The sequence below is a fragment of the Chelonus insularis genome, unplaced genomic scaffold, assembly GCF_013357705.1.
Source record: "Chelonus insularis isolate UGA/USDA-ARS -01 unplaced genomic scaffold, ASM1335770v1 contig_323_pilon, whole genome shotgun sequence".
NCBI classification, from domain to species: domain Eukaryota; kingdom Metazoa; phylum Arthropoda; class Insecta; order Hymenoptera; family Braconidae; genus Chelonus; species Chelonus insularis.
In genome coordinates this window covers 22-239,925 of record NW_023276493.1, presented here as the reverse complement: position 1 = coordinate 239,925, position 239,904 = coordinate 22, and the positions used below count along the sequence as shown (strand labels likewise).

The following is a 239,904-nucleotide window of genomic DNA, read 5'->3' as shown; positions in this document are numbered from 1 at the left end:
AGATTTAATATTATTAAATATGTTAAATTATATTCTATTACTTCATCAATAAATATAGCAACTGTACGTACTTTAAGACTAGCTTTTTGTATTCATGCTAAAAAATTATATGTATGTTGAGTTTTTAAATTGCGTATAAACTTAGCCACAACAGATACTACAGTAAACTCGAAACTTCACTAATCAATGTATTAATTGTCAACACTGACAAATTTACCCTTGAGCTATTTAATATTTTTACTGATAGAAAATATTTTATGGAGATAAACTATATTTGAAAACGATCTTACTACTTTCTTAAAATTTTCAATCCTCATTAGTGGATTATCGTTATTGCTTATCAATGTAATCATTTTATGAGCACTTGAAAATCAACTAAGAAAAAAAATTTTTCTAATTTGGATTTGAAATAAAGAAAACAATTCAATGTCATAATATTATTTATTGATATTTTGTTTATTAAATAATTAATAGTAAAATTAAATATATAAATTACTCTATAAACAATGTAATTTTATAAATTTTTTTTCTTAGTGTATGATTTGCTATAAAAGTTAAGACTGATGTGTATCGATTCATTTTTGTATCGTTGCGTATTCTACCTAGTATTATTGTAATAATCAATAAAAAATAAAGGAACTTTATTGCATATAATGTTGTATCGTTATTAAAAGGTTACAAATGTCGCAACGAGATGGCATTAGACATAAGAGCTATAAAATGAAAAGAATAAAAAACAACTAGAACCCATAAGAGTCCATAAGATGACGGCTATGTTGTGGATGAGGGGAAGATGATCACCTTGACTCTTGAGCGCAAGTTTGCGCTTCTCGTGGTTGTTCATGTGTCTCGTCGTTTAGTTGCTGCATCAATTGAATGCGTTTAGTTTCTTCTTCAGTTGCGACGCTGTTTCTTCGTTAACTTTAAAACCAGTCTTAGATTGAATTTTCTCTCTGACATTAGGCACATGATTTTATTATCAAGATTTTCAACGTTTCATGTAACGATAAAAACTCGTCTCAGTACTTTATTTGTTTTATCATAAAAATCACATATATATGACAACAAAAAAAAAAGAGAGGATAAAAGAAAGAGAGAAAAAGAGTGTGTGTGTGTGTATATATGTGAGAGAGGGGGAGGGAAAGTTTAATGCAAGAAGATAAATTTTTATTAAACACTTATAACATGAATACGGTAACATGGTTCATTTTTATTACGTAATTTTGTTTATCAATGATATTAGAACTAAATAACATATACGCAGATTTATTTGTTTATTTTTATTTTATATTCTAGAAGTAGTGGTAATATCTATCGATAGTTTGCGACCCTGAATTTTACATGGATCTTCAAATCAAAAAGTCTACTAATTGGTCAGCCTTAAAGGAGTATGTTAATTTATTGGTTTCAGGGAACAGTCTGAAAGTGGGTTATTTATTTAATTTTTCTTTGGAAATCAATTTCATTTTTAAATCTTATAATTTATATCTGCAAACTCAATCATTAGAACTCATTCATTCACTTAAGAAGATTAATTTAACTTTAATGGTCATTAGAAAAAATAAAAGCGTCGTGGTCAGAAAAACATTACATTTTTGGCTATGATGAAAAGTGTTTCGAATTTCAACTAGACAGTTCCCAAAGATGTTGATATTCAGGTGATTTCGGACATGTTTTTCTTATTTCTATAATCACTACTTTTAAGTTTATACATATATATTTTGTTTTCTTGTAGGATTCAGGGCCGTTTGATAAGAATCATCCCTAATTTTTTGATTCGATAGGAGCAGATAAATCACTACGCAAGTGTTACCACAATTCACTCAGGGATGCTCAATAATTATTCGTACATAATATATATTTATTTGTTTTTTTTTTTTTAGGTTTAGTTCCGTCTGAATCTCCTTGTTATTTATATCAATATGTATATGTATATATTTATTCATGTATATACATATATATATTTTCAATATTTATATTAATATATAATATCTAACAACAATCATTGTATTATTATCGATATTCTTAAAATTTTTTTTTTGTTTAATAATAGTTTGTTACTTAAAATTAATGTTTAACAACAAATTTCGCTTGTATTACAGCGTTTAACTTCTAAGCTTCCTACTTTATACAAGAGGTTGTTTCTTATTTTCTATTTTTTTTTTGTTTTTCTTATTAATTTGTTTTTATATCAATTTAATTTTTAGACTCATTTTTAATTTTTTTTTTCCGTTAAAACACTTTAATCCGTACACTCAACAATACATCCAAAAATTCTATGGGTTATTATTATTTTCTTTTTGTTTGAATCGTCTATTTTTAGCGCCGGTTATTTTCAAAAAATAATGATGATCCTCAGCAAATTTCGTGCGATTTTTGGGCACACTGTTTTCTTTAAATTTAATTATTTTCTAATAAAAATTAATTATAACTAATTAATTGATAATTAATTAATTAATCATTATAACATTTATCATTACAAGTATTTCGTTTCTATTCATTTATTTTGCTCGGTAAAATTATTATTGCATGATTTTTTTTTTTTATTATCCACGACAATGTGGTTATGAAATTCGCTTTAAGAACACTGAGGATAGACCTTAAGATATGAATAATAGAAATTTATACAGAGAATTTAGTAAGAAAAATTTATACATTTAGATAAAAAAACAATGGCTATAGTGTTCGTCAGCCAGGGAGTATTTATACATATATATATTTATATTTTTTTTTTCTTTTGGTTTACTGCTTCCCTCATATCAGACTAACATACTCGTATAAAGAATAATTAATATAGGCATCCACAGTATTGCTTCTTGGTTCGTATAATCATTATTAAGTTATTTTATTCAACCATCTGTACAATTGTTCAAAGATCTTTACTCATTAAAATCAATCAATATTATGATTTTATTTAACGTTTAAATATTTAGATAAATCAATTTATGGAGAGCAGACTTTCAACTTTGTGAGATCTTTTCATGAATTTAGAGTTGATTTTTATTAAGGCAGTGAATAACTTGGTGATAAAAAATGCGACGACGGTTAAATGAGCAAAGTGATTAGAGGAAAGTTTGCTCTAGGGAGAAAAAAAATTTTTCAATTGAATTTTATTTTTATTTTTCGACCAAATTCGAACAAAGTTTTGTGTAAATTCGATATATAAGCTAAATGTTTATCGCTTTTTTGTCTCTTTGGTAACTTTGTGAAAAATAAAGGTAATTAAAGTTGAATTTAAAAGAGAGTTTCAAATGTCTTTTCAAGAACCTCAATTAGATTATTTTTTACAAAGTTATTTTATTCTTTAGCTCCAAAAAAAAAATGTAGATTAATAATATTGAAAATTGAAGGAATTTTAAAATGTATGAAAGAAAGGATTTGAATGTAAAAATTTTCGAACAATTGTATACTATGTTACCAATTTTTCTAGGGAAATATCTTGGAAAATTCCCATCATGTCAATAGGCATCCTAAAAATCGCACAAGTCCGCTCGAGGGAGAAATATAGTATTCTAAATTTATATACCAAACATATACAGTCAAAAAACAATTTTCTTTTAATTTTCCTCGTTTTCACATCTTTTCTCTCTTTCATTCTTTCTATCTCTTTCATCCCTCTTTATCTTTTCTCTCGTTCTTTCATACATCTGGTCGGGCACTTTTTCATATTTTTATTTGAAAATTATTCGGCTTCCATTTTTCACTTTTTTTTTTCTTTTATTTTTCATGTACAAAGCTGAAGCCTAATTTTTATTTTATTTTTTCCTTTTTTTTTATTTATTCGTAACGTTGAACTTAATTTCTAAATCACTCCACTACTTTACATAATCATTTATTTTCTTCATAACACACGTAATATAATCATAAAAACAATATATAAATTATCATAATTATAATCACCATTCTTATTATTATCATCATCAGAGTAAGAATTTTTTTTTTTACGTTTTTTCTTTTAAATTATACAGATTATATAATTTTTAAGGTATATCACTTATTTTTTACTTAATAATGCGTTTGTCGTTGTCTCTGAATAGTCACATTTACGGGCCTTTTCTCCTGAAAATTTTCTAGATTATATTTATAGTTATTTAACATAGTTAGAAGCATTTGTCGACACATCCTCGACTTTAATTGATGATTCGATTTTGTGAGTATACATTTATCGTTTTAGTCCATATTTTTTTTTGTCTATGCATCGTTCGATCATTTGATCGATTTTTTGGCCAATTATTTCCCGAGATTTGGGAGCCCAGACTGGTCCAAATGTTTTTTTTTTATAGACTATGGTTAAGAAACTTAACGAAAATAATAATTAAAACTCCCTGAAATAATGAGGATTTAATTTTTATATCAAATATAAATATTTACACTAAAATAAAACAAATGATGTTTATTTATTTATTTATTTTTTTTTTCAAAGATTTCGGCGGATTTATTGGTTAATTATTCGATTAATTAGTCACTAATTTCTATGTATTTGTTTAAACTCAATAGATACAGTGTTTTAACTCCACAGAAGTATGTATGAAATTTTTGTTTGATCCTTCAGTAATTATTATCTAAAACTGTTCAAGAGTTGTAAATAAAGTTGAGTAACAATTTATTATTAATAATTATTTACTTGACTAATTGTAAGTATAATATTTATAATATCATCATTTCGATAAGTATCGACGTGTTGCGGAATTTTATGAAGTACGAATCAAGTAACAAGTAAGTTTATTTATTATTTTATTTTATTTATCAACTTTTTTTTTCGATATCACGTGCCACATTGCTTTATAAGAGCTTAGGGTGGCCATTAATGAAAAAATTTACGTAAAAGTTTATTGTAAAGGTCAAGAGTGAAATGATAAACAATAATTTTAACGATTGAAGGCTTATAATTATAAAATCCTGGTCGTAGTTTGAGTTTGAGTTTGTTCGAGAAAAAGATTTTTATTGATTTTTATTTATTTATTTTTTTCAAACAATAACAATTGATTATTTCGATTGGTTCTTAGGCCACAATAAATGTTTAAACGGACTGCTATAAATCTCGAATCATGGCGTCTTAAATGTATTTTATTTAACGAGATCACTTTTATGCTAATTTTTTTATAAGATTTTAAGTTTAAATTCCATCATTATGTTGTCTTTTTGTTGTGCTAGTTATTTTTTATATAGATTTATGAGTTTTTTTGTATGCTGTTTGTTTTTGATAATATTTTTTTTTTCTTGTATTGACAAAAAAGTTTCACATTCATGTTTGCAATCAACATTGACAATATTTTGAATATCGAGAAACAACAACGACATACGGCATTACCCAGCATTTACAACATCAGTGTTGCCACGTTAGAAGACAATAAATAATGCCAATTGATGGATTACAATTGGACTAATCATTCAAAAGTACACTTTGAAAACTATATACATTGTAATTTATCAATTGCATAAAAACTATGAAAATAATAACAACACTTTTCTGAAATAAATATTATGATTGTTTGAATATAAAAAATTATTTCAGTATAAAAAATTGTTTTGGATGCAGTATGTAATGACATAAATAGTATTTGTGAATAAATAAATAAACAAATGTGATATTACATAATATTATCCATTATTACAAATATAGCAGGGTAAATTGAACAATCAAATATTTAGCAGTACTAAATGATTTATCATTCATGCATATCCAAGTTATCTAATCGATATCCATATTTTAAAATCATCATCATTAATCAGGCTTTATCATAAGAATCTATAATCGTGTTGTTTTATCGTAATAAAATGGAAAATTCATTTTTAATGAACTGAAAATAAAATTTATCAAAACGAGAGAAAAACTTTTGTTCATTAAAAAGAATTTATTCAGAAGAATGGATTAGTTTGAGATTCAATAAATTTAATGGTAAAAAAAAAATAGCAAAAGTGAATTTATGTCTGCAAAATGTGGCAATACTGATAATAACAGCGTTTAGCAACACAGCGCTGACGATATATATGTGTATATATATATATATTTATTTTTTTGGCGCTTAAGATAGAAGTTAAGATAGACATTGATTTTATACACTTTTTTTTTCTAGTATATATTGTGAACAGCTGTACAAAGAAAGCCCTTAAACATAGACATACTGTATACGATCACAAGAATATAGACAAAATTTATTTCACCTTTTAGATTTATTTTTATTTTTTCATCTCCAAAGTCAATAAAAGAGATTTGATGAGTTTAATTCTACTATTAGGCAGGATTTAACTCGGAAATAGAATTTGTCTTGATCATTTATGAAGAATATTCTTTAGAGAAATTGATAGACATTTATAGACATGCACGAAGAAATATCAGAATGCGAATATATTTATGAGCAGAATTTTTCCAATCTACAGAAATGGAATAAGTTTATTATTTTTTCTTTTTATTTTATGTACTTGTTAATAGCTGGAAAAAAATCTTAGAAAGGCATTAGATTGTTTTGTTTTTTTTTTTTTATGAATACATATAATATTATTATCTTTTTTTTGGAGTAACTCCAAATGAAGTGTGTATTTGAAAATAATATTAATAAAAAAAGTTTTAGTTAATTTAACGATTAAATTATTTATTATAACAACGAATATTGAAAACAAAAAAATTTACAATTCCTTTTGTTTTTTTTTATATGTCTAAATATATAAATATGTATTGTTTAATAAATATTATCTGTTTTATTATTCTGAATAATTGACGTGAGTAATATTGAATTAATTTAATTTCAAATTGTTAATAATTATTTGTTTTTTATTTCTGTTGTCTTTGTAGACTCGAGGAATTTTATTGGAGAATAAATTTAATTAAATCTGCACAATCAACTGAGTTGTGTCAGTAACAAAATAAATTCAAATAAAATGGAAAAATTTAACAGTTGTGTTGGATAGAGTTAGAGAAATAGAAAAAACGTGTGTTAATAGCGACACAGACCAGCAGAGCGACATTGACAGACAAGCGATTACACTTTACATGCATTTTTTCACAAAGAGAGCGAGAAAGAGAGAGAGAGAGGAATGCGAAGAGAAAGTTAAAAAATAGGCAAAGAGGAGAAGAGAAAAAAATAAAATGATGAATACAAAGAACAAAGTGGTAAAGGAGAGGAAGGAATATTAGAAGAAGAGAGGAAAATTGAGTTGGGATATATTAGAGAATAATTTGAAAAAAATTGTTCAACAGAGAAGAGAAAGAGGGATTTTGAAAGAAAAAAAAAGTCAAAAGAGTTAAAAGGAAAATAGAAAATTTGATAGAAAAGATAATTGATTAAAATGATGAAATTTTTATAAAAAAATAGATAGATTGAAAGTGAAAGATATTTAAAATGTTCAAATGGGTAGGATTAATTGTTATTTAAGATTACAAGATGTTATGTTTTTGATTAGAATCTACTAAAAACTAGAGACGCGCCGATTCGAGGATGCAGTTCCGTCTAAACTAGACATTAATCAAGATGTTATTCATGTACACTGCCGTTTAAAAGTTATCATCATCCACAATGAATATTAAATACTTTTTAAGAGAAGTCAAAAATAGATTCAAGTATTTCTTTTAGTGTTGAATAAGGAAAAGAAAAAATTCATTAGTATCACTACCAAGTAGCTATGATCATAAAAGTATTACTTAAGAAAGTGGAGAGTAGAATAGAATAAGAAATTTAGTCTTTGAAAAGCCTTTAATATAATTTATCAACCGATTTTTTCATTACTTTTCACAATTACTGAAACATTTGATTTCAATTTGACAAATTCATCTTTCCTCCCTTTTATCGTACGATAAAAAATTAAGAAGATTAAATTATTCAAAGAGATTTCTTTTATAGAGAAAAAAGAAAAGAAACTTGGAGCTTAAAATGCTTTCCCAATAGTCTTAATTGAATAGTAAGGTATATGTTTCAAAGTAGAATCAATAAAAAAATTGACTATTATTTAAAAGTGAAAAAATGTTTATTTTAGATATTTATTTATTTCTAAACAGTGATCTCGTGAATACAAAATGACTTTTAAACAGCTGCGTAATGACATGATAACTAGATGAACAATGAAAATGACAAGAATAAATAAAACTATGATTGCGTGCGATTGATGGAGGTTTAGAAAATATTAGCAAACATTAGTAACAATTTGGAATTCATTTGGTCAATCATTTATACAAGAAAATGTTTTCCTACATTCATTCGTAAAACACAAATAGCACCACACACTGTAATTAACAGTCACCCATCTTTTCTTTCTCTCTCTCGCTCCTTCTCTCGTCATCTGTTTCCTTATTTTCCTCTTATTTTTTATTTTGGCAGGCAAAAAAACATTCGACGCGTTTTATATTTCTTTAGGGCATAATTTCTAATAATCATCGTCATCATCATTTAATCATTTCAAAATTTAATTAATAATTAATAGTGTATTTTTTTTTATTATATTTTAAGATATATAAGGCATGCATCATCCGCTTGGTGGTCAGTGTTTCTTCCCTATATATTTTTTTACACGGAAGTAAACGCGTATTCACCAGTTCAACATGAAACTATTTTTTAATAACTTTAACAAGTGCCTCGACGTGCGTGTCAGCTAAAAATACAGGCTGAAAATTCCAGAGTTTTGCTCATAATGAGGCTCTTATTATTATTTTTATTATTCTTATTTCTTTTCTTTTTTAACCGTGAAAATGCTAACACAGACTTGGTCAAAATGAAGGAATTATTTTAATATAGCTTCAAGTACAAGTGGAATTTTCATTGTCTTTTACTTTTTATTATTATTATTATTTTTTTAGAGAAAATTTTTTATTTATCTGAATAAATTCCACTGATGTTTAAATAAACTTTGCTTCTTCTATGTCATGTATTGCTTATATAAATAATTAAGGTAATCTAAACTGTCCTTAAGACGCTTTTTCATCATCACTCATACAGTATTCATTGGCGACGTTGTTTAGCTTTTATTTTTTATAAAAAAAATACTCATCATTCATTTCCAATGTTTACAACTCGTTTTATAATTTTATGAAAATTTCATCTTATTAATTTTCGAGTAGGAAATTATTTTTGTATATCATTACTTAAGACTAATAATTAATATTCATGAAAAAAATAATAATAAATAAATGATAATATTTTTAATTATAAAAATAATATAAATAATTTTGACCACGACTGTAAAAACAAATAAATTCACTATGCGCAAAGCTCTTGGATCTTAAAATACCTGTGTCTCTAGCTACTTTTTTTGAATTTTTACCATTTTTTTATATTTTTTATTACATTTTTCCTCATTAAAATTATTTATCACTGATTATTATTTATCAAACAATCGTTCAATATTCAAACAGCCGTTGAACGGTTCAACAACTACATAACTTTTACTATTATAATAATTAATAGGTTACTAGTAATAATAATTTACTATAAACTTAATGTTTTTTTAATACTTTTTCCTCGTTGTTTTATATATTAATAACGAGGAAATGAGTCCCTTCGATGCTGGTTACTAAAAACCATCAAGAACATGTTGTTATTTTTTTTTTTCTCTCAAATTAATTTTGCGTGATCAAGATACAAGATTGTGTCAATGCGTGTAGAGCAAAGGAAATTAAATGTAGTTCCTCTGTTGGTCAATACATGGCACAGCTTTCATTGTGATTCTCCTATTTCCTTATCCTTTTCAACGATTTTAAATCATAAAAGGCTTCACAAATCTTTAAGCTACTTTTCTATTAATTTTTACGATTAATAAATTATACTTTTTATTTTTTTTTTGTTTGCTTTAACTTATTAAAATCTTCTCCGTTTCTTCCTCGTAAATTGGACGATGGTGCATTTTTTTTCTAGTTCGAATTTACATTAACTGTAATTAATCGAGCGTATTAATGATGATCTTAGCAGTTGAAAAAATTATCTCAAGCTGCTTAGATATGATCTTATGATAAGCCAGCAATCGGCATGTTTTATCTATGACCTATCGATTACTAGCATTCGACTAATTACTCATTGCAAATTGCACTTGCTTTCAATCTGCGTTTTGAGCTCCGTGACATGAGTCTCCAGCGTTTGTTTTAATTCTAAAATACATGTAAATGACAATAAGACATTGACAAATAAATTATAATAAACATTTAACAAGTCAAAACATTTAATTCTTTATCAAATACTCACTCGTAAAGTCGTCTTGTTCTTCTGCTTCAGCTTCGGCCGCCAATTCTTCCGGTGTCTTTTTTTTACGCATCAATGGATTTGGTTCTTCTTGTGTTAATTCTTGTACTTCTTCACGTTTTTTTATGTTATACTGAAAAATAAATAATACAAAAAGGTAAATATATAGATATATATTTTTATAATAAAATTAACAGAAAAAAAATAATAAAAATTATCTAGTCATTAAAAGTTTGTTTTTTTCATGTAGTTTTCAATTATTATGTTACAAAAATACACCTTAATGTTCTCGGTAATTATACTTGAGTTCTAAACAACGTAGACGAGAGTACCATCTTGAAACTTCCTCGAAAGTGCCATTGTAGGGTTAAGGGAATTTAGAAAATTTCTTACCGAAAATTCAATGAGGATAAAGAGGTTCTATTGTGCACAAAATCAGTATCAGCTTTGCATTGTGTTTGGATGAGCATCACAATATTCAGAAATTGACCGTTAACATACAAATGTTTCTAGTAAATATTCACTCTATACATTTCTATTATGAATAAAATTATGCTTGGCTATTTTTAAAACAAATTTGTTTCCAAGTTGTTTTTTTTTTAAGTTCAATTTAAAAGCCATCAGGTCTGCATCTCATTAAAATAATTAAGACACTAATTTTTAGTGTAAGATAAATAAAGTCTTTTTAGCAAGTTGAAAAGTTAATGATGATAAAAATATAAAAATCACATTCAGTTAACATGCATTTAAATTTTAAAAAATGTATAAATAATTTTAATTTTATATTATAATAATTTTTCTATCAGTTTTTTTATCTGTTGAACCTAATAATTTATCTAAATAAATGCGCATTTTATAGTGCATAAATGTTCTAACATGTATGTATTCCCTAATGTAAAAATAATATTTTCAACTTTTCTTAAAAACTTTCTTTATTTTTATCTTATCCAGTATGTGAGGAAGTTATCTAAACAAATATTGAAAATCTATAAATCATTTTCCATCATTTTCACATAGTCATTTGTGCAGAGAACAGTATTCATCATAGCTTGTCACTAGGATAAATTGGTGATAAAACATGTGATTACTATTGACAATTCAATGTAACTACGTTGATTAAAATACATGAAATAAATTAGCTGTTATTTTTCAATAAAATCATTTCAATTTAGATCGTAGGGACCTAGTGAAAATGATCATTACATGTCCAATTCTAAGTTATTTATGTTGTTGACATGACAAATTAAATGTATTCACTGATTAAACTAATGCAATTAATCGAATTCCAGTGGTTTACAGTACCATACTTAGGATTATTTAAATAAGTGGAAAATGACTGTTATTTATTACATTTTCACTAATTCACATCCGATGATTATCGTTTTCCTATACCAATCTATTATCTAAATTTATCAAAAATTTGTTTAAAAAAATTTATATTAATATAAAAAAATCAAAGACTAGTTTTAAATTGATATTTTTTCATATTTAGATTTATTATTACTATCAAATGAGCATGGATTTTGACATTCAAATATTCAATTAGCCAAAATGATCAACATTTATATTAATATAATATTGAATGTCAATAAAAGCTTCTTTGAAATGCGTTAAAACTGAGTAATTGTCAATATTTAAATTTCAAATGAGTGTACATGTTTTGGAGTATTACTTTTTTTGCTGATTGATGGAATTTATCGTGAATCGTAGTTAATTTTTAAGTTAACAAATTTTCCAATAGATTTACGATAAACAATAAATCCTCTTAATGAAATATGAACCAACAAATTTAATTTATGATTTAAAATTTTCATTACAGTTTTATTGAAGTTAATTATATGAAATTAAACATTGTTATCATTATTATTACTCATAATTATATATATAAAAATTATTAAAATAAATTTACAAAAATTTTAAACACAACAAAGCTTAAACAAATTCATATTCAATTAGTCTATTGAAATAATCCAAAATTATTACCACCCTACAAGCATTAAAATTACTGTCAACCTGTGTAATCGACAATTATCATTGAAGTCAATTTAATAAATTGTGAACAAACAGATGGTACTTAAATGAACCAGTTAATCTGACTAATTGGATTGCTAGAATATATATCAGGAAAAAAAAAAAATTAGTGAAAATTCCGAATAATTTACTTTCCGAGAGTAATGCAATCGATTTTTAATTTATTGAGAAAGGTCATTGAGAGAGGTCAACATGAGATAAAAATATAAGTGTGGGTACTGGAGTGAAGAGTATTTTCGTATTCACTATGACAAGTAGTAATTAACGTCAGTGCCAGGCCACAATCTCTGACATGTTGCATGAGGTTTGACTTCATTTGTACTAGTGCTATCTATCTCCTTGAAAATGATTAGGAGTTATTCACATATAGATGTCAAACAATTGACAATTTTTCAAAGATGCTTTCAAATAAATGGAATTTTATCTTAAAAGCGAAATTCTCACTTACAACATAGGTCTACGATAAATATAGATTAGTTTAATTATTCCAAAAGGGTCAGGGTTTGATGGTAAAGAGAGGTCATAATGGACTGGACTTCTTTGCTTCAATTAGTCTAAGAGAATCACAGTGAGTTCATTAATAAAGGATTAATTAATTGCAATAAACATCTTGCTGTTGTTTCCATTGAGGGTCTGGAGAAAAGGAAAATTCAAGAGTATGATAAAGTAAATAGAAGTCACGGTGAGCGTCTTAAAAGGAGTCAGCCTGACTCTATTAGGAAGTCGCCATATTGAATGCAGGGACTCCCTACTAGAGTCAATTTGACCCCAGTTAAGTTTAGTCTTCTTTCCATCTTTTTCTTCTCTTTTGTTTCATGATTATTCTTCTTTTTGTCGCTTCCATCTTCTTCCCATTTAGTTAATACATTTTTACAATCTAATTTCACAATCTTTTATATATATATATATATATTTATATAGATAGATAGGCTTATAATGTAATTAGGACAAGCGTGAAAGACTAGGCGGCCTCTTTCATCTAAACCAAATTATTAATTATATGCAATCTATGCTAAAATGAATTTATCTTATTATTTTTTGATGACACCATTAAGTAGATTGTATCACTTTAAATCATTTTCTTTTGGTTAAAGATATTTTTGGAAAAGCTTTAATATAATACAGAGAACGCCAATGTCTTTTTTCTTAGGGTTTATGGTTTTAAGCTTCCTAAAGGAAATATTTCCAGCAGATGAAGATCTTATTTATCATTATTACCGTGATAAATGAATACTTCATGGCTTTTTTATTGCTATGGTATTAAAAGGAAGTTACAGAATTATCATTTATTATCGGTGGAAATTGAATTGAAGTAAAAGGAAATTTTTCCTTCAGATTTTTTTCTTTTTACATTGATGAAAAATATTCTTTTTTTTTCTCTCTCTTTCTACCTTTGTGGCACATTAAATATTTAATAATTAGCTTTTATATTTCTTTTTATGATATTTTTACAGAAAATAATATCTCAAAATGGTTACAATTAACTTAAATGAATTCGTAATGAAACTAAAAAAAAATAAGTGAAGCTTTGTTTGGACATCGCACATTTTTTAATATTAATTCTTTCCAAGGTATTTTATCATATTTTTAATAAATTCTTTGACGGCATACCATTAAAAATAAGCTCCAAAAGTATTTTATTAAAAAAAAAATTCAAAAAAATTAACAATTGAGGTGCTTTTGGTATACATTTAGAAGCTTTTATTCTACAGAGCCTACAGTCCTGCGAGACTTGATACATCACAGAATTAATTCTGTTAGTCCAACTATTGAAAATTCTTTTGAAGTCACATTCATTAGAAAAAAATGTTTCGAATATGTTGTCGATTGTTTGAAAAAAATAAAATATCAACTAAAAGGAGACATGTCAGTAGGAAGTACAAACACGATGCTGTCACTGGATAATTTCGTTGAAAGTTTCTTTTCAATGAACGCCGCACTGCGGACATCTGCATCCCCTCTTTCACTTTCCACATTCAGTAATCTCATATACAAATGTATGGAAACTTTTGTTGGCATTTATTTGTAACTATTAACGGTTTTAACTTTAAAAAATAGGGTCCCATTATTTCATTGTGTTTTACAAACAAATAAACAAATCCAACAAATAACTTGCACTGATGCAATTGAACACAATAAAAAAAAAGAAAAAAAAATACTATTGATTTTCAATGAGTATACTTGTCACCGCAGCCTTTACATTACAGGGTTGTTCGACAGGTGACCCCGAAAGAGAGTTTAATTAAATCGATCGACGTGGTGAGAATATAAATATTTTATTTCTGCCGAATCAGTTCAAATGGTGCAATTTTTGCTCAATCTAATTGGGATTTTTAATCGAAAATAATTATATTGTGTGTCAGAATGATTTTAATTAATTATAGTTAACAAAATAATAATTAAAGAATGCAAAGAATAAATTATTTCCTGAATTAAAATATTCAATAATTGGTATATTTAATTAATTTATAACAATTTTACATTTCTATCAATTCTTGGAGATAGAATGATTTTTATTTTACCGGAAATTAATGTTTTTTGGTCAAGTTATCATGGATTTTGTAACATAATGGATGAAAAAGAAAGGAAAAAAGTCACTTTTAAATTTAAAAGTCAAGTGAAAAAAACGTTACTGGACTGCTGAATAGAAGTGAAAAAAATGTTAAGAATACAAAACAGTATTGGTTTCTTTTTTCATATAAATATATTAGCACTTATAGACTTTTTAATACGGCTTTACAAAAGATGTCAAAGAAACTCTGATGCGGATTTACTTAAACGCTAACATAAAACCGTCAAAGGGATTCCTGGGGATATTAATGGTCAAAGCTATAGCAATATTGTTTTCTCACTCTTTTGATGTTTTTCTTCTCTTTTAATTTTCATTGCCACACTAATTAGAAGGAGTTTTACGTGAAAAGTAAGTGACATAAGACAAGAAAAAGCATGCCATTAAACATAACTTAAAAAACAGATAAAAAAAAAACTCAAATTTTTTTTTTATCAGAAACAGAAAAATTTTTATGTTCTGACCTTATCTCTGATTTCTTGACGCATTTTTTCCCTTTCCTCTTCCATTTTGCGGTGTTTTTCCTTACGTCTTTCTTCAGCCTCTCGGATGGCTTCTTGTCTTTCCCTCTCGGCCTCTTCTTCCTTTTCCTTATCGTCATCGTCACCCCCTTCACCCCCGACCGCCCCTGAAAAAGAACATTACCATAGAAATTTAGCAATGTCAATAAAAAATATTGTCACAAAAAGTTTGTAAGAGAATATTTTTAAAAAAAACTTCTCTAACACGAATATTTAAAATTAATGGGGTGATTAATTCTCTTCAAAGGGAAGTTAATACAAAAAAAGGGGGATTTTTAGGAATAAAAAAGGATTTACTTGAGGAATTAGTCGCCATTTTGTTAATTACTATTTCATAAGCTTTAAAATCGTCTATACTGTTCGTCTTAGAATGAATAATTATGACTATTTACTAATGAATACGTGATTTTATTTAAACAGATTATTAATAAATTACCTTACAACTTAATTATGAAAATTTTTAATTAATCACTGATTCTTATGATTTCTTGCGAAGTTCTTATAGAATTAGAATCAGAAAGACTTCTGCTGTATTTTTAATTAATGTAACTATTCTCTTTTATGCAACTTAATAAACTAAATTCATTCTTACTTTTCTTGATTTTAATAGAGATTAATATCAAAAATACAAATCCTCCAGCAAGACATTTATTCAAAAGATAAATTCTCAAGAACAATAACTTGAACAGTTTATTTAATTTATGTACTTAAGGAACTTAGTTTCTTTTAATGTAAAAAATATTACTTGTAATTAATTAATGTTAAGTTAATATTAGTAAGTGAATAATATTTTATGTTGTTTATCACTGAAGAAATAACAAAACTTGATGTGTTTTATTAAAAAATTTATTTTCAAATAATGTCAAGTAACTTTTCTTGACACAAAGAATTTGTTGATTGACTTATACTACTTGAAGTACTGTTGAGATATAAATTAACATCAAACATCTTATTTTATTAAAACCAATTCATACTCTTAGATTTGATTTGCTTGATAATAGAGAGGGAAATCAAATAAGCCAAACTTATTGTTAACTACAACTGTCATAATATCTCAGATAGTGAGAAAGTTTGTTTAACTCTATTAACACTTTATGATACGCACTTAGTAAAGTACACGTGATAAAATTGTATGTAGTTTTGAAGAATGAAAAAGTTGGTTGAATTGAATGAATTTTATTCAAGATATTATATCGATTTAAGTTCACAACAGCTGTAAATTCAGATAAAACTAAGTATTTTTAAGAATGTTTTGACAGTATTAAATAAACTTTAGAAGAAAAAAAAAAACAAATCTTCAGTCTATTATTTGTTTAAACAAAATAAAATTTTTTCTTTCGCAATGACAACCTTGCTTCTCGACCTCGTTTGTTCAATGACTTTTAAGTAAGTTTGCAAATCCCAACGGCTTTGCCCTTGGAAGGTTTATCATTAGCAACTAGATCAATTCTTGGAGAAGGGGGAGACACATCAGTACAAGTGTCGCGAAAATAAAAAATAACCTTCTACTAGAATATATAGTGATACTTGTTTTCAATTTTATTGTTGTTATTAGTGAAAATAATAGAATTTGAAAAAATTATTTATTCAAAAGAATAATAAAAAATTAATCCTTTTTATTTAATTAACTTGAAAAATATAAATTAAATCAGTGAAAAAAAAATAAAGTATATTTTTTGAGTAAAGCTCATTTACAGTTGATTTGTAATAAAAAAAAACTACTCTACGTTGGGAATATATGTATTTTTTTTTATTAAATTTCATCAAACTCCGGATCAACTATTGAATGAAATCGGCTTCCGTTGAAATCTATATTTCTTTCTAGCTCATTGCTGATACCGTATTATTAAAAAATTCCTGTTGGTATTATTATTTGTTCTATGTATCAATTTATTATTTTCAGTTGCCATAAGATCGAAAAACAAATGTTTGTCAAGGGGCAAGGTAGTCTATTGATGAAGTATAGTAGATATGTTGGTTGTTGTTATTGATCAAAGTAAAACCTCTGATATTCCTCGAGGAGACATTGAAAAAAAAAAAATAAAGAAAAACAGAGAGAAAAAAATGGGACAATAGTTTTATCGACAATGCGGTCTGTACACATTGAAATATATCCGTTGACAAATGATTTCCACGAGCCATGATATTTTTCTTTCATTGTAAAAAGGCAGGCAGAAGGAACAATAGATGGAAGATAAGTAAGAGAGTAAGGTGCAACTACCATCACAGTGAAAGTTATTTGGACAATTTTTTGGATCTTCAATTTATCAATTAAAAGAATGAATGGTGCAATTTAAAATCCATTTTTCTCATGACAGTAATCTTTCACAGCTTTCTATAGTTCATTTTTAAAATAAAAGAAAGTTATTTTTATCTTAAAATACTAAAAATTCTCGACAATGAGATGTAATTAGATCACCTTGAAAATGATCTATTTCTTAAAAAATATTTTAACCTTCTTTCAGATCAATATTACTTTTAGACAATGCCACCACCTCTGGTGATAATCTTGACTATCAAGGTTTCAAAGAGTTACGAAAAAATGTGCTAAAATCATTTTAGTAGGAAATAATCAAGTTTTAAAGCTTTGAATCTCTTTGGACAGAAGAGAAATTTATGTTCTCCAAAAGACCTCTCGTTGAATTTTTTTAGTCAACACTAGCATGATTAAAAAAACACTCTCAAAGGATTAGAATGAGAATTATAAAGGCAAGTATATACTTGAAAGAATTAGTGATAATAGTTTCTCAAATAAATCTGTTTTTGGGTTAAAAAGATTCTGGAGTTGATTTAAGCTAAATAATAGGGAAAAAATGCCAGAGAAAATGGACATTTCTGGATATAAAAATAATTATAGAAACTCAAGGACAGTAGAGTAATATAAAATACACTGAGATCTTGATAATCTTCATTACCATACAAAAAAATCATCCCCGAAAATTGTTCATTATTTTTTCAGCTTAATTAATTAGTAGAGAAAAGGCTTTGAAGTTAAATAAAAAAAAAAAATAATAAACTACAGATTAAAATAGCGAAAACAATTTAGCACTAATTCGCCTATTATTAATAAAAATTCAAGCTATTAACTTTAGAGTTCGTAACCCAGTTATTTTTTCAAATCTCGAGCACATGTTGTCGAAATATTAAAAACTATGCTGCACGGAGGTCTTGAGGAATATTAATACTAAAAATTTCGAAGTATCATGTTGGTCATAAATTGTAGAATATTATTAAAAAAAAAATGGATCATTTAGGTCTTAGTAATTCAATAAACTTTTTAACATCCCCTAGGATTTATTAATAATGCTAAGACCATTGAAAGAAGTCAAGGAATTTTTTGGAATAAAAAGCAAAAAAACAATAGCTCAAAGATATTTTAGATTGATAATATCAGATATTAATGAAGAAAAGAAGCGCAGTAGAGAAAATAGAATAATAGCTAGACAAGAAAAAGTTAATAGGCTTTTGGTATGTAGGTCAAGTAACTCGTGACAAGACGAATATAGAAGCAAAAAGGTATGTATGTATTATATCTGTGTATGTATGAAGAAGAGGATACGATCGTTATCCAAGCAAAACGTCGATTTCAAAGAAGTAAATCTATTTCAAAGCCAATTCACTGTCTGAATGAAATATTTAAATAAATAAATACGAGACATCATTTCGAAATGGATAAAAATCGAGTGAAAATTTATCGCATGATGTTAAAAATAAATGTAATAACTTTTCCTTGTCTACTTTCGTTACATAAAATGTAAATATAGGTAATAATAAATTGTATGGCTTCTTTTATTAGACTCGTAAGAAATAAAAATATTGTTCTATTGATTCAGTGTTCGATAAAAGATATTGTTTACTTTAAAAGATTATAACTAATTTTATTATTAGCAAAAAATATTTCATTCGTTGAAATAATATTATAATTAAGAAATAAAAAATAAATTTTTTTTAATAATAAATTAATAAATAATTATTTAATACTTGAGATTGAATATCTTTAGGATTTAAATACTTTTTGGAAATATTTTGAAGCCAAGCGATTAATGAAAGAGGAAATTTGGTACCACCCTTAAAACACTACAACAATTCGGAAACAAATGGCAACAAAACTTCTCATGAGAAGAGTTTTGAGTTCATGAAAAGTATAGTCTTTGAAATGTATTCATTGTTTTAACCTTGCAATTACATGTTAATTCGATTCTATAGAGCTTGAATAGGAAATTCCCCCCAGTTGTATTCACGATAAAATAAAGTACAAATGAATTCGGGAGAAAGAATGAAATCCCATGAATGAAGGATATGCACTTTTGGAATTAAATGAATGAAAATAAAAATGATACGAATGGCTTAAAAGGATCGTTTGAAGTCAAATGCATTAGAAATAAGGTCACTTGCAAATTTTTTCTATCAAACCGACATCTTCTCATTTTCTCAATCATTCCTATTCGTTTAGTAATCTCCAGAGAATTTAATAAACATTCCGACACTGCTGTGGAATGAGGTTTCTCAATAGAATAATACCAACTAAATGCTTGAAAATTATTTTTTATTCTCCACTATTTTCCAAAGTGACACCTTTATTTAAATGAAATAAAAAGAGTTCTATCTAACCGCTGACAATCATTAATGATTGCAATACAATTGAATCACAAGAATTGAAATAAATTGTTTAGCAGAAAGTGATAAGAAATTATTTAAATTTAAATGATTAATAGAAATGGAAAAAAAATAGAATCTCAAGAAAAATGTGATTAAAGTCTGGTGAATGAAAAGAAAATTGAGTTATAAAAAATAGTTCATTGAAATGACTTGGATTCTTTTACCAGTAAACAAAGAACAGAGACAATGCCAGAGACATAGACAATATTCTCAGGCGTGAAATTATTCGAATTAGTGATTGAAGACCATTCAATTGTTCATTCGATGGAAATTTTTCTTCTCTCCGATATCTCGGCCTCATTCTTATACAGTTTAAATGCAGATTGAATTTACTTCGCTACCGATTCGACATCAGGTGCTCTATTCACATCTCTGTATGTCCGTGTCTATTTGTTTCGCGATAAGGATAAACTAGTTTGTTCAAACTTTTATATTTCATTTCACTAAAAGCTTGATCAAGTGATCGATTTTTTGTTTCGGTAAATAAAAAAATTCCGGGGAATTATAGGATATTTTTCCTAAAAGTTGAGGGAATAATTGAAGAATCAAAAACGATTGATCTTATCGTTCATCGTTAAATGGCGTCGCTGCCAATCATAGGATCGATCGCTGCAGAGGAGCTACATGGTAATACCAAATGACGCGGTGTGGTGGACTTGCGCGGATGCCGTCGTCAAAAGGCTTCTTGGGTTTGTGAAGTTAAATATAATGAAATAATCGTGCCCCTTCAAGCACATTTATCGGATCTCATTCACAGATTATTGTTGGTATTTTTTTTCTATTTCCAAGGTTTTGTCGTGCGAGTTGATTAATAAATTTCTCATGCAAGAGCTAGAGTAGCTTAGGGTGGTAACATCAACAGCAAAAATTGTTTCTCGTATGGTGCTGAAGAGATTTATGCTTCGGGAACATGAATCACTTCTTAAGAAGTTTTAAAATTTTACAAAATGGCGGCACGCCTTAGGCCTATATTTGAATTATTTATTTAAATTATTAAGAAATGTTTAAAAAAAAAAATTCTATTATTTTATTTTTTATTAAAAACATTTTTTATTTTCATTTAAAGTAAGTTTTGGTGTGAAAGAATATTATTATTTGATAATAAATATTTTTTAAAAAAGAAAAACACCAAAATTCACTAAAAGTTTTTAGGAAGTAGTATTATCCGATTTTAGACCGACACTTCAGTAATAAGGTGAAAATGATAAAATAAGTACTTTCAAAACAAAGAGTTATATTTAAATAGTTTGAATGATGAGATAAAAGATAGTTTGAAAAAGTTTTAAAATATTTTATTAATGAAAATTTGGAATTGAAACCAAACTTTTGTACCACGTTTTTAGAGTCATGATCATAAGCTTTTTAGTAAACCATATTAATTTAATCACAAACTTGTAAAATATATTTTCGCACAATAAGTACAAAATAGTACACTTGAAACACCACTCAATTTATGTATTGTAATATTTTCCCGAAACAAGCTGAATATCCGATCCATTAATTATCATAGCTGTTATTATTGTTGAGACGGAAATATATCCGGCTTAACATTAATTGCGAGCCGTATTATTACTGAAAATAAACCAAAATACTTAACTGATTGTCTCACCAATAATTGACAAGTTTAGACATTATTCTTATTTTTAAATAACCATTTCCAATTCATTCTATAAAATTTTTAATTCAAATCTAAAATGAAGAAAATTTTTTTTCCTAAGCAATCTTTTTTCTTTGCACAGATATTGCAAAAAAAATTTTAAGTAGCAAATATAAGTTATATTATAAAATTGAAAGGGGAAAAAAATGCAAATGGGTCACGTGAAAGATGCGAAAAAATGTTTAATGATGACAAATATGTAAGAAAAAAAAGAAGAATGATATAGCGCTTAGTTAAAGTTTAAATTGAAATATAACGAATGTAAAGCTGTATGCGGTTAAGGGACATACCCAGTATGTCCATGGCGTTCTCGTGCTTGCGGTCGTATTGGTGCCGACAGTAGTACTGGCGTAATATCAGTCAGACTCAACAACGGCAAGTAACGGAACTATCGCGCCGACCGTTTTGCGACTCTCCCTCTTCTGGTCTTGCCGTATACTGCTGTTTCGCATTGGGCGTGTTCTCTTCGTATACACGCATCCATAGGGTTGGAAAAGAAAGAAAGAGAAAGAGAGAGAGAGAGAGAGGGAAAAGAAAGGGAAGAGATTGGGAGTGACGATTAAAGTACAAATAATCAACTTATTAATTGCAATATTGGGCAAAAAAAAATTGCTTTTTGTTCATTTTAAAATTAGTTCATTCTAAATCATTGCTAGTTGAAAATATTCATTAGACTTATTTTAAAATATTAATCATGAGATTTAGCTTTTTTAAGCTTCGCATAAATTTTAAATAATTTGTGCAATTTTTAATTCTCCTTTGTTTATTTATTTAATGATGTAGGAATAATAGTTTGGCTGATTATTTGCGGATTATGAATGAAAAGTGAACATTCAAAGTTTTTAAGAATGGAGAAGAATTAATTTTAATTAACAAGATGTCAAAATAGGACCTTGGAAAATTAGAGCATGACCTCTAATTGTCTTTCGTCTTTGTAGAGAGCTTTATGATTTGTGCTTTTAACTAGTTAAGTTGTACTTTTTGTGGATAAAAGTTTAAGGTTTTTTTTTTTATTTGTTTTAAATTAATTATTATAAAATGTCGAGAATTTGGTAAAACTCTTTGTTGCTTGCAGAAAATTATTTGCCCAAAGCTACATGTCGGATCATATATAGATATTTCTACTTTTGAAAGTTTTGATAAATTTTAAAAAATCGGTCGAGTATGTTCAGTTGATTTTGACAGATTGGAATGATTTTAATTGTTTTCAACATATGGACTTGAGTCCATAATTCAGCAAAAATAATTGTTGTTAATTTATTTTAAAAAAATAAATAAATAAATCATAGATGGTTTATCTAATTTTATACAGATACTATTTAATTTTAAAAAGGAAGTCATTTTATTAATAAAAATATTCAGAGAGAGAGAGAGAGAGAGAGAGAAAAAAGGGGATACATGTATCAAAATATAATTTTTGTATGAATATGTGCTGTCAAAAAAAGTCCTTTTTTTTCTTATCTGACATACATTTGCACATTTGATAAAATATAGGTAATTATATTTTTTTAAACTTTAAAACCAAAAGGAAGTAAATCTAAATTATTTTCTCTTTAGAATAAACATTTTTTATAACAAAAACAAATTTTTTGTAATAAAGGAAAGAAAAAAATTAGTTTTTAAATTATTATTTACGATATACAAATGGTAGTCCATTTTAAATGCTATGAGTTATTTCTTGCTTTCTTTTGATAATCGTGTAATTTTCTTTTATTGAGCCATATTCATTATCAACATGTGGAAATGCTAGAGTACTTATTACTCTAGAGCAAATTATTGTAGAAGCTTTCTTATGTACTCTCAAAGATTGTCGAAATACGATCTCACAATTTTAGACTCTTTGCTTTTGTGAAAAAAAAAAAAAATCAATATTGCAACAATTTATCACCCCCCCCCTTTTTTAATACGATACATTTCCAATCTAGATAAATCAACGTACACCAAAAAGATCAATGAGTTTAATTCTTTGGTGAATTTATAAAAATAAATTTTTTACTTGCAAACAAATCATTCAAATTCCACCAAACATATCAAACAAATTTATCAATGACTATCAATTGTTTGACAATAAAAAAAAAAACAACAATAACATGAATCAAATTGTTATTAAACAATTGTCGCAATTTACATAGAATATTATTTGTTGTTTCAACAAAAAATATCTCCATCAATGTATTTAAAATTTTAATAACAATGATATTTAAAGTTTTTTTAAAAAAATATTCTAAAATAAAACTCGTTGCTATACAATTCGATATCGACTGGTTTATTCAAGGGCGTGAGACTCCACCTTAAACCAACCGAAACATTTTATAGTCAAAGAACGTTTTTATTATTTCGCAAAGTTTAAAATACCATCACTGCAGTGGTGTTTGAAAGAAATATTCAAATTTTATATAAAAATACTTTTGGTAAGTATAAGGTGATTTTATTTCGCCATGAAATTAATCCATTTAAGTTTTATACATCTAATAAAAGTAGAGATCTGAGAAAAAATCAGTGATACAAGAGTTTCATCGTGTTCTGAGATTACTCGGGTCGTTCGTTCACGTCTTCTTCATGGCTGTATATAGAACAGTCGCTGCATTATTCAACATTCGCTTATATTTATCAAACTCAGGTAGTCTCGCTATTTCTTATCCTTATTCTTGAACTTGCTGTTATGTTTCCTTATCACAACGTGTATAATCTAGCAATATACTTGGCTTAGTCTGGCTATTTTTTCAACGATTCTTGTCTTTAAATACACCATCGATACAGTCATGCCACAAATTATTCGATTAACTTTGAACAACTGCAACTTATTGAATCAATCGTCGTTCAAACTTTTTATGTTTGCTATCGCCCAAGGGATGATTTTTAAAGCGACGTGACTGTCTTTCTGATCTGCAGCATAATCTCAAACAAAGGATTCGCCAAGGAAAAATTGTGTACTTACTTAAATTGCTTTTAAGAACATATTTTATAATAAAAGACATTTTTTTCTCAATATCGCTCAACATTCTCTCAAATTTAACTTATTGCAATTTATTTCACATTCGCTTCTCACATATAAAACATTTCAGTGGGTTGACACTCTACCATATGACAATGAAAATTTGATAAAACTTTAAGAGACTATTTATAATAATTAATATTAATTAATAATTATAAATAGTCTCTTTTATTAAATTATAAATTATAAATAATAAAAATAATTAATAATAAAAATTATAATAATGATTTTAATGAAATTAATTTTTTCCAATCTCTTAGAAAACTATGTTTTCCAAAAAATACGTATATTTAATTTTCGTGATACCCAGCTTGATCTGATACTTGTAAGGGAGTTAATTCAGGCCCAGAAGAGACCATAAAACCAGGACCATGCAATAATTATTTATGCAATGGATAGAGCTGAGGTAGTAATGAAGAAGTAATAGGGTAGAGTGTAGCTCAAGACCAAGACTATTGAGTAATTATTCATGTAATATAATGGGTAGTTTGATGGTAGTAATAAGGTAGTTGGAAGGTAGTTCTGAATTGTTATTAAATCTTTCACTAACATTAAGGCATACGGTAGGACAATATGATAAGGCCCATATGTGGCCCTAATTCATTGCTACTCGAGCTAGAATGTTTTATTCTTGATCCAACATTAGAACTTTAATTGCCAATATCTTAAAAAGTATTTTTCTAATGAATTGTTTAACATTACACTGATTTATGTAAGTAGAATAAATATGCACCAAGCTAATGTGCTTTTGTTAATTTATTAACAACAACTAAAATCAATTTGATTTACAAAAAATTAAAAATGAATTTGGCTTCCAATTGAATTATTTAGTTAACTACCTTTATACTTTAATTAAAATATTAACATGAACATACTTGTTACATTCTGTCAATAACAATATTAATGACACTATAGAGGTTATTATTCCAAAATTATCGTTACTATGGATTAATTTTCAATCTACATAAACGATAATCTACATAATACAGAATCTGCTTCAGCTTGAGCGTAATTTTTGAATATTTTGATTAAATTTAATCTCAATTAGATTGATTTTGCTTCATGAAACTAGTTAATTACAAAGCTAAACTTACATTTATTCATGGTCTGACAAGTGAAAAGAGCCACATGAAAAAAATTCAGAACAAGGGTGTATGATGATTTAAAACTTAAGCTTCTTTTTTGAAGTGAAATAATTCCATCATCGGATTTATTTTAAGCTTGTTTAATTTTTTCATGTTTTGAATATTTTATATTATAAATGTATAGAAAAAAAAGCTGTGATTTTAGCACGAGTTGTATTGAAATACTATAAATTACTAGAATTTTCTAACAAAAGTTTCATTTTAAAATCCTAATAATTTAATTAATAAAAAAGCTTACTTGAAATGAATGTAATGATTAAAAGCTCTACTATTTTGTGAACAAACTTTTATTTATATTTTGAAAATAATGTCAACGATTGTTTTCCAATATAGATACTAAGGATTAAAGTGAATAGCGAGAGTTAAATACGTTATTAATTGTATCGATTATTTGCTTTATTAGATACTTTCCAATGGCACTGTAAAGTTGATTTTAGCGATTAAAGTGCACTCGGAAAGAATTACCGTCAACACTTCTCTTTCGTATAAAAGTCGTGTCTCGTGAGTTCTCTGAGGTGAAAAATTGGAAATCGCAGAATGCTTTTAAAGGTCAAGTACTACAGGGTTCCAATTGACTGAGTGGCTTCGTTGATCGTCCTCTTTAGGAAGTGAACGTTAACTTTTACTTTATCTACTTTTCTCCGGCAACTTCTCCTTCTTATATTATTTACTTTGAAGTTGTATATTCAATTTTGATATAATCAATTCATTAATAGCTTACTCATTAACAATGTCTGAAAATCCCGACAAAGTTATTTTTTAAAGATAGATTCAGTGAGAAGAGAAATTGAGTTCACTTGAGACATGCATAGGTACTTGAATTATTGCCATTTTAAGCACGAAAGCATTGAAAAATACTGCTCACGAAATTATCGATTCTCATTGTTCAAGTGGTTTCCAGAAAGAAATTCATTATATTTTATGAATATTTCGTAAGCTATGTTTTTTCAGAAATTTATTTTGTATGTTTTATTAGTAATATTGAGTAATTTATTTTTTTGGAGTGTAATTAAATGTTTATCTGTCATTTATGAATAATATATTCAGGAACATTTATTAGATTAAATAAATATTTGATCATCAATTTGTATTATTTAATTAAATACATGGAAACAAGCATTAATCTTTGAATAATCCTTTACACAAAAATGCTATTGGTTTACACATATTTTCCTTGATGCTAAATAAGTCAAAAATTGATGAAATATGTAATTATTAAAAGGTCAAATTTAATCTCAATATTAAAATATTATGTTTATATCTTAATTTGAATTAAATATTCTTTTGTTTAATTTTTCTAAATTACTAATTACATCCAAAACAATGACTTCCCATTGTTTATTATAGTCATTGATATAATTTCTTAATATGGTATTTTGAAACAATACATGCACTAGACTACAACAATGCATCTAGTGCATGAGAAATGAAATGAAGATTAAAGCCTGCTATGATTTGATAACAAAAAAAAAACCGATTGAGATTATTTTAATCACTAAAAAATAAATTTCACAAAAAAAAGGAAGCTTATTGTCGTTATTTTTATTCTTTTGATTTGTTCATAAGTCGTAAGAAATCAAGTAGAAATTGAATCCAAGGAATAAAAAAGTCTTATAAATAGAAAGCTAAAATAATGATCACAAAGTAAAAATTTTAATTTAAAATATTTTTGATTGCATACAAAAAATAATTTGTAATTTTTCCTTTGTGTTCTTGATCATTTCTACTTTCTATTTATGAAATTTATTACATTTTTATTCTCGTTTAAAATTGAATAAAAACTTTGTGAAAAACTGTATTAATTTATTTTCTTTAAATATAATATAAAAAGGTCTTTAAAATTTTGCTACAAATAAAGAAATAAGTTTTGAAAAAAAGAATAAAACATATACTAATGAAAAATGAGTGAAACATAATAGATAAAAATACTTTTTTATATAATGTAGCTAATTAAAAATCGATATGACTTTATTTAATATTTATATTATGTTTAATGAATTCAGTCACTATTCTAATATCACAATATGGACGTTGAATACACAACGGAGTATTTCACTGAATAATTTATTGGAGTATTAAAAAAAAATACTGGTCACGAGTTGGTTGTAAAAATGTTACCAGAGCAAATTATGTACTAGTTTTTTCTTTAATTAAACTTACTCAAATGATACTTATTTATTATTGACATTTTTAACTTACTTATCTTTTAAATTAATCGCTATAAAAATAAAGAAATCATTAAAGAAATGATAAGATGTAATTTTATTTTTTTTTATTCTACATAACTGTTTATATTGCTAATAAAAATTGACTTATATCTCCGTAAATTGTTCAATTATCAATCAAATTGATCTATCCAGATAATGTTGAAAGATACTTAGATTTTGGAGATAGAACCTTTAAAGGTAAGGTGTCTTATTAAGTTACTTTTTAATTATAATTAATTACTTATATGCCTTACTGAGCTTTATAAAATAATTCCAGTAATTTTAATAATCCTTTAGTTAATATTTAAATAATTTTTTTGTTTACTATATGCATAATAATACACCATTTACTTCGAAAAAGTGTTTAGTATCGAAAAACTTAAACACGGAGCTATTGATCCCATTATTTTTTATTCATTACAAATATATTTAATCCAGTTATATTCAGGGATCAACAATACATAGACATATATAGATTTTATAATGATAATTATTATTATTATATGGGCCCTATTACTACTTCACTAATTCATAAGTTCCATGTCAAATGGTTCATACACTGTAAATCCAGACTGCATTCTTGTTACACTTTTAAACATGTTAAATATCACGTCATTCATTTGATTAACATTTTAGTCACTTTTTACACACTTAGAAACGCATTAAAAGTGACTACAATGTTAATCAAATGGATGACGTCATATTTAACACGTTTAAATGTGTAACAAGAATGCAGTTTGGATTTACAGTGTATTTAAGACTCCAAATCAGAGAGTTTGATAATTTGATGATGATAATTTCATAATTCCAATGTTATAAATCAAATAATCGTCATCATTGATAACCAGAAGCCCTCCTTTGAGATGGGTAGTCAGGATTTTCTTTCAGATAAAATCCTATAGAAGTTGGATGGTCAGGGTTTTATGATAAATGTAGCCCCTAGGAGACGGACGTTTGCTAATGTGTGGGTTATATATCCTCCAAGAGTATAGACATTTAGGCTCAATATTAATAACGTTGGACACATAAATTGTTTTAATAATGTAATACAGAAAAAGACGACATTGATTTTAAAAAATGTTCTCTAAAAAAAAAAGTAATTTATCAGATAAGAATCAGAAAATAAAAAAATGTCTGATGTCTTTAATGGTTAGTTAGTGATGTGCAAAATGGAATGGATGTTTTTAATAAATTCTCAAATGCGATATATATAACTTTCAGTTCAGTCAACTTTCTATACTGCGTATCGTGTTTCCACAGGGTTGAACGAAAGCTCTGCCTTAATGCGACTGTAACAAAAGTCAACTCTGCAATACAGGGTGTATATACACATAAGTAGGTCGAGTCAGAATAAATGTAGCGATACGTAATTGTGTGGCTGTTAAACTCCGATAAAATTATACGCTCCACCGATATATAAAACAAATAAAAAAAACTTGTACAAAAACTAACAAAAAAATATTGGAAAAAATATTTTGCTGTTACTCACAGATACTTTATAGAAGTTCAATTATAAGATTCCTCGAGGTTATAGATTACCAGTAATAATAAATACACAGACAACTTTCAAGAGTACAACGATGAATAACAGATAAACCAGGCCAGAATAAATACCATTATTTACCATAATAAATACATCAAAATATTCAAGTGTAAATACATAAAATAAAATGGAATCTTAACTTTTATTTTGTCTGCCAATTGAATAAAAATTCCACCATCACTGACTCTTATGATTCTTTTGTATCAAATGATATTCATCAATCCAACCTACCACAATTATTGACCAACGTCTCCCATCAGGAGAAAAATAATAACTCTGGAAACTAAAGTATTATAAATACTCTATAAAAATGGAATATTAAACATACAGTCATTTAAGAACAAAAGCATCCCTACAGTATTTAAGAGGTCCATTAAACCTAATGCCCACTCAAAGTAGGAATAAAAATAGAAAAATCGTAGTATAAAAGTGACAATAAATAAAGAATAGAATGATGATAAGGGGAGTATAGTTTCCCTCTAAATAAAAAACAGTTAAAATAATCAGCACGTGAGGGACAGAAATAAAGATAGATTGTAGTTGTTATCGCCGGCTTGCTCTATAAATCCCTTTTGGGCGTAAATCCCTTGGAGATAAGAAGATACGCGGTAGTATCCAGTGAAAAAGCACAAGTAGAAGAAGTGTGAAATCACATACAGAGACATGAACGTGAGTATATAGATGTATTTATATATATATGTATATATACGTGTATTAAAATGAATCTCATAGGATCACTAGCCGTACAATGTCGTCGTCGATAAAATCCGTACATTGTACATGATTGCACTAGACATGGATAGAAAAGTATTTCCATATCACTAAACTCTATCACCTAATATCACACATGCTTACAAAAATTACCCCTATCGTAAAGAGGATTGTATTTACACCTCACTGATATTAAATGAATTATTTTCGTGGATAACAAGGTCTCAAGTGATGCCGGTAAAAATATTTTTACTTTAATTCAATTGAAATAAAATATTTCATATCTTTTAGATTAAAGTAATTCTACTTTTAGAATATGGTTTTAATAAAAATATTTATTGTTTTAGGATATAAAATTTATTTTTATATTTATTTAGTCAGGATTTTTAAAAACTGATAAAATCTCCGTTGGAAAATGAATTTAATTTTGACAGAAAAATATTTTTATTTGTTTTGAATATTTGCAATGGGATACTTTTATTCTAGATATCAGTTACATATATTTTAAACATTTTGATACTCTCTGATAGTTAAAATGATTTTTTTTATCATTGTTGGTAGGAAAAAAGTTTAATAAAAATTAAAAAGTAATTAGTGAACGGATATTTTTAAAAAGTTACAGAGTATTTGAATTTTAAGATAAAAATATAATTTTTGATATTCATGCTTCTCACGCCATTTCGCTTGTTAGTATTTAAATATCAAAATCATAAGATTCTGTTTTATTTTGAAATATATTTTCTAGCCATTTCCCCAGTTTTACTATCACCAATAGTGGATTTCTTTTGCAGAAAAAGGTTCTCTAATGGTTCGTTCAATGAATATCAGTCCAGATAAAATTGTTCATCATCACGATCTCTGGAGAAGGGAAACGCCTTGTGGTTTGAGTAAAGAAAAATACAGTGCTCGTTATGGAGTTATGAAAATTCTTGATAGTCTTCTTAAATTGTGAAGGAAAACTGAGACGCAAAGGATACTTCTGTTCTTAATAATTTATATCTTGAGGTGACACATCATCTGTCGAAGATTACGTGACTTGACAGTAGTCCAACCACTTTTCTTCGTTATCACTCGAAAATTTATTCTCTCTAGTTAATCTTTTAAAAGGGAAAGAACAAAATTATAAAAGCATTTAATGAATAATTGTAGAAAAAAAGTGTAATGTAATGTTAATAACGGTGACCTAGTTTTTAAAAAATATACATCAAAAATGACATCTCTGTCGTTTTTTAATAATAATTATTATTATTATCAAAAAAAAATACTTTTAGTATTTCTTGTTTTGATAAAAACCAATAATGAGAGAAATAATAAAGTTGATTCTAAACTAAAAAATATCATTTAATTTCTAAAAAAATATGACACAATGATAATATTTTTTTTAATTAAACAATTGTCTATATCTAATTTGTAGATAAAATTGAACTGGAATAAAACTTCGAAATTCATATATGTTTCTAAAAAAGTATCACCAACTGGGGAAATAACTATTCGAAATTTATGTTAAAATTATTCCGGAATGTTAAAAAATTTCAGAAAGTAGTTTTAGCAGTGATGGAATTTATTAACAATCTAGAGTGAGAAGAAATAAAAAAGAAATAACTTTACTTGTTTTTTTTTAATTTTTATTTTCTTACAGCTGTTAAACTAGAACTGAGGAGGAAATACGACAGTCAGAGAGAAGAGAATTAAAATTTACTTAAATCAAGTAAATATATTATTGATTCTATATTAAGTAAATATTTATTGCAATCAAACAATTCATTTATTTAATGACGAAGTTTCAGGTAATAATGGCCCACAGATTTGCTTCAATTAAATATTACAATAGTTAATTAAAGTGATGTTTACTTTGTTGCTGCAATTGCAGTTGAGTAGATGGGTTTACTCAAAAGTACATCTTTTACATGTAATATTGACTCTCTGAATGATTTCTGAGCCAGCGACTAGCAACATTCATCATTAAATGAGACCATTTATGACTCATTTTATGAAATAAATAATGAAAGAATTTTCACAATAACTTCTTAAGTCTACTTGGATGCATCTGAGATATTATTAAGGTAACATTTTTCATAAAAAAGTTTCAATAAAAAATTTTTTAATAAAAAAAAATTCAGCTGAAAAAAATCTCTACAATTTCGACTAGAAATCCTTAAGCCATCTTGGTTTTATCCACACATATTTCAAGATCCGTTGGATTTTTTTTACTATGGCTGATCCTAAAATAAATTATGACAACTATGTTTCCCCTATTCTTGACAATTCTAACAAAGAATAGTTTTTTTATTTATTTAAACAATTATCCTACTCCACACTACTACTCTTTGTTTACTTAACTGATACACATGTAAAGCTTAAAAAAATTCTCATCTCAATTTCACGTTTACTTTCCCCAAGAAAAATCTTCAAAAATTGATTATTCGTCAAATATTTTGATAAAAAACTATTCTCAAACATCCTTGATAGCTATTCATTGATAAAAAAATTATGAAAAACTTCAAGAGCTCATCTAGAAGAAAAATATTCCATTGAAATGTATTGACAATACTTAGCTGAGAGAAATTTATAAATATTATCATCAAGAGAAATTTTATTTATCATATATAAAAATGGCTAGTTATTAGTAGGTCAAATAACTTGTCTTCTGATTTGATAAGGAATTTCTCTCTAAGTGCATGAAATTATTCTCCATGTTGGAATTTATTATCTCAAGAAGAGATGTGAAAAAACTTCCTTTGAAGCGAAACAATTATGCTTCAATTCTACCTATGAGTTTGAAAACTGAGGAATTACTCATATCAACCAACTGTTTATGATCTTCCTTTGTAGATAAATAACTCTAATATAGCTAAGTAATCCATCAAAGTTTAAAAACAAGATTAAATTAAATAAAATAATTCCACAACTATTTTTATTAAAGTCATTCCTAACAATTTACATATGGAATAAAAATCATAAACTACCAAGAAGACTATGAAAATAAAGAAAAACGTTTCTTTTTACAAAGCAGGGAGTTAGTGAAATTGAACGAGAACAAAGTAATATGCAATTTATTGACGATACAAAACTAATAAACTTTAGTTTCATGTCTGTCCCTAAAACTCATTCTACATCTGTCAACATTTTATTCTCTGGCGGAAAATCAATACGTTTAGAATTCGTTTGACTGAAAAACCTTCCTTTATTGTTTGCTGATAAGTTGTGTTAATTTTATCATAGATAAATGACTAATTTATTCATAATATCGTGTTTCTTTTATTTTTATCATTTCATTTGGACTATTTTCGTTTTATATTTTACATTTAATCGTGACAACTCCTTGAGATTCAGCGATGTAAAAACGATTAATCCAAGTATTTGATGGAATAGTAGATCTAGAACGACGATTACGATGCCTTTAACGTTGAATTTCGAGCTCCTTTTCGTGGCTAAAAGCAATAGTTAATATCTACGACAAGCTCGCACTAAAAACATCAAGTGTAATTACATAGAGTAAGAAAAAAAAACATATAATTAGTTTAGAAACGAGGATAGAATTTAAAGTGAAGGTTTTTTTTTGTAGTTTTATTCTTTAAAATACACTAAAACCGTTTTTGGATGCATTAGGTGACAGGTTTGTGATTATTTTAAAAGCATTCATTTTTTATAATTGATGTAGAATCATTTTTACTATCGTTATTGAATATAAAAGTAGAATAAAAAAAATAATGTAAAAATAATTAATAATTATTTTTTTATCTTGGAATAATAATTAGGTAAAGTTATGAATTTTAGGGATGATAATAAAAAAATATTTCTTTGCTTTAGAAATTTATTGTTGAAGTAAATTTAAAGGCGGTTTGCATATTTGGGTGAGAAACAGTAATTTTTATGAAAATCTGGAAATAAATTTTACGAAAGCTCCAGGTTTTAATAACTTGTTCTATCATTTTTCAAAGTTTTAATTTTTTTTTTTGTTATAAATAGAACGTGATCATGAAGTAAGTATCTGTCATACTACGTACATTCAGCATTTTTTATTGCCACTTAATTTTTACTTACTTGTGAATTATCACAAGACATTATGACTTTTTATTTCAATTTTCTAAAAATAGTTTTTTCAATAAAAGTGATATAAAATTTGTTTTAATTTCTCAAGTAAAGCAAAATGATAAAGTTGATAAAGTTTCCTGAATAGAAAAATAATGTTAAAGTATTCAATTTTAAAATGACAAACTTGTTTGATGATTAATGAATTTTATTGTCTATGAATATCTATGAAGTCATTATTATTCAGGCAATGTTCAGGGAGGGTTCTGCAATTGCTGGCTGGTTTGAGGGTAAATTGTAAAGTTTATTGATCAATAAAACAGCCATAAATCTAAATTTAATTATTTATTCAAAACAATTTTGTCGTTGACTAGTGTAAACACGAAGAGGCTTTTAATAAATATCGTTGCAACTAATGAAGACATTTCATAATCTAAAATTGCAAATCATCGACAACTCATAATTTCCTGGTGTTTATTGAGTTGTTTAAAGCAAGTAACAAATGGAAAATGGAGAGTAAGTGTCATGTTATAAAAAGGCAAGATTCTATCGTGTCTAAAAATAACAAGAGAAAAAACCATAGAAGAAAATTCCTTGATCTTTTTTGAAAAATTTTTTAATCTTGTCAGTTCTCTTTCTAAGTCATTTAATCTCGATAATGTCATTGGTATATGGGATGGAAGAAAGCAAAAAAGAAGAATAGAAGAAAAAGAGTAGAAGCAAGTAGAAGGAATAGAAAAGTCGTCGGAAAATACGATTGCCGCAGTGATTTTACGGTGTCAACTATCATGATTTTCAGTTCTGAGAAGAAATTACATTTGAAATGGTAATTTTTTCACTATCTCTTATGCTGAATCTCCATTTCACTTACATTGATTAAGAGTCCAAATTAACCAGTATTCAACCAATGTACCGGCGTGTAAACTCACTGTATAAATGAATAAGAAATAAGATTGAATACATTTTACATTAACAACTCAAGTTGAAAGGAAAAAATATAGTCACAAGTAGATTTATCCCAACGACTTTGAACTCTCATAACTCGTCAACTAATCATCACAGACACTTTCCTTTATACTACTGTTTCGAAATTCTACCAGTGTGATCTTTCAAATGCACACAGCTTTTACTTAACATATATATCCATCTTTTATGCACAAACTTCATTTAAATTAACTTTATTCAACCCCATAAATTCCTTTAGTAACATGACTGTAATGAAACAATGTAGAATAAGCAATAGTATCCATAAAATTGTACTTGTTAAGCTTTCAGACGTTCATTCTATGTGAATTCACTACAACCATTTACTGTTGAGTGTTATTAATATGTAAAAATATCAAATTATTTCATTCTATAAAAGGCCATTATCAATAAATAGATCATTTATTTACCTTTTAATTGGTGAATCTTTAAATGGACTAAAATTAAATACAACACTTCAACTGGATAAATGGAAACATGAATAATAAAATTTTAAATTATATATAATAAAAGTTTTCATAAATAATTAATATTTCATCCCCCTTTTTTTTTATAATATAATTATTCAAAATTAATTTCAATTTAATATTCCGAAATTCTAGGTCAACCTCAATTCCATCTTTGGAGAAATAAAATTTTTCGAAACTTACGAATAAATCCATTTATCAATATCGAAACACTTTTATTGATATAAAAAAAATAATTTATGTAGGATAGAATCACTAGTAAAAGACAAAAAGTGATGACCTTATTTTTTCCCTCTTTTCTTTAATATTAAAATTGAAGATTTAATGAATTATGTATTGTACAGAGGAAAAGGAAAAAAAAGTAATGGAAAATGTGCATATACAGACAATTGGTGAATTGAAATTAGGGAGTTTGGATTTAAGGGGGGAGGGTGAAGGGAAGTGATGGTAAAAGCTTGTTGTTTTTGTCTCTCAATGCTAGTTTTAGCATTTGTATTGATAAATATTATAATGGAAAGTGAGAGTAAAAAGAAGATTAATAGACGACAATCTTTTTTGTCATCAGGATTATATTGATGTGTACATTAATCTAAATTTTTTCAATGGAAATAATTTTTTGGGATTCCCATAGTTGAGCTGATAATTATAATAAAGTTTTTTTAGAGATAAAAAAAAGCTAAATTTCTAGATGAAGATATTAATTTTTCATATGACGTTGGTGGATTTTCAATTTTTTTGTTCATAATGATTCATTGTATGTTGAGAAAAAGTAAAGGTGGTATTTGAAGTACTTTGTGTTTAACAAAGAAGAAAAAATTGAAAGTCAACGTAGTGAGTGGTTGAAAAGCTATGTGATTCTATCTCCAAGGTCATGTATGACTTGCAGCAATATCAAATACAGTTGAAGAAGAAAAAAAAAATTCTGTCATGATTTGTTCTCGGGGTATGAGTACTCAAGGATATGATGATGAATAGATAACTCTGTGGAAAAAATATATATCGTACACCCGTGAATACGAGGTGAAGTTGAAACTGAGAATGTGTTTATGTACTTTTAGAAAGCATTAAAAAATGCATTTATAAAAATGTTTTTGTTTTCATTTATTAAAAAGAACTTATGAGGATTTTTAGATTAACGTTGACTTCAAAAGTATGTTAGAATATAGAAGAATAAAATGTTATAATTTTTTAAAAAATAAAAGAAAAGCTTTTTGAATAGTTTTATATAAATTTCATATTAAAATGTTTACAATAAAATTCTTTTCAATTAATTCTTTTTTTTTCGTTCTAAAGAATTGAGAAACGAATTTCATTTTTATTTTTAAAAATAAATTTATTAATTATTGAATAACAACTTGAACATTACGATTTAATACTCCTAAAATGTCCCAGTAAATGTGGATCTATTCATAAAATATTTAATGAAATATTCTAAAATAAATAATACTTTAATATTAACCCGGAAATTGATTCATTACTTATAAAAAAAAATCCATAAAATTAAACTTTAGATGATGAATAATTGAAATAACCAAACTATTTTCCAATAAACATGAAATTCTCTAGTGCATCAACTTCTTTATCTTCATCAATACTCCGGAAGCATGTTTATGCATTTGAAAAAATTCTAAACTTGAAAGTTATTCTGCTTCAATTTTAAATGGAATAGATAAATATGTTCAATTGTATTGGCACCTCGAGATAAAATAGAATTGTAATGAGTATGAATAATGCGGCTGGCATTAGTGGATGGTTATATAATCTGTCTCTTAAAGAATTTTCGTTATTTTATTCAAAGCTTTTCTCCATCATGAATCGCGTTCTATCATCTTCACTATTGGACCGCATGCCAGAACGCGTAATTTAACGTCGCGGGTTGCTAGGAATGTCATTCTCACCCTCTTCTGCCGACTATATTAAGGATTCCACCTCGGTCGGACGTTCCACAAGGTGAGCGGCTTGCAAAGAGCAGGAAGAGAAGAATGACGAGGGAGAAGAGGAGAAAAATGAAAGAAGATCGCTCAGGGACAACTGCACGATATGCTATATCGTAGTACTGGTAAATGAGCATTCAACGCATTCAATTCCTTCTTTTATATTTATGTCGTCTACAACGCCATCATCACCACTGATATAGCCACTTTCCTCCGGGCTAAAGGCACCTAGGGGGAATGAGGGTCCTTCAAGATGCTCTGTATATGACGCGCGTGATTAACTTGACGTTGACAAGATGCTTTTTAAATTTCCTCCTGACATTATCAGCCATTTTCTTTATTTTATCCATACCAATGCTGACTTCTATTTAATAAATGTATTAATCTCGTTTCAATTAATTTCTTTGTTAATTCTTATACCAATGATTCGAAGCATCAAAACGTTATACCATGACCTTTTTATCGTTGATGTTTGATACGAATTTTTTTTTTAATTTTGAAGGGATAAGATAAGATGACTTGAGTTGAATTTTAATTTCTTTTTTTTTAACCAAAAGCAGTAAAATGATGGAGCTTTTTTCCAAGGTAGTTTGAGAGTTAAAAAATATTAGATATATATGTAGTTTTTTTAATGATAAAATCCTCAGAAAATCTAACAGACTTTTTTTAAGTGTACTAAGGATTATATAACCCCTTGAATATATTCAAGATAATTGAGTGAAGTTCATTTTGGAAAAAACTCTCCATTTCTCGTCGTTCATTTGAAACTGATTAAATTAAGTCCAGCCAAAATTTAATTTATTTTAGATTGCTTCAAGACGTACTAAAAGTAGAAAAAAAACCTATTTTGATTGAAAATCGATCCAATAGTAAAAATTGTAGCTGTGTAATTTTGTGATTGAAACTATTTTTTAATTAAAAAAAAATATATTACCAATCGTGTGTATATTGATTTTTTATAAAAATTAATAAAAAAATAGAATTTCAAATTGTTTTTAATTGTTATTAAAAAAAGTAATCAAAACTGTAATTTGTATTGGTACATAATTACAATGCAAGTTTAATTGTTAAACTCTTAAAAAAAGTTTCCAGTGGAAGATCTTAAGTCACGTTGAATATTTCAGTAGCAGACTGCATAAGTGTAAAAGTCCTTGAGTGTTTCGATGGTAATATGTGGGGTTTTAAAGTTTCATTTTGGAATTGTCTTTGTTAAGTAGTGAAAAGACGCTTAGGTAATATAATTGTACAAAGGGGGGTTAATAAGAGGTAAATAGTTTAAATAATTAATGTAGTTAAAAAGTAAGTAAAGTCATGATTAATTGTACTATTGAAGTTAAATATACTTTTTCAATTGTAATTCTTAACAAAGAAGTCTTTCATTTTTATAACTTCATTTATTTCTAAATCAGAAACAAAATTTCTATAATTACAAAGATTTAATTTTAGTTGAGATGTAGAAGATATACAAATTAGTTTTCAAGATGAAAAGGCGTTTGCAAACAATTATAAAGCATTTTAGAAATGCAAGGAATTAAATTCACATTCCTTGGTAAAATGCTTCATAATTTTTTCCTATTAATCTATCAACGCCCACGAGTATCATAGAATTAGGAAAATTTTTGAAATTTCATGAATATTATACTTTGATAAGCCGGATATGCTCTAGCAAAAAAATTCTTTTATTCGAAAATTCTGTTTCTTTAGATAAATGTTTGAAAAATTTGCAAAAATTTTCATGGCTGGCTGCATTCAATTCATGTAAAAAATAAATACGATAACATGTGTGAAATAATTGAAGAAAAGCTTGTCTATAAAATACAAATGATAAATTAAAAAAATAAGAAAGAAGTAAGCAATAAAATTGTTGCTAAATTAGAAAAACTTTGTTAAAAATAAGAAACACGTTTCGTATATATTTTTCTTCATAAAATTGAACAATGCTACCAGAAAACTTTTCCAATCGCAAATTCTTCAGTTTTTTAGTTGAAAAAATACAAGTTTTCCAATAAAAAAAATTTTGTATCTCTGAAAATGTTTGTTCTTTTATACTCAAAAATATTCCAAGATCACTCCAAGTATTAAATAAAATATGATTTTTTATTTATCAGAAACTGATTAAAGATTAAAGCTTAAGTATCTCTTGATAATTATTTTCCCTTATAATCTCTGAGCATTGAATTAACTGACAATTAAACCAGATATGGCGTCATTATCGGCACTATCTCTATGGTATTAATCACATTAATTCGCTAATAACATATGTAACAAAAAGTAAGGATTATTTCAATGGTTATTATCGGATTATGTCCGAAAGCATTTCGATATAGTAAGAGGATCTAATTGGGGAAAGAGCATTTTTAGGGGAGAGGAAGGATAAGTCGATCGATCCAAGACAAGTGGTGGGTATAGGCCGCCATTTTCATGTGACCATATTTACATATAACCTCTAGTGGGTTTAGGGATTATCGACAAATAGTATTTTTTGCAGTTATTAGTATATTTTTAACTTCAACTTCCTTCATACCAGTGAAAATAACGAGAAAGAGGGCAAAAAAGATGGAGAAACATGGAAAAAAGCTAAAATGACAATTTGCTGATTATTAAGCGGATTCATGATTTTGTTCTTGGAGGATAAATCCTGTGCAAGCTCTCTTGGTGCATTGGACGGTATTAACGAAAGCGGTTTATTAAAATCTCTCTCAATTACTTTATCGAGAGACTTGGTTGTAGAAAGAGGAGAAGAATGAGGAGGAAAAGCAGGTCCACGAGTGCATAAGCTTACTACTACTCACCTTTAACAGCGTTTAATTTATTTCCAACCATCTGTTTCGCCACAAAAGCCGCCATTCTTCCTGTCTTTGCGAGTTTTTCTCCTTTGCTGCTTTTTTAAATATACACTACCGCTACCTCGAGCCTGTAAGCAAAGAGATAAATCAAGAATATTGGTAATTATAATGTACCTAAGTAATAATGCTAAAACATCAAACAACATGAAATTAAAGCTCAAGAAAAATTGTCTCTCACTTTCAAAGTTTTCCTTTATCATGTCAATAAAGTATTTTCAAATCATTTTAGTGATTTATTGGAGAATCTAATTAAATTGACACATCTTGATTAATATTAATTCAATCTAAAATACTGACTAAAAAGTCAGGTCATGGTACAAACTATGCTCATAAAAAAAGAAAAGCTTGATAAGATTATTTATAAAAAATTACTTTAAGGAAACATTTCTTTTTTTATTGAAGGTTTGATTGAATAATATAGAATATTTGATATAATAACAATTCATTGATTTTACAATTCAGAAACCTATCTAGTGATTTTATTAATTATGTATTGCATAATTTCTTGATAAATAATAATAAGCATTAATGAAGACATGAACTATAGGTGGAAAGAATTTATTTTAATTGCAATAAATAAATGATTCTATCATCAAATGATGAAGTAACTTTACTGTTAGATAGTCAAGCTATTATACAAGTGTAGCAGCATGATCAAACGATTGACCTACTAATTTTTATGTTACTTTATTTATTGAAACGTTCTGGTAAACTGCAAGTGCTCATTTACTTTCTTTAGATTGATGAATTATTCAGAAAAGAAGGTTAAAGTTGGATTTTTTTTTCTTATTGTACTTAAATGACATTTCTGTATAAAAGTTTGATAAATAAAATTTATCATGATACTTTTTATTTCAAGAAAGTAAGATTTATTCAAGTATTAATGAAGAAACTATCACCAGGTGATATTTATCAATAATCTATGGTTCTATGGTAACATCTCTATCCTTGTCATCAACATCCAGATCCGAACTGGGTTAATCCGGATCCAAGCTGGACCTTTGTCTCAAAAAAAATTCATGCTGGAGAATTTTCCATTGTTTTATTGAATTCCCTAGATTAAGAAGTCTCACGAAAAATGTTTAAAACTTTAGGAAAAAAAAAAACTTTTGAATTATTGAATTCATTCAGAATATATCCAAGCACATTAAAGTTCCATTATTTTTCATATTTTTTTATCACTTGAATCGTGAGTAAAAAGTATTGTTTGTTGATCACAAATCGACTACAGTGAATTTTTCTGTTGAACTTTCCCATTTTCAGATTCATGGGAGATTAATGAGACCCTTTTTCTACCAGAGTTAGACTTTTTTTTAGATGTCTGTTTCTCTAACAAAGTTACTCACGCCCCTACAAAAACAGCTGAATCGAAAAATCTTGGTATGGTATCTCGGTTGCAGGTAAAAACAATCATAGCCATCAGATCACACTTCCGGCTTCAACGGAAAAAAGCTCAACGAACGGATATCGGAAAGTGACATCAAGTCTAAAACAAAATACCGCTGACAGCAGATATACCTTGGTGTTTAACATTTTTTTTTCAGGAAATTAAATTAAATATGAAAACGATATCAAAGAGTTATTTTTATTCAAAAAAATATATTGATACTTAAATAATATTCCAAGTAGATCAAATGAATAAATGTGATATAATAAAGTGGAATTATTTAAAATATTAAATTTCAATCAATTGATAATAATTATTATGATTGTATTAAAAAAAAAAATAGACGTTTATTAAAAATGACATAGAAAATACCAAGCAAACAATGGAAATCAATTTCTTCATCATTCATTACTAGGTTTTACAGATATTCAATTTGAAAATAAATTAAAATGAACTGATCAGTATTGTGAATCAGACCGTAATCCACTTTAAAAATTTCCACTTTTAAAAAACTAATGTGGACTTTGCTACAAAGGAGAGAATATTATTCTGAACATTATAAATATTCATGATATAAAACAGTTCTGTATTAAAGTGAAAAAAAAAAATGAGGAATCGTTGAATTAAAAAAAAAAAAAAAGCTAAAAAACATCAGTGATTTTCAAATGACTGTATTTTCGTGAAATAAAAAATTTGTTTTCACGAATCCAGTTCCATTTGAAAGTTCATCGAGTCTACCATAATTGTATTTTACCATTTGTTATGTTCACTTGCATCGTTGGGTAATAAATTAAAATAAATCTAGCAATGTTAAGTGTTGATTTAGCAATGTAATCTGGGTTTCCTCTAAACAGAATACATTTAAACTTGAAATTAAAGGATTAAACTATGACTATCACTGGAATTAAAGGAAAAACTATTGAAACCATCTACCACATAATACAAATCCACAGAATAGTTTGACCAATGAAAAATCAGTAATCGAGGTTAAACAGAGAATTAAACTGGAGAAAGAAAGGACGAAGGTAAATATTTCGTTTTTCTAGTTCTATTTAGTATATAAAAAAAGGAAATTGACAAACAAACTCATTGCGGAACCTTGTAGGATTGGATGTCAGAGCTATTGAAATAAGAGTACAAGAAAATCGATAAAGACGTACCGAGAGAACGCGCGACGGACGCCAGAGTTTCCACTTTGTAGCGTTAAGACGTCGCGACGTCGGTACAGTGGCGTCGGTGAGCGCTTGATTTTCTAACAGAACGTATGTCAACATCAATCCCCCATTCTACCAACTTCCTCACCATTTAGACCTCTAAGTAATCAAGCACAAACCAAAGGGAAAATTGGTGAAATTGTCTATTTCAATTTTTTTCTCTGTTCTCAATCTCCCTCACATTCTTTTATTTTTTTTTCCTTCATTTTTACCTCCATAATTTTTTTTCTCTATTTCCTTGAGTATTTAATCCATCAAGATGTTGAAATAACCATCTCCTATTGATGCATGCACAATAAAAATTCTTTGTAAAGTGAATAGAGCCAGAGTTATTTAACTTTGAAAATGGAGTTTAAGCTTAAAAACAGAATTGTTTAGTATTGCAAATAATTTTTTTCTTTGTGTTCAATACTTCAGCACTTGGGCTTCAATCAACTCCATTTATGTGCAAGTTTATTTTTATCAACTCATTACGATTTATGGATAATCAATAGGTTTACAAAAAACAGTATAAGAATAAATTGTTTTAATTGTAATGTTTCATTACAAAACAAAAAAAATGATAAGATTAAACCAAGTTGTTCTTCAAAATTCCGACAAAATTTTCTATATAATATATTTGGAACTTTTGAAGAACCCCTATTTTTTAAGAGGTATTGAAGTTCAAAGTTGAAAATGACGTTTTTTTCCAGCAGCCAATAACTCCGTTAAAAAAGGTCACACAACCTCCATTAAACGAGTATTTTGTAGGAAAAAGAGCCTTTAAAATGCCCAACATGGATTGTGTTCAGATGAAACTTTTTTACACCATTTTTTGTTAAAAAAAAAAAAAAAAATTCACAGCTTTTAAAAACTGATTTTTTAAAACCCAAGTGTCTTTTGATATCTACATACATTATGAAGTGATATCTAGATCACTAATAATATTGAAAAAATGGCCATTCATCTAGAACCAATGATTGAAGTAAATGTACTGATTGTTATCAAGTAATATGTACGAATATAAGCCATTAAAGTCATCTCTTTGTTATTCTATCTCCCCTTTGTTTTATCCTATTAATAAACTTTCATATTCTCAAACTACTATCATAAGTTTCAATCAATTTATTCAAAATATCCTTTTTACTTTCAAAACTCTTCAATGATCAATTAGTCTTCAAATCATATTCAGCCTTTTGGGAGCTTAACTTACAAGGGCTTTTGACGTGATAATTAGTTTATGAGTAACTTACATCTCAGAAAGCAAGAAACTTTAACTAAGAAAATTGATATCTTATTAAAATAAAAAACCAAATGACAAAAAACTAGAAAACAAGATTAAAACTAAGAATATTGTTGGAAATAAGATTATAAATATCTGTAAAAAAGATTTTTCAATGTTAATTCTAGTACGAAATAAAATTATAAAAAGTCTGCAGTAGTTTATAAGTTCAGGAAACGTGAAATATTATTAATCTCTTTTTCTATACCATGTTCTACTGTGATACTTGCACTTACTAACTGCTAATTTCATCACCAACTTTAACTCCAAGTAACCTCTGTGTCGTAGGCTAAGAAACTTTGTCTGATGCAAAACTTGGTTTTAATCGAGACTTATCCGGTCTAATAAGTCATCAAGGATGTGTCAGTTACATCATCTCCATGCTACAATTCAATATAACAAATTATAATGTCGTATGGACAACTGTGATGCAACCGTAAACTTGATGAATAATCTGGTTAGAAAGTGAAAAAAATGAAATTCACTTGAAGGAAAATATTGACTTGTTAGATATAAAAATAGTCATATTGTCAGCTGTACTTAACATGATATAAATTTAACTTATTGATTTTCTAAGCTATTATTAACACAAGACACTCCATGATTATAGACACAATAATATCTAATATTTTAGTACATAATGTTTTATAACTAGACTATTAATAGATTGATTAATTAATCATAAACACATTTTTTTTTCCTATTTATGAAAATTGATAAAAGAACTAAAATAGAATAAATCAGATAACAAACAATTTTAGTAAATATTTTTATATGTGATATCTCAGAAAAATATTAATATTAGTTTATTCATATTTATTCATAGTCAATGATGTTAAATAATTAATAAGTTTGAAAGGTACTTGGATTTATAAATGAAGATAGTCAATTTGAAGATGTTGTAGTAGCTAGATAAGTTGTTAATAGATTGAAGATAGAATAATGGACATTGTTATAGCAAATATTGTTGAAGAGTGTAGTCAATTAAGACTGCAATCAGAAACGGACTGATTTACAGCAGACAGAAGAGGTCTTTAACCATGAAATAGACCTTGGTGAGTTTAACGATAACACAAGTTCTGACTAGTCATATAAATTCTCTGAGTTCGATTATAAATTTTACTGTTCAGAAAAGTAAATTGATATATATGGTGATAGTAAAGAGGTGAGTATAATGGGAAAGCAAGGTAAATTGGTTCATAATAAATTTTATTATGTTCACCTTGTAGAATCAAATATAAATTAGAGCTTTCTTCTGAATTTAGAATTTATAATACCCATTTTGCAATTATATTACAAAATAATTTACAATAGTTCATAAGACAAAATGAAATTTTAATAAAATGTAATTTGGTAGAAATAATTTAAACAAAATTTTATAAAGTGGAAAAGAGTGTAAAAATCGAATAATTACATCAATAAAAAATTATTGAAGTTTATTAGTCTCATAAAAATGCAATAAACTCAATTACAGAACATGAAACCAAACTTGGGATGTAGACAGTTTGACATATGGATATTTCTAACTACTTTCAATCGATTCTTTTATTTTAAAATTATTTTTTTTTCACATCATGCATCTTTTATCTCCATAACTTTTTTCTAATACGACCATCAGATAGTTTAAATGTTTCCAATAAAGATTTCGAACAAAGTAAATGATCACAATGGATCCAATCTTCACCAAAAAAATTCTACAAATCAGCGCTTCTTTCTCTCAGAGTTTATGTCTTTAATATTGAAGTGGCTATTCTTTCTCTGTTCCCATTGTCCAAGTGGTCATGTTAGAGTACGATTCATGATACCAAAGCTCTGATGGAATAAATTCCAAGTGTGCAAATGATATCAATTTTGTATCTAAGTGGTAGTTTTGATGAGGAAATGAAATTAAATTAGGTAACTAGTGCTGTTGGTGATGGCTAAAAGTATGGCTATCTCAAATGGTTGTTGGAAAAGGTGATAAGATAATTAGCCTACATGTAGTGAAGATTCAAAGACAGTAGAATAATTTGTAAAATGACAGCAAGTGCACTTTGCTCTTTGAGAATTGGTGAATCAACGTGGACTTGACGTGAAACCTTTAATGTATCTAAAATATATCTCGACAAGAGCACATGTATGCTGGTGTATCAAAGCTGTCAGGCTATTCCGAGATAGAATATGAATTGGTAGAGTAACTGGAGACGTTGGTTATATAAAATGCCTCTTTGCCATTGTCTCGTTAATTAAATGGATAAACCAGACATTTTGCCTTTCCTGTATGCTGAATATGAAGGCTTATTTCCATTACTATCCTTTTCTCCTTATCCTCTTTCTCATATTGCTTTCAGTTAGTCTCTTTCTATTTCAACATATTCTACTCTTCAGTTTTGTTGCTACACTATTGTCTTATCTGCATCACCATTATATTCCCATGATGGTTTTACACTCACTATGTTATCATTAAGCTTAAATATACAAAATTAAGATTTTGGTGATACCAAAATGGAAAAGTCAACCAGTCAGTCACCTATAAGAATAATCGCATCATAGAACAAAGTCTTTTGAAAATTTATACTGCTTTGTGTTGATGTTTGTTTCTAATTTCGCACGTGTATTCTGTGACAATTTATTGTTTATGTGTTACAAGCAAATATTTATTCTCATAGAAAGTAAAATACTATAGAGTTTGAATAAATAAGACAAGTATATTCTTAGATAAACAATTAAATAGAACATTGAAAAAACAATGTATTTACTGTAAATAAATATCATTAGATATTAATAAACCTTGTTTGTAGTAAATTTGTAGTAAATTTATTTATTGTAGTCAAGATTTAGAAAAATTGTTTTGGATGAATGAAGCAACGATTGATAGCAAGAATGATATTGAAATTTGGCTGAGATAAATTACTTATTAGCTCAAGAAAAAAAACTTTTTTAATTAAAACAAGTTTTTTCCAAGTCATCATCTGATGGAGAAGAAATATTCTTTAGTCTTTTGTTATTCTTATGTATGAAACAACAATGTAATTAATTGATTAGAAAACTTGAGATTGTGTTTTATATGATATTAAAAGATCAGATAACATATCTAAGGTATAGTTTTAATATTGTTTAGTAATTATATTAACTTTGTTTCTGCTTGTATCTCAGACGGAACAATTAAATCTACTCTTTTTCTACATTGAGTGCAAGCAAAGTAATTGATATAAAATTCTCTGAATTGGAAATAGAGATCTTGAAAGTTAATTGGTCGTTGGAATTAGAAATTATTATCTTGATGATGATAAGAATGCTGCTATTTTATTCATTTTATTCTCCGGCTATTTTTAGATGGATTTTTATATTTTGAGATCTCAAGAGTCATCCAAGATAATTTCAGTGCATTGGGGTAAATATTTAATCGATACTATCTTGAGGATGAGCTTACTATTTTTGATACGAATCTCATTTTTTGAATTTATCGAATCGTTACTTAACAAAGGATGAACTTTGTATTGAATTAATTGAAAAAATACTGTTAATAATTCTTCAACATAGTAAAAGTTGAGATAAATTATTTAAATTTCACAGCTTTTTGTTAGGATATCAGCATAAATGCAACCCTTTAATTGAAATATTATGAGAAAAGTTTGTTGAATACATGGTAAGTTGATAGAATAAGAACATTGAAAATAGAAAAAAAATTTAATCTCGTTTTTGCTAGCTTTATCGGTCTTGTTATTGTTAAACCTCACCTTAACAATGTAAAGTTGACTTAGTTCGAAGTGAAGGTATATACATTTATGGAGAAAAAAGTAAGAGATAGTATACAATAAAATATTGCCAGAATACTGGAACACATATACGTATATAGAACGATGGATCTGTGGCTGCTTTAAGGGTGCAGTAGTAAGGTTTATGTGTACGCGCATGAATGCTCTTCTCTCGTCCTCAAAAACCATATAAGCGTAGAATTCTCGACACGAGATTTACTCGCCACTGTGTGGCATTATTATCCTTGGGCAATGTCTGACTAAGCGAGCGCGAATAAAAATTGCCTGCAATTTAAAAATTTTTTTTGCAGGATGAGAAAAAGATAAAGAAAAATTTATTCATGATCATCTGCAGATTCTAACAGCTTTCCAAAGTACATTAATATTTTTTATTTAAAAAAGTAAGGCTCAAGTTTTCTGTTAAATCTTTGAAGCACTTTAATGATAAAGCATACTGCTCAACTTGTTGTAAATATAAATAAAAACTTTTCGTTTGTGGATTTTTTTATAAATTCGAGCTTGTAGAGGAAATTAGAGGGGTGACTTTGAACGCTTGTAGCAATTTAACGAATCTTGTCAAGACATGTTTCTCTTCTAGGACATTTTAAGTCATTCAAAGTATCTCAAAGTCATGTTAGTATTTTTTCATTTACCTTTTTAGATAATAATTTTCAGCAAATTCGTAATAAAATTGTTTTTAATTATTTTTCTACTATACTTCATAAATACTTACAAAGAGTTTTTTAATTTAAAAATATTTGGATAAAATTTATTTAATTAACAAAAATATTTCATCAATATTCAATTTATTAGTTTTTAAAATAATTTTTAATAAATAATTGTCAACAACTAATTTCCATTTTCTTGTCGAAAATTTGCAAACTAAATTTAAACGTTATTCCAATTAATTTCTAATTATTCCAAACAAGTGAAAAAATCAATGTAAAGTACGGCTTCAAGACAAGTGGGAGTTTTCAAATGTTGCAATAAAGATAGTTTCTAACTTGAATTTCGAAGTTAACTTTGCTTTCAAATTTAAATAATTCTTACCAAATAGTACTTTAGCTTTTTATTGATTCCTTACTTTTTGAAATTCAGGTATTCGTAATAGATAATATCTGGTTTTTATGGTGTTAACGATTATCCCTTAATAGCATCTTAGTTTCCCAATTCCTGCACGTACTTTTAGGTTAACAAGATACGATAGTAGTAGTCTATTAGCCAACTAGTTGTCTCTGCTAATTCAATTAAAAAGCTATCAAGCTTTTCTTAATTAATACTCAACAAGCTTTTGCATCTCTTTTAATTTTTATATATTCATAAATAATCCTTTTTTCTTACAAATTTTTTTCCGTTATGTCTCCATCCATCGTGTTTTTTATTATGAATAAATTCATACGAATGGAATAAATTGTAAAAATATTTTCTTGAAAAGAAAATCAATGTAAGCATCTTTTAAGCTTTTACACATGTGCATGTCTATAATCATATTAATAAGTACATCCATGTGGATTATTTTATTTCAGTTTTCTCTCACTATAAATTTTTTCATTGTTACATAATATTGCAAAGATGTGGCATTTCATTTTCAATAATAAATAAACGGTTTACCAAAGCTTACAATCAATGAATTGTTATTAAAATATACTATGATAAAAATTGTTAAACCAATTAATTCTTCATTATAGTTGAATTAAAAAAAAAATATATTTCCATATGATTTGCATTTTTGGAGAATCGTTGTTTCAATAAATATTTAAATAAAGATAAATTGAATGTAAAAATGGTTATTAAATTGATGGATAATTATGAATAAATATTTATGAATATTTTTTATACTATAATTCATAAATATAATCACTATCAGTAATTGAAATGAACTGTATTGATTATTACAAAACGACTATTACTTAATATGACACTATTATTAACCTAAAAAGTATTATTAGCTGATTAGGTTAAAGATAGTTATTTTGTAAAAAAAAAAGATATTTATTTAAATTGAAAATAAAAGTAAAATTATAGCATAAAAGTGTCATAACTATACATTAGAGTATGGAGTGAGATGTAACCTCAGTGAACTTACTTGTTGTAGTTATTAGTAGAGAAGTTGGTCGTATCAATAAGCACGAGTAGATGAAAAAAAATGAATTAGTGACGTTCTAAAGTGAAATTGAGGTAAAAGTTGAAGGAAAAAAATGCAAAGTCTCGAGGCAAGCGGTCGTAAACTGAGTGAACCCGAGTTTAGACTGACGGACAAAATGTTTCGGTGGACGCTGGTGGCGCCAGGGAGGCCATAGCCAGCGCTGAGTCCATCGATCGGTACACGGGAGTTTGAGGAACTGCTAGGGGTTGGTGGGACGCCGTCAGTGGCGCCGGGCGAAGCAAAAAGAGAAAATAAATGTTTTCTCAAATGAGCATGAGAGAGAAGAAACCATACGAGAGATGACTCCAAGAGGGCGGGGCAATTCGCCCTTTCTCCTCTTACCCTTCAACTTCCCTCTTCAATCTGTCTCTCTTTCACCCCGAACTTCACTCGGCCCAAAACTTAAAGCTTCGACTCTAACCTGCACCCTCATTTATGATTGTTCCCTCTAAGGTCGCACACTGCTATATTACCCAACGAGAAAATCGAACCCAATCGAACGAGAGCGTGACTTGTTCAACTATTCATCACTAATTTTATTAAGGGTGAAAGTATAACAATATTATTTATCATCCTTACAATGAGAATCCTTGCATTTTAGTTGGCTTCATTATTTTAGTACATTTTAAAGAGCTTTTATCAAAGTTATCAAACTACGTGATTTTGGTACCATCAAGGGTCAAAACAGACCTTTTTATAGAGGAATTTTTTAAAAATCATATCTCATTCATTTCAGAGTTTTTTAGTTAATTTAATTAAGTACGAGAAAATATTTTTAATTTTAATTGAATTTTCCCAACCGTTATTTGTTTGTTGACAAAGTTTTTTTTTTTGGTTTTTTATTTAAAGTATATTTTAACCACAAAATTTGACACACATATTCGGGGATATATTTTTAAAATACAGCTGAGGTTTTCATTCATCAAAAACTTTTATTTGTGCATTAAAAGACAGCTCATGATAAGCCTAAAAAGTGCTGTGTATGATATTTTCATTTCTTCCACTTTTAGGTCTAGATGAAAATGGTATCAAGATAAAATATAGGGTTACGATGAAGTAACATTGATAGGGATAGGATTGATGATGACAACTGATAAAAAAAATGTTTATAAAAAAAATTATTAAAAGGGCATCTTGTATATTTTTCGATAAAAGAATATTTTTTTAATAAATATCACTAGACACGTGGAATTGAAGACAGATAGATATTATAAGAAAAATAAAAATTTATATAAATAATGTAACATACATTTCAATTCAATTCAAATATATTTGCTGAAGAGTTAAAAATAAAAATTATTAAATTTTATTCAAGAAAAAAAAATATTCTTTTATTATTGATATTGATTTTTATTACAACATTTGCACATGGTAATTTTTATTTATAAATTGTCTTCATAGTATATCTTACTTTTTCAACATTACTAAGTTGTTATCTTACACAAAATTAACTAGAGTAAAATTTACTATATGAAATATGAAGCTTACAAAATTTGTGATGCGAGGGTGATGTGAGATACGAACTTGAATCTATTCGAGTGAAAAGTCCTGTACGTAATTGGTGAGTTGTCAACTACAAGCAAACACACGAAAAATGATAGAAATATTTCGTTAATTCGAAATATAAATATTGATGATTCAATTTCAAATAAAATGAAATAATTTATTAAATAAATAAAACTCAGATATTTCGATTGTCTGGCCAAAATCAGACAATACTACTTATTAAGAAAATTCAAGAAATCTAAAATCAATTACTGATAAAAAATAAACGGGAATAAATGGAAAAATTTCCCCAAGGGGTCCTCTAAAAGATACAAAATGTGATTTTATTTAAACAAATCTGATAATAAAAAAATTTATTATAAGTAAGAAGTGAGATAAATTGATAATAAAAATATATGACAAAAGACGATTTATTGATATATTTGCGACGTCATACTGAAGACATTAAACAGAAAAACAGTTGACGTAGGTTTTAAAAATTATTTATATTTTATTAGAGAGATAAAAAATGGTCTAAAAGCTTTTAAGGATTGGATTACTCGTAAAGTTCATTAAAACTAAAACACGCAAAGTAATCATTTAATAGAAAAAACTGCTTTTTATTTCAAGGGCGATGACTATTATTGTCCAGTAAATTAGTAAGTTAATTAGAGCATCATATGATCTCTCATTAAGTTATCACATGTTATGTGATTTCTAAATTACACCTGAGTTGTAGATACAATTCCATACAGCCCCTTAAAATTCCCTCCTTGCTTTGATAAAGCCGAAGGGATTTCAAGGGATTTTCAACGAGAAAAACTTTATTTTGTATGAAACACATCAATGAGATCAGTTGCAAAATAAACATGTACAAAACATAATTGAAGTATTAAAGGATATTTATCATCAGTAAAATAAAAATGAAAATTCATTTTTATTATATGCTTATGTTATTGACAGGAAATTGGTGCACAGTACATTCCAAATTTTCTTAGTAATGTCAATTAGAGTTGATAAAAAATTCAATTACTCTGTACAATAAACGTTCAATATTTATTGGTAGATATTGTGAAAATAACTTGTAGATTATTTTTAAAAAAATCACGGCTTTTGTTAATCAATAATCAGTCAGTTGTGATTAAACTCAATCTCTTTTCTTCCTCTGCTGCACACCAAGTTTTATCGGTCATTTTTATTTTACATTTTTAACATGTCACTCACAAAAATTTATAATAAACTATTACAGCTATATTATAAAGAGCTTTTTTTTTATAAAGATATTTTAAAAAAAAATAGGTTGATGGGATGGATAGAGAAAAATTACTGAAAGCTTTCATTATTAATTATTCACTTGAATAAATAAATTTTATTTTATAATAATAAATTTTACAGCATTCAATTATCATAAAGTGTATTATAATGATATTTAATTTAATAATGTACTTCAAATAAGACATTTTATTTTGTTTATATATTATAGAAGCAACATTCTTATAAGACAGAATATTTTACTCCGAATATTTTGCTCGGTGAAGGTTGAACTTATTTGGTGTTACTCGTTCAGACGTGACATCATGTAATGTCATATTTCACGCTAAAAAGAATATAAAATGAAATTTTCTCATCAGAAAGCGAAATTTTCTCTTAAAGTTAATTCCAAATATTTGACCTTTTTTAAATCGAAATAAAAGAACTAATAATAAAACACTCGTTATTACATCCAAACGTCTTTTCATATCATTTACTTGAAAAAAGTATTGTCTCAAACTTTTGTGTTGTATTCATTCTCTAGATAATTCTTTCTTCGATATGCACAGTGTCTTTGAATCAAACTTCTCATCAAACTTAAAGTTCAAAACAGCGAAGGACATCAGCAACAAAGTTTGCTGTATTAAACACTGTTGACTACTTTGATTCTAGAAAATAGTGACCAGATGGCATGAGGTTTTTGCTTTGAGTAATTTTTTAATAACCAAGATTATTCAGTAAATTCTATTTAAAATCTAATCACCTTTAAATTACTTTCACGTGAATCGATAACCGTTTAGCTTATAAAATCAATCAGGACAGTTTTTAGATACAATCAGACATTTTTTTAATGGTGATCTAAACTGATTATTAAGTTTTGTAAATTTGAATTTTAATTAAAGTCAAGCAGCATCAGTGGAGAGCAAAATTTAAATAACCACAAGAAATATTTTATTTATAATAAATATTTTTATATATTTTTATAAATAAAATACAAAATAGTAAAGATTTGGAAAAAGTACACATTGATAAAAGTTTTGATGTCGCAACAGATTTAATATCTGCTCTGCAATAGTCTTGATTTCCGGTGAGTCTGCAAAAAAATCTGTAGATGCAACAGAATGAAAATCTGTTACAACTACGAACAAGCACTCGAAGCAAAAGAAAACTGTTCAGTAAAATCTTTAGAAGAAAGAAAATTTCCAGCATGTTATCTACGTTTTTTCATTACAATTATTTCATTAAAATGTTCTTCTTTTTTTCGAGAGGATCATTTAATTGTTTAGAGGGAAAAAAAAACATCTAAACATGTATGTGAAAAATAAAGGAACAATAAACTTAATAACTTGATAGAGGAAACTCGAAAAAATTACATATCGTTATGGCTTATGCTATAAAAGATGAAAAAAAAAAACTTATATTCACTATTGCAGCATGATGAATAGGTACGTAAACAACTGTATATAATTAATGGAATCTTGTGAAAGATGTACAACACCGCAATTGTCAGTCAGTCAATCTCGACTACAAACAGCTAGAATTATCAAATGCAACACGATTCAATTCACTATTGTGAAATAGCTGCTTTCTCAGACTCAACAGAACAGAATGGAGCATAGAGGAGCATAGGAGGTTGGTACAGAGCGTTTTAGCCTCAGCCTTTATAGAATCACTCACATCTCACTTGAGTGATATACGCGTCATACTTTGAGCATAGACGACAGAGATCAAGGGAGAAAAAGTAAAGTAAAGATTCGTGTAAGCGAGCTCTGAACCACTATCCCCTGAGCCATTTGCCATCAGCGTGATAAGCATACGGAGAAGATGGCGATCAAGAAGAAAATAAGCTGACTGTGAGATGGAAAAATTAGTTGGAATATTTCATGCATTTTATATTATCTACTTTATGACAATATCACTGTCACTCACTTTGGTTTTCTGCTTTACAATGTTTTTCATGGTTGGCTCTTCTTTATAAGTTTCAACAAGTACTAGAGCTGTATCTTATTATAACGGAATTTACTTCATTAAAATTTATAACTAATTTTTTTGTTATTAGTTCAAGTAAAAAGATTATTTCAAATAGGTTTTTATTTAAATAAATGTATATCTTTCTTGATAAATATATTGAAATACATGATGAGATTTTTATAGTATAATTGATATAAATTTGATAATGAAATTAACATTTGATACATATATTTGCACAGAAAAGGTCTTGATGTCATTTGAATTTATAATTCTATTATACTTTCAGTGTTAATATTTTTTTAATGATTTTATGGATGAGTTCCATGGAAATTAACTTTCAACCAACAAAATATTTTTAGTATTTATCCTTTACATATAATATTTCATTTATGATATTGAATATTTTTGATCAGAATATTTGTGTTTATTAATTACTGACAAAAATATATCAGAAATCATACAATTCATATTAAATCATACAATAATATTAAAAATGTATACTTCCTCATTTATTAAATATTCTTTGATTATTAAATATAATAATGATAATAATTGATTAGCTGTCCACATGATTTCTTGTTTTTCTCAACATTCATTTTTGATTGAATATGCGAAAATCATTTCCAGTGAAATACACTGGCAAGTTAATATATTTATCATCAAAAGGTTTATATACTTCAAATACAGTTAATTTATTGTTAACAAACTGTAGGAGAGTTAATGAATTTTATTTATTATGAATAAATATTCGAAACAATTTTAATGTGGTGTTTTAAATGCAATGGTGGTGTTTGGAGTAAAATTAGTCTGTGAAAATGTTTCTTTTTATTAACTTGACTCTGTGATTTTCAACTTTTATTTATTAAGAAAATTTATCATGTCCCTAGGCAATTAAACTGAATTTCAACCACCTACAGAGCTAACTCGCAGTTTAAGTAAATAAGATCTTTATTGTACATGAGGTAACAGTCAGATTGTACATTAATGTTAGCTTTCTTGACATTGACTTCTATATAATTCTAGGTGTAGCCTACAAATAAACTCCAACTACTTTCACCTTTCTAACTCACTTCGTGATGAGACTCAATTAAAAATGAAACACTTTTTCAACTTCACAGATAACTACAAATAAAATTAGCCAATCATTTTATTGTTTATCTTTTTAAAAATTTAAGATAAATAATAAAATGGCCAAGTGAAAAATAAAAACATTAAATACTGAAATTAGATATATTGATATAATAAATAGAAAGTAATCACTTGGTTATTTTTCTCTCTCATCATCATGATGAGAAATACTTTATTCTTGTTTCTCTATTCATTTCACAAAGAGACTAGATAAAAGTAAAAGGCAAATTGGATAAATTTTTAAAAATTCTCTAAGGAAAAATAATGAATGAAAAATGGCCCACTTCTTGAGTGGTGATTCTAAAACAAGCATTACAAATGACGTAGCTTATATTGCTATAAACAAATGGTAAAGATATATTATAAAACCGCAACTCTGCAATCTCATGGTTTATGATGGTATGAAAAGTGTTGTTAGTCTCTTAATACTTCACATTAAGATGAAAACTTCATAAGCATATTAAACGTTGTATCATTTTTTTCTTGTACTATTTTTAATAAAACTCATCTAACCATGAGAAATAAAAATAATTTATTAGCTATTTGTTGATTTAAAATATCGGTAAATTGATTGAAGTGTACTGTAGTGAAAATTTCAAATCAATTAGTTAATTGATCTCCAAAATATCACCCATCACTGTAGTCAATATTGACATATCATTTGATGTAATTCCTAAACACAGAAAAACATTGAAGATATTGGTCTGATTATTGGAGTAAATCATCCTGAAATACTGAAAGTTAAAAGAAAAAACAATTTAGAACTGACAATACCACACGATTAATTTTATTGATGTATAGTCTTATCGATTTCTGTCAGAATTTCTCATCTTTACAGAATATCATATCCAAGCTAAAGCATGATATTTAAATTTTTATCTTTATTTTGAGAAAAATCTATCTTGAAGAAGGGAATCTAGGATTCTGATGGATTCCTAGTACATCTAGGGAAGGCATACAACAATATTTATCTTCAAAAAGTCATACCTAAACAAAATATCTATCGAAATGCTCGTACACACAATTTTAAAATTTTTTTTAATCAAAAATCGTGAGGTATAGATTTTTGTCTAAACCTAACTTAATAATAGATAATTTTATTGACAAACTTGGGAGTAATTTAAATAAAGGATGAATACATGAATTTGTATTTACAGATCAAAATGAATGTTGTTGCTATGATTTCTCACGAGTAAATAATGCAATTGATATCTCTGGAGACGCAAGGATGCATATTGATGTAACTTGGAACTGATATGATTGGCAGTCTATTTTATGTTATGGTTTTTTTTTTGAATTCAGAAAACTTTTAAATTTCGCTGTACAATATTTTTTATTAACTCTAAAGTAACTGGAATTTTCTCATGTGCTATCAATAAACATCCATCACTTCCAACAATGCACTGATCATCATTAGTGTCAATACCATACCTCAATCTTGGTAGAATATAATTCTATCATTCCTTTCATAAAAGAAATCTTTTTAAAAATTGAAAAAGCAATCCTTGAATTATTGCCGAACATCTGCATGAAATTTCAAAACAATATTGTGCCTGGAAAAATGGAAAAAAGATTGCTAATTAATTGTTAAGTAGTTACTTGACAAAGTATGATAATAATAATTGTTATGACTATTACAATATGAATATATAACTAGAAATTTTTCCGTAAGACCCTGATTGTATGTGAGTATTGCGTGATAATAAAAAAAAGGCCGTTGGCCGTGTAAAAGAGTACAAGAGAGCGAAGAGAAAATGCAGGATGAAGAGAGTGGTATTGGCGTCCGGGCTAGAAGGAGAATGGGCTCGGTGATGTTGTCTGCAGTTGTGATATTGTACGTCGTCTGAAAGGTAAAGGATAACGTTGTTGGGAGAGCAACGACTTTGGTATTGTCAGAAATCAGAGTGGGATTAGTGGAAAAAGCCTAGCTCATAGCTAAATCACTCTTGGTTACTTTCAACCACACAGTAAGCCCGAAGACACCATGAACAGCGGAAGTAGTTTGTTCTCGTTGTCCTCGTGGTCATCATCATCAACCTCTTGCGGAAACGCGGCTTTCAAATTTCACTCTCTTGGTCTTCTTACATTTTTCATATTATTTTTTACACGTGAGTTTTTTTATTTTATTTATTTTCCTGATTCATTTATTCATTTATAGAAATAATTCATTCATCTGATTGATTTTGCTTATTTAATCTTTTGTTACTCGTGCTATGAGCCACCTTAAATACAAAATCTCCAAGTGATTCCAATTTGTCGCTTGGGGTTAGTGGTAATATACGATTGACAATAAGGCAATGTCGCATCAACTTTAATACGAGCGATATAGAACTTACCACACGATAAAAGATATTGGGTAGACTAGTGCGAGTAACTAAAGGTTAATTTATATAAATTGAAACTGATTGTGATGTATAAATTTGAATATATATATATTTATACATTGGAAAGGCTCATCATGATATTTAGTTATTTATGCTTTGTTAGGACATAATTGTATTCTTGGCAGATTCTGTGCTCTGTTTATTAGAGAAATTGATGGTTTCCAACGTGAAATTGTAATTCTTTACACGCAACTTTTGTATCTCTCTTTTTTTTTTTAATTATTTCCAATGGTTTGGAATATTTTAATAGCATTAAACACTTGCCTCAGTGGCCGAAAATTATTTCACATAATAAATGATCCTAACAAGTAATATATGATTCACTTAACCTCGTTATTTATTTCATGAATTTTTCATTACTGGATTTTAATCATTTACTGCTATATTTCTTTTGGATAAATATGAATGGATAATTATTATAAATATTTTCAAACAGTTTATTCGAGGTAAATCATATAATTAAATTACGATGGTAGTTCGTTTTTATTGGTTTATTGAAAAAAATTAATTAGCATTTCATTAGAATTCATGATTTTTTTTTTTTGCAATATTTTTTTTTATAGGTTTATTATGAGTTTTTTCATATCCTCTCTCCTATAAATACGATACATAAATATTTTCAATAAATTCAATCAGTCATGATATTTGAGAGATGTTAGTGAAAGAGAAGTAAATGAACGTACTTCATAATTTAAAATCCAGAGGAAAGTATACATATCGTTGCGACATACCAATCTCGACGTTTGTCTTGCTTTCTCCTCTCTTGTAAATGTCAGACGATCAGCGTATGTACATATATACAACTAAATTGGACTATACATATGATGTAGCTTTCCTTCCCATCGTTTTTTTTTTTCTCATTTTTATTACTTTATTTTATGTTTCAACTTTTTTTTATGAAGAAGTGTAATGTTTCTTTTTATGTCTTAGTGTAGTTACAATTATTATTTACAACGTTGCTAATCATTGAAACTATCAATTCAAAATAACACACCGTTGAAAACTAATTTTAACAGGACACTATTTTAATGTTAAAAAATGTGAAAAATAATTGTTCACTATAATAAAATGTCAGTTTTTTTTTGATTTTCCATTTTTTTCCAATCTTGGAAAAGCAATAATACATTTTATTGGAGTAATAAATTGAATAAAATACATAGAACTATTTCTATCAAACGGCATGAATGATATGTCAGAAAATTTATTAAAAATATTATCGCTAAAAAAAAAACGTTTCACAAAGTTTACTGAATAATTTAATAAGTGAGATTTAAAAAAAATCACATAATAATTATTGTTTTTTGTATTTCAATTATTTATTTTTTCACGGAAAGTGGAAATTCTTTTCAAGAAACAATTTTATGTTATCGCTACAATGTTGTAAAATGGAATTATTTTTTTATTTAATTTTTTTAAATACACAACATGTGATGATAATAATTATTTCTCATTATTTAGAATTATCATAACTATTTCATTATTATGAAGTAATTTTTTTTGTAACTTCTTAGCCAACTGTATTTTTATAAAAATTCACATAAAAGATAAAGAAAAGATGTGTGAATATATTCGTGTATACGAGAAAGGCTGGGTAATTTTTACGAAAAAGAAAATACACACACGATTTCGAGACACTTAACAGCGATGAAAGTTGTCAGGAGTCAGCAAAATGTTTTTCTGTTACCTTCTACGGCACATTTGAGTGTCGCTGATGAAAAAAAGACCATCTCAAATGGATACGACCATTATTACTACATAATACCAATATATACATATATAATACATACATTTATTTAAATTCGATTAAAAATCTCCCTTTCATAAATAATTTATTACTCAAAACAATTTTCATATTCTCCAAAATTTATCACCAATTGGAAAGACGACGTTTTATTCAATATCCGAGCCTGTAAAAAAAAATAAATTGAATTAAAAAATAGTTAAACAAAAAAAAAAGAATATCATGATACAAGTAAAATTAGTCGTCAACATGACGTATTTGCATTATTGAAACTATCTATACTTTTATCAATGTCAAAAAATATAACATCTAGAATAAAACGAGAGAAATTGCTAAAAGTGGCTGAGATTAAAGGTCAAGCACTGTTATAAAGATATCCTGAAGATTTTATTTTTATAGCAATGCATAAAAATATTTTTTTATCGGTGAAAAAATGGATTTTTGTGATCTAAAATTTTTCCTAAAATATTTTAACGCCGGAAATATCAGAGATTCACTTCACTAAATAAATAAATCTCTAGAATAATATCTATACTCTACAACAATTGCTAGTAATATCAAGTAGCTGTATCTTTACTCAAACTTAAAACATTCTTGCTATAAAAAAGTTTCAATTACATCCTGACAGTGAACCCATTTGGGAAAAAATATAAGCAAGTTTTGCAGAACGTCATGCCTATAAGCAATATTCTAAATCAGTCTAAGGTCTTGGAAAGATTGGAAAAAAGGAATCTTTTAATGAATTCAAATTTAAATGAAATTGATGATGGCCGTTTGAATCAAGTTATCAGTAACGATGCATAGTAAATGAGTACATAATAAGGGATTCTTGGTACACTAGTGCCTCGTGTACACCATCATAAATTTCAATTCTAAGCTAAACGACTTGGTCTCGTTAAAGAGAATGCGCACATCCACGAATGTCGTTAAAATCGATTCGCCGCTTAACGGGATATAGACTATGTGCTGATGTAGCTGAAGGAAGCCTTCTTTCAGCAGCACAATTCTAACGAGCTATGTATGTATATCTAATGGCATTTTAAAAAGATAAACATCTCACGTTTTCCATATAAAACTAACATCGTTCAAATAACGAAATATTCTACGTATTCTGTAACTCTCATTGCAGTATTACAAATCAGTCATTGATGTTGTCTATAAATATACTTTTTTTATTGGCATCTTCTTTTTTGTTTTGATGTTTCGCATAGATCGAGACGTTAGAATAGCTAGAATACTTGGATTCGTCGATTTTATTTATGAAAAGAAAAATTTGCTACACTTAATGAGATTTGTTAGTATAAATATGACCATATAAATTTTGTTCCTGTGTCAAATAAATTATTTATCTCGACGGATTTATTTGCATCAGTTTATTTTGGTTGCAGTTTATAAATCATGTTCAAAGAGAGTATTAGTATGATGGCCTACATAAACTTTACGTTATAAGGGCTTTGTGAATTAATATTGAGGGATTATTTAATATATACAAAAAAAAAGGATTATCATAGTTATAAACATATGATGTATGTTATGTATTATCATAAAAATGATGGTGGCAAGACTTTCATATTTTCCCAACTTAAACTCTAATTAAAAAATTAACATAAGCAAAGAAAATATTTATGTATTATTATTCCCATCAATCTAAAGAAAAAACATACCAAGTAAAATGATTGAAATAATCTCTCTTCAAACTATTTACCCTAGAATTTCTTTATATTCATTTATAAATCTATAATTAAAATTGAATTTTAAAACAGAAAATGTTGCTGGAGAATATTATGGAAAGTTCATTGGAAATTTATCGGAATTACATCACGGAGTGAGTGGACAAGTTTATGCTGTAGACAGCAGGACTTTATTTATAAAGGACTTTACTTATGATGGTGAAGGTCCTGGTAAGTTGCTTAGTTCTAAGAGATATTAAAAATGAAAGGTAAATACAAGATTAATTGTTTCTAGCTGGATATTTTTATGCCGGAAATTCTCGAGCTCCAATTATCAATGGATTCAAACTAAGGGATGAAAAAGGATCAGCAGGACCTCTCAAGGCATACAATAAGAAAAGTATCTCTATAGCCTTGCCAGAAGGAAAATCTTTAAATAACATCAGGTGGTTCTCCGTGTACTGTGATGATTACTCTGTGAGTCATTTTTCATTATGTCTTATAATTATCTTTATCATGACATCATTGTTGCCATTATTACTGTTATTATTTTCATTATTATTATTGTTGTTATTACTACTATTACCGTAAACATTTTTTTATGTGTGATGATGCTACTTTCACACATATTTCTAGCGCTCCATTATTTAATTCAATGACAAAGTAGAGCGAAGACCGGTTAGTCTCGGTCTCAATGCCACGTAAATAATATATTACAAACTTTCATTTGCTTAAGCGCGTAAATATTTTTCAAGAGAAAAAAATAAAAGTGGGTAGATTCCTGAAAAAAAAGATGACGAATTATTATTATGTAATTTTGAGAGTAAAGAGTATAACATAATTTATCCATCACATTATTACAAGTATTGAAAAAAAATTACATGTTATACATACAGACATGTGTCAAGGTTACAAGTAAAATTTTCTCAAATATTTTAAAGAGTAAAAAGTACCTGGCTTTATTTTTTAGCAAAAAAATATGATGTAAGAGGAGCAGTTATGAACGGTTGCAGATCCACATTACAAAAAAAATTAAAATTAGAAAATAAACAATTTTTGACAAAAACAGGATCATTAATTATTGTATCCTTGAAAATAAGAACAAAAGCACCTTTATCTAGTCAAAACTGTTTTAATTCTAAACAATTATAATTTAATGTATTACCAGATATCATAATTGCTGTCATTGCTTTACTTCAATCAATCTGTTCTACTTATTTCACACTAATGTGTATAATTAACATTAAATCTCATCAATTTAAATTCTAATTAAAAAATTTCGAATAACGTAATTTTCATAAAAACTGGACATAACTTTCCTCATACATAATAATTAATGATAAATAAATTACCTAGGAGTGTAGAATAATTAAACTGTTAAAAAAATTTTTCAAAAATCCATTCCTCTTCGTTAAATAATATTGATTAATTTAATTTCTTTTTCCAAGATACCGAATTCATTCAAACAATTTCCACAAATTCATTAATTTATTATATTTATCAATTTATAAATATCACATTAAATGATAACAAGATTACTGACCTGTACTAATTAAAATGTATATTCACATCTAAATTGACAATATTATAGTTAACATTTTTTACTTATTTATTCAATTAATTTATTACTTAATGTATTGAATAATTTATTCTTTATATGTAATTATAAATGATTAAACTATTAAAGTAATGGCAATAATGATGAATATAATAAGAAATCCAATAATAGGGAAAATGTACCGTTGATGGTCGTTATACATTTTGAGGTTATAATCATATAAACTCTAATATTCGTAATGGTATCGAGTAATTTCTATTCCTTTCATTACACCAAGTCTCTAATAAAAACTTTTTCTTTAGTAACATGAATACGAGCATTTATTTCTTGTCCACTTTGTGCTTCGAAATTAAAAGTTATTACATGGGAGTTTTGTAATACCTATAGGGTCATATGGAGGAAATGTGATAGGTGGGGCAAAATTAACTTCTCTACTTTATCCTCATTTATTTTTTTTTATTAAATATGTTTAATAATTTTACTCATTAAAATGACGATATAAAACCATTTTTTAATAAAATTAATAGGAATTTGAAGCAATATCATTCCTGGACAATGGTTTATTTGGAATAATAATGGTACAATAGTTTGAACGATGCTTAATTCAAATGAAAATTTTAATTCCAACTTTTGAGAACTACATATGCATTGTCTATCAGCTATTGCAAGGACAACTAAACACTCATATCGAAATTCCTTATTAATTATTATTTATCTACATTTTCCAGGTAAATTTTGGTGACGTAAGAATACCACGAGGATTCGATTTTCCCAAACCACAGAAGCTAGCTGCCTTGAATGGAATTCACCGTGTTAAGTCAGACCCAATTGTTGTTATTGATGCTCAAACTCTCTTAGTTCCATCATTTAGTTATGATGGAGAAGCTCCAGGTATGTCAACAAATTTTTTACTAGAATATTGAAATGCAGAGAATAAATGTAAAAATAACTGAGATAAATTTCGTTCACTAAAAGTAGATTTAAGAAGCTTTATTCAATAAATATAAAATAAAACAAAATATTACTTTAAGTTATTGGATAATATTTTTATAATTTTTATTGAATTTTGTTGACAGATGTCAAATTTTGGGTTGGTACTGGATCTGCTCCATCACCTCAGGGTATACGAGTACCTGACGAAAATGGCAAAACAGCACCACTTCCTTCTTATAATAACAAAACAATTGTCCTCACCCTGCCAGGCGACTTGACAATCTTCCAGATCGACTATTTCAGTGTTTATTGCGAAGCATTCGCCGTGAGCTTCGCTTTTATTCATATTCCTAAAGGTCTGAATGTTCCACCGTCGCTCAATATGCTTGGCATTTCACCCCAGGTATATTACATATGATGGTATGAAAACCATTCAACTATCCGTATTTTTATTGTTGAGAATCGATTAAATAAGGGATAGCTGCTTTAATTAAATTTTGTTCTGAAAATATTTACATTAATAATATTCTATTAAAATAGTTGGAGTTTTCGTAACTCATAGAAAATAGTCACTAGGAAATAACGATTCAAGGGCAGCTTTAAATACTTTCCTTATATAACTTCTCGTATAAGTTTATCATTAGAATCAAAGGGAGTATGATGAGTTTATAAGAATGTAAAATTAGCTTCAATTAACTCGACGTAGAACTAAGTTTAGATGTTTTGTTAATTTTAATGATTTCTATTTCAGCATGCATCATTATTAATAAGAGTGTGATATTAAATTAGAACTCAAGCTCTTCAAATAGAAATAATATTTATGGTGTAATGTATATTGATTTAAAATTTTTTTACAGTCTCTATTAAATCTTCATTGATTATCAAGTGCTATAAATATTTTGCTAGTAGTGTACATGACAACTCGAGAATTATAATGATTGAGGATATTACACAGCTATTTTTTATATGTACATGGTGTATAGTGAAAGGTCAGAATATCGTGGAAAGTGATACTTCATTTACATTTTGAATTCTAATGAAGATAAAGAAATTTTTCATATCATGTTTTAAAAATTTTCAGTATGCCATTTTTATTAATCAATTACTATTTAAATAAATTGTTAAAATTAAGTTACATAACAGTGATGAAATTTTATACAAGTCATATTTATTATCAACAAAAAGAAAGTATTTATATTTAAAGTGAAAGGTCTTGGATTAAATTCTAGGTCACGAGCGCATATTGTTTAAATTTTCAATCGATTTCTCCCCAATAGATTCATATGACAAAAAAGAGGATTGTCTTTAACAATCGACCTTTTTTATGCAATAATTTTGTCTAAAAATTTAGGATGCGGAATGAATGTAACGGAATTGTCACTCGAATTCGATGTTTAATTGTAAGATATTTTGACCTGGAACTCAACTACATTCATAAAAAAAAGTTAATTAATTTTTACTCAATATTTAGTAGATTGGAAAAGGAAACCTGAATCTGATAATTTTTATTTCTGCACAAAGTAAAAATCACAAAGCATTTTGTAAAAATTCCAATTAAGTTTTTAACTTTTTATCAAATACTCTATAATACTTTCTTTGTGTCAGTAGCAAGTAATTTTAATGAATTCTTTTGGTATAAAAATTATCAGATCTTGAAAAAAAATATCTTTGTTGAAATAATAATGAGAAAATTGCATTGCATTTTTATTATTAAATGAAATCCAAGCTATTTTATCTTTTTAACGAATAGAAGGAAGTTCACGTTGATATCGTAGGAAAATTTTAAAAATAATTGTAAATGAAGAACAAGTGATCGGTTAACTTCTGTCTCTGTCCTGTTGTTGCAGAATGTAGAACATGGGCAGGGACAGATTGGACCGAATAACTCAGAGCAGTCTTACTCCACTTACTCCGAAACATCTTCTTCTTTGCTGACACAAAGCCATCAGACTCAACGTCCAACAACCTATCGTCCTCACTTAGATCGTCACGTTCCTGTCCAAACGATCCGTTCGATTGATCACAGACTTCCTCATAAAAATTTTGACTCATTAAATAGCCAACGTGTCACACCCACGTCGTTCCGTCACTCTCAAAATGATGACAGTCTACCGCCTTCATCTTATGCTAGAGTTCTTAGTTACCAAGGGAATCAACGACACGACTCCTATATTCGTTATTAGATAATGTTCACGATTCCATGTAAAAGTGAAAATTAATGAAAACATTTTTTTTTTTAATAATTTATGGAGAATTTGTGAAAGTTTAGTATTTTGTTGGAATAATTTATTGAAAATTTATTTTTATATTCAGTATTAAAAAAAAAATTTTTTCAATACGAAAAAATTGATTTGGTTGTGAATTAAATTGTTAAAAAAGTGGTGAATTTTATTGCCAATTAAATAATAAAGTTTTGCGGTTTTTAGTTGTGGATATATTGGCTTAAAAAAATTCGTATCATCAGATTTTTTAATTGAAGTAATCAATGTTTTGCCAATAAATATGGATCGAAACAGGGTAAATGTGTAATAAATATATTTTATTAATTACACAGGTCTATGGTGATTTAAATATTTTTTCAATGTTATTAATCATTAATTAATTTTGATATTTATTTGTAAAGTAAGATAGAACTCATCATATCGAGCTTATTTTTCTTGCTATAAAATGAAAGTTCTAACAATTAAATATAAAAAACGATAAATTTTATGGAATTATTTTATATCAAAAAACCATTCATAATTTATATACTTATAAATTGTATAGTACTCGTTATTGCTTATATTTAATAGCCAATAGGCTTAAAAATTATTTATACTCCATAAAAAAAATGTTTTTTAAATTTTCATCACAAAGGAATCGTGCTAATAAATTTTTATCAACTTTATTTTTTTATTTTATAAACAATAAATACTATAAATACAACTATCAATGTAACTAACAAAGAATTGTATCATTATTGCATGCAATAAATGCAAATGACTTGAAAACAATTAAACAAAACAAAAGTTCAACTGCATTTAAATAATAAATTAATCTCGTGCATTATTTATTAATTATTTACAGTCCAAACTTAATTGTGAAGTTCTTGAAGATAGTTTGGCTTTTGAGGTAAGATGGGCGATTGCTGGAGACAGTATTGTGGTACAACTTGTGGCTAAATTAGGTAATTAATTGCTTCTAAAATTCAAATAAATTCATTACAATAAATAAATGTCCCTAAAATATATTTCAATAATGAGTGATGTTTTTTTAAAAAAATATTTTTCAATTGCAGATGCTAATCAATACATGTCATTTGGACTATCGGCTAATCCAGACCGCAGTATAATGGTAGGCGGCGACGTTGTAGTAGCATGGGTCGACAAACAAACACTCCAAGGATTCGCGGTGGATTACATTCTCGACGCCAAGTCTCAGTGCTCTGGAACTCGAGGAAGTTGTCCAGACACCCGTATTCAGGTATAAATTTTCATTTCTACCTTCACAACTTTGCTAATTACAGTTTCCAATTCCGATTAGTTAAAAAGTAATAAAATGCTGATGAAATATCGTACTCACAAAGATTAAGGGACAGTTTAAAAATAGGGTGAATTTTAATGACAGCAATTCTATGGAAAATTATCAATATAAAGTTGAAGATAACATTCTTTAAAACGAAGTTAATCTGGAAAAAGTTTTTTCGAAAGAAAAGTTTTTTTTTTCAAATGAAATTAATTTTTTTATATATTGTCAAAGTTACTTTCAAAAACAAGCTCAAAATATTATTAAATTTCATTATCGCCAAATAAAGAAACTATTTGTTATTAATAATTTCATCAAAGTTTTTAACTAAGTTTTTTTCATGGAAAATTAATTTTCTCAAATTTCATAAAATGTAATTTAATAACAGATTTTTAGAAAAAAATTGAGGTATTGAAATAAAATAAAATAATTTACAAATGGTTTTGCCATTATTCAATTATTTGAAATTAGAGTATTTTTGTAGATTTTCTGTAATCAGTTTTATTTTTTCATTATTTATATTCGATTTTTTTCACTAAATAATACTAAACTGAAATTGAACTGACTATTTAGTTCTAATAGTTTATTACTTTCAAACTAATTAGTTCAAAATCAATAGATAAAGACAACTAAAAATTTTCAACAACACTGAAGGCTAGATTCTCCAAGTTTCCCAAGACTTTTTTAATGATCTCTTTACGTTAACTTTCCCCAAAGTTACAATGCCTTAAACACGATCGATGATACAAAAAAATAGTTTGCAACAGTAACATTATTAAATATTCATCTTCTTCAGGACAATACAAACTCGATTCGACTTCTCAATGCAGCCTTGGTCAATGGCTACAGTATTATAACTTACCAAAGGCCATTGTTACCTTCAGACGAATTAGATCTGCCAATAAATACAACCATTTCACAAGCAATTATCTGGGCGATTGGTCCATTGAATGAAAGAAATGAGGTCAGTTTTCACAGCCATTATCCGAAAACGACTAAATTAATTGAGTTCGGACGAGTGCCGACATGGAATTGTCCAATGCCAGAGAATAGTGATTTTAGTGCTGAAGAAAGTCAAAGTAAGGAAAATTTAAGCACTGAAAGAGCAACCACTTCAACTACTACCAAACGTCCAACAACTAGAGCTCCGGCCACACCAGCCCCCGCATCCACCGCCAATGCCTGGGTGATACCACCGATTGAATGCAATGAACCAGAAGATGGGGTTTTATATGCCCAAATGGGTCCTACTGGTGGAAAACATGGTTATCCAGCTATAACTGGTATGCTCATTTCAGATAATTGAATATTATATTGTGAATATTATTATTTTTCATTCATACAAAAATCATTGAAAATTGAAAACCAATCAGTTACATTCAATCTCTAATTAAGTTTTATTTGATTTTCTTAATCTATTTATCTGATAAAAAAAATACGAATTTAGAATAATGAACATGAATCACATAATTATAAAATTGATTAATTCATTGTGTAGTCTAGAAATAATAAGAACTATTCAACACTGACATTAACTAAATGATTGGTTGAATATAGGCCACGTAGGCTGGGGAATCGCATGGTACATCAACGGTCTTCTCATACCTGAGATCAATGTCGTGAGAGGCAGAAATTACACATTTGTGGTAGAAGCTGGTGATGAAGTGGATACTCCTTCTCGTTACCATCCATTTTATATCACTGATGATCCAGTCGGTGGCTATGAACATAAAACTGCTGAAGAAAAAGCGAAAGTGAAGATATTTGCTGGCGTTAAACGTCAGAAAGGTTCAAATTCATTAGTTCCAACTGGCTCCGGACGTTTTTGTTATTGGTACCATGACCCAGATCAGCCAGAGGCAGATGAATTTGAATCATTCGGTGGGTATCAACGAACACTGACCTTAAAGTGTGATCCTGGTGAGCCTGCAATTGTTCAATGGACTCCTGATGAACATACTCCCGACACAGTGTACTACCAAGTAAGTAACGTTTTAAAAAAGTAAATTTTATTACTTGAAACTAATACTCGTAAATAACATTAATTGTTATAAATGAAACATAAAAACATTTATAAGTAAAAACTTTTATTTTAATTAAATAAATGACTCTTGAAATATTTCAGTGCTATGCTCATCGCTACCTTGGTTGGAAGATAAATGTTTTAGACAGCTGCAATTTACCAGATAAACAGCAAGCAGCTAGTGAGCAACATCAGGTTTATGTTAAACTAGAAAAACCAATAGAAGATCTAAGCACTGAAGCAAGTATTGGTGCTCCAAGCAAGGTAACACCAACAAATTATTATCACGTTCAGGTGAATCATCAACAACCAGAGTATCAATATCATCAACAAACGCAGTTAAATCCTCGTTATCATAATCATCATGATTATACGCCTTCTAATCAACTCGCATCGCAATCATCGCTTCAATTAACAAATGCTTATTCGCGTAATACATTAAAAACTCCGTATCCAGGGGCTTTTATGGTTCAGCAGCATCAACAACATTATCAACAGCTGCAACAATATCCGTCGCAGATGCAACCAAATCCACAACAACAAGCTTTTACTTATCTTCATCATTATCAATATCCACAGCGTCATCCAATGCTAATGCATCGTCATCCAGAACGCATTACTTACCGTCGCGAAACCATTCCAACTATTCCTACGGGACGTTGGCGACATCAAGCAGTTCATGATTCTCATGATCAAGAAGAACAAATGTCTCAAATGTATCCTATGTATTCTTCTAATTCTTATAAATTCATTCCAGATGCACGACCAATTTATGGGCCTATGAAATACACATTCCCTCAGTCGCGAGTAAACCACCAGTATATATATGCAATGAAAAAATCTGGAGCTCTGCCAATAAGTAAACCATTGCCGCAACTATTATCACAACATCCGAAGATCATTTCTTCTAAAAGTGACTATTTAACTGATACTGCTGTGACACCGAAATATTCTGGTTTCGATCCGGATTCGATTGTTATCGAAGGTGGTTTCAAGCCAATCATTCGGGATGTCAATAATTATCCTAATTATTACCATCAATTCAACAATTCAACTAACGATAATAGTTTAAGTTATCCAGTAAAAGAAAAATATCCAGAAAAAACTTCATCAATTTATAAAATAAATGATGACATGGAGATGATGGAAAATAGTTTGGATTTTCGATTTTTGTCTGATCAATATTCACAAGCTTTAAATACCGCTCAATTAAAATCATCATCATTATATGATTCTAATAATCAAATTAATAATAACAATAATAATAATAAAAATTCATATTTCAATTATCGAAAATCATCACATGGTTCCAAGAAATTTAAACAACAGACACCAGTTATGGTGCAAAGAACACGTAGGTCAATGAAAGATGAAGAAAAGCCTGTGAGTATGGGACAAATGCTCATAACAAATGTAAACTATATAATTTTGACAGTTATTCTCTATTTTGCCATTTAAATATTTTATTTTACTTCTTAATCTTAAAAATAAATCATTAAACTCTGTTGCTTGCTCAATATGTAGGCCTACGAATGATAGACTAATATTAATCGTTTACAATTATTTATATCCCGAAGAAAATAATTTTATACATCAATTTCAATTATTCATTTTTCAAGACCCCAAGTATTATGGTTGGGTTAAATTTTCATAATCACTAAGTAAAACTGTTAGTTTAGAATCAAACTTTGTTATATTCTTGTAGGAATAAATTTCAATAATGATACCAAGGTACAATCTCATTTGCTATTTAGTAATATTTTTATTTCTTAAAGTAAAACCAGAAAAAGTAACGATTGCTAAGTTAAATATTAGCATTATCATTAAAATATTAATAAAAGAATCTGAGTAATTACAGTTGTTTTCACTGGTTTTACTTTAATATTGACAATCAAATGCTTTGTAAATAAAAATCAACTGTTATAATGGTAAAAAATATAAATGACTTTCAATGACATTTTTAATGTTATTTAATTTTTTGTGTTTATTTCAATGCAAGAATTTATTTTAACAAATAAGTTTTACAAAAAATCATTTAGCTAGATTTTTCTGTACACAATTTTTTATTTCCATTAATTTATTTAATTTAATAATGAATAAATTAAAAAATGGCATGTCAAATGGTAAGTTATACCGTCAAACCATCTTAAAAAATTTGTTTAATTTGTTAATTTAAGTACTCTTTGAACAGCTTTCAAAGTTACTACATATGACATGTCATTTTGGTATACGAGAAAAGAGGAAAAACAATAATATTTTAAAAAAATTTCCCTAAAAAAACAAGATACAAATTGTGATGCCTATTCTAATTTTACATTTTATATAAGTTTTATATACACATTATATCGTGGCTAATTAATGAATTAATTAATTTACTGTCGGGTAAAAATACACCGATAGAATCGATCTAGTTACTTGCCGACTTATGAAATAAAAATAAACCATTGATAATAGTTCTCAACCAATGTTCGAAATAGCTTGATGCTTAGCACCTTTAGCTGGCTCTTCGATAAAGCTATTAATTAATTCTCCATTAGATTTTGATTTTTAAATTTCAGTCAATTAAAAATAAAATTTACAAAAACACTAAGTGTAGTTTAAATAAAATTTTTGAATAAAAAAATTGAAATTTACATTTGAAGAAGCTTTAAGCAATTTCAAATTTTAATCGGGAAATATTTAAAATTAGCTTATTAAAGAAGTATAAATGCGCAAAATAATAATGTCAATTTGACCATAATTACAGAAAAATAAAATTTCCAAAAGCAAATTAGATTTTGAAAGATTAGAATTCGATAAAATCAAATACAAAAAGAATAAAAGGAGATCTAAAAGCGTTCAACGGATTTTAATAAATTTTGTGTAATAAACTTTATTCTTTCAGAGTTAAGTATAAAAAGGATACCAATAATTCCACCAAAAGACCAACATCTGATGCAGCCATTCTCAACAACTAATGATGAAATTTATTACATGCTTCATGTTTATTAACTAATAAAATTATGATATATATATGTATATATATATATATCTATATATATTTATGAGTATAAATATAAAGAAATCTATAGCATCTACCATCACTGTTGATGCCATAAGACGGATGTTAGACCTTCCGTAGAATTATCTATATACAATAGAGCTTATGAGTAACAAAGAGAAATTAGACTACAGGCTGATGCCACACAATTTTTCCACTAAGACAGCCAGAAACTAGGAGACAGTGTTTTGGTGAAAATTTTGTGCTTAAAACAATATCTGAATGACTAATGTTAGTAGCCAGCTCATGTAGCTGAACAGACTCATTTTGAGCTGGTACACAGTGAGAGAGATCCTGACATTCATTAGAAAATGATAACAGTCTAATTCCATATCCGAAAGGAGAACAAATAAGTCTGCCATCTGCGGAAAAACAAAGTTCCTTGATGTATCCTAGACCCACATTCGGTTCTTCAATATAATGTGTAAGTCGTGAAACATTTTGGTGAATTTTGTGGTTTCGTGGTATTGCATACATGGGCTGATGAGTTGGCCGATAAAAATTGTTAGTGCTGTTACGATCACCAAGAATTACAACTGTGTGTGAATTACGTTCTCTCGTAGAGTCTCCAATAGATCTTCGAAGCATCCAATTTCTGGTATTAACTGGATTGTTAGAATAATAAAGCTCCCTTTCACGTTCTCTTCGCGATCTGGCTTCACGTAAGGCTACTAGCGCCTCCCAAACATCTGTAGAGCTCACATGAAGCTCAACATTTGATGTAGAAAAATTATTGTTGTTGAAAATACTTCGATTTCGTCTTGTATCATTCAATTGGTTTTGCAGAGATGGCGGCGGTGGTGGAGAAGGCAGTTGTATTCGATCATTATTAACTCGCGGCACTCGTTCATCTTCAGATTCTGAACGTGGTGTAGAACTTCCTACATTTGATCTAATTGTTACTAACTCAAAATTGTTAAGAATTCTATTGCTTCCGGTAAATTCAGGCCCAAAAGCTGCATTCATTAATCGTGTAGAACTATCTATTAAAAATCTAATATTGGAACGAGATGCTGGAGGTTGCGGAGGTGCTTCAGGTGGAGTCGGAGGAATCGTAACTGGAGCTTCATATTCTTCTTCACCCACGTCTGAAGACGTTAGTCTTTCTTGAATATCATGCACACAAGTCCATTCTGACTTCTCTTCATTGCCAACATTCCTAGATAATACGCACCAACCTTGTGGATGTACTTGAAGACTTGAAATAAATTCAGCATCATTTCCTATTGGAAAATCTGTTATAAATTCTACCCTATTGTGAGTTCTAGCGTGAGAAAAGAGATGGGTGAAACTTGCAGCAGCTGGAAGTGTTGTTTGTGATAGCTGCATGAGCCTGTAGACATTAGGCTTGAATCCTGCAAGATCTTCGGATAAAGTGCTCAATCGCAAATTGTGAATTATTATGAGATAACCAGAAGTCGTGCTAATGAGCATTTTTGAGGCATCTGGAGTAAGACGCGTTCGCATCAGTCCATTTGTATGAAATACCCGTGTATAAAGTAAACTATTTTCTGTTGCACTATTGATATCCCATGTATGAATACTGCCATCAAAGCCACTTGATAATAAAAGTTCATCGCGAGGACTGTATTCAATACTTTTGACCCACTTTGAATGACCGTGTAACGATCGGATTTTTTGTTTTAAGTTACGAGAGTCCCACAAGGCTACTGTATTGTCATCTGAACATGTCGCGAACATCCGATGGTCCAAAAACTTTACACAATTTACACAATCATTGTGAGCATTGTCTATTGCATGAATTAAACGTCGACATAGGGGGTCAAACATTAGGATACTCTTCTTTTCACATGCTGCCACCAGAAGGGAGCTAAGTGATGAAAATAAGAATTTTGATCAATAAAAAATTCATTATCATATAACCAAGATAATGTTTACTACATACCCATCTGGTGAATATTCCAAGTTAAAAACACCACCATGCATTGCATTTCGCAAATTTTTTCCATGATCCCACGAAGTCACTGGTTGAATTGATGAGTACAAAGTCTTATAGAAACGATCAACATGGCCTAGAGAATAATTTAAACCTGTTTCTCGTTGACGTAACCACCAAATACTACTTCCTGGTGACTGTGGTTTTCTTATTTTTGGCATTTTTTATTATTTTCACTTATTTTTATCAACTAAATTTAATAACTAAATTCTACAAGATGATCACTGGTTGTTTTACTTCACTTTAGGTTAGGCATTATTATACTCTCAGCTTTTCCTAATCATCAAGATACTATTCTTCAGTAACGTCAGTCGGCTTTTACCTCACAATAATAACATTTATACACATGTGTGCAAATTATAGGAAATATGTACGAATTTTGCGTGATGTATCAGTTTATACAAACGGTCAAAGGTAGCGTCACTCCATAAAACCTACAGATTGGCATAGAAACGTAACGCAGTGCCCTCTTCATATTTTTTAAATCTCTACGAGATGCAAGTTGTAATAAATTTAAAAAAACTGAGATAGAGATTAATTAGGTCATGAAATTGAATAACAATCTATTAATTTGTTTAATAGTTATCTTTAATAATTCAAAACGGAATATTATAAATAAATCTACATAAACACCAAATATATTGCAACAGCATTTTTATATTTTTAATGTGCTCCGAATGAAAATGAAATTATTATTTAAAATTCAAACCAAATTATTGATTTTTAAAATTATTATAAAAAAATGTGTATGAAAAAGAACAAGAAATTTATAGTGTAGATTGATGCTGATGACTAATATAAATAATGAATCAATAAATATAATTAAAATTGTCTTTTGTCTCGAAAGCTTATAAATTATCGATTAATAATATCATCTAATATATGTGCGACTAACATAAATTTACTTTTTTTGCTGTAATCTACAAAGACTAATATAAATTAAACGAGAAGTTTATCTATAATTTATGATGCTTTGTTGGAAATCTTGAAACCGAAAAAAAGTTATCAATTGCGTCGCTTCAATCGCTCCAATGTACTAACAATGTTCAATCTAAAATATACGTATATGCCTATTTACAAATCAAATCAATTTAACTCTTGGAAAATTCATTCTATAAATTCGATTATTTATAATTTAATTTAATTGAGATCCTAACTGCAATTACATTGCTTGAATCTCATGTAATCTTTTGCAAGCTGGCACTTCTGTATTCTTTGCTCTATGATACATCTCTGAATCTCCGAAATTTCTTGCCTTCATCATCATTAATTCCTCTGTTAAATTAATTCAATGTTATTAAGTATTTTATCAAAATTAATTTTTTATTAATCACAATCAAATACTTACTATGATTCTTTTCCCTATAACATGCGTGTCGTAAATTGTTAATAAACTCTTCTTCAACGGAAATCTCTAATCGTCTCAGGCTACCTTGATACTCGGTGTGAAAATTTTCCTTGACATAATAGGGAATTTTTAACTCCTGAGTAGTTCTTTGAATCGAATATTTACTGCAAAAATTTTATTATGTAAATGTTGTTTATCTTAGAATTAAAACAATGCATTTAATTTTTTGTAATAAAAATATATTTGTTTAAAATTAAATTAAGAAAAATTTCACATCTTGCATACAATGTTCAACTTAACTATAAACATCTTAAATGCATTATTTATAATAAATAAAGTGATTAATTACACTCACGCGTTTGGATGTAAACTATACAGTGGATCCCAAATGAAAAAGCTGCTCATCATAGTCAGAACAATCAACAAAAGTACCGGCAACATTTGTAGGAATGCAGTATAACCATTAGCTTGCTGAGCATGAGCATGTTGAGCCTGGGCATTGCTTTGTCGCATCCATCGACCTCCACTGCGTCTCATATAGAATTCTTGTTGTGGAAAACCACCTCCAAAGAACATACTGAACAATTCTTCAGCAGTAATATCAGCTTCAAAACCTCTAGTATAATTATAATGAGTATGAGATGACCTAGATTGGGCTGATTGTAATCTGTCTTCGTCTGAACCATAAAGATCATATTGTTTACGTTTTTCAACATCTGTTAAAACAGCTACAGCATTTCCGATAGCTAAAAGAAATTATCAGAAATTAACTCATGATTGTATTTATCCGCTCTTACTTTTTTAAAATAAACGTTACATATATTCACCTTTAAAAGCTTCTGATGCCCCAGGAGCTTTATTTTTATCTGGGTGAAGTTGAAGAGCTAATTTCTTATAAGCCTTTTTGATTTCACTATCCGTTGCTTCCTTCGTTACATTTAAAATTTCATAATAATCTTTACATTTTTTTATTCTAAAAAAAAATAGATTTTAATAATATAATAACCAGCTTGAGAATAAAAAAAATTACTTATTAAAGCTTTAATTACTGCATTGTAAAAATAAAATAAATACCTTTTCACATGTTCATACTGTTCTTTGCTATAATCACCAGACGAAGGTTGCTGACTAGATTCTTTAGTGACCGTAGGTCTTTTTCTGACTTCTTGTTCAGGCTCAAATTTTTTACTTGTCTTGGAAATCAATGCAATTTTTGCTAAAATTTCTAAAAAATTAAATGGAAAAGATGAATTCTGGTTTAAGGATAATCGCAATTATTGTAAAATGAGTAACATTGAGCCATTTTACTCCGAAGAATAAATAGTAAATATATTAATAGAGTACTAATGTAGAACTCCAATATTAAAATTTACCTTCATATTTTTTTGTAGGATATAATTTTAAAGCTTTTTTTACGAACTTCTCAGCATCGTCAAACCTTTTTTCCTTCATGAACTTTTCTGCCAACTCCATACATCTCTCCGCTTCGTCCTTATTGCTATCCATTTCACTTTTGCAATAAAGAAGCACTTTTAGATACTCACAATTTCTCAGATGGACGTCAATTCATTAATGCATTTTCACTAGAATGACGGAGCAAAATAAAATAAACATACTTTTATTTGATTACGATTAATCCAATCTAACCTATTTATTCTAGAAAAAATCAAATTTGAGAAAATGCCCTCGATAAAATTTATAAAATAGTTTTACATCTATATGATGTTAGAATATTTAAAATCATTACTAGAATATAAATAGAATAAATACGAGCATTTGTAATTGTTTTACTTACATACGTATAATTTACATCCACGTAATATCACGAGTTTAATACAAAGCCCCACCCTTTGACAAATAGAAACCTAGCTATAGATGACAAATTAATAGATGTGTCCGTGAATACGTAAATATAGTTTGCTATAGTTTATGCATTTTTTGTCGCCTGTACGGGTCAATAATAGCTTTCAATGCTTTAAGTTCAAAAACCTAATTAAATACTATTCTCAAGGACGAGACTGACGAATAAACAATAAATAAAAATTATTTGTAAATATAATTAATCTGAATTATAAATAATATTGAAGTATATGTATTTAAAATGGTGAGTTTAAATGTCAGTGTTTTCGACTGGAGGCAACATATCGACAAAATGGCCACAGCGTTAGTGCTCTACGACTCAACGTGCCTTTATGTAAACAAAGCTTCCTTGAATAAGTCATCTTTATCGCTCAAAATGTAAGTTTCATACATTCTTTTTATTATAAAATAATTATTTCTGTTGATTTTTTGTTTTTATCTACGTTCTTCGAACATACACACGCTTCTTACAATTGAGACATTTTGATATAATTAAAATCAATGTCAAATAAGTAGGTTTAATTGAAAAAAATCTCTCCAATTATTTTTCATTCGTTAGATTTATTAAAAATATAACAATAAAAAGCTTTAATTATTATGTAGACAAACAGTGAATTAATGAAGTATACAAAAATATATTCATTTGTTTGAAAAATTGTGATTGTGATGAACAAGAACTCCTTGTGAGTAAGAAATATATTGTTCATAAATTGTACTTTTTTTGTTGTACAGTGAATTGGCATTCGTTACAATTATAATATTAAGTATAAATTTTTGAGAGAACTTAATATAAATTAATTTTTATTTATCTATGAACTGATCGAATTAGTGATCATTTTTCTATTTTAATGCAACATTTTGAAATTCAGGAATGTGCGTTAGTTATTTTTTGGTCAGCTTATGGACTTCAATTGAATGATTATAAATAAATGTACAGATATAAATGAATTCAATAAATAAAATTAATATTAATATGTTAATGTTCTTAAACTTAGAAAATTTAAATTTCTCATCACTGTGTAGTGTTACACAGAATATTAACTCTAATACAAAATGATTCTCTGGTAAATTATTATATCATATTTTACTCAATTAGTTTTAATAAATTCCTGAAGTCATCATCAAAAATGATGAGAAATTTTAAAGTTGTCTCAAAATTTAGTTTGTTTAATTATTATAAAATCTTCATAATTTAGTCTTATTGTACTTAGCAGTATAGTTGTAATTAAATTAATTTTCTCCTCTAAATGTTAAAAATGAGTCAACAAGCAACATTGCTCCTGTAATAATACAAAGAGATCCACGTGCTACTCCTCGATCATGATGAGAAGTATTGTAACTATATTTTGCCCATTTCATCAATTACTAGTGCTCCAGATACAATGAAAAAGACACATCCAATCAAAGTGAAGAATAATTCCTACAAAAATACATTAATTTTAATAACTTAGGATCATTTAATGAAGTAGTGATCACAATTGTTTGACGACTAAAAGAATTTTTAAAAAATGTATCATACCACACGTCGATTGACAGGTGTGCCCATCACATGTCCAGCAAATAAACCAATAAGAATCACCAAGTATCCACCTGCAGTTGCACTAGAGATAAAACGTGCTGCTTGTCCAGAGGTCTCAGAATAGAAATAAAGTCCAATGATGCAACCGATCAAAGCCTAAAATAATTCAAACAATTATTATATCAGTCATAAAATAAACAAGAATAGTGATAATATGACATAAGCATAAGTCATATCTAGATCTTAAATCATCTAAATAAAACCTTCAAATTCATTAACCCCTAAAGGCAGCACTAATTTGTTACTTGTGTAAACTTTTTAACGCCTTTAAAAGTAAAGTTATTACATACGTTCAAGGCTACTATTGCAAACCTTCTCTTATGATGTCATGATGTCATGATCGCATATATTTGATAAAAAAGATAATATTTTACTACGACATTTATCATTTCCATTCGACCTGATTCATTGCTCCTTTGAAATTTGAGTAATTATTTATTTTCGCAGCTTTGCCTTAAGTTATTAACATTAGAGAATGAATTCATTGGTTTGGAATGCTAAAGTTAACATCTAGACTACCAATGAGAAAACTTAGTATGTCTATCTATCAATACTTCAAACTAAATTGATGATTACAAAAATAAAAATAATTTTTAGCTTCAATTGAAATCTTTAAGATGTAGGAACATTTATTTCATCTTTTTTTCTTTCTAACTGATAACTTGGTTTTAAAAGCACTATTCAACAAGATTAGAGAGTTTACCAAGTTGATACGCCTACAGCTAAATGTCCGCTAGTGAAGATAGTGTTTATTAAATGTCTATTGCAAGATTGTATAGCTAAATAATAACTGATATTAATGGGTTTTACACCTTGCTAAAATCATGCAAGGCTAAGGACTTGTTTTGAATCATGATTTAACAGTCGTTTATTTATAATGTAATTGTAATCGATGAACCTCAACGAGGAAGAATGCGCGATTGTGTCATCGCAGTCATAATTTTATGATGACTGTATCAGACCAGTTTTATTATAATAACGACAATATGTTTATTTTTAGAAAAAGTTCATTTAAGAAAAATGCTTCAGAGTGTAATTTTTCAATAATGAAGATAATCAAAGAATTCATTAAGATCTTTACAACTATAATTGATAGCTTTTGATGTTAAATGATTCTTAACAATTATTAATCAGCTTTATGATATAAAAATTGAATTATCATTAAATTTTACTTACCAACTCTAGGCATCTAAGAATAGTATGTCTTGATATCTGAGCCATTGTTTTCTGAAACAAGTGTTTGATTAATTATCAATAAAATCATACTTTTTTATGTTTTTTATCATCATATATTTGATTTACTAGCTATTAGTTATCACATAACTTGATGACTTCATCAATTTTTATGCCGAAACTTATAAATGAAAATAGAAAACATAATAAGATAGTATAAAAATCGTTAACCCACTTTCTTCGTTCCCGCGAACAAAATTAGATTTTATCCGTTATACACAACACAAAACCCCCGTTGATATCACCGGATGTCTGTATATACACTTCATGCTTTTACAAACGTCAATAACATAAAGTGTAGAAGTTGCGTTACGATTCTATTATTCTAAAACTAACGATATTATCCACCTTCATAATAAAGTATTCTTGAAACAATAAACATGATGATTAAATTTGGAAAAATGATCATATAAGTATTAATTTTAATTCTAAACATTGACAATGTTTACAATAATTTTTTAAATGTCTCACAATCAATATTTTCGTAATAAATTCGTTTCTTAGGTTAATGTACTGACTTTCATTAGAAGTTTTTAGTAATCTACTAATTCCAAATCTGTGTTTATAAACTGTTCTTTTTCCATAAAAGTAATGCTCGTAGAAGGACATGTACTGAAGGTGTAAAAACAATATTGTTTATTTGTAAATAAAATTATAATTAAAATAAACAATATAAATAAATTCTCTCTTTCTTAGCAATACTCATAAAATCGATTTTTAAATTAAAATATTACTTATTCAAATTAAATAAATAAATAAAATATTAAGATTTGAAAAATCATTGATTTTCTTTTACGTCTTTTGCAATGCTTTGTTTTGATTGGTGAATCAAAAAAAATAGTGGCGCAATAAAATTGATGTCATTCCAAACATGAAAAATAATTTTAATTTATATTAATTATTTAATTTATAAAAAGCATAGACAAATACACTATTTTATTAGTAATTTCATTTTGAATATATACATCAGAGATGAACATGCAAATATTATGATATATAATATCAAAACTCACCAGTAGTTTACAATCTCTGGAGAATGAGGTAATCAAACAGACCGGCTACCACACTAGTGACACGAGTAAGATGCACAGTCTTCAATGGTCTTGAAGAGAGTGGAATTGAAAGCATCCAATTCTGAGGGTCATCTCATGTTCACGCTTTTAATGTCTCCCACTTCAGTTTACGAGGCCTACTCGTAGTTTGTAGTCATGCGTCGGGTCTATTGGGCGTGATTCTTTTTTTAAATAACTCAACACGTCTGCTAATACTTCTGACATCACGCAAACTATTCCGTTGTATTACGTCGACGGTATTTTCAATATAAAATATATTTTATATCGAATTAAAAATCAATTATAATAGTGAAAATAATGTTTGCTGAAATTGCAATTACAAGTAATTAATTATATTAAAATTATAAATTAAAATACATTTTGTAGAGAAGAAGAGGTTATTTTAATTTGAAATTTATAAAAATATCATACCAGAAATTGAATATTAAAGTAATTAATATTAAAATACTAGATTATTTAATTTTGACAATACATCTCATCGTATTATGTCAAATAGTAGTGCGATTGTGCAATGATTAAGTACAATTAATGCTCTTGTAGGTTATTGCTCGTAACCGAGTAGAATTCCATGAATGAAAGGAAGCAGACTAGATTTGGTATTCACAAGATCGTCATTGTTAGGTCATACCAAGAGAATATTCATGTGTGAATAAATCAGTTATTTGCGAATTAATAAATGGATAGATCAGTCATCTGAATTGACACATCAACTAATAACTAATTTGACTGAATATGTATTATACATAAATATCAGCACATAGATATTAAAAAGCTTTTGTTATTGAACATAAAAATATTAGAAAATTAAAAAAACGTTAATATTAGATAAAAATTATATTCATTTTTTATTAATCATGAGTATTATTTTTGTGACAAGAAAATTTTAACGAGATGTTCATTATAAAATTGATTCGATAGAAGCTAATGGTATTTTTTATAAATATGATCTCATCTATTGGCTTATCACATGATGTAGACAACTTGAAATTCATGATTAATTTCACTGCGCCTACCTCGTAATCTGAAATAATTCCAGTAATCCACGCAGCAACAGTATAAATTCACAGGATCATCTTCAATCTTCGACTGTAAATGTGCGATAATTATGAATCATCAATTTGACTTATCAATACTACAATAGTAGAGTTATCAGTAACATAAGTTTGAACTAATTTATTTTTAAAAAAAATCCTCAATAGTTATTTCAAACCCATAAGTCTTCTAGCTACCGTGTCTAACAACGATTTATCACGTTTCAATTTATGTGGAATATTTAAAATAGCTTTTTGTAATTGATATCTAGCTAGACACTCCTATAAACATGTGAAGATTATGCGTTTGTAAAAGATGATGCTAAAAAAAATGGTTTAAAAGCTGATTTAAAATATTGACTTTTTTTTATCAATAAATCAGAAGAATGAAATATTTGTATTACATAATTTAGCTATCATTAATCATATGGCTACAGAGTAATTGAAAAAAAATTCGGTATTATATAAGTCTTTTGACATTTTGCAATGCTAACATTTTTATTGTACTGTTGATCCAACTTCATAGATAAAAATTGATAAATAATCGTTTCTGAGAATGACAGTTATGTATCAATATTTTACCAATGCAATCATTTCTATTTCTAAAATCTATGTATCTTCAATAATAAAAAAAACAAATTAACGATTATTATTCGCTTAATCATTTTTATTAATCTAAAACATGTATTTATTACTAAATTAATTAGCAAAATGTTTTTGCAAAAAAAATTTTTGGGAATGACTTTTGTTTAATCACATGTTAAAATTATTTGTATTATTTATTTTATAGATATTCTATATTTTAACGAATTAAAATTGAGAAATTATATTTAATTCATAATAAAACCAATCTCTTGAATTAAAAATAATTAATTAAATAAGTAGATATCGTTTTTAACGACATTTAGTAATTATGTAGTTCAATTATGAAACGCTAGATGACTGCTCAAGTGTCTTTTCAAAAAAAATAATTATAAAAAAGCTGACCTACTATCAGATAAATAATTTTTACAAAAAATAAACTTATCAATCCATGTAAATGAATTAGAAAAATATGTAGCAATAAAAATATAAATAATAATAACTTACTGATCTATCGAGTCTCAACATATGGTCTAGTTTCAATTGATCATCAGATATTCTACTGTCAGTCATTTGATATTGAGTGTCTTGAGACGAATGACTTTTATTTACACTTGTATCTTGATTTTTTTCTTGTTTTTTACGCTAGAAAAATCAGTTCTTGTGCAATGACAAATGATCCATAAAAGCATAATTAATCTAGTGTAGAAAAAAAAATATTTCATCTAGAATTTACCCATTCAAGACAATCATATAGAAGCCAAAATTGTGTTTGATTAAGTGAAAAGCCAAAAATCGAAAGCATACAGATGACAAAACAATGAATAAAAATGGGATGTTCGATAACATCTTCTCGGTGAACTCCAGCTTCATTTATGTGAATCCGCGCTTGTCGCATTATTACGATTGCATTTGCAAATGATAGGATACTTTGAATTGAGCAACCGACCAAAGACTGAAAATGCAATCCAATAATAAAACCGTTAGCATTTTTTATTAACAAAGGGTACTCTGTAGAGTAGAATTGTACTAGAAAAAAGCTGTTCTATAAATAATATAATTAGTCATTAATAGTTGATCCTTTAAGGAAGTAATAACTTACAAAGTCCAGTTTCCTGTGGAAGTTCTTTGCTAGACACCAAATGAAACAAAGGGTGAGACTAATAGCCACATTAAATGGCAAATTTATTATTAGTAGTGTATTACGTTCTGGATCTAAACTTGGTAATGTTGGATCTCGTTTCATTGATTGTTTGTGAATGGCGTGATGTACATGGTGGAAAACTTCAATAGTCGTGATCGTTGCCTGTGACAGGAAATGCATAAAAAACAATATAAACCATGATGATTAACTCTTTTTTAAACCATATTTATATCTCTAGTTTTTTTTTTGTTTTAGTTTTTGTTGATGAAAAGAGATGAAATATCTGATGGAATTTTTAAAAGAGAAATATGGAATAGCAAAATCTTTGTACACTCGATGAAAGCATTTTGAATGAAATACTTGCAGCCTTTCAATGACCTACGATGCATTTTTATATTTTCTTTTTTATTTAGAAATAGAGTTATTGAAGTTCAAAGTCAAATACGATTATTTTTCACTCGTTGTTGATAACTGAGATAAAAGAATTCACAACAATCATTAAAAAAAAATATATACAGATATATTTAAAAATAAAAAAATAAACTTTACTGTAGTCTCTAGAATTTTTTTCACTACACAAAAATATTATTCATATCATTTATTAGTTGCTTTAATTTTCATTATCAACATGATATCAAATATTTTTATTTAATCACAAGTTATGTAAAATTTTTCAATCTTCGAATGCTATACTGATAAAAGTATCTCATTCAATTCTCATCAATAACGAATAAACTGGATGGCAATTCAATAATTGGATCAATTTATTCTAAAAGTGCTGAATGAATACTCCAACACTTTTTTTTTTATTCTTTATACTGTCTAATCAATTGAATATTCATATCCATACACAATCAAAATTAATAACCAATATTAATTAATCATTAAAAATCATTTCACTGTAATTAGTTTATCGAGAGTGTATGGATCCGATTGTCTTTATTTTCATTACGAGCACGCAATTCACATTTCGCATCCTCGAACGTGACATTATTCACGTGAGTTTATTATATCGCGTAAAAATGTGAAGTGACACTTCAATTATGTAACATAATCCGATTGTCCTCAATAGATTTACTTGTTTCTTCATAGTCTTGTTTTTATTAATGGATTATTTCATTTACTTTCACTTTATCTTATATGACTAATAATTTACACTCAGGACATCGCATTTTTTTTTAGGTCAATTTTACGAGATTGTGTATTATCATTTTTGTGTGTAAGAGTTTGGATAAATCAATGTTTGGTGTGCTATTTACTCAATAAAAATAAAGCAACTCTGTATATAAACAGTTACAAACAGAACGATTTTTGATTATTAATTCTCTCTCTTTTTTTTTTTATTTAATAAAAAATTCAAATGATAAATATTGATAAAAATTTTTTAACTATCGTATTGGATTATAAAATAATTTTCAAATTATTTTCTCATGATTTTTATTTATTTTGAATAACTATTTAAAGGTTAATGATGCATTTGTTCATTAAAACAAAAGGTTAAATTACGGTTATCTTACAAATTGAAAGAAGTGTAGTGTTGCGTGCACAATGTGGGTGAGTTGAGGATTACGATCTATTTGCAGATGATCGCCAGAATATAATTTACTGAATCTAACGGCCCTTGGAACATCCTCGAATTCGACAGACAGTTTTGACTCAGCCATAACTATTGGATATAGTCAATAAAACAGTTAAACGTCAATTTACATAGAATTATTTGTTCTAGTAATGTAATTATCTTACCTCAGAAATAGAACTAACTGATCAATTTAATGGGTATATCATCATTGATGATTTTAACTTCATGAAACCCACATGATAATTGAGTAATTATTATGTAAACTATTATTAACATAATAATAATAACTTTGTTAGAATTATTATGATAATTAATAGGTTTTTTCTGCTATTTATAATTTATTACACTTAAGATTCTTCAAGTGGCCAGGAATGGTAAATCTTCTGTATCTCTCTCATCCACTTGACTGCTCTCAAAAATAAACAAATCGATTAATAAATTAAATAAAAGTATTTTAGAAGTGCAAAAACTGTTGATAATTTAAAAATCACAGTATTCTATATTTTACTATTTATGTCAAGTAATAATAAAATTATTTTATGTTATTCAATGTAAAAAAAAAACATTCAATCAATAATGGATTGATTGATTGATTAAAGTTATTTGACATTATTCAAAATTGATAAATTATATACTAAAATTTTTTCTAATTTACGTTTATACCAAATTTTTTTTTATTCTCTTTTTAATAAATAAACAATAGTTAATTGTAACGAGAGTTATAAATTTTGTTCCATTCATATGTATCTATTGTTAGTAACTTTAATTATATTTTAAAAATAAATCAAAATGTCGATGTTATTTTTTAATAAGCTATATTTTATAATTTTAATAAATAATTTCGACTTAGAAAAATATCGAAAGGTAAACCAAACAAAAAATGTTTTGGAGCAAATAGAAATCTAAGGTTTACATACTTCTAGACTTTTTATTTGGTCTAAACATGGGAAAGGTTTGCTAGAAATTATCAAAAGGTCTTGGATCAAGAATAATAATTTTTTTCTTAATCATAATATTCTTAAGTACAACAATAATTCTTGCATAGCACAACACGAATGAAGACAAGATAAGAACGAAATGAATCCAGAATGATGACAGAAATGATATGATCCTGTCATCATTCTGGATCCATTCTCATTATGTTGTACCAGTGTTATTGTTTTATTTGAGGATAGTATAATCGAGAATATGATTGTGTCAGTGTAGGTATAGGGTAGAATATACTATTAACTTTTATTTGTCAATTGATAAATAATCTAAAGATACAATTCGACATCTCAACCAACAGCACTAATAAAAATTTCTTTCAAAGTATAATTATAATTAAAAAAAACTTTTTGAAATATCTAAACACCCTTTACCCAGAAAATTCATTTTTTAATCAATTAAAAAGTTACAATGGACAGGTAGAAAATATAATCCAGTAAAAAAGTTAAAAGTATTTAGAATAATAGAGAAAAATTGTAAATGGCCAAATAAATGAAAAAATCGTCAAACTTTTTCTCTTTTATTTATTTTAAATTTCAAATAAACTTTATTATAATATTAAAAATGCGATATTTTATAATGGAATATCCATGATAAAATACGATTCATTAGCTGACTAAAAATAAGAAAAGAGATTGAATAAAGTGATATTAATTATCATGATTTTTGTGTTTGCTTTGTTATTTGGTCATTAAATAATTCACTGTTTCCTCGGAGAGAATGTAAACAAGTAAACATGAATGTACCGTGGCGCCATACACTTTTCGTTTAGGTACATGGCGCCTATATGGAATGGACTAGCGATGTAGCGCCGCGAGCAATCTTTCCCCAGCTGCCTGTCGACCTTCATCAAACGGATGGGTCTGAAAATTCCTACCAGCAAATCACTTTTTTTACTCTTTTTATCTTGATTTTCATGTCTTTTATAATTATTTCTGTATCTGTTCTCGGGTTATTATTACGATCATTTAATTAAAATATTAAATTTGAAGCAAAGATTAAAATAGAATCTCACCAACACTACTAGCGATGATTAAAAGTATCTTCTTGATGACTCAGAAGCCTTACATTTTTTAATTTTACCTTAATTAAATGAAAACACACCTAAGTATGAATAATTTCATGCAAAAAAGTTTTCTTTCATTTTTTTTTTTTTATTTATTTTTTATAAAAATAATTAAATAATTAATTAATATCTAGATAAATTGATGTAGATAATTTGACATTATTTAAAATTCGTGGTTATAAGAAATTATATATCACTAGGATATTCATACTTACGCACTAATAAATTTTTCTATCTATTTTTTGCTGCCTATACTTGAAATGGCGCCAGTCGTTAACCTACTTATAGGTTAGTTACTTAATTAACGCTTACACGACTATAAATGAGAGTATTATAACAAGATGTTAATGTCGGATGAGATCAAAACTGCCCGACTCGAATGAAACGAGATTATTTGTACTTTTTCACATGTAGGTATGTACATATACATTGTTGATGTAGGAGTTTGACGTATGTAATGTATGCAAAAAAAAAATAATGAGATAGTTTTTAACTCAGTAGTTATTTTGAAATGCATTGTTACTGGTGAAATAATCATGAACATGAATTTAAATTAATTTGTTGAACACTCTTTGGAGTTGTATCAGATAATCATCATGATTATGAAATATTTATTATTAAAAAAAAATATTTGTACTTTTGCAGTTTAAAAATGCATTGACTTGAAACTAATATTTGTTTCAATATATACTGAAAAAAATGGAAGGTATTTCTGAAAGTCTACCCATTTTTAATAAGCTCTCAGATTATATCAAAAAAGAATGATCTCCAAAGCACAGGTGGATGATAATATTAGCGAAAACATGATGGATGTTGGAGGGTTAATATCAATGTTTTATAGCCAACATAAACATGGTTGAGTTGGAACTTTGTTTTTCCAGTGGAACTTGATAACCTACCCTTCCTTAAGAACCATATGATGCTTTTAACAAATACTTTGTCTTCTTCCCTTTTTATAATAAATGTCTGAATAAATAGGACATAAGTAAATCGTGTACAAATATAATAAATTACAGACTTGTCAGAGAAATATTTGCTCAAGATTTTATAACTAACATTACTTGGAAGCAATTCGCAGTAATGATCTCAATTTTAGGAGTAAACAAGTTCTATTTGTTTAATTAAATGTTTGATTTATTATTAAGTCAACTATTTCATCTTTTTATTGAAACAATCAGTTGAATATCAGTTAGTTTTATTACGTAAATTTGCAAAAAATCTGTGCTATAATTTTTTGGAGCTTTCATGCTATTGGAAACTCGGTCAAATTGTCATTAAGGGCATTCGTTGTTAAAAAGCTCTTTAGATAATTTATAGACTTTTCTTTGAATCCGTACTGCGATAAAAATGTTGGCATATCTTACCAGATGACTTTGAAACATTATCCTTAAATATAACCTTGAAGAAGATGCTTAAAAATTTCACTAGGTACATCTAGTCATGACTCAAGAACATCTGTTTCTCACGAAAATGCTTTTAAATCACTTGAGCAAGTTTTATAAAATTTTAGCAAGATTATTTATGAGTAAATCTATGTACAAAGTATACGAAATTTTGATGAAATATGTTTTCGTAGAAAAGGGGGAGTTATCAAACAGAATTTATGAATCATATAATAGTTGGTAGATTGAAAGGAGGATAGAGAAATGTGAATGATCAGAATGGTTAGTGGATCATTTTTCTTAATGTTAATTGTCCTTATCATTTCTTTTGTTCTTAAACTTTACAATCAAAGTGAATTCTGATCTTAAAATCTTTCGAAATAGATTTAAAAAAATCCCATCATTAATAAGTTTTACATAAAGAACTTAAGAACTTGTATCAAACTTTAAATGAACTTAACTTCTCTTGCAAAGTAGAATTAAAATAAAATAATCTATCGAAGTATCTCTTATTTTGCGGACTTTTAATGCACAATCTAGGTCTGATTAAATAAAATCTGCATTCAGCTGATATAACTAAATCGATACAAATATCATCAAACATGACCAGATCAAGTTTGATCAAATTGGATTCTCACAACTACAAACTATCTGATCATGATAACTGTAATTTAGTTTCAAGACTTGAAATTTCATGATTGTCATAAAAAACAAACCTCTGATAAACTATGCTATCAATAAATGATGCAATTAATTGAACAATCAATATCAATTAATGGCTCAAAAAATTCCACATGATAATTATTAATTAATTGAGTAATTAATAAATTCCGTGTGATAATTAAACATCAATAATTTTTCAAGTACTATAAAAATCAATAGTTTATAAACTCATAAGTATCTGAATAGGAAAAATAATTTTAGATCTAAAGTTTCTAGCTTTATTAATAATGAAAAAAAAAACAAGCTTAATTAATCAACGCTCGAGTGATTGCACGTTTATGACTCTTCAAAATATTTCACGCTTTGTTAACTTATTCTCGAGTGAACCTTTGCTAGTTTGACCTACACAATTTAAGCAGAGACAAATTCTACTGTATTAAATCAGCTAATTAAAATTCCTTTTTTCATAATGAACGTATTCTTCATTTAAATATCGAAGATGTAAATCAACCTCACTTGTTTATTATAGAAATATTTTTTTGGTTACCATAATAAATAAAAATATTGTGGATAATTGTTTTTTTAACTCTTCGATTTATTGATGAACTGATTGAGATGAGTTAATTAGTTTACAATCAGTAAGCGAAATAAATTTATTGTTATCACAGGTGTAGTAAATGTAATAGCTGCGGACAAGTTTGGATGATAATGGCTTATAACTGTTTTGTAGCTCTACATTTATCACAACAAGTCTAGCTTATGGTATTGTTATTATTATAATGTAAATTTAAGTCAAATGAATGCCTTACAGCTAGGTCATTGTTGAAGGCTAATATAAGGTCCGAGACTACTCGTTATCGTTTTTAACGGTTCAAAAGTATAAAGACTACGATGATTTATTAATTTTCTTGCTGAAGATTTTTCAAAAAAAAAAGTTGCGCCTTTTTTTACTTGTAATGACATGTAGGAAATTCTTTCATGTTCATGCTTCGTTCTAACTATAATTCGATTACAGCTTATTACTTAGATACTTGGATTTTATTTCTATAAATAAATTAAAGAAAAAATTCCTTTTCAATTACGTTTAAACCGCTAACGTAATTTCAATTGAATTTTTTTTCGGTTGAAAAGGTGGTTTTTTTATAATAATCCCGGATATTAATGAGGAAAAAATATATAAAAAATAGTCTATTGTATAAAAATATGTATCCAAGGTTTTTGTTAATTGGTTTTTTTTTCCTTTTTTATTTATATTTAAAAAAGTGTATACAAACATAGGGAAAAATTGGATTGTTTTTATTTTATTTGTAAATAATACTATTTTTTAGAATCTGCATGAAGGAAAGTTTTTTAAAAAAATTCCAACATAAAAGGATAAAGTTCTTAATTAATTTGTGAAAAACATATTTGTTTGGATTTTTATATAAAAATAATAGAAATATAATTTAAAGAAAGAATGTTTTAAAACACGTTTTCTTATACTTTTACGTTATCACTAGAGATATACTTTATTAAATTTTCATTCTGAATGTACAATGATCAAATAATAAATGTATAGATAAAATAATTTTGTAATATAAATTAAAATTTTCAAGTCTTCTAAAGTAAATTAGAAATCAGTAAAATCAATGTTTAATTTAGATCAATTTTTTTCCAATTAATAAAACAACGAAAAAATAAGCCACCGACTTATTTCAGTTTAGAAGATTTGTTTTTTATTTGTATAAATCAGATAAAACAGCAATTTTTGTATCATAAATATTTCTCATAAATAAAAATATCGACAAAAAACTTAATCCCACAACATACATATCATCGTGTAAATAGAACAGCCTCTTTAAAATGCCGATAGCGTATAAAGTCTTACCATATTCACGTCAACTTTATGAAAAACTACTTTGGCACATTGGAAATTGGGTATACGTTGACAGGATATTGTTTCAAAACAAAATTTATGTCCTTTTTTTCATAAAATATTGATTAGAAATTGATGAAACGATTTTTTTTCTAAACATATTCATCTTTTTTTCATCAACAACTTTTTCAATCAAATTCATCACTTGCATATTTTATTTGTCATCCAAATATAAATTGTATTATAATTTCAATTTCATCAATATATACTGAAACATAAATTGCATCATCATCCTCGTTACAATTAGATAATAAAAATGAAAATTCGAGATACATCAGTTTCACTTATGTTACAAAAATGTAGGACAAAGCGTTCATCTTTCTAGTACGTATTTTATTTCACTTCTATCATCTCTCTGCTATCAAGTAATATATGTTACAGTTTAATCAGATCACGAGTCAAGCTAAATAAATTCAAAAGAAGGTCATGAAAAAGTGACTTTGGAGGCAAAAAAAAATTGAATCTAACATTCAAGTATTTAAAGTTTGACATAAAAACATTGAAAAAGTGTAAAATTGGAAAAATGTAGCTTGAACTGTTCTGCTCAACAGTGATAGAGGTCCACATGCTCGCATTTTATTCATGAAGGCGTTCATTCATCGTGAAAATACACATCAAGTCTTCCACTATACCTCATATCTGGTCTTTAACCCATGTTTTCAGACGTAATATAGTACTTTTGATGTAATCGAGGAAAAACTTTGTCAAATATAAAATTAATTAAAGAACACAATTAAAAAAAAATATAAATGCACTGCAAATCTTAGTGTTTTATTTCAATGCACTTGATGTGTTTTACTATGACACCACCAGTTTAATTAGTACTGTAGTTACTTTTTAATCACTTTCAAGTGCGTTAAAAGTGAAAATTTGCAATGTGGATAATCTTGAATACAACGAGATTAAACACATTCGCGCAATCACTGTGTAGAATGCATCAAAAAAACTATCAGTGTTCCGTAAATATTGAAGTTGCAAAATTCCTCAATCTTAAAAGAAAATTCGTGCAAATAAATTAATCGGATATTTTTTTGCGTGATTTATCGTCAGATTTGTAGATTCAATTGATAGAGGTTGAGTGAGTTCTAGTAATCGATAATGAAAGTAGTGAGAAATGAAATTCGTGATTAGATAATTAATTGACTAAACGTTTGAGCTATTTAGTATGTACAACAATATCAAGTAACGTACAAGAAAATGAAGCGTCTATGGGGTCATCCGTAGTGTGCGCAGGAAACAGGAAATCCTGAGGAATGAGACGAGCCAACCAGAAAGTACACACCACTAGTGTAGTAATTTAATCATACTATACACTTTTATATCTTTTCACTGTCTTTAAATGTGCAATTTTCGTTTGAAAAAAATAAACGAATCATTATCCTTCCTCACGCTAATTTCTTAAGTACTTGTAATTACATGTCATTATTTATAACATTCAGTCATATTTAGAACTCTTAGAGTCTTTTTTAAAGTTGTGCTTAAGAAATATTCGTTAATTTTTCATTTTTTTTTTCAAATTTTTATCTTGTTTCTGATAAGATAAATCGATCATTTCTTTTTAGAATAATTTTTTTTGGAGTAAAATTTAGTTCAAGACACCTTATAAATGAGTTACAGATTCCTTCAAGGAAATAAGCCAGGTTCAAAACATCTTGCACTTTTTTTTAAGCTTATTTTATAGATAAGTGAATTTTTGTCATTCAGAGAAAATTAAATCTCTAATGGAATTTGTGGAATTGTTTTTTAAAATAGTAAAAAAAAAGAATAGGATTTTAAACTTTTGGAATCGAAAACGGTTTTTTTTCCATTATCTTAAGAAAGACTCATTAATCTAACTCGGTATCTAATCAGTTCTGAGTAACAACGTGAAAATTGAAATCTTATTTATCAAGTAGGTCACACCATTTTCAGAAAATCATCAACAAAAATTTCGCTGAGTTTTATGTGTAGACATAAATCCACTGATAATTATTTCTTTATCAAACTCAATGAATTGATAAGAATAAATTTACTAAAATGGAAAAAAAAATCTCGACTAGTTTTGCATATTCCTTTTTATCCTACCATCTTGTTTAGAGTTAGTAATAATTAAGAAACACCATAAATTATGTTAATCTTAATTACATATTAGCATTAATTTCCTTAGATTCTTACACCTATTTATTAGTTGTTTTCTATTTACATTTAGTGAATTTGTTCCGATTGTAATCGATGCAAAGACTAGCTTAAATATTTTAGTATTCACACAGATCTTCATGAGTGTGTTTTATTCTAATACAAAAAAATTTTTCAAAAAGCTCTATAAAAATAAGTAATCTTATTTTTATAGATTTTCCCAAGAATTCCTTTACATTGTGAGTAAATAGTTTTTTATGAATGTTAAAATTTATCATGCAATAAAAAAACATTAAAGAGGTAGACACGTAAAGGTAAAGTGATACTATGAGTTAGTAATTGACTTTAGGATAATGATTCTTTGGAATGGAAATTGTCTGTAAAACTTTCTCCATAAATTTTTCAGTGAGTCAGTCAATAAGATGATGTTAGTTTGTATTCATTAATAGTTGGTAGAAATAATTAAAACTAATATTATAAATAATTCAGTAATATTAAATTGAATTCTTTGATTAACTTTAACAAAAGTTAAGTTTATTGACAGCTCAGGTGTAGGCTGAAAGTGAAAGAAAAACGTGTGAGAAACATTTGAGACTAATACGAGAAATTTGAAACTTCAGAATTATAAACTTCACCATCAAAAGTATAGGTCTGTGTTCAAAGTAGTTTTAACTCTGTTGCAATTTTATACTGATTCTGTGACCCAGAAGGGTCTTATTGTAATAATTTTTCAAGTTATAAATCTTAAAACAGTTAATTCAAGCAAAAATTAACTTTTAATTGCAAATGCTTCGGTAGTTATTAGAATAAAAATAGTTATTTGTGCGAAAAGACAGTTAAAATAGAAGAAATTAGATTATTTTCTAAAAGAAAATGATATAATCATAGGATTGGGTTTAATTTATTAATGAGAAAAAAAAATATTTAATTTCCATTAAAATTTTTAATTCTATATTTTCGAGGTAAATAATCTTGGTTAAAAAGTAATCAGATTATGAAAAGATGAATAAAACCACTGAAATGGATTATCGTTGTGGGTTTTGTAATTGAAATAATTAAAAATATCTCATTAGATGTACTTCAACACATATAAAAGCCACCATAGAAACATTATTATTGAAAAAAAAAAATCTACTTTAACCATTTTTGTTATAACCTTTGACTCCATTTTCATCATGAAGCTTTTTCCAATGCACTTCTCCACTCATGCTATTTCTTTCCTTCATAACAATACAATATTAAAATAAATATCAATAAATGAGAGAAAGTTAGTGCTAAAACGTACCGACAAATACCAGTGACAACTATTTCACTTGTTACAAAATGATAACACAATTAGTCCGTGCTCCATCATGCGCGACCTGCGATATCATATTCCCCTATATGTTATACACGTGAATAGCAGATAGTAATTCAAAGCAGAAAGCGAATGTGAATGGAGTTGAAGAGATTTGTCAGCGTAAATCCAACAGTATAAGATCGCTTAGTGAAGTACATAACATCATATCTGTCAGACTAACCTGCCTAAGAGAAGATTAGTGATGTTTTAGCCAAATGGAGGCAAAATGAGGGGTCCTGGCAAAGTGCATCATATATTAGGATATATTTTGCACCAACTTATGCTTTACTCTTATGTATATTACACAGTAAAAGAGGGTTCAACCCTTTTTGAGTGTCAAGTGGCATAGAATAGACCTCAGTGTGTGGCCCACAACAGCTTGCTGCTCTATCCATTGTGGTTGGATTCATTTTAAGAGTGATATTTTCTCATTCTCTCTATCCACGTTATAAGCTGTTATCAAATTATCTGAGAAGTATTTATTATGTTGCAAAAGGCTTCATTATATTGGACGAAGTTAATTATTAAAACTGAAAATGTTCAAATATATATTGCCAAGACTTGAAGTGGTATTTAATTATCAATAATTCTTCTTTTTTATTTAATAAATAGCTTTTATAATAAATCATTATTATGATGATGGAGATTATTTTCAATATTTTTAATATAGTTAAAAACTTGACATAAAAAACAGCATGAAAAAATCTGGAATGTTATCACCTTTAGCATTAATTAAATGAACGGTCAACAAACTCAGAATAGCATCAAAGAAAAAATATAAAAATGTAATTGAAACTGTTACTTACTAAAACACCATAAAACTCATAAAAAATAATCTTTACTCAATCTTCCTTGCAATAAAAAATACATAGTTTATTGATGTGCAAAATTGCAATGAAACAGAGTATTTTATATCAAGATTTATCCAATGAAAAAATCCATACATCATAAATTTTATTTATTATTTACAATATTTGAAACATCGTTTTATGTATTTCATATTAAAATATATTTTATTTACTCTTTCTCTCCTTTGTAAAAAATTTTATTTCATATAATACAACTTGATAAAAAACGTTATTTTCAACATTACTATAATAATGTATTAAACATTACTAGTATTCAGTTACAGGTGTATTTTTTTTTACATTCTTTCCTTTTTATTTATTTATAAAAAATTCTAATTGAATTCGCAAAATCATATGAAATAAAAATTAGAAATAACTAACAATAAAATCTCCAATGTATCATTGTGTTATTTTATTATGAATTTTTTTTGATTAAATTTTTTTTTTATTCACATAAATTATTACTGGTAACTTTCAATGCTTGTTCATGATCTCTCTGCCGCAGTACAATATAGTTCGTGCTATAAATAATGGATTAACACAAAAAGGCACTTATCTAACAAAAGTTTAGCAAACTTTTATTCCCTCAGGGGAATGAGGGAATAGTTCATTCTTATTCTCTTCACTGGGACATAATTTTAGATTAACTAAATAGTGTGTTTGTTTGAAAAGACAAGAATAATATACGAAAGAAAAATATAAACAAATTCGCAAGTAGTTTAAAACACAATACATATTAGAATCAGACATAATGATTAATGAGTTTTTTATTGCACAGTTTATAAGGAGATTTTTCATGATTAATTGATACAATCATGGCCAAAATTATATACAGGACTTTAGACACTTATTATATGACATTTATTGAACGGTCGATCATGCTTGTTATTAGAAATTTTTTTTTTCTTCAATGTGGTTTGAAGAATTTTTTTTCCCCTCTAATTTTGAAAAATGATTTAAAATTAATAACGTCGTAACTCGGTTCACATAATATTGAAGCAGATTTTTTATAAATTTTCCATATATATTCACTGAAATAATTTCCATTGTGTTTGATAAGATATTTTATTATTATTATCATCATCATTTCAATTAATATAAATTTAATTCTCATATAAATCAATTGAATTCATTACTGAGAAATTTTCATTCCAACAAAATTTACGTTCTTTGCTATTGAAAATATAATTGTTTTACATTTAATATAGATATAAAGATGAATAATTTTTTAATCTTTAGCTAATGAAACTCGTGTACAACGACATAATAGTAAACATAGCATAGTTTTTTCTGTTGTTCGTTTAATTGAAAATGCTAATGAACAATATAATGTCCTAAACTAATTATTATGACAGAAATATCGTTATTCGGAACATGTTGCAATTAAGTTGAAGAAGAAAGTTAAATATTTTTATTTAGACAACAATGTTCACTGAATATCAAAATAATGAATTTTAATTTAATAAATGTCTTCTTTGTGACTAATTAGTGGTTCAAAAATTCCTATCTGTATTTTTGTAATTATTCATTTGTACTTCTTTAAATAATAACTAATTAATTAACTTTACTACTTCACTTCACTTACCTGCCATCTATCATACATCCTAATTAATTCAAGAATTAAAAAATGTTAAATATTATAAATATGATAAAAACCTATTCAAAAGTGCAAAAGTACTTGTGCAATTATTCAAAAAAAAGAAAAAAAAATTTCCCACAGAATTAAATATTCTTTTGAATGAAGCAGAACGTATAGATGAGCATGAAATGGATGACATGTATTTATATTTACGGACTGAAATATATTTTAAAATTAATAAAGAAGGAATAGATTATTTTAATAGAATGTTCTAATATTTAAACTGTGGCAAAACTAACACGTGACACATATGAACTACAGGGGTTAAGTTAAATGTAGTAATATATATGTTGTGTAGATTCGTAGTAACTCGTAAAGGGGCGAGTGACAAGCGTCCCAGAGAGGGGAGATATGAAAGAGATAGAGTAAGAGTTTAAGAGAGCGGGTAAGGGGTAGAAGGACGAAGGTGAGAAAGAGAAAGCAACAAGGAAAGAGTGAGAGAAAAAGAGCACAAGTCAGCTTGACTCGAACCGAGGAAGAAACGCCAGTCGCCACTCGACGCCCGCAACGTACGGAAGAAAATCGTGCGCAGACGCTATTAAGTAACGCTTCACTTTAGAACGAAACTTTGAAAATTTTTCGCAACTTCTTCCTCATTATTTACCATTTATTTTCAATATTTTTCCATTATTATCAATCAAATTTATCAACAAAAAACAGTTTTAGATAAAATTCAAATTTTGTGTGGGAATTTTTCCAGTGAAAAGTAAAAGAAGAAGAAGAAGAAAGATTGAAAGTAAAATCGGCGAGTTTTCGTGACAGTGCGAAGTAAAAGGGATTAAAGTGAACTTTTGAAAAGTGTAATAATTTTAAAATCAGGAAAAGAGATTTTTTTTTGAAAAAAGAAGCTTAAGTGAGGATTAAAGATAAATTTTTAATAAAATCTCTTTTTCTTTTGGCCTCGTTGAGTTCTTCGCGATTGGATTTGAAAAACGAAAGGAAAGTGAAGATTATAAACAGTGAAAGAGGAAATAATTTATCTCATAAGCCACACAAATATCAAGAATTTTCCATTTCGAAAGAAAAGAACGTGTCTTCTGATTGATTTCCAGGTAACATAAAAATAAAATAATATTGCATGTAATTAAAAACAATTTGTATTAAATTTATGACGAAATGATATTCAGATGGGCCGAAAAAGAGAGAAGTGAACGACGAAAAATAATAGAACGTTATTTTAGAGGAAGTGATACTTTGGATTACTAAGTGAATAGTTTTCGAGTGTTACTCTTTTAATTGAGAGTCAAGTGAGAATAAGTTAGAGTTGGAGAGGATTTTAAGAGTGATGTTTTCTTCTATCAGTGATTATACAGTTCATTAATTAATTGATTTTATTGAAATTTATGATCTAATGTGAGAAAGCTACATTTATCGTTGAAAACAATTATTAGATTCGTGGAATAAAAAAATTGTTACAAGTTTTCAGCAATAAAAATAATAAAACTTTAACAACATTGTTTTATGGTTTATAACAGTAAAAGTAATTTGAGAAAAATTATAATCATTTTTTGTCAGTGATAATTGTGTTAAACTTGACAAAATTAAAACGGGTTTTTGGTCATCGCAACAATGACGGAAGGAGAATTTTAAGTTATGAGCAATGTATTCAGTGGTAAGTTGCTACTAATTTTCAGCATGTTTGGACTTAATGACTTCCTAAACAAAACAAAGCTTCCAAACCTCCTGAAGTAAACAATAAACATACTTACAATAACTTAAGTTGGCTCTTAAAAAAATTTCATTCAAACAACAAAAAATAAGATGACAACTTTTTTTTGCAATAATTAACAACAAATTAATTCATTTATTCAAATTTTAAGGATTTTTTCTTCTCGAATGATCGTAAAAACAAGTTTTTTATTTCTGTATAATGATTGCAAATGTTGAAAAAAATATTAATTGTTTTAGATTTATGCTTATTTCAGTAATAATAATGAATTGAAGATTTTCTGGATTTTTTGTTAATTATTAATTGTCTGTAATATTGAATCAATTAGTATAAATAGTTAAATGGTTATTAGTCCATGGGGTAATGGTTACATGAGTGATTCTCCGATTTACACTTTTTTTATTGGCCCGATGAGAGTCACGGCGTAGACACATGAACGAGTTTCCATCAACGAGAAGTTATAAAGTCCCGTTAGATCGACGAACTAAACCAACTGACCGAGTATTCATTTGTTCTCGATACAATTTGACACATTGTGATATGCGTATATGTATATTGCTTTTACATTTTTTTTCATAGTTATGATTAGAATTCTGAAAAATTGTGGGCTTTGTTTCTAATCATAGTTTTGGAGTTTCTGATCGTTTTATGATTTTTCCACTCACTTAAACACTTTAGTCATACTCGTTATTATTTCATTTTTTTTTTAACTTTTTTTTTTTCAAATAATAAAATAAGTTATGAGTAGTATAAAGTTGGACAATTTTTTTTTTAATATAAAATATTTATTCTAAAAATTTATTAACAACAATAAAAATAATTATTTTTTATTAAACTCAAAATATGTTAAAATGCATACTATTGCTCTTATAGACAGAGATTAAATTTTAATTAAATTTTCGAAATACTGCGCACTAAAATTGTCTCTAAAGTTATGATTAATTTGTGAATATGTAGGTATTTTAGCTAATATTCCTCGCAAAAATTCATTAACTATTTAAATGTTAATACAAAAATGAAATACTATTAATCAAGATTTCTAACAATATTATATCAGTACATACTTGTAATGTTGATTAAAGAAAACACAGACAATCTAAACAAATATTAGTATATTTGTATTTAATTATTGAGGAAACGCTATATTGTTGCTCCGAAATTACTATGCAATTTTATTTTCATTGATTGTACCATTAATTGATAAAACTTACTTCTATTAAATTAAATTAATGTTGACATATAAAATATTAAACAAAAATTAATAAAAAATTTTCATGTCCATAAAATATTCCTTCGAACAGCCAATAATACTTTTCAAACACTTCTAAAATGGCTATATATTGATGATGATTAATTATGTTTATTGACGACTGTGTAAAATTTTGAATATAATGACAGCAAATTACGTTGGATGCATTATTATGCAACAGTAATTAAAGGTGTAGTGATTATTGAATGGAAAAAATAACTACACAGTGACTCAATAGGTCTTGAATATATCTTTAGTTTATACATAATTTCATCGAAAAAGCTCATTAACAAATGAGTTTCGTCGTTATGCTAAACTATGTCATGGACATTTCAAAATATTTATCATCTCATTGAAAACAGGGTGTTTAAAGTCACCAAATATTCATCTTTATTTTTCCTAAATAATTTTTTGGTAATTTTCAATCATCAATAACTGAGTTAATATTAATATTTACCTCAAAATTGAGGTTGAAAAAATGTTTTTGACCTCAAAAAGCTAATTTCCTGTGTTATTTAATATCTCTTCAGTAACATCGAAATTTAAAAAAAATCATACGATGATTATGGCTCATACTTATCATCTAAAATGCTGTCTAAAAAGCTTTCCAGATGGTTTATTCTCGTACCGTGTGTACAACGAAAGAATAGGAATGCTCTTGTTATGTTCATTACGAACCAATCCCATATCAGCGTGATCAGTTCAACTGGATTATCGAGATGGAGAGCGTTATAACCCACTGCACGCACGAGTTGTAATTGATTCGATCAGAGACAATTCTCTCTCACCGGCCCGTTAACTTATGTATATATTTAGCTATGTGACTACAAACACACACACGTTCAAACTTATAATATTTTTACTCATTCTTATTCGAAGGGTTATTGTCCTGCGGGGGAAGAAGCATACGTGATTTCAAAGTTAAGTTAACACACACTTTTGTGTGAGACCTTCTATATATGTAGTGATGGGATTTTTTGTCAAAAAATATATATCTTCTAAATTTGTGTATAAAAATATTTATGAAGACTGACAAGTCGTGACAGCTTGGCATTTTTAGGCAATTTATCTGAATGCACAAAGGGTTATGTACCTCTGCGTGCGTTGGAAATATTTTTTTTTTTGTAATGTACATTGTGAAAAATAAATTTAAACGTATATTTTATATTATTTATTATTCTCTCGAGTGTAAGAAAGTATGGTTTGTAATTTATTTTTAATAAATAATTCATATTTGTTACGGTTAGCTGACTTATTGTTGCTGGTTTACTGTTGCTTTCATAGTTTTTTATTTCACAGTATTTTTGGATAAATTTAAACAAATAAATATCCAATTCATAATTAATTATTACGATTAAAAATAAATTATTATTAGAATATTCTAAAATTATATTTATTATGAATTTGTTTCTTCTTCTCCTTTTTGTTAATGAAGTAATTATTCTAATATTGCTATTTATAATAAGATAATAACACACCCATAAAATCCATATGTGCATTTGATCTCTTTGAGTCTTCGTCTACTCATTTCTATCTCAGTTGAATTTAGACTCTGTTTAGACTCGGTTAGAATAAGGCGACAAATTGTAAAAGCGGATTGAGATCAAAGTAGTTTTATACAAACATTTATCGTGTCTGAGTATCTTAAAGGTCTCGGAGTAGAGTAGAGAATGAGCTCGTATAGACATACAGGTATATAGACATATATGTAACTTTACTGGTACACTCAGCTACCTGTGCACTAACTGAGAGACGACGGACTTTGCTCGGTCACGTTCTGCGCGCGGTTGCGCTAAATGTCAGGTGCACCATACAATATATTGCATGGCTATTGCCTGCTGCACTTTATAATAAAGGTAGTCTAGTCGTGAGAATTCTACAATCAGGCCATTTTCAAATTTTTCATTTTTCTTTTCTATCTTATGAGTTTTCACAACAAATACCTTTTTGTCCTTTCATTCAGAAAAGTATATTGAAAATATAATCATGTTTTGCAATTTTGTGGACTTGGAATGGATTTTTTAGACATGAAATTGAAATAGAAATGATGTTGGTAAAAAAAAATGTATTTGTAAAATCGGATAATGATGAAATTTATGAATGGACTTGAATTGTTTATTTAATTGTTTGTAAATTAAAAATAACTTTTAATTGTAATTAGTGAATTATTTATTTAACTAACTGATTGATTGAGAATATAAATATCTTATGGCACTTCTCATTTAATCCACAGGTTGAAATTTATTTCAGTAATCCATGAGTCATAATGAATGTTTTGAAAACATGGATAGCATTATAATGAATCGGGTTTGAAATAATAATATTATGTACATTAAATCTCTAACAATCCAGTTTATAACAAATTATTAATTGCTCAAGCTAATTCTGGTGATATCATTTTAGCTGCTAATTAAAGAAGAGAATAAACTCATCACTGATTTTTTTTCCACCACAATACATGAGTGTTAATTAATACATTAAAAACTTTATAGTTATCAGATTAAAATATTCTGACTCAATTTATGAATTTTAACATGAAGTAATTTATTGATTTTTGCTAATATTCAATATAAAATTCGTAAAAGAATCCTTCGTATTTTTTGTATCTCTTTTTATTTGAGAAATTTCGCAAATCCTAAATTATTCACACTTTCTAACCCGAACACTTTCGTCTGTCTTCGGGCTCTATTATGCTTCAATAGTTGAATTGTAACAATTCCATGCCACTCTCTTTCTCCTGATTGAAATTCAAAATACCACTATAAATATATAATGGTCGAATCTATTTACATTAATTATTATCAAGATTACCGTACCTTTAAAAAAAAGAACTTGTCAATAAAATCTTTTGTGATTTAGTGAAGAACTTGAAATAATTATTGAATAGAAAATTAAATTATTGTTCAAAGTATCACTGCATTGGTTCTAGTTAGTCTAGTCTATGGTATATAAAATACTTCAATGACAAGTATTACAGGTATATCAAATTTCATTATGGCTCTAATAAATTCTTGAAAGTGTCTATATGTATTTTATTCCATCAGTGAATAAAAAGTTTTGAATTTAAATTATTATGAATAATAATTCAAAATTATAAGCATTCTGAAATTTTCAACTTGATAAAGGTCATGATAAATTGTATGCATTGATACTAATAAGTCATATAATATGGATAGAATAGTTTCAGAAATTCAATCATGATGCAGTATAGTCCTATAATGATAGACATGATATGTGGGTCACCTGTCAAACCTTTTTCAAAGTCCTAGGCCATTCATTTTGAATCATTAATATGTTTTCAATTTTGTTTTTTATCGAAAATCGTAAACGAAAGGTACTTATTATCTGAAAGTGAAATTTTCTCATTCTTCAGTTTCTTTCATTTTTATGGAGAGCTACAAATAAAAGTGCACAAGTTATTTTGAAAGTTACATCCTTAATAAGAGCTGAAGAAGAAATCAATAGGTTGTTTTTTAAAAAATATTCCTATACTTTCTAATATTTATTCTTTTTGGGATAAATAATTGGTTGGGTTTTTTGGTTGTATATTGTAATTCATAACATAGAAGATGGTACATGGAATATTTTTCGACCGTGTGTATATTTAATATTTTTCAATATTTTATGTTATGTTCTTTTATATTTCTTCTTCTTGGCAAAAATGTACATAACAGAAATTTACATGACTAGAATAAGATAATAAAAACAAAATTATATTACAAATATATAATACATTACTTAAACCAATGTTTTTTTGATAAAATGAATCTAAAATAATGAATTAAAATAAAAACATTAATTTTGATCATATTTTTTTTTTTCAAACCTTATAAATCATTTATTTTTTCGCCAAACATTTATGCCACGAAAATAAGGCACAACATGATTTTAAAAAGCTTAACAGTCGAGTCAGTTGTCAAAATAAAAGCCAAACAAAACACTAGAGTGAGAATTAAAATTAAATAAATATTTTTTACCAAATCATTCTGTGGATATACTTGCTGCATTGAATCAATTCGAGCATATATTTTTTTTTAGTTCGAATATCTCCACCTCTTAACACAAAAACCATTTTAAAAAAGTTAAAATTTTTACCTTCTGTTTTTCACAAACAATTTTAAAATCCCAGTTTTTAGCTAAAATGCATTATAATGTAAAGTTCTACTTTCCAATATTTTGTGAATAAATAAAAAAAAAAAAATTCCTTACAAAATAAGTAATAAATGAATAGATAATTACAAAAAATAAATTCATATAAATGAATAACGGTATAATAAAAATTCAGAACGCAACGGTTGTATAAAAGATACATGTGCACACGGAAGCATTGAAAGCATTTGATGCAGTTAATTAAATTGCAATCAATAATATTCCTCACATATTACTTTATTCATCCTCATAGTTATGTATGTACAAATATGTCAATATTATTGGTAGGATTTGCTAAATGATAGACAGAAGAACATACGATAAAAAATAAATAGCTGATACTAAAATTCAATCATATTTGATATAAAAAATCTGAAAATGTCAATAATTGCTACTAAAAACTATTCACAATTTGTTTCTCAAAATATTTAAATTTCAATACGTTATTCTTTCAGAAAAGACCATTATATGAACCAATACAAAAAATTCAATAATTAATCAATGAAATAAAATCCAATAACACTGACGTTTTTTCAATACCAACCAATATAAACTTCAAATTTGTTTTATTTTTTGACTCATTTTTCTGTCTCGGGGAAAAAATAATTTATCGTCTGATGGAATATTGAGTCATTCGAATGATTTATAAACTAACTAGTTTGTTTATAAATACAAAATAATTTTTATTTTATTTTTAACCATTCAGTGATTAATTAAAAAAATTTATATTAAATTCTATTAAATTCATAAATCAATTTAATGTTATAATTGGAATCAAAATATAACGATTTTGATGATTTAATAAACTCTATTTAATTATTATATCCTTTATACATTTTACAACTTTGTAATTAGCTTTAATTTTGTTGAAAGAAAAAAAATCCGTTAGCTTTTTTTAACACTCAGGTGATAAATCGAGCGTGTTAATTTAATCAAGATTTTTTTTGTTAAAGAGTCTCATAAATAATAATCAATATTATTGTTGTTAGAGAATTTATAAAAATTGATTGATTTTAATATTCAAGTATATTTATAAGATATGTGTTGTCTATCTCTTTGTGTTTGTTTTTATTTGATATTCTTTTGCACATTACAAGTTCATTGCATGTCTCGCGTGACGAAGAAAAACACAATTATGTGATTACTAACATTCGTGACATATATTAAATGCATAGATATATTTATTATATCAAATGACTTTGTACATCACCAACTGTCAAATAAATTTCACTATTATCGAATATTGATATTAATGTAATTTGTTTAATTAGAATTTTGAAGAATTATTCGATTTACTAACACTCTAAAGCGATATAGAGAGACAAATGTAGTTTAATTAAAGTTGGACATGAAAAAATTTCTGGTCGTTCGTGATAAGAGTTAGAATTTGAGAATAAAGCTTTGTACAAAAATTTTTAATTAAACAATTAAATAGAAAAATTAATCTAAATTAAAGTGATAAATATATTACCTCTATTATCCACTTAATATATTATGATTGTCTTAACCTTACTTATTAGCATTAGAAAATATTTTCTTAATATTTGAATACCTTTTATGAATACTTGGAAAGCAATAATTATCTTATAATGTCCTCCAAAAGTTTTTAAATGTTAAAGACTTTTAAATATTTGAATATTACATCTTACTTTAACAGAAGAACTAAACATAATTTACTTCGTTCTTTGTATTTAATGCATTCTAAAATATTCTCTAAAATTTCTTAAATTAGGATGAGAAAGAATTATTAATATTTATCTAAGAGTTTATATTTATCATAATTTAGTAAACAGATTAATTAATACACGATAAATACTAATGCATCAATATTAGGTTCATTGAAATGAAATCAAGTCAAACGTGAATAAACTTCATCCAGCTAGAATGCCAATATGATAATTAGCACAATAAACCCTGTTGACATAGACTCACACAATCCCCAAGTTGATTATATTTTGTACGGATTAACTTGAAGATAATTCTATACAATACCTTTACACCTCAACTATAACTCCACCAGGTAGAAATCATCATCCTTGATGGCTTTATGACAGCTTCCTGTTGCTTTGGGAAGCTTAGATGTTAGGTTGTCCAATAATACTCTGATAATTTTGTTAAAAGTTTCCTTGAACACCTGAAATTTTATGAAGACAATAAAAGATCTGACAGTTAAATGATCCGACTTAGTAATTTAGTTTCTATTTATTAGTATATTTATGCTTGTAATGAATACATTTCCATAGGAATTATTCACAACGTAAAGCACTTACCTGAATGTGGATAATCCGTTAGGACAGATACCCTGTTGTGAGCAGAATTGCCATAATGGAATTGACAATTCTGTACTTGTACATAGGCATATTGTACATTGTACATATATACAGGTCAAAGTAATGTAGATTTCATGATGGGTACCAATTCATCATCAAATAAGGATCTTGAGGAACAGAGTTTCCGGTTTATGGTACTTTTTCCAACGTTTTTGATCAAGAAAATATTCACATCATTTTCTTGACACAAAATATTTATTAAATAATATCAAACAATTAAATTGTAAATAATTAAATTCACTCTTTTAACTAATTACTGAAGCTACAATGTATTCTTTATGAATGTTGGAATATTTTTGTTCCAACTGTGAGGTTGATTTACAGCATAATTAAAATATATCGACTTTTAATGATGTTAGACAACAAATTGGAAAAACTTTTACTTTCGACCCATGGCTGTGATAAAACATCACAGAATACGAATGATTTTAAATGAGGGCTTGATTCAGTCACATGAGTTTTCAGTGCATAGACAGAGAAGTAAAGGGGCACACAAGTGGGCCAGCGACTGGGTCAGTGCCAAACCTTGATATAAAATACTCTGCTAAGTTTATTTAATTTCCTTGGAGATAGACAAGATGATAAATTATAAATTTATTCATTGACACGCTATATTAGTTATTAATTATTTATATTTTTTTATCAATTGCTCTTGAGGATAAGTAATATTGCAAAAACATGATGAAAAAAAACGTTATTAAAAAAATAACTGGTCACGAAAACTAGTATTTTATCATAAAGTTTCATTTTTTACTTTATGAATGTCGCTTAAACTCTAAGACTGCCTGTTGTTGATGAAAGGTAGTTTGGTAGCCGTAGGCTGTCGGTCACTGACACTCTTTCAAGAGTAATAATGAGACCAAAGCCTTACTTTGCACAAATTATCACGTGATTTTTTCAAGTACTCATATCATGACAATCAACTTCTTCTGAAGATGTTATAAACAATCACATAGATTGCCTGAAAAATGTCTTTTATTAATAATATATATTTTTTTATTCTTTTTCCCACATATTTTTTTTTTTATAGTAAAAGTTCTTTATTAAAAGCATTACTTAATAAAGAAAATTTTTTAATTAAAATTGACATTCTTTCTAAAAGTAATAATCCACATAATTTTATGAAAAATTCATCAAATTCAAGCCACCTATTTTTTTGAATTATTAAAAAAGAATATCTTGTCTTCATCAAGTAAAAATATTCATCAATGTAGATAGAAGCTTATTACTTTGGTTGATAAAAAAAAAAATAAATAAAAGTAACAAAAAATATCAATTCAATTTATAAAAGTCTCATAGAAAAACCTGTCAATAAATTATCCATTTTTACTCTGTCGATGAAGACACAAATTGTTGTAATTTAATTAAGTTGGAAAAATTATTCAATTATAAAACTAATTAATAAGTTTTTTCTGCAAAAAATCTCCAGCACAATTAACTAATTGAATGAATTATCGAGTGATGACAACTTTTACTCTGCTTCAACTCTTACTGTGCTTCAATATAAGACATGAAGTGGCAGTAAATCAGCTGTACGATGCATTTAACTATCTCCAAAAGTATCAAACAGACAATTGTATGTGACTGCGTAGAATCTTAATAATCATATAAATACACCGCTTCTAATATTTTTTCATTTTTAATTAGTGATGAAAAAAATAGAATAAATATTTAGTGATGAAGTGAATCTGAATCTAGAACAACTGACAGTAGTTTTCTTGAATTTATTTTTTTATTAAAATTCTTTGAAATATATGAAAAACTATTTTTCAAAAATGTTAAATAACTGCTAATTATTTTTTCCCAATACCGTATTTTATTAAAAGGTTGATAGGCGAAAGTTTTAAGTGAGAACTGACATGTGACACGTTTAAACGTTAATGCGATGAGTAAAGAAGAAGATTCGGGTTAACAATCGGGTCAATTCTTCATTTTAAAAAATACATCTAACTAAATACAATTCGTCAATGACTAATTTCAATTCAGACCAATGTCCATCGATCTCATGAACTCTATTATTGTTTATCAAAATCAATTATTCACACTAAAAAATAAAAATATACCATTATCATAACAACATTGCAAATCTAAGTGTGTTGTTCTTGTAGACACTTTTAACACACTAAGCTTTTTCAATGCTAAATGCCGTAAACAAACTATAGATTTTAACACACTATAAAATGTGTAAAGAGTGTCTACAAATTATCTATAGTTTGCTTATGGAAATTTTACATTGAACACGCTTTATGTGTGTTATTTTAACACGTTTATGAAATACGGGAATTTGCAGTGAATGTACCAAAAAACAAATATTCAGCTGTTGCAACTGAAAATTAGTGAAGAAGAAAAATGAGCAAAATCAAATAAAGAAAATAAATAGAAACATGTGTACACACATTTGATGATAATTTACAAAACTATGTACGCAAGTTTGTCGGTAAAAACGTTTTGGCCGAGCACCAAAAATTTCTTATAATATTCCAGACTGCTGGGCTCTAAGTCATATATAACTTGAAGACAATCATTAAGTAAGAGAAGTAAGTCTCTAATATATATCGTATTTATAGCCTTAACTACCATTTTATTTTCATTCGTTTTTATCTCAATAAAATCAAGCAACACTCACCCAAAACCACTTCACCAATTTAAGTGAATATTTTTATTTATTTCCCCCAGCTTTAATTTACCAGATAAAAAATTCGAGTTTTCCGGTAGTTATGTTTTATTAATAAGCCAGGTAATTAGCTAATAAAATTTATGATACATACTGACAAATTTACTCCAGTGTACTTAATGATATTCTGGAGTTAGTAGAATAATAGAATGGGTTTGTATGCCTTAATAGAAATACTTTATAGAGCAACTGAAACATTACATAAAGTCACAGATAGCCTGTCCCTGGGCACGTTTACCCAGACTAAATAGTGCTTTGCAGGTCAGAATATATTTTCGCCCCTTGCTATCCATATCTCTTCACTACGATGGTTGTGTCGCCATTCCATCTCATTCTAGTCATTTATTCAGCCTTATTTCGAGTTTAATTTCTGTCGAAGTCATTGTGTTTGTGGGAAAACGAGTTACATTTAAATATTTATTTAATTACACCTGCAATGCTAATTCAAGTGTGTTATTCTTGTAAACACTCTTGACTATCGATTATTTTAACACGTTTGTGAAATCTTAAATCTGCAGTGATACGACATATTGTTTAATAATATTATTTACGACAGATTTTTAATTTTTATTTGATTTTATTTATTATTATAAATATCTCGTCTCTTAGTTGAATTAATTTTATTCATTTATTGATATGATTATTTATGATATTCAACTATTTTTTTTCCTTTTATTTAAATCTTATTGATAAATAAAAAAAATATAAAACTTTCTAAATGTTCTTGTAAAAACATCAATAGCGAATAAATAATTCCATAAATCCCAGATTTATAAAATATTTTAAAAGCTTCAAAGTAAATTTATCTAAGGTATTCATGATTCCTGAGGTTTCGCATCAATCCTCTCGACCCTTTGTAAATATTCAAAGAGATATGCGGTTCCTTTGTTGGTTTACGAGGAATATTGCATTATTGTATCTAAAAATTCCCTCCAAAGTGTTTTTTATATCCTCATTTGTATTAAAAAAAAAATAAAATTTTACTTATTTTATTTTATATTTATGCTGAAATAAAAGTACATAAATGAAACACTCATTTATATTAAAAAAATATTATGACAGTGTTTAAGTAAACTTTTTATATTATTTTTCTTTTCTCTTTGAAGAGTGTTTAAAATGATCTTTTTTTCGCACGCCGTCATTTATTCATAATTAAAATATAATTAAAACATCAAGATGTTTTTCGTTTATGTCGAACTTGAAGTGCATATCCTTCGGCCCGTATAGTTAATGCAAAACCGGAAAGAACGGAGCATGCAATCTCTATATGATATAAAGCTTCCGGTGAAAAAATATGAATGAATAGATATCGGATAATCTTTTTGTATTCAGTCAATTGTTATTGTTTTAATAATTAATTATTTCATAAAAATAAATACCGATGATATTGAGATAAAGTCAGAAAAAAAAAATCTATTTAAAGAGCTGAATAGACAAAAAAAAATTTGATAACGATACAATCAGGTTTTTTTTGTTCTTTCAATTATCTTTCGATCTGACAAAGTAAGGGGTTTTCTTTAAAGTCTTATATTTTCAAGCACTTTCGGGTACCAAAGTGTCACAAAAAGTAGGAAAATAGATAAAATCTTAAACTCGAAAACTTTTTTAGATAATAAAATTTATTTGAAGTTTAACTTGGGATTTATTTTATTTTAAATGATAAAAAAAAAAGTGTGAAACGTGTAATGGTAAATTTTATTGAATATCCTGATAAAAGGTAAAAGTGTTGTAATTATTTGTTTTATTACATTATCACCTAAATGTGATAACTTTTATTACTTATTTAAAATTAAAATAAAAAAAAGAAAAATATATTCTAATATATAACTAGCTTTTATCGATCAAATAAAAATCTCTTGGTAAAAAATACTCATCAAAAATAATGATCAATACTTGATGTAACCACTGATCCAAACCATCAATTTTAAAGTCATGTTCCTCCCATTTTCGGTGTTCAAAGTACCAGTCTAGTTTCTGCGATAAAAATCTTCTCCCTCTGTTTAAAAATATCTTCCATTTGATTTTTTATTTTTAAATGAGTCAAACTAAAAAACCTTCCTGCCAGACCACCTTATTCAGCAGGTTAGAATTTAGCATTTTAGAACAACTACGATTGTTTTATTTAAAAAATTATCCTATAAATAAGACACTAAGCACAACCTAATTTTTCATTTACGAGTCAAACGACTTGTTGACCCGACCCTAAGTCAGGTCTCTCACAAAAAAAATAAAATAAAGGTGTGTTTACAAATAAATCTATGCTATAATTATTAATAAATCATAAATATAAGAATGAATAGAAAAGGAGAAGATTTTTTATTAAAAAATTACTAAACTATGAAAAACTTGTAATAGAATGTTAGGTTTAGGTCATTAATAAATGTATGGTGGTGTAAACATACAGTATTAATACTTTTACTTTATAAAATGAAATATACATAAAAAGAATGCATACGAGAATTAAATAGTATCATTTTATACCAACTCATCGAGCAGGAATGTTTTTGTCAGTAGAAGCCAATGCTCTCAACATTATATTAATCTCTTTTCAGAGCCGGTTTCAGTTCTCGAAAAACGAAAATAATCCACGGGTTAACATTATTTCACCATTTTTTTCCATCTCTGCATTTCAATGTGCACTGACACAATTTTTTTGTTTCCATTCTTTATCATTATTATCGTAATTATTAAATTATTAACACTGCATACTTACTGTTGATAATAAAGCTTTCTGAATAATATTTATTTGATCATTATCTCTTATATTTAGTTGCAAAAGAATTTGTTTATTTATCCTCGTATTCACATTGCTTCATACACTTGATGTTCATATTTTACTTTTATGTATATAATTTGGCTCTGTTACAAATTTAATTATTTAACAGAAGCAGGATATCTTTTTTTAAATAATCTCGTATTATTTGAGACTTATAAATAAAACTGGCATGATGTTATCACATATATGCGGTAAAAAATATTACGTACCATGAAATAAGACTGATTGAGGATATTGGAAAAATTTTTCTCGAGGTTGAATAATTTTTTTTTCATGCAACAGAAAAGAATGATGATGATGATGATGATGATGATAATAATAATGTAATCTCATTCGTAGGGTAATAATTTTAATCTACTTAATAATAATCTTAACAACAATTTCTATTATTCATATCAGTGTAATTAATATTTTATTGTTATGATCAGTTGCTGTTCTTGAACGGTCCTTATTTCATTTCCTCATTATTAAATCATTATGTATTCATAAGGTCTAAAAAGTCTATTTTCAACCAGTAGGCTAGATGAATTTATTAATATATTTTAAAATAATATAAAATTAAAATGATAAAATTTCAACAAGTAAATGAGCTCGTTCACAGGGGCTGTCGATGTTTCAATAATGGATGTAATAAAACAAAAAAAAACAAGGAAATGTTGATGTTTATTAAATAATAGTCTAGACTTAAATCAGAGACAAAGGAACTTCAATTTAGATCGGAGTGAAATTTCTTAGTGTTAAAAATATTTGTATAATTTTTTTTATGTACAAAAAAAATGATTTCTCTACAATAAGTTAAGATGCATTTGACACCTTGAACTTTGCTAGAAGTCTAGGATTTAAAATGCATATTTTTTATCACTCTCTACTGATCTGTAAAAAATTCAAATAAAGTAGAAAAATGAAACTCTATTCTTTGTTAAGTTTAAAAGCTCCGACATGAGAAAAAATCCAAAAAAGTTCATGTAAAGCGATTTCAAGCTTCAACTATTCCATTCCAAAATGCATTCTACAAAAATAAATATCGAGAAAATTAACTGAATTATTTTATCTTTATATTTCCTCAGTTATCTACAAAAAATATTGTAGATAATAAATAATCAAAAATATTTAATAGTCAAATTAAACAAATGACCTCTTAATGAAATTTAAGGAAAAAAAACAACCACGATAGTCACTTTATCATCATAAACTGTATAATTATATGACCGTACACCTGTTTATATATTTTTCTCTTCTACTGAAACACACTTGTTAGAATGCAAGTGACTTTCAATAAGAAGAAATAAAGAAAGAGAGAGTGGTCGGGAAAACCCGCGGATGAAAGCCTTGACGCAGGACTGGACAAGAATCGAAGGTTATTTGAGAGTTTCTTATTTTATTTTAGCTGTTATATTCTTTATGTTGTATAAAACCAAGTGTAGCATAGACCAATTCGCTTTTACAATATTTGGAACCTGGTGTAGCCGATAAAAGTCAAGAGAAATCCAAGGGGAGTTAATGCAAGAAGCAAAGGATATTCCGAAAGAGGGAAGAGACAATAACAAAGGAACATTCACCGGGGTGGGTCCTAATAGCCATTTACCAGTTTACCTATTGTAAAGCGACGACTTTTGACTCACTTTTGGATATTTGGGTTCCCTACTTAAATAAATACCCACCAACTCATTTTCATAAATCAAACGTTTATGTATTGATTTTTAAAGTTAACGACTATGAATCTGAATTTTAAAATCAATTCAATGAATTTATCTATTGTTTAGAATTATTTTTAAATAATTAAAATCACTAAGGATTTTTTGGAATAAGTTAAAAGTTTTGCTCCAAAATTAATTTTATTTGATGTTTTAATATAAATGATTAATTGTGATGATGAAAATCAAGAAAAATTCCTTTATTAAATTTTCAATATTATAATTCATTAAAACATTAAAGAATGCTTTAGAGTATTCTCTAAAATTGAAATTAATCCTGAACATTTAGTTGATTAAGCAAATATTATATCAGCGCTATGTAATTTATGCATTATTAAAATATTTCTAAAGAAAATATATATTTTAAATTGTTGGACTTTCCAAGAGGGCTGTTTCGTTGATCTTTTACTTATTTCATACTTTTGATTTTCAAAAATAATACAAAGTAGACTACTATATTAAAATAAACTATTTATAATTCACTAAAGTGCATGGATGTAATTTGTTAATATTTTTAATCAAAATGATGTATTATTCGCTGAATCTTCTTATTTTTAATCTAAAAATAAGCTTCAATCTTTCTTCTTCATTTGGTATTCATAATATACACTAGTACCTATAAATAAAATTTTTCATTTTATTTGGAAAAAAAAATTTTCTGTGCTCTTTTTCTAATATACGTTTGAAAGTGTTTAACCCCTTGACAATAGTTGAGATTTCAGAATGAATGATTCAAAATGAGATAGAGCATCAACAATAACGAAAAAAAGTATTTCCGAGGAAGAAAGTAAAGGAATATGTTTTGCTATAAATCATAAGGATAAAACATAAGGCGTTAGAGATTCACGATAAAAAAAAATCATTTTTATCTCATAAGTACACGAATAACAGGAGAAAATAAATGACAAGATTTCATGTTTTTTTCTCCAAAAAACATGGTTTTCTAAATATAAACTATCGAAATCCCAGGGTCGAAAACTTTTTGGATTTTTTTCCAGCTGTTTTAGAAGTTCACGATCACAAAAATATTATTTTTCGTATAAATAAATCTTTTTTATCTTATTAAATATATTTTTATTCATACTAAAAATATTTCTTTAAAAAATTGCATAATCTTATAATGACTCGAATTTTTGAATAAATTTTTCATTTATAAACAACAGTCACGTGCAAGTTAGTGCATTCACACATCATATATTACATACAATACCTGCTGCTATAATAAAAAAGCAAAAAAATTTATACACAGTTATAAACGTGTTTTACTATGTTTTTTAATCCATGAAAATCATTAAAAATACGGTCTATATTTTATTTTTAGAATCCTTCAGTCACAAAACTTTATTTGAGACTACCCAATATACACTGAAACACTAACTTATATTAACTGAACTTAAACGAACGAAAATACACCCGGAACTGAGATTGTTATTTATATAAAACCATTATTTTTTATAACCGGAGTTTATTTGAGAAATGTTTTTTGTCCAGTAGTCATTCCGGAGATAAAGAAAAAGAATACGAGCATGTTTATATTTTTTTTCTCTAATGAAATAATCAAAAATATATTACAATGTTAGTGCATTTTTCCAAGAAAATTATAATTGAAAAAAAAAACAATAACAATGTTTTTAATCCACATGCAAATTAAAATATTTATTAAAAATAATTACAATGAATAAAATTTCAAAATGTTGATAATTTAATTAATACTGAAATACAAATAAGATTTTATTATTAATTTCTTGTTTATTGATAACAGAATAATAAAAGGATCGATCTAAAAGCATATTTATGTAGTGATCAAATAGAATTGTATATAGACAGATTGTAAAAAAATTTATATTAAAAAGAAAAAAAAAATTTCAATTTCATTGAAACCACTAACAACAACTATGTGTGTCATATTTTCAACAGACCAATTCTAAAAGCTTTTGATTCAGAATCTTTCTATTATCGTTGAACTTTGGTTACATCCAAACTGTCAATCAAACCAACAAAATTCAATATGTGTTTTTGACTCGTTGGTTGCTCAACTGTTTACACACTTTGTAAACAATTACCAAGTGATGAGAAAAGTGCATAATCATAAATGACTAACCGCTGAAAAAATCATCAAATACAGACATAAAGCTCAAAAGCACATTGGTATAAAAAGTTAAAAGCAACTTGCAGTTAAATATAATGCACTCTTCGAAATACTGTCATAATAAAAACGAAATGATTGCAGTAAAAGGTGTGACTGATAAATATCTTTTTATTCAAATTCAATAATTCATGTTAATATTAATTAATGCCACATTAAATAAAATAATTCATCTGCATCTGAAAATTGATAATAATTCTATAAAATTGAATTTACAGTTGAAAAAAATTGATGTGTTCATTATTATGATGTAACATTCAATCTACCTTTTTTAAATTGACAATGGCGCCATTGTTCTAATTAAAATAAATTCCTGGCGAAATGACTAAAGTTATAATGGCAAGAAAATAATGAAGATAAGAGTGTTTGTATATTCTGTATTATTGGAGAGGGAGGCGATTGAGCGTGAAGGACGAAAGTGAATGAAGTGAGAGACAAGGTAAGAATGCCTTGAGGCCTCTCAATCTTCTGTTAAATTTATCCACTTGCTTTTCATCTTCCTGGTCACTTTTACACGTCCAGTATATATTCTTGAGTGGAGTATGCCCTGAAGGATTCTTTCAGGATATTCCCATGTGGTTCTCAACTACGTAACGGCTAAACTAACGTAATATAACAGGACTAAAACTTTTACCACTAGAGTGTTTTTAAAGTGAATTTCCATCATGTTTTTTTTCTCACTTTAATAGCTTTGAAAGTGCTTTAGAGTTTTATTGTTATATGTTTTACATAAGTATTCTGGAATTCTTCTGAAAAAACGAGACAGTGAATTGTTTCAATATTTTGCGGATACTGTTTGGTGATTCGTTGGAGAATATCGCTGAAGTGATTTCAGGATGAAACTAACTGAGCTTTTGAAAAATATTTTTTAATTATTTTTATAAATATTCCAACGTAATTAAAATTGATTGTACTACGTAATAAACCATTTTCTCTATTGAATCAAAGCTTTAAAACGATTTATATCCCTTTGTACATTTTAGAGTTCAATGAAGAGATTGGAAATTGATAATAAAAAAAAAACATCCAATAAAATTTTTAACCTTTGCTTAATATTTGAAAAAATTTTTATTATTCCATAGAAAAAAATCCTATGTGAATAATTCTATTGACAAATTTCTTCTTCTGTCGAGTGAATTTAAATCCGATCAGGGGAATAGTGTTATTGGGTTGAATTCAATAATTAAATTTAAATCATGTTCTCAAAATAAGATTGAGTAGTGGTGGTGATAAGAGAATAGTCTTCGATTCTTTTAAAACTTTCATTTCTATCAACATGAATTAATTGTTAGAATAAGTTAAATAAAATGACAAATTGAAGGTTCAATAATCATCGTGATCTTGAATAAACAAAAATGATATAAAAAAGATCTTTGAACTATTAACCAAAAATGTGAAGCATACTGAGCAGAAATATGTAAATAAAAAAGCACTAAAAATGTCTAGTCAAAGAGTTGTTATGCGAACCTCGTAGTATCTACTACTGCACAAGAAGAGGAATTGTATAGAAATGTGTAATAGCACGTGCGGTGATATCGGTCGGTCACGTCGAAAGAAGGAAGGAAAATGAGAAAAATAGAGACAGAAGTGGTTTGTACAATCCGTGAGGAGTCGATGATCAGATCTTTGAAGTGAGGAAGAGCAACGAAGAGACCAATACAACCAAACAGTTCAGTACAAAAGCAATAGACAGCAGTTTCAGTAAAGAGAATTCCAGAACACGTTCACAGTTTGTTTGGCTGCTTGCCAGTCATAGGCTTCCTTCTCTTTTTTGCTCTATCTGTAACACTTGAAAGTTCGTGTTAGTTTAGTGCGATTTTTAGGTTCAAGGCGGCCTGTATAAAGCTGAATATTAAATTAAAATTCGTCTTGTTGACGAAGTGGGACAGATTTTTTTTATGCTGAATTGTTAAAATCACCAAATGGTGCATGAACTCGGCTTGTTATGTAATCGATAATAAATAATTAAATCTTTAAAGAAAATATTTTCCAATAATTTAAATCCAATTTCATTGAATAACAATGCATAAATGTTATAATTGATGTGTAAAAAGTTATTCGAATGTATAATTGGTAACTTATTTTTATTCAATTCACATTGACTTTTAATAATTGCTATAGAATACAGATAGATATATTTTTGTTTTAATAATCAATTAAAGTTTTTTAAAAAGATGACACTTTGTCGATGATCATCAGAGTATCAATTTTATTTCTTGTTGAACATGAAGTTTTTAATATTAAATAATGAGTCAATGAGAATTCAAAATATTTAGAAATTACTTTCAAAGAAAAATATATTGATAATTGGTATTTTAATTAATGAGAAAAGTGGTTAACTAAGTAATCATTGTGATGAATATTCTAGAAAAAGAATTTCAATTGATCACGTAATATTAAGGGTAATCAATAAGTTAACAATTATAGACAACTTTAATGCAAGAGTAAATAATTCCAACCAGTGCTCGTTATCAGTTGTTAATAAAACTAGTATCACTCATCAATACTTGAGTAATAATATTCACCGGAAATTTTGAAATCACCATTCGTCTCTGTAGATTGGTACAACCAAAGCAAATATTTTTCGTAGTTAATTATAAACTCATATTTCCCAGTCCTTTGATTGATATAATGTATTAGTCATCTCCATCGTGATATATTATGGAGCAATTGAATGTTGATTTTCAGCTTCTCTGTCATATTTTCTCAAAGTCTGAATATCGTTTCACTGCAATTTACATAAAATATTGAAAAAAATATATGATAAGTTTCCATTCAAATAACATCATTTTTTTTACTTGAGAATTTTTATTGCATAAAAAAAAAGTTCTGAATTGAAGTACATCAACTTTTAGTGTAGAGAAAAAAATTAACAAATGCAATAAAACTGTATAATGTAAAGAATAATTTTAAACTCTTTCTGTACAGTTTCAAAAGTCTTTACTTATATGATAATTGTATGCTTTAAAACATTGAATGAATGCTTACGTATTCTAAGATTAGTAAAGTTCATTCACTTTGAAAGTTCGTATCTCGGAAGCTATTATGAACATATGCTAACTTACTCATTGTCAAAGTTTCAAGTTATATATTTTAACTTTAATTAAAACACCCTCATTCTTGCTACTGTCAATAATTTTGTTAACTGTTCTTAACAGAATATTCGTTTCACAACGAGAATTAAATAAAAATGTATCACGTTAAAAAATAACCAACATGACAATCAATAATCATCAATAGAAATTAGTTAACTATTTGTTGCATAACAATGTAGTACTCCAATAAGTACGTGAGAATTTAATTGTGACGATAAACTAGTAATTTATAAACAATGAATTAATTTGAAAAAATTTTTAGGATGACTGAATGAATTTCATGAGTAAAATTATTTTTATTAAAATCCAATAATTGATAATAAATATTCATAACCATCATTAGAGCTGAATATTGAAGATAAATAAAATATACAATTTTTTAATGTTTAATATTCATGAATTGATAAGGAAGAAGTATAAAAAGACAAGAAATGTTGAGTGAATTATCAGTCGACTGTTAGTCTCTACCAGAGTCGTTTCATTTCTACAATTGATCGAGTTTTATTCAATTGTCATAAGTATTTCCCAAAAAGGAACACATTTATTTTAAAAATCGATCTAATTCTATATCAATAGAATAGAGCAGTTTCAACGGAGGAAAAATTTTATCATAACATTCTTCTTTCAAAAATATAATAATGAAGTGGATTCATTTGTTATGTTTGGGAGTATTAGCATTCTTTGCATGTTTGGGTGCCTTGAATGCTTCACCAATCGATAGAAAATGGATAAAACAGCAATTAGAGGAGCATAAAGATAAATTCAAAGCAGGAAGTCGGATTGATGACAAAAAAAGTCCTAATTGTAGTGACAGTGAAAAAACTGACAATTTACCTGGTACTGTTGGTGATGATAATGGATCAGTTTTTCAATAAATTCATAATAAAATTTCAATTCATGATGATTTAACGTAATTTAAATTGTTATGTAATTTATTTGTATTCATGAAAATGAAATAATTGTAGAATTTATCCAAATGACTTTGAAAATTATACAAACAAATCTCTGTATTAATAATTAATAAAACAATTTCAATTAATTTATTAATTGTAAAAATATTATTGAATTATTATAGAAATATAAATTAATAACTTTATTAAAGTTTGTTATTTAATTTACACATTCATTTATAAATGTAGATCTTATTTCAATTCTCAAACGAACTTTATTTTTGAAGTAAACTTTTTCTGTGTAATTTTGATTTGACAAACTAAAGTAAAAACTTATAGTTTATATAACTTTTAATTTGTAGAAAGAAAAATAAAAATAAATGAGGAAACACATTTCTGATTTTCTAAATGTGTTTTATCGATAGAAAAAAATTCTTGCAATTTTTATTCGTTAGATAAATATTTGAAACAAAGATTATTGGAAACTTTGCTGTTTATCAGTGTGATTAGTTGATTGGTAGAGAAACAATTGGTTTGATCTGAGTTAAAATAAATAATTCAAGTTCAGAGTGTTGGATATAGAACAAGAAGCATGTAGGAGTCAAATAGACTGATAAAAAAGCTATAATACAATGTTATTTCTTCTAGACACTAATGTGTAACGGTTGTTTTATATTTTTATTTTATTCAGAAAAAAAAATCGAAATAAGAAAAGAGATTTTGTAGAACATTATATTTTATTTTAGAATAAATAAGAATTTAAATATGAAGAGTTTATCAAAAAATTGTGAGTAAAGATTTAGTGAAACATTTTTAATAAATTTACTATGGCCAAAAGTAGAACTGAAAATTCCTATTTCAAATATACAGAATTATACCAAGTTAAAATATCATTAAGAAAAAATTCCACTAGATGAAGTAAGGTATTTTGATAAATCCCAGATTTATTCTGCAGTTTAGAGATATTTTTACAATAGAATTTTTGCAATATTCGGAAATTTCAAATTGAAGATAGCTTTGATTAATCCTGTTTGTTCAACAGATTCCACTATTTATTGATTTTTTAACCAAACATACGGAGTAATAAATAAATTAACTTTAACATCATTTAAAATTCAATGATCTCTTGTTAAAAAATAATAAAAAACATTATTTATCTTGAAAGTAAAAGCGTATACAAAAACATAAGAAGGAATTTGATGTAATCAACTTGAATTTGTCCTTCTAATTTGACTTTATAGTAATCTTCATCCAAAAATATTGCGCACATAATTTATTCATTTGTATCAACATTAAACTAATTGAGCTAAAACCAGATAAGATATTGATAAGAACATTTTGAAAGAATAGTAACATATTTTAACAAGTGCATTAAATGTTAATTATGATTTAATGTGCAAACTAAAATAACATTATGAAACACAGAAGAAATGAAAGACCAATAAAATTTGATATCACTAAAATTAAATTTTATATATTTTTCATGTCACACATATATATATGAATATCAATGAATTACGGTAGTTAAATGATTGAATTCCTTCGAGTGTCATTGATTTTTTTACTTCAAATTTTTTAAAATATCAATTCACCTGTTTACTTCTAATCAAGAACTCATTATTTATATTGAAACAAATCAAAGGTAATAAATTTATTATTTTATTTTAGACAAAATGATGAATTAACTTACAAAAGAGGAAGTGATAATTTAAAGACTCATAGATTTCTAAGAATTTTATTAAATTACTAATATACATATGAAGAGTATTTTGATAAATTTATTAAATTTATTTCACAGTAGGCGCATATTTCATTTGATAATATTCACATTAAACAGTAATATACAACATCCTTTGATAACCTTTTACATTGAAATACATCATTATCTAAAGAGCTTGTCAAAATTGTAATAAAAAAAAATATCTATAAGTATTTAATCATCATTTTCTTTGTATTTATATTTTGTTAAATCGAAAGAATAACAAATGTTTTAACCATTTAAGGACTATCGATTTGTTATTTTTGAAAATACCATGGACCTACGAGGAAAGATTTTATTGATTATTGTGCTCATCTTTGTCATCTTAAATGATTCAAATGCGGCTTCTGTGAATTACGATGAGTCATCGGGAAATGGTAGAAATCACAGGAAAATAGTAGATAATGAAGAGAAGACATTCGGTACTGATTGTCCTGAAGGATGGAAACTGAATTCTGAGTACAAATGTGAAATTGACGAGGATATTGGAAAATATGACAGTGGATTTATATCAATTTAAAATGAAAATCAATTTTATTGTTATGATAAGAATTGATGAGCTTAAAAAATAAATAAAATTAAAAAAATAGCTTTTACTTCCATTCTTTTCCTGTGTTCCAAGTTAATACACCATATTCCGTGAGTAACTTTAATCTCGTGAGTCTATTTTTTACACTATAGAATTAAATAATTACAAACAATTTTAGAGATTTCAATTGATAAACATATTCATGTACACGTAATATTAAATTTTTCATCCCCAGCAAACACTTTAGTAAAATTAAAGCGAAGGGAAACAAGGGTAGAACCTTCAATCTTTACAGAGTGTGAGAATATTAAGGTGGAAGGAAATTTTTTGAAACTATCTAATCTAAAAGTTCAATCTGTGTCCTGTAAAGTGCATTTTCGAAGAAAGTGGTGCGATTTTTACCGGGTCGGTTAGTAACTATTAAAGTAAAAAGGCCACTTTTGATTTTGGACTCTAATAACTCACAAAAAGCACCGCACCGCAATGAATCCGGAGATCATTAGAAAGCTAAAAGCGTTCTCTTTTGAAAAAGACTTTTACATTACTGAGTTGATGATTAGGAGAATATTTTACCTAGATTCTCACGCTCGTTTAGTTCAGTTGGGTAATCCTACTGCTTTCAAGAACTTTAGCATATACCAACCATATGTAAAATATGCGACTAAACCAGCTTAACCTTGTTAAAAAAATTTCAAACATCAGCTTTTAGTATTAGAAGAGGTTGCATTAGATTGTTCTTTTTCTTTTAGATTATTTTCCCTGAAAATGGAAAATAATAGAGGATAAAGAATAATCTAAAGTAGCATCCCATCACTCTAATTTGTCCACTGTGTACATCGTGCTTTTTATAAATATCAAAACCACATATTTGAATGGTACATAAATCACTTGAATAATATTTTCTGATGAAAACAACATTTTTATTTCCAACTGAGCAACAATAAAAATATTTCAGTAGCCCAAATTTAAATCTATTAGTTAGTATTCATAAATTTTATCTGATTTGACTCAATTCTTAAAGAATTCTATTCAATCTATCAATATGTTTTTTTTTAATGATATTGAGTCATCATTTGATTTAATCGCTGATATAAACCATAAAAATGAATAAATGTGTTTCCAAATAGCAGTATTGCCACCTGTACAAGTTGATAGCAATGTCGATATATACACCCTTTAAAAACCTATGAATCATCTGTCATCATTACTAATGATTTTAATTTATCGATAAAAATAATCAATGATTTATGCTACATCCATTCCATTTCCTACGCTCTATCCAAACAATAGCTCATTATTATCAAAACATTCCAATACTTTTAATTTCCATACTTATATTTTTTTTAATTTTTCTTTGTTACAGGAACTTGCTCAATGGTGCTTCTAAATTGTCTAGGAAGGTTGCCTATCATCAAATTAGCAAGCACTATTACTGCTTCGTTTGTGAAAACAAAATTATTCAAAATGGGCTCTGTTCAAAGACACACAAATTTGCAACTCAACATGATGTTCGTTATAATCGGATTTCTAAGCTTCTTCAGTTCCATTGGAATCACCAGTTGCGCACCAGTAGAAAACGAAAATCGTCGAAAACCTTTATCAGAACAACTTAAAACTGAAGGAGTTGGAAATCCCAGTGAATTAGCATGGCAAGCGTGGTTGCTTATTGATAACGATAAGAGAAATAGTAATGGTGAAAATCTTGATTCCGCTAGTCTTTTACGGAGAATAACACCAAAAAGTATTTTTATTGCACCACCTTTGCAAGCATGTGCTGAAGGTTACCAACCAGATGCAATGAACAGATGTGTGAAAGATATAAACATAAACCAAGAAGCACACATTGATTTTCTTCTTCAACGTTTAAATGCAATGTATGCTAATTTCGGAAACCTACCACCACCACCGCCACCACCACCAAAATCCGATACATCTTCAGCATCATCAGGACCTTTCCAAGTTCACATTCCTCTTTTTGTTGATACTGATCACAAAGAAACAACAAAAAAGGAAAATACTAAAAACTCAGAAAAAAAACCTTCACTTTCTAAAGAAGAAAATACGGAAAAAGAAAGTGAGAGACCAGATGATAAGAAAGAGGCTGTTTTGACAATTTATGAGGATGTGAAAAATGAAAGTACTGGAATTGAACAATTGATTCCTGTCATGGAATTCGTTGAAGAAATAGATTCGAATTTTTCTGACATTCTCGATTTTAAATCACAAACGGTATATGACAAAGTTTCCAATAAATCTGAAAATGATAATAATAATAATAATAATAATAATAAAACAGAAAATATTGGAGAAACAATCGAAAATAAAGTCAATAATACTGATCAAATATCAAACTCATCTGGAGATTCTATTCATCCGACTTTATTTCTTTTATTACCTCCAACGAATTCTTCCATAGCGAATTTAACAGACGATATTAAAATAAATAATAATGTCAGTTTAAAAAGGGTTGAAATAAATTTTGAAAGGAAAAATAATGAATCAGTAAATGAAGATATTATTAGAATTAAATTTCCACTAACAACTACAGAACCTTCAACAACTTTACCACCGATAAAATTAATTCTAAATGTCTCAGAATCATTAGAAAATTCTACTGAAGTTGAAACTGAAGTTTATGATGACGGTAATGAGTATACAACAGAATCTAGTACAGGATATACTACAGAGAAAGAAGACGTCTTTCAAGATCAGACAGAAGAATACGAAGAATCGACAGAAAATGAAGATGAAATTCTGAAACACAGCGAAGCAGGATCAATGGTAACTTATTCTCCCACTAAGTTTCCTCATATTAAGACAACTTTTGTAGAAAATAAAGAAAATGAAAGTAAAATTTCTGGAGAAGTTACTGTTAGTAAAGATTTTATCCGCGAAACAACTTTAGTGGGTTTAAATATTGATAAAATCAATAAAGATATTAATAATAATAACAAAAATATTGATAAAAATATCAATAACAATGAAAAAAAGATTTCAAATAACAAAAATGACTTGGAGAAAAATCCTGATGACAATAAATATCAAGATAAACTAAGTACTGTTGAGGCAACAACACCATGGAGTACTACACTGCACGAAACTACTACTGAAGAAAGTACTGGAAGATTAACAACTTTTCCAATACCAACTGTAAATCAAGTATCTTTAATGGATAATAGTCCAGGTGTTCTGAGTATTGAAGAAGCAATGGAAAAAGAAAGTATGTCGCCGAAAACACCCACCATAAGATCATCAATGACACCAGATATAATTCCTCCTCAAAATACTAGTGAAGTTGAAATTTTCTCTAAGATATTAAACTCTAAACCATCAGAAACAATGACAGCATCTTCTTCAAATACTGCAGAAATGTTTATGCCTCAAAAATCAATAGATACTGATGTTCAACAAAAGCCTTCGAAGCCTGTATTTAATCTTCAGCAAATGGCATTCAAATTTCCTTCAACATCTGTAGAACAAATGAATGCTTATAATTATTACGCAGGTCCTCAAGCTTATTCAAATTATCGATATCCAGTTCAAAATAATAATCGATTTGTACTGAAGCCAGCAAATAGTCAGAAATCAGATTCAGTTAAAAATTTTGACTTGAAAAGAAAAGATTATGCAAATTATCAGAGTCCAGCATTCTATCCAATAAGAAATAGAGATCATGTGAAATTCCCTACCTTTACCCAGCCCCAAACCCAGCCAAATTATGTAAGATTTCCTTCTCAGCAAGCTAATAGTATCCATACATCAAATGATTTCAAGGAAAAAAATTACCAACATCAGTATTCTCAACCGGCATATCATTTGTTGATGAAACCACCTTATTGGCCGGTCGCATCAAATTACAGAACGAATCGACAACAATCACCTCAGAGGGTGGTTTCAGGATACCAAAACGATAGAAAAAAACAAGATCGATCGTCATCCGTTCTCGGATTCTGGACTCGAATGCCTCTTTTTCAGGATCCGACTTTTGTTCAACAACAACAAAAACAACAACAACAACAATCAAATCCCCTTGATAAAAATGATTCTTTAGAAATAGATCCAAGAATTAATGCAGCAAGAAGAATAAGTTATTACAAAGAATTGTCGCCACCAAATGGTACTCGGTCATATGCACGAAGTACACCTGTTAGACGTTGAAAAATGTCGTAGGAATAATTATTTTTAGGTTTAATTAGCAAGGTTTCGTTGCGAAAAATTATGTATCAAAAATTAAAATAAAATTATGAAATACAGGGTTGTATTACATAAAAAATGATTAATTAAGTCTACCAGTTAACGATATAATGAGGCTTTGATTTATACAAAATGTTACTTTAATTATGAAAAAATTTATTTATCATTGATGATGTTTAAAATCATGATTAAATTTTTTTGAACATCAGAACATACTCTCTAATAGAAGTGTTTCTCTGATTTTCGTTTGAAATTTTTTACTTTTGCAAATTTTTGATTATTGAAAATAATTATACGACAATTTAATCATTGAACAAGAAAAAAAAGTCGATTAAACATATATCGATTTCAAATCTGTTCATGCAGTGATTATGAAGAAAGTTTATGTTCAATTAGACTCAATGTAATCACTAACAGTAATCAAATCCCTAATTGGTATATCTATCTAGACATAACTAAAATTGAAAATTATTCATAAATTAAATAATTTCTTATGATTGAAAATTATGAATTGAAAAAAAATGAATTCCTGAATTTCATAACAATCTATTTAGAGTTAAATATACAAGTGTTCATTGTTAAAGCTTGATTATAAAAAATACGCTGGGATAGCAGTTTCATCCATTACTCATTAAACACTGTTTTTTATTAATTACAGCACCTGTATTACATATGACCATGAAAGTTATGTATTTATACGCTTGCATTTGAACACAATGAAACTCAGAATTATAAATAAAATTTCAAACAGTAATACTCATAGCAATAATGAAATAGTAAAATATTAATTAATATATATATATAAAATTTTTCGTAGTCATATTAAATACAGGTTTTTAAAAAAAAAACTTAATAAGTTTGCTCAGCACGAATCCTTGTCTTTGAAGACTGATATTGTAAAAAGAACCTTTTGTTTAGTTCTGTATAAACAAACAGAAAACATAGCATTATATAGATAGTTCTTAATTATTATCACTGTCATTAATGAATAATACAATTAATAAATAGTAAATATAATTATTATTTAGTATTAAATTAGCGAAAATTTCCAGCGTATAGTTTAATTAAATATTTCTTTATTTTTTCAATTAATTTATACAATCTGTATATACTATTAAAAGATAAAGCATTTGATAGAATACAATATCCAGAAGCATTTAAATAATTATAATTTTTTGTATTTTTATCTTTGGTCAATGCTTTATTCTTTAATCGGATTACATTAAATAATTATTGTGAAAATGACGTCTTCAATCTGTTGACTTTATAACAGGTGTCGATGAATTATAATAAAAATTTTAAATACAGGATGAAAATTATTTAGAGACGCTTGTAAAAGTAATTTTCAAAATGCATACCTACTCACATTCATATACATATATATCGATGCATACTTTTTTTAAAATGACTGATTTCTGTATACCGTTTTCTATTAACTATTCAGCATTTTATGCAACAACATATTTAATAAATTATAATGATAATAAATAATGAAATCGATTAATTAGATTGCCAAATCTATGAATTTACCTATAAAATGTCAAAATATCTACGCATGAATATCAAGTATAATAAATAAATCAAATATTCAAATTAAATATAAGTAATTTATTTAATATTTAATTATTAATTTATGCAATTGTAAAATTTGAAAAATATTTTAATAAAATTTGCATTTAATCTATTATTAATTTATATGCGCCTTTAGATTTTACTTCAAGCAACTGTGCAACCAAATTTTTTTTTTAGTATTTAAACTGCTTTTAAAAATGAAAGAAAAAAAAAATTAAGTATTTTTTAATTGCGGCCAGTAACTGTTACCATTTATCCTATTATTATTATTGATAAAAATTATCCATGATTACTTCATTGATGAGTAAACATTTTAATCTTTGTTTATTTCGTCACATTTTTTGATATTTGACCATAAATTTTAAAATTATCGTAGTTTTCATGTGACTTTGTGTACATATCTCATTCATTTATTGTCATGAATGGAAAGAATTGTATATACCATAGTTAATAATATGTCATAATAGTGATAATGTTCTACTGTCATAATATCAAATGTTAAAAATGTAAACATTTAATTAATAAATTTGTGCAATCATATATCTATCAAGCATTTATGTATTATTTATATAACTATTAAATGAAAAATAACACAAGGAAAACACATGTGTAGATGTTGATTGTTTTTAACATTTAATTTTGTAGTGTTCATCTATTAAAAGATATGCATCTTATATCAATCTTCAATCCTTGATCTTTAATAAGACATCATCTTTGAGAATTAAAACGTATAACCGTGCATGTATTAACATGATGACATTTCAACACTTAGCAATTGGAAATGGTTTTTTTCCTTTAATCTATTTTATTAACATTTAAACACTTAGTAACATTGAATAAAGAAAAAATTATTCAATAGGACATAATAACTAAACATATTTTTCCCATTCTTATTAATATCTTTATTATTAATTCGTAATTTCTACAATAATATTGTAGATTTTTCATACATATCAGGTTTTTAATTGTTTCAAACCTTTAAATCCTTGTGCTAAAATAAACATTTCTGCAGACTCATCTCTTGTGGCAGGAGGTCTAATAATTTTTATAGATTTATAAAATTTCTCGACATCTTTTTCAAATTCAGAAGTTTGTTGACCATCCCAAACTTTTGTAACAAACGTACCACCCACTTTCGACATTTCCACTGCAAACTTCATAGCAGAATATGCAAGATACATTATTTTATCATGATCAAGTTGGCGAACACCAGTAGCATTAGGTGCCATGTCAGAAAGAACAACATCCACTGGTTGTCCATTTAATAATTGTTTCAAAGTACTTTGGGTGTTTGGTAGAGTAAAATCTGCATTTCCAAGAATTGTGGCACCATCAATTGGATGAATTGGAAGTCTATCAATAGCGAAAACACGTCCTACTGCTTTATCTTCATCTTTTCCAATGGCATTCGTTAGTTTCAAAGCCACTTGAGTCCAACTTCCAGGAGCTGCACCACAATCTACAACAACTAGACCTGGAGTAAGAATGTTAAATCGCTTATTGATTTCTAGAAGTTTAAATGCACTTCTGCATCGGTAATTTTCTTGTCTTGCTTTTTCTACGTAAGGATCTTTCAGCTGACGCGTTAACCATCTGTGAGAGCTCGCTGATCTAGATTTTGAACTTTTTAATGCTTCTTTATTCAATACTGTACATGTATACAAATTACGCTTTATAAAAATATTTTTATAGAGTTCCATTTTTTATAATTGAAATTTGTGTATGCTCAAAGCTTATATGCAGAAGACTACAACAATAAAGATAAGATTAAAATGCTATTTTATGTATTTTATTCAAATTATAATTTTTATATTTCACTGCTTGATGTAATACTTACTGATTACTATTTCTTGATCTATTCTTGATAATAATTTATTGATTATCATATTATTTCATAATTGACAATTACTTAGGAATTATTAATTATTATTTTCAACGGATATTTCATTAATATCATAGTACATTGACATTTTATGTGAATACAATTATTTTTATTTTTAATTTATAAAAATAGTACCACAAATTTTACATAACCTTCATTGATGTCTGTTTTTGGAATTGACTGACAACTCCATCTGATTGTCATTTAGAATACTTTTCGCAAGATCGATAATGTAGAATTATACACATAGAGGCATCTATGATGCAAGTGAATAATTACTAATGCAATTATGGAATGCATACTGATTTAGGAGCTAAGTTGCTTCCAAAATTGCATAGAGTACAGAAATTAAAAACCGACGTTATAGAAAAAAATGTTTAGAAAATCATTATTATAATTAAGATATAATTGTGTTAATCATATAAATTTTCTATTAATTTTTTTAGAACTACACAGTATTAATAGATTTTAAATTCAGTAATTCAGTAAGTTAAAATAATATGCCATGAGCTGCATGCAGTACTTCAGTATGAGGTAATGTCTTCACTCTGGTTTGTAATTTTGCAGATATCAAAGGAAAACAATGTCACTATTTAATAAACCGAAGAGAAATATACGCCGACGGTCATTCAATGAGGAATGTGAGGACAATGAAAATAGAGTGGAACCTGAAGATGTCCAGACTATTAAAGCAAGACCGAGGAAAAAAGAGAAGCCCAAACAAACGCTCCTGAGTTTTGGAGAGGAGCTAGATGAAGGTTAGTTTGATAAAAGTTTTTCTTATTATAAAAAAATTTTCTAAAAGTAAGAATAACTATCTTTAATTTACAACATAATTTTTTATGAGGCATCTAATTGTCTGAGTAGGGTAAAGTTATGGAACTCATGAACATTCTCTTATATATTTATACTAAATAATTTTGAATCAATTTTTAATATTTATTATGTTTATAGCTGACGATGGGGAGGTTTTTAAGGTGCGGAAGTCATCGAGGAGCAAAAAACTGATGAAACAACTTGATCACGAAAGGAGAAAAAAGAAAGGTGAAGAGAAAATGCAAGTGGACTCTGAGCAAGCGAACATGTCGATTAAGCGCGACAAAGATTTAGAAATAAAGACAGATGATCTAGTAGTAAGCTATCTCTATGATGTCTTATTAGTCTTTAATAGTTAATATCACTTGAATATGTTAAAACATATATCATTTAATCACTTGTCTCTATTTTAATGAATTGCGGCTGATTAACAAATATCAGAAATTAAATATCGCCCAATCATTACATATGAGAGACCATTTTATTTTTGTTTTAGTGGTTCATCGTATCAATTATTTATTATACTAACATACATGTTTTTTTCTTTTATCTAGGTTAAGATAAAAAATACTGGACCACTTATTTTGAATGGACGTGCTGCATTAGTTGCTGGCAAAGATGATTATTCTTCCGATGAAGAAGAATCTACGAGTCATTCATTTAGAAAAACTTCATCAAAAGCTGATCCTATGAAACTCTTTTTAGAAAGTAAATAGATTGATTAATTTTTTTTTAATCTAATATATAGCAAAACGTTATTTGATTATTTCGGTTGAATAATTGTAAATCAAGATCTGATTATTCGATTGAATTACCCATTTTTCCGAGTATCAATTAATTTCTTTATTTATTACTTTACTTAATACATATCATTTTTAGGTGGTTGTATTCCTGATGCTGCAATGATTCATGCAGCAAGAAAGAAAAGACAAAAAGCAAGAGAATTGGGCACTGATTTCATACCTATTGAAGAAATAACGTAATTGATAGATAATTCATTCTTATTTTATTTATCCTACTCAACATGCTTTAATTTTATTAATTAATAATTATTGTTTTACAAATTTTAGTGAGGATAAAGGAAAGTCAAGATTAATTCGTGAAGATGATCATGATCGTAGTGATGATGATGAATCCCAAGACAGAATAGATATGTCTATTAATACAGAAGCTCGTGATAAGGAGAAAAGAAGAGAAGCCTTTCTAGCATCACAAGTTCCAATAAAACGTTCGTCTTTAAACGTTTTTAATTACAGCTTAGAATATAGATTAAAAAATTCTATAAATCTTGCAGTGTCTGATGACGAGAGCGAACACGGTAATGAAGAAGAAGAGTGGGAGGCACAGCAAATTCGAAAAGGAGTGACTGGCGCTCAAGTAATTATCAATGTTATAATGTATAAGTTTCAGATAATAATTAACATTAATATTTTAGATTGCAGCCGCACAGCAAGATTCAATTATGCAACAACAGTACACAATGGGCATGAATAGCGGGCAATTAGTTGGAGGCACAGGAGTACCTTTAGAAATGGTATTAATGCCAGCTCCACCACCACCACCCTGTATTCAACCTCCAGATCCAACTAAAATAGTGGCGATATCGCCTCAAGAAATAATTGAAAAAATGCGTACAAGGTTGTATTTATACTATAACCACTTATTAAATTTGATTATCCATAGATGTATTACCTAATCATGTAATCGGTATGATTACTTGTACACATATTGTAGAAAAATTCAAATATTCGTAAAATTTAGGCTGTAATAATTATAAATAATCAATTTTATTTAAATATTTTTTATTGTAGAGTATCGAGTTTAATTCAGGTCCATCGAAAGTACCAACAGGATCACGTTCAATTGGAAGATGAGCTAAAGCAGACATTGAAAGAATTGGATGAAGGAGGATTGCGTGCACCTCAACTAGCTCAGCGCTTCAGATATTACCAAGAGTTACGTGGGTATGTCACTGACTTGGTAGAGTGTCTTGATGAGAAGGTGGGTTTTCACGATATTTGATTTTTACTTTCTTTCGGCTCGGGTTCATCACGCGTAATTTATTGTGACGAAATTTAAATTTTTTATTGATATATTTGATTTTGTAAACAACTTTTTTAAAAGCATTAGTTTGCTTCCAAAGATGAATTTTTTTATTGCCGGGGGTCTGGATCTTCTCTGTATTAATTTACGCTGATATCTCAATATTTATTAACAATTTATAATTGATATACCATTTAATGTGGGTGAGTATCGCTATTGGTTGCGAAACAAAGCCCAAATTAAATTTCCTTTTGGTTATTCTGTGACTTTGGAATTTAACTATCGCTCCAATTTAATTTATTTAGCTGCATAAATGATAAATAGTACTGTATTTATTTTTACTAATTATATTAATAATTTGATTTTTGTCTTGGAGAATGGTTGACTTCCATAGTCTATCAATCTAAAAATATTTCAAAATTTTAACAAATAATTTTTTTTTTGTTAGCTGCCAATGGTTATTGGATTGGAGAAACGATGGCTTGATTTATATGGAGAAAGAGCATCAGAACTTATGGAGCGACGACGTCAGGATACTCGAGATCAAGCTGAAGAAATCTCTTCTGCAGCCAGTCAGTTATTTCTTTACTTTAATCCAACACTATTTCTTTGTTCAGCACGAATTCTTGCTTCTATTAACATTAATTAAATTTTTATGAAAGGTTTATGCATAAGACTTTGAACAATTATTCAACTAATAACTTAATTGATCGAGATTTAAATTTAAGATTCTTTCTGTAAACAGGAGGACAAACAGCACGTAGAGGACCAGAAGATGATGCTCGAGTTCGTCGAGCAACTGAACGAGAAGGAAGAAGAGCAAGGCGTAGAAGAGCTCGTGAACTTATTTCTAATATTCCAAAACATATCGACGGCATGTCTAGTGATGATGAAGTAACAGAGCAACAAAATCTTGCCTTCAAACAGGCGAAAGGTTGATTATTTATTTTATAAATAGATTTTTTACATTTTGAACTTTTATTGTTCGTTTTAATTTTTTAAATTTACAAATTTTTTAAATTTTCCAGAGGAAATTGACGACGAAAGTAAAGAAGTCTTTTCTGATGTTATGGATGATTTTTGTACAATCAGAGGAATTTTATCAAAACTTGAATCATGGAGAGAAACTGACATGGAAGCTTATACAGAGGCCTACGTTTCTTTATGTATCCCAAAAATTATTTCTCCTATCGTACGATTACACCTCATTACGTGGAATCCTTTAATGGTGATTATTATCATAATTTTCTGTTGTAAATTTATCACTCCGTATAATTCTTAACTAATTAATTAGTATTTAATTAAAAAATTTTTACAGGAAAGTACTGATTTAGAACGTACTAAATGGTATAATTCATTATTACTATATGCATTAGATCAAAAAGAAAGTGAAGAATCGCTCAAAAGTGATCCAGATGTTAGATTAATACCTTTAGCCATGGAAAAAGTTGTCATTCCTAAACTTACCTGTAAGTAACTGATTGCTTTAGATCAGAGATGGGCAAGAGCGTCTCATCAGAACCAAAGTAGCTTTTTAGGTATAATTTTTAGAGCTTTATTGTTCTTATGAGTAAGAATGAGAGAAGCATAGGATTATACTAAGTAGACCTTTTTACTGGTGTTCTGTGAACGTCAAAGTTTGCCCACCTCTGTTTTAGATGAAGGTCTGATAAAGAAATAATTTATTTTTATTTTGATATAATTTTTTTACAGTAATCGTTGAAAAAATATGGGATCCAATGTCTACATCTCAAACACTAAGACTTGTTGGAACTGTCCGTCGACTAGTGATGGATTATCCAAATCTTAATGAAACTAGTAAACCATTACAGTCACTTTTTAATGCCATTCTAGATAAAATTAAATCTGCCGTTGAGAATGATGTGTTCATACCCATTTTTCCTAAACAGTAAGTTTAGTTTTCTGTTGAAATCAAAATTAAAATCATATCAAACAAGAATCCATTTTTTATTTTTTTATTACAGAATTTTAGATCCAAAACATATATTCTTTCAAAGACAATTTACAATGGCTGTAAAACTACTTCGAAATTTACTGAGTTGGCAGGGTTTACTTGGAGATGCACAATTGAAAAATCTAGCCCTTAGTTCTCTTCTTAATCGTTATCTACTGGCAGGCTTGAGAGTATCACCTCCAATAGATGCTTTAAGCAAGGCCAATGTCGTATGTTTTTATCATTATTTATTAAATTTAATTACTAATTAAGACTTATAAAAAAAAACAATAATATTTCTTTTTAGATAATGAGTACTTTACCTCGTGCATGGCTTCAAGGAGGTACAATAGAACACTTAAGAATGTTTGCAACCCTTATTCAGCAGCTCAGCGACCAATTAGATCAGGCTAATCCAGCTCATAAGTAATTAAATACAGATAATATAATATTTATTTATCCTTAATTAATTGAAAAAATAAATTTTAATTATTTGATCATTTTATTTTTAGTGAAGCGTGGGAATATTCCAGATCGATTTTAAAAACAATAAAACCACTATAAGTAATTTATAGTTATTATTAAGTTTATTCAATAAAAAAAATAATAAAATAGTAATAAAAAATATAATCATGAAATTAAAAAAATAGTTTAAGTAAAAAAGAAAGAATATTAGTTAGTTCTTTGTACAGATGTTAAAAATAATGAAGTAATAAGTAAAAATTTTAATTTAATGTAATACAATTGAGTTGATAAATAAATTTGTGATTAATAATAATTATTTGTAAATAATAATTCTTAAAAATAAATCAATAGACTTCATTGAACGATACAGCCTGCTTCTTTTCTTCTCTATCTCTTCATTACTCACAAGGGGACCATGAATTTGTGGAAGAAATTTATCATCAACGTAAATAGTAGTTCTAAATATAAAAGAGGCCAAAGATCAATTTATCAGTAAAACATTTTTCTACCATAATATAACAGTGTCCTGTATGTTATATACTTCTTATGAACGAAAGATAAAAAATGTTAGGTTTCTAAAAATAAAAATATCTTCGAAGAATTTCCATTTGAATCCCTGTCTCTGCAGGACAGATGTCCCTTTTTTATGGTTTAAAATGGGCATTTTTTGCTTTTGACTCATATATGTATATGGATTGATACGGTATGTAAAGAGGACATGATGAGATTGAAGATAATCTGTCGATGGGATAATTTAAACTAACACTAATAAACGCTTACATCGTCGTAAGTTGCTGAGATAGGATACAGTACAGGTCATCTCTTGACTTTTATGAACTCAGTCTACGTCAGTCTTTCGGCGGACCTACACAATGAGCACTTCAGGTACGTTAGAGCATTTTTTATCAATTAACATCAATGATTATTGTTTGTGAACTATTTTTTTTTTTTATCAATTATTGAAACTATTATTAAGAAAATAATTTAAATAAATTTGTTAAAAATATTTTCTTTATCTATTTTATTTTTTTCTTTACTTATTGACTTTATTAGTTTAATATTATACTCATTTCTTCCTCATTAATCTTCATATTTTTTTATTTTCACACTAATAAAACTTATTAAACATTTTGCTATTCATTTCAGACATAGTGTGGGCCAAATTATTTCCAGTGTGTTGGTGTAAAACAATATTAGTTGTCATTTTAAATCTTTTATTTGTAACGTCCGGTGAAAATATTTTCAAACCAGGGAAGCAATATACGTATTCATACTTTGCGGAATCAAGTTCGGGAGTTTTGTTACCATCCAAAGCTGCTTCTTCATGGGGGTTACAGGGAACACTTATTGTTCAGACGACTGAAGATGCTGCTTACATACGGGTATGTGAATATTTGTTTCAATCAACTATTTAACTAATTAAATGAATCTTTAAAATATAGAAATATAATTAGAATTTAGAAATTAATGAAAAATAATTAATTTTCTAGTTAAACGATTTAGAAACGTTTATATGGAATGGAGAATTTAATCAGCGGTCAGTTTTTGATTCCCTAGACTTTGAGGTCAAAGATCAAGTTCCAGAACTTTTAAAAGCCTTTCAAGTAGTCTACAAAAATGGACTTCTCACCAATTTTAGCGTTGAAACTGAAGCTATTTGGGTTACTAATATTAAACGAAGTATCGCTAGTATTTTTCAACTTGATTTAAACAATTTAGAAAAGGAAGTTGCTTTTCATTCAGAAGAGGTAAATTAAATTTATTTATCATTTTTATAATTGATTTCTACTTCCACTTTGTTATTTGAATATAGTTTAGATTATATGATTATTAATTTATTTTAGAATACTCATTATGGCCGTTGCAACATTGAAAACATTGTTACATCACAAACAGATGATGAGATGTGGATTCGAAAATTTTTTGATCCCCGTACATGCATTGGACATCCCCAATGGACCTGGACCAATGTCCCTCGAATGCAATGCCCAACTGGAGATGAAGTAAATCCAATTATATTTATAAAATAAATATTTTAGGATAATTTTGATGATTAAAATTTTTTTATGAATTTCATTGCATCATTTCAGAATCCAATTATCAAATCAAGCGAAAAATTATATAAATTAAAATTAGACGGAAATGATACAGAAATAGTTTTTATCAACGCTACTGGTGGGATTTATGTTCAACCATTTCGAAGCACTAGTGAAGCTCAATTTTTGTTCACTCGACAAATTTTTGGACTGATTGACGTGAAAGATAAACATGAATACATACCAGAAGATAAATTCCATGAAGTTAATCTACAGTATGAGCTTCCGGAGGACGAATTATCACCAGAAAGAGTTGCATATGAGAAGGAGCATATTTTTAAATCAGTAAGTATTGGAAAAATCTAAAAATCAATAAAAAAAAATTACTTAATTGAAAAAGAGATTTATTTACACCATAAGATGATGATAATTATTACAGATATCTGTATTGTTGGATCGATTAAGTCAAAGATTAGAAAATCCTGGATTGGATACTGAGATAAATAATTTACATAATACAACTATTTCAATATTATTATATTATCTTGGTAAATTTAATCAAACTGATTTAGAAGCAGCTTACAACAATATTTCAGGAACAAGCTATAAAGAAGAAACGATCAGGTAATATTTATATTTTCAGTTAAAACCAGCTTACGTCAATGAGCTTATCTGGAAAAAAGTAGTTTATATTAATTTATTTCAGAAACATGTTTCTTGAAACAGTTCCACAAGTTGGTACAAGGCACTCAGTGTTATTTGTTTTGGATTTAATTGTCCAAAAAAAAGTATCAGACATCACAGCGATGCAACTACTTACTCAGTTACCATTTCATATCAGAAAACCTGATGTTCAGTTATTGGATCAAACAAAAGTTTTGATTGATCTTCCAGAAAAAATATCATCAGGAGTTCGGAACACAGGAATTTTAACTTTTGGGACTTTAATTTACAAAACCTGTTTGGTTCATTGTTCGTATGAAGTTCTAGACGATTTTGTGAGAATTTATTTAGATAGATTTACAGAGAGCGATACCTATGAAATGAAAATGATATGGTTAGAAGGATTATCTAATATACAGCTTGGAAGAGTTGTTGAATTTTTGGAACCGATTGCTAGTGGAATTAGTGAAAATTCTAAACATCTAAGAGTTTTGGCTGCGTGGGCCTCGCTTCCTACAGCTTATTCTAGACCTGACATTGTAAGTTTTACGTGGTAAAAAAAACGAATCAACATCGAAGTTTTTCAACTATTCAAATGACTGATGTTTGTTTTAGATTTACAGAGCTTATTGGCCAATTCTTGTTAATCAAACAGAGTATTTAGAGATGAGGATAGCAGCTTTAACTCTTTTAATTGCTTCTAATCCATCATCAAATCGAATATTTGCGCTTTATTGGTACATGCGAGGTGAAACTAATCAACATTTGGTCAATTATTTTTATACAACTCTAAAATCGATGGAAAGAACGAATTACCCTTGCTACAAACACATGTAAGGCTAATTTAATAACTTCATATATTGTATTAAATAATTATTTATTGTTATTACAATTTTTTAAAAAACTTTTCAGTGGAGCTATTGCAGCACAATTTGCTAGAATTTTAACAAAACCTCATACTGATGAACGCATAATGACTGGAAATTATATTTTTGACTATCAAGATACCAAAAGAAATTTCGGTGCTATGGTGCAGAATATTATCATTGCTAGCCCACGTTCTAACATTCCTGAAATTGCTCATATTACACTTAACAATCATGGGTCTGGAACTCATTTCAACCAAATTTCTGTAAGAATTCTGATTTAGGTGTCTAAAATTATTTATAGTCGTCAAACTTAAATATTCTACAACTCATTTAATGATTGAAATTTTTAGCTACACATTAAAGCAGTTGGAGTTATGCCAACATTATCCAATTATATAGAAAACTTTGTTCGCATCAAAGATATTCTTAAAGAATTTAAGCTTGAAGAAAAACCATCAGAACCACCTCATATTGAAATAATCGCTCGAATTCAACAAAAAGCTGTTTTTTGTTTGCATTTTAATAAAACAAACATTGAAAATGCACTTTCATGTAAGACTGATTAAAATAAGTAATTTAAAATTTATTTATTTTAATGTTTATTGAATTTTTGTTATTTTTAATTAGATTTACGAGCACTTCCAGAGAATAGTTTTCAAATCTATCAAAGCATGGAGTTTCATATAAATCAACAACGAATTAATATACCACTAACAATGGAATCAATTCAAGTAACTGATCTAGGAACAAATGTAAGACTTGCAGCTACAGCTAATTCTCTTTTTTCAATGAGAGGAAATTTCACATATCTTTTTGGTGGTCGAAACAATCATGTCATATTACGGTATAATATTTAATTATTCATTGTCTCTCAATAACTTGGCAATGATAATTAATTTATTCTTTCTGCAGCACAGCTATTCACGGATCCGAAATTGTTGAAAATTATAATCCACTGATTGATGTTTGGCATTCTGCTGAGAGAACTCAATCAATTCACGGATATCTCCCAACAAATGTGACAGTTGGCCTTCAAGAAAAATTATTCCTATCGTATATTACGCCTTCTGGTAAATTTGATTTTTTAATTAATCATTCTGTTTATAATTAGTTAAAAATATATATTGAAGAAAAAAAATTGATCAAATAATAATTATTGACTTGTAGAAGATTTAAAAACTGGTATTATTGCCCACGCAATGACAACTACAACGATTAGAGGTATAAATGCTACTGCAAAATTGAAAAAAATATGTAAAAACTGTATTGGATCATATACAGTTAAAAAAAAGCCTCAAGATGCATTGCAGGTAATTTTTGGGTGGGAAAAATTTTTTGACACAAGTGTGCTATTATATTATTTTTTCTAGGATACTGTAATTTTTGATTCTGTATTACCCGAATTGGGTGGCCAATTCCAAGTAAGAGTTTTCGATTGTGATCCGGAAATTGCCAGAGATGAATTATTTACTGATATCTGGTTATCTCACCAAAGCAACTATGAGTAAGTTTATTCATTAATTGAATAAATTTTATAATAAAGTAAATATTTATTTAAAAAATTTTTTTTTATTAGAACTTGGTTTGGAGCGAAATTACTTCTATTAGGATTCCATGCTATGGACTACTTCAGCTATGCACCCCCAAGAGGAAGCTGCGGAGTTGCCATGTACATCGAACCATCAACTATTCAACCTTCTGAGGTACTGAGTTTATTAATATAATTTTCAACTTAATTCAAAGAAAAAATTTATTTTCATTAAACGATAAATAATATTACAGGTAAAATTAGAGTTTGCTATAAATGGTAAATATTATCTGCTGTCACTCACACGAAGTGAATTAGGAGACATGAAAGTTTTACAACAATGGAATTTAGCTGCTTTGTATGAATCAACTTCGTGGGTAACAGATACGTTAAAGATAAAGGCCAGTAAATCTGTACCTGGTGAACAATTTATGAAGGTAACTTTTATATTCAAAAAATAAGATTGAAGATTTCTTAACTAAATGTCAGTAATAAAATTAAACTTAACAATCATTTTCCATTCAAAGGTATGTTTAGAGATAGATCGAATAACACCATGGACTTGGGACTATTTTAGTTTAAAACCCAGTGATCCAGCATCAATAAAGCTGAGTCTAGTGTGGGGATTATCAGACAGTCTAAAAGGCAAGTGTTCAGGATCATCACTTCTTTTAAATATGGTTGGAGAAGTAAGCAAAGAACAGATAAACCAAAGTAAGATGGATAAATGGCCTTATAATGAATGCCGACGACAAGCTAAAGGAAAAACTGATGTGCCTTATACTGAGGCTTGTTATCAAGCATCTCGAGAACTCTCCACCCTAAGAAAGTACGAAATATTTGTCGAGTCTGAAAATGTAAGAAATAACAAATTTTTTAGTATTGTTTTATTTTTAATATCATAAGAAAAGTCAGAACATATTGTATCAAAAAAATACTAATGAAAATCAATTGATTTTAGTTGCCAGAAAAATTGGAACAATTGATTTGGAAATTACGAGCTTTATATGATGTCATAGGAGGAAACAGTAGTCATTTATCAAATATTGATCGATATTTGATTGGAGTAACATTTCCGGAAGATAGTACCAAAGCCGTTATGTATGTGAATCATAACAAGATACCAATTAAATACGATGGAGAATTTGTGGATATGTTTTTAACAAGAACTCGGTTACATAGATATATCGACAATGCTTTTCTACGAACATTTTTCAGTAATAATTTTGATATTTCTCATATTTAATATATTACTATATTATCATTAATTAATTAATTAATTTAAATCATAATTTTAGGCTTTTGTGTAATTACTCCTACAATGATAAAATCAGCTCACAATATAACTCGTCCACTAGAAAGAAATAGAGAAGTATTGGTTCTAGGTCAATGTTACGACGAAAATCCAGGATTTGTTTTAACAGCCGTTAGCACTGAAGCTGGAGTTACGTTACATCTTAGTGACGATAGTAATTATCTAAAAATAGTGCCAGATGATGAAGGAGGAACTGTATATAACTTCACTGATCCCTTACCTATCACAAGAGATTTCTCGTGGAATAAAGTCAACGAAAAAAGGTAAACTAATTTATTTCAAAACAAAACTATTTTTCGAAAAATAAATTAATCATTTTATTAAAGTATAACTTAGAAAAAAAATTTTTTTATAACATGAATCGTAAAAAAAATAAAAACTCTTTTTTCACAATCTTCTCTAATTTTACAGGTTTAGATCGGACAAAAATTCAATTCACATCTTACTGAATAACAACATCCCATTCATACATTTTACTAAAGAACAAATATTAATTTTCTTCCCAAATTATATTCAAGAATTCACATGTGGTGTTTGTACTGCTCGATATTTCAATGTAGCAGGATTATACGATAAAAAAGTATAGTTTTAGAAAAAATATTTATTAAATAGATGTAAGATTTATTTTAGATATAACTATTATTATTAATACCGATTATACTATCATAATTATTATCACTTTTGTAGAAATTATTACTTTAAATTTTACTGATATTACTATAATAAATCTTAGAACAAAAAATTTCAATAATTAGAAGAAAATTTTTGTAAGATTTCTTTCCGTTGAAGGAAAAATATATTATTTAAATTTTAAAATTGACGCATTGATCAACATGACTGACAATTAACCTCTCCGAAAACAATTCCATACAAATTGGACAAAGTTGCTTTTTATCAGAACTATTTGGTGATTGAATTGTATTATCTACAAACTCACAATCCTCATCAACTTCTTCCAATGAATCACTAGAACTACAACTATAAGGAACTTGTACACAAGATTCGAGATGTTCTTCCAAAGGGATATTTTTGCTAATCATCTCATTACAAACAAGGCATTTATATAGTGATGAGGAACCACCACTTCGTTCACTTCTGTCTGAAGCATTATCATCTATCTCAATTATTTCATCAGATTGAGTTTTTTTACATTGTAGCTTCGCTAAACATTCTTGAACGTGGGAATAATAATCAAGAGCATCAATATTTTTATTACAAGTATAACAATTCATATGTGAACTACTAGGTGTAGAAGAGTCAGTTAAATCAATAGTCTCCAATGATTGAGCTCTGCCAGCAGATGATGGAAGATCAGATTGACTAGTAGTGTTTGTGATTTGACTTCGTAAATTTTCACCAGTAGCTCTTTCGAATAAACAAATATCTACATGATCATTAATAACATCTTCATTAAAAACTTCGTTACATATTGGACACCGTGGCAAAGTTGGTTTACGATGAGGATTCACTGATTCTCTTCGTGTACTTTCCATTATTGTTGTAGAATCTTTTAAACTAAGAGATTTATTATTTTCATCAGGTAAACAGAGATCTATATGAATATTTATTTGGTCTTGTGGAAACTTTTCACCACATATTGGACATTCGTGATTAGATTCACTTGTAATTTCTATTTTTTGACGTTTTAGAGGAGTTTCTCTACTTAAGCACCTATCTATATGGTTGTTAATATCTTCTGTAACTAATTCATTACAAATAGGACATTTAGTTGAATTAGTATTATTAGTATTGACACTGACGGGTACTTCTTTCTTAGATGATGTAGAAGATGTATAAATCTAATAGTCTACTTTTACCTAAGTTATTTCCGCCTACAGTAGCTGTAAAATTTACTAAAGAACTTGAGCGTTTTGATGAAGGTTTGTTAGTTGTCGGTTGAGAACTAGTAGATCCTGGTCCTCCAGTTCCAAAACCATAGACGTTATTAGTTGAATTGCCTAGTTTTTTTAAACCTTCAAATGAATTAACTTGAACGGGAGTTTTAATACTATTTATTCTATTGACGTCAATTGGCTTAAAAGGAACTACTGGAATAAAAGGAGAGTTTGCTTTACTAGATGTTATAAAACCATCCAGAGTATTTTGATTTGGCAATCGTTTGGGAGTTTGTTTTGACTTTGGAATATTTGTATTACTCGGTGAATTAGTTTTCGAGTTTGAAGTAGACTTAGAACGAGCTTTTGGCTTCTCAGGTTCACGAATTTTAATAAATTTACCACCACAGTTTGCTTGATGCTCAGACCACCAGAAATCTGTAGGTCCAGGAGCTCGATTCATAGCCCGACGAACTGTTCCAAAGTATGGAGGTTTGTTTTTACAAGGACCATCGCATTTCCACCAATGTTGCTGATACAATCGTACTTCATCATGAAAACTATGATAAATCTAAAAGAAATATCATTATCAATTTATTAAAAATTGTCATTAAAGTATAAATAAAAGAAATTACCGTAATTTTTGTTCCTGCACTTTGATTAATTCTATTCATATGCTTACAAAACTCAGGCCCATGACCATCTCGATCTCGATTATTATTTGTTACGAATAAATAGGCATGGATCATTTCATGCTGTTAAAAAAGAAAGATGAACTGTTTTAATTAGTAATAAAATAGGAATCAATAAATACTGTTCGTATTAACAACCGTAATAACAATTTTCGCATTAACGTATGAATAACGTATGAATGAAATAAATGTTTATTCGTTATATATACCAGTAAAGTTTCTACTAAATCTTTCCTGGGCCTTAATTTAAGCAAAGGAGCACTCAAAGCTATAACACATTCATGGTTTCTTGGTTTGAAAGTACACGTTCCAGCACACCTATAAAAAAATATATGTTGTTACTTATCTAACCATTAGAATAATTTTTTTTAACGCATAATATTTATATTAGTATTTTAAAATATTTAAAAGCAATAAATGTGTCAAGATACAACTAAGTATTTAATAAAAAATTTTAAACTATGTTTTAACCTCTTCGCATTAAATTTTGAACAATAAAATAAATGAATGAGAGGTTTTTGTAAATTGACGTTATAAGATTATAAACAACTTTAACATGAACTTACGTGGTCATACGAGTACTCCATTTTACATAAACAGTATTCAAAGTTTCCCAGAAAAATAATTTATTAAACTGCACAAACATACCATGCACATCAGGAGTTGGGTCTATAGTTTCTAACGTTTCATCAACAAGAGTTCTTGGTCGATAATTGAATTCATTTATCTATTAAAACAATTTTGAAAGAAAATAACAATTTAAATTACACGATGTTGTATATGTAAACAAATGAAAAAAAACATTAGATTGATAATTACATGTGTGGGAAAAACTGCATTTTTGGTGATGCCATTGAGGTCTTGTTCAATAGCAAATCTTGCCATGGTGAAAATGTTGAAACACTTTAAATAAATAATCAATAGGTAATAAATTTTCTATGTATTTATAACATCGAATAGATAATTTTACAATAAATAAAAAAAATATAAAAACAAAATGGATTCATTATGAATGAATACAAACAAATATTGGCGGCAAGACATAATCGATCAACAAGAAGGGGGATACACTATGTTGTCATTTTTAGTTTACACATTTAATTGCAGATGGCGTAAAAATCTCATTCTTGAATTCAAAAAACATTCAATTTATTAAAAGTACAAAAAATATATATTATTGTATTAAAAAGAAAAAGAAAAAAATTATTTAAAAAAATTTTAATTAAAAAATAAAAAAAACCTTCAATAAAAATCTTGTTCAATAGAATTTTTTGATTCAATTCAAATAACGCCCGCGAACATTTCACAGTATCGTAACGTTCGATATTCACCCACGGTTTAACAGTGTCGTAATAATAAGAATTAATTTGTTTACATTTTCTAAATATTTTTCTCTGGTATTAATTTTTTATTAATAAATAATCTACCATGAATCACTCTGAACTTCAAGATATTAATATCTCAATGATAAATTAATGTACTTCTATTTTTTTATAATACCTTGCCACTTAACAATGTTGACAATCTTAATGTTAGAACATTTTCTACTTTATTGATTCTGCTCTTTATCATAAGACTATTCTGAGTCGTCAATCAGTAGCTGTTCTGGTCACTTATTGTTGTACTTATTTCTTGAAAACAATTAAAAACAAATCTTGTTTGATAATTCGATATTCCTAATTCAAAACTTGACTTCTCAGGTGTAATAAAATTTTTAGTTATGATTCAATCGGTCAATATACACACATAAATAAAGAATATGTGTATTTAAGTTGTTTTTTCTTACGTGTTCCTTAATCATCAGTAAAAAAAACGTCACATTCTATAATTAATTCTAAAGAATCATCAGTAATCAATCTGTAACCATCTGTGATCACTTGAAAAAATTTTTCAATAAGCAAAGTACGATGGATAAAACAAAAATCGGTGGAACTGGTGTTAAATTACCACCATTACGCAGTTTAAATGATTTTTTATTAGAATCTGCACGATTTCAAATCCCCAGTGGAGATCTTGATAAATGGGGAAGTCGAATTGTACAAAATCTTTTGTATTATCAAACCAATTACATCTTCCTGTCTTTGATACTGTTTCTTATTGTTGGGTAAGTTCGTTGGTTTACTCTATTGTATTTATATTAAAGTTATTTTCCAAATTAAATTTGACCTCATTTTTATACAATTATTTTCAATAGACTTTTTCATCCGGGTAAGATGCTAGTTGGCATGGTAGCTATTGGTACTGTTATTGCAATCTTTGCATATGTCTCAACCGAAGGACGAGCCATACACAATTTCAGAAAACAAAATCCAATTGCTGGAATAATTGTTATCATTCTGGGTGGTTGTTTTGTTACATACACCCTAGGTTCTCTTCTTATCTGTCTCGTTGCTATTTTACTTCCTTTTTGTGGTGAGTTTAATTCACCAATATTTTACCATTTATATCATAATTATATTTTTTTTGATTTACTCCATATTTATATTTCAGTTATATTCATCCACGCATCACTGAGATTAAGAAATCTACAAAACAAAATTGCTAATAAAATAGAAGGTATAGGATTGAGACGAACGCCGATGGGAATTTTTTTGGAACAACTTGGTATGGAGCCAGAGATCTTCGCATAAATTTCTACAAAACTTTCTTCATTAGATTAGTATTAAATATTTAAAAAAGCTCAGCCCAAATTCAATTTACAACTAAATAAAGTGAATAGAAATATTGCCATTTTTATTAAAAATGCGATACTGAAGGCAATTTGAATCTAAAAAAAATAATTTTTTTAAATTACTTCAATACGAAGTACTACTAGTTTTTAATTAAATATTTCCTCATAAAACTTATTAATAATATTCAATAAAAATAGTATTGATATTGTAATTATTGTTTTATGAAACTAAGTCATAGAGTTCTCGAATTGTTCAACGAATATTAACATGATACTCAATCTGCATTCATGCTTAATTTTCTTAACTGCTTTACTATTAAATAATCAATTTTTTCATGAATGTTAATCAATGCTATCGTTACTAGTATAAATGTTGTTTATTAAAATCTTTATTTCTAACACTTTGTCTATTTTTCTTTTCTTTAGATAGCACGTTAACGCAATGGATGATTGAGCTCGAATCATATAGAGATAACGATAATAAAGATGAGATATATTTAAAAAAGAAATATAGGTAATTATTGATAATGAATGTATTTTTATATGGTAAAGCATTATTTACTATTGCGTTAACTGCAAAAAATAATCATCTTCATCGCTAATTATTTTTAATTCATTTTTTTTCTTGGTTACACTGCACAACAGATGATGTGGCCAGCATTAAATTAAAAGCTCAATCGAGTTATACTGTAAAAGCTACTACTACTAAGTGAAACTGCTTCAAAGGCATAATGTCATAATAAAAAAAAAAAAAATAACGAAAGAAATTCTAGTCTTCATCAAACAAATCTTCAATATTTGTTCATATCAAATTACTAATGATTGTTATATTTATGAATATTCAAAATTAATTTATTAAGTTGTACAGATAAACATTGGTTGAATAATAGATTGAAAATATACTCTATACTGGAAATAATTATATTTCATTTATATAAATATCTGGTTTATAATTAAATTATATGTTGAATGTAACTTTTTTTGTATATCAATGAATAAAATTTATTTTTATGAATTTTTAATCATAAAGCAAAGTATTACATGTCTTAATAATGTCTTAATTATTTTTATATTAAAACAACATTCAAGTATATCATCTTAAATTAAATGTATTATAATAAAAACAACTTCACAAAATTGATGAATAATTAAGAATTAATATCAAAGATAAATTATTATTAACATTATTTAATATTCTATGGATATTATTCAAGTTGTATGAAATACATTAATTAACATAAAATTCGAGAGTAATAAATGTTATTTATCTTAATTAATAGATAAAAACAATCTAATTTCGAGCTCAGGAAGACAAATCACGCACTATCAAAAACAGCCAAAAAGTTTAAGATATCTGGATTACTAGTATTTTAAATTTAATATCATTTTTTATTAATGGAGTATTTTGTTTTAAAAATATTGGACGTTAATTTTTAACTAATAAATATATTTTATAAAACTATAAAAATCTAACTTATGTTCCATAAGTAATCCAGACTAGATAAATGAAGACGACGATAAAAAAGAACGAAATGGCAGTTTGAAATTATCTAAAAATGTTCTGAATATTTTCTGGCAGTGTTAATAATTCGTTTCGGTTTATTATTCTCTACTCCTGATAATCACATTATGCTTCAATTTATTCATTTATATAGTTGTAACATTAATTTTTTAATAGTTAATTTCACTTGAAAATTATGAATGGCAGTTTCAAATGTCGATCAAAACAAAAATCATGTAAGCATAAAACATTTTGTCATTTTTCATACTTTAGTAATGAATACTGTGTTGGATGGATATAAAATCGTATCAGATAGCCTGGTATGAGATGGCAGTGTAGCCACATTTGTTTTTGGAAATAGAATCAAATATGTGTGCTCAGATCGTGGAAAACCCATTTCTTCTATACGTTTTATGAAGGCCTGTAAAGATGTTTAATATTTATAGATAGATATGATGTAATATAAATATTTAGACATTCAACTATGATTTAACCATCGAAGTGTACTACACAGTTGATAATAATAATAATGAATCATTCGTAAAACTTGCACTAAACAATTTAATATAATATTTTTTTGGTAAATTACCTCAATTGTATCATTAGCACACATTGATACAGCTTCTTTTCCACCACTAGGCAATCGAAGACATAATCTCAATGAAGGTTCACCATTAGCTATTGTTTATAAATCACCACAAAAAAAATCAATTAATATTGATTCACTAATTTTCATAATATTTACATGTAAAAAAGTAAGAACTTACGTATTTCTGATTTATTTGAACCGGCTTCTGGAACAGTATTTGAATTTTTTGCCACTGAATCCTAAAACAATCGAATTTTTGTTTTAAGATCAAATTTATTTTAAAGTATAGTTGAAAAAGTCGTTTTGTTTCTCTCACTTCTTTAGTTGGCATAGCAGCTTCATTAGATGGACTATCTCCCAATTCTTCAGGAATTTCAATACGAGATCTTTTCCCACGGATCGTATGAGAGCTCCCTGTACTTGTATTTAGTCCAAAAGAATTGCCATTACGGCTGTGATTCCCTGGGATTGAAAAAGAATTTATTAAAGTACAATTCATAACAATTATTTGAAAATATATTGATTTAATACTTTAATACAAACCAACAGTTGATATTTGATCTAGTATACGAGATTTTTTCATTTTTCTACCAGAATCCTTAGAATTTAAATAAACACTACGTTCAATGGATGAAGATGGTTCACAATGAGATTCTTCAACATTTGGAGAATCAGCTGAACTATCTGGAGATGGTTGACTACTTAAAATATCATTTAATCCCGTGAGAAGGAGATCAACTGTAATATTGTTGTACGATCGCATACATTCACCCGTTCTTGGATCGACTACTGCTAAATAAGGATATTCAATTACGTTGTAAAAGTCAATATATCTTCTACCATCAGATGAATCAGACAAAACCTGTATTATAGAAGAATTTAAGAATATTTTCTTTTTTTTCATTATTTAAAAGAAATATTGATATATAAAATGAAGTTTTTAATTATTACCTGCCACAAGACAAAATGATCTTTGATAATTTCCTTTATCTGTTTGTCAGACCATACATCTCTATTAAGAATTTGACAAGAAAATTCTTGAGAATTTTGTACGTTAACTAATAACCAACGATTTATTGATTTTGCATGATCTCTTGCTTCTGAAAACGATCCCATGAATAGAATATCATATGGAGGACGAAATAGATCCTCTAAGCGTTTTGTTTTATTGAGAACTGGATTGCTAATGCCACCACTGACTTGCCTCGTCATTTCTTCTTCTTGTCTACCTACAAGATTATTTTTACGGATTAAGTAATGTAATTTGTGAGTTTTTGTGTTATGTATAAATTAATTAACAACTAAGCTTACGTGTTTCAACCGAAAAGTCTCTAAACCTATCAAAAACATTATTAGATGTTCTGGGAAAAGAACAAACAGGTTCTGATGGTACTAAAACTTCTTGAGTCGGTAGAATTGGCGCTCGAACCTCAGGTTCCTCAATCTGAGGAGCGTCTCTTCCAACAGGTCCATTTCCTTCAAACATCAAAAGAATTGCATTCTCTACATTTCCCTCAGCAAGAGTTAAATATTGGGTAGCAACAGATTCGTTCTCTCCTATAAAAATTTGAGAAATTGTCAATTATGATAAAATAACTCCAAAATTTTTGATTGTTTATCAGACTAATAATTTGTTTTTGTATATTAGGCGCTGATTGAAAAACAGTTTAATAGCAAGATATTTGTGAAAAACATATGTCACAACATACCCGTCACTTCCATAAATTTTTCAATTGATTCACGATCCATTGTATGTTTGTTTTTGTTCTTCAAAATAACAATATGACCTGTAAAGATGTTTTCTTCGAAAAATTTATGAAAAAAATGTATGCGAGATGATCCAGCTAAGAAAAGCAATATTCTCAAAATTTAATTTTAATGCCATCTATCAGTTAAAATAATTATTGCTGAATTTATTGGACAATTGTTGGTAATGTAGATAGTTAAATCCCCGAATTTGAGCTCCAGGAAAAAAAATTGATTTTATCGCAGTCAAACGCAAAAATGGCGACAAGACGGATTTTGAGACCCTTTCATATTTTGAAACGAAATTTTTCTAAAGAAGTAGTAGATGATTATTCATTCGTGCCTGGTGAAAAACCAATTAAAGACATCGATAGTAAGTTATTTCATATATGTACATATTTTCCCTCTTACATGTCCTGATAAACGATTTAGTCATGGCCATGTAAGATCATTTCTAAGGTTAAAATACGGCTTATCATTATTAATTAACTAAAAATTTTAGAATACTAAAAATCATGAATAAACATTGTATTATCATTGACACAGTTTTTGTAAATTATAAAAATTTGCATTAGTTCAAAAAAATTTGTGAAGTTGTGCAAAACAGATGAAATCCTGAGAGCTATTCTCTTATTATATAATCTATAATTCATTTTATTTTAATTATTATAGAAAGCATTAGACTATGGCGAAATTTGACGTATTTTGTTGGATTTCCTTCAATAATAATTACTGGAATCAATGCATATTTACTTGAAAAAGAATTTGAAGAAACGTTTGAACGACCTGAGTATGTGGAGTATGAGTACTTATCAATTATTAACAAGGTATGAATAAATTTTTAAACATACAATTACTGATTAATTTTTCTATCTTTATTTTAATAAATTATTCTTACAAATGTCTTATCTTTACATTTTCATAAATTCAATACAATAATTATTATTTGGTTGTCAGCTTTAGGGATATTTTTTAAATTATTTAAGCATGAAGATAATATAAGTAGATCTAATAATTAATAAAATATTAATTTAATGTTCCCTTGGAGTTAAATTAATCACAAATAAGTAAAAAAATTCATTTATTAAGAAATTATTATATAAAAACTTATATTTTATTTCTTTCAACATTTATAAACAGTACAATGAAAATAAATGTCTTTTCATTCGTTATATTTTCTAATACATCTACATAACGTACATATCAGAGATGGGAAAACTTGATTTTTGGGAGCGAGTATAATTCTCATAGTTTCTGTAAACAAATATGAGAATCTCTTTGGACCCTCTCAATGATTTTACACAATTTATACTCCTAAAAACTTCAAGTTACTCCCACTCTGTTCACTACATGTCTTTCTTTTTGTACTAGTTTATAAATATGTTATTTTCTCGGAAAAATAACTTTAATTGGTTCACAGCCTTGGCCATGGGGTGATGGAAAGCATTCACTATTTTTCAACCCAGAAAGGAATGCTATTCGTGGCATAGGTTATGAAGCACCATGGGGACACGGCCACCATAAATAAATTAGTAATTCATTAAAATATTAACATTATTATTCATCGATATGATAGTGTATATTATAACAAATTCATGTATAAAAATAATAAATATTATACTATGAATTTTTGAAAAATCTATTAGATGCACTGAATGAGTTTATGGTTTTTTTTTATATTATTAAAAATTACAATTTAGTTTCTGTAAAAATTAAGTAGAAAAACTGATTTTTTTTAACCAAATAAAGTCAACTATTTATTCTTTGGACACCTTAGATATAAAAAGTTTACTTTTTTTAATTTAGTATTAATTTAGCTTTTAGGGAAGTATCTAACATACTTGTATTCTACTAATATTATTAATTATATCAATTAAGTAATATTTAATAATAATACATATATTAATATATATATATATTTTAGTATATGAATACTCGAATTGTTGAGACTAATTCATTAACTACTATTAAATATTGCTTGCTTTTGTAGGTTGTTGAAATTGTTTATGTTATCACATAATATTCCTCTTCATCGATTTCCAGTTTTACATCAATAGTTTCAGGTACATCGTTAGCTTGTGATTTATTGCTTTGTTCTCCAGCGTCTTTCAAATTGTTGAAGTCATCACTTGTTATTGACGTAACGTTTTCAATTATCAAATTGTTAGAAAAAGCTGAATTTTCACCCGACATTGCACAGTCGATTTCTTCTCCTACACATTGCTTTGTATAGATATACGTATCTGTTTTAATGTGTTCTTCGTCTATTAGTATGTCATCTTCAGTTTGATCCATTTTAACAGTTTCTCTATCAGATGAAATAATAGATACTTTATCAAGATCATTTTGATCGTCATCATTCTCATTATCATCAAGTGTAATGAAATCATTGTTTATCAAAGATCCTATTTTTGTATGAAAATTATCTAACTTATTACGAACTTTATCATATAATTTTTCAGCCTTTACAGAGATTTCTTGATTAGTAGATACATTTTTACTCGTGTTTGACTTCTTTTCTTTTATAGATTTTTGTGAGTCTTTAATATATTCGGTGTCATCCAAAAATCCTAAATCAAAGTTTATATCATGCAAATCTTCAACATGAGTTGATCGATTATCCCTTTTTGTAAATTTACTTTCTTTTTTTACTTCGACAAGTATAAGATCATTTTGATTTTCATTTTGTACTAGAACTTGTTGAGAACCAATTGAATTGTCATTTCCATCTAAATCTTGTTTTTTTTCTATTTTTTCCACTTTATCATTGTTTATTTCATTATTTATTACTGAAGTGTGAGTGGAAGAATCTTGTGTACTTTCTTTTGAACAGACTTTTGTATTTTCTGTAACTTTTGGAATGTTTTGTGCTAAAATTGTTTCTGCTTTTTGAGCTTGTTTCTTACTAGAGTTTCCCTTTTTAACATTTTTACGATTCATTGGAAGTGATGTAAGAGATTCTAAAGCGTGTGAAACCATTATTGAATTATTTGTTCTATCAGGTTCATTACTAGGAGTGACTACATTGCTTATTTTTTTTATTAAAATTCTATTATGATTATCTTGTCGTAATTCATTAGATTGTATTGAAGTTGGTGGATTGGCCGAAGACTGCTGTAATTGAACCTGAATAGATTCACTACGGGTTGTTTGTGGCAATAAATCAGACCGCCATACCAAAAATGTGGAATTAGTAGACGACAGTTGAGCTGGGGCCTGACTAACTGTATAAAAATTGGCTTGTGTAATCCACTAGGCTGTACAGAATAAGGTGGATTAATAAAGACCTGTTGTATTTGAAAACGATTGGTTGTACTACAATGATTAGCTGTTTGTGAACCACCAGACTGTACTGAAGTTTGTGGATTGATTGAAGACGTTTGTGCTTGAGTCTGAATAACTTCATTAAAATTGATCGGTCGTGATACATCAGAAGGTGCTGAAGTTGGCGCATTAAAGGTAGCTTGTACTGGAATCCGATTAGCTGTACTATGGTTGATTTGCTGCATGACACCAGATGGTACCGAAGTTTGTGAGTTGATTGAAGACGGTTGTGCTTGAGCCTGAATAACTTCATTAAAATTGATCGGTCGTGATACATCAGACGGTACTGGAGTTGGCGGATTAATGGTGGCTTGTACTTGAATCTGATTCGCTGTACTATGGTTGATTTGCTGCATTACACCAGATTGTACCGAAGTTTGTGGGTTGATTGAAGAGAGTTGTGCTTGAGCCTGAATAACTTCACTCCCGTTGGCTTGTTGTACTATACTAGACTGTACTGAAGTTGATGGATTTGTAGAATTTAGTTGCACTCGGGCCTGATTACCTGTACTATAATCAACTTGCTGCGATATACCCGACTGTAACGAAGTTGGTATATTAGTGGAGATTCGTTGTACTTGGACTTGATTAGCAGCTGTACTGAACTTGACTTTCTGCGATACACCTGATTGTGCAGCAGTTGGTGGGTTGGTAGAAGGCTGCCGGGCTTGAGTTTGACTGTTTTGGACATGGTCAATTTTTTTCAATAAATCAGAGGGTGACGCAATTAATGGGTTAATAAAGGGCTGTTGTATTTGAGACCGATTTGTTGTACTACCATGATTAGCTGTTTGTGAACCACCAGATTGTCTTGAAATTTGTGGATTGATTGAAGACGTTTGTGCTTGAGCCTGAATAACTTCATTAAAATTGATCGGTTGTGATACATCAGACGGTACTGAAATTGGCACATTAAAGGTGGCTTGTACTTTAATCCGATTAGCTGTACTATGGTTGATTTTCTGCATTACACCAGATGGTATCGAAGTTTGTGGGTTGATTGAAGACAGTTGTGCTTGGGATTGAATAACTTCATTAAAATTGATCGGTCGTGATACATCAGACGGTACTGGAGTTGGCGGATTAATGGTGGCTTGTACTTGAATCCGATTAGTTGTACTATAGTTGACTTGGTCCATTACACCAGATTGTACCAAAATTTGTGGATTGATTGAAAACTGTTGTGCTACAACCTGATTAGCTGTGTTGTGGTTGGCTTGTCGCAAAACATTAGTTTGTACTGGAGTTGGCGGATGAATAGTGGTTTGTATTTGACCCTGATTAGTTGTGTTGTGGTTAGCTGGTCGCAAAACATTAGTTTGTACTGCAGGTGGTGGATTAATAGTGGTTTGTACTTGATCCTGATAAGTTGTGTTGTGGTTGGCTGGTCGTAAAACATTAGTTTGTACTGCAGTTGGTAAATTAATTGAAGACTGTTGCATTTGAGCCCGAATAGTTTTACTAGACCGTTTATCTCGAACAATTCCTAAAACCTTTTTTTGAGATCGTTTGACCTTCGTAGATGTGGGAACATTTTTTAGTTGCTGAGCTAAAACTTCAGACTGATTGTAATTCTGTTGATTAGGGTTGATTGTAGAAGATAGCGATGTAGCTACCGAAATTTTGTGTTGCTTAGATATTATAGCTTCAGGTTGGTTGTTATACCGTTGATTATTGTTAGTTAGAGAAAATGATATCATCGGTGGAACCAAATTTGATTGCTGAGGAATTGAAGTATTTGTCTGATTTTGGTATTGTTGATTATTGTTGGAAGATAATTGTGCCGTTGGAGCAATATTTTTTTGTTGTGATAATGGAATATTCGGTCCATTATTGTACTGCTGCCTGTTATTGACATTGGAATTCAATCCTGATATTGGAACCATATTCGGCTTTTGAGAATTCAGCGTGTTGATTTGATTACAGCTAGGGTGACATAATCTTGATGCTGAAGAAATGTAAGATTGTTGAGACATTGAAGCACTGACTCCATTATTGTATTGTTGGCTATTATTACCATTAGGATATAATGCTAGTGTTTGGGCTTTATTTTGCTGCTGATACATAGAAGTTGATTGGCTATAAATTTGTGGATTATAAATCGCTTGATTATGAAATTGTTGATTGTTGGTGATATTAGTTGGAGCCACTGGTGTTGAGACAGTATATGGTTGTTGATATGGTGAAGTATTCATTTGACTATTGTATTGTTGATTGTTGTTAGTTTTAAAAGCTGATACTGGTGGTGAGGCAATATTTGGCTGAGGAACAGTTAAATTTTTTGAATGATAATTGCATTTTCGATTATTGTTGGCATTAGAAGAAAGTACTGGGTTTGAAACAATATTTGATTGCCCAGACATGGAAGATCTAGATTGATCATAAAGTTGTTGATTGTAGAGTTGTTGATTATAAAGTTGTTGATTATAGAGTTGTTGATTGTACAATTGTTGATTGTAATATTGTTGATTATATGTGTTGGAAAGTTCTACTGGTGTTGTCATCACGTTTGATTGTTGTGGCGTTAAATTATCAGCTTGATTATTGAATTGTTGATTTATTGAACTTTTAGGTAGATTATAAAGTTGTTCATCGTTATTGACTTTAGGAGATGGTACTGGTGATGGATAAATATTTCGTTGTTGGAACTGATTGTAATGAATGTCTGAAGATAATACAGGCGCTTGTGTTAGAATATTGTTAGATGGTTGATTTACTGAAGCTTGAAACTGATTGGGGTTTTGATTGTTTCCATAGGAGGTCAATAATTCTAATAGCATTGCATTTCGAAGACTATTTTGTTGATTTTGATCCATGCTTTTAGATGTTGTGAAGGCTGACATTGCTTCAGTTGTGTTTGATTGTTGTAATGCAGATCTTTCCGGTTGTGAATGACTTTGTAGATTGTAATTTATCGTTGGGGATGAAAAAGAATTTGTCACTAGTTCTCCAGGATAATTAGGAAACGCACATCCAGAAACAGTGGACCTGTTACCTATAAATTTTTTTGTTAGTGAATACTTTAATTAAAATACATCAATACAATTTTTACCTTGAGATTCCATAGTATTGGAAGGTGAAGAAGATTGAATCGTTCCTACTGCTGTATTTGGATTATTTAAATCTCCAGATGTTGTTTTTACAGTTTTTCCTTTTTGCGGATCGATTGATGATAATTTAGTCAGTGTATCATTTCCACAACAATAAATTTGCACAGTAGTTCCTAAATCATGTAAATTAATTTGTTTAGAATTATCTTCTAATGATTGACTATATGACATTAATTTAGTGAATAATGATTCCCAATCACACTTCAGTAATTTTCGTAAATTCATCATGTATTGAAAAATTTTTTTCACATATATATATAATGGATGCGCCGAAAAATTGAAAGGCTTATAATTTGGATCTCGAATTATTGATTTAAATTCTTTGAAGAATTTTCGTATTTTAAGTATACTTTCAACTATTTCATACATCAATTGACGACAATCCTTACTCTCAAGAATTTCTTGTTCCCGAAGAATATTTGATTTATTTTCTTGGAAGTCTGGTTTTTTACCTGACGAGTCATCGTGTTGCAAACAGTGTTCATTCGGAAATAAACTACTGCATGGTGGTGGTTTCTGGATGATTAATGTTGATGATAAGGATGTTGAAGGATCTTGATGTGGAGGTAGTTGGCTTGTTGGAGTTGGTAACGTCTCAGGCGAAGGACTTCGATATGGAGGTAACTGTTGAGTTGTTGGTGTTGCAGTTGAGAGAGTAGGAGTTGATATTTGTGATGCTAATGTTGTTAACGAGCATGGTTTATTACTCATTGCAAAATGTGAACCCGATTGTGATCCGCTTGTTATTAATGATGTCGTTGGTAATGCTGCTGTTGGATGTATCGTTGAGAAATTGTGTGAATTAGTTGAAGATGTTACTGTCACTGTTGATGTAGACGGTGTAGAAGTTGTTATTTTAGAATTTTCAACTTGATGAACATCAACAAGAACATTAAGCATAAATACTGGATTCTGCACCTCAACTTTTTCTGGATTTTGATTTTTATCGTCGAATTCACAAGCTTTCACTGATTCTGCTACATTTGAATTTTTTTCTGAATTTTTATTCAAAGGTTCGCTAGGATCTTTTTGTATTGGTGGTGGTGTATTAGGTTTACACTGACATCCACTTTCATCATTTTGAAATAGCTTTGATAGCAATTGATCAATATTAAGTGCAGGATTTTCTTGTGTTCGTTTTTCGAGATATTTTCTGACAAAGTCTACAGCACACTCAAGTTGATTTGATTTAATATTAGAATTTTTATCAGAGGAACAATTTTGACTAGATTTTGATGGCTCTTGGTTATTTAGAAAATCATTAGTATCGAAATTTTTCTTATCAATTATAGATTTATTATCTTTGGATTCAGCTAAGTTATTTTCAGGTCCCACATTATTATCACTCGAACTTTTAATGTTAGTTTTATTTTCAATTAAATTAGTTTCAATAGATTCAGCTGTAACATTTGAATTATCAACAAATTTTTTATTTGCTATTGAATTAATATCATCACCGTTTTCATCGCTTGATGAATAGTTAGATAATAATTTATTAACTTCTTCACAAATACTAGTTGAATCATCATGTATTGTTTTATTTTTGTCACTTGTAACTTCTGTACTTAAGATTTCTTGACTATTTTCTAAGAAAACATCGTCATGTACATCACTGTTATTTTTAGGATCAATGCAATCTTTTGCATAATTATCGCATGTCAAATCATCATCTGTTTTACAACCATCACTATCATTTATGAATGGCAATGACAATAGTTTATTCTTATTTGTTTCATTGTTTGGCATCTCGTTTAGTTTTTTTTGTATTTTCATATGTGTTCTCTCCAATGATTCAACATGTTCCTTATCGAAATTAAACTTGCTACTAGAGTGTTCAGAATGCCTAGAATGTTTAGAACTTTTGGAACGTTTTTTAGGTTCTGTATTATCTAATGCTTCTTGTGTTGGAGTTACTCTGCCAATTCCAGAGTCAATTGAGCTTCGAATATTTTTTTGTTTTTGACTTTCAAGTCGCTTACTTTTTTCCAACTCTTTTACATTATCAAATTGTTGCTGTTTCTTGATTTCTTTAGTTGGAGTTTTACTTTTATCGCTACTTTCAGTATATGATCTATCTCTTCTTGAGCTAGAATCATCGCTCGATATTTTTTTTCGGTCTATATTTTTCTTTTGCGTTGAATTCTTTTCACTCCTTTGCTTCTTATCTGTATATTGAGATGAGATATGACGTGCTTTTTTAAAATCACGTTCAATTGAAGATTGCGGTGACGATCTACTTGTATAGTTTTCACTATTTTTTGGTAAATGCTTTATTGATGAGGAATCCTGAGTATCTTCTTCGTCACTAATTTGAACATTATTCATGGATCTTTGATATTGTGAGAATTGTTTTTTGATTTTAAGTGACGTAGCACCATATGCGCATTCATTTTTACGTTTTTCAGCCCTTCTTTGTGCTTTCAATTCTTTTCTTCTAAAAAATCCTTGCGTTCTTTGTAGCGTTTCTTCTCTTGAAAAGGTTCCATTTTTTCCTGTATTGCTTGATGAATTAGGAATGCGTGATATTCTGTGATGTTTCGATGAACCAACTCTAGTAGTTTCCATATCACTTGAATCTTCGGAATTTGATGTTTGTACATAAATATTATCTGAAGCACAGTCGCTTTCAGTAACTATATTCTTCTTCTTTAGTATGTCAGATTTCTCATAAAGATGCAATTTCATAGAAGTCTTTTCTTTTCGCCTAAAAGGGCTGATTGAATCACTGAAGGATACATAGTCATCGTCTGCTTCGTCATCAGAAGAATTTTGTGATGATAATTCATTATTTTTGGTTTTAATTCTTTTATATTTAGAGTAACTGCATTTCAGCTTAATAGTAGCTTTATTTGAAGGCACTGATTTTTTAACTGGAGATCCTACAGCATCTGCAATCAATTCTGGATAGGAGTTTACATTTCCTAAATCATTATTAACATTTTCACTGTCGTTGTTATTATTTCCATCATTGTTGCTATGAGTTCTTGTAGATTCACCGCTTTTAGTGTTACTGCTTCGTCTGAAAAATACAATGTTATTGATTTTAATCATTATCTTGTTTTGTTTTAAAAAGAGGGTTTATTAAAAATTAATATAATTAAATTAGATAATTTTTAATGATATTATAAAAAACTTTATATTCTAAGTTCCCTAATATTTATATTTTAATTAAGCTATTAACTTCTTTAATTAACAAGTCATTCCGAACCGATCTCACCACATTAAAAAAACTTCAAAGCATGTTCATAACAAAATATAAAAATTTTTGTCGTAATAAAATACCGTATTTAAGGAAAAAATTAAAAAATGTGGTAAATATAACAATTGACAATTTATATCTGAGAAGATTTATTGCAGTCTAATGTATAAGTGGGGCCCATTGATATTTTGATTTTATAGATAAAATAAATCTTTCTATAAAGATTTTTCCAAAATTCAAAGCATCAAACTACCTATTGTGTACAGCATGTTTTGGTTTATCAATCTTCAAAAAACCATAATTCATATTTTTGTGTTCAGACTGTATTGTAGTAGTTGAAGCATTGAACATCTGCAAATTCTGCCATGTTTTTATAGACATTTGGCACAGTCGCCCAGTTGAAGGATCTACTGTTGTGATAGATTTACTATTATGCTGTTGCAATTGGTACAAGGGTTGATAGGGCTGATCTTCGTCAGAAGATTCGTCTTGAATTTCATCTATCGCAGGATATTTATCTGTTTTTTCCAACAATTCTCTCATGCATTCTTTCATACATTGACGCATTTTACGTGGATCACATGAATGAGGCATTTCTGATGAAGACAGAGGAGTTTTCGAAGGTATAAATATTTGTTTTAATCGTTGTTGATAGTGTTTCATCGTATCAAGTTGTATCGATTTCAATCCATAAGATTCGTCACTTTTTCTTTTCAAACTTGATTCACACTTTGAATGTTTACTGTCATTAGAAATTATTGGTTTTTCTACTATACTAGGATAACCTTTTGATATATTGGTATAATATAATGGGTTTAATGTATTATCATTTCCAGCCATTATTGGGTTACAAATATAAGTTTGCCACTCAATTGTATTCTAAATTAATTCAAAATTCAATTATACCAATCTCGTATTATTTCATTATTATTAAAAGATGCGTAATAACTGGATAATTAAAAACAATACACCAATATGTTAATTACTAAAACACTTTTCATATATCATTGACTGATAATAGTTAATTCATCGATATATTTTATCGATGAAGAATAAAATATTTTTTTCTAACAAATTCACAAAATAACAAAAATTTAAAAATTCACCAAAACTATGCGTTATAGAATTTATGTTTACAATTTCTTCATGTACACACGCCGACCTATTAGAAAGACGGGTTTTTGACAACTAATCAGCAACTTCTAGGAACACATAAGGAAAGCATCTAAGCTGTAGGTTCTCACACAAAGAGGGGATGCTAACCAATCCCACTGCTTATACCTTGAATATCTATAACTACTCGTGAAAAGTGAATAGGCACAACTGTTGCCAAGATAGAACCGTGGAAAAACGTTAGATCTGTTAAGAAAAGGTTTTGTTTCTTGTATTAGATTTTCCTTTTTTATTTATTATTAAATTTTAGTCAAAACCTAAGTCAAAAACACAGATGAATGCAATGACATATCTCTGAGAGGTTATATTTATTATGTCACTTGAAAAATCAAGGTTCTTTTCAGATAGCGTCTGGCATATGATGTATTACCTAAAGTCTATATGGTAGGCAAGACATTAGAAATACAGTCAAAGCCCGATGTAGTCAACCCAAAAAATCTTGTCACTTTCAATAGGGAAGTTGACTGTAATGAAAGCATTTAGTTGACTAGAATGAAATGTTGCTTACAACGGGGTTGACTACATCGGGCTTTGACTGTAGTACGTTTGCTATACAGCATATACCTGGTGGATACCAGACAGATTCTATCACACGGTCAGAAAGTAACCAAGGTAACATACACCCGTGTTGTTGAACTCGATCCCGAAAAACTCTACTACACCGAAAGTTACAAACCTGTTTGACGACTTCATAAATTTTGTTTTAAGGGGATGAATTTTATGAAACTAACCTCTTAAAATAATTGTAAAAGAAACGCCCATCTAGTTTTTCAACATAAACCACGGGGTTTATTTTCAACTGATCCATACATCGACGAGTCCTTCGTTTCGAAATTTTCTGTCGTAATTGTTTTTCTGCCTGAAACATTAAAAAATCAAATAATTTTATGGTATATATTGATCGTTGATGATTTGATTTGTCAGAAATAATTCGAAGCTTATAAAGATTGAATACAAATAATAACTAAACATGAAATTTAGAGATTAAAAAGATATTTTTTAGAAAATATAATAATAAAAAAAGTAACGCACTCTTCGTAACATTTTTTCATAGACGATTTTCTTCTGTAAATGGTTGACATTTCGTTGCCAGTATCCAAGACCAAGGTTAAATTGACAGGTGGATTGTAACATGTTTATCTATATTGCGTATTGATGAAATAATATCAATTTTTGCCGATGTATACTTTTCGCAACCTCTGAAATTGTCCGGTAATGCATGCTATAGCGTTCATTTTATAACTAGTTTATCGCACTGTATGAACACCGCACTGAAGACTTTGAAGTCGAAATACTTAGCTATATAGCACAAAGAAAAAATATTCATCAGCAAAAGTTCTCAAGTAATGTATTTTGATATGGAATATCGTATAACTTTCTTAGTAATAAATGAATGATTATATTTATAAACGTATACATTATACTTGTATACACATACATAAAAAGTCTCAAGTAAGAAGAAATAACAGTGAAAAAATGTAAGTAAAAAAATACTGAAATAAAATAAGTCTAAACTGACGTTATTTGAGCTTGATACTAACTAAGTACATGAACTCCACAGAAAAGTAATGCTTTTGTATTACCTATGCATTCATATGTGCCCCGTTGGCTTTTTTTAATTTTCGCCGACCATGCGTTCATTACATACCATTTATGCATTCCAGTAATTTTACAATGGAACTAAAATTTAAAGGAAGTCGTGAAACACTTACTGTAAGCTTACTCATGATAGATTTATTGTAAGGACTTGCTGTACATTTGTGTGTAGCGTATATGATAAAGTATATTAGTGTTTAAAATGTTATTGTAAATGCAAAACAGAGGGTATCATGAAATTACATAGTTCATTTAACAGTAAAAATAGATAATCTGTACTTTTGAAGAAATTATATTGTAATTAAAGTTTTAAATATTTACTCAGTAATTATGATTGACTCTTCTGTACATGTTAAATAGAAGGAATGAATCATTTCTGATGAATGATTTTGACTTAGTATACAAGATGGAATGAAACCATGACGTAATTTCATATCTTTGTCAGTACAAGTTAATCCATATTATATATAGATCATTAGTATATAGTATTTCCCTATAGATCATGATGCAGCTACTATCTTGATTAATAATCAAAAAATGTCCTTGCTAGGTAGTAAATAACATTTAAACACAACACCCCTCGTCGTTCCAATTGTATAGGGATATTTTATAGATCTATGTGTATATTTACAGACATTCTTGAATTTTTTTTAAATTAAATTTAAAAAATATATTCTCAACAATTCGTAAAAAAAAATCTTTTCACATTTTTTTAACATTGGAAACGTAGTATTATATGTACAATCCTTTAAAATTTATGGCACTGGAAATTTTTTTAGTAATCCTTTACAGTCAATTAAAAACCTTTTACTTAAAGTTTTAAAGTCTTAAACCAAAAAAAAACTTTGTAGCTGTTTAAATATTCTGATCCTTATTATTCTGTTGAGAATGATCTTTTTTTACAGTACAAATGTATATACTTGACAAATAAAAAAAAACCATTACATCATTTGGGAAATTTTTATGAAAAAAAAAGCTCTAGATGTATGAGAAAAATGATTGTGAGATGCATGTGAGTTGCAGATGTTTGTTACGTATGTCTGTTAGTTGAAACTGTGAGTTGCAGATGGTTGTTAAGTATGACTGTTAGTTCACACTTCATTGGGTATGTTAATTTATTCTTTTTCACTTAATTTTCTTACACATATTCATTATGATCATATATATGTGTGTGATAATATTGAGATGATTTTAATAGATTTTTTAATTTTCATAAGATAAAAGTACAAGGAAAAAAGTATAAGATTATCAGGAGATAATTGATTGTTGATAAATATTTACAAGTATAGATCTTTAAAATTATTTTTATAATTTGTTTTATATACAAGGTGTGAATTGTAGTGAGTTGGGAATGACTACTAAGAAGAGGCAACTCGTATTACGATTTTTATTCTCAATGAAGAATCTTATCGCCGTGGTGAGATAACTAATTTTTTATGACACATCTTAAATAAATTCATTCATATGAACAGAATGACTCAAAAATTCAACTTTATCAATGTTTATCATTTTAAAAATCTTATATTTCTTAGATAAATATATTTCAAAAGTAAAAATAAATATCAGTTTTTTATTATTATTGCATCATCATAATAATTTTATCTGCATCATTATTTGATTGATATAATTATGAATTATTGATCGAATACAAACATCAAAAAGCCGAATATAATAATTTCCTTAATGACAAAAATAGTTGTTTTAAGGGGATTGATACTAGATACTACCAAGAAAATAATAATATTTTTAGAATTGATCTATAATTTAAAATAAACTTTCCCTGATAAAATTCCCCAACTGTACTTGTGATAATTTATTACTATTTCGACTTTATGTTTCAATAGATTAAGTCACTCAACACACAATTAATTTGAAAATGATTTTAAATAATTATAATCATATTTATATTCTCACCAATAAATAATTTTTATGGATCCTTGCTAAAACATTTATTCTGATATCGAAAATCACAAATGTTATTTAATATTTGAATTTAAATTTGCACCATATTCTTTAACACAATAAACAGATAATAAAATTGAACTGAGTGATAGGTGCCAAACCAAAATAATAAAACATCATTTCACGAGTATCACTTGACACATTGCTTCTATACTGAATGCTGTAATAAAACTAACTTTGTTACCTACATAATAATGTTTTTAGTATAGTACCTACTGCTCTATACCCTCCCTGAATTTTGGAATAAACTTTATTATTACTACTCAGGGATAAGCGCACCCGCCCTTCTTTCACAATTTTACGACTTCTCTGAAAGTAATAAAATTTCTAAATTTAATCTTAATATCCATCTTCAACTCTTAGTTAAATGAAATTTTTTTCTATTGATCCGTGCATTTAAAAGTCATAAACAATTTTATTATTTTTGAACTATGAGAAATAGAGAAAAATTTTTTTAATGAAATTTATTCCTCGTTCTAAAAAGCACAACTTTTATATAAACTATTTTTATTCTAACTTAATTATTTTAGAAGTTATGGATAAAAAAAAGAATTCTCTATAAAATATGGGGCCTACGCCGTTGATAGACGTTTTCTTTTGTGGGCTGGGTTCATTTTTTTCGACCGCCGTACCTACGCAGGTGTCATGTCCTTTTTTCTTTCACGTTTTAAATACCCAATTATTGCCGTGCTTATGGGCCTATGTATTTATAAATTTATAAATACATAGGCCCACATATATATTTGCTTTGTCATTAAAAAATTATATTAGTTAATTAAATGGATATTAATAATTTATTTTTATTTGTTTATAATGTTTATACATGTTACATCCTAAAAACTCTTTTCAAAACATATTGCTATGGTTCAATATACAATATTAATAAAAAATTAGCAATAAAATATTTATTCAGATATAAATATTTTCTATTTTTATGTTATCAAATGTTATATTCAAATTTTATATTAATTAATAATAAACGAGATTAAATAAAATACTTTCTTTGTATGTCAAAAATAACAATCAACATCGATGTGATACTTTCAAATGATTATTGTCAATGTTATTGAAATTACAAATTATTGTTGTGGAATTATGAACTTTGTCCTTTAAATTTTTTGAAGGGTGTGATGAATAAGTGGGGAGACCAAGTGTACCTGAAAGAAAGGTGATAGTCCCTGTAGAATACCTTGTGGATCATTACTTCTTTAAAGAGGGTATCCACATTTAAATTACCTGGTCCTTAATTCTCTCTGTTTGTCATACCAAACACTTTTGATGACACATTATTATTCCATACTCAATTTTTTTATTGAACATATGATTAAAAAATAACAGCATATCATGATATTGTATTGTTTTATATGATATTGTAACTAATCTAATAATTACCCTAGTAGTGAAGATCTGATTGTGATCTTACATTAGGAAACTAAAATATAGCAACATATGTAAGTCTGACGGTAGTTTGTTTCCTGATGACTACAAGGGTAATTTATCTATTCGGATCATTGGAGGGCTTACTGTTTAATTATATTAAAACGTATTCTGGGAGTATATATCAAAATATAAAAATGCATATGTATAGAATAGAAATGTGTAAGTTCCGTGTAAGTTTATCTAGTTACACAGTTAATATTTACTATAGATGTTAGAAAAGTTACCAAGTATGTTCAGTTATGGCACTCCATATAAGGCGAAACAATGAAACAGGTCAAAATAAGAAAAGAAAATATCTGATAAGGAAGAAAAATGAGATTAATTTATCAAGGCTTTGCCACGTGAACATAAAAAATTCTTGGAAAAACATTAGTAATACACATAAAAAGGACTATATTAAATATTTAATAATTATTTGTTCGTCAAAATTCGTCAGAATGTTATATAAAGAATTCTCACGAACATTTCATCTACACAGAAGATATCATTTGTGGGTAATCGATGCATCGGAATATCTTAGAGAGCTTAGAGATCAAAAAGATACATCTATAATTCAAGATTTTCCGGTAAAGATTTTTACCTGTTAAGGCTACACCTTCGGTTTTCAAACAGTCCAATCGCTGAGATGTTTAAAGGTCCTTTGAAGTAACTTTTTTTCAAATTTTTTTTCTACCTAGAAATGTAGGATTTTAGAATAAATAAAAAACTCCATTGTAAAAAAATGACTTCGGTTAAGAGCGGTGAAATATATTGAAACGTTTATAATATTGGAAATAAGATGGTTTGCGTTCGGGTTTTGTTGTTTGAACAAATGTTTTAGTGGTACGCGTTGCTCTTTTGAAGCAGCTACTTCACTAATCAACAAACAAGACACCAACTACTGTCTGGCTCCAAGATTCGTGTGTCGCTCAATATTATTTAAACAAGGAAAACTGGAAAAATTAAAGTATCGGCTTTTTATCGTTCGTAACAATATGATGGTGCTTGCCCTCAAGCTATAAATAATTAGGATTACCGACCAAAGCGGAGAGAGCTGGTACTACAGAAGATCACATTTCAAACCCTACACTCAGGGTTACTAAGTCAAAAAATGATATGTAGAACTAAATGCAACAATTTTGTCTCGAGCCGAAGAAAAGAAATAACACTTCATGGATAAAAGTGCTATGGGGGAAAGGAGGGTAAAGTGAAACGCAGGGGCTGTTACTTCTCGGTAACAGAACAGTTTTTTTTTAGAATCAAGACACAATTATCTTCTACTCTTCTAGACTTGTCTTTCTAATCATCTATATGTGTGTGGAGATCTCGCGGAGTTTATTTAAGATATAAAATTAAAGGAAAAATATTTAGTATTGACAAACTAAAATAGTGCAACAAATGCTGAATACTCTTTTTATCATAAATAATCTTTATTATTCTTTACTCACATTACTTAGGTAGAAAAATTGTATTGCAAGTGTCAAAAAGATATGTAGTAAAAGGTGCTGGTTAGATGATTTTCAGACGTCTTTGTTCACTGATTGCAGCCGTCTCTGCCTAGCACCTCGATCTCAGTGGTGATTTTTAGACGCTTGTTCACATTCTCCACACGTAAATTAAAGCCTCAACAATTTCTTTCTATTTTCTTCCTTTAGACATATTTGTCGTTAACTTAAAAATTATTTTATTTCATTTAAATTGAAAAATAATTATTTTTATTTAAGAATAAATGCTAAAATAGAATTGTTTTTGAGACTTTGAGAATTTTTTCATATCAAAAACTTGGAGAAATTCTTCTTCAAAAATTACGGCAGAGTACAGGTAAAATTTTTACCAAGCCCGGCCAAAACTTCAGAAGAGACTGAAGCTTCTTGTATAGAACGAAATTGGCTTATTGATTATGTCAAAAAAATTAAATCATCTATAAAAAAAAAAAATCATCAATAATAAATTCAGAAATCCACTTCGGAATCCACTTTTATATTAGGTACTAAAGGTTGAGGTACTACAGATTACGTGCGGGTCTCTAGTTTCTACTCTCTAACGCTAGATCTTGGTATTGAGCATAGATCCGGTAGTAATCTATCTCACACAAGTTATTAGGCATAAATTTCTGTACAATCTCCAACGTCCCTCTTACGGCCTAAATTTAATCATCAATAATTGACAGAAAGCTCGATGAGGTCATTTTATGGCCTTTCTGCTAACCTAATACCTTAGGCTATTAAATTTCTTTTTTGGACGCTAGATCATCTCCACTTAGATTTTTCTTCCGTGATTAGCTGCTCTTACGCGTGCTTTCTCTCTCTCTCGTTAACTACTTACGCCTAGGATACACCTTGATCCTTGATATGAAAGGTCCGCGTTAGATGGCTTTAAGGGAAGACTGACAAAGAAGAGGCTGAAAATCGAGTTGAAATGTGCGAAAAACGGAATTAGGGGCGTGGCCTAATCTGTATCTCGATAAATACTCAATGAATAGATCTCATTTTGGATTTAAATGAAAGCTAACAGTCATTTTTAATTGTGTATTGAAAATTATCCCGTAATGTTGAATAGTTATCGAGATATTTGCAATTAAACATTGCGTCGTGATGTCACGCGCGAACTTTTTAGTATAGAGTGTAATGTATAACCTCCGACATACAGAAGGAAAAGAAATTTAAATTCAGCGCCGTATTTACGGATTCTCATTGGTTAAAAATGTTTTTGGTGGGAGATGGGGAAGTTGACTGTAATGAAAGCATTTAGTTGACTAGAATGAAATGCTGCTTACAACGGGGTTGACTACATCGGGCTTTGATTGTAATTTGACGAGGGGCAACAGATGGATAAGGGGCAGAATGTGCAGGTGGTGTGGCGCCGAGTATCTACCGCTACTCTAGATCCTAGTACTCTGCTTTGTTTTTCTATTTTATTTATTTATTTTTATAAAAAAAAGTTAACAAGAGAAATTTCGCATATTATGGTCCATAAAAGGGACAAAGTGAATCGCTTGTTGAATTCTCTGAAACAAAAATGAATCTTATTTAGTTAATTTTTTGTTTATTTTATTTCATAGCCTTTTAAATATTAAACTTATGGTTATAAACTCTGCACTTAGTTATAAACATATTTTTAATATAAAGAAAAGAACCAAGGCCCAACCCTGTTTTATGACTTCAGACACTTGCGTCATACAAAGGGCTCTTTTTTTATTAAGTTTTTTGGTACTCTATCTTCAAAGTATTGCACGTGTTTTTTCTTTATTATAACCATCTGTAATGTTTAAACAAATAGAGAAGAGGCTAAGACCTCTTTGCCTAAATAATATGGCTGCACCTCAATTGCGGACGAGGCCCAAAAATAGTGTAATAAAATGTCTCAGTTGCGGACAGGGTCTTGACCATAGTAGTCTCAATTGCGGACGGGGTCAATTCGAAAATAGTCAGGTACCAAAACAGAGTGAGGAATTAGCCTTGCCTACAAAATTGTAGAAATTGGCAAGTAATCTTCGAACCAATAAGCATTACTTATTTTACCTACTTCTCCCTACTTTTAGATTTTTGTACATAGTAGGCGGAGATGACATTTAAGACAATGATCGCAACCTGGATGGACCCTGTCTGCAACTGAGACGGTTTATTGCTTTTCGTCCGCAACTGAGAAACAGCGAATAAAATATTTTAGTTTAAGGTCTTTAGTCAGTTCTGTACGACTATCTGTAATGTAAGGACGTTTTCTCTAAATGCACTCCGTGATAATAATAAAGAACTAAGTTATAAATTTTTAAATAGAAATTCAACTTGTACTTGATTATTTCACAAATACCCATCCTAACTTCCAATATTGCTCAAAAAAATTAACTGACACATTACAATTAGTTGTAACGTCCGTCTATTTTTTATTAATTTTGAGAAGTAATTAACAATTATATTCCCACATTAAATTATTTTAATAATTATTCTCTCATTATTTAAATATTTCTTGTGTTTAATTATTTTGTAATATTCTTTAAATTGAAAAAATTTCTCTCAACATACTAACTATATCCTTAACGTTAAATTCGTAATATTACCAATAATTTATGATCATGGTCATTTTAATTTAATGAAGTATCCTACAAAAATTATGAAAGAAGCAATAAAACAATTAATGTTACTTTGAGAAGTTTTACCAACAAGTAATAAATCATTTGTATCTCATATATGCAATAGAACTTAAATATTTGTAACAATGAAAATAAATTTATAATCAATACCTACTGTAATACCTTTTTGAACAAGCACACATGTTGAAAGTGACCATCATATGGCACCACCTTCCATCATGAAGGAGCTAAGCCAACCAGGCTTCTGTATTTTATAGGAAATTCAATATTGAGGATGAGATTAAATAGAACTCAAATTAACCAATCGTAGAATAGGAACAGAAAACTAGTTTATCATAAATCGTATAAGTAAAATTTAACTTTAATGAATTACTTCATGATGATAAAATTGTATGTGATAGTACCATTCGATGGAACTTCTTTGAAATCTTCATTATTGATCATTTTGTCGATAAAGTTGCTTTTCATTGATAAAAACAAATTTTCAGCTGATAAAGTAGGCCTCTTTGACAGAGCAATAGTATTCAAATAATTATAATTTTTTATTTTCATAAATTGTCACAGTAGTAATTGTCAATTAATGACAAAAAGTTCTATTACTTATTTCTATTCAATGCTACGATTATTGTCAAAATTTAAGATAAATATGATCATCATAAATGATTCCAGTTATAATCGGTATTTATTAGTCGTATTTTTAATATTTAAAAAATATGTTTAAGTGAATTATATAATATACGGTTGATTTATTATAAATGACTGCGTAAATATCTTTGGATAAAATTTAATATCAACAGTTTTATTAAAAATAAACAACAGAAAATGATGTAAGAGATAAAGTAATGTAGCAGCAATCTTATAGCAGAGCTTTTGAAGCAAGAGAAAGAGCGATTTTTCACAGGGCGAGAAATAGTAGTTTCTCTTATCTCTGGCCACCCGCTGCATTTCTCTTCTTACGATTACGCTTTTGCGGGGAAATTCAGCTAAACGAAAATCTTGATTTACGTTTTTTTTTCAGTTATAACAAATGACTTTATTTTTTCACACTTTTGAGGAATAATTCTGTCACTATGAAAAACAGAAGTAATAAATAATTTACAAGATGATTGTTGTTCTTTTATAATATAATTTATCTTATGATATATTCTCTTAAAAGTATACGCATTTACAACCACTCGAGATATTTAGCAAGATTATTTTATCTTACTCTCTATTATATGTTATCAATATTATTACAATATTATTTTATTTAATAATCTTTACTAGCTCCACTTCTTTGGCTTGTGGATTTTTGTTGACTGATCGTACGCATGATGAATTAATAATAACTGATATTATTATTAATCATATAATTACTTATGTATTATAGCATAAATCTGTACACGTGCGTTTATCTTTTTTTATTATTTACATTGTATGGAATCTCACAAAAGTGTCCCACGAGAGTGGCAATAAAATTTTTCAATATTCCATTTTATGGAGCTTTTACGAAAAAAATATTCAAGTAGGTATTCTTTTTATTATGAATGTGCAAGTAAATGAAAAGAATAAAAAAAAAAAAAATACTATGGCAGACGAGGATTGCAACTCTCGCGAGAACGCAGATGGGAGTATAATATATAAGCTTCTTTTATTTTATTCTCGTTCTTAGAGACTGAAATGTACGCGGGGTAAAACGCGTGTTGCTCTTGGCGTAGCAACGGAACGACACCTGCGAGTCGGCTGTTCGAAAGCGGCGGCTTGAGACCAACGACAAAGCGAAACGACAAAGTAAGCGCGAGTGTGCACGAGCACGACAAAAAGAAATGATGGATAATAAATTTTTCCATCTGCGCACACGAGAAATGAAGGAGAATGCGATTGGAAGAAATTATACGCTCGTAGGCGGCCAATTGACCGACTGTGCAGAAAAATTTATACGCATCGTTAGTTGAAACGACACGTGACAAGAACACCGACAATTTATCATCAATAGTTCGCACTCGTCTCGTCATCGTAGCTTCGTTCGCTTGTTATCGATCTCACTATCTCTAGTCTAACCGGTTGACTACTTGCCGCATTACTCTCATTTCGATTTTTATCAAAATATCATACATACATATATGTACACACACATGTCGGGGTGAATTTTATAAAGAGTAGTGTTAGAGAGATCAATACATTCATAAAGTAACAAAATAAAAATATTCACTCCACAGGAAAAGGAGAAGACGTTAAATAAATGCGTGTAACCAAGTACTTTATGTGGCAGTATTATCTTTCATTAACAGTATTCTAATGATAATTGTGAATAATGATATTGTCATGTGAAATCACGCCAATATTGTCTTCTCCTTTTTCTTTCTTTTTTCACACTCCAATGCATACTGTATATAATAATATTAATAATAATAATAATAATAATTTCAATAACCGTAATATAATAATAATATCAATGATAACAATAACACATAATGTCTCTAAACCATAAATGAACATAAATAATAAACGTAATGCGCATATAGTGTGTGAGCATCATTGGCGAGAATATAATGGTATCGGTGATAATAGAATTCTAGAATTTAACTATTTGCTTGTATTTCGTTTCTGATGATACGTATTTTCAACGATTCAGAGGTATGAGGTTAACAAAGTTGTGGCTACAGCTAGGTTTGATGTTTGCTTTAAAAATCAACGGGTTATGAAGCAGAATTCCGTGCATCACTTGATGCTTCTGTTCTTGTTTCGTTTGAACGCGGTGGAGATTTAATTATTCACGTGTAATTACTTCAACGCTTCCGCGCACACCCATCATCGTCGGAACTTGTTCTCTTCCGCTTCATACCAATTCTCTTCACAATCTTGCACTATAACCATGGCTGTTTCTCGTTGCCCATCTAACAACTTCTTCATAAGGGTTGCAAATAGATTATGTAAAGCGATACCTTTAAGTTTCATCAGGGGTTAAACATATATACCCTCGTCGGTACTAATTGACTAGCATCGTTCATCACTCTAATTTTATCGCTCATTCTCACATACTCTTCTCACTCGTTATATTCTTGCTTTTCATATTGTTCGATCGTGCGATAGTACCTTACAGTTTCACCATACAATATTTTCTCCAACTCGAGTTACGCACGAATGAAAACATTTCGATATTTTTCTATTCTCACTGGAATTACATTCAAGACTTTTGTGCCATTTTTGTTTTTCATTTTTCTCTTCATTCTGTGCGTGATTCGAATTTGGATTATTTAACAAAAAATTGTACTCTACTTCCTTTTTTTCTAAACTGATATTATGAAAATCTGTTTATATTATAAATCGGAATGTCTACCACGGTTATTACATTTATCACGTGACTTTTTTTGCTTATTAATTGACTATTAAACTCACAAACAACAGACTTTATTTTAAAGTCGTTTGACAATTTTCACATAGTACTTGTTATAACGAAATAAAGACAATTCTTGACTCGTTTAATTCACTCTCATGACTTTTACAAATAAATATTCATAGTATTAAATTAAATATAAACGAGGACAGAATAACTTATAACATATAATACAAAGACAAAACAATATATTTATATTTATACTTTAACATAAAAAAAACTATTAAATGCCCACGTATATTTAGCGTCCGTGTATGCTGACTTGACCAATAAGAGAATGAAATATTTCTGAGGGGACGAACAGAGTGGAATAATTGGAAAAGTTAAATTTGGAAAATAATTTGATGTACAATCATTATTATTTCGAGAGTCGCATAACTGTTGAACTCTGGGATAATATTTAGCCATTGTGCACAGTCGGTGTCCGTTAATAATGCCGTTACAAATGTCGTCGAGCTCGACTGCAAGCGGGCCGCCACGCGACGATGATTCGCCGGGAAGTTACATAACGATAAAGGAACAAGGACGTCCCGATTACTTCGCCCCCACGTCATTTTCTATTCTCCAATTCGCTATACATTTTATTTACAAGTGTGCATACGAGTCATGTGAAATAAATAGGTAGTGTGTTTACAATCAGCAGTGAAACGAATAATTTTTCCTCTTTCTCTCATTGAAAGATAGAAATGTGTACTGAACTACATTTATACAAGTACGAAAACAAATGCAGTAGAACGTATGTAGATGAGTAACGATTGTTACTTGACAATTTTTCATATATCATTCCTTCATGCCAATTAAATTAATTCAAAAGATATTCAGTCTTGTGTTATCGAGCGGTGTATATTCAAGGGACCAAAACCACCTGTCCTCTAAGAGTTCCTTTGCCTTTAGTGATTCTCCTCCAGTCCGAACTTGTATATGCACTCTAGAAAAATAAGTCGAGCGAGGTAAACGACAGATTCGAAGCGAATGGAAAAGGAATTGGGTTCGGCCTTCGATTCACACATATATATTCTTATCTCTGCACCATACGTACGTTCCTCGCTATTCTTCTTGCTCTTGTAGATTTATTCACTTCCCAGTCAAGAAAAGTCTTTTCTTCTTTTTCCTCAAGGATGTTCCTGACGTCTGGTGCAATGAGACTCTATTTCGATCAACCCACTATACATGTTTTTCACCTGAATCGTTGTTAGAAAAGAAATGCTTGTCAGTCAACTGGTCCAGCCTGCAGACTATCCAACAACTCTTTTTTTCTTCATCATTACTTGCTTTTCACGCTCGACAATCTTTTCATCCTTTAATTGATTTTCTTGTCTCCTTGGATTAGTGTCTTTGGTACGTTATTCCCTGGCCTCTTCATATCACCTTTCTCCACATTTTTCGCTATTTGGCATCATCCTCGTGCCTTTAGTAATTTCCAAGACCTCGGAGGTAATCAATGACGACGTGGAAATAAGATCCTGTAGAGCAGCTTCGCGTTACGTGTTCCTAGGTACACCATACGCGAAGCTGACCTCACGTCATGGATAGTCTGGATGCATGAGGTTGTACATGATCGCGAAGATGGTGCAAGCAGCATAGACACCCAGGGCAACCCACCAGAGTAACTGTTCATGCAATCGTTGCTCAAAGTTCTTGAGCACGAGTAGACCAATGGTGAGTCCGGCCAGAGCCCCCGTCAGGTGTGCCACGTACGAGACAGGTGGGCCCATTTGCTCAGCCGCGTACCTGTCGTAGATAGCGAAACCCACGTCTGCACTGGCTGCAACATAATAAGGACAAACGATCATTAGTCTCATTTTCACAAGATTTATCTTGCAATTTAAAGTCGCACAGAAGAACGAGGAAGGTAAAGGAATGCAGTAACGATAATGAATCGAGGATAGAAGAGAAAAGGTAGTGGTGGTATAGAAGAAGGGGATTTGGCTTCAAACAAATCGGCTCGATCAGGCGATATATAAAGTAATATAAACCCCTCGCGAATTATAGGGCTCGATAATCGTTCGCCGGAGACTCCAACCTACTTGCTACTGCCGTAGGGACTGAACCAGCAAGACAAATGCCCGGGAAAATCGAAGATAGCGCGAGCACCACCACCACTACTATCAGACCTCGCTTGCCATTACGTCTATTCCTGGGTTCTTCGCGTGGGAGGATTAAGCTACGCTCGAAATAACACCTAGACCAACACCACCCTAATTACTCGCAAGGTAGATAAGTCTAGTGCTCATGAAAATTTCCACAGGGTTTCTTTTTATCACGACCTATTTTGCAGGACATCCAAGCCTGCATGTCTATAAATTATTACAGTTGATGAGCTTTCGTTATATCTATACTCATGAAGTGCACAAACAGTTGAAGAGTCTTAAAGTATCAAGAACTGACAAGTTTGCGAGCTCATATATAGTTCAACATCAATCGATAGAACATTTCAGTCAATATTCATGGAAAATGAAGGATCAGTTTGTGTATAAAGATGAAAGTGTCTAGGTTATAATGATAGTAGAGAGAACGACAGATCATGATCCTGAAAAAACACCTCTTACTTTTTCGAATTTTTTTGTTTTTTCTTTTTACTGATCTATCGACCCTGCAGAGCCTTTGCTTGGTTTCATGCACCAAGATCATATCTTTTTCCATTACAAACCGGACATCGTGCGCAGTGACGCGGCTCGCGATTTATACCCCTACCTGCCCTATTTCCGGTCTCCAACATCTCTCCCCCTTTTCTCTCCGCTCATCCAATGCCATTTCACTTGTATCGTTTGACATCTAAAATACTCAGCCAACCGGAGTAAAACGTCTGATCGATTTTTATATTCCACTGCGGCGCCTAGACTCGACGCCTCTTCGATCAGGTGACGCTGCAAATTACCCCCTACGGTCTTATCTTTTAATTAAAAAAATTTTACGCAAAAAATCAGCTTCCCGAATTGATTGGAATTCGAATAAACATTGACTTTAATCGAAATCATGCAAGTAGAGATGAAAAAAAAATAATAAATAAATGAAATAGGATTGAACATTTCAAATTGATGTTGACGTCAAAAATGACATTGAACAATCAATTATTTTTCTTTTTCTATTTATATATTTATTTGATTTATAACAAAATAGATATGCTAAAAAAAGATCAAGTTGTTTTTTGTACATAAATTAAGTAGAAATAAAATGACAATAATTGATCATTTCAAAGAGATTAAAGAAAACAAATTAATAAATGTCTTGGAAATTTTGGATTAGTTGTTGTTTGAATTTTCTCGACAGGTAAGAAATTAATGGACTGTAGTATGAAAACAGAAAGGTATATTGGATTAGTGGTTAATAATAATTGTAAAATTAATCTTAGAACTCAACGAAACTATCAGGAAATTGTAGGCAGGAACTGATGGTAAACTTCTTCGTGAAATGAGAGTAAAGGGATGGACCATAGCAAGGCTTGTTTACCTAGTTGGTGGTTAGGTGAGTTTCGACAACTCGGCGCGCCCGATTGCAAGGGATGCAAAAGTTTGGCGAATCTGTATAGAGATATGAGAGTGCTGGTGAGACCTATAAGAAAACAACTAATTTTGTCCTTCTCTTTCCGCTCAAAGAGTTACTGGTAACACGTGACTCTCCATACCCAATACAACATTGCACAGAAGTTTACTTCTTCTTGCTGCATATAATTATTACAATTAACCTAAAGTAACTTACCAATAGTAAATATTCCAATCAGCCGAACGATTCCAAACTCCATATTATTGTAATTCAACAAGACATTTGCAAGATGGGCTGCTAAAAGTGCATAAACTCCTCCACTTGCACCAACTAGATAGACATCCGTGTCAAAAACTGACGTGCCTAGTGAACCTGTAACAAAACAAATTTCAAAGTCCAATTAGACATTTCGTTGAGTTTCTCCCTCAGGTATTTAATTTTCAGTTTGTCTGTCAGTTTGGAAATCTGGTAAGCGGATTCCCCGAACTCTCAGTTGAATACTATACCAAACAAGGAAATGAAGAGAAATGCCATGAAATAACATGCACTTCAATTCATGCAAATGTTGAAGGTATATACATATATATACATGTAGAAAATCTTTGCAAACATTGTAGGAGAAGTTGATCTGATAACACATCAACAGCTATGATCTTCAAAACAAAAATTTTCCAGTTAATTTTAGACTCTAAAAACCAAATACAGCTGTAGTGAACTGGAGACTTAGCTACCTTCAATAGCAGAATGCGTATATTACTTAGACATAATTTTACAGCATCATGAGTAAATACACAAGCTGAAGGATCCAAAGCACTATTATTATGTAGACAACTCTAGTAAGTAGAATCTATTGCAAAACCATAATAAGAACGAGAATAAGTATTTCCTTTCTATTATTTAACACTCTTTATTTCTCTTCTTGTCTTTTAGTTGTCTCGTAAGTGGTTCAGATGCAATAGGAGTTCATCCTTAGGTAGATGTAGTACGCAATAAGGTGGAGTAACGGCAAGAGAATGAGACTCTGTCTACTGGAGCATCGCTTATTAATGACTACGTCTCTCCTGTCCCATTCAACCGCCACGGCACTTGCTCTGACTCGCCCTCACTAACACGCGGGGTTACCCACTCTTCCGGAACGTGCAACTATCATTGGAAACTATACATTTACTATGAATACACACCACTGATGTTCTCTACTTGCTTGCTATTCTGTTGCGTTCATTATTGATTTTTACCTTTCAATTGAGTGATAAAAAAGCTATTATCATACTGGAATCATTCCTGATTTACCTCTCTTTTATTTTTAATAGATTCAGTTAAAGATTGATGAGAAGATTATTTCAACTTTGAAGATGATTATTCTTTCAATCAATGTGAAATCTGTTTACTCAGAGTGGGTTAATTTTATTTCACTGAGATAGGAATATTTTAGGATCAATTTTGATCCATTTTTAAATCTTGATGTTTATATTTTAATATTGGAGATTAATTTATTGAAAGGTGGATCAATCAGTTGTCAGCAGAGAAAGTTAAGTAATATTTATTTCAATAAATACAAAAGCTTTTATGTTTGTTGAAATATTTAAATAATCTACTAAAAGTGTTATTCATTGAAACTGACATTGTAAAGTTGACATTTAAATGAAAATAGTATTTAAAGATAAAATAAATTTAGTACATAATTTAATGAATATACAATTTATGTTGTAGAAAATTATAGTGAAAAAGTTTTTAATCATTAATGAACTTTTATTCACAACAAAATTATCCCCTTTATTATTATTTTTTTTTTCGAAATAAAGATTTGTTTTATTTTCAATAAAATATTTACAAAGGAAAATAAATGATATTTGTTTAATAATAGACTATTAAAAATAAAAATTTTCAAAGTTTACTTGATTTTTTATTATACACTTTGAAATATAACAATTTTAATTATAATTATTAAAATCATTAAAATTTCAATAGATTTTGATTAACGAGCATAAGCACAAAGTAATTGAATAAAAATTAGAAACTTTGATGCAAAAATTACAACGTTTTCCTGAATGTCAAAGGTATCAGTAGTAACAGTACTTTCAGTCATGGAAATGAGTTCTTGTCTTCATTAGTCATTAATATAGTTGAGAACTTAACCATCAAAATACGTAAAAGGAATAATGATGAAGAATGTCTCTTTGTAACATAAGATAACGGCTGACTGGAAAGATATGGGTCCCTTTTATTGGCTTACTATTTGTGGTGAATAGATGGAAATGACATTAGCGTTCACGTACGACACGCGTGCTCTGGGAAATCGAGTGATCCGCGTTGTAGGTACCAGAGTGGTATTGTGCCATTTGCACAACTATAGTGGAGGCATATAGGATGCAGAAGAGAGCAAGGGACAACGGCAAGAAGGGAGGTCTACGATTGATCCTGACATCAGTTAAATTACATCAGGGATAGCGAACTAATACACCTTCCAATAGATGTATGTAGAGCATATATATGTGAGCATATATACAGCATGACTAACGTGATAGCAAGTCACCCCAATGCACATACTCCTTTGAGAAAGTAATCGCATTGCGTATAGGGTAGAGCTAGATTGTTCCCAAGTATACACTGGGAGATATAGCCCAACAATCACGAGTCTGTTTACATACAAAACACAGAGTTAGTCTAAAATTGGAGTGTTTGTGCAATTAGATTTCATGGATCATTTCGATGATGATCAATTTTGAGATGTATTACTTTTTTAGTTTGAGCTCGGATAGAAACTGTTCTATTACCCGTATGAAGAAATTTTGTTTCCCAAATGTTCCCTAAATGTTCCCCAGTGGGGAAGTTCCTCAACGCTCCCCTCGTGGGACTACGGGGAGCAAAATTTTTTTTTTTTGAAAATTTTTTCTCTTTACTCCAAATGTACTTTTAATGTTTTATACTTGCAAAAACAATACACATAATGGAATTGATGTATGACATATTTGCGGAAAAGTGTAAGATATGAAAATGTGCATAACTTTTATGCTAATAATGCTACGGGGTTGATCGAGGGCTTAAATGAAAGATCTCGACGACAGGAAAAAAGTCGATATAATTAAAATCATAATTGTCGCGAAATTCATGCAAAAATTAGAGCAAGTTCCGGTTTTGCCCCATTTTAGGAGTGAAATAATTAATTTTCATAATGTTTGACTTGATTCCGCATTTCTACGCATCAAGACGAAGAGAATGAGTCCTCGATCATCAAAATCGGACAACTTTGATTTTTCGACCCAAAAAAATGGCAAGTGGTACCCCTTTCCATTTTTTTTGGCTAAAAAATAAAAGTTCTCCGATTTTCGAGTTTGACCACTCATTCTCTTCGTCTCGATGCGCAGAAATGCGGAATCGGGGCACCGCCCGGGAAAATTCACTTTAACACCCTTAAAAGGGGGTAAAACTGATTACACAATAAAAACTATCATCCCCTTCACTTTAAACCCTTGTAACTCATGAACGGACGGCCCAATGATCATTTTTAGGGACGTTTTAAAAACTTAAAAATCTAAGCTACGTGGCAATATCCATAGATTTACCAAGAAAAATTTATTTCACCCTTAAAATCGCTAAAATATAAAAAAAAATCACATTTTTTGGAGAGTTTGACAACTATTTTGGCAATTTTAAGGGTGAAATGATTTTTTTTTGAGGTTTTTCATGGATACGTATCTTTAGCTTAGATTCTGAAGTTTCTAAATACTCCTTAAAAATCATTATTCGATGACTTGTACAGTAGTTATAGAGGTTTAAAGTCGAAGTAAGGGTCAAAAATCATCCACTCTTCGACTTTAAACCTCTATAACTCTTGTACAAGTCATCGAATAATGATTTTTAAGGAGTATTTAGAAACTTCAGAATCTAAGCTGAAGATACGTATCCATGAAAAACCTCAAAAAAATTTATTTCACCCTTAAAATTGCCAAAATAGTTGTCAAACTCTCCCAAAAAATGTGATTTTTTTTTATATTTTAGCGATTTTAAGGGTGAAATAAATTTTTCTTGGTAAATCTATGGATATTGCCACGTAGCTTAGATTTTTAAGTTTTTAAAACGTCCCTAAAAATGATCATTGGGCCGTCCGTTCATGAGTTACAAGGGTTTAAAGTGAAGGGGATGATGATTTTTAATGTGTAATCAGTTTCACCCCTTTTTAAGGGTGTTAAAGTGAATTTTCCCGGGCGGTGCCCCGATTCCGCATTTCTGCGCATCGAGACGAAGAGAATGAGTGGTCAAACTCGAAAATCGGAGAACTTTTATTTTTTAGCCAAAAAAAATGGAAAGGGGTACCACTTGCCATTTTTTTGGGTCGAAAAATCAAAGTTGTCCGATTTTGATGATCGAGGACTCATTCTCTTCGTCTTGATGCGTAGAAATGCGGAATCAAGTCAAACATTATGAAAATTAATTATTTCACTCCTAAAATGGGGCAAAACCGGAACTTGCTCTAATTTTTGCATGAATTTCGCGACAATTATGATTTTAATTATATCGACTTTTTTCCTGTCGTCGAGATCTTTCATTTAAGCCCTCGATCAACCCTGTAGCATTATTAGCATAGAAGTTATGCACATTTTCATATCTTACACTTTTCCGCAAATATGTCATACATCAATTCCATTATGTGTATTGTTTTTGCAAGTATAAAACATTAAAAGTACATTTGGAGTAAAGAGGAAAAATTTTCAAAAAAAAAAAAATTTCGTTCCTCGTAGTCCCACGAGAAATTTTTTTTATATTGATAATTTCAATGTCATTTGCAAAAGTGCCAATAAAAAAAAACAACAATTTTCTATTTAACTTTTTTCTGATAAGATTAAACATAACTGTGTCATACAGTTCGAAGCAAAAGTTGGAAAAAATTGTAAATAATACTTGAAACAGACGTTAAAAATAATTTTATTGTTGGAGTACTCTGCATTTAACAGTTAATATTTGTAATACTCCAACCATAGAAGTATTGAGAATTTTATAAATAATTTATATGGCTGGTATATACAAAAATATTTAAAAATTCTATGATAAAATTCAAAGCATTCCTGGTACGTGTAATGTTACTAGACAAGCATGAATATAATTGAAGTGAATTTACGAAACATGTTTACATCAAACAAATAAAATTCCGCATTCTTAAAATATTTGTTTTTATGAAATTACATTGAAATATAGCGAATGAAATGTATATTTAATCTTATTCATGTAAAGGTAGCTTTTTCTTTTCATTTTTTTCCTTTTTTTCCACAAGCTACGCTCTGTACTTGATATTTAGATTAAATGCAAAAACTAATGGGTCAAGTATCCTGACTCCTTTACCCAAGAATCTATGCTTGGTAGTATAATGGTATAATAGGTGAGTTTACCCTATGAATAAACGCACACTCTCCTTTGAGAAAGTAATCACGTTGCGTACAATGTCCATTAACGCATGACCTAGATTACATGTCCAGTGGTAGGAAACTTGTATGATATGTGTGCTGTTATTTGACTGACACCCCTCTAGGCGGTTGAAGGTAAAAAGTGTACTTGTTGAAAGGTCGACGTTGTGTGCACTTGACAAATATCAGCTGGGAGTGGGTGGAGTAGAGAAGTAAACCGTGCACGATATCATGATCTGTACTCTTCGATGTTCCCACGCAAGGACATAAGCCAGCACGGCATTCCATCCTGGCACTCCTAGGTATTAGATAATTACAGTTGAACGTTGTTGTCGTCCCGCCTTTTCTCTCTCGAATGCTCTGTTGTTGAGCTACACGCGGGAACTCGTCCGAATCACACACTAAATGTAGTGTGAGAAGAGGGATAGTGACACACACGGGGCTTTCGCTCATGTAATCCTTCTCTCTCTCTTTCTGGTCAGTTGTAAGAAGAACAAGAGAAAGGCAAGCCATAGTGCACGTATATGAATGCATTTATGCTGGTATATAGATGTATAATTAGATGTCTAGTTGAGAGCGGAAAACCACACGTCCACCGACGCGTAAATTCTCGAGCTCTGCCGAACGTCCAACGCCGTTAATTAGTATCCCTAATTGGCGTCGAGAGTCGTCGTTCCGCGTCGGAATCTACGATGTTTCCGTGCCCCAGTAATTTGATGGCAAGTGAATCCTCCAAACAAAGGATAACGACCTCTGCAGGTCTTTTTCACTTCTTCATATCCACCAGGTAGATCTGGTTAAGGCATCCATCAACAAGACATTGAAAATATCTTGATGCCACGGCGAAAATATATTAAGAGAATTTTCGATTCAATCTTTCAACTGGCTATTTATAGATGCATAAATTCACTAGTTAGTTTAGAAAGAAAAGTCGTTTTTCAATACCTACTAGGAAAAGAGATAAGGTCCTTTTTGCGTTTGGAATTTAAGCTATAAACGGATTTCATTCGAGCCAATGGTGTTTGACGCCACTGAAAAGTACTAGATAAAAGAAAGAGATAGAAAATTGTTTATAGATGTGAAAAGGTGCATTGAACACTGTAATACGAAAGCTCCTGAAAGAAGAAGATGAAGAGTAAAGAAAAGATTGAAAAAGGGTGAACGGATTCCTGAAGCTGATCTCCAACATTGCCCACTGGCACATCACTAAAATGTCCAGGGGATATGTTTATTTGATGTACATATATACATAAAGATTTGCATACAGGTCAAGTATTTCTATAGCAGAAATATTATGGAACTCAATATGCTCTTTTATAGTATATATAACCAACTCTTCTAGCTTATATTCCATTGGAGACTCAACACCAACATTTGATTTTTATTGATGCCATTCTCTAATAAATTATCATTCCAAATCAACCTATCACCTCACTTTTTCCATGTTCTTTAGATACACTTTGGTACAACTTGAAATATAAAACAGCTATAGGAGCAGAGAAAACAGCGTAGGAATCGAGCGCGACTCGTGACTTGGTTCAAGTCGCACGCTGATAACGTACATATACACTATAATGGCACGGTATGCACGCGGTGCACGCGACGCTACAATCGAGGGTATACAGTTATAGAGACAGAAAGAGAGAACTTAAGACTTGCAGAAAACGCGATGCATTCGTAAGCGCCAGCCAAAGTTGTTGTAAGTGATCTTTCGTTACTTCGTTTTTATTTACTTTTCAACCATTTTCATCGTCATTCTTTCCTCATGTTTTTTCTTTCTTTCAGCATTTTTATATTATGGTTTACTTTTGCTGATGATGTTGGTTGTGCTTTCTTATGTACTCTACCTACATGCTTTGGAACGCAACTCCCTCGTAAAAGTTGACGTTATAAGTTGGATCGACGAACCAGCAACTCATTGCTTTGCCAAGTATTTGTTGCGAAAGAAGAAAATGCATTTGGCTTTTTCTCTGATGGTCATATTGAGAATCTTACTGGAAGTAATAACCATCGTGAAGTAGATCGAAAAATATCATCTTAAGTAGAATGTATGTCTGCATAGAAACGACTGTTTTTAGAATTTTGTCTTCTAATGGACTGATATTTCCTATGATCTTATTAGACTTTCTTTCTATCTCATCAATTATGATCATCATGTTGCTCCAAAATCGTTTATTGATTGGATTATGATTGTTTATTTTTTGAAGAGCATTTATTTTAAAATAAAATAAATTGATAGTAAAATTATATACAGCCAATTATTATTCATTTTAAAATTTAAAAAACAAAAAATCATATAATAAAATTGATAAAATATTTCTTTTTTATTCAATTCCATGACTGTTCATTTTATGAATTGACAAAAATATATGATCATCTGAAGGTATCCACGTACATCATATTGTAGTGGAATGTTTTTTAATAGTTGTATGCATACTTTTATAAGATATATAAGTATACAAGCAAGTTTCGGCTTGAATATTTGTTACATTCACGTTCCAGCACGCATGAATTTGTTGTTAGTCGTGTACGGTGTACGTAGAAACGAGTTGAGAGAATGTATTTATGTAGATGTATTTGTAAGGACGTGAGAACACGAATGGTATCCAACATCGACATTCGATTTTCGGGGAAGCTTATATACAAACCGACATTGCATAAAATGTATTGTTCAGGAATCCTATTGATGAAATTTATTTCAAGTTAATCTAGATCTTGATTAAAGCACATTATAATATATGTGATGCATGGCCGTTAAACTGCACCAATGAATGCTTTTTTTCAAATGTAAATTTATGTACTTTAAAAAAAAAAACCTGGGTAGTAAAATCCTTTTGTAATTTAAAACTCAAATTGAAGCAATTTAATTTCAATTATAAATATATTTTAATGATGATATTTAATTAGGATAAAAATTTTAAAGAGAGACCAAAAAAATTTATGAATTTATATTAAAATAAATATAGTAATAAATATAATTCATAATAATTCTTAAGAGTTTTAGTGTAATTAAATTTTATAAAGAACCTTTTGAAAGAAGCCTCTCCAGAACCATTATAAATATTACACGGATTATACAATAATTCAGGTATAATCCATTGATGAAACTTCTGTAATGTAATTTTAAATTTTCATCAAGTCTGATATTATTATCAACTTTCGGAAATATCCAGTAATTATAACTCATTTTCATCATTTCACATGTCCCAAAAAAAAGGAAAAAAAAAAATCCAATTACTACTCACTGTTCAAATCCATTAAAAAATTTCTCCAATTTCTCGCAATTATAATATAACATGGAATAATGGAGTAAAAACTGGACGATAGATTGACGACGTTAGAAAGCGAATCGAAAACAGAATAAACGGAAGCATAGTGAGTGATTGTCGGTCTCATATATCTCCACATAGGTACAGATGTGTATGCGGGTGAGGAAGAGTAGTGTACACGCGTGCTGATCAGCGAAGCGTAATATTTCTTTCACCACAAGCAGTGTCTTTCGTAAGAAGTCTTTCGGAAAGTCAAAAAAGGAATCCTGAATGAATCGTTCAACCGTAAGAAACCCTTTGCCATGTCTTTATTTTATCTATCTCTCTGTCCATAGAGCCAGAAGGAATTTTCTTGAGTCGACTTGCTCTTTCGCCTGGATACCCTCAACTATGAAAAGAGAGTAGGACAAGGAGTTATCCTCACGGTCGAGCAAACTAGTAGGCAGTGGAAAAGAACAGTGATAACGTTCTCATTTTGTTTTCTCGTTTTTTTCTTTTCCCTTCATTCTCTTCTCCACCTGGTATCTATCTGGAGCTCTTTTGTCGTCGATTCTAGCAAAAAGTCACTGGGGCGCACACAGTCTGCCAGTAGCACACCAGTTACAAGCGTTGAGATGAAGAAAAACACTATGGAGCTATGTAACAACAAAACAGCAGAGAAACAACAGCATGATGATGTTGGTAGACAACAATGCATACGAAGTAATATTGCGGTTATGATGTTAAATCCCACTGGATCCTTGGTTGTTGCTTGAGTGTTGCTAGAACACTCAGAGGACACTTGTGTCTGCTACCAAGCAATAGATCTCTCATTTCTTCTCTTACAACAATCTATTCTCTATTATGAACGTAGGTTACTAGAACCTTCTAGTTCTCCATACTGCAGAAATTCACTGAATATAATCCCTCAGTTACTCAGCGAGACATGTAGGCTTGTGGCATTTATTATTCATGTCCTCTATTTGCAACGTTTTACTTTCATGAGCATTAATACGCGAGGATTTGCTCCCAATCGGATTTATGCAAATGGGTATTGGATGTACAAGCTTTCGGCCGGTTGCGTTTCTACGCATTTAGTATAAATACGGGAAACTGGCCATATATAAATATATTGTTTGCATGTGATTATTTCCATGAAAAACAAGACACACTTGGGATATGTATATGTCATACGACATACACTGGAGCATTTGTTTACTTTTTCATCATCATTATTAAGCTTTATTGCCTAAATTAACATACTAATGTGTGCACTCAACATTGTGATTCTATTTATTTATGCATTCTATTCTTTTTGTACAAATTAAAAAGTGGAACCTTTGATTGTTCTAGCTTTTATAGTAAAATTCATTATTTGACAATGTTACTGGTATAAAAAGTAGAACTATTTACTTTTGTCATGTTAATTATTTTTTAATCTATGTTATGTAAATTCAAGAAATAAAATAAAATGTAATTCAAATTATTTCGTCATTTTTTTTTCATGAAATAAATACTGGAAACTTTCAAAATGATTCAAAGGTACTAGTATGACATTCCCAGAGCAATATTTTGTTGAATTCCATATAGTTGATTTTATCAGCTTTTTTTTATTCAACAATGTAAGCAGAATTGATAGATTGAAATACCGTGAAACCATTGGAAATGTTGGTAAATAATTTTCGATATAATATCCACCAATAAACCATCAATAAATAGATCATCAATGAATCAACTGTAACGAAAAAAAAGTAGAGTAGTGTTTTTGTCAAAGTCAATAATTTGTAATCCAGCCAATGGCTTAATCGAGAATCCTTATGTCTCATTGATCACAAGATTAGGGTATCAAGTATTCAAAGCATCATGTGCATATGATTATTTGATGACACATCACAAAAACATATGCTAAAACTTACCAGCTAGAACGCCAGCCATGTAAACTGCTGCGATCCTCAAACTCCCATGAACCATTTCAAGGGGAAGTCCCACGACCACCTGTACCCCTAGGTTAAATAGCAGGTGTAGCCATCTAAAAGAAAAAAAGAAAATTATGAGAAACTTTTAATAACATAATTTTAGATAAATGTGCTATGCAGAAATATTTGAAATTACTTAGTTTCTTATGCTATATATTTTATGGCATTGTTAGACAAAATAACAATTGCAATGTATAATGACAAACCTAGAGAGAGAGTAAAGGCATGCATAGCTTAAGAGAAAATTACTCGCATGAAATATCTTAAGTATCAATTAGAGGGTGCATTCGTATTCAATGTATAAAGAGAATACTAAGTTTTAAGGAACGTCCAAAAGTCTTATCATGTTGCGTTCAGGTGGATTCACAAGAATGACATCCTCTAAAGCTCCAAGAAGTTTGCCAGGATAACGAGAGGCATACACGCTTTTTGTAGATCCATGGAGATAGAAAATATAATGAAGTGAGTAAGTAAAAGCACCAAAAGCAGTATGAAATTCTGTGTTTAAGGACATGTTTGAGAGTTTTGCATAATCATTTTACTGCAATGTTGGAATAAACACTAAACGAACAGGCGAATGTAAAGTATTTCAAACTAAATAAGAGATGTTGCGAGAATATGATGAAGAAGAACAAAAAGAATTAATGTTTTAGCGATGCAATCATCCAAATGGAGCATACGAGAAGGGCTGCTTTTCATTTTCTATCTTTTTTCTTTCTCTTTCTTGCTTGTTCTCCAATGTTCCAAACGGCTATACACCACAATCTGGATATAGACTCTCACGATTTATCATTGACGAAGCTCGAGTGAACGCAAATGATGAGAATATCGAGTTGGGCATCAGAATATCGAGTAGTTGGTGAAGAACGTCATGTATAGATGAATGCTAAATTTTTATCTTTATTTTTAACGATGAAATAATTGTCAGAAGATTAATTAAAACAATTTTTAAAACATCTATTTAACAAAATTTATTGGTCAACTGTTTAACTAATAATATTATCTTCATTGAAACTTAAAAATTACTAACTCACATGAATGATTCTGGTAATTTAATTTATTATTAGATCAAATCCATGAAATTCGATTTAAGATCAAAGTAACTTTTTATTAATATGATAATGATTATTTCTCTAATTAATTTTACTGAGTAAATTTTATTCATCGTATTATTCGATTTAATTAAAATACCTAAAATACTACATACAGAATGACATCAAACATATTTCTCATGTTTGCTTTGTATATAAGTCCTGATGGAACAATAATATTTCGTTGTTTGAAAATGAATATGTGGAATACTCTTTAAATTGAGTACTGAGAGATATCAATGATAGGCTAATGAAAAACATCATTTAAACACAAAGTTATTTTTCAATTATTCATGACTCTAGTAACAACTTAAAAAGTTGAAGAAATTAATTGAAACTGAATATTATTCAGAGTAGTTGGATTCACAGACACTTCAATTTTACACATACATTGAATTTTCATTGATGTTTATGATATCTGATGATCAATAATTGATAATCAATGTTAGAAATGACATAAAGTATTGTAGAATTTAACTTTAATGAAAGAACTAAAAACAATTTTAGACCATCTTTATAATGTATCAATTATTTTATTGTGTTTATTTGATCAACATTATTGAAAAAATAATCAATAGCAAATAAATTATTTTTCAATTTGTTTCAGTGTAACTGAATATCAGTTTAATTGAATATTGAAAAATTAATAAATTACAAATATTCCTTTTTTAATGATTTTTGATGAGGTACATTTAATCACAATAAATTTAATTACAGAAAATATTTATTCATTAATAAATGTTGTTATTTCATCAATTTTTATTTTCCAATGAATGTTATTATAGAAAGATGAAAAAAAAAAACAATTTAATAAAAAATAGAGTTTACTAGTCAAATGGATTAATAACATTTCTAATATTATCATATTAACGATGAATACATTGAGCTGATAACAAGGTGTGTGTGAGATAAGAAAAGATGAAAGCGCGTGGAAAGTCGACTTGTTTGTACGGAAATGTCGAGCTGCTTATCGTGGTGAGACATACACGCACGTCGTTAGACAATAAGCAAGAAAAGGATAGGAATAGTGAGCGAGTGAAGAGTAGTGAAGAAGACGCCCCTTATCTCCAGTTCTCCATGAATAATTTAAAAAGCGTCATGCACCCAACGTTGCTTTTTTCCTCGTCTTTTCTTTTACGTATATACATTTGGCTTCTTCTCATACTGTTCTTGTTCACATTTTATTTTCCAATCGCGTCTTCAACGTGTTGAGTGCAATACTGTATAACGTCGTAGCACCAGCAACACCATTTCGTTCGATAGAAAATAGAACGTTTGCTTCAAGCTACACGTTTTATTATTGCTCCTAGTTAATGGAAAGTGTCGATGGAAACTTTAAGATAATGTTTACTTCTTCAATGTTGGTAAACTTACCCTGCATGAAGAAACATGTAGAAAGCAAACCTCCAAAGTTCCAATCGCTTATCTGGTCGATAAATAAATACACTGTCTATTGGAACCGGTCCTGAAGGATTTACCTCACCCATAGCAACTGTGTAGTACGTAAAGAAGCCCAACTGTAACAATAAATAATAACTCTGTTAATATTTTAGCAAATTCATCACAAATTTTATTTGAATATTATACCGATTGGTTAATTGACTTTGTTCATAGAAGAATGGAAGTAATTAAGGATGATAATGTAATATTAAAAAAGATTTATTCAATTAGAATTTGAAGAATTCCAATCAACATTTTGATTCAGATCACATCTCTTTATTTAATTATAGTCAAATTAAATTGACTGTTTAACAATTAGTGATATCTAGTATTGAATAAAACTATTTCATCATTCACGTTGATAAATCTCTTGAAGAGAGCATTATTGAAAACTTCAAACGAACGAAAATCTATCATTAATTTGCATGTTGAAATAAGGTAATGATATTATGCATGGTGAAATAGTTGACGTATAAAGATATAGAGTAATAAACGTCAGAAAGAAGAGATATATTTTTAGAATCATTTGCTTTAATATAACACCTTGGCCGTTATACGAGGACCAGGAAGGGCCCTGATCCAAATTTATGAGCACACTAAGAGAGCCTAGGAAAGCTTTGAGTGGTCCATAGATAATGACGTTGGATGCACACAAAGCCTGTTGCAATTTCGACGGTAAAGCCATTTATGTTTTGGTCTTTATACCACTAGAATATATATACATTCCCTTTCAATCCTTTTTGGTATTATATAATTAAAATTCATATTTTCAAACGTCCATTTATATACAGCAATATTTAATGAATTATCTTGGAGTGAAATAACTGCAAACTGTTTCATGTAAAGAAGAATGTGATATTGACAAGGAAAATAACTAGCTTTGGGATAAAGTGGTGAATGTTTAAAGTGATTTTATCGCATGTTCTGATAATTAATTTAACAGAGAAACGATAGGGTCAAGCAGAAAGCTCAGTGCAAACCACGTTATGCGCAATATCACTCTCGTATCCAGCTTCACTCTTAGTAATTAAACTACAAGACCTCGAGCAGCTTCTGTATGTACACGGACATATGTATATGCAATCTATGTATATTCACGGTCAGCTTTTGTGGTACATGAAACGCGAACATAATTTCCTGTGCGCTTTGATGCTCCGCTTTTGTGCTACATCGACGTCCATCTGACCATCCAAAATAGCAGACTCATTGAAAAAGCACTTTACAATGAGCACCAGCACCTCTTTTCTCTACCATGTTCAACTTGCCCGATTAAAAGTTTCTCATCGAATCAGCACGAATTCTCATACTGCCTCCAGCATTGCTGCTATCTACCATTTGTCTTCCCTTTCACCTCGAATGCAACATGTGCTATTGTCCATTTGCAATGTCGCCTAACGTGCGAACTTTTCACTTTGGATGTTCCTCTGGCTAGTACTCTTCCGGACTATTCTCTCTATTTCTAGGCGCTAGAATTCTATTTGTACTTCCATACCATACACAACTGATGACTCAATGTACACATATACTTTTGTGTATGTATGTGAGAAAAACGTCCTTCTCTATTATCTATTTTTCCAAAAGTAGAAACTTTAATGTTCTTCTACAAACTCATAAAATCATCCAACAAATCGAGTCATCCAGTAATACATCAGCTTTCTATTGAGTTATTTGATTTTATATAAAACTTTTCTCTGGCCAGTGGTACAACTCGATGCTGAGTTAAAGCCAACATGAGGAGTGAGAGTCGATGTGTGGTCAGCCCTGCTACTTGATCATCAACTTTTGAATAATATATAACAAATGTTGAAGTAGTAGGGAGCTTGATGGTGTAATGTAGTATGATGGCTATATTTTCCGGTTATATAATCCCAGAGAAATCCTCTCGTCAGAGTGAGTAATATTCCACGAGCAGTTTGCCTAGCAACACTATAATATTACTCTGATGCCAGCGCATCATCTGCCTATGGCTGCAAGCAAAGTTAACGAAGGTTCAGATAATCGAATTGAGCCTGGCGATTAACGATTTCCATTTAGCATAGAGTGAAGGTTGAGAGGTCGATCGTTTCCAAACAACTGCGTCCAACCAGGCTGTCGTGTTGGTACTAGTAGTAGTGGTGGCGGTGAAGTGTGACACAACGTGAACAGGCTGCAGTTAGCAGTGTACACATCCAAAGAGAGATAGCCTATAAAACGTCATGTTGTTTGTACATGTATCAGAAGCTTTAAGGTCATCTCCGACAAATTTGTATGCGGTAAGTTTATATGGTGCCCAGGTCGAGTGTTATATTTTGTAGATGTGTCATGGGAGTTGTATGAAAACTTTAAATTCTGCAGTAAATGGTAAGGTAAGCATATTAATTCTCTTATTGGCATATTCTCACCACACTAAAGCTTCAAGAACATCACCATGAATACGAATAAATTCAACACTTTTATTGCTTTTTATGCCAAGAATATTTTGGGGGAAAACTATGATATCACCTAGAAACTATTTTTATATCTCTATTAATTATTTTTACACTGAAAAGATATTTTAATATAAAGAAAAAAAGTCATCTAAATTGGACAGGTAAATTATTGGAATAATTGCCCAATTATTGGTGTTTTATAAGTCAAAATAATTGATTTAGAAAAGAGAAAATGTGTTGAAAAATTGCTCTTTGGGTGTCAATCACTCTATAACTAACATGAGTGAAGGGTTTGATAGGAAATAAAAATTCAGTAAAATATAAAAAATTTCTATTTTAATTTTACTCAAAAATTCATAACTGTTTTTGGTAAAATAAGTTTCCACCCCAATACTCCTTTTTAAATGTACTCTATATTAATAAAGCCAGTATACTTTTATTATCTCTAACAAAAAAGTTAATTTCAAGAAAATGGAAATATTTATCAAGTTATATATATGTGCCAACATATATATAAAACATAAGAACAATAAAATTCTTTACAGTTTTGTAAAAGCATTTCAGCTGAAGCAGAAAAAGGACTTGGAAACACATCCAAATGCTTTTCTGAGCGTAAATCATATACTCACACGTATGCCCGGATGCTTTTCACGTTTGTTTTAACGTTATACTGAGAGATCTCTTCAGTCAACGAGAGGTGGGAATGCCAGAGTTTTCAAATGCGATCCCCACTTAATCCTCGTGTGTTTTCTTCAGTCTATGTTCGGTAATCTTTCACCATATATACACGCAAAGGATATATAACGAGTAAAGTTGAGAATTGTAAAAACAATAAAGACTCTAAATACATACTCATGAAGATTTAATTTGAAAAAATAAACTCATAAAATAAAGCCAAAAAAAATATAACCATTATTTCATTTTATTCTTATATAGACATTAGCGGTGTTTCTTTGAAATCGTCGCGACGCTCGTGACGTCTGCCTGGCGCCGTCTGACGTCTATATGCGTCTGACCGGAAGAACACCCTGGAAATGGCATTGAAACACGCAATTCTTCTATACGCAACTCAACTTTGAATACATTTCTTTTATTATTCACCCTTTACTATTCTGAATCCTATCACGAGTATTATTGATTTGATTATTTTCTTTATTGATTTCTCATCAGAAGCATACTAAAGTTGATTGGAGGAAACAGTAATGATGAAGCTCTGAAAGCTCTTGACCTATTTTCGTTTATTCATTAAAGTACCTAGTAATTCGAAGATTTGATTGTGATTTGTCATCTATTTCCTACAATCTGGAATATTAAATTCAATACACAGTTGAGAATTCAGAATTTATATTTCTGCTTATTTGATATACCAATAAATAATCGTTTATTAACCTTTTAATTTGCTATTTCTATTCCTTGGAGATAAAAATTCCAAAAATGATGTAAGAATAACGTCATGATACGATTTAAAAATACCAACCAAGTACTTTGACTATCTAAATGCAGAATCAAATTTATATTTATCCTTGGAGAATCCTACGACAAATAGCCAACGATACATTTCAGGTTTACTGTTGTAAGTAATAAAATGAAGAAAAATAAAATTTGCAATATTTATTTTTATGTATTTTACTTATTTTTAGAGAAGGGAATGGTTGATGATATAAAAAGAAAAAATATAAAATTTATATTTAATGATTTAGTATGGTAATTAGGAGATAATTTGATAATATGAGAAATGATTCAAAAGAATGGAGTATAATGTATTCAATGTATCATATAAAATTTTATTATACTCAGTGCACAATTTTTTCCCATCTATTATATAGAAAATTAGTAAACCACAATAATAACTACTTCAAGAAATTGTACACTGAGAAAATTTTTTTTAATAGAACATAAACTGAGGTAATTATCTAGAAGTGGAACTTCAATTTATAAAGAAAACTCGTGAGTTCTTTCTAAGTATTTTTAGTTGTTAAAATAACATTGCAATAATTAATATTTAAAGGAACATCTTAAATTGAACTGAAGCTATAATCAAACCTTTGTAAATAGAATATAGATATATTTTTTTCTTACTGAAAGAAGCTTACGGACTACACTGACTCTGAAATAATGAAAAATTTATCTTTCGGAAATACAAGTCCAAGAATAAATACAATTTTTTATATAGAAGGAATGTTAAATTTCATAAATTTTTTAAATGGAGAAAGGTGGGGTTAACTGAAAGACCATAATAGAATGTAAACTGTCAACCTGTAAGAAAAAAATTTTAATAATGAAATATCATGATGTATTGGCGGAAAAGTGTAAGATATGAAAATGGGCATAACTTTTATGCTTATTATGTTACAGGGTAGATCGAGGGCTTAAATGAAAGATCTCGACGGAAGGAACAAAGTCGATATGGTAAAAATCATAATTGTCGCGAAATTCATGCAAAAATTAGAGCAAGTTCCGGTTTTGCCCCATTTTAGGAGTGAAATAATTAATTTTTATAATGTTTGACTTGATTCCGCATTTCGACGCATCAAGACGAAGAGAATGAGTCCTCGATCATCAAAATCGGACAACTTTGATTTTTCGACCCAAAAAAATGGCAAGTGGTACCCCTTTCCATTTTTTTTGGCCAAAAAATAAAAGTTCTCCGATTTTCGAGTTTGACCACTCATTCTCTTCGTCTTGATGCGCAGAAATGCGGAATCGGGGCACCGCCCGGGAAAATTCACTTTAACACCCTTAAAAGGGGGTAAAACTAATTACACATAAAAAATGATCATCCCCTCAACTTTAAACCCTTGTAACTCATGAACGGACGGTCCAATAATCATTTTTAGGGATGTTTTTGAAACTCAAAAATCTAAGCTACGTGGCAATATCCATGGATTTATCGAGAAAAATTTATTTCACCCTTAAAATCGCTAAAATATAAAAAAAAATCACATTTTTTGGAGAGTTTGACAACTATTTTGGCAATTTTAAGGGTGAAATGAATTTTTTTGAGGTTTTTTATGGATACGTATCTTTAGCTTAGATTCTGAAGTTTTAAAATACTCCTTGAAAATCATTATTCGATGATTTGTACAATAGTTATAGAGGTCCAAAGTTGAAGTAAGGGTCAAAAATCATTTAATCTTCGACTTTAAACCTCTATAACTATTGTACAAATCATCGAATAATGATTTTCAAGGAGTATTTTAAAACTTCAGAATCTAAGCTAAAGATACGTATCCATAAAAAACCTCAAAAAAATTCATTTCACCCTTAAAATTGCCAAAATAGTTGTCAAACTCTCCAAAAAATGTGATTTTTTTTTATATTTTAGCGATTTTAAGGGTGAAATAAATTTTTCTCGATAAATCCATGGATATTGCCACGTAGCTTAGATTTTTGAGTTTCAAAAACATCCCTAAAAATGATTATTGGACCGTCCGTTCATGAGTTACAAGGGTTTAAAGTTGAGGGGATGATCATTTTTTATGTGTAATTAGTTTTACCCCCTTTTAAGGGTGTTAAAGTGAATTTTCCCGGGCGGTGCCCCGATTCCGCATTTCTGCGCATCAAGACGAAGAGAATGAGTGGTCAAACTCGAAAATCGGAGAACTTTTATTTTTTGGCCAAAAAAAATGGAAAGGGGTACCACTTGCCATTTTTTTGGGTCGAAAAATCAAAGTTGTCCGATTTTGATGATCGAGGACTCATTCTCTTCGTCTTGATGCGTCGAAATGCGGAATCAAGTCAAACATTATAAAAATTAATTATTTCACTCCTAAAATGGGGCAAAACCGGAACTTGCTCTAATTTTTGCATGAATTTCGCGACAATTATGATTTTTACCATATCGACTTTGTTCCTTCCGTCGAGATCTTTCATTTAAGCCCTCGATCAACCCCTGTAACATAATAAGCATAAAAGTTATGCCCATTTTCATATCTTACACTTTTCCGCCAACACATCGTTACTTTATTAGTTTTATTATACAAAAATTGAAAAAAATAAATTTTTTTTAACGTCTCTTATAGTCTCACGCGGGGAACATTTGGGGACCGTTTACAGAGCGAAATTTGTTAATTAATAATTTTATATTAATATTGAGTTGATATTTAACCTAGTAGAGTTCCATATCTGATTCATTAAAATTTAATATGAATTTGATTGCATTCCAATACATAGTTCTACTTTACTTGATGAGCTAATGATGAATCCCAAAAATAATTTCATATAATTTTCATCTCAACACTGAATTTAATTTTACAGTTGAAAAAAAAATAATTATTATTATAATAATATGGATAAAAATATAATTAGCATAATGGAACACAAATTCCAAAACTAAATGAAGCACGTTTTTAGTTAAGACCCCTAAGCTTTATTTGCATTAAGACTTGTCATTACATCATGTTGCATTATGATAATTTTTGATATCCTACTCATAACAAATTCAAAAGATTATTTTTTTTTCCTTACAAATGAAAAATATATTAAGGTCTTCACTTGAATAATATCAGTTAGATAAACATGAGAAAATTTGGGAAATCGGTAACACATGTGGTTTTCATTAATCTAGAGAAAGCAGACGTTGATTCAAAAGCGACATTTGTGGCACATCACACAAGTGATGACAGTGTGACATTTATTAAAAAAAAAAAAGCTGTTTGTATACAAACAAACAAAAAAAATAAAAATAAAATTGAAGCTGATTTGATAGGTACAGAAATATTTTTAATACTAAAACTTTGACATATTGGGACGAAATGAGAATCAAGGTTTATCGACCAATATAAGCGGGTTATGACTTGCATTGAATTGTTGAGTAATATTGCATAAGAGTTGATTTCTCTCAGCACAAAGTGGAAAAGCCATGGACATAAAAGAAACCATATAATCATGTATATAGAGTTTTTATAAATAAATTTATGCAGAAAAAAAAAATAAAGAAAAACAACTGATTGTATGTTGGAATGACATCAACTGATATTTGAGAAAATTTTTCCAGAAAGATTCTGAAGGTTTCTGTGATAACTATCTTTTGAGTTCATTCTTATCATGAATTTGAAAGTACCTTTGCGTGCTGCAAGTCGTCCCCATTGAATCCGGTTGGAGATTAGATCACGATGGGATTGGATGGAAAGCTAGAATTCATTTGCAGTCGGGCCAAATTTCGTTGTAAATCGTGGTTTACAACCTCTCGATCTTTTCCATTGCTTAGCGAGTCCTTGACTCCTATTAGAAGTCCAGTTGAAGCTCAGGTGAGCTTCTTCAGTTTAGTCTAACAGCCTTTTCTATATATGTATGTACATAGAGAAAAGAAAAAAGGATAGGTGTGGGTAAGAGTTAAGGTCCAAGAGTCCAGAGGATAAGATTTAAAAGAGTCTCTCTCTTTCCCAACCCAAGAAATCTGGAGCACAAGATCATTCTAGTTTTCTCTTCTAAGACTTTTTCCCCTCATTCTAGTGTGCAAAGGTTAAGCTCACTCTTGACGATATCTTTACTACAACTCTAAGACGCTTCTTGCAATGTTTCCCAAGCTTTTCCTCTTTCTATATTTTTACCTTTTACATTGAATTTTTCCTTTGTTAAATTCTTTTGCTTCTTTAACACAAATGTGTTTTTTCTCTTATCATTTGAAATTTGTAGCTGGAGCTTTTTTTTTATTAAATTATTTTGTTTTTCGTTGATAATGAAGTGACAAATGTTTATACAGCTTTTTCGTAAGCCGATTAAATTTTATTGTCGATTAAAAAGTTATAAAATTTACCGCGAATTCATAAAATACAGTAGTAAAACATGGTAAAATAGTTAAATACTAAATGAAGTCAAGAGAAAAGAATATTTTGATGATAAAAAATTAATTTCATTATGCATACTCATATATTTTTATAAGTTCTTTTTTTTAATAGCAAAAGTTCTCAACTGTGTACTGATGATATTGTGGAATAATAAAAGTTGACAGGTATACACATACTAAATCTCAGCGAGTGTTTACTAAACATCAACTCTCTAGTTGATCTACAGCTAAATATTACCAAACTTTTCCGAATTGAGAAGCATATCACCGCGATCAAAGGCCGAGTTTTTCTGCTGCGAGTACAAAAAATTGCATCAGTATTGAGCCAATATTCTACAGTCTAGTATACAGTATATACACAAAGTGAGGACAGCTGTTGGTGAAGTGAGAAGGTGAGAGAATAGAGAAAAAGATAATATTATATACTAAACTTGTGGCATCATGCACGCACAGGTTTAAGCTAGCTACCAACATCAGGACCTAGCATCATCTCCAATGTCATCATGTTTTTAACTCACTAGTGAGAAACACCTTTGAGTTAAAAGCAGTCTTCAAATTGTATAGTATTTTTTTTTTTTTTTAATAACTCATTACAGTTTTTTGTGTTAAAAAAGAATCAAATTGGGTTTGAGTTGGAGAAAAAAATACAAACAAGTAGTAAAAATAACGTTGAAGATCAATTGATCGATTGCAATGATTTTTTTTTTTGGAGTTTTAAAATTTTCTTTTTTTTTAATACATAGAAATAACAGTGTTTATTCAATTATTTTGATTCTTTTTTAAATATGACTACCCAAATATTGCCAAACGGTAATAATTTTTCAACTCCTTCTCATCGACAGGTCAATTTAATATTACATTTTAAAATAGAATAAAAAATTAAAACATCAATTTTATTACCTTTTTGAAATGTCACTAATATTTTTTGAGTACTAATTTTTTATTGGAAATTTATTCATTTATAACTCAAAATTCTATCAATAAAAAAGTCATAACGTTAAAAGAAAAATCATTTATTTTATTTACAATCGGTATAAACGTGTTTATTTGATTAAGTAAAAAAAAAAATTGTTGTGGCCTGGGTTCGAACCAGGATTTTCTGATTATCAATGTAGCGTGGTTGAATAGTCCCATTCCTTCTGATCAACTTCCTTTGGGGATATCAACTGTCGATGGTTACATTTTCTCCTCTAGACTAGACAGATTTTATATTTTTCCTCAAAGTAACTGTCAGAAGATCAATGAAGTTATTTAGGTACGATTTTTTCGTATTTTAACATGGAACCTTTACCATTTATGTCACCACAACAATTTATATTTGATTAAATACATAAAATAATTTAGCTCTTAAATAGCTAGATTGATTTATGGACCAAGTGTATTGGAGAACAAATCAACAAATATTGATTCTTATTCTCAAGTGTTTTTAATTGAAAATATTTCATGATTGATGATATAAAATTTTTCAATATAAACACATGATTATGTTTAAAGATTTTATGCATTTTATACACTGTGTAAATTAGTCAGATCTTTTATTGTACACAAATTCAACATCCAGATCACGCTGTAATTTCAATTCCAAACAAATTCTCCATCTCCATGTTATGATAGCAAACCGTTCAAAATTATTACATCAAATGAAGTAAATATCGAGATTACTGTAAGTAAATCAAATGCACCTATCCAACTCTAGTACATGTAGAAGTTTTATATCAAATATAATTTGTATATTATATTGTAATAAGTGGTAGGATGATGATCAATTCTTTTTCAAAACCACAAAGAAGCTTTAAATTTTTTCAGTTCAGCTTTGATGCTTAACAAATATTCGACCAAAAAAAAATTGGATTGTCGAATTAAATCTACATTTGTTCAAGGGTTTTATTTGAATGAATATCCACCACACAAAACTCAACGACAAGATACTTACTTGAATGAAATAATAGAGAAGTAAAAGATAACTGCCATAAGAGAGAAAAAATTATCAACATCTGGATGGGTTTTATCCACACACTCATGTTGATCCCCCTTGAGGAAATTTGATCAGACCACACGTTACTTTCCCGTTCACTTCATCGACTGCAACTACTTTGGCAACTGAGAAAAAAATGGTAAGAGGATAATTTGAGGTTTTTCCCGCAGCCATTTGGTGAATGAGGTTGAAATCGAGCGCCCGCATGAGACGATAACGTTATCAAGTACCCGTAGGATCGGATGGTAGAGGTCCGGAGGTGGAAATGACGGGTTTCACCCCGTTGGATATTTACGAACAAGATAAGCTTTCGGAGTATGCGATGGTGGTGGTGGTGGTGGTGTAAAATTACGTTGAATTTTGAAATAATGCGAAATTGTTAGAAGGGTAGGAGAAGATACTTAACTCACCCTCAGCTGTAATATGCAATGTAACAAAAATGTGTGTTTGGTAATCGAGGCTTTCCACGGATTCCACGGTGAATAACGAGGCCAATAACGGACCGCAACAGCGCCCGTGAGATTATCGAAATTGGAAAGATGCCAGGGGGCGGACGACAGGAGAAATGAGACCCGATGGAATCGTTTCAGTTTGCAAACTCGCACCACACATCGAATCAAAAGCATATATATTCAGCGATCCAATTTTCGCAACGGGATAGAGTAAAAAGGATCATAAGAGAGACACGCATATGATGATGGTCTGAGATGCATTCTTAATGTATAATAAATGCATCGATGCGCGCAGGTGGCAAGTATCCGCTGGCCATATTTCCACCTCTTTGGAGCTACACATGTATACATGGACACAAGCACACACCTTGCTATTTCTTGTTCAACGATACGTCGTCTACATTTGTGCGATATTGCACGATATCTAATTGATGTTTATTCAAGTGGTAACATTGCTAGAGGTCTACCGAATGTCGCCTATTAGTCTATACTATTGTGCATTACATACTGCATCTAACTCTGTCTCCGTCACCTCCTCCAGCTCTCATCTCTCATGTTGTCCATTTAATATACACCCTCAAGCGACGTACGTTTGGCTCATTGCTGCTTCCACCCTCTCGCCCGTGAAGTGAGAGACAACGGGGTCAATGACAGGGTAATGGAAACGCCAATAATCCTAGGATATATATCGCTCACTCTACTAGGAATATCATTTGGTCTTGAGATAAAAAAAAACACGACACATATTGTGGTGGTCTTATCTACAACCATTTCCACGTATACTCCAAAGGATAGGGACTATATTAAGGCAACCCACCAGCTTGACGTCGTGTGCTAAATTCTTTTTAAATAATTGCATAATTTTCTATTGGAAGAAAAATATTTCATTGTGTTCTGTAAATAAATTATTGAAATATTAATAAATATTTCGTTTTTTTTTTCTCATGAAAAATGTGACTTTGAAATTATTTGGAAAATTTCAATAAAATAATCAGAATTTATAATTATTTTCAATAAAACATATCAGAATTTTTGTTTTTGTAATGAATAATAAAATAAAATCATCATAAAATAATATCTCTTAAAAATATAATAAAGCTGTCAATAAATAAATATAATCATGGTAATAACTGATAATTATAATAAAATTTTTTATGAATAAAAAATATAAAACACTTAGTAAATATCTAATGTCTCTTGGTGGCTCGTCGTGCTCGAGTTTCTTGAATAATGAATGTGTGGAGCAGCAGCAGTAGCAGCTTGCATGGTGGGATGACTGGCGAAGAAAACGAGCTCAGACATTGAGGAACGCAGAGAGCTATGCAGATATTCTCCAAGAATGCGAACGCGTTCTCTCAACTAACGAGTCGATAATTGCAGGGAGAAAAGGAGGACTACGGAGGGGATGATGTAGCCTGAAATTACCAAGAGACTGGCGACACGCAAAGACTTGGAATCGCACGCCATACTCGATTCGATTAGAAACTCTCTCGCGTTGTCTTTGTTTAAATACTTGATGGTTCATGTTTGTTACATGTTACATGGGCATGATAGTGGACGATTCGACTGAATTTTACAAGCATACTCTCTAGCACACTATTGTTCTTTTGAAATAAATGCTCGGGAAATCGATTACCAGCGAAAAGTCATCATCCCTTGGATGAAATTAACGATAACACATCTATCTTTGTGTGAATCTTCTGTGTGTATACGTTATTTTATTGTCCGCGAATGTATAGAACTTACGTGCATCGCCGTAATGAGACTAGTCGTGTGACGTTCCTAAAACTTTTATGGCTGACGACAGCAGGTGCTTCGTGTTGGACTTGTTGTTTTGCCCTTCACTTGTCCATTCGCGTAGTAATAATCTCCATGAAACTATCTCTCCCGTTGATTAATACGAAAAAAAAGGTAAATATATATTCTTTTTTCATATTACTTTTGATGTATCAAAACTTTTTTGGCGAGCATTTAATATTTTGTAATATTAGAGAGACATGTAACGAGGTTAGTTAAGTTTCAAGCCAGTTAAACTGAAGGACGTGGAGTAAGCGAGGGTGAGAAGGATGATACTGAACGATAATATCCGTCGAGTCCTTCGACTTTATCTAGTATATATGTGAGAAAGGAGTATATATTCGGTGTACATAACTCATATCGACGCATTGCTCGACCTCTATTTTCGGTGAGGCCACGAATCATGTTTGCAATTGGTTTTTTCCGTGCTTCTTCATGAAAAATGTATTTTTGCCAAATTTTTTCTTAAAAGCTTAAAGCTTTTTTTGATTTACTACGGCATTTTGGTGAAATATTCACAATATTAAAATGTAAAAAGAGGAGAAATGAATGAATAAAAATAATTTGATAATATAAAAACATATATATTTATAAAAAAAAAATATATCTTTACTCCGATATGTATATATGTATTGATTCCTCAACCCTCTCTCTCTCAACTGCTAAGCAAAAGAAATATGTGCGGAGTATAAAAATATACCAAACCCTACTATATGTTTTTTTTCAAATATGGTACGCTCGTAATTCAGTTAGGTATGAAAATTTTATGATTCTCAAGAATGGAAATATAAAATAAAAAGAATAATATTTTTATTGATGAAACTCTACAAAATCGATATATTTTTGGAAGTTGTATAAGTATAAATAATATCGAATAGGTTGTTTGATAATATTGTGGCGGTAAATTCAAATTAATTCATGCTTACACTGTAATAATAATAATAATGATTATTATTATTAATTCAAGACTGAAATAGGTTATGCAAATGAAACAGGAAAATGCTTTTACTAATCAAACAAGCTTCTAGGATTTACGTAAATTAAATTCAAGTATTATTTGTTTCTTTCGCATGAAGATAATTATGAATTTATTTATTACACAAATTATTCTTATTTTAAAGATTATGAATAAATAAAATATTTTCATTCTTTTATCCATTATTTACTGATGATGAGTTTGAGTACAGAATAATTTTATAACATTTTACTTTCAAAAAATATGCTAATTATATTTCTTTTATATTTATTTTTATTATTGATCAAATTTTATTATAATAAATTGAAAGGTATTAGATAATAATCAAATTTAAAAATAAGATAATTATAATCAATAAGATATTAATAATAAAAAAAAAAGAATTAATTGTTGTGGAGTTTAGTAGAGATTTATATGAAAATAAGGCCAAAAAATTAATTGAAAACATTAGTTATTTTTAGCTTATTGGATAAAAAGTTTCCCAGCTTATGTCATCGTAATATGTAAAAGATAAATATGTGCATTTATAATGACAACTCACCTCGACTAGGGTAATGAGGATAATAAAAAGCGGAGGTGGACAACATGTATAGCGATCAGCGTAATATTTTCTATCTCTTTCTTCGGTGAGAAATTCATCACCGATCATGCGCACCATCCTGTAAATAAAACCAAAATTAATTAACTGATATATCATCGTTCAATTTAATATTAAAACATGTAGATATTTAAATTTGAATAGGAAATTTGTCATTGTCAGTAACACCAGTATACTAAAATCGCAGAATCATGAGTAAATCCTCGTTTTGTTTGAAATTACAAGCATTATCCGGTATAGTTCGATCTGCTCAATTAATTTATCCTGTCGTTCGTTAATAATACGGATTTAACAAATTGTTCTTCAATGCGTATTCAATTACATCATTCAGAGATTTAATTCATATCATATATATTTGTAAGTATAAAGTTGAAATGAAATTTTTCATTATCATTGTGTTGTTGTTTTTTTTTTTTTTTATTCTCTATTGTAATCTTGTTACTAGAGTCTGAACTAACATGAAATAAATTACAAGGATTTTTATTATTATCTAAAACACAAAACCGAGGATAAATAAAGTAAACGTATATACCTTCAACTACAATACAATGTGGATTCATTAAAAAATTTTCCCTTTTTCATTAAATATGTATACACTTTCGAGAAAATTAATTAACGTAAACTTTATAAAAGTAGCTTGAAAAATAATGTCAAATATCATTTTTGAAACTTTTTTCTTTTATAGTTAGCAGCTAAATTAGAATGTTTTACCTACATGTAATTGAATTTTCTATAATTATATTTTAGATTGCTCATACACAAGTACCATCAAGAGCTTTTTACCCCCCTTTTTTCCTTTGTATCTTTGTTACTCTATTTTATATATCTGCTTTCTATGAAATCAATGAAGGGAAAAAAAAAGAAAATAACATGACTGCAGTGGAAACAATAGTGTTTGCCTGTCAGCACTACGTTAGTCGAGAGCTCCTATAAGCGCGAAAAAGAGATAATAATTCCATTGTCTCGAAGAGTTCCATTGCAGAATTTTTCTTTTCCTCGAGATACAGTTGAGTATACCAAAGGCAGAAGAGGGAAATATAAAGCTGCGATTGTGCGTTTATATTCTTCACTACTCTATTTCAATTTATATTACTCCAATCTCGTGGCTGGTGTATAGAACCCGGAAAGTCGTTCACCATCACTACCTAATCTTCCTCGTGGCTAAATCAACAATATAATTCTTACGTAAGGTGACCCGGGGCACGATGGGACATTCAAGATAATAAAATATTTACCAACTATTTTTATGTTACGAATTTTTGAATTAAAAGTAATGAAATTCTTTTTGTTATTTCATTTTATTTGGTAGCAACACGTTATGAAGTTTCTTATCAACCCTCGACAGTGTTTTTATAATACTTGAATATTGATTCGAAGGTTGAAAAGTAAAGGGTTTACACGACTCCTTGTCATACAGAGAAGGATTGAGTCTCCTATCCTGGATTACTGCCACATTATCTTCCTTTTTTCTTTTATATGTAATCATTGACCGCGTAAAAAAAACCCTCGGTAGATCCCAATGTAAGATGGTTGGACACGCGAATGTGCTCTGCACGAATAGTATTTTAACGGAGGAAGTGGAATTTTTATATTAATTTTAATTGACCTCATTGCATTTTTATTATCTTAAGCCTAATTGAATTCTTATATTATGATGCACACTGTACGTTTGAGAAGAAGTCATGTCATATGAATATATTTATAGATATTTTACTCTAGAGTCAAATATTATATTCAAGTCAAATTAAGGAACTAAAAAGTTTTCTCAAGGATGATATTTATGTTACGGCTGTGACATTTTTTATAAATTATCTGACTACAAGTCCTGTGAAAAAAAAACCTCCTCAACTCTTTCTCATATTTTATACATTCAGAAAATATAAGTTTAATTATTGCAACTTTGATATGAGTATTTATTAATCGTTGATACTTTTGAAATTCACACTGAGAGATGGATTTTATTACAGAGTTTGCGGAGACATGCAAGTAAATATAATATTTTTATAAATATTAGATGATTTAAAATAAATTGCTATTTTTTGTAACAAAAATGTTTACACAATATTTTTCTATTTATAAAAAGAATTTTTTTTTTTTTAATAATAATTCAATGAAAAATGTATTACTGCTAGCAATGAATACTCAGCTTTTTAATAAAGCTAATTGCAAACAAAATTCAACTGATATTTTTTGTGATAAAAAATTATTTGATTTGGAAAGAAAAAAAAAAAAATTCATTCATCATATAATATAATTCATAGCTGTATAGTTAAAAAAGTTTAACAATTAATCAATTCCTTCAACAAAGTTTCAAGAAATTTCTGTACAATGTCTATCATAATTATAAAAAAAAGAAATAAATATCCGAGAAATTAATTATTTAAATATCAAATTATTTCACGGTATTTTATTTTTAAAAATAAACACCAGGCATATATCGACTATTTCTTGGAACAAAACAATATGCATAAATAAACAATGTATTTCTGAAAGATGATTTGCTACCAAGAACGCACATTTCTCTGTAAAATAATCGAGTCGATAGTATCAAATCGATGAGGACACAATTAGTGTGTAGATTACCGAGGTATAGAACCCCCAGACCAATGGTTTCATAGAACGCACATAGAAATGCAGTACGACAATACTATAAGCCTTGGTCTATGCGGTTGACCATACGATCGTTCATCATCGCCAAGAGTAGCAGCAGTGGCCGTTATCCGGACGATCAAACGACCGCGCGGTCCGGATTCCTCTGACTTTTATATAATCCGTATTCTCTACCTTTATCTTTCAGTGACGGCTGCGAATTGACTGTAAGCGCCGGCGCTACATTCCGTGCTGGTCGTGAATAGTTTGGAAGGTAAAAAGTACGCAGCGAGTCGACGTTTGTTATAGTTGGATTGAGGTGAGAAGAATGAGAATAAAATAAAAATGAAAATTATATTGAGGCGCCAGCTTGACGGTCGAAGGAGAATTCAATCTCTCTGCAGTCTTCTTCCTACTCTCAGTTTGAACCTACTACCCAACCCCTGTAGCTCGTTAGTACCGGTAATTGTCACTTGTTAGGTGCCAACTTGTCATCCGACTTGGTTGCTCCTCACTCTCTCTCTCTTCTTTCTCTTACTGTTTCTCTAATACCAAGTGGAAGAGAGTCATGACGACGGACACGAGTCAGCTGAGAGGACAACGAATACCACTCACGGATAGAGAGACTAGACTCACAACAGGGAAAATCCGTCGGAAATTGTCCAATCGATTTTATATTCCCTCTGCCTTTGTGGTTTGTTACTCGGAATACTAACGACAAATGCTCACAGTAGTGTATCCAGCTCTATCAATTTTCGCTGTAAGAGCTGGACCATGAATAATAGAACCTGTGTAATTACTCAAATTATATTGAAACACTCGGGATTTTCATAAAGCCGACGTAGATGTATCGTTTATTACATTTGTCGACTATCAGATTCGTTAAAAGCTGCATATATGATGTATCATGATTGGAAGGTTCTTCATATATGCAACGTCTATTTGATCAATCGAGCAAACATCCAAAAATGTTTTAATTGATTAGTGAGCATGCTATGATAGAAAGGAATGTTTGCCGAAATTTCATACAACCTTCATTTGCTAAGGATTCAATCATTTAACCAACATTTTCAGAAACTATTTCTCGTATATCGATAGACCTTTGGATCTGAATTAATGATGTATTACCGATTGAAGTTAATCAAAGTTTAATGAATTTATTTTTCGAATGTGATAAAAAAATTTATAAATAATGAAATTTGTTAAGTGAAATAGAAAAAAAAATGACAAAATGTAGGATTACTTGTTATATAATTAGTGAGAAAATTTGCATTGTGAACGGATGGAAACTTTAAGGATAATTTAAATAAATTTTTACCAATGTTAGAAAGAAAGAAAAAATATGGAAATTGAGTGTCGCGATGAGTTACGAAGAAGAAGTAGCTTTTACTTTTTATCCTTTTTTTTTTCTTATTCGCCAATGCAATCTCTCGATTCTCGATAAAGGAGAGAAATGAAGAAATAAGATGCAACGAAACTTTTTCTTGTGACTTGGTGTTTATATTTTTGATGTATATATATAGATATTTTTTTTTATCAATTTTAACGAGATCTACTCTTTTTCAACAGTTTGACAGAAGAACATTTGGAAAATTGTGGCTTACAATATTGGATGCAAAAAATAAATTGAATACATGTATCAAAATGTATCGATGAATTTCACGTGTCACTTTTTTTTTTCTTTATTTCCTTTTCACTTCACCAAACTTTCGTCTGTTATTTCTAGCTAAACTATTCTGACAATGCCAATAAACTTAAACAGTAGACGATCGCACAGAGGAAAAAAACACTCGATGAAATCCACACAATAGAGTAGAGTAGAGGATAAGAAACATATCAATGGACTAAAGGCAAACTGGATGCTAAAGTAAATATACAACATAAAATAAATTTCGAGGACTTTTATATATATATTATGTTATGACGATTGGATGAAATAAACCGACATATAAGAATTGATGACGCATCACTCGTTGCTATTTTACATTTTAATTCACAAGAGACACTTTGGTTACTCTCACACAACATCCTCCTAACGTAGTGTGTTGGTGTTTCGCAGTATTCTGAAAATAGAGGAGACGCGCAAAAGTTGGTGTCGAACTCAACACGAAACAACAGCACGTGCTTTCAACTTTTTGAATTGAAAGCCTCTTTCCACTTTACAATACTAAACATACTAGTGTATGTGTGTGTGTACCAGTGCTAACTAACTAACAGAAACCTCAATATTAATTCAACCTCAATAAAAACCCAAACTGTTTAAATGTCAATAAAATAAATATTTACATGATAGAGGTGTGTTGGGGCCTCGAGTCAACGCCATTGCCAGGTGCCATCATTGTTATTGCGGTTGTTGGTGATGTTAAAGGGACCGACGTTGTCGAAATAGTTCTCGTAACAGTCCCACGCGATGTATCCTTGAGTATCTTAGTGGCGCTTAGTGGCGTTGTCACACACATTGTTCTTGTAAGGAACACTCAAATTTCACTTAACACTATAAACATTGATACAACACACACGTGTAACGACACACACGTGCACTTTTATTTGATTAATTATAACTCGATTAATGGGACAATAACTACGGGACATTCGTACGTTCCATTGGATCAATAGTGAATTTATTTGACAGGCAAAGAGCAGACACGAGTGTGCCAAGCTCTTTACCTTGATATGCTAGGCCCGCGCGCACGTCTTGTACGTCCTTTCTTACTCGGCGCCACGGGCTTACTGAATGACTGAGTGTGCTGACCGACTGACTTGGCGCGAGAGGCCACAAGTCTTGGCGGGCGTGGGTGTACACGCGCTCGATCATGGTGGGGTTTGCAGTTAACATCGTCATTGGATCAACTCGGGGATGAAAACATATGGGGGGTAAACGACAACCAATCCTAACAGCTCTACATTCTTACCGCTTTTGCCAAGACATCAAAAGCTAACTCGCATTCGGCTACGAGCCGTCGAGATGTGTATTACATATTTTACTGCCTTTTAACTCTTTGTTGTCAATTACACTCCATTATTGTATCACTCTTTTATTATCGACTTCTTTTTAGTTCGAAACATTGCAGTGCCATAGTTTGTTTCTATTTTTCTTTTAGTGATGAGTTTTAATCTTTGTGTTTTTTTCATTTACCTGGAATTAATCTATTGTTTATTTTCACACGATTTGGAGTTGGATCATTTTTTTTTCTTATCACTTATGATATTGTTATAAATATTTAACTGTCTTTTTGGAGTAAACAAATATTATGTTGATTTCAAAATAATCATTGCTTTAGATTTGTTTTAAATTTATGTAAAAGATTATTTTATTTATAGAAAATACTCAGATGTGTAAAAAATGAATTTAATGTATTATTTGGATTTATTGGAACTTAATAAAAGCAATTCTATCAAAAAAGATTAGTCACAATTGGAATTCATTTTACAGATTAAAATGTTGTAAGATTTTTGTGATTTTTTAACTGAAAAGATAATATATTGACACAATGAAAAATTGCATCAAGTGACATATTATACTGTGTTTATTTTAATAATCAGTTTGGAATTTAAAGACTATTTAAAATGTCCTTGCGGGTTTAGGTAGATTCGTATCTTCTAAGTCTTTTAAATACGGTATTCTTATCGGTGAAGATAAATTTGACACTAATTGATTAAGATGATGCTTTAATAGACTTCTCTGGTACATTTTTACTAAACTACGGTATTCCACTTTTCACTATCCTTCGAATCTTCAAATATAATCTTATTTTCAAAGCAACCAGGAGGCTTTTGGGATACCCACATATCCCAATCTTGAGTATTTTCAATTGAGATCTTTGAAGCATCGTCGATTTCTGATTTTTCAGCAAGTTCTCACGCAGTAGTAGTGTGGGAAAATGCAGTACCTTTAGATTGAAAATAAATTTTGTTTTTAAAAAAAAAAGGAAAAGGATTTTCCCAAGTCTTAGAAATGTTGTAAATTGTTGTGAAATTGACTTCAACCTGTCAATTTTCAATGAAAAAACCTTGGTAGTTAAAAAATTTTGGGTATTTACGTGTCAACTGCACTTGAAGGCATTTAAGAAACAATAATCAAACCATTACTTTGAATATAAATGAGACAACTCCTACTTTCTTTTGACTACTGACCACCGAAACGTCCCTGATGATCATTTAAAGTTCTTCAGTGCCTCTATTACGGAGTCTAACGCAGCAGGAAGTGTCCAGGTGGTAAACTTTTACCAGTCAAATTTGGCCCACGTCCTTTATTGCGATCTAGTGTAGACTCCCTCCGAGGTGTTCTGTTACGGTTCTTTCAAGCTTACATTAACTTTGAACAACTTGGGTAACGGGTCTAGGGGCGGCATAACATGTTGGTGCCTGTCTGTGTTCCAATAAAATACTCTACACTATTCGATGAGACGGTGGAGGAAATTGTGCGTGAAGTCAGGCGTCACAATTGAAGTGATCCCATATAATTGACCCGCGGAAAATTGACCATAAATTTGAGCAAACAAGACTATAATACCTTTTCCTCACAATAATGCCTTTTTTTACCTTTCTCAATTTACTTTATTGATTTTTTAGTGTTGCTATTACTTTTTCATCTATCCTCCGGATATATGTTCTCTCATACTTAGACATCGAAAAACATTAATAGGAGGAAAAAAGGCTGCTCCAAATTGTCTAATATGCGGACGTGAGTCCAAGGACACCAGTGAAAGTATCATTAGGGGGAGGTAAGTTTCATACGTGACTCGTCGAATAATGTGTCGTCCAATGTAGAGTGTATATATGTATAAAAGGTATATGTATAAAGCTGAAAGACATGTTATATATTTTCTGTACTTTAGACTTCCCAATTTGCCTCCAAAGTAATAGTAAAGATCTTTCCTTTATATTTATTTTTTTCTCTTTTTCATCTTCCACCGACCTTTGATGTGTTTCGTCTTTGTAGCTGCTGAGACACAGCAATATATAGGAGGCAGAGCTTGTTATACAATAGAAACACGAACAATATGAACGGTAGAAATTCATTGACAAAGTTTTGCCGGTTTACCGTCAACTTTTTTAGTCCATTACGACTTGGGAAATTTACGTTCTCCAACATATCACGTGTGTTTAGCATGAAAAGCTGACTTATTATTGTTTGGAATGTGACCACGAGTACGACGTGTGCGATGTGACCACCCGTATTAAATTGTATATATAAAATACATTTTCGATCGATTTTTCAAATATTTTAAGATACTTTAGAACCTTTTTAACGACTTTATTTATGCTCATCTCTTTTAATCCCGATATATTAAAATATCCCCATTTCTTTTTGAGGAAAAAAATAACCGAAGGACTTTGAGATGTTTCTTTAATGAGAAACAAGAAGCAGAAAAAAAGAACAGGCGTTGACGCGGGCCTATAAGCTCATAAAACTCACTGCCACTTGGGGAACAAAAAATTATGTGAGGTATACGTGAATGAAATAGGTGTAAAATCGTTGTGATAATATTTATAGTAACCCACGTAGAAAATCATTCCAAAGAAACTTGAAAATTATTCTTTCATCGAAATAGTCTCATTTAAATAGTTTTAGTGTGTCAAAGTATTTGAATAAATAAAATAACTCATTTTATTGATAAAGATATAGTTTAGTGATAAGTAAAGAAAAGTATAAAAATAAAATCTGGAGAAAGTTTGAAACTTGAACATTCTTTGAGAAATTTTTTTGATTCACTTTGACAGTTTCGTGTATAGCCACTGTTTCAAATTGACTCATTATAATAATTTCACATAAATAATCTCATAAATATGCATTGAATTATTTTGTTAACTGAAACTTAAGGAATACTAAATACTGTTACATTTAAATCTAAAACATTATTTTGAGGAAGTTTGTCATAAAATTCCATAAAATCTTTTTATAAATAAAATATTGTACTAAAAATACACTTGAAAAGTTTCAATAAGCTTGAATAAAAGCTCCAATTCTACTTCAAGTAAAGTGCAATTTTTAAAAAGTGTTTGAGATAAAAAAAAACTGCTCTTTAATCTAAAAAAATAAAAAGCTATTTAATGAGCTCAGAAAGTAGCAATTAATTTTACACGTTTTATTGTTACATTTAATTTGTTTTCTCTTCAAAAGACAATTTTGTTTTCTTGGCATGTACATGGGAAAAGTGCACAACCATGTTGCATCTCGCAAAAGAAAGAAAAGTCTATCATTTTTTTTTTCTGTTTATTTTTCTTGTACTCTGTACATTGGTGTTCACTCCGCATGCTATTCGCGTGGTTAGTAGAAAGACGACGGTTTCCTCAAGTTACTTGAGCAAAATTTACATAGTCCGCTTCGCGTCACATTTACGTAGACGACACGTAAGGATCTAAAGGGCTCGAGGGGTGAGGAAAAAGCGTCTAGGGGATAGTAGAAAAGCAGCAGCAACCACTGGGAAGAAAATGCTAACTCCAGAAAAGTGTACCTAGTCCATGTACATAGACAGCATAGTGAGTCTTAAAACATATATAGAACAAGAATCAAGGAGACTTTGCTACTCTTCTTTTTCATGATGAGTTACCTGCTTTGAATAAAAAGGCCAAAGCTGGTACTTGGGACAATTTCACCAGCAGCCTAGCTAAGTTGTTTGCCACCTGAATCCCTAGATTATTAAACCAATTGATGAACAATAAATAGAAATCACCACATTCCGTGGAAACCTAGTGCCAATAAGCACCTGATAGGACATTGACATTTTTCCTGTCTCATCTGGTGTGAATTGAACAAAGTAGCAACTTACCTGCGAAACAGTGGAGGTTCATGGATCAGAAGATGAAAGTCATTTTCTGAGCAAACTTCTCTGTCACGATGGTGAACTGCGCACTTGAAACTTCGTGTTCGTTTCCCGCTCATCTGAGAAATTAAAAAAAAAAAGAAACTTTTTTAACAACTGTTTGAATAATTATCAACTTGTCTTTAATTATAAATTATTTCTTTTTTCTTTAAAAAGTTGATTAATTAATTAGCGTAGAATTCATTTAATGACATCAAATTAATTGCTTTTTAAATTTAATAAAGGAACATCTCCATGACACAATATGTGCTCCAATGATTTGAATCATTTGATGATTAATTTTGTTTCTGTAGTAATTTTAATCTTTAATGAGCTCCAAAAAGAAACAATAAATGCAAAAGAATCTGATATTTTTTTCCATGTATTTATAAAACAATATTGAAGAAGTATGATAATGTATCATCATCAATCAAATAAAAAGTAAAAAACCAGTAATGATTCTGAGTATAACATTACCCCGAAAATAACTGGAGGATATGTATCCTCGAAACTCGAATAAAATAAAATTGGCGAGATCGTTGCGTAGTTAGGATTGGGTTTCGGTAATGTGGTTAGGCAAATGTGGTAGAACGAAGGGGAGAAAAGTGTGGATATCTAATTCTACACCTTCTAGACACTCTTATTACTCTCTCCATTGGCTTCTGAAGATTCATCGATGTCTTATTCTCGCTTGGGGAAATAAGGTAAGTTTGGACTTGCGGTTACGAAGGCAGCAGGAGAGTAGCAAAGCAAAGAGTGTATACAAGGGCGTACGTTGGCTTGCGGAAACTGTGGCAGTCGTGGCTTCTTCAGTCTTTGATTGCCAAAAAGACGGGCAACGCCGTCAAATAGACTGAAGTAAACTCGGAATGTAAAATGAAAGAACGGAGAGGAGAAGACGGAGAATGCAGAAGACTAATACGATGCGAGTTGTCGTCAAGAAATAGACAGAACAGGAAAAGAATGAAGAAAAAAAGTTTGTGAAAGAAGACTGAAAAAAAAAAGGAAAATTTAATTTGACTTGGTCTTAAAGAAACGTTATCGACTCAGTTGTTGTATTCTTTTTCTCATACATTTCTATCTACCATTTTAAAGCTCGTTTAAACTAAATGAGAATGCGGGACTTGAAAGCCTAATAGAAGCATGCGTTTTTACTTATTAGGACTACTTTTATCTTACTTTTTTTTTTCATCATTTTCTTTCCACTTTAAAGACTCCAGACGTTCTTCCATTTATTGGCTATGAAATGACCAATTCCACCAAGTAAATCTTCGACTTGGTGCATTTTACGAGTTTGCACAAGCTTTCCTTTAGTAGTACCAGTGGATCAATATGAACCAAGGGTACGAGAGACATTGATTCAGCTTAACTTGCTAAACCTCTAGGGATTAATTTAACCATTACAAGATGTTTGGAACTTGTAATGTCTATTCAGTTTTAATATTAAAGTTAAATAAACAACCCTCCTAGGGAGCAAGAGTGGTTTATTACTGATCTAATATTGGATCAAGCTTGAAAACGTTGATGATGATGTCTAATGATGTAGCAGTCTCACTTCCTACTAAATAAAGTTATAAGTTTCTAAAGATTTCATTGATGATTAACTTGGTACTGATTAATATGATTAAGTTTTTCTATTGGATATTCTCAGATGGAATAAATATTCATGTCTAGTATATGTTTGATAGGGTGGAATATGTGAGAATGGATGTTGATGGTGAAGTTGAGAATAAAATTGAACAAAAGTAGAAGCTTTTACACCAAAAAGTGATTTTAAATTCGATAGGTACGAAGAGTAAAATGTATTGGAAATGAAAAAATTCAAGTGATAAAAAGAAGAAGAAAAAAAGAGAGCATCAACGAATGCTAGGAATATACTGTATCTATACATTGGGTACGCTTTTCGCGCGCGGGATAACTCGTGGATTACAATCTCTTCCTCTCTGCTAGAGCTTCCGCCTGGTGGATTTCTGCACTGAAAGAAATATTCAGCGCACGAAAAACACGTTTTCGTTGAGCTTGCGCATCATCCACACAATATATGCATATACAGATTATTACATATATGTCTATAACATGTAGGGAAGGTACAACAGTATGTGACGAGAATACGTATATGCTTCAACAATTTACATACGACTGGTCATACGTTGGCAAACCCTCGATGGGGTGCATCCAACCATTGACATTCCACCAAGAATAGTGCATTACATCTCACACTGAAGCTTTGATGAACATGACGCATGTATAACTCATCTTCTTTTTTGGATTTTAATATTATCTTTGAATATGAAATGCGAAGAAAAAAGTGTTCAGCAGTCATTAGAATGAAGAACGTAATTTATTCCATACCATTAGTTGGGATTACCACAGGGAGATTCATTTGCTTGTGTTTGCTGATGCAGTCCGATTCTCGGGAAAAGGCTAATGGCCAGTACAATCCTATGGAGCGGAAAATTTGCTGTACAGGAACACAAAGTCCTGCACTAGTGAGATTTGTCGATGATCGTTCTCGCCTAATCGAATTGGATATTCCACTCACCAACGCTATGTTTAACGATTAGTTCTGTTTACCTACACGACAGAGTATTATCAGCTTAATTATTGTGAAGGAGAAGTCGATTAAATTAAATATTATTTCTTTTTCATTGTTTCACCTCTTTTTTATAGACTTTCTAACTTGATAAATTTTTTTTTCTTACCTAAAAAAATGAACGAAAAAAAAAAACTTTAACGTAAGGTTTTAAAAAGGTACAAAATGTCTTTTTCATGGTTCAGCGGTTTTGAATGGAACTTTATTTAGCATGAAAAGAACAAGTTGAATAAAATTATCCAAATGGTTATTGTTTTAACTTTAATAACTATAAAAATACTAAGTCCAGCTATCTGTGATACTAATAAAAGGTTTGCATCTGGTAGATAATTATTTCAGCTAGTTAACAGCTGGTTGATAGAATAGTTTTTAAAAACAACACTCCATCTGTAATTAGTCCTAGTGATAAATAATCACTCATGATAATTGAAACAATAATGATAGGTTACTAGTGAAAAATCAAACAAACTGGTCCAATTTATGCATCAAACATTAAAGAATTTGAATGACTAATTAATCATAAATAACTACAGGTTAAAATTAGAATCAATTTAACTGTTCAAATATTTTAAACTCAATTTTTCGGTGACAAAAATGTCCCTTTTATATCATAACTCATTGTCATACACTTTCGTCCTTATTCCAACAAACTTTCAATGTGCCACCAAGAAAAATGTAGATAATGATCGCCCTAATGGCAAACGAGGTAAGGTAGATTTTAACCAGAAGATAAGTGGCACGAAAGTTTACAAATTGTATACAAAGTCTTGAGTAGATCAAACATATTATAGCATTCTCCAACAGATTTGGATGTCTAAATGCTGACTAATTGCTACAATAGACATACCACATGAGGATCCACCATTTTGATCTAGGGTAGGGTTAATGACCCTCAAATAGGATTTGGGTGATTATAATTAAAGATAATTATGTCAGAAATTATCTGGAATGATCGTAAAAAAGAAATGGCAGGGTAATTACTGTTTAATAAGCATTTAATAAAATATATAAACTGATTTTGGGTGTATGAGCAACAATTGTTATTCCCAGACGCGATGGAAATTTTCAATATTCGCCAGTTTCATGTTTGGGCCGCTTAATTGCCAATCGGGAATTAATATCAATTGGTTGGTGGCTGGAGGTTGAACATAGAAAACCGCGGACGAATCATTGGACGTGTTGGACTCAGGGTGAGCCACAACGTGGTTCAATATAATTGAATACAAGTATACTGTTTATATTAAATATCTATTTAAATTTTTTAAATCAATTTCTTTCATGATCGTACGCTCTTTTGCTGTTGCTTCCGAACGCATGTAAAACATAAATCGTCGGCATTGTTATAGAACTGGAGATATAAATGCCTGCGGAACCGGAAGAGTCTTAATGCAGACCTCGAGATTGTCGGTTATGATATAGAAAAAAAAAATAAGTCCAGTCACTGCCTCTGGGGTCAACGTAATTAGGCGTTATTTTACAAATGAACTCGAGTACTTGGCTCATCTTTTTAGTATTTAATAACAATCATTTATATTATATAGTATTTATAAGTTAACAACGAGTTTTATTATAAATGCAGTAGAGTTACTAAAAAAAGTCACGAGCTTTCAAAAATAATAATAATTTTTTAATGCTAATAAGAATAATATTGAAAAATGGATAAAGTACAGAAATATTCTTAAATTATTTATAAGCTTCTAAAGTTATTGTAGACTTGAAAAGTTTGAATAAATATAAGAGTAATGTTTGTTGTAGTTTTTCTTTGAATTTTTTTATAAAGTTTTTATTGTAACTGAAGCAGAAATGTCTTTTTTGACGTGGAACAATTATTCAAACGAATAATAACTGCAATGGTAATGTAAAAAAATATTGTAAATATTATTATTTTAAAAATATTATTCTCTCTGGAAAATGAGTTATTTTTTTTTCTAGTAAAGTTAAGCACTACAAATTGATGATGCTTTGTTAAAACTAATTTAATTAAATAATTACCCTCTTTAAAGCAGAAAATTAAAATTTTAATAATCTATTAAAAACTTTTATTTTCTTCTTAATAAAGAAAAATCATTGCAAATCGTTTTATATTCACAAGCATCCATTTTTTCTCTCAGCAGTACTCTCTGAGTGAACTCCATTCCATTATCCATCCAATACGACTGCATACAATAAACAAGACTACAAGGAAAGAAATATTTTCCAGTGGAGTTTAATACAAAACCATTTATTAACCAGAACCAAACTTTTCCTTCAATGTACTTGAATTAATGACAGCAAGAAAATTGGAGCAATTTAGCAAGTGATAAAAAGGAATGAAATAAATGATTATTAGCTGAAGGAGTATAGTCTTTTAGTTTTCTAATCGTCGTGCTCACAAAGCGTTTCCGTCTAGCCTAGTAATTTCCAGTAATGTTTCATGATCCTGGCGCTTGTGCACGCTCCATCTCCGTTGCCGTAACGAGCCGTTGTACAGAGGAGAAGAGTGAGTTTAGAGACGAGAAAGGTACTTACGTTCATGTATATACCCTACAACGCGCCAAAGTCTCAGTTTTCCTACTCAACATTGTGGTGAATCTTACGCCTACTCTGCTCGTCTATCTCATGCACATAAAGATGTGTCTGTATATAAACACATAAACTAGTGTGTTTGGATGTTCATATATAGATGGAGAGACACTATATAGAGGTATCTCTGAGAGAATAGTGGAGCTGGGAACTCCCCGACGTGCTCGGTGAAGACGCCCTCAAAGGCCTGAGGTACACTTACATCGTCTCGTAATGGATACACGTGTACAATCGATCGTGGCTTGCCTCCATTGCTTGCTCCTCGGTACACTTTATCCAGAGAATATTGTTGACCTTACGTATATACACTGACCTCAGATATTACTACAGCAATAGACTTGTTTTTCTCTCTCTCTCTCTTTCTCTTTCAATGTATTTGGAAAGATAAAATAAATGTTTGTATTGATATTTTTGTAGCGTGATTGGTTTAGATGTAAATAGCGAGACATTTGACAGATAGAATTGATTAAATCACTATTTCAATTAGCTATCGATAAATATTTACAAAGTGAATTGAAGCAAAGTACTGAGTAGAAAGTGTGTATATATGTGTTTTGTGTATATATGTGTTCAATCGGATTTGGCATGCGGTGTAATTGCACTTGCTGATGAAATTTACCTGCACTCGAGAGTAGAACGAGTACATTCGCCGGAAGTGACTAGAGGCGCATCGTCGTATGTAACACAGCGTGCAAGATTAGCATAACAGAGCCAGGGTTACTGTACCGTGTCTCTCAAATAAGAGAAGGGAGAATATTTTAGTCGTCTCACGAATTCATGTGCTTTTACTATCCTTTATTAAATTTATCCTTTTTCTACTTGCAACATCAACGATAATTCGCCATTTATTATTGACACATTTTCAACACCTTGTGCACTTATGTTATTTCAATAATTCAGATTACTTGAAAAAAAAGGGAAAGCTTTGAGTTAAAAATGTATACAACGGTAATTGGAAAATGTATTTTTTATGAACAAAAATTCTCATTTTCTTATGGAATTATGAAAGGTGAATTTTTTTTTAATAATTGTAAATGGAGGATTTATTAAATATTACCACTAATCACTTCATTGCATTTTTTATTTTTGGAATTAATTTAATTAAAATATTTGATAAATATTATTCCCCAGCTGTCTCAAATAATGGAATTTTTTAAGATCATTATCTGATAAATTAATGCACAACTACTGATGATACCTCTAAATGAGATGAAAAAAAAACATTGCCGAAAGTAATATCAGAGTTTTTAAATACTGTAATGAGTGTAAATAATAATCCAGATAATGAAGAGATTCAAAAACAAAAAAAAAAACGATGAGAGAATCCGTTGACGCCTCACACAAACAGTTTCTCGAGATTCTATCTGTAAGTGACGCCTCTTAATGCGTGACCGGGGTCAAGATGACACCGTTATACCTTTACGCAAGAGTAATTTCCGTGGAAAAACTCACAGAGTGAAATTAACGTGATATTTAACCACAAGTTGTGGATTACAACGAAATATAAAGTTTAAAAAAAAAAAGATACTTTTTTTTAATGACTTTCTCTTCATGAGGATCTTTTTCTTCATCATTTTTATCTTGCTTATTTCCCCGGGGTATTGATAATCAGAAGACTTAAAAATATTTCGTGATGACATACTGAGCTGAGGATTGATTACCGCAGTATTTGGGTTGGGCCCGTTATGAAAGCAATTAGTCGAGCAATGCTTACAGTAGAGGAGGACTTATCACACCCCATCGCGTTTTAATCCAATTATTTCTGGGAATTCATTGGAGCGAACTAAAACCACCCTACTAGCATATTGGTCAGTTGGCAAGACCTTTAGAACTAGTCTTTTCTGTTTGCTCGGCTTCAATTCGAACTCGGATGACTTCCAAGGGATGGCAATGCAATTGAATTAGCCAAGTAGAGTGGATAGTGGTCTATCTGTATTCGCGTGTGTATTTAGTGTAAATGTGACGTAGGTAGTTTATCTGACAAATTTGCGGATGCCAATCATTATCCAGGATTATTTGGCCACTTGGATTAATGCGATATATATCTATACATCTGATGTTGGTAGTCTTGGTTGATTTATTCTTAACTTGAAAGCACCGTTTCATGCAGCAGCGTATAAAGCGTTAAATAAATTATCAAGCGCGGTAGAATATACACGAGATTCAACCACGATTTGCCTAGCAAACCGCAAGCTTTTCACCAGGTATAAATATATATAAGAAAAGAACAGAAAATTTTCGTACAGGGTACAGAGTTATATCCAAGTTTAGAATGAAATTCGAGAGGACAAAGCCTCACTGGAGTGGTACTGACGAAATCTTTAGAGAAAGTTTTAGCTTAAGAAAAAGCTCTCGACTTTCCACGGCAGCCAGATATAATAATTTCCTGGGACAATAGCAGACGGATCGTATTCTCAGTTCGAATGGGTTATACAAAAAGAATGAGATAATGGAGTATGAAAAAATGAACAAAAAAGTATAGGGTATTCATGAGTATAAGAGCATTAATTCTCTACGAAATCTAATAAAAAATTTTATATTACTTTCGTTGAGGTATTCATATGTGATAATTTCTTACCAATTTTTTCTTTTCAGTTACATTACGCGGATCATTTTCATACGTTGAATAGTTACTTTTTTGTATAAAATTATGTACACAATTGAATCATTTCTTTTTCTTTTATTGAATAATTATTTTAAGCTTTTACATTTCCAGAAAAGCTAATAAATTATTTATTTTATTTTTCAATTAAATAAGCATTATTTTTTAAATTAAACTTGTTCTTTAAAAAACTTAAACTATTTTAATTATCCAAAAAATTGTATGAAACTTTCTTGAAATGATTCAGCTTTCACCAACACCTGGAGCATTTTTTTGATTGTGGTGAGCAAAATGATGAAACTGATTTGATCAAGACCGAGAGCAGTATTTTAAAGCTCGTATACTTGAACAAAGAGTATTGAAAAACAAGAGTATATAATAAAACAGATGAATATCACTAATTTACAAGTCGCAAATTGAGATAAATTGGCAAGTGGAATTGGTGACAGTTGTGGCTCGTAGCAATGTCTCGAAAATAAAGGCCAGAGGGAGCGGCAAAGAGAAAAGGACATCACGATGGTGGTCCACGAGTCGGCGGGGTTAAATTATAGGCATCCAATGAGCCTGAAGAAAATCAATCATTTGTAAAGTCGGCAAAAAGGACTCGAGGGATGCAGTCCGGTATAATCTGCTGGTTGCCGCCTCACTCTTCACTCCAATCCACTTGTCCACCTCTTCTTGTTCTCTCCCAAGAACCAGTCTTGACTCTTCTATACCGTCGCTTCCTCTCCTACTTCATTACGGCTTAATTTATTTTAACCTACTAGGTAAGAAGCCATCAAGCAAGAAACCTTTCACACTGCTCACTGCGGACGCTAAAGCCACATAAAGAGAATTACGTGAACGAATGATAAATGAATTAAATACTATGAAGAAGAAATGGTGGCATCAAAGGGACATGTATTAAAGAAACAAATTGACTTGAAAATATTTTGACCACAACAAAACTGCTAACTTCTTTTTTTCTTGGAATAAAACCAGTATTTATTGATTTTAATCCCAATTCCAAAAGTAAACTGTTCATAAATTATTTCAGATGTATTCTTTTTGTTCAAAATAACAACAAACTAGAAAGATATTCTCTTATCAATTAGTTGGCAGCAATTTTTTAGTATGCTATCTTGGACAAAAATGAACAGATGAATTACTTAGCAGATTATTTGATTGATTAGCTAATAGAGTCTGATAAGACTATTATTGGTTTATATCTACACCATTGTTGAAAAATTCCAGGTTGAAGCCAACCGTTTTAAAATTACCCTAGCGTTATTTTAGAACTGTTTTAAAATATTCCAACATTGATAGTCTAGATGTCAACCATCAATAATCTTATCATACACCATTAGTTGATCAATCACAAGTTTTCAACAGCTTATAGGAATTTCATAATCTGCTAAATAATACATCTGTTTATTTTTCCTACAAGTATTGACTATTAATTTTTAATTATCAAGCTTATCTTGTCTACCAGCTACTATCAACATTTTTATTAGATTACATAGCACGTTACATGAAGTAAGAAGTATTAGCGAGGTAAAGGGTAATGTGTACAAGGAAAATCAATTGGTATACGGGGGAATAGATACATAATGTAATAAAGAAGAAGAAGAAGATTTCAATTTGAATAAAAAAGGGAGCGGCAAATTGATTGACCCCTCTCGACTCTCAATGAAACGATGCTCTTGTCCATAAGCGGATATTGATCATTTGGATGAATGAGCTCAAAGGAGCAGTTTAGTATTGCTCTCTATGAACCGCAAAAAATCATCAGACTTTTATGATTTTGTTCTTTATTTTTTTATTTTCTCTCCTTTCCAATGAAGATGGTTTAACCCGAAAGAACCTTTCTTACAAGTTCGTGTGGTAGATAATAAAGTTAATTACGTCCGATACACTTCTATACTACTATGACTCAATTTGTTTTCTATACTTTGCTCTTTCATCTTTGATACCCTTTGTGCCACTAATGAGATTAATAAAAATTACTGCTCATTTTTCGCTCTAAATTATACCTAACTACTGTCTTCATTCAACGACCAGTTTGCTCGTTTAATATTTATTAAAACTGAATGCTTAATGTTGAAAATAATTGTTTCACACTTTTTAATGATTTTGATTGCAATATCTATAATATTTGAAGAATAAAATAATGATATTTTATCTTAATTAAAAAAAAAAGAAAAAAAGTCGTGAAATATATTTAGAAAAATTTTCTATCTGTGAAGAGATATTTCCTTTTTCTTTTGCAATCGTTAAAGTAATTAGAAGGTTGAAAAAAGTTGGCGTCCACTTCTAATTGCTTTATCTCCCGGGCGTATCGAAGATGAAGAATAAAAATCAACTCTATCATAAAGATTATGGATTTATCTGTTGGATTGATTTAATATTTTAAGAAGAGTAAAGATATTAAATAAGAGAGACTATAAAAATAATCTAAAGATCTTTGAAGAAAAAATTAGCACAATTTTCGAGGATATTTAATGAGAAGAAGAATGATACAGTGACAAATGAAATATAATAAACAAAAGTAAGAGCAAAGCTAGGTGTAATAAACAAAATGGACTGTACTTTTGTGGTTTTTTAATTAAAATTACGAGTTTACATGAAGGAAAATAGTATAGAGAAGTAAAGCTCATCGCGGTATCTTTACCATGCTTTTGTATATCCTATCGTCTGTGTCGAGTTGGCTATAGGATACCAGAGAATGAAGGGGATTTTTTATTTTTCATACCCCACTTTTATTTCCTTTTTTTGTTCAAACGAAATGAGTTAGCAGTGTACATGAGACAGAGTGAGGAAGAGCAACAAAATTTATGAAAGACTTCCATTCAAATTCGCAACCGCACTTTCATGTACATTTCAACCTCAAGTCTACTACTTTTTCTTCATAAAAAATTCAATTTTTCCAGAGTTTCAAGTAATAGATTTCTTTTTTATTGAAACTTAAATATGAAAAATGAAATGACATTATTTTTGAGATGCATAACATTTTAGTGTCATTAAATATTTAGAAAGGATAATATTCCTTAATTACTAGAAACACGGTTTGGAATGATAAAAAAATAAAATAATTTCACGGAATAAAAATAAAAATAGTTTGAATAGCACTTGGAATAAATTTTCTATACACTGTGACGTTATTTTTTGATAACGCCCCATTGGTAGCTCCAGAAACAATTTATTGAATATTTTGAGGCTAATAATAGCCAATTTAAGGCTCATCTGAGCTATTATACTGATTCTTATAGTCAGAAATTCATACTTTCCAATGCTTTATTAATTATATTTACTTTCCCTACGCCAAAATTATCTTTATTATTTCTATTTAATCATTACTATTTAATTTATGAGTCTTGATTATTATCGAATTAAATTTCTGTATATTTTTGTTGTTAATTTCACATTTGGATTTATTTTATGTTTTATTGGCGTAGAATAGTTAGTTATAAGTTAGGATTATAACATTTAATGCAAACCAAGGCTGATTGATTTAGTTAATAATTAAAAAGTAGTGTGAAAATCTCAATAACCCAAGATGAAAGCAGAGTTGGATCCAGAGAAGATTTGTCAGCAATATGGACGATTGAGAGGAGAGTTGGGAAGCTGTAGTGGAGTAGAGGACCAAAAGTAACGTGTCACCCTGCAGTTTTCCCATGCTGGGAGACGTCCTAGCCCTAAGGGTTGTAGTCACGGGGTTGTTGCCAGTAAAATGGGACTCCAATAAAAAGATGGAAGTATGGAAGAGGTCGTAGGATTAAGTTTTTGAGTTTAGACATTAAGTTTTAGAGTTTAGAATTAAGTTTTGGTGCACATTAGTTTTAAGTGACCCCTCCATATGAAATCTGGGAGAAGTCACGTGAAGATAACCACCAATAAGAAGTATTGTAAGACGAATTGAAAGAATTTTGAGTTTGGAGGGAGAAGAAATTGCGGAGAATGAAGAAATTAAAGATAGGAGATTTTGAGGATTCAGTTTTTTGGAGTTTAGTCGAGAGTTTAGTCGAGAGGTGAGTCGAGAGTTAGTCGAGAGTAAGTCAAGAAGTCGAGTGCAGGCCATGCCTGTGAAGAGATGAGTGTGCCAATTGGAAGAGCAGAGATCCAGAAGGCAGAATGAAGATCAGCAATGAGCTCCATTCCAGTACAAGGAAGTCCAGAACAACCGGGACTAGGTTTGATAAAAGCTAAACATCGAAAGCTCTCTGCAGAAGTTGTAAGTTATTGAGAATTGACTTGAGATGGGTTAAAAGGAAACTTTGTATTTAGTTGAGAATATTTTATTTTTATGGAAAAGAAAATCCGTGAGGCTTGGTTTGCTCTCGTACTCGTTTGTTAGGTTTAAGTTTAGTTATGTATTCAGTTAAAGAAGATTGTGATGTAGTTGAGTTAATTTGATTTAAAGATTTGTTTTATTGTTAAGGATTAAGATATTGAGTTATTGAGTTGAGTTAGAATTTATTAAGAAATGATTTTTGTTGAAGAAATATGCTTTAGTTTATGTAGAATGTGTTTGAGCTCCAGAATTGTAACAGGTTAACGTTTGGTTCAGTTTATTTTGAGAATTGTAAAATGTTAAAGTTTCAGTTAGATGATTTTGATTTATAATTATGCTTTGAGCTCCAGTTATTGTTGAGAAAGTTAACAGTATTAAGAATAAATTTAATAATTAAAATATTACGAACTCGTTAGATTATTTGTGGTAGTTTGAAAACCTTCAACCGATTCCGTAGTCAGTCGATTTTATTTGCGTCTTTAGTCCCTTTGTTTTCTCGATTTAATTTGTTCTGTTGGCCGGACACGACCCCTCTCCACAACCTACACAACTGAGGGCCAGGACATGCCCTGTTCAGGAGGATCCTGATTTTTGGTGGGACCATCTTAGTTAAGTTAGATATAAGTTTGAGATTTAGTTTTAAGTATTGAGATTTTGATATAAGTTTGAGATTTAGTTTTAAGTATTGAGATTTCGAGATATTGTGTGGATTTTGAGTTAGTTAGTAAGTTGAGATATTGAGGTTAGATTTAAGTTTGAATTAGTTGTAAGTTATACCAGTTTAGTTGTTCTGGTGAATAAAAATAACTTGGCGCCCTAGGTAAAGTAGTATTAGTCTCCCAGGGATGGTTCTAATCAGGATGCCCACCTGAAGGAAGGTGCGTTATGGAGTGAACCCCTTTTGGGGGTCGAAAAATAACGTTACAAATGGCGCCCGACGTGGGGCTGCGCCGAAAATTTATGTTTTGTTAAGGTTAATAATTTTTGAGATTAAGATTTGTTAAGTAATGGAGATTTGATTAGTAAAGTTAAGATAGAATTTTGTTGAGTAGTTGAAGATTTAGTATTATTAGAGTTATTGAGATTTATTTGATGCATTTGTTGAGTCTTTGTTTGATGATAATATTGTGGATAGTTTAGTTATTTTCTTTGTTCGATGGTTGAAGGTTCACCTGTAATACATTCATTTCATATTAAGTTATTTTCTTTGTTACAATTCTGGAACATTCTTTGCATTATTAAAATTTCATTTTCACGTTTGATTAGTAGGCTTAGAAGGAATTGAGAATTAGAAGAAAGAAATTTATTAATATTATTATTATTAAAATTCCACGAAAATAATAGCTCTTAAGTTAAAATTTTTTTGTGTGCTCTAGTAAAATCGTGAGATCCAGTTCGAACATGCAAAGTTTAAGAAATAAACATTCTTTCCTTCGTTGTTCATATGTAAAAGTTCTAGGTATTAACGTTTGCTCTAGTATTAAAAGATTCAATTTAGTAATCCAAAGCTTTTGCAGTAGCTTATGAAAAGATAAAGAGAGTTCCAGAAAATTTTATTTCAAATAATATAGTATTTAATATAAAAACTATAAATAGGAATTATAAACTAGGCTTTGTCTTTCCAAGAATATTCTCTTGGTGATTTTCCATTGAAGAAAGTCTATAATCCCAAAACGTAAACAGTGCAAGTACACGTGCACTTGTGGCGTGCTTCTTTGTTAGACCCAAACGCCTCAGCCAATCAGCGAACGCGATACGGTGCGCGAGAGCAACTCCCGCGCGGCGTCACCTCATTCTTGTCGAAGCTGCCGAGCAGTTAAGACGCGTAGTGAGCACCTCGTGTAAACTTAAAATTGTTTGCGTTTATAAATCATCAAGTATTACTAAATAAAACATACTACAGTGGTGTATTAATAGAGTACGTAGATTTAAGTTTTTTTTTCTAACGAAAATTAGTGGTGTGAGAGAGGCAGTAGAGTGCCACGAGATACAGCAGTTGGAAAAAGAAACAACCATCGTTTGCTTTGGGTAAGTTACAGTCTTATTATATTCGATCATTAATAGGTGTCTTGTTGCCTTAATTATTGTTAAAACAAAAGTGAAAGAGTTTATCTAAAGTCGAATATAACCCTGAAAAACATGAAATATTTGGTGAAGTGTGTACGTGACTGACGATGGGGTATACAATGAAGGTTGTGCATAAAGAAATTCGCGTTCAGTACAGTTTGCTCTAGTTATTTGTTAAAAGCACATCTTCAGTCATATTGGTCATTGAATTATCATGGATATAGTCAAGACAATTAGGTAGCTGGCATGGGAAGTACGTAAGGCAACCGGTGTTGGCTATGAACATCCAGATAAAATCATTTGAGTCAAAGTTGCTACAGTTTGCTACAGTATTACAGTTTGCTACAGTTTGCTACAGTTAATTAATAAAGAAAAATGAAAATAAATGAATAAAGTTTAGAGTAATAAACATTTACAGAGTGAGTTTGACAAATAAAAGCAACGTTGTTTACAAGATTTTCATGTCGGTAGCCTCTTTGTCTGGCGAGATGCGCAGAACGATACGCGTAGAGTCGAAGCGTTGAGCCTGCTTCGCCTGCTTGCAGTTCTCGCACGAGGGGTGAGTCCACTCGCCTACACACTTCTCAAGCACGTCGCCAGAAAACTTTCAACGCGATAATACACTATAATTAATTCATGAAGCCTGAAAAGTAATAGCTTATGTGGTGTAGAATCGTCTAAAGTCATTAGTGATCTAGAGTATAGAAAAATTAATGAAGAACTTGGGTCGTGGTGAATCGAAAGGTACTGCTGTTACGAGGAAGCAGCCGGCAACCGTTGACCGTGCTGGCGTGGAAAGACACCATGAAACTAAATTTATTTAAAGTTGATCCAGAAATAAAATATAAAGAATTGCTCCAGTATTACAGCTACAGTAAAATTATATTTTAGTAAGATATTTATAGTATGCTCCAGTTACGTGATAAAATAAATACTCTCCGCCATGTTGGACATAGAGATGGAAGTCGAGATTTTTTTTTATATATATTTCCGTTACAGTGTGCTACAGTATTAAAAGAGAAGAATCTTTCTTTGAAAGTATTAAAGTAACCAAGTAATGATTAATAAATAGAGAAGATAATAACTTAGAATGAAAATAATGGTGTACGTGATTTCCACGCCGGTAAAGTCTTTGCTCTAACGGTTGCGCAGAACGATGCGCGTGAGTAGTGGCATCGAGGTTACCTCGCTCGCTTGTAATTCCTTCGCGCGGGAAGTTATGACTCGAAGCTCGCGGTTTGACACGAAAAGATTGGAAAAAAATACCAGTAAAGTCGATTAGAAATTAATATCGAGATGATAACCGAGGAAATACCTTAAGATGATATAATTGACGGAATGATCCAGTACTATTTTGATAATAAATAGATGAATAAAGTAAAGGGATACTTTTGTGTACTTTTTACGTGCCATTTCAGTCAGTCCAGTCTATCTAACTTTGGTTTTACTCAGCGGATGATAGTATGTTTCTTTTTTTAATAAAATATGTAATGGAACAAACTTAATGGTTTGGATGAGGAAAATAATTAGTAAAAATTGGATTCGCGAATTTATAGTGAAAAATTAAAGATGGACATCTCGTGGTTTTGGTGAATGGCTTAATACCCAGTAAATAAATAAAATATTGACTTTAATTTGTACAAGTAAACTAATTTACAGGTGACACGTCGTTTTGTGTCGTGTCACAGCTCCAGTTGATTGCTCTAGTTACCATTTTTTTTTCGCTGATAAGAAGAAGTAATCTTCTTTAGTCAAATTGATAATAAGGTGTTTTTGTTTATTCCACTTAATTTTCCTTAAGTAAGCAGTCTTAGGTGACTAGCTCAATTAAAATAGTGATCCTATTCGCCAATAAGCCATAGAGATGAGTCATAATAACTTGTTTGGAATTAAGAGAATAAAATAGAATGAATATAAGAAAGTTAAGAAAAAGAAACTTTCTTGCAAATCAGTATAATTTCAAGGTTAAATTGATTTTTTTTTGGTTTCCACGAAATGAATAGAGAACTATCATCACGGGCTGAGTTAGCTGATCACAAAGAATGAACGTAAAATAAATAAACAATCAGTGACTGGCTCGGGTTCATGGAAAGTAGAGTAAACAAAACTCTCGGTTTTATATTTTATCGAGCGACCATTACCCTTAGTATGAATCTAACCAAAATAATAAAGGATATGGGTTCCTACTATGATAAAGCATGCTTGTAAATAGAGAATCATTCGGAGATGGCGGACTCTAATGATCGTACGACGGATAAGGAGACGGAGACTGACGACTCGTCACCATTGACAACCCGTGAAGAACCTATAGTAGACCCGGAGGTAGCAACGGGATCTCAAGACGCTGAAGGAGCTGTTGGAGGTCCTAGCACGACCCCCCAAGTACCAACTAATGAGCCTGGGAGAATTGGTGGGTATAAACGTTCCACTATAGGAAGCAACATCTATTTTAATGTAGATCCTCGTTCGCAAGCCGGTTATTCGTTATACCCTGATTTTAATCGTGGACCACCAATGAATATAAACCCTACCCCGGAGGTAGATCCAAGACTTGTCTATCATCCTAATGTTAATTTCCATCGCGGTAGTCAGGGTTATGGATCGTCCTTTGGTTATTCTGCTCCTGAAGTAAACGTTCCAGGACTTGCTCAGAGTATTGATGCTGGTTTTGCTCAAGGCCCTTCAACTAGTGTTGCTCCAGTAAATGTTCAAGGGTTTGCCCCAGGATTCATCCCAGGGGTATCTCAAAATGATCCTTCTCGACGAAGTACGATTCATCCATCGCGAGCTGACATGAGAATCAACTCTGATGATTCTGAAATAATTCCAGGAAGCTCTAGTACAGTAAAACCTATTATGTTCTTACAAGCAATGCAACGATGGGATATCACCTTCAGTGGTGCCCTCGGGGAAGATGTTGAATTATTCCTCAGTCGTATTCAGGAAGGTCTAGATTTATTAGGTGTTAATGAAGATACTTTGTTAAAAACTTTGCCGTTTCTATTAAAAGGTGGTGCTCTAGTTTGGTACAGAGCTCGAGTGAAGAATTTTGCAACGTGGCAACAAGTTAGATTAGCTTTTCGCTCTAGATTCGCAGATCCAGACTATCAGATAGCATTAAGAGAGGAAATCAGTCGTCGTACGCAAGCTGAAGGCGAACCTATTGGTGAATACTTAGCATGTATGAATGGTTTGTTTGACCGAACTGATCCAAGTTGGACTGAGTGGGAGCGAGTGAGATATGCTCATCGTGGTATGCACCCTGCATATCGTATAGCGATTTCTTTGACTGATACATTAACCATGAACCAGTTAGAAAGTTTAGCCATCAGACATGAGCAAGTATGGCGTAGTCTGAAGGAGAGAAGAGCCCCTCCCCTCCCGGAAGAGTCCATGTGTCCCGCTTATGCGTATGCTGGTCCTAGGACTCATAACACTCAGTTTTATCCTTATGTAACCTCCAGACCAAGCCGAGCGAATGTCCAATTAGTACAACAAGAGTATGACTATGAGATAGAAACACTGGAAGCAATGCAATCGAGATCCAGCCAGAAGAAGACGGGTAATTTGCCTACAAATGTCCTTCCTACTCCTGTACCTTTCTATCCAACCAACCCTGTAGCTCCAGCTTTAGCTCCAGTTTCAGTTCCAGTCCCTCAAGCTACAGGTATAGTCCAAAAGAATTCTGTTAATCCCAATTGTTGGAATTGTAGTAAATCTGGTCACCTCTTTAGATTCTGTCCTGAGCCTCGCAGACGATTTTGTTTTAAATGTCAAGCTCCGGGAGTAACTTCAGTTAATTGCCCACGTTGCAACCAGGGAAACGCACAACAGTGAGCGTTATCCCGACTCAAACGCCCTCACTCTATCTCAAGGAGTCGGCCAAAGTAAATTCGAGGCAATCCTTTAAAGTAAATAGTTTTGTTCCAGACATTAAGCAAAAAGACGATAATTCACTAAGGAATTGTCAAGATTCCCCAGACTCAAATGACCTGGCACTCGCCTTTAATATTCAATTGGAACTAGGCAGCCATGTTATTGTCGCTTTAGTCGATAGTGGTGCAACGAAGTCATTTATCGGAAGAAAAGCCATCGATATCGTTCAAGACCTGGAATTACCTATAAAATTTATTCCATTTAGACGTGTAATTACTGCGAGTGGTGTACGCCATAAAATTAATGAGGTCTGGCACACCGTCCTCGAGTTAAAGAACAGGAAACTTCCTGCCTCTTTTCTATTGTTTCATGAGATGGATGAAGACTGTGTGTTGGGTATAGACTTCCTCCAGAAGTCTGGAATAGTTATAGACTTTAAAGGAAAGGCGTGGTTCTTCAGAGATGATCCAAACTCTCGTTTTACATTTGATCCAGTTGAAATTAATCGTTCTATTATATTGTATGGGCTCCAGTATTTAGCTTCATCGGAAAAACAACAATTAATGACGTTGTTGTCAGAATTGATTCCCGAACCTCCGAGAATACTTGGAGTAACTTCGGTAACTTCTCACGATATTGATGTTGGCGATAATCAAGCAATTAAACAGAGATTTTATTCTGTAACTCCAGCTATTCTTCAAGCAATGTGGAAAGAAGTTGATGAGATGTGGGCAACCGGTATCGTTGAACCTTGTAATAGTGATTGGGCTAGTCCCGTAGTCATGGTAAAGAAACCAAATAACACCTGGCGATTCTGTATCGATTTTCGCAAAGTCAATGCTATTACTAAGAAAGATGCCTATCCTATTCCTCACATGTCTGATATTTTAGATCAACTTCGTCAAGCTAATTATATTACTACTTTAGATTTGAGTCAAGCATATTTTCAAATCCCTTTAACGGAAAGGGCTAAGCCTATTACAGCATTTATTGTTCCAGGTAGAGGGTTGTTCCAGTTTACTAGAATGCCATATGGCTTAACGAATGCTCCAGCGACCTTTCAAAGGTTATTAGATAAAATATTAGGTCCAGAGGTCTATCCTCATGTTTTTGTCTACCTGGATGATATAATTATTGTCACTAAAACTTTCGAAGAACATCTTAAATGGCTTAAAATTGTTTTGGAGAAAATAAAAGCTGCAAATTTAACTATTAATCGTGAGAAAAGTTCATTTTGCTGTAATGAAGTTAAGTATTTAGGTTTCAAAGTAAATAACGAAGGTCTTCAAGTAGATCCGGATAAAACAGAGGCAGTAGTAAACTTTCCAACCCCCAAAAATGTCAAACAAATTCGTAGATTCCTAGGAATGGCTTCTTGGTATCGTCGCTTCATTCCAGACTTTGCTACAGTTGCAGCTCCATTGAATAAATTATTAAAGAAAGATAAGAAGTGGGAATGGGGTGACGAGCAACAGAAAGCTTTTGAGGAACTAAAAGTCAGATTAACCACTGCACCCACTCTAGCTTGTCCTGATTTCAATTTACAGTTTACGCTCCAGACAGATGCAAGTTCAGTTGGGTTAGGTGCTGTTTTAACTCAAGTCATTGATGGTGAGGAAAGGGTGATTGCTTATGCAAGTAGGTCAATGATAGATGCAGAGAAAAATTACTCGGTGACGGAACAGGAATGCCTAGCAGTCATATGGGCCATCCAAAAGTTTCGTTGTTACTTAGAAGGTTATTCTTTCACGGTTATAACTGACCATAGCAGTCTGAGGTGGTTACATAATGTGAAAAATCCCACAGGTCGTTTAGCAAGGTGGGCGCTAGAACTATTGCAGTATGATTTCACAATCATTCATCGTAAAGGAGCCTTGCATCATGTTCCCGATGCTTTATCCCGTATTCCAGAAGACTTAGTGGAAGTGTTACGATTCATTGACGTTACAGAGGATCGATGGTATCTCCGTCGATTTAGAGATATTGAAAGACGACCAGAAAAGTTCCCAGATTGGCGTATTGAGGAGTCTAGGATGTATTTTCATCGACCGTCAACCTTTGTTGAGGTCGAAATCGAAGATCTGGATGCTTGGAAATTAGTTTTACCAAGAGAAGCTAGATTAAGAGCGCTCCAGGAAGGCCATGCTACTCCTCAAGCCGGTCATCTCGGTATTGACAAAACTTATAGACGATTGTATATCAAGTATTATTGGCCACGTATGTTTAAGGATGTTCTAGCATATGTTAGGGCTTGTGAAGTATGTCAGCGAACCAAGGTTGAACAAACTCGTCCAGCAGGGTTCATGGGTCGTAGAGTCATCGAAGAACCATGGTCAGTTATTGCTGCTGATATCATGGGTCCCATACCTCGAAGCAAATCTGGTTTCGCGTATGTTCTAGTTATTCAAGACCTCTATACGAAATGGATTGAGATTCAACCCCTCAGAAAAGCTAATGGTAATTTGATTAGTAATTTTCTCCAAGATTTAGTCATTTCCAGATGGGGATCACCGAGAATCCTACTCACAGATAACGGCACCGAATTCTGCAACCGAAGTATCCAAGCCTTAGCGAGAGACGTGGGTTTTAGGCACACCACGACACCTCCTTATGACCCTCAAGCTGATCCAGTAGAACGCGTGAATAGAGTCATCAAAACTATGATCATCTCTTTTATTGAGGGTGACCAAAGAGAATGGGATAAATACCTTCATGAGTTTCGCTTTGCCCATAATACTGCTCACCACAGTTCAGTTCAAGCATCACCAGCTTTTCTTAATTTTGGCCGAGAACCACAGGCGGCCATTCAGTTACGTCGAGAGCACGAGGACAGGACAATGATGACGGAGCGGCCAACTACAGAATGGCTCCAGAGAATGAGACGACTAGATGATCTGAGGGCAACAGTAACGCATGCTCTAGATGCGGCATTCCAGAAACAAGCTCATTATTACAATCAGCGACGACGAAATATTGAATTTAGAGTTGGGGATCTAGTTTGGAAAAGGTATCATGTACTATCATCAGGTGCTCAACATTTTTCAGCGAAGTTATCACCACCTTACCATGGACCTTTCAGAATCACCCGGAAGATATCTAAGGTTGTATACGAATTATCAGATCTTGATGGAGCGGTAGTGGGAGAGTATGCCATCAAGGATCTGAAACTGTACAAAACCCCTTTATTTAACTAACAACCCCTTTTGTGTTGACTATAAAAATGACACAACCTGCTCCTAAGGGGAATATTCCCCTGCTGACATTACTAATAACTTTTGATTGTTCATATACTGCAAATTAATTCTTAAAATTGACATTGTAATAGTAACTTTAATTTCGTAATTGTTATCTTTTGTTTCGTAGTATAGTGAACACCTAATTGATACAATTGTGACTTCCAGGTACTCAAGAACGCTACAGTAGAGTTCCAGGATGGCGAGTCGTCATCCAAGTGATGGCGATTTTGAGTGGGTTAGACCTGAGCCCGAGGAAGAGGTCATAGTAATTGACGACGAGGACTGGGAGGAGGAGTCGTTGGCGGAAACCGACAGGGCACCCTCGCCGCCACCGCAATCGCGATCCCGTGGGCCTGGAGGGCTTGGTACTCCGGAACCGGACGAAAATATTGTTTTCGACGATGATCCGTTGTGGGATCCCATTAGGCCCTATGTCCCGGCATTGGTGTGGCTAGATGAATACCAGCCGGGGCTAATTAAGGCTTTGGGAGCCATGGCCAAAGCGCTAAGCCACAAAGATAACGAAGCCTGCCCCCTGAAAGAAAAGTTTGGAGTCAAGGTCCGGCATGCGCTGCCCGGAGAAATCCATCCGGTGCCGAAGATGTGTGATGTGGGAGTCCAATGGGATCAAGAAGGATTGGGAATCGGACCGACTCCTTCAGAAACAGTAGCTTCAGAAAAGCGAGGTCTAGAGAATGTAGCTCCAGTACAGCGGGATCCAGAAGATATAGCTCCAGTTGCAAATCCCTGTTCGCCTATGGAAATAGTACCAGAAGGGGGCGAAGAAGATCAAGAGTGGAGAGGGGCCCCCGAGCCACCTCGAGATGGTCCGAGGGTACGAGCCAACCTGGAAAGGCTATGCTGGAACTGTGGTCAGCCGAACCATAGTTATAGCAAATGTACGGCCCCAAGGCGAGTTTTCTGCCAGAGATGTGGTTGCAAGGGGGTAACGGTCCGTACCTGCAAACTCTGTCATGACTATTGGAGGAGAATGGGACCATATGTTCCCGCTTTTGGACGAAACGTACCCCGGGAAGCCTTCCACAGGGATAGAGGTGCTCGCCCCGGACCCAGCCAATCATGGAGGCTGAATAAATCCGAGTATCCCTAGCTATACGCTCCAACTCCTCAAGTACTCATAACGATAGTAGTTAGTCCTTTTGTGTAATTTTAAAATAAAATTTTCTCTGTAACCTCCCTAATTATCTACAGTGTGCTCCAGTAAAATTATACTAATCCAGTAACTGATCTTTGTAATAAGTAAAGAAATCATGTTATTAATGGTACAGTTCTAACCCTTGGCTACAGTTAATAAAAATAGTTAATGTAATAACAATGTATACTTGTAATTTCCGATAATATTATAATAACCTTTCCCTACTCCGATCCTATTCGACAGCCCTAGAAAATATTTAACACAGTTCGGTGGAGCATAGCGAATAAAGGAAACATAAGGGTTGTTTCGGGGATGGAAACTATGTCTGAGTGCTCCAGTCAGTTTGGTTGTTTCAGGTTAAAGATGTAGTTTAGCATGAGACTCTTTGTATTTCAGGCGTGGGTGCGAGTGGCCGAAAATTACAGTCGGGTTCCAGTTATGATGTTAGTTCACAGGAAAAAAAAATGTTTTGGGGAGCTCCAGTATAGTCTACAGTCAGAGTTAGTTCCAGAATACAGTCAATGGTGATGTCAGATTGCTCCAGTCAACTAGTCAACGGATAGTTCCGGTGAAAGAAAGAATGCAGTGTCCAGCAATGTTATAAGGCGTTCAAGATAGTTCCAGCATCCTAAGCAAAACCTTCTGTATGGGAGGGGGAGTTGTGACGTTATTTTTTGATAACGCCCCATTGGTAGCTCCAGAAACAATTTATTGAATATTTTGAGGCTAATAATAGCCAATTTAAGGCTCATCTGAGCTATTATACTGATTCTTATAGTCAGAAATTCATACTTTCCAATGCTTTATTAATTATATTTACTTTCCCTACGCCAAAATTATCTTTATTATTTCTATTTAATCATTACTATTTAATTTATGAGTCTTGATTATTATCGAATTAAATTTCTGTATATTTTTGTTGTTAATTTCACATTTGGATTTATTTTATGTTTTATTGGCGTAGAATAGTTAGTTATAAGTTAGGATTATAACATTTAATGCAAACCAAGGCTGATTGATTTAGTTAATAATTAAAAAGTAGTGTGAAAATCTCAATAACCCAAGATGAAAGCAGAGTTGGATCCAGAGAAGATTTGTCAGCAATATGGACGATTGAGAGGAGAGTTGGGAAGCTGTAGTGGAGTAGAGGACCAAAAGTAACGTGTCACCCTGCAGTTTTCCCATGCTGGGAGACGTCCTAGCCCTAAGGGTTGTAGTCACGGGGTTGTTGCCAGTAAAATGGGACTCCAATAAAAAGATGGAAGTATGGAAGAGGTCGTAGGATTAAGTTTTTGAGTTTAGACATTAAGTTTTAGAGTTTAGAATTAAGTTTTGGTGCACATTAGTTTTAAGTGACCCCTCCATATGAAAATCTGGGAGAAGTCACGTGAAGATAACCACCAATAAGAAGTATTGTAAGACGAATTGAAAGAATTTTGAGTTTGGAGGGAGAAGAAATTGCGGAGAATGAAGAAATTAAAGATAGGAGATTTTGAGGATTCAGTTTTTGGAGTCTAGTCGAGAGTTAGTCGAGAGTAGTCGAGAGTTAGTCGAGAGTAAGTCAAGAAGTCGAGTGCAGGCCATGCCTGTGAAGAGATGAGTGTGCCAATTGGAAGAGCAGAGATCCAGAAGGCAGAATGAAGATCAGCAATGAGCTCCATTCCAGTACAAGGAAGTCCAGAACAACCGGGACTAGGTTTGATAAAAGCTAAACATCGAAAGCTCTCTGCAGAAGTTGTAAGTTATTGAGAATTGACTTGAGATGGGTTAAAAGGAAACTTTGTATTTAGTTGAGAATATTTTATTTTTATGGAAAAGAAAATCCGTGAGGCTTGGTTTGCTCTCGTACTCGTTTGTTAGGTTTAAGTTTAGTTATGTATTCAGTTAAAGAAGATTGTGATGTAGTTGAGTTAATTTGATTTAAAGATTTGTTTTATTGTTAAGGATTAAGATATTGAGTTATTGAGTTGAGTTAGAATTTATTAAGAAATGATTTTTGTTGAAGAAATATGCTTTAGTTTATGTAGAATGTGTTTGAGCTCCAGAATTGTAACAGGTTAACGTTTGGTTCAGTTTATTTTGAGAATTGTAAAATGTTAAAGTTTCAGTTAGATGATTTTGATTTATAATTATGCTTTGAGCTCCAGTTATTGTTGAGAAAGTTAACAGTATTAAGAATAAATTTAATAATTAAAATATTACGAACTCGTTAGATTATTTGTGGTAGTTTGAAAACCTTCAACCGATTCCGTAGTCAGTCGATTTTATTTGCGTCTTTAGTCCCTTTGTTTTCTCGATTTAATTTGTTCTGTTGGCCGGACACGACCCCTCTCCACAACCTACACAACTGAGGGCCAGGACATGCCCTGTTCAGGAGGATCCTGATTTTTGGTGGGACCATCTTAGTTAAGTTAGATATAAGTTTGAGATTTAGTTTTAAGTATTGAGATTTTGATATAAGTTTGAGATTTAGTTTTAAGTATTGAGATTTCGAGATATTGTGTGGATTTTGAGTTAGTTAGTAAGTTGAGATATTGAGGTTAGATTTAAGTTTGAATTAGTTGTAAGTTATACCAGTTTAGTTGTTCTGGTGAATAAAAATAACTTGGCGCCCTAGGTAAAGTAGTATTAGTCTCCCAGGGATGGTTCTAATCAGGATGCCCACCTGAAGGAAGGTGCGTTATGGAGTGAACCCCTTT

The 239,904-nt window shown here is 29.6% G+C and overlaps 16 protein-coding genes and 1 pseudogene across 31 annotated transcripts; 7 read left to right on the top strand and 10 right to left on the bottom strand.

The window, feature by feature from the left end:
- Positions 1-9,740: 9,740 nt before the first annotated feature.
- On the bottom strand, positions 9,741-50,332 carry LOC118065823 (complexin). Of its 2 annotated transcripts, XM_035081343.1 has the most exons (5): positions 50,150-50,332; positions 40,411-40,532; positions 15,228-15,391; positions 10,167-10,296; positions 9,741-10,072 (listed from the first exon to the last, which is right to left on the bottom strand). In XM_035081343.1, the coding sequence occupies exons 2-5, from the start codon at positions 40,463-40,465 to the stop codon at positions 9,999-10,001; spliced, it is 423 nt and encodes a 140-aa protein (XP_034937234.1). In that variant the 5' UTR covers positions 40,466-40,532; positions 50,150-50,332; the 3' UTR covers positions 9,741-9,998. The 2 variants fall into 2 exon arrangements, with proteins under 2 accessions (XP_034937234.1, XP_034937235.1); XM_035081344.1 differs by lacking the exons at positions 40,411-40,532; positions 50,150-50,332 and adding an exon at positions 21,891-22,040.
- A 7,488-nt stretch (positions 50,333-57,820) lies between these two features.
- Skeletor (DM13 and DOMON_DOH domain-containing protein skeletor) lies at positions 57,821-70,751 on the top strand. Of its 3 annotated transcripts, XM_035081350.1 has the most exons (11): positions 57,821-58,152; positions 61,933-62,070; positions 62,135-62,316; positions 64,126-64,288; positions 64,474-64,733; positions 67,397-67,496; positions 67,608-67,792; positions 68,631-69,117; positions 69,392-69,816; positions 69,960-70,121; positions 70,615-70,751. In XM_035081350.1, the coding sequence occupies exons 1-11, from the start codon at positions 58,029-58,031 to the stop codon at positions 70,639-70,641; spliced, it is 2,253 nt and encodes a 750-aa protein (XP_034937241.1). In that variant the 5' UTR covers positions 57,821-58,028; the 3' UTR covers positions 70,642-70,751. The 3 variants fall into 3 exon arrangements, with proteins under 3 accessions (XP_034937241.1, XP_034937242.1, XP_034937243.1); XM_035081351.1 differs by lacking the exons at positions 67,397-67,496; positions 67,608-67,792; positions 68,631-69,117; ... (1 more) ...; positions 69,960-70,121; positions 70,615-70,751 and adding an exon at positions 66,178-67,181; XM_035081352.1 differs by lacking the exons at positions 67,397-67,496; positions 67,608-67,792; positions 68,631-69,117; ... (1 more) ...; positions 69,960-70,121; positions 70,615-70,751 and adding an exon at positions 66,178-66,314 and having other exon boundaries at positions 64,474-64,750.
- A 1,125-nt stretch (positions 70,752-71,876) lies between these two features.
- Positions 71,877-75,170, bottom strand: LOC118065837 (DDB1- and CUL4-associated factor 10). Its single transcript, XM_035081366.1, has 2 exons — positions 74,804-75,170; positions 71,877-74,728 (listed from the first exon to the last, which is right to left on the bottom strand). Exons 1-2 carry the CDS (start codon positions 75,013-75,015, stop codon positions 73,021-73,023), a joined length of 1,920 nt encoding a protein of 639 aa, XP_034937257.1. The 5' UTR covers positions 75,016-75,170; the 3' UTR covers positions 71,877-73,020.
- Positions 75,171-75,520: 350 nt separating this feature from the next.
- LOC118065786 (dnaJ homolog subfamily B member 12) lies at positions 75,521-78,142 on the bottom strand. 2 transcript variants are annotated; one of them, XM_035081295.1, is made up of 7 exons: positions 77,998-78,142; positions 77,576-77,785; positions 77,277-77,427; positions 77,030-77,175; positions 76,558-76,948; positions 76,203-76,366; positions 75,521-76,129 (listed from the first exon to the last, which is right to left on the bottom strand). In XM_035081295.1, exons 2-7 carry the CDS (start codon positions 77,706-77,708, stop codon positions 76,017-76,019), a joined length of 1,098 nt encoding a protein of 365 aa, XP_034937186.1. In that variant the 5' UTR covers positions 77,709-77,785; positions 77,998-78,142; the 3' UTR covers positions 75,521-76,016. The 2 variants fall into 2 exon arrangements, with proteins under 2 accessions (XP_034937186.1, XP_034937187.1); XM_035081296.1 differs by lacking the exon at positions 77,998-78,142 and adding an exon at positions 77,850-77,987.
- A 9-nt stretch (positions 78,143-78,151) lies between these two features.
- Positions 78,152-128,941, top strand: LOC118065785 (uncharacterized protein DDB_G0286591-like). Of its 4 annotated transcripts, XM_035081292.1 has the most exons (3): positions 98,738-99,289; positions 99,365-99,849; positions 124,561-128,941. In XM_035081292.1, exons 2-3 carry the CDS (start codon positions 99,831-99,833, stop codon positions 127,353-127,355), a joined length of 2,814 nt encoding a protein of 937 aa, XP_034937183.1. In that variant the 5' UTR covers positions 98,738-99,289; positions 99,365-99,830; the 3' UTR covers positions 127,356-128,941. The 4 variants fall into 4 exon arrangements, with proteins under 4 accessions (XP_034937185.1, XP_034937183.1, XP_034937184.1 ...); XM_035081294.1 differs by lacking the exons at positions 98,738-99,289; positions 99,365-99,849 and adding an exon at positions 78,152-78,440; XM_035081293.1 differs by lacking the exon at positions 99,365-99,849.
- Positions 78,604-82,138, bottom strand: LOC118065789 (uncharacterized; annotated as a pseudogene).
- On the bottom strand, positions 82,883-88,643 carry LOC118065787 (uncharacterized). The gene is made up of 7 exons (XM_035081297.1): positions 88,552-88,643; positions 86,448-86,689; positions 86,222-86,370; positions 84,663-84,866; positions 84,297-84,515; positions 84,068-84,205; positions 82,883-83,033 (listed from the first exon to the last, which is right to left on the bottom strand). Exons 3-7 carry the CDS (start codon positions 86,366-86,368, stop codon positions 82,911-82,913), a joined length of 831 nt encoding a protein of 276 aa, XP_034937188.1. The 5' UTR covers positions 86,369-86,370; positions 86,448-86,689; positions 88,552-88,643; the 3' UTR covers positions 82,883-82,910.
- A 900-nt stretch (positions 128,942-129,841) lies between the features above and the next one.
- On the bottom strand, positions 129,842-131,006 carry Mrm2 (Mitochondrial rRNA methyltransferase 2). The gene is made up of 2 exons (XM_035081325.1): positions 130,801-131,006; positions 129,842-130,710 (listed from the first exon to the last, which is right to left on the bottom strand). Exon 2 carries the CDS (start codon positions 130,661-130,663, stop codon positions 129,917-129,919), a length of 747 nt encoding a protein of 248 aa, XP_034937216.1. The 5' UTR covers positions 130,664-130,710; positions 130,801-131,006; the 3' UTR covers positions 129,842-129,916.
- A 140-nt stretch (positions 131,007-131,146) lies between these two features.
- On the top strand, positions 131,147-136,316 carry LOC118065850 (PAX3- and PAX7-binding protein 1). Of its 3 annotated transcripts, XM_035081388.1 has the most exons (17): positions 131,147-131,330; positions 131,413-131,603; positions 131,800-131,978; positions 132,216-132,369; positions 132,541-132,640; positions 132,732-132,889; positions 132,956-133,038; positions 133,097-133,299; positions 133,473-133,662; positions 134,153-134,276; positions 134,450-134,638; positions 134,733-134,932; positions 135,023-135,173; positions 135,418-135,613; positions 135,690-135,888; positions 135,966-136,084; positions 136,171-136,316. In XM_035081388.1, exons 2-17 carry the CDS (start codon positions 131,429-131,431, stop codon positions 136,220-136,222), a joined length of 2,472 nt encoding a protein of 823 aa, XP_034937279.1. In that variant the 5' UTR covers positions 131,147-131,330; positions 131,413-131,428; the 3' UTR covers positions 136,223-136,316. The 3 variants fall into 3 exon arrangements, with proteins under 3 accessions (XP_034937279.1, XP_034937278.1, XP_034937281.1); XM_035081387.1 differs by having other exon boundaries at positions 132,732-133,038; XM_035081390.1 differs by lacking the exon at positions 131,147-131,330 and having other exon boundaries at positions 131,570-131,603; positions 131,800-131,889; positions 132,732-133,038.
- A 599-nt stretch (positions 136,317-136,915) lies between these two features.
- On the top strand, positions 136,916-143,241 carry cv-d (crossveinless d). Its single transcript, XM_035081298.1, has 20 exons — positions 136,916-137,008; positions 137,270-137,505; positions 137,614-137,871; positions 137,968-138,126; positions 138,214-138,504; positions 138,599-138,783; positions 138,866-139,361; positions 139,438-139,655; positions 139,735-139,954; positions 140,042-140,243; positions 140,319-140,535; positions 140,604-140,761; positions 140,859-141,001; positions 141,062-141,195; positions 141,268-141,394; positions 141,474-141,656; positions 141,747-142,076; positions 142,181-142,436; positions 142,518-142,797; positions 142,946-143,241. Exons 1-20 carry the CDS (start codon positions 136,996-136,998, stop codon positions 143,118-143,120), a joined length of 4,281 nt encoding a protein of 1,426 aa, XP_034937189.1. The 5' UTR covers positions 136,916-136,995; the 3' UTR covers positions 143,121-143,241.
- Positions 143,242-143,296: 55 nt separating this feature from the next.
- Positions 143,297-146,686, bottom strand: mh (maternal haploid). Its single transcript, XM_035081299.1, is given in 7 exon segments — positions 143,297-144,324; positions 144,326-144,940; positions 145,005-145,124; positions 145,271-145,379; positions 145,628-145,788; positions 145,881-145,964; positions 146,562-146,686. Coding segments are annotated over 7 exon segments (2,148 nt in total). The 5' UTR covers positions 146,634-146,686; the 3' UTR covers positions 143,297-143,337.
- Positions 146,687-146,932: 246 nt separating this feature from the next.
- Jwa (PRA1 family protein Jwa) lies at positions 146,933-148,692 on the top strand. Of its 2 annotated transcripts, XM_035081301.1 has the most exons (5): positions 146,933-147,165; positions 147,256-147,473; positions 147,552-147,665; positions 148,159-148,246; positions 148,378-148,487. In XM_035081301.1, exons 1-5 carry the CDS (start codon positions 146,969-146,971, stop codon positions 148,379-148,381), a joined length of 621 nt encoding a protein of 206 aa, XP_034937192.1. In that variant the 5' UTR covers positions 146,933-146,968; the 3' UTR covers positions 148,382-148,487. The 2 variants fall into 2 exon arrangements, with proteins under 2 accessions (XP_034937192.1, XP_034937193.1); XM_035081302.1 differs by lacking the exon at positions 148,159-148,246 and having other exon boundaries at positions 148,378-148,692.
- A 299-nt stretch (positions 148,693-148,991) lies between these two features.
- LOC118065852 (UBX domain-containing protein 7) lies at positions 148,992-151,690 on the bottom strand. The gene is made up of 8 exons (XM_035081395.1): positions 151,532-151,690; positions 151,134-151,379; positions 150,774-151,051; positions 150,366-150,684; positions 150,139-150,284; positions 150,001-150,061; positions 149,823-149,911; positions 148,992-149,654 (listed from the first exon to the last, which is right to left on the bottom strand). The coding sequence occupies exons 1-8, from the start codon at positions 151,569-151,571 to the stop codon at positions 149,496-149,498; spliced, it is 1,338 nt and encodes a 445-aa protein (XP_034937286.1). The 5' UTR covers positions 151,572-151,690; the 3' UTR covers positions 148,992-149,495.
- An 89-nt stretch (positions 151,691-151,779) lies between these two features.
- LOC118065853 (cytochrome c oxidase subunit 6A1, mitochondrial-like) lies at positions 151,780-153,206 on the top strand. Its single transcript, XM_035081396.1, has 3 exons — positions 151,780-151,941; positions 152,241-152,395; positions 152,989-153,206. The coding sequence occupies exons 1-3, from the start codon at positions 151,827-151,829 to the stop codon at positions 153,094-153,096; spliced, it is 378 nt and encodes a 125-aa protein (XP_034937287.1). The 5' UTR covers positions 151,780-151,826; the 3' UTR covers positions 153,097-153,206.
- On the bottom strand, positions 152,664-165,978 carry LOC118065851 (putative uncharacterized protein DDB_G0282133). 4 transcript variants are annotated; one of them, XM_035081394.1, is made up of 4 exons: positions 165,885-165,978; positions 163,106-163,233; positions 157,945-161,021; positions 152,664-157,887 (listed from the first exon to the last, which is right to left on the bottom strand). In XM_035081394.1, the coding sequence occupies exons 2-4, from the start codon at positions 163,180-163,182 to the stop codon at positions 154,610-154,612; spliced, it is 6,432 nt and encodes a 2,143-aa protein (XP_034937285.1). In that variant the 5' UTR covers positions 163,183-163,233; positions 165,885-165,978; the 3' UTR covers positions 152,664-154,609. The 4 variants fall into 4 exon arrangements, with proteins under 4 accessions (XP_034937285.1, XP_034937284.1, XP_034937283.1 ...); XM_035081393.1 differs by lacking the exon at positions 165,885-165,978 and adding an exon at positions 163,407-163,640; XM_035081392.1 differs by lacking the exons at positions 163,106-163,233; positions 165,885-165,978 and adding an exon at positions 161,455-162,562 and having other exon boundaries at positions 157,945-158,115; positions 158,455-161,021.
- Positions 165,979-175,540: 9,562 nt separating this feature from the next.
- Positions 175,541-214,926, bottom strand: stet (stem cell tumor). Of its 3 annotated transcripts, XR_004690196.1 has the most exons (7): positions 210,324-210,750; positions 205,392-205,509; positions 191,389-191,531; positions 188,864-188,976; positions 178,517-178,672; positions 175,857-176,582; positions 175,541-175,745 (listed from the first exon to the last, which is right to left on the bottom strand). XR_004690196.1 is itself a non-coding variant. In XM_035081373.1 (6 exons), exons 1-6 carry the CDS (start codon positions 214,921-214,923, stop codon positions 176,341-176,343), a joined length of 885 nt encoding a protein of 294 aa, XP_034937264.1. In that variant the 5' UTR covers positions 214,924-214,926; the 3' UTR covers positions 175,541-176,340. The 3 variants fall into 3 exon arrangements, 2 of the variants coding, with proteins under 2 accessions (XP_034937264.1, XP_034937263.1); XM_035081373.1 differs by lacking the exon at positions 210,324-210,750 and adding an exon at positions 214,811-214,926 and having other exon boundaries at positions 175,541-176,582; XM_035081372.1 differs by having other exon boundaries at positions 175,541-176,582.
- A 13,340-nt stretch (positions 214,927-228,266) lies between these two features.
- Positions 228,267-232,812, top strand: LOC118065795 (uncharacterized). Its single transcript, XM_035081308.1, has 2 exons — positions 228,267-228,898; positions 231,150-232,812. The coding sequence occupies exon 2, from the start codon at positions 231,164-231,166 to the stop codon at positions 232,772-232,774; it is 1,611 nt and encodes a 536-aa protein (XP_034937199.1). The 5' UTR covers positions 228,267-228,898; positions 231,150-231,163; the 3' UTR covers positions 232,775-232,812.
- The last annotated feature ends 7,092 nt before the right edge of the window (positions 232,813-239,904 follow it).

Bases quoted from the DNA above. Each gene is read 5' to 3' on its own strand.
- Jwa (XM_035081301.1), top strand. From the start codon at position 146,969: ATGGATAAAACAAAAATCGGTGGAACTGGTGTTAAATTACCACCATTA. The intron at 147,166-147,255 runs GTAAGTTCGTTG...TATTTTCAATAG, and splicing joins ATACTGTTTCTTATTGTTGG to ACTTTTTCATCCGGGTAAGA. The intron at 147,474-147,551 runs GTGAGTTTAATT...TTTATATTTCAG, and splicing joins TATTTTACTTCCTTTTTGTG to TTATATTCATCCACGCATCA.
- Mrm2 (XM_035081325.1), bottom strand. From the start codon at position 130,663: ATGGAACTCTATAAAAATATTTTTATAAAGCGTAATTTGTATACATGT.
- LOC118065837 (XM_035081366.1), bottom strand. From the start codon at position 75,015: ATGCCAAAAATAAGAAAACCACAGTCACCAGGAAGTAGTATTTGGTGG. The intron at 74,729-74,803 runs GTATGTAGTAAA...TTCATCACTTAG, and splicing joins TTGGAATATTCACCAGATGG to CTCCCTTCTGGTGGCAGCAT.
- LOC118065823 (XM_035081343.1), bottom strand. From the start codon at position 40,465: ATGGCGGCTTTTGTGGCGAAACAGATGGTTGGAAATAAATTAAACGCT. The intron at 15,392-40,410 runs GTGAGTAGTAGT...GTTCTTTTTCAG, and splicing joins TAAATTAAACGCTGTTAAAG to GGGCGGTCGGGGGTGAAGGG. The intron at 10,073-10,166 runs GTGAGTATTTGA...CATGTATTTTAG, and splicing joins AGAACAAGACGACTTTACGA to AATTAAAACAAACGCTGGAG.
- Skeletor (XM_035081350.1), top strand. From the start codon at position 58,029: ATGAACAGCGGAAGTAGTTTGTTCTCGTTGTCCTCGTGGTCATCATCA. The intron at 62,071-62,134 runs GTAAGTTGCTTA...AATTGTTTCTAG, and splicing joins TTATGATGGTGAAGGTCCTG to CTGGATATTTTTATGCCGGA. The intron at 70,122-70,614 runs GTAACACCAACA...AATTCATTCCAG, and splicing joins GTATTGGTGCTCCAAGCAAG to ATGCACGACCAATTTATGGG.
- stet (XM_035081372.1), bottom strand. From the start codon at position 210,496: ATGTGTGTGACAACGCCACTAAGCGCCACTAAGATACTCAAGGATACA. The intron at 188,977-191,388 runs GTAAGTTTACCA...TTTTTCTTTTAG, and splicing joins TACATGTTTCTTCATGCAGG to ATGGCTACACCTGCTATTTA. The intron at 176,583-178,516 runs GTAAGTTACTTT...ATTATGTTGCAG, and splicing joins GATTGGAATATTTACTATTG to CCAGTGCAGACGTGGGTTTC.
- LOC118065852 (XM_035081395.1), bottom strand. From the start codon at position 151,571: ATGGATCGTGAATCAATTGAAAAATTTATGGAAGTGACGG. The intron at 150,062-150,138 runs GTGAGAGAAACA...CGATTGTTTTAG, and splicing joins CTGCTATGCCAACTAAAGAA to GATTCAGTGGCAAAAAATTC. The intron at 149,912-150,000 runs GTAAGTTCTTAC...TATAAACAATAG, and splicing joins TTCAAATAAATCAGAAATAC to CTAATGGTGAACCTTCATTG.
- LOC118065787 (XM_035081297.1), bottom strand. From the start codon at position 86,368: ATGGCTGAGTCAAAACTGTCTGTCGAATTCGAGGATGTTCCAAGGGCC. The intron at 84,516-84,662 runs GTAAGTTATTAC...TTGCATTTTCAG, and splicing joins TCCACAGGAAACTGGACTTT to TCTTTGGTCGGTTGCTCAAT. The intron at 83,034-84,067 runs GTAAGTTATTAT...GCACATTTACAG, and splicing joins TGTTGAGACTCGATAGATCA to TCGAAGATTGAAGATGATCC.
- cv-d (XM_035081298.1), top strand. The intron at 142,437-142,517 runs GTAATAATTTTG...TCATAATTTTAG, and splicing joins TTTTCTACGAACATTTTTCA to GCTTTTGTGTAATTACTCCT. The intron at 142,798-142,945 runs GTAAACTAATTT...CTAATTTTACAG, and splicing joins AATAAAGTCAACGAAAAAAG to GTTTAGATCGGACAAAAATT.
- LOC118065786 (XM_035081295.1), bottom strand. From the start codon at position 77,708: ATGGATAGCAATAAGGACGAAGCGGAGAGATGTATGGAGTTGGCAGAA. The intron at 77,428-77,575 runs GTAAATTTTAAT...TTAATTTTTTAG, and splicing joins TCCTACAAAAAAATATGAAG to AAATTTTAGCAAAAATTGCA. The intron at 76,130-76,202 runs GTAAGTATTTGA...TTAATTTAACAG, and splicing joins TTATAGGGAAAAGAATCATA to AGGAATTAATGATGATGAAG.
- LOC118065795 (XM_035081308.1), top strand. From the start codon at position 231,164: ATGGCGGACTCTAATGATCGTACGACGGATAAGGAGACGGAGACTGAC.
- LOC118065853 (XM_035081396.1), top strand. From the start codon at position 151,827: ATGGCGACAAGACGGATTTTGAGACCCTTTCATATTTTGAAACGAAAT. The intron at 151,942-152,240 runs GTAAGTTATTTC...TAATTATTATAG, and splicing joins ACCAATTAAAGACATCGATA to AAAGCATTAGACTATGGCGA. The intron at 152,396-152,988 runs GTATGAATAAAT...ATTGGTTCACAG, and splicing joins ACTTATCAATTATTAACAAG to CCTTGGCCATGGGGTGATGG.
- LOC118065851 (XM_035081391.1), bottom strand. From the start codon at position 162,041: ATGGCTGGAAATGATAATACATTAAACCCATTATATTATACCAATATA. The intron at 161,022-161,454 runs GTAGTTTGATGC...TGTATTTTTCAG, and splicing joins AAACATGCTGTACACAATAG to ACGAAGCAGTAACACTAAAA. The intron at 157,888-157,944 runs GTAAAAATTGTA...AAAAATTTATAG, and splicing joins CAATACTATGGAATCTCAAG to GTAACAGGTCCACTGTTTCT.
- LOC118065850 (XM_035081387.1), top strand. From the start codon at position 131,429: ATGTCACTATTTAATAAACCGAAGAGAAATATACGCCGACGGTCATTC. The intron at 133,039-133,096 runs GTAATTATCAAT...TTAATATTTTAG, and splicing joins AAGGAGTGACTGGCGCTCAA to ATTGCAGCCGCACAGCAAGA. The intron at 134,639-134,732 runs GTTGATTATTTA...TAAATTTTCCAG, and splicing joins TGCCTTCAAACAGGCGAAAG to AGGAAATTGACGACGAAAGT.